This window comes from Aythya fuligula, chromosome 21 (assembly GCF_009819795.1).
Source record: "Aythya fuligula isolate bAytFul2 chromosome 21, bAytFul2.pri, whole genome shotgun sequence".
In the NCBI taxonomy this organism is placed as follows: Eukaryota; Metazoa; Chordata; class Aves; order Anseriformes; family Anatidae; genus Aythya; species Aythya fuligula.
This window is the reverse complement of record NC_045579.1, coordinates 187,464-463,356: the sequence shown is the minus strand read 5'-3', so window position 1 is coordinate 463,356 and position 275,893 is coordinate 187,464. Positions and strand designations below refer to the sequence as shown.

The window sequence follows — 275,893 nt, the reverse complement described above, 5'->3', positions numbered from 1 at the left end:
AAAAAAAAAAAGACGAATAAAAGAAAACAAAACAACAATCTGCTCTTTGTATCACTCTGTTGTGAAAGACAGAAAAAAAAAAAAAAAACAACTACTAATAAATCTGTACGTGCAAACTTTGGCCGGGCTGTGGGTGTGTGATGGGTGCCCGGGGTCTCCCCCCACACCATGGCCAGGTCCTGGGGTCCCTGTGCCACCCCAGCTGGTGACACCTGGGGACAGCGCCTGCCACCTGCCCTGCAGGGCCCTGGAGGCAGCGTGGTGCTGGGGGGTAACAAAGCAGCTGAGGGGGCTGCTGTGGAGCACCCCGACAGGCACCCTCGGGGCCGTGTCCCCAAGGCCACCAGCTCGTTTCTGAGGGGACACCCCAGGGGACCGGGGGTGGCCGGAGCACCACGGGCTGGCAGGCGGCTGCCCAGAGGGCTCCCCACAGGTCTTGGGGCTGAGGTGGGGACACACAAAGAGCCCAGCGTTGCTGGGGCACCACGCAGGAACCAGCTCCAGGACTCATGGCCACCATGGGCACCCCCCCCCAGGAACACCAGCTCTGGGGCTGCCATCTCCATGGCCACCAGCTCCGGGGACACGGCACTACCGCAGCCACCAGCTCCAGGGACTCCTCACCATGGCCACAGGCTCGAAGGACACCAGCTCCAGGCCCCCCTGTCTAGGGCGCATATGATTTGGGGGCCTGCAGCCCAGATGCAGCCCCAGGCACTGGGATTTTGGGGCCTGCCAGCACCATGGAAGGGACGCAGGCAGCTGACTGCCCTCGGGTCCCAACTTCATTTTGGGCTCCAGCAGAGACATGAGGGCCAGAGAGGAGCTCCTGAGCTCCCTTGGGGGTATCAGGGTCACCTCCAGGTTGCCACCCAGCAGCACACCTGGGGCTGGTCCCCTGCCCCACATGGTCCTCCTGTCATAGAATCATCAAGGTTGGAAGAGACCTCCACGATCGTATGGTCCAACCATCCCCTTCCACCACTGTCACCCACTGAACCACGTCCCCAAGCACCAACCTTTCCTTAAACACCCCCAGAAACAGTGACTCCACTGCCTCCCTGGGCAACCTGTCCCAATGCCCGACTGCACTTTCTGAGTGGAAACATCTCATTTCGAACCTGAACCGCCCCTGGCACAGCTTGAAGCCATTCCCTCTAGTCCCATCACCGGTTACCAGTGAGAAGAGGCCGACCCCCAGCTCCTTCAGGTAGTTGCAGAGAGCACTGAGGTCTGCCCTGAGCCACCTCATCTCCAGCCAAGCACAACAGGGATGTCCCAAAACAACCCTCAGGGGTTAGGACATGATCAGAGGATGGAGGTGACACCAGGCCCTCCCGTGCACCCTACAGCCAGGGAAGGGCAGCCCCAGCTGGTGGCACCTGTCCCAGCCACAGGGGCCACAGAGCCAGAGGCAACCCCAGGCCCTGCGGGGTACCGTGTGCGCGCTTACCCACCCATGAGGCGCGAGAAGGACATAAAGCATGCAGGGGGAGAGTTGTTTTTTTTTTCAGTGTTTATTAAAAACAAAAACAGGAAAAAAGGGTTGTGGTTTCTGTGTTTTTCCTTTTTTTTTTTTTCCTCTTTTCTTAGAAAGACTGGTGGCCAGCAGCAGCGACAGCGAGGGCTGGGGGGGTCCTTACCTGCCTTGGGGGCTGAACCCCCACTGCCGCCGTCCTCTACTAAGGTGCCCCCAAAACAGCCCAGGGTGGGGGCAACGCCTTTTCCACGAGGCACCCCGAAACACCCCTTGGGGGGCCACAGCCCCCCTGTCAGGTCCTGGCAGGGCCACACATTAAGGCAATCGTCCTGCTTCACCCTGCCTTTCTGGGGGGCGTGGGGGCCCTCCCTGCCAGAGAAGGGGCCACCCCATGGGGCACACCCAAGGGGAAGCTATCGCTACGGGCTATGTACACACCCCTGCAGCAGAGCTGCACCCCGGCCTGGCTGCGGGGCGCAGGGGAGCTGCCCTGGGGCTGTTTGTGCTCAGCAAGTGGATCCCCCCCTGCCCTCCCTCCCCATCCCACCCTGCAGCCCCCCAAACTGGGCAGGGATGAGGGGGGGGCACGGGTCCCCCCTCCCCACCCCGCCAGGAGCGTTCGTGCAGGCCGGCAGCCGTGGCTCTAGGAGTCCTTGAGCATGCTGATGCGGGCGTAGATCTTGAGGGCAGGGCCCAGTTTGATGTTCATGGTGCTCATGAGGTGGTCCTCCTTCAGCAGCAGCAGCGCCTGCCCATCAATCTCCTGCGCCCTGAACTCCTCTGCGATCTCCTGGCAGCCTGTGAGGACGTGGCCACGTTCAGTACCACCCCCAAAAACCACCTGTGCCCCCCCCAACCCCCTGTTACCCCTGCTCCTCACCCGGCAGCGAACGGATGAACTCATAGACGTCCTCCACGTTCCACTTGCTGGGCTCACTGGGCAGGAAGCGATGCCCGATGCCTGCCAGGTCCCGCATGTGCATGTCAGGCAGCTCCATGTCGCGCAGCTCGAGGTCGCGGTCACCCTGGCGCCGGCGCGAGGTGGACGAGCTGGCTGAGATGGGGGACAGCGGCTCCTCGTAGCTCGAGTTGTCCGAGCAGCGGCTCGAGTCCTCCTGGCTGTGGTTGAGCTGCAGTGACGCCGTCACAGAGAGAGGCACCGAGCCCGTCGGGAGAGAAACCGGCGTCTGCAGGACGGAGCGACCGGGCAGCACCAGCCTCGGAGCTCACCCGCCTGCGCTCCCCCAGCTTTGGGGACAAGTCACGCCCACCCCCTCCTCACCTGCTTCTTGGTGTCTTTGCTCAGGGTGGGCACCTTGCAAGTGCGGCGGCGCCCGTGCGGGGGGCCACCGGGTTTCTGCAGCTTGCTGCGGTCGGGGTGGAACAAGCCCACGCGCTTCGTGCACCCCACATTGTACCTGCACAAGAGAGGGAGTGACAGAGTGGGGCTGGGGGAACCTCCAAGGGGTGCATGGGGAGGGGAGGGGGCTGGCCCCCGAGTTACCTCTTAGCACAGGCCATGGAACAGAAGCGCTTGGAGCGCTTGAACTTGTAGGCGAAGTCGACGCGGCCGCAGAGCTCGCACTTCAGCTTCGGGGGGTTCCCCTCCTCTTTGGATTCTGGGGGGCGCGGAGGGACACCCAGAGAGAGAAACGCAGCCAGCTCAGCCGCGGGTGGGGAACGGGGGGGGGGGGGGGGAGGGAGGGAGAAGCCGGTGCCCCCTCCCCGTTGTGCTCGGCTCGGGGGGCCGGGCGCTACCTTGCATGTAGGGCTCCTCCATTTCGGAGTCGGTGGTGGTGGTGTTGTCCTGCTGCGGGAGTTTCTCGGCCAGCAGCTCCTGCGCATACTTCTTCTTCAGGTTCCCCACCAGCAGCGAGGACCGTCCCACCTGCGGGAGGGGCGTCAGCAGGGACCCCGGCTCTGCCGCGGGGGCGCACCGAGGGCCCCGACGGGGAAGGAGAAGGAGGAGGAGGAGGAGGCCGCGGGCGGCCCACGCGTACCGGGAACGGCTCTGCCCCCTCCTGGATGACGAACCCCTCGATAACGTGCGTCAGGATCTGGGGCTTCACTATGGCCTGGGGCGGTTTGTTCTCACCATTGTGCGGGGCAGCGCCGGCGACGGTGGAGGCAGAGCTCCCGTTCCCCGAGGTCATGCCGGGAGCGCTGGCGTCGGGCTGCGCATGAACGCGGTCGGCGCCCGGCTCTGCGGGGGCGAGGCCGCCCGTCAGCCCCGGGGGGGCCGCGCTGACGCCGCGCGACCGGGCCCCGGCCGCCCCCGCCCGGCCCCCGCCGCCCCCTCCCCGGCCCCGCCGCTCCCCCCCCGCCCCCGGGGCCGCCGCCAGGGCCCCCCCCCCCCCCGCGGCCCGGCCCGGCCCGGCCCCGCCAGGCCCCGCCGAGGCCGCGCCCAGCCCGCCGCCCCCCCCCCGCGCCCTACCTGCGCCCGGGCCGCGGCGGCGGGCGGCTCCGGGCCGGGGGCGGATGCGGAAGTGAGGTCAGCGCCCGCCGGGCCGGGCCGGGCCGGGCCGGGCCGGGGCGGCGGCGGCGCGGGGCGGGGCGGGGCCGGGCGCGCACTCACCGGCGGCGCTCAGCGGCGCGGCGGCCCCGGCGGCGCCATGGCGGGGACAAAGGCGGCGCGGGCGGCGCTCGGCGGCGGCGGCGCGGGGACAAAGGCGGCGGCGGGGCCGGGCCGGGCCGGGGCGGCGGCGGCGGCTGCGCGGGGCGGGGCGGGGCCGGGCCGGTGGCCACGCCCCCGAGCCCCCATTGGCCGGCGCCACCGCCTCGCGCGCGCGTGCGCGCGGCGCCGCCGAGGCGGGGACGAAACCCCCCGTGGGAGGGGCACGGAAAGAGGCGGGGCTTCGGAGAGAGGGCGGGGCCATGCCAACGGGGCGGGGCTGTGCGCGGAGGGGCGGGGCCTCCCCAGCGCCGTGCCCTCCGGTCCCGCCCCGCAGCCGCCGCGTCCCCCCCCCCCCGACCCCCCCCGGCGCTTACCGTGGGCCGGGGGCCGCTCGCCCGGGGGGGCCTCGGGGCCCGGGGGGGCGGCGGGCGGCGGCGGCGGGGCGGGGGGCTGCGGCGGGGCGGCGGGCGGGCTCTCGGCGCTCCTCTCGGCGGGCGGCGGGTCCCGGCGGGCGCCCTCGGGGATGCCGAGCGGGGGCTGCGGCGGGGACAGCGTCAGCGCCCCCCCGGCACCGGGGCACCGCGGGGCGCAGCCGGGGCCGCACCGCGCCCGGGGCCCGGTGGGCGTGCGCGGGCACGGACACGGCCTGACGGTGCCCGCACCCCGACGGGGCACCCGCGCGTGGGTCGTGCACGCGTGCAGTGTGCGCGCCGGGGGGGGCGCGGGACCCCCGTGTGCCCCCGTGCACGTGGAGCGGGGCAACGTCCGGACTCAGCGTGTGCACCGGCCCGACACCAAGGTGGCCGCACGCCCCTGCACGTCAGGCACACGTGTGCTCGGGGGGGATGCATGCACACCCACGTGCACCTGCCCACATCAGGCGTGCCTCCCCATGCACCCCTCGCACGGACCGGGACCCCCCTGCGCCCCCCCAGCTCTCGTCAGCCGGGCAGGGGGCATCGGGGGGCCGGGGGGGGGCCCTCACCGTGGCACCGGCGGGCTGCAGCTGCAGGATGACGGCGGAGGCGTGCTGGAACTTGCGAGGGGCCCCGTGGCAGCCGGGGTGCCCGTTGGGGGCAGCGCCGTCAGCCCCGGCACAGTGGGGGACCCCCGGGCTGGCCCCTGCTTTGGGCGGGGGCACCGGGCCGGGGCTGGCGGGGGGCAGCGGCTGGAGCTGGGGGGCGGCCGGCCCCGGGGGGGGCTGCCCGCGGGGCGCTAGCTGCTGCTGCTGGATGACAAACTGCTGCTGGATCGGCTTCGGCGGCTGCTGCAGGAACTGGGGCGGCTGCAGTGGGGCGTAGGCTGTGGGGACAGGGCCCGCGGCATCGTCACCGGCGCCTCGCCCCCAGCGTGTCTCCCCCAGCTCAGCCTGCGGCCCCCTCCCGCAGAGGCTGCGTCCGGCCTGGCACCCGTTCACCCTGGTGCCTCGGGACAACAGTGCCAGCGGCTGCACCGGCTCCTGCTGCTTGGTGGCCGGGGTGAGGCTGTCCCGACGGGGTCCCCGCTTTGGGAGGCACATCAGCACAGCACCCCGAGGCTCGCTCACCCCAGCAGGGTGCTTGGTGCCCAGGGAGCAAACAGCCTTCGCCCCAGTAGGCGAGCTGTGGGTAGGAACCTCCTCGCCCCTCTGGCCTGCAGCCTCACTGCCCCGCCAGCCCTGGGCCCAGGATTTCTACCGGCCTGCAGGTCGAAAGCACAGGCGGGGGTGCTGCCACACAGCAAAAGCCAGCGAGGGCCATCAGTAGGCTTCAGAGTGAACCCCCCGCAGGCTGTTCAGCTGAGAGCTGGCCCTGTTCGCTTCACCCAGGACTGGGCTTCCAGAGGAGCTGCAGGTCCTGCACAGGCCCTACAGGGCCCACCATTAGTCTCCAGGGTGAACGCCCTGCAGCCCCCCTTCCTGTCGCTCTCCCTGTGCGTCCCCCAGCACCCGGTGGGTGCCCCACGCCCCTGCCACCCCCCCGGCGCAGAACCTTACCTGGGGTGACGAGCGGGTGGGTGGTTGCGGGGGCGGCGGCGCGGGCCAGGGGGTGGGTACGGGCCTCGGGGCCCTCGGCCTTTTTGAGGTGGTCGCCGGGGGTATCAGGTGGGGGGACCCGGGGGGGGGCGGCCCGGGGGGAGCCACCGGGGGGCTTCATGGCGAGGGCAGGGAGGTGGGGGCCGGCGGGGCGCAGCGCCAGGCTGTGCACCTGCAATGGCAGCAGGTCAGCGGGGGGAGCTGGCAAAGGGGCAGGAGGGACAAAGGGGTGCCGGGAGGGCCTTATCCCCTCACCGGGGGGCTCACCTGGGGGGCGGCGGGTGGTGGGGCGGGCGGCGGGGCCGGTGGTGGGGCAGGCGCGGGGCTCTCGGGCCGGACGGCGCTCACGGGGCCCGTGGGCGTGAAGATGAGCTGGGGGGGAGAGAAGAGTGGGTGCACGTCCCCAGTGCGTGGGGGTGGCACCCTACACGTGTGTGTGTCCCCAAAACATCCTCATGGGGTGGCAGAAGCATGGGGTATGATCATGGGTGCCCATATCAGAGGCACCTTGAGGGGTCTGGGCACCCCCCGTGCTGTGGGGAACACCCCATAGGGTGTAGGCATCCCATGGGGTCTGATACCCCTTGCCCAGGGCAAAGGGCACCCTCCTGGGGCCAGGCACCCTACAACAGGCCTATGGGTACCCTCTGGAGTCTGGGCACCCCGTGGTGAGGGCAAGGGGCACCCTGTGGGGTCTGGGCGTCTATTGGGGTCTGGGCACCCCTAGCAGGGTGAAAGTACCCCATGAAGTCTAATGCTCCTTAACCCCATAGGATGAACGCCCTACACAGCCTGGGCACCCCACAGCAGTGTGGGGCACACTCTGTAGGGCCTAGGTGCCCAGTGGGGCCTGGACGCCCCAGGGTGGAGCAATGGGCACCCTATGGGGTCTGAAGACCCTACAGGAGGGTGTGGGTACCCTGTGGTGTTTGGGCACCCCCAGCAGTGCCACGGGCATCCTATGGGCTCAGGTGCTCCCTACGGGTGCACCCCACAGCAGCATGACAGGCACCCTATGGAGCCTGGACACCCCACAGCAGGGTAAAGGACTCTCTATAGGGACTGGTTACCCCATGGCGGAGCGATGGACACCCCACTGTGTCCAGGCCACCCTGCAGCATGGCGAAGGGCACCCTAGGGCCTCTGCGCATCCTAAAGGTTCCTCCGCAGTGGGTGCCGAGCACCTGCAGGTGCCCTATGGGTCCCGGCAGCCTCACGGAATGCTGCGGGCCACCCCGTGGGTCCCGGCCAGCCCCCAGCGCCGTGGAGCAGGGCGCCTCTTACCATCTGTGCCCGCAGGTACATCTGGGCCTGGCTGGCGGTGAGGGCGGGCGAGGCGGCGTTGCCCAGCAGCACGGCCTGCTGCGCGATGCCCGACGCGCCGGGGGCGACGCTCTGTGCCCGGTTCAGGAGCTGGGCAGCCGCTGGCGACGTCGCCAGGTTGATCTGCAAAGAGGGGGGCGGCGGGAGATGGCTGGGCTGCTGGGCCGGGGGGTCCATGCCACGGCAGCGGGGTTTACGGGGCCAGGGACTCACCGTGGGCTGCTGCGCCGGTGCCGCCTGAGTGCCGTTGGCACCTGAGGAGCCGCTCTGCCTGTTGGCCGCCAGGCTGGCCTGCGGGAGAAGGAGCAAAACGTCACTGAAACCACAGCACCCATGGGTGCCCCTGCAGCGTGCCGGGTGGGGGCGAGGGGGGCGCCGTACCTGCTGCACGGCGGCCAGGCTCTGGAGCTGGGCGCTGGTGAGGTGCTGCTGCTGCAGGGCGGCCGTCTGCAGCATGAGGTGCTGCTGCTGCGCGGCGTACATCTGCTGCAGGTACTGCGCCGCCGTGTTGGGCTGCCGGTGGAGCGCCTGCTGGATCACCTGCGGGGCGGCGGCAGCGTCTCCAAAACGCCCACCCTGCCCCTGGCCCTCCGTGACGCCAGGAAGCGTCGCCCTTTAACCAGGACCTCCCAGCGCCCGGGGGTTTCTCTGTTCTGAACCCAGTGCCGGACCTGACCTGCTCCAAGCCCGACCCGGCCCCGTTTTTGGGTTTATTTCCCACGTTCTGATTCCGGAAGGCATTCCCAAATCAAATTCCCGAACGGCTTCCTAAATATTTCAGGCATCTTCCTGCCGGCCGCCACCCTACCTGGACGGTCTGGCGGTCAGGGATGCTGCTGTAGACGGAGATCTGGGGGGCGGGCGGGCGGCCGGTGCCGGTGCTGCTGGGCGTCGTGCCGGTGCCGCCGGCGCTGCTGGAGGGCGGCTGCGGGGGTGCTGGGAGCTGCTCGTTCTCCATGGCGTCCGGCCAGGGCCACGCGAGGCGGCGGGGTCAGGCTAGAGCTGGGTGGAGACGGAGATGGGTGAGGGTGGCACCTCCCAGCAGGGATCCCTGGGGTGGGGGGCCCAAGGGGTCCCCCAGCCTCGCGCCTCCACCCTGCTCCCGGCACCTTCCTGCGGCGAGGCGGCACTGCAAGGGTGGTGGCGGGGATTGCAGCCCCCTCCCCACTGCTTCCTGCCCCCAGGCCCGGCTGGGGGCTGGGGGGGGGCCCCAGGGGTTCCTGGTTCATGCGGCTGGGGCTGGGGGAGCGGTGCTGGGGCGCTGCGGGCAGCCTCAGGGTAGCTGGGATGGAGGGCGGGCAGCGGGACAGAGGGACACAGGGCTGGATGGTGGGACAGAGGGACGGACAGAGCCGGGCGCCGAGGCTCCCACTGCTCCTCTTCCCCTCAGCCCCCCGCAGATCTGGGCAGGAGCCTCCAGGGCTCCGGAGGCCCCCCGGCCACCAGTGTCTGGGTGCCCCCATCCTAGGGGTGCCACCAGCGCGCCCTGGCTGCATCCTGCCTGAGTGGCAGCATGGGACGGGAATGGGACGGGGACAGGATGGGACAAGGAGGGGACGGGACACAGACAGGGACGGGACGAGCCTCCAGGCACTGGGGGAAAGGGAAAAGTGCTGAGGGGACGGAGGGAAAGACGGGCAGAAGGAAGGATGGACAGAAAGATGGAGAGGAGTGGGAATGGTGAGGGGAAGGAAGGATGGAGGGACGGCCGGCCGGCGGGATGGAGGAAAGGGATGTAGGGAGGATGTAAAGGACAGAAGGAAGGGAAGGGGGAGGACAGACAGAGTGACGGATGGGAAGCCCGGACAGGAAGGGAAGGGATGAGGGGAGGGAGAGAAGGAAAGAAGGAAGCAGGAAAGGGACAAAGGACAGGAGGGATGGGGACAGGAGTCGGAAGGGATGGAGGGACGGGTGGAAGAAGGGATGGAAGAAGGATGGGAGGGATGGACAGATGGAAGTGGGGAAGGGAGGGAGGGAGGAAGGAGATGAAGGGAGGAAGAACAGCCAGAAGGAATGGAGGGACAGACGTAAGGGACAAAAGGACGGGGGACAGGGACGGAAGGAAGTAGGGAAGGGACGGGAGGAAGCAAAGAGAGGAAGGGAGGGAAAGATGGATGGATGTAGGCATGGGCTGAGGGGGGAGGACAGACAGAAGGACAGACAGGAAGAAATGGGAAAGGGGCGAAGGGAAGGACAAGGCAAGGCAGAATGGCAGACGGAGGAAAGGAACAAACGGACAGACGGATGGGAGGGAAGGGACAAAGGGAGGGAAGGAGAGAAGGAAGGACAGACTGATGGACGGATGAGAGAGGAAGGGGACAAAAGGAGGGCGGGAAGGGTGGGGAGAAGGAGGCAAGAAAGGGATGAAGGGAGCGAGGGAAGAGGGACGGACAAAAAAGGCAGGGATGGATGAAAGTACAGAGGGAGGCAGGGACAGACGGACAGAGAGGATGGGATGGAAGTACAGAAGGGATGAAGGAACTGGGACAGGGGTGGAGGGAAGGAGGAAAAGCATAGAAGGAAGGATGGATAAAGACGAAGGGAGAGAGGGAGGGAGGGAGGGAGGGAAGGACAGACAGACAGAAGTAGGAAATGTCCGAACGGGGGAAGGAAGGACAGAGGGATGACAGGACAGGAGTGGCACAGGGTGCAGGGGGGGAAGGGCAGCAGGGAGCAGGGAAGGAAAGGGCCGAAGGGTGGGAGGGGAGGACGGGGGACAGAAGGGGTGGAAGGAGAGGAAACGAAGGAAGAAAGGATGGATGGAGGGGACAAAGGGAAGGACAGAAGAAAGTGGGCAAGGGACGGACGGGAGGGATGGAAGAGCAGGAGGAGGACAGGGACGGAGGGCGCTGGGTGCTGTCGAGGCTGCAGGAAGGTCCCAGGGCAGCAGCAGGACGGAGCAGGAGCAGGAGCACCTCCAGCACCTCCAGCACCACCGCGGCCCCAGTCGCTGCCAGCACCATGCCCACACCACCAGGCCATGGCCACCAGGACATGGTGGCTCCACTGCTTCCACCCACGGCCACCGTGTTCCGGCACTCCCAGAGGTGCCAAGGGGCCTCCGGCCACCTGCCCAGTGGTGGCCCCGCCACACGTCCCAGCCGAGCCCCTGGAGGTGCCACCACGGTGGGCGCCACCACGGCGGGTGCCATGGCCAGCACCAGGGACAGCGGCGCCGGGTGCTCCACCATGGACAGCGGCCACAGTGGCCACGGCGGGTGGCCCTGGTGGCCACAGCAGGTGACCCCGTTGGCCACGCCATGGCACAGCACGGACAAAACCCGCCACCGTGCCCCGGTGCCAGGCCTAGGGGGTGCGGCAGCAGCGCCGTCTCCCGGCCTTGGTGGCGCGTGGCTGCCCGCAGCGCCGCATCCCCGGAGGGCGCTGCTGCCCTGACGCTCACGGGGACGCCGGCAGCGCGTGGCTCCGGTGCCACGGTGGCCGGGCACGGCTCCCGAGGCCCATCCCTGCTCCACAGCCGGTGTCGCCGTCCCTGCTGCTGCTGCTTCCTCCCGGTGTCACCGCCGCAGGGCCGCGTCGCCTCGCGTGGCGCCCCAGCTCTGATCGCCGCCACGTGTCCGCCGTGTGCCGGTCTCGACGCCGCCTGGGCGGGAACCGCGCTCCGAGCTCCGCACCGAGCGGCTGCGCTGCCTCGTCCGGCTGCCGAGCCGCGGGTGCCGGTCCCGGCGGCACCAGGGCCTCGGGGACACCGCCACCGGCACCGGGCGGGGGGCGAGGGTTTGGGGGCGGCCGCGCCGGGCCCTGCCGGAGCCGGAACCCCACCGGGGGGCGCCCCCGGGCCCCCCGCTTCGGGCCCCGCGCGGGTGCCGGAGCCTCCCCGGCGGGAGGCGAAACCGGGGTGCGGGGGGGACCGGGGGCGGGGGGGTGCGGGGAGGACCCGGGGGGGCGGCGGGCGGGGGGAGCCGGGGTGGGAGGGGGGGGGGCGGGGCGGCGCTGCCGGTGCCCGCGGGGCGCTGCCGGCGGCCGGGGCCGTGCCGGGGCGGGCGGGGGGAAACTGAGGCACGGCGGCGGCGGCGCGGCCCCGCGGCCACACGGACGCGTGCGCGGCGCGGCCCGGTCCCGCCCCCCCTCCCGGTCCCGATCGCTCCCAACCCCCCCCCCGCCTCCCCGGACCAGACAAAGCCGCCGGGGCCCCGAGGCGCGGCGCGGCGGTCCCGGTACCTGCGGCCCCGCGGCCCGGGCCGAGCGGCTCCCGCCGGCCATGACGGAGGCGCCTCCGGGGGCTGCGGCCGCGCGGGCCGGCGGGGGCGGGGCGGGGCCGGCGGGAGGGGCGGGGCCGGCGGCGGAGGGGGCGGGGCCGGCGGGGAGGGGGCGGGGCCGGGCGGGGCGGGGCGGGGCCGGGCGCTGCCTCGGGGCGGCGGGCGGCCGTGGCTCATTTGCATGTCACGTGCGCCGCGCGCCCAATCGGCGACTCGCCGGCCTACCCGGACACGCCCCCCGCGCCTCGCGCCCGCGCCTCGCGCCCGCCATGGCAACGGGGTGGGGAGGGGGACGGGGGGACGGGGGGGGGCGGGGGGGGGTGGGTGCCCCGGCCGGGTCGTCATGGCAACGGGGGCGGGGCTGCCCGCGCGCTGCCCCGCGAGCTGGGGGGGGGGCGGAAGCGAGGGGCGGGCGTGCAACAGTGGGGCACAAACGGCGGGTGTGCAAAAGGGGGGGGAACCGTGCAAAACCGGGGAGCAAGCAGCGAGCGCGTCAAGGCGGGGCGCGGACGGCAAACGTGCAAAAACGAGATGCAGGCGGCGAGCACCCAAAGCGGGATGCGATCGGCGAGGGTGCAAAGCCGGGGTGCACGCGGCGACCCCGGGACACGGCAGGGCCCAAGGGACCCCCCCCCGCGCCCGGGCCCCCGCGGTCGCTGCAGGGGCTGCTCGGGCAATGAACCCAGCGGCTAATTGCGGCTAATTGCCTCGGGCTAATTACAGCGGCGCATCCGGGGCGCCCCCAAGCCGCTGTCCCCCGGAGGGGCTCCCCTCGGCGGGGACGGGCGGATGGACAGCCGGACAGCCTCAAGCAGGAGCAAATGGGGCTGGGGGCTGGGGCCGGGCTCTGCCCCCCCCCCGCCCGGTGCTCCCGGAGGGCTCCCGGGTGTGCGGCGGGGCACGAGGCTTCGTGCACGGCACTCCCGGGTCTGCAATGGCGTGCACGGGTTTGCACGGGGCGGGGGGGGGCGAGGTTTGCAGGGGGACACAGGGATTTGCAGGGGAGGCTCGAGGGTTTGCAGCAGGGACTGGCGGCTTTGCGGCTCGCAGGGGGCTGCACAGGGTGCGGGGGCTCCCACCCAGCGCCCGAGGCTGGTGCTGGGCCCGGAGCTGCCACCGGGGGCCGGGACCCCCCCCCCCCGGGCTTCGCTGCAGCCGCCAGGAGGGGGCGATGCCCGCCCTGCGATGCGGGCCCGGGCTCGGGGCGGCACAAGGAGCCTTTCTCCCTTTTTCTCCCTTCCTCCCCCCCCCGTTTTTTTTTTTTGTTTTTGTTTTGTTTTTTGGTTTTTGCCCCCTTCCCTGCGCAAGCAGCGCCCAGCAGCAGGGAGCACCCATGGGCGCAGCCCCCCGCTGGCCCTCCGGGACCCCACGAGCACCCACACATAAAGCAGCTCTGTAGCAGCCGGTGGCCCAAACCGGGTGCTTTCCAACCCAAAAAGGCGATGGCTTCACCTCCACGTTTTGGGGTCACCGTGATGGGCCCCATGCAAGGCCAGCATCCCTCGGGCCCTGGGGCGCAGGAGCGAGCTGGGACCGGGCTGGGCCCCGCGTGTCGATGTCGCACCCGCGGCACGGCCACCGGCACCGCGCTCCCGCCACGCTCTTCCCGTGCTCGCACTGGGGAGCCAGGCAGGAAAAGCTTTTAAGCAGAAATCCTCATTGTTTCCACCCAGCAGGGTGGCCATTCAGCCTCCAAACATAGGGAGGGCTGGGTTTCCAGGAGGAAATTTCCCTCCAGACGCAAGGGGATGTTAAAAAAATAAAATAAATAAATAAATAAAATGCTGCGTTTGGCCCAAAAGCTCGGGGGGGGGGGGGAAGAGGGGGAGGAGGAGGGTTTTGCGTCGAGGTGTGGCCCAGCCGCCCCATGCGTGGGCTCGGTGGGCACAAATATTTGTGTGGATATCGAGGAGTGGGTGGGCGCAGGGGAACAAAGCGCGGACGCGGCGCATCCCCGCAAACAATGGGGCCGGATATTTCCTGGTGGGAGCAAGGCCCGGCGATGGAGCTGGCTCACATCCGCCTACCTGCAGGCCCTGCACTGCCCGGGGTGGGCTCGTGGTGCCACCAGGACCCCAATTCACGTCCTGGGGGGGTATAAGGGGGCTCTGCCCCTGCCCTCTGGTGCCATGGGCGTCCCAAAGCCCCTTGGGTTGACTCGCACCCATCCCTTGCGTGCACCTGGGATGTGGCACAGGGGTCACCACCCTTCCCATGGCTTGCATTTTGCCTGACCCCTTTTTCCAATCAAATTGCCCCCAAATCCTTCCTCCCCAAGGGTCGCAGCGGTTGCTAGCAGCATCCCCAGAGCACCATCACCCCCAAAGCATTGCCCCCCTGCAAAGCCCCCGGCCGCCCACGGCGCTGCTGGAAGGGCTCCAGGGCAGGGCAGGAACGCAAGGAAAGGGGCTGGGCGGGTTATGCAAGCTGCCGAGTTGCCTCTGGGGGGTTGTTTTATTTTTTATTTTTTGCCATGAATTCAGGTATTTTTCCAAAGGAAATCGCCCGGTGACGCAGCTCGCCTTGCGCCTACGCCTCTGTCCCCGGCTTGTTCTGGATGCCGGCGGGGGGCTGGAAGAGGCGGAAACCCCCTGGGTCCTGGAGCCCTTGGGAAGTTTGGCAACTGCCGGCACTGAAGGGGCTCAGTGGTGGCAATAAAATCCCCCCCGGATCCTTTTTAGGGGTGCTCCAACCCAATGTGTGGATGAAACATCTGCAAGGACAGGCTGCAGGAGGGGAGAGCTTGTCTTCATGGCTCTGTGCAGCCAAAACTTGCATTTTTTTCTTTGTTCTTTTTTTTTTTTTTTTTTTTTTGTACAACTTAAGTGGGTCATGAGCGCTGTTGCCAGCGGGGGAGTTTTCTTGCAATCCCCCTGCTTTTACCTCGAGCCTCCTGTTTCCTCTCACCGAGCAGAAATTTCAGCTTCCATCCACTTGGTGTCAGCTCCAGCCCCTCTCCAGCCCCACGCTGCCAACACTGGTCCATCCGTCTGTCTGTCTGTCGCAAACCACCCCATGTCTGGCCGTGTCGGCCTGTCTCAGAGGGGTGTGTTAATCTCCCTGCCATTACACCCTTAATTTACCAGCCTTAAGAACTGCCCCATCTCCTCTTTGCATACCCACCAACCCAAATTGGAGTGAGTGGCTTGGATTTGAGCCCTGCTTTTCGGCTGGGGATCCCAGCGCCAGGAACCCCCTACATCGCCTCCCTCGATCCCACTGTGTCTTATTTAAATCGTGCCAGTTCATTTAGAGGCTCCCTTTGTTCAGGAGGATTAGGGGTGGCAGAGGACGGCGGTGGGACTTTGCAGTGGAGGGGGGATGGGGGTCCTGACCCCTGAAGGGAGCCAGTGCTCTTGGTTTGGCCGATGTGTCCTGACCCCATGTGCCACTGGGCTGTGCAGCGAGGTGGCAGAAATCACATTGCACCTGGTTGGTGCAATGGGAGTTTTCTCCAGCACGTCAAGGCAGGGTGAGCCTGATGCTCCTGGGGACTTTTCTGTGCCCTTGTGCATGCCAAGGCATTCAGCATCAGTGGGGCATTTAGCGTTGGTGCATTTAGCATCAATACATTTTGCATTGCTCCCAGGGCGCTGCATCGTACAATACACCCCAGTGAGGGCCCCAGCAGCAGCATGAGCACCGATGAGTTTACAGGAGTGAGGGATTTTCATTTCTGGTACCTGCACACCCTGAGAAAACTGTCCTAGCAAAGATTTTCTCACTCTGTAAAACTGGTGACCCCGTTCTCCCTGATTCTTCCAGCACCGTCTGGACAAAATATGCCTGAGAAGAGATTTCAGTATGGCCAGATTTTTATTTTTATTTTTTTCCTAAAAAATAATAAGCCTTCCCCAACAGAGTTTGAGCCTGTACTTAAGCAGGATGTTTTGTCGCTATCCTGAAAGCACTTGAACAAGAATTCCCCAGATTGCAGTACTGGGGAGAGGGTTGCAGTGGTGGGAAGAAAGGAGAGGATGGAGGGGCTGGCAGAGGGGCTGGCAGAGGGACTGTAGCAAAGGTTTCACAGGCAGAATCGACACTGGTAATAGTAAAGAGAAAAAAAAAAAAAAAAAAAAAAGGTAATAGAAAAAAAAAAAATCATAAAAAAGACGGGTAAGCTACTCTATTAAATTATTCTGCCCGGCTGGAGCCGGACACCCGTTGCCTTTGATCCTCCCAGCCCCGTCCAGTTCCCAGCCCACGGGACCCAGCTCCTAATGGGTACTGACAGCTCGGGACAGCAGCCCCCATGACTGCAGTCAGACTGATGCTTTGTTAATGAGCCCTAATGAGGCTGAGAGGCCCAGAGAGGCTGTCGGTGGGCTCTGCTGAGCCGGCGGGGTTGGGAGTGATGGGATAAGGCCCCTGGCCAGCCCAGGGGCTCTGCAAGCGGGAAGCAGAAAGAAGAGATTTTATTTTCTCTTTTGACTTTTGGGCATCCATCGTTTTTCCAACATCTGGCAGTGGGAGCACAGCTGGGCTGCGAAAAAGCAACTTAATTCCTCTGCTCTGCCCTCTTCTTGCTCCCCCCTTCTCCTCCCCCCCCCCCCCCCCCATTTTTTTTTAGTTACTTTGGATTTAACAAATTCCTGGCAAGGCCCTGGGCTGGTCCATGCCCCTTGGGCAGGCTCAGTCCCCTGGGTGAAGCTCGTGGGGAGAAACGCTGGGTCTCGTGCCTTGGGGCACCAATCCCCCACAACATCAGCCTGGCTGTTAAAAAAAAAATTGAAAGGTTTAATTAAAGTTAATTCAACAGATGATGCAGACTGGCAAGCTGGGGGCTTGGACTCAATAGGATGGGATATAGGGAACTGATAGCAACCCACCCTTGCAATGGGTTTGCGATGGATTTGCAATGGGCCTTTATTGAGCTTGCAATGGCCTCTATCAGTAAGTGTTAAATGTCTCCTCGATGTTTTGGGCCTCTATCAGTAAGTGTTAAGTGTCTCAATGTTTTGACTGCAGGCAAAACAATTTAGCAAGTTTCAGGAAGCCAGATCCCTGGTCCTGATTTTTGAATATCCACCTGCAAAGCAGGGTGGGCATTGAGGGTGCTCTAGCACTGCAAACCCATCAAAGAGCTCAAATCCTCATCAGCCACCAAGTGTTTCTGAACATCCCTGTGATGCTCCCAGCTCCCTGAGCAGGGACAGTCGCCTATGCTTTGCAGCTGTAGCCTGCTCAGCTGGGGAAAGAGCACCCAGCCTCGCTGCAGATCGATCCAAATTGCATTGCTGCAAGCATCTGTGGCTGTGTGTGAGCCAGGCTTTTAATATTAATAAAGCTCTTCCCAAGAGCAATAAGGCTTTGACTGTCCAATGGAGCTGATGTCTGGAGGCTCTAGATAGGTACACCTTCCTCCCGTTGCCTCCAGCCGGTGATGTTTCCCAGCGATGTCTCTTGTTTTGGGCCATCTGGGGAGAGGTTTTGCTTCAAGTAATACTGGGAAGAACTCTGCGTCAGCCACTGCTGCCTCTCACCCCTGTGCCCTTAGCTTTGCTTTCAGCGGTTTAAGGAAAAACAGCTGCAAAAGTGGTGGATTAAAGGGTTGGCTGAAGGCAGGGGGTGGGAAGCCCCTACAGCACGGGGCCCTCAAGGTGTGATGCCTGTGTGGGGCTGCGCCGAGGAGGCCGGGCAGCAAGGCTCCTTCCTGGGATCAACGAGGCCCCACAGCCTCCAAGTAACTTGAACCAGAAGGGAAGGGAGCCCAGGCTGGAAAATTCAGTCCGGGGAGGCCTGAGCCTCTCCCTGCGCACATCGTGGTTTCTTTGATCCTGGCTCTGAGCCTTGCTTCCCAGCCTCCCCCCTTGCCTCAGTGCTGGAGGTGCAATGGGCTAGCAAGGGGCTTGCAGTGGACCTGAAAGGGGCTAGCAAGGGGCTTCTAATAGGCTGACAATAAGCTTGCAACAGGCTTGCAATGAGCTTGTAACAGTTGTGCAATGGGCTCCTGATAAACTTGCAAGGGGCTTGCAATGGGTTTGCAACCAGCTTGCAATGGGCTCACATACTGGGCCTGCCCAGAGCAGAGTTTACTCTCTTCCTGGCAGATCATGTGGTGCTACGCTCGTGGTGCGTGACCACGCTGCACTGAGAACTGAACTGTGGCCTGGGGGGTGCCGAGCTCTCTACCAGGGCTGACCCCCAAGCGCCTCTTCTGTTGCTCAATGTGGGGTTCAAAGGGTGTGTGATAACAGCAGGTTTGTTTGGAGTGCGTCATATCACACTTGGGGCTGTTGTACCTGGCTGGGGAAGTTGTTCCTGGATTGGCTCCTGTGCATCATGGTGCTGGTGTGTATTTACTTTGTGTGCTGACGTATGCATTTCCTCCTCTGTTCCAGTGCTGAATCCCTTTCTTGCCATACAAGGGCAAGGAGGGCTTGGTTTTAGGGCCAGTTTTCTCTGATGTTTTAGTAAGTTAGCTGGACGTAGGACTCAAATACTATGTAAGCTTGCAGATGATACTAAACTGAGAGGAGCTGTTGATTCCCTTGAGGCTAGAGAGGCCTTACTGAGAGATCTTGATAAATTAGAGGGCTGGGCAATCACCATCCACATGAAGTTCAGAAAGAGCAAGCACTGGATTCTGCACCTGGAAAGGGGCAGCCCTGGCTACACGTACAGGTGGGGAACAAGAGGCTGGAGATCAGCCCTGCAGAAAGGGTGGTTCTGGTCATATCTGGTCAGGTGGTTCTGGTCAAAGGCAAGTTGAATCTGAGCAAGCAGCGTGCCCTGGCAGCCAGGAGGGCTGGCTATATACTAGGGTGCTTCAGGCACGGCATTGCTGGCTGGCAATGGAAGAGATCGTCCTGCTGTGCTGATCTCTTCTCTCTGGTGACAGTGACAGGACCCAAGGGAACGGCATGGAGCTGGGATAGGGGAGGGTCAGGCTGGATATCAGGAAAAGGTTCTTCACCAAGAGGTGGTCGGTCACAAGGACAGGCTCCCCAGGGACATAGTCACAGCACCAAGCGTGCCAGAGTTCAAGAATCGTTTGGACAATGCCATCAGACACAGGGTCTGATTTTTGCGTGGTCCTGTGTGGAGACAGGAGCTGGATTTGGTGTTCCTTGTGGGTCCCTTCCAAGTTGAGATATTCTGTGATTCTATGCAACAACCCCCCAGAAATGTTAATGACTGTTTTCCATGTTTGCCATTTGCTGTGTTGTTTATCACATTGTTTTGCTTTGGGAGAGCTATGATGAAAGCATTGGCCTTGAGCCCTACGTGGTATTTGGATCCTACGTCTCTGCTGCTTCAGTCTTCTGAGAACCATCTTGTGGAGAAAAACAGCAATTACACCTTTCCCCTTTTCTCCTCTGAGGAACGTTTTGTAGAGGGAGGAAAGGACAGCACCTACCCACAGGAGCACAGAGGGGCTGGGGGTGCCCCGGCTCCATCTTGTCCTGGCCGCCCGCAGCAGGGTGCCCAGGCCCGTGCCCAGGCAGCTGCAGAGGCTCTCTAAGGAGGAGACTCCACAGCCCCTCTGGGCAGCCCGTGCCAGGGCTGCGACACCCACACAGCACGGGAGGGCTCCCCGGTGCTCGGCTGGGACCGCCCGGGCTCTAGGTTGTCCCGTCGCCCCTTGTCCTGGCACCGGGCTCTGCCGAACAGGGCCTGGCTCCGTCCTCCGTGCACCCTTCAGGCCCACCAGGTCCTTCCCTGCCAAGCTGCTGTCCACTGGGTGTCCCCAGCATGTCCCGGCGCTGGGGTTGTTCCCAGATGCAGGCCCTTGAGCTTCTTCTCCTGGTTCAACTTCAGGAGGTTCCTGCGGCCCATTTCTCCAGCCTGCCCAGGTCCCTCTGGATGGCAGCACCACCTCCTGGTGTATCCGCTGCTCCCCTCAGTTCTGTGTCAGCTGCAAACTCTACCCCACCAGTAGAGTTAATGAAGACATTAAACAGGATGGGACATAGTATTGGTCCCTGGGGTACACCACTTGTTACCGGCCTCCAGCCAGCCTTGGTGCCGCTGGCTGCCTCCCTTGGGGCCTACCTGTTGGACCTGTCGCCAGCCTACCCTGCTGCCCACCCAGCCCTGCCTCTCCTCTGAGTTGGGGCTTTACAGCCTTTAACAGCCTCTCAGTGCCACAGATGCCTTCAGACTGTTTGTACTGGTGTGCATTGTGAGCCTCATTTGGGCAATTGTTCATAAGGCTAAACAATGTCCGAGCTGCGGGACAGGCAGGAAGATTTCGCCTGCCTCAGGCAAAAGATTTCTGGTCTGCAGTTGTAAGAGCTGGGTAATGGATGTGCTGATCAGGAGGAGGGGGCCCTGCCTCCAGCCAGGTGGAGGCAGAGGACAAACAAGATGGGAGTTGTCACATCCCAACAGATGTGATTAATAAAATAACAGCCGCGTCCCCACCAGTGAACAAAAAGGAAACCCAAACCTTCCTAGGCATTGTGGGGTTCTGGAGGATGCCTTTTCCAGGTCACAGTCAACTTGTAAGTCCTTCCTATCAGGTCACCTGAAAGAAGAAATTTTTAAGTGGTGCCCTGAGCAGCAACAAGTCTTTGAAGAGGCCAAAGGGAACACTGTTTGTGTGGCAGCCCTCAGGGCACACTGGGCAGGACAAGATGTAAAAAACACGCTTTACATTGCAGCTGGGGAGCATGGCCCCACCTGGAGCCTCCGGCAGAAAGAAATAGACCTGAGATTGACCTTAAGGGTTTGGAGCTGGGGGTGCTGAGGAGCTACACCCCAGCTGGAAAGGAGGTGCCAGTGGTGTCTGAGGGGGGTTGAGCAGCTGCAGAAGTGGCTGGTACAGAAGCAGAGCTCTGTGACTGCCTGTGAAGGGCTCGTTGTTCAAAGAGAGGATCCCTTCTACTCATCGTGATATGTGGTGTAAGGGGGGAGCACTGATCGCACCATGGGCCCAGATGGGGAGCCCCAGCCACCCTGTGTTCCTGGGAGTGTTTGTGGAAGGCAGAGACCTCAGCATTGCCTGAGGAAGTGCCCCATGCCAAAGAGGCCCCACTATCTACTAAATTGCCAGAAAACAAGAAGCAATATGCCCTGTTACTGTCAGATTGTGAGAAAGCACTGCAAAGCTGCTGTGTAGAGTCACATGAGTTGCAGAAACTGCCGAAGGAGAAGGTAAATCGAGTCAATTTGCAGAGGTGAAAGCCATCCAACTGGCCCTAGAAGCTGTGGAACGAGAAAAGTGACCAGTACTTTATCTCTGTACTGGCTCCTGGATGGTGGCAAATGCCCTATAGGGGTGGCTGCAGCAATGGAAGTGATCCAGCTGGCAGTGCAGAGCCAAAGCCATTGGGGCTGCTGCATTACTCGGCCTCTTTTCTCAGGTGACAAGTGACAGGACACGAGGCAATAGCCTCAAGTCATGCCAGGGGTGATTTAGATTGTATATCAGGAAGAATTTCTTCATAGAAAACGTGGTTAGGCATTGGAATGGGCTGCCCAGGCAGGTGGTGGAGTCGCTATCCTTGGAGCCTTTAAGAGTTGTGCTTAGAGATGTGGTTTAATGCTGGTCTTGCAATGTTAGGTGGATGGTTGGATGATCTCAAAGGTCTTTTCCAACCTAAATGATTCTGTGATTCTGGCAGGACGTTGCTGTCTGCATGGAGAACCTCGCTGTAAAAATCCACCATGTAGATGCTAACGTGCCTTAGAGATGTGCCACCAAAGAGCACCAAGATAATGAGCAAATAGATGAGGCTGGAAAAACTGAAGTGTTTCAGATAGAGCTGGTCTGGGAACATAAGATTGAGATGGTCATTGCTCGTTGGGCCCATGAAATATTGGGACATTTGGGGAGAGATGAAATGTACCGATAGGCTTGAGACTGAGGGTTGGACCTGACCACTGAACCCATTGCACAGGTTATGCATGAGTGTGAAACATGCTGAAATCAAGGGCGTAGAGCCTCTTTGGTAGAAAGGATGGTGGCTGCGATATCCACATGAGAGGCCTGGTAGACTCATTATATCACCTGCCAAGTGAACCTGCCAAGTGCTTACCGTGGTGGAAGTAACAACTGGGTGGTTGGAAACATGATACCACCACCTGAAACACAATCCTATGCCTCAAAAAGCATGTTTGGGGGGCAACACAGCACACCAAGAAAGAACTGAACCAGACAACAAGACCCATTTCTGAAACAATCTCGTAAGCACCTGGAGCCCAGCACTGATAGGGTGCACCGTGTTCCCTATCACGCACTAGCCTCCGGAAAGACCGAATGATACCATCGGCTGTTAAAAACTATCCTGAAGGTGCTGGGTGCTGGGTCATATAAGCAGTGAGATGCAAATATGCTGAAGCCACTTGGCTGGCTAATAGCAGAAGATCAGATAACCAACCTGGCCCTGCCCAAACAAAACCCATGTGTATTGTAGGAGATAAAGTTCCTGCAGTGAAACTAGGGAATGGGTTTGGGACAGTAAGGGTTGTTCCTCCCTCAGGAAGAGGGAAACCTGTTTGTGGGATGCTTTTGCTCAAGGACTCCCCTCCCCCATCCCTTTCTTCCCCTTTCCCTTCACTTCTGACAAGTTTGTCCCAAACTGCAGTTTTCTTGCTGTTTCCCTTCCTTTCCTCTTGCTCACAGCCAGAGCAGCTGGGTGGTGCTGAGCTCTCTACCAGGGCTGACCCACAGCAATGTGCAGTGGGCTTATCATGGATTGCTTCTCTCACCTGGGACCGATCTCACTTCTCCAGCTGTTCCCCCACCCTTGCCATATCCCAGCTCTCATTTACGCCCAATATTGGGCAGCTTAATATCTGTCCACCTGTCTTCTCTGCTTGCCAGGCTGTGAGCCGAGGCACCTTCCTGCATGCTGGGCATTGGAGCAGGGCAGAGACTACCCCATGCCAATTTCTACCTCCAGGGAAAACCATGACCCTTCAAATCCAGGTTATGTTGGAAAGCACTTGCATTTCTGCTGGGAAATCTAAACATGCCAGTGAGGGTAAATCCACTATAAATCGAGGAAAACATTCACTCTTTTACTATTTTGGAAGGGATTTAATGCTGCTTTCAACTGCTTTTGTGTGTGTGCATTACAGCTAGAAGAAGGCGGTCCCTGCTGATTGAAAAAAAATTGCTTCATGCCAGGCCTTTAGTCCAGTGCAAAACTCAGTGAGGTCCCGCCGTGGCCCGTGCTTGATGAGGAATGAGCACACAAATGGGCTCTCCGTTAGCCTGGCTGGCTGCCAGATTTGGGTCAGAGTGCTCTGAAACAGCTGTAATTCGGCACTGAGACCAAAGCTCTACTTCTCCACATTTCAAGAGGGTTAATACATGGTCAGTTTGTTTTCTAATGACCGATTGACTGATTGCTGTATGCACCAGCTGGACCATAAACTAACTGCAGCTTGTACTGACAGCGATGGCTTTCCCCAGATTTATGGGATAAAGACAAAATAGCAAAACTTCCTAGGCTAGAAAACACCCCCAATCCCTGGATTATTTATTATACTGATCTTCTGGGGGCTCTGGAGCTGGCGAGGTGGCTCCCAGCTTCTATATCATCTTCTCCAAGTCAGTGCAAGAGATACACTGGGGCCAGGGCAGTCGTTCACCATTGGTCCAGCCCAACTTCAGGTACTTTGCACGCATTTCCTATAGATTTTCTCCCTTTTTATTTTTATTTTTATTTTTATTTTTATTTTTATTTTTATTTTTATTTTTATTTTTATTTTTATTTTTATTTTTATTTTTATTTTTATTTTTATTTTCCTCTTTTATTCCCTGAACCTATATTTTATTGGAAAATTAACCACCAGCTCCACTTTTTCTCCCAGTCATCCCTAGAAGGATGCTGCTGCAACCATCTGTAATGTAGTTATGCGACAACCTTGGTCCTGCTCTAAAATTTATTCACCCTTCACAACCCCACAAAAATAAAGGGTACCAACAAATCTGGGTGCATAGGGCAGGGGGTGCTTCATCCCAATATTGCATTTGTCTTCCACCATCTTGCTCCTGGCAGGGGGTTTAGTGCTTCTCCACAAATGCTGAGTAAACGTGGCTTAGCAAAGGTTATGAACGTCCAGGATGGAGTTCGATGAGCAATGAGTCACCGGCAAACACAAGTGAGTGTGTTGGCAGGGATTTGCCCAGATGGGCACCGTGGGCTTTGCGAGATTCTTTCCCCATCTTGGGGCGAAACTGCAGCTGTGGTGATACCAGGAAGAAAATGTACCTGTAGTTAATGCCATGCGTGCTCACTGTTGCCTTGCTTTTTCACTTTACTCTAGGGCTTTCCTGAACTTACTGGCTTATCCCTGGCCCCAGTTTCCAGCTTTTCCACCCCTCTCATTACTGTATCGCATTGGCCACCACCAGCACAGCCTGCTCTTGGTGCTACATCTCCGTTTCCCATTGTTTTGCTCAGATTGAGGACAAAGTAAAGCAAACAACATAAAATAAATCCTTTAATCCTTTATCTATCTGCATTATATAGTTCTGGCTCTTCTCGTTTGATGACGCTGCTCTACCACTGGGGTCTCACATGGGTTTCAAGCTTTTCCCTGTTTCCAGTAGGACCCGATGATGTTTTTAGCTATGAGAGTCCCTGATTCACCTTTGCACAGTGGAAGAAAACCATCCTCTGAAATAATTTTATATGTATATATATATATCTCCATATATATATCCAGCCCTGCAGCTGCTCACATTGGTACAGCCAGAGCTGGGGGCAGGCGCCTGGGAGCCTCTCGCATGGATTCTGCCCTTCTCTAAGCCTCCTGGGGAGCCCACCCCTCGAGAAAAGAGTTTTTTTTTTTTTTTTTTTTTTTTTCCTTAAAACTCAAAAAGCAGAGATGTTATCGCCAGTAGAGACCAGTGCAGCCATCCAGGTTTGCTACCCCAGCCAGAAACACCAGCCAAATCAAGCAAAGGAGTAGGAGGCAACACAGGAAAAATAGACCCCCTGCAGCAAGATAGCCCTCAATTTATTTACACTACAGGGACAAGCCTGCTTCAGCGCTCGGCTGCTTGCTTCCCGCAGCGCCTGCACATGGTGAGGCACACAGGTAGCCAGGAGGGTGACACGTGCCTGGCAGTGCCCATGGGATTTTGGCCCCAAACACCCCTATTTTGGGCTGAGAAATGGCCCGAAGATGAACCCCAGGCATGGGAGGTGCTGTTTTTTTGTCCACTGCAAGCCAAGGGGAAAAAAGTAAGGCTGGAAACAGTAAGCTAGATTGAAAACTAAAAACACCTAGTGCCAGCTGGAGCAATTGCAGCTGTGGCTTTTCCTGCAGATAGGTGGCCACTGTCCCTAAAAAGCCTCTGTGCATGCAGAAAACAGCAAATTGATGCTCCCTGAGCCCCCTGTCCCGCATTACACACTGCATACCCCAATCCCAGCAAACCCAGGGCAGCAGAGCCGAGCTCCTGGGTCGCTGTTCCTCCACCCCACCTCTCCTGGGGCTGCAGGAGCCAGGTTTGCCACCAAATCTACATTTTGGTCATTTAAGGCATCATAAAAGCAGCTAAGTGCTTGGTCCCCAAGGCTGCATGTGTCTGAGTGCTGGAGGTGTGCAGGATGTGGCTGTGTGGGGTTGGCAGCTCTGCAGCTCCTTGCCCATCTCCTGGGCAGCTCCTGGGGCTTGCAGTTGGTGTTTTGCTGGAAAAATCACCCACATCTCTAAGCCAGCAATTGCTGGAGCAGAGACAAATAACAGAATTGTCTAAGTTGGAAGAGAAGAGGGCCAGCTCCCTGCCTGGGCTGGAAATATCACTCCAGCCCCTACCACACTTTTGCCTATGTAAAACCCGATGCATCTAAATAATAAATATTTCTCTGGGCACCATAGCATCCAAAATGTTTGCGCACCAAGAGCCTGGCTCCAGCGAAGGCACCAAAATTCCACCACTGGGATCTGCTCCCCGCAGCCATTCCCAGGCCCCTGCAGCCCCTCTGGCCGCTGGCTCCCTCAGAAGGAGTTTGGGCCAGCCGGAAAGGAAAACAAGTGCAGGGAGATCGTTGTGGGTTATTTAACGTGGCAGCGGGCCAGGCTCGGCATCACCTGGGCTGGCAGGAGCGGATCCGGATTCAGCCTCTTATCTCCAATTACAGAAGGTAAACAGTGGATTTGGGACGTAAGCTGGGCTTAGGTCAGCCACGGCTGGTCGTTAACACCGGTATCAGCACGGTGAGGACATAATTAGCTGGAAATGCAGCTCTGCTCTGCCATATGTGTGCATTCAGGCTCCAGCACACTTTGGGAGATCAGGGTGGTGAGAGGGCGTCAGGCCTGTCCTTCCTCAAGTAACATTTCCAGCTGGGCAAAGCCCTGGGAAAAACAAAAAAGTGGCCACTTTGCTCAAATATTTGTCAACAGGTGAGGTGATAAAGCCAAAGTGGAAAAACTCACTTTGTTTCACTGAATGACTTGTGTCCTGGAACTGCTCTGACCTCTTCCTTCTTTTCCTTTTCCACTGGGAGAAAACTATGCTCCTTTGCACAAACCTCCACTATGGTGGAGGTTTGTGCAAAGAAACCTAAAAAACTAAAAAAAACTATCCACTATGGTGTTTTTTTTTGTTTTGTTTTTGTTTTTGTTTTTTTTTTTTTTCCATTCCAGCACAGAAGAAATGGGTGAAAAAGTGTTGGGCAGTGTGAAAAAGTCCCCCTGTCTAAGCCCACTCCTCTTTTCCTGAGGAGAGGAAATAAGTCTACTTTATTTTCTCATTTTTAAAAATAATTTTAGAGTGTCTCTGTGCAGTTTGCATCTTTGCAGCAAGAGCTCGCAGGAGCAGGTTTTGCGTTTTCAGGGCATCCCGTGCCTGCAAGCAGATGACCACATCCCACAGCTGGATTTTCTATTGTTTGGGAGGCATGTAATGCAATTTTAGGGCAAAACAACCAAGGTGTTCCACACGGCTGCTTCACCCCCCACTGCAGACACCTATATTCATCCGATCTCAAGGCAACGCAGCCAAAGGCGTGAGCCATGCCCTACAAGGTACCAGCTTTCGTGGTGCCCATGATGTTCCAATGTTCCCCTAATGTCCCCCAGCATGGGAGGGAGCGAGGACGTGGCTGGGGGCACTGCAGACCCCAGCACAGGCTGTGCCGCCCCCTCCATCCCCAGCCGATGGCTTGGAGCTCTCCTGAGGTCCCTGCCACGCTGCTGCCTGTGTGCTTGTGCCCCCCTGGCTGTGGCTGCGTTAGTACACTGGGGGGCCGTGGTATTTCCCTGGCAGCTCCCTGTCCATCTCTGCCATGGCCAACCTGCTGCCGTCCCCGCGGCTTAGCGCTGCCGTTCCATGGCATTAAGGGCAAGGCCATAATCTGGTTACAGGAGCCCCCACCCTCTGCTTCCTCGCTTTGGCCGGTGCTGAGCCATGTCCAGCTGTCTTTCTGCCCTGACTTTGATTTCCTGCTGATATTAAAATCGCTTGGGTCAAAGGGCTCCGTGGTGCTGCCCAGCGCCTCCTGGATGCAGGACCCAGGGGCATGCAAAGCTGTGGTGCTCCCAATGCAAAGCTCCCGCTGGCTTTGCATGCAGCTTGGCCCTCCCAAAACGACTGTGATGGCAAACACCAGCTCCTGCTTTCCAGGCTCTGATGTCCAGCACCAGGAGCTTTGGGAACGCGGTGGGTCAGGGGCACAGTCCCAGGCACGACTGGTCTGAGGAGAGCAGCCCCATTCCCACCACCACTTCCATAGGGCTCACATCCTCCTGCTTTGCTCTCCCTGATGGTGATTGTTTGTGCACCACTTGGTTTCTTCCTCTTCCTTCCCTTTGAAATGGCAATTTTGCTTCCTTTTGAAGCATCCTGGGGTTCCTGCACTCTCCCAGCACAAATGCAAATGTGGTGGGGCTGAGCAAGCCTCACTGCTCCGGGGGAAAGGAGCAGGGGGCAGGAGAGGCTGAAACTGCAGCCAGGCTCTGTGCTTCCTCCTCTGGCCATGGTGATGGCTCTCTTCTTAGGGAGCAAGATGGTATTGCCAATGCTGCTTGGTGTCAGGAGCACAGCCAGTCAAGGGGAGGTGTTTGTTCCTTGGTGTGGTGCCACCAAAGCCTTTCCATGTGGCCAGTTTGGGGTCCCCTGGTCCAGAGGAAGCAGAGAGGGACTGGTGCAGGGGCATAGAGGTGCTCAGACCCAAGCACGTGGGGCAGGCTGGCAGAGAGGAGACTGGGGTAAGCAGAGCCCAAGTGACACAGGGCTGTGCCAAAGATGGGGCCAAACCTGACTGAAAATCCAAATTTGCCCTAAATGCAGCTCATTTCCAACATGCTGCAGCACACAACCTAGGCTGCACAAGGCCACACCTCTATAACGCAAGCCCTAGAGATATGAAAAGCCCAAATGCATCGTTTCGCCTCTGGTTTCAGCTCTCTTCGCCTTTCCTTTGCATTTTATATCTCAGTAGCAATAAGACCACAACAAACCGGGTAACTTCAGCCGTCTGACAAAAGCCCTGCAAATTATTTCAGCTCAACAGGTCAGAAGGAGGCCAGGGCACAGGCTGCCGGGGTGCTCGGCCGGCGGAGCTGTCGCTTTGCATTTTCCAGCCCTTTGCACCAGCAGGAGAAATGTGCAGTCTCTAACATAAAAAAAAAAAAAAAATCCACTACATCCATTCCAGCCGACCTTCGCTTGAACAGACACAAATTCCATACGTTGAATTTGCAGTGTGGGAAAGAAGCGTAAAAATAGCAAAGCCCAGCCTCAAAACCCCCCAAAGGTGCCTAACACATTTGGTACACCCCAAAACCCAAGTGAACTCTGAGGTGATTTAAGCTGTGTTTGTGATTTTTGCAGCCCGTGGTGAGGAGCAGGGGTTGGAAACAGAGCCCCAACATGTAGGGAAGGATGGGAGTCAAATGGAGCAGACAGGGAAAAAATAGGGGATGATCCTTGCTTTGGGCAGAGCAAACGTATCAGGATGCCAGCAATGATAAACAGTGATCAATGTGGATAATTTTTGGCTAAATCCCTATGTCAAAGATGAGCATCTGGCTGTGGACCCAGCAAAGTATAACTCCTCTGAGCAGTCTTGGAGCGAAGAAAATACTCAACGTTTTTGTCACCCACTGTGGGTTTTTCAGCTCTTTTCAGCCAAGCAGCTAGCTCAGAAATGGAAAAAAGTTCAAAGCATGTTTTTTTTCCCTGCTTGTAAGTCTCCCAGCCATCATGGTTGATTTTGGGGCATCAGCAGGTGCCCCGTACCAACAGAGATGTTGTCTTCGTATCCCCTGCCCTGTGGAGGGCCAGGCTTCGGCAGCGAGCGCTGAGCCTGGAGCTGAGCTGCCTCCAGCTTAATCCCTGCCAGCTCCCTGCAAAGAATAGGCTCCCTGTTCATTAAAGGGGGAAATCAAACTACAGATGCTCTGAAATATTTCCTGCTGACATCCCTGGGCCGGCAGCGTGCCCAGCGTGGGGGCACGTGCCCCTAAATCCCTGGCCTGGCTTTATCACAGTTGTGCTGTGTAAAGCTGCCCTCAAAGACCCTACTGCAGCTTTCAGGCTCTGTTTTGTGGGTTTTAAGGGTGAAACAAGATTTTCCCCTTCCTGGAAATGTCTGGAAAGTGTTCGTGCCCTCCAAACCACCCCTGGAAATACCAATGGATGGTGTTAAGCCAGCAAAGAGATTTATTTTTTTTAAACTTGGCCACATAAATCAAAGTGCATTTAGGGCTACGGGATTTTTTTGGGGTGCCAAAAGCCACTTAGGGCACCAGCCGTGAGGGTTCTGTGGGGTGAGGACACCTCTGAACCCCCTGTAGGCAACAACAAGTGCTGGGTTCCACTTGAAAACGGGGCCACAAACTCATTCTTTGCAGCCCAGGAAGGCAAGGGAGCTGCAGACATCCCTCTGGGGTTGGATGCAGCCCTCACACCGAATATATTTCATGCTAAAGCCGCTGAGACGTCCTGCTGAGTGCAGGACTTGCAGGCAATAAACTTTGCAGCCCTCCTGCTTTTCACAGAGGAAGCAGAAGTGCTTTGCAAAGAGATTCTTGGCCAAAGGGGAAGAGCTGCCCAGCACTAACAGTGGCTCAAAGGGGTTCCCGAGAGCTGAAAGAAAAGCAGGAAACCTCTGAAAAGACTAAAATCCCCTGGGCTTTGCTCCCCAAATGCTGAGAGACTGTAAGATGGGCCTCAGCTTTGCAAAAAGGAACTTCGGGTGAGCCAAAAGGGGGTCTGGGTTTGTGCAAAGGAGCCCTGGGTTACCAAAATCCAGTGACAGGTTCACAAAAAGGAGTCTCGGGTATGCAGAATGGGGCCCCCAGGACTGCAAAAAGGGCCCCCAGCTTTAAGCAAAGGGACTCTGGGTTTAAGAAAAGGAGCCCTAGTTTGCAAAAAGGGTCCCCAAGTTACCAAAAGCTGTTCCCAGGCTTGCAAAAAGGAGCCTCAGGTGTGCAGAATGGGGCCCCAGGTCTGCAATAAAGGACCCTAGCTGTCAGAAAAGGGGCCTTGGTTTAAGGAAAGGTTTGCAAAAAGGATCTGAGATTTGCTAAAGCCTCATCTCTTGCAGTGCACACTGGATGTTGCGGGAGGGCTCCCATCCCACGGTGCTCCACATGCTGTGATATGCCCCATAACGCCCATGGCAGCTCGGATCCCTCCCCAGTCCCTTCCTGGAGAGCAGGGAGATGGGGAAGCAACACCATGTTGCTCGCCCGATGGTGTGGGGATGGGGGCTTGAGCCTGTCCTCTCATCCTTACCACTATAACTCTGCCCCGGTGCGAAAACCAGAAAAATGGGCATTACCCATATTTTTATCCCCGTGTGATTTCTCCTGAGCTAATCTGCTAAGAACTTGATCCCCAGGCTGGTATTTCAGAAAAAAAAAAAAAAAAAAAAAAAAAAAGGAAGATTTCATGCTGGGGAGAGAGCTGAAAATCTCCCTCTGGTGCAGAAAATTGCCAGGGCCAGTCCCCCCCCCCCCGGCCCTCGCAGGGCTTCCCTATGCCCACCTCTGCCTTGCACAAGCAGCTGGGGTCTCACTGAAGACTTTTGCAGCGTGAAGTCCCCCAGCAGACGCATTTTTGCAGTGGGGGCCCTCGGGGAGCTCAGGCAACTTTTTTTAGTGCTGAGCCCCTGGAGAGAGGGATGCTTTTGCAGCACGGGGCCCCCAGGGAGAGGCATTCTCATTGCGCTGGGTCCCTGGAGACGGGAATTTCTGCACTGCAGGGCCCCCGGCATGAGCAGGTTTTGCAGCATGGGGCCCCTGGAGAGGGTTATTTTTGCAGCACAGGGCTAGATAGCACCAGCTTAAAGATATTTGGCCTAAAGATAGCCCGCGCTTGCAGCGCAGGAGCTCTTCATGTGCCACTGTGCTCCCCCCGTGCTCCAGTCCTAGTGTGGGCAGGATCAGGCCCTGGCTGCAGCATCCCCCCTGCCCCCTTGCCCCAGCACCCCCACCTGGGGCAGTGCAGGAGCTTGTGCCCCAGAGCTCTGCTTTTTGTGGCCATAATGATCTTTTGGACATGTTTTTGGATCCTGCTTCATAAATATTGTTTATTTCCCACGTGTTTCCTCCAGCGTTCCTCATGGGTTAGCTCAGAAAGCTGCTCAAGCTACGTCTGTCACCTTTGGTTTCTTTCTTTTACTGCTGAGGGATCCGCACACTCTTTGCAATAATAGTAATTAAGCGTGAGGTTTTAAATACATGCCATAATTAGGTTTGTCTAGCCTCCTTGGAGGAAAGCTGCTGCATCCAAATCTAAAGTTCAGACTTCGAAAGCGTTTTTCCCTGTTTCTGAACCAATATTGCCCCTCACACACATTTCCTCTGCCAGGAGCGAGGAGTGTCTCTGACAAACCCCACCTTGAGAAAGTGATGCCTTTAAATTAACATTTAAAGTTGTGCTTGGGTCAAATGTATTTCAAGGAGGCCAAAACTATTGCCGAGAGCCAAAAAGCGCCATGCTCTGTGCAGTGCTGGAGGACGAACAGCAGCCTGCTCTGACGTTCCCCTAGGGATCCAGGGAAATACTGTGACTTGGCACTCAGAAAATGCCCCGCTAAAGCTGTATTCCTAGCAAAACAGCTGAAAATGTGTAAAATGATCGTATTTTATTGTGAACCACACTGTTAGCTCCCATGGCTTCTGGGAAGGTTGGTGCAGGGAAATGACTGCATGCTGGGGCGGACAAAGAGCATCCCCACTGCCACCTCCTCCTCCTCGCGCTGCCGGGCTCCAGTTCGGCATTTTCCAGGCAGTTTAGCCGCTTGATGCCGATGTGGCCAAGCCGGAGCAGCCCGGTGGGGTGCACTGGCTGCTTTGTTCCCCCCCCAGTGCCCTTAGCGGGGAACCGGAGCAACGAACCAAATCGGCACAATGCACATCCCGGCTTCAATGGCACCGGTACTTTCTCGACCATCGTTTCCTGAGTTAAACAAACACGCGGTGGGCGGTGCGGCTCAGTGTTTCTCCCACCTTTCTGGAGACCTGGAATTTTCCTGACCCTGCGAATGCCCCTTTTGTGTGTTTTATTTTGTTATCGAGCCCTGTACTATTCCGGGAAGAGGAAAAAAAACATGCAGGCATCAAAAACGCCTTGGAACGTCTCCCTGAGTCAGGTGACGGTGGAGAATAATATCCGAAAAATGTTAATGCCTGCAGCGAGACGAAATCCTGCTCGGATTAAAGCTCGTTGGAAGAAGCCTTTCCCAATGAGCTCAGCCGTGCGAGCCCTCAGTGTTAGAAGCAGGAGGATGCTGCCTCTCCTGCCTGGGGCAGCGAGGACGATGCTGGTTTATTGCTTCCTCCTTCAGGCCCCACTCGCAGGCAAGAGGTGAAGGGGGGGCTCCCTAAAATGCCCAAACCCACAGCTGGGCCCATCCGTGCTTTCTGGCTTAGCCTCAGCATGCCCTCTGAAGCCACCCAGTGAGCTGCAGATGATGCTCTGAGGGCCCATGGTTGGTGCCACAAGGGCTCTGCAGACGTATGGGCTCTGCTGTGACACTCACTGTGAGGGGACACTCTGCAGAGTGAGGATGTGGCACCGTCCCCCTTCTCATTTGGATCCCATGGCTTTTTTTTTTTTTTTTTTTTTTTTTTCTCTCCTTCCCTTCAGATTTTCGCATTCAGAGCCATTGGGAGCCATGACCAAGATCGTGAGTGGTGTCAATGGCCCCTGGAGGATCTCCTCTGCCGTGGCACCCATACCTGCGCCCAGCAGCCCAACCCTTGCTAAGCAAACACAGCTGGCTGCCAGGCACAGCGGCCAAATATTTTCTCCCTGACGTGGGTCTGGCTCCTGGAAAAAAAAAAAAAAAAAAAAAAAAAAAAAAAAAGGAAGAGGCAGAAGAAACTGAACCCAACGGGAGAAGCAGTAAACGGCGCTGCTGCCTCGTCCGAGGCACTGGGATGGGTAATACGGTGCTGGTTATACTGGTGCCAGCTTCTGCTGAACCACGCCATGGTGACTTAATGCAACCTTTGAGTTGAGTGGAAGGAAGTTCCTGCCCGAATCACCCTGTTCACCTCGTCCCCACAGTACAAAGCAATGACTGGTGCAGGAAGAACCTCTTACCCCAATTTTACACCCTATTTCCTCCCTGGTGCCCACCCAACTTCACCCATGGATTTTCCTGGCTGCTGCCCAGGATCTGGAGGGGCAGGCAGGTGTCCTGTGGCCAAATCTCAATTATTAATCCATCCCTGGCAGCCACAGGCCTCAGTTCCCCAGATTTCCAGAGGGTTTGGGGTTGTTTCGTCCTGGCCATAGCACTGCTGGTAAGCTCCCATGCATGGGGCTTTGAGAAGTTGATGGACAGGTGAAGCAAGGGGAGGAGGTTTTCCCTCTCTCCAGCCACCCTCCCCTTTCACCAGGACTTTTAGCTCTGTGTCCCCTTAGTAAAAAGGTTAAAAAGGAAGGGTTTTAAATATTAATCTGGAGCTGTGCTGGTCTCTTGGGAGACTATAGGATATTTTGCCAGATGTGTGTGCTTGGGTTCCTTGAGTATTTGCATGCTTTCTTCAGATCCACCACACCTGCCTCTATACATTTTTGTACCTTTCTTGTGTAAAAAGAGGCCCTTAAAACCCCATCCAGACACTTTCAGCAGAAGGCATCTTCCAAACATGGCCACCTCCCTGTGTGCCCACTGTGCCTCTCACAGTCACCATAAATCTCTCCTGGAAGCCTCTCCCTGCTGGCTGAACAGCAAGTCAGAGCAGCTCCCGCTGGCACGGCCTGGCCCAGAGCAGCTTCCTCAGGGTTTTCCTTTGGGAACTGCTCTGTGACAGCAGCCAGCGGCCCCTGTGACTAGGCTCTGCTGAACTCTCCCCATCGGTGTGGCAGAACCCTAGGCTCATCCCTGGGTTCAGATGATTTTTATGACCGATTTTTCCAACCAGGCACTTCGGCAGCCAGATCCGCTCTGTGGACTCACTCAGGATGCAATGGGCACAAAACGCCGCCAGGAGAACAAAGGCTGGAAAACAAATTCCAGTAGCTGAGACCCAAATCTGCTCGGCAGCAGCTGCGGCAGCACCATGCCAGGGGAAATACCACCCAAGCACCAGTACCTGTGGCCTGGCCACAGATGAAACCCTTACAGATGTTCCCCAGCACATCAGACCCAGAATGAATTCATTCCTGGTGGATGCAGAACTACAGGTTTTCGAAATGTTCAGAAAACTTATTTCAGGCAGATCCTTTTAACTGGATCCTGGGCAGAGGTGCTCTGTTTTCCGCCCCAGCAGGTTTTGCCCAGTTCCTAGTGGATTTGAAGCCTGTCCTTAGAAAGTCAAGGCTGTTTCAGGGAGAAAAAAAGGAAAAATTTTCATTTAGAAAAGCCCTGGATTCCTGTGGAAGTTGCTCCTTGCTTTCACCTGATGTATGGAATGACATAGCAAAACTCCAGTGCCGCTGTGGTTTCAAGTACAAGCTTCCCCCAGCTCTTCTCTGGCTCAAGTCTGGTCCTTTTGGGGCAGACAGTGCAAAACACGAGACAGTGCAAAAAACAGAGTGCAAAACCCCAGCCATGCCAGCAGAGCCAAAACCCTGCTGAAATGGGGCATGGAAGTGCCATCACCCTTTGTGCAAAACCAATTTTATAAAACCCTGGGATTTGTCCTTCCAGATTTACTTTCCCGTGCAACGAGGACAAAGCACCCATTGGCAGCCCAAGGCTGGATGCTCTTTGAAAACCAGTTCAGGCTGGAAAAAGATGGCAAAAGGAGCAACCATTGGGTATTACTTGTGAACTTGATTATTTCAGTGGGGAAGAGTGGGATACCATTTCTACAATGCAGCTGCCTCGGGGCTGAGGCTACATCGGGGCCACGGTGATGCACCACGCTGGGGGAGCTGGACACAGCGGCGGTGGAAAATTACCACGGGCCGAACAAAGAAATCCGGGGTTTGGGAGCGGGAAGCGAATAAACAGGCGGGCCAGGAAGCTGGGGCAAGGCGGAGGAAGTCTTGGGCAGGGGAAGGGAAGAGAGAGAAAAGCTTTCGCTGCAGGGGGCTGTGAAAATAGGCGCCCCTGGAGGGGCCGGAGCCGGGATGGGGAGTGCGGCCGTGGGAAGCGGCACAGCCGGCACAGGCAACCCGTGCAGACCTGTTGGGAGGAGGCTTCCACGCCTTGCTGCTTCTTTCCCAAATTCCCCCATTTTCAAGCTGTCAGCACAGGTACCGAGCCCCACCTGCAGCCCTCCAGCCCTGTTATCTGCCCACTTCTGGGGTGGTTTGGGACCAACCAGGAGCCCCTAGTGAAAAATCACATAAAGCCAGAGCTGCTCGCTTCATTTTTGCTCTTAGATGGAATTGCCAGCAGCTAGCAATGAATGGCTCTGGCCTAATGGGGACATGCCAAAGCAACTCCATGCTGCTGCGTGACCCCACAGCCCAATGCCTACGCTCGAGGCCGGCAGGACGAGCGATTTCCATCTCAGGGGCTTCACGCACAGTGGCTGGGGCTTATTTCCAGCTGCTGGGATTTTCTACTTCTACAGCCCCAGCACCTGTTTTGGGGGTTTTGGTCCCCCCAGCATTGTAGGAGCCGGTGTTTGAGGGTGATGATTCCTCCTTTGTACTGCTTCGCTCACCCTCACGCCGCTCAGCAAGCAGCATGCCAGCGCAGGGACCAAGCCCGTAACCGCGCTCCCCAAGCTGGCGGCGCAGCCGAGCGAGGCAGCGCCGGGCGGGCACGTAGGCAGGAGCTCAGCCTCGCAAAGCAAACACAGACGTATAGCCCAGCCCGGACACCCTGACGCTGCAAATACAACACAAACACTGCAAGTGCCGGCCTGCAGGTCCCACGGGCTTTTGCCCCTGAAGGCAAAATATAGACGGGCTTTTTTTTTTTCTTTTTTTTTTTTTTTTTTCTTTTCTTTTCTTTTCTTTTGGAAAAGAAATAGAGAGATTAAAAAAATGCTGCTTTGAAGTCAGGCAGGCACCCAGCGCTAGCACCCAAAGCCAGGGATATAAATAGGCTGTGTGGCTCATTTTGGGGCCCCTTCAGGTGCAAACCTCATAAAGTCAGGTGCCAAGAGTTGGGGACAGTGGGTGGCCCTGCTGGGGGGACGAGCCCCAGCCCCACACTGGCTCCCAGTGGGCATTTTCAGCTGCAGGAGGTGGCATTGGGTTGTAGCTGAGGCCTGGAAAAGGTGGGAAAGGTCCACAGGGGACCCTCCAGGGAATTTCCCCTACTGAAAATAGGCCGGGGGTCCGGCCAGGGGAGGACTGGGCTCTGAGCAAACACAAATCGGCGATGACAGCATCAATGGGGACATTGTGGCTCTCCTCCTGGCTCATATTTGCCTGGTGATGGATCACCGCAGCGCTTGGGTGCAGTGCCAGGGACAAGTCCTCTGGAGTGGGGAAACTGAGGCATCTAGCATTCCCCGTGCTTAGCTCTGCAGTGTGAGAAAAGAAAACATAAAATTTCTCATTTTCTTCATTTTCAATCAGTTCTCAAAGCGGAACAGATCAATTGTTTGAGCTGTAACTATCATCCAGGGTCTGTTGCCTCCATTTCCTGCAGCCTCTGGCCACAGTCAACCCAAACGAAGAAGCCAGGAGGGTAACCCCTGCTCGGGAGTGTCCCTTGAGGTGGAAAACGGAGGATGGGGAGCCACAGGGGGGAGGCAGCTGCCTCGTGCTGAGCATGTGCCAGGCAAGACGGTGCCAATCAGCCCAGCGTCAGGCTGCTGCATGCACGGCCCCGCTGCCCTCCACTGTTGTGAAACTCCTGGTATGAGGAAGAAACTCATGCCCCCAATCCCCGCGCCAAGTCCCAGTGGCACATCACCCTCGAATCCCCCCCCCCCGGTGCCAAGTGGCCCCCACCGAGGCATCGCCCCCCCTCCTGCCCCAGTGGCACAGGGGAGTCCATGCCACAGCCATGTTGGCAGAAGAGCATTTTGCTGATGCTGAGAAAGGTGCAGCAGATATTGGCTGTTGGCAGAGTAAGGGGGTTTTACTCTCCCCAAAAAAACCCTGCAGAGGTCCATCCCAAATGGGATAGAAGGCACTGTGGCTCTGGTAGAAGTCTGGCACATCGGCAGTTTGCATTGTGGCTGGGGTGGCCACCCCATGCTGCGCAGCCCAGGAGGTTTGAGGGGGATTTGGGATTAACTCAGGGATGTGCCTGGCTTCAGGGAATCAGGCACCAAACACCGCAGGTGGTGCCAGCACCAGGCAGCTTGCGGCAATGCTGTGACACCTCCAGGGAGGTGCTGGGGTGGCTGGGGACTGTGTGCCATGGGATGGAATGGCCTGGGCACACACTTTGCCTCCCCGGCATGATGGGAGACATGCTGATGGTGCCATGAGCTTCCCTGGGCTCAGTGGGTGTGTGGCCGGCCAGATCCTGCCTGCCAGAGCAGAGCAGGGCAGGAGCCAGCCCAGCCGGGAGACGGCAATCAGCCCGCGTTATTGCAACAGGAGGCGACAAGCCCTGGCCTGAGCCAGCAGTCTCGGGGTGATTTGACGCCCAGCGCTGGGCACGGGACTGCCGACGTGTTCCGTGGGAGCCCGGTGGACTGGAGCCTGCGGGGAGCAAGGGCAGGTCCCTGCAGCGCAGCGCGGGCAAAGCTGCGCTGTGTTCGCTCCCCTGGGGCGGGCAGTGCCGGGGTTTGACCTTGCTGCGTGATGCAGGAAAGCATCTGCCTTCCCCATGCCGCAAGGGACTGGCTTGCTTCTTTGGCACCCCCTCCAAATGCCGACCGTTGTTTTGGAGGCCCCCAGGCAATGCGGGGTGTTGGCAGCTGCCCGTGGGTGTGGGCGGTGGGCACGACGGCGCTTTCCCCAAAATATCAGGGCTGCCAACCTCAAAGGAGCTGAGGAATTCAGAGAGCAGGCCACAGGCAGCTTGGGCAAGCGGGTGAAAAAGCAAGAAAAAAGGCAGGGAACGGTAGGCTCAGGGTATAATTCAAAAGCCACAGGTATTTTGGAGGCTAAAAATTCAGTGAGGGATCAAAGTGCCTGCGTGGGAACGCCGCAAGCCCCAGCATCGCCTCCTGCCCAGCTCCCACTCTGAAGATGACCTTGCTTCGACTTCCAAAATCTCTGGGAGGCAGCATCCCTGCCCGTCCTGGTGGCACAGGTCACCCCAACGTGATGCAGGGCACCCAGACCACAAAGCAGGGCCCCCTCCCACCTTGCTGCTGCTCATCGGGGTCCCTGATCAGGGGTGCTGTCCCACTGCACCCAACTGTCTCCCCCGGCACCGGGGCAGGTGCAAAGCCAAAATCCCTCTTGCAGAGCTGGAGCCGACCTGGCCCCTCCATGCTCTATCATGCTGGTTAATTACACTGCGGCTTGCCACCCCAGGCTGCCTCGTTGGGCGGCGCGGCCATGGGGAAGGCGAGCCGGGGCCACATCCTGCCTCCCTACCCTGCCTGCGCCGGGGCGTGCGTTGGCCCAGGAGAGGTTTGCGCCGTGGGGTTTTTTGGCTGCTCCTCCCCAGCCCAGGCGCTGGGTGAGCTCCAGTCCTTCTGCTGCCTGAGCGAGATTTAACCTGAAAAGAATATGAAAAAGCATAAAATTGCCTCCGAGTCACTCAGGTGACTCCCCAGCCCCAAAACCAGAGGCCTGAAGAACTGACAGGCGCCCAACAAGGTGCTGTTTTTGGAGCTGGCAACAGTGCTGACAACACATGGCTGAGGTTCCATAATGATCCCAGGTGGTCTGAGCATCCCCCATGGCTCAGCACCCCCTCTCGTCCCCGGGAAGCCCCCAGCCACACCACCATGGTTGTCCCCAGAGCACAGCCCCAGGTGGGTTTTCCGGCATGCTGGGACATGCTGGGAAGCGCTGGCTTTTCCAACATTTTCCTATTTCTCTCCACTCCCATGCGTAGCATTTGCTGCTAAAACCTGCCCTGAAGCATGGGGAGCATGGGCTTCGCTCTGCTCAACCCCACCTTCCTCTCATGTCCTGCTCCCGTGGGGTCTGGCTTTGGGGAAAAAAAGGAAAAATTGCATGGGACTGCATGGGAAGCAATGCCTAAAAATGGGGAAAGAGCCAGTTCCGCATGCACAGGGAGTGTTTGGGGGATGTGGGATTAAGAGTAAGGGGAATATTTTGCATCCGTGCAGTTTGGGGCGGACTTGGCCACCCTATTTGCAGCAGCCCTTCAGTGAAATTCAGGTATCTGTAAAGGTCCCGCTGCATTTACAGCCCCTGGGAGTGAGAAATGAAATGAAAATCCAACCTCGATCACTGGAAAGATACCAGAGCCGGTTTGGCCGGGGGGGACTTTCAGGCTCCATTGGAGCCTTTACAATTGGCTTACAAGTGTTAAACCCTGAAAAGTGCCCCGATAAGGAAGTTTAAGCCTGAAAACTGCCCCGATAAGGAGAAGCTCCAGGGGTGATGGATGCCCTGAGCAGCTGCCTCCCAGCATCTTCTGCATTCTGGCCAAATCCTACAGGAGAAACCCCCCAAATTTGGGGATTTATATCAAATGGCATGGCTATCCCACACCATCCCCACTTTTTTGGGGCCATGGGGAGTGGCAGCTGAACCCGCCAGCATGCTGTCCCCAAGCCCCAGTCCTGCACCACTGCTTTCTTCATCTAATGAGCGGAGAATTTCCCTCCGCCTTTGTGTTTAATCAGCTGCTCATTAAAACTTTTGCTTTAATTGCTCCAGACGAGGTGCAGCGGAGCCCGACATATTTCCAATTTCCTTTCTTTAATTCTTTTAATTGGGAGAAGCAGTGGGACGGTGACCCAGCTAGCTCCTGGCTGCTCAGCAGGGGTAACTGGGGGCTCTTTCGGGCCATTTTCCACCCATTTTATAGGGCTGTTTCCCACTGCCCCAAAAAATGGGCGGCTCCTCTGACAGTGTCCCCAGACCCCTGTAGGGTTTGCAAGACAGCAGGGGGGGCCCTGAAACAAGCCGAGGGGAAGCGTCACCTCCTGGCAGCAAGGGCGGCTTTCCCCTTGGCTTCCCCTTAAGCACTGCTGGCGGTGAGCCCAGGCTTGATCCTGGTGGCATTTTCAGGTGCCCTCCCAGTGCCACTGGACGCTTTTCCCCCCATGGGAGAGGCCCCGAGGCTGCAAAAGCGCCGGCTGTTATCTCATCCATCAGAAACCACCGCATCTGCGCTCAGGGCACGGATTTGCTGACTGCTCGCCTCTCCCTACCTGGCATGGCCAGTAATGCTATGAACCTTTCTGCAGAGCCTTTCATCCAGGTTTATTTATGGTTTTTATAAACTGTAAATAAAGGTTTCTATAAATCCCCAGGCTGGTGGGCAGGGCTCGTGGGGATGGTCCTAAGCACCTTGAGCTGTGTCACTGCCCGGTGGCTCCCTGCGCTGCTCCTGGGGCTGCGGCGCAGAGCCATGTTCAGAGCTGTAACCTCTCCCACTCCCCAGACTCGTCCTGGATAAGAACAGGTCAAGTCTTGAGCTTCGAAACCCAGCTCCCAGATTCAGGGACTCGCTGAGTAAAGAGTTCTGAGCGCAGGGCTGTTGGTGCTGCCTAGGCAGCGGGTGCGTGGAAGAGCCAAGCCTCTGGCTGGGTGGAACAAGATGAGTGTGGCAGACTCGGAGGGGCGGGGGGAGCACCCATGGGTGCTGCTGTCACTAGTATCATGTCACCATGTCATCCATGGGGGACATCCTTCAGCCCTGTCCTGGAACCACTTCCCAGCCATGGGGCGAGGGCTCAGCCAGGCGGCAAAGGACCACGCCATGCAGCAGGATGAACTCCCCGTGGTGCCATGTCACAGAGCACTTTGTTGGGTCCCTCTGCTCCTGCTGCCATGCCCTGGTGGGAAGGATGGGGCCACTGCTTGCAAAGCACCCCTGAACCCCCCCAAACAGCCCTTTTGCATATTCCTGGGAGACTCCAAGGCCCTAAAACTGAAATACAAAGCCCAACACCACTGCTTTTCCCCGGCAAGTCCGGTGCTGCCAGCTGCCATGCCGGGACGGAGCAGTGCTGACTCTCACCGCCCGGGGCCAGGGGATGCTTTTTCCTTCTTCTGAGTTAGCAGAATCTTGAGTCGGTACATTTGATGTACGGGGCTGCATTTAAAACATGCCTCTACAAAAGAGCTTTTCATGACTGAAGACTAAGAATACCTGACTAATTATTATTCAGGGAGTTATTTAGGTAATGGGTATTAATTCGTCTTCCTGTGCAGAAGTAATTGCTGCAGTGAGCCTGCTCCAACATATTCCCAGTGCAGGGAACCAGGCACTTCCCGGTGGGGCCCAGTCCAGCAGGGAGATGTGGGGCAAAGCCCATCGTGCCCGTAGCTGGAGGGGTTTTCATGAAAGATTTGAGGCTCTGCGAGCCCCAGGAGGGGCTTCTTTCCTCTCTGGTGCTTTGCAGCTTGCAGAGTGCATGGGGGTGCCCACGCTGCAGCTCCCCACGTGCTCCCCAAAGTACCTGGGACACGTTCACCTGGCTCCAGCTTTGCACGGGCACATGGTGGAAGGGAAAATCGGGGTAAAGGTTGGGGGGCATCACAGGGAGCACCCCAAATGCTCTTTTTCTTCTCCTTTCTCTGTCTGAGGCAGGAGCAGCTCTCCCTGCATCATCAGAAAGAAGCTAAGCAGGGTTGTGCCTGCCCTTTCATTTAATACAGCAACAGTGACAATGTTCCCAGCCTCCCATGAGAGGGGGGACCATGTTCATTCAGCCCCCCCCCCATCCCCAAATGCCTCCCCACTTCTAACCCAGGAGCTCACCCATTCTGGTGAGCTGGCCCCAAAATCCTCCTCCGGCCCCTTTTCTGCCCCCCTCCCCATGACTACTTGCAGTCCTGTGGCTGGTGCTGCCATGGAAAGCCCATTCTGGGGATGTGGGTGGGCAAAGGATGCTCCCCCTGCAATGGTGGTGACACTCATCCACCCCCGCCATAGCTAGCAGGCTGCCAAGCATGCCTTAAAATTAGCATGATTTGGGTTGGAAAATCAGCATATCTGGCTCTGCCATGCCCAAAATCTCTCACCACTGGTTGCAGGGATGATGGGCACCCTAAAACCTACCTGAAAGGTAAGGCATCCTTAGGGATGGCTCCATGGAGCAGGCTTCCTCTCCAACAGGGTCTCCTTGCAGCACTTGTGGGGCTGCTGCAGCTGCCGCTGGCACGGCCCCTATCAGGGTGGCCTCGGGCCGAGGTCGGGTTCTTTGGGACGCAGCCTCGAGGCAGCGAGCAGGAGAAACCCCGCTGGGATGTCCTTCCTCTGCGCCCCATGGAGGGGGAACCGCAGTGGTCAAACCCAGAACCCTGTCAGACCCCAGGCTGCCCGATAGCACTGCCCACACTGCAGGGGACAGGGTGAAAAAATAACTGAATTCATGGGAAATCAAAGAAAAAGGAGCCTCCCTGCAAATTAAGACACAGGAGTCACTCGATGACCTTTTCAGTGCTTCCCTTGGTTGTTATCACTAATGATTAATTATTATCATTAACAGCAGCTCTCCTTTCCCTCCAGAAATACCTCCCAAAGAAGAAGAGAGCTCCAGCAAATGGGGGTTGTTTCATCTCAGTGTGAGGGAAAAAATCGCCTTTTTTTCTGCCAACCTGGGTGCACAGGGGGTGGGAGGGGTACACTCAGTAATGGTTTGCAACATCGAAGCCATCGGGGTGAGGGAAAGCAGTGTGTTTTACCTCAGTATCAATATCGATGTACGTGCAGATCTGTGTTTTCAGGAAGAGGAGTTTTCATGGGGCAGGAAGCGCCCAGCACCATGACCCAGGCTCATGAACGTGCGAGGCTGAAGGGCGGGTGGCTGCGTCCTGCCACGGCTGTTGTCTCTTGGTGCTGTGGTGACTCACCGCCGTCAGCGCAGCACGGTTATTTTTAGGTGCAGCCTCTTTTCTCTCAGCTGTTTGCTGGCAGAAAAGTTGCCCTAAAAACGCAAATGTGAGAAGAAAAAAGGCTGAGGTGCAACACCAGTGTTTGGAAGACCTGGCCCTTGAGCAGACCAGGGACAGGCTCTCCCCCCTAGATGCAGCGGGGAAGCAGCGCGGCGCTGGCTGTTGGCTTGGCAATTCCCATCTCCTCCCCACGCCCAGCTTTTAAAAATCTAGCTTGAATTCCTTTGTACACAACAAAAATTTCCTCTTCTGTTCAGCCCTTTCCGTCTTCTCTAGCGGGTGAAGAGGCACAGGCATTAGCACTGGAAGTGGTGCTGGTATTGCTTGGAGAGCTTTCTTCCCTGCACAGAAAGTGGCTGGAAAGCCGAAAAACATTAGGCTGGAGCCTTGCTGCTCATTAATTGGGATAAATTATATGACACATATGGCTGTAGTGGCTCTTACTTAGCGTGTTAATCATTATTGCTTTTTTACAGTCCACGAGGTAATCTGTCTGTCTCGCAGCCCACGGACTGCAGCACTCTGGTTTTCCTGTGCTGTGACCAGCCCGAGCAGGATGAGGCCACTGCCAGCCAAGGACAAGGAGCACGCTGCAAGGCTCGGGCTGTTCAACCCCAACCTCGAGGACATCAAGGTGCTGCCAGCATCTCCAGAAATGGGGGTGCAGGGCTCAGGTGTCACAGTTCGCCTCCTGTGCCTGACCCTATGGGACTGGGGTGCTGCATCAGGACGGGGAACGGGCAGGAAGCTGAAAACATCACCGGGGGCAAAGCACAGCCCCGAGGGCATGGGCAAGCCATGGCAGATGGGATGACAAACAGTACCGCGCCCTCCTGCTGGTGTGGGGTGATGAGGACAGTTCCAGGGAAGGCTGCGCTGGCATTGCCCAACCCTTCCCATCGCCCAGCCCTGCTGCCCCGTGGACTTTGCCTGTGTTTTGTTGCTTTGAGCTGATGTTTTTCACACTGGGCTCCTGCCTCAGCTCCTGCCGCTTCTGGGCTTGACATGGTCTCACCACACAGCTTTGAGGGCAGCCAACCCACCCAGCCCGGAAGGTTTGACCCAGTTTGCCTTGGATTGCAGAACGTGGCCTCTGCAATGGGGTGACCGGAGTGCGGAGCGACCAGTAGGCAGGCAGGGCCACGGCCTGCCAGATGTTGACAGCTGTTCCCAGCTGTTGTGCAAGTTGTAATAGGAAATGCAAGCGCATTTAATGCTAGCTTTGAAGAGCTAAACCAAAACACCTAAACAAGCACAGGCAGTCGGGGTGACCCAGCCACCAGTCCCAGGGCTGCAACACATGCCTCAAGTGCCATGCGGCGTGGGTTGGGCTCTTTGGGATTTTTCGGAAATGGGGGCAAATTGGGATGATGGCCTTGGCCGTGCTTCAAAAGCCCTGACATTGCACGCTGCAAGGACAAGTGTCTTTGTGCTGCTTTTTGGGCTTCTCTTTGGACAGCAAGCAGGAAAAGTGACTGGAAAACTAACCAAAAATGTGAATTAGACCCAAGCAAATTAAAGCCATTTAACTCATGAACAAGCACGTCCACACCAGCACGGAGCACAGCTCAGACTCTAAATTTAAGTGTCTGTTCCGATGGCTTTGCCCAGCACCCTGCATGATGAACCTGCTCCCGGTGAGGTGGCGGAGCCGGCGTGCAGGTGCAAACAGCTCTGGGGACAGTTCTGTGCCCTGATCTGGGAGCAAAAAAAAAACACCCCAAAGCCCTTTTAGCTCAGTGACTGCTTCTTTTAAAGCTCCTTGGGGCTTAAACACATTGGAGGCCTAGGGAAACATTCGATCAAATTTGCCCTGAAGTGGATTAACTCTGTCCCGCAGCGCAGCGGGAATGCTCTGATTCAGAGTTCAAGTGCCCTCGGCTTAATTCCTCTTCACTCACTCCAGAAGCAAATTCGCTTTGGGGCTGATGAAAGGTGGCTCTGAGCAGCTGGGCACTGATTCCAGCCCCAGCTGCAGGAACGAAGCTCCCGAAGGCATTTCCGCAGCCAGCTCCTCTCCCCCTCCCCCGTCCCGCAACTTTGGCCCCTCAGCCCCAGGCTGGGAGCAGGGGGTGGCAGAAGCCTTCTCCTTCAGCTCCTGGGGGAATGGCTGCTCCCGGTGCTTTACCTCCCCGCAGTGGAAAGAGCTCTGCCCCCTGCTTCAGCTCCCTGCTTCGTCCTGCTCCTCCAGCCCCCCAGCACAGCATCGCTATGGGCCCCACTCCAGCCACCCAATGCTGGCTGTAGCCCTGCCACTGCTTCAGCCAAAATAATATATATAAAAGAAATAAAAAGCAAACCCAAGCCAGGTGAACTGAAGCCTCTCAGCTAGGAGGGCACAGCTGGAGCAGCAGGATTTGTCTCCCCAGGGCGGTTGGGTTTTGGCTCATGCGAGTGAGGGAGTGTTTTTTTAGGGAGCTAGGTGGGCGGCAATGCACAGGGCCCACGCTGCACCCAGCTCCATGGATTTTAAGGACGAGGGCGAGGAGCATTTCCATCCCTTCCCCTGCCTGCAGGACCAGTGCTTCTGGCTCCTCACTCCACAGTCACTCCACGTCAATGCCAACATCAATATCCCTTCAAAGCTGCCTCCCCCCAGATTTCCCTTCGGAAATACTGATTTTACTGCCTAGACCCAAAAAACAGCCCCAGAAAGAGGTGGTCCCCACTTTGCATCCTGGCACTGCAGGGGGGTTTAACACTGCTCTGGGCCATTTGTCTCTTATTTTTGCTTAAGCAAACAGGGCAAGCCAAGACTGGGAGGGCTGGGACTGTGCAGAGGGAAAGGGGAAAGCACTTCAGTTGTTGGGCATCTGGGTGCTGGGACAGCTGTGTGTCTGGCAGCCCTGGGCCTGATCACATCGGTGCCAGCCATGGGCACCCTGGGGATGGGAGAGGTGGCAAGCGTGGGGGTGGTAGCACTGACGTGACACAGGGGAAAATAAAGACAGCAGACTTCCTCGTACGCCCGGAAATCAGATTTTTCCAGAGAATTCATGCCAGCTGTGCATGGAGTGGCAGTTTTGGGGCAGGAGGCACACAGGGAGACGCATGAGACCCAAAGCTCCAGCTTCGCCCCATCGGTGTGATTGCTGTGCCGGCGGCGCTGGCCAGGCTGGGACAAGCCAGCGAGAGGCAGAGGTTGCTCGAGCTGGCAGGGAAGGAGCCCGCTCGCCCGCGGCCCCGTGAGTCAGCGGTGGCCCAGCTTTGCACTTGGGCTCTGGAGCGCTCGCAGCCGCCTGCCCGCTCGCCCAGCCCCAGCAAGGGTGCGATCCCCAGCGGCGCCGTGGCCGGCTGGCTGAGCGAGCACGTGCTCGCACGCTTTGCTGAATCAACCCTCGCCGAAACAGCCCCAACCCACTGGGTTTCTCCGGCCCAGCCAAGTAGCGAGGGCTTGGCTCCCTCCACGTGGGGGCACGGCAAGGCAGAGCCCCTCACCGCAGCCTCTGTCCCCAGCGCCAGCTGAAGCCCCCTGCTCAGAAGCCCCCCATTTGCCCTCTGAGGAGCGATGGGACCCCCGCTCCCTGCACACACTGTAGTCCCCCAGCAAACCCAGCACCCTAGCACCTGCCAGAGCCGGGAGAACTCCCCCTGGGCATGGGGATTTTATTTTTACCCTTTCTGCCCACCCACTCAAAGGAAAGGGACGGGCAAAATATCCCCTAAATCCCCCTCGGGGAGCAGCTTATCAGCACAGACGGAGATTATCGCCTCTGTGTTTCCAAGCCACCCTTTTCCCTTCCATCAGCACTCGCCCATTGTAGCGAATCTGTCCCGGCTCCCAACAGTACTTTCTTTTATTTTCTTTCTTTCTTTTTAGTTTTATTTATTTATTTATTTAACAAAATGCCAGTTCATCAAAAGCCCTTCCTCATGCACGGGAATTTTACGTTTCCCATTTGCAATGAGTAAAAAGGGGAAGGAGGGAAAAAAAAAAAAAAAAATGGTGAGTGGGGAAGTCGTGGAGCCGCCAGAATTCGGACTTGCTGCTTTCCCTGCGTTGCTCAGCCTGAGTCGAGGACTCACCCGAATGCCCAAATTCGGAACAAACCAGTAGGCTTTAAGAAAACAAAACTTGACTTTTTTCCGCACAACCCCCTCCTCCCCAACTCTCCCCCCCCACCCCCCCCCCCGCCCCGGCACGACTTTTTGCACAATTCACGCTTCCTCGCTCCTTTACAAGGCAAAAAGAAACCGTCCGGAGGCTTTAGAGCGAGCCCCCCTCCCGACCCGGCGCTCACACCGCCGTGCCGAGCTGCGTCTAGGGCTGGGAAGCAGCGACTTTTTGCTTTTATTTTGCGAGCACAGCGCCGGCGGGAGGCTTCGGGGGCCGGGGCAGACAAAGCCCCCCCGCGGGACTCCCGCCGCCGCCGTGCGCGGCCCCGCGCGGAGCCGGGCGGCGGGGTGGGATGGGGTGGGATGCGGTGGGATGGGAGGGGAGGAGCTGGCGGACGTGCGCGCCGGCACATCCAGCCCCGAAACCCCTCCCCGGCCCCTTTCCCGCAAGATTTCCAGCTCGGCAAAGCCCCCTCCTGCACCAAAAGGGGCAGCGGGAGCCGGGGGGGGGAGCTGCGCTGCCGGCCCCGCACCGGGCGCACATCGTGGGGCGATGCTGCGGGAGGTCCCCACCCCGTCGGCTTTTAAAACGCATTTTTTTTAAATTAATTAATTAATTAATTTTTAATGGAAAGACTGCAGTTTGGCAACTCGGGGCCAGGCCTGCCCGCACAAGAGAGGCTTCGACGCTGCTGGCCCCGCGGTGCCCTCGAGCTCCGGGGTTTGCTGGGGCGAGTTTTTTCCTCGCACGGCTCCGCTCTGTGCAGCAGCACCCAGCCGTGCTGCACGCACCGAGGGCTTGCTCGCAGCCTCTTTCTTTGTCCGGTATTAGTATTCAAGCGCCATTCCCGGCGAGCCCAAGTTTATTCAGCAGCAGGACTGCCGGATTTTTGGGAAGGGAGCCCGGGCTGCAGCCAAGGGAGCGCGGGAGCCCCGGAGACCCCCAGACCTTGCACGTAGCGAATGGGGTCGGTGCGAGGAGCTGCCACGCTCCACGTGCAGCTGGAGGCCTCGTATGGAAACTGTTGCACACACAGAGCGGCGTGCACGCACGTGCACGGCCAAAGAGACGCCGCCACGCGCATCTCTGCGCACACAGGTGCACGCAGCCGCGTGGAGAGGCGAGTCCATGCAGCTGCGGGCACACTCGTGTGCACTCACACGCACGGATGTGTGCACGCGTGCGTGCAGGGCTGCGTGTGCACACGGACCCACCAACACATCTCCGTGCGCGTGCACGCGGCTTTAGGCACATATTTCCACGGGCACCCCCGCACGTGCGTGTGCCCCCCTGTGGATGCTCCCCCCTGCACCCCCCTATGCAACTTCCCATGCCCCCTCCCCACGCTCCCCCTATGCACCCCCCCGTGCACCCCCCTATGCTCCCACCACGCACAACCCCCCCGCACAGCCCTCCGTGTCCCCCCCCCCCCCCCCCACCCCCGCACCCCCCCCAGCCCCCAGCACCCCCTCCCCAAGCCGCAGGGCCTCGCCCCCTCCCCCCCCTCTCCCCGCTCTCCCCCCCCGCTCCCCCCGCCCCCCGCACACCCCCGCCGGGCCCCCGCTAGGCCCCTCCCCCCCTCCCCCCCCCCCTCGGTGCCGTCCAATGGGCGCCGCCCCCCGCGCCCCGCCCCCCCCGCGCTCTTAAGCCGCTCCAATGCCCCCGCGCCGGTCGCGCGCCACCGCTCCGCCGCCCCGCGCCTCGCTCCGCGCCGCCCGGCCCCGCCATGGAGACCGGCAGCAAGGTGAGCCCCGCCGAGCGGCACCGGCACCGGGCACCGCTCCGCCCGCACCGCCGGGGCTGCTGCTTCCCCCTCCGCCCCCGCTCCCTCCCGTGCCCCCGGAGCGGCGGCGTCTGCCCCGGTGCAAGTTGGCGGGGCCGGTGCGCGGCCCCCGGCGGGCGGCTTGGCCCCGGTGGGGGGTGGGGGGGTGGTAAAGCCCGGGCGGTGCTCGGGGTCCTGCCGCTCGGGATCCTGCCCCGGGTTTGGGCCGCGGGGGTTTGAAGCTGGCCGAGCTTAATTGCGTCAGATTTAATTGCATCGCTGCTCCCGGGGCCGGGCTGGCGCTGCGCTCCCTTCTGCCTCTTTCACCGCTCCGCGTTTTGGGTCAAAACTAAAACGAAACGAGAAACCGAAAGGCGAGCCCCGAGCCGCAGCAGCTAATCCCAGCCCGAGCTGCCCGGAGAGCGCCTCGGAAAGGGGTTTGAGGAGGGGCGCAACCGGGAAGGGCAAACCGAGGGGCGACCGAGCGCTGCCCCGGCTCACCCGGGGGGCTGGGGGCACCCCGGGCGCTGGCCCCGTTCCGAATGGGGGCTCCCAGCAGGTCCGGTGGCGTCGCAGCCGTGCCGAGCCCCGATTCTGCCGCGTTTTGCTGGAAATGGGGTCCCGGGAGCGTGGTCGGGGGGTGAGTGGAGGCACCGGGTGCAGGGCAGCCCCCCAGGGTTTGGGTTGGAGCAGGGGAGGGCTTTAAACTGATGTAATTTCATGGGGCTGTGAGGCCCCGGGATGGGCTATTGGGCTGTAGGGTCGCTCATATCAGACCCTGGTGTGGGGGGGTCTGGGCGGGCAGAGCTGCCTGTCGGGCCACTGCCGAGACCCCTGTTGCTGGGGCGTTACGCCAGCACGGTGGCCTTGCTGGGAAGGGAGCACACTTGGCTCCTCGGCAGTGCGCTGTCCTGCATAATAAAAAACCATCTTCCAGTTCAACTCTTGGTGGGAGCCCAGGTGGCTTCTGGACTTTGTTAGTGATGGCTCCGAGCGATATTCCTGCTCCGCCACAGGCAGCGAGAGCTGCGCTCAGCTCCCAGCTGCTTTCCGGGTCAGCCCCAGGCGGAGCGGGACTGGGGAGCTGCGCCCAGCCTTCCTCCTGTCCTTGGGTTTGGGGTGCCTTTTCGGAATAGTGGGTTTTTTCCTTCAAGTAGGCTGTGCTGGACTGCTGGTGGAAGGCTTTTTTTGGGGCTTGCTGGGTGGAGGAGGAGGGTTGGCACGTGGTGCAAGGTGCTGGGGACACAGCCGGGGGACGTGATGCCCAGGAGCACGTCAGAGCCAGCGGAGGGAGGCATCAAGAAAACTTGCTGCCTTCCTTAACAAAGAAATCTGAGGCACCGCCAGGCAAATCCAGCCCTCAGCTACAGAAATGGAGGCTTGTAGGGGCCAGAGACAAACCTGGTCTGGTTTTCTGTCTGTAACAGCGATCCCCGTTAGAAATGGTCTATTTTGGTTAAGTGAGTAATCAATCACAGGGCTAGCCTGCTACTCTGTTATGGGTGATGCTTAAATACCAAGTGCATGTTTCCAAAAGGGCCCGTCCTGTGGCAGCCAGGCACCTGGCAGCCCACCCCTGGGGGGGCCAGGAGCCGTGAGCAGCGGCGGGGGGGAGGATGATGACCCCCAGGGCTGTGGCTCAGGACTTTGCATAAGAGAATATTTCCTGGGCTTGTTCAAAAGGCATTCCTGCGGTTGCAAAATTCAGAGCGATCTTGTTGATGTCCCCAGCTGACCTTCTTTTTTTTTTTTTTAAAAAAAAAAAAAACACAGTAAAAACATTAGGCTGATTTTTCCTTCCCCTTGCTATGAGCTTTCTCCCACACCGAGGCCCTTTGGTGGTGATAATCCCAGCACCCGCCTGATGCCAGAGCCCCACATGAGCCCGCGGTGATTGCAGTGGGGCTGGCGGCTGTGCCAGCCTCTCATGCCCTGCCTTGGCTGTGAAGAAACTCCCTCGGCCACCCCATCTGCAGGCACCGGTGCTGTGGCATGTGCTCTCAGTGCTGTGTTAGCTGTGTGGTGTTATTGGCAGGTTTACCGAGCCCTGGGCAGTGGCAGAATTTTTTCCTGGACTGAGAGCTAACACAAGCCCGGTGTTATCGCTGGGCTCTGGATGCCTCCCTGGAGACTGCACAGTGATGCGGTGGGGGCTAGGGCTGGTGGCACGGTCCCTTCCCCAGCAGGACATCGTTTCCACGAGGAGGGATACTGCTGGCGTGTCCTTGGCATGGTGGCCAGCAGGCATGTGATGTTCTCCCTCTCTCCCAGTCCCCAAACTGGTCTGTGATGGTGGGGGGGGGAGGGGGAAAGGGGATCCTGCGCCTTGTGGGACAGGCCACTGTGTAGCCAAGATCTCAGAGGGGTTGAGGCGTTCATTTTAGTTTGCTGGGAGCCTGCCTTTGCGTGCCATCCTAGCTTGCTTACGCCATGGCTGGGTGGGACGCTGTGCTCACAGGGCTGTCTGTTTTGTGATGCAAAGTTTATTTTCTGTCGTCTGCTGCCCCCACTCCAGCAGCCTGGTGGAAGCCTCTTGGGCAGTGGTTTTGTCACACAGAAAGCTTTTGCTGGAGACATCCTGTGGAGCGAGCAGGCTGCGAACCCTTACTCGGAGTGACCTTGCTGGTGGCTGCGGGGTGGGGAGGATTACTCACATGAGTAAGGATTTGCTCCCTCAGACTTTGTTTTTCCAAAACACTAAGCGTGTGTTCAGGCTACATTCAGACAAGCTGGTGGGTGCCCCCACACACCCATGGAGTTTCATTGTCTGAGAGGCAGCCTGGCATTCAAAAAACCTCACAGGGAGCGACAGACCCTGCTCCCCCCAACGGGCAGCCTGCAGGCAGAGCCTGCTGCTGCTGGTGCCTGCTATGGCAAGGCATGTTGCGGAGGGGTCACATTTGCAGCAGGCTGCATGCCTTGTCTTTACAGGCTATTCTAAAAGTGGATTGTCCTGTAATTCCCTCCTGGGAGGTTTTTTTTTTTTTTTTTTTTAGATTATTCATTTCCTTGTTCCATTAGGCAGGCAGAGTTCCTAAATCCTTCCATGCTGGTGAAAAATGGGTAAAAAGTGAGGCAAGGGAGACGAGCAAAGGCAATGGGGTCTGCTCGGGACTGAGCTAGCGTCCATCGCGCCACAGGTGCTGGTGAGTGTGGCAGCACCCAGGCAATGCTACCCTCTGAGTGTCTTCAATTCCATATTCAGCAGGAAACAGTGAGCCAAACATCCTTCATGGCGAGCTCTTGCAGTACGCTGGAGTTAGGAGAGGGTATGAGTCTCTTATAGTGCATAGGTCTCCCTGTAGCTGGTACAACACATTTGTTGTCTGTCTTCAGGCTTTGCGGGCCTTCATTTGGAAGTAGCTGCACAGGAGCAGGAGGGGGAAGTGCTTTTTCTGAACTCCAAACAAAGCTGCTGCTTTCTGTTAGGCTCCAAGTGAGGAGTTAACAAAACAGAACTTGCTGCATGGGTTTACAAGAGTTTCCCATGAAAGATGGCTGCTAGAAACTAGCTTTTTTTTTTTTTTTTTTTTTGGCTCTCCATCTTGAGCCTCTCCTTTAATGGCAAGGTTAAGGCTGAAATGCGGCTGGCCGAATGGCAGAGCAGGCTCGGCAGCGTGCTCAAATGCAGGCGCACGGCAGTGAGCAGGCAGCACTGAGTCACAGCGGTCCCGGCTAGCTTTGCGCAGGGACGGTGGCCAAAAATGCCAGAAGCCTGTGCTGGAACTTTATTCCTTCATCTTGAAGCTGGTGGTATTTCTTAACAGAAAAATGGGTATTTCTGTCAAAGATTAAGCTTGCAAAAGTAGTGTTTTTCTTACTGATAGGCACTGTGGGGTGTATAAAACAGAAGGTAGGGTCTCTTAAGTGTTTTTTGAACTTTTTGCAGTGCAGCCCAAAGTGTATGCTCAGAGCTGAAGACTTCCACTTCTTGAACGCACTCACTCAAAGCGAGGTTCAGTGCCCTGTTTCTTTCTCCTGTACACCAATACAAAGCCTCTGTCCTCAGTTGTGCTGATTGTCTTTTTTTTTTTTTTTTTTTTTTTTGATAGTAAAATCCCAAGCCTGTGCTGGAAAAAGCCCCTTGTGAAGAGCCAGTACTGCCTGTAATCTTCCTGGAGCAAAGTTCATGCTGAGGACTGGCCAGAGCACCTCATCCCCATCCTCAGCCGTCGCTGCTCCCTTTCATAAAAGCTAGCTGTGCAAACAGGCGTGTTGCAATGGTGTGACTCACCTGCAATGTACAGCACACCCCTTCCTGCTCACCTGAAATGTGCAATATGTGGGGATCGATGACAGACATTCCTAGACGTGCAAACCGGTGCTCGCCGGCATGCTCCTGTGTGAGAAGGCTTTGAGTGGCTAAACAAGGCTGAAATTGCCACCCTTCAGATAGGGAAAACAAAAAACACAAGGCATTTCTAAGTGTTCAAGCATGGTTGTTTTTTTATACGTTAATGGTGGTGTGCGTTGTAGCTGTGTGGAGCAAAGCCATCTGAGGCTGGTGTGGTTTGTGCTGAATAGCCGGAGAGCTGGAAGAAATTACAGCCCTGTGACACTGAGCTGTGCGTGCTGGATGGGGGAGCTTGGGGTTGGGGTTTTGGAGCATGGGGTGTATTTCTGTGCCTGCCACTTGTTTTTCACTAACTTTGGCAGCATTTCTCAGCCTGCTCTCACCCTGCATTGCAGGTCTGGGCCACAAAGCTGCAGTGCTGGGATTTGTTGGGAGGGTTGAGATGCTTTAATTGTGAAAAGGCTTTTGGGCAGCAGCGCAGGGGAGAGCAGTGTCACCATAAAAATGGAAACCTGCCAGGTGTGTGGGGCCTCGCCACCAGCTTGTGGGGTCAGTGAGGTGCAGGAAACTGAAGTCCAAACTCCTGCGGCTAGTTTTGGGAACTGTGGCCCTGGGCTGGTCCTCGCTCTGAAGTTGGCATTTTTTTTCCAAGGTTTGTTAGACGTGCTGGACAAAAGCAAGTGCCAAAACCTCCCCAATTTCTTGTGAAGTGGAATTGTTGTGTTCAGGCCAATACTAATTAATGAACTTAATTAACGGGGCTGGCTTTGTTTCCTGAGGCAGATCAGGGTCCTGTTGGATGCTCACTGGGAAGAGCAGCTAATTCCCTGTTAAAGTGGAGAAAGGCGGATTGGCAGGAGAGCCAAGACCAGCAAGCAGTAGTTACTGCTGCTGAATGCTTTGTATTTCAGCACATATCCCTTGGTGTGTTGTCTAGTCAGCTGTCACCATCACCATGTTGTGCTTAGGTGGGTCTAATTGACACCAGACCTCTGGAAATGTTGCTCTGCGGTGCCAGAGGAGCAAAGTGGGGCTGGAGGTAGCTGGGCAGGCTGCCACTGCCTCCAGGTCTGTGGTTTCACCATGCTCCCCAGCTATACTCCTACTTTTGGTCTTCCAGCTACAAACAAGTGCTGGGAACCACTGGACAAGTGGCAAAACCTGCAGTAGGGGTCTCAGTGGCTGTGGGGAGCTCTAGCTCCCCAGGGAGCGATACACTTCTATGTGAGGTGCTGCTCACATAAGTTTTTCATCTTGGGAATCTTGCGTCCCATGCTCTGGATTTCTGCTTTGCAGGAAGGGCAGCATGCTCTGGCCAGGAGCACCCGGGAGTGTCGGGCTCTGTCCAAAAACCATGCCAGGGCCTAGCTGTGCTGCCTGAGCTGCCAGCGCTTAATTGCAGGGGTGCAGGGAGCCTGGGAAGCCCCACGAAATGACCTTTGAAGGCTCTGGGAGCCAGAGGCTACCGTCCCTTTTAGAGGGCTAGATTTGTCTGGTTGGGCTGGATTCAAGTCTCCAAGGGCCTGGATCTAGCACCAGAAAACCAGGGCAGGTCTTTGGGTGGGCGTTAATCTGGATCTGGGCTGGCAGTACTCTTGTGAGCTGTCTGGTACTGGTGAAGCCTTGCACACTGAGTGTGCTGGGTGGCTGCTGCCACTGCACTACATCATTTGTATTTTTGGGGACTCACCATCTGTTTCTCTTGCTGTTGCCCTCCACTTGGGCCGAGGTTCACCTTCCAGGGGGCTGTGCTGGGCTCCCATCGCACGCCTCACCTCTGGGCCCCAGCACTGCTGCTGCTGTTCATGCATCGAGTAAAATGCATGTGGGTCTCGCTTCAAAGACAGCCACAGCCAGACACCAGGACCTGACATCTGACAATTGCAACGTGGTTTTCCCTCTGCAGGAAAACGGGACAGGAAGCGAGGGGGCTGCACTGAGGGAAGAAAGGCCCTTTCAGGCAATCAGGCAGAGAAAAGGAGCAGGAGGAGAGCTGCATGGGCAGCTGTCAGGGCTGGGATGTGAATGGGAGAAGTGCAGCTGGGAAAATAAGTAGGTGGTCAGGTCAGGGAGCTGGCGTGAGTGTTGTTGCTGGGGTTGGAGGCTGGTGGCAGCTGAGGAAGGAGAAGTGAGACTGTTGTATGCAGTTTCGGGCCCTTCCTGGCAGACTTGCTGCGTCACAGACTGGCCCATCCCAAAACGAGATGGTGTGTGCAGCAGGGCTCTTGTGCCAAATCAGGTGCCTGTGGCTGAGACTTTGGCTCTCCACAGCAAGGGAACAGTGCCTGGGATTTGGCAAAGAGTGCTCCTTGCTCCAGCGAGGCCTCCTGTCTGCTGCAGCAAGCATCGCAGCTGTGCGCGAGTGCTGAGCCCCAGAGAAGGGGCTTTAAGTTCACGTGAATGTCCCTAAGCTGATTAACTGAACCTGGGAACATCGAATCCCTGCTCTTGGGGCACTGTGGCTGGGCTGAGCAATGGGGAAATCTCTTGCCAGGGATAATTGGGCCATTGATGGAGGTGTCCAAGTGCTGGCCTGCCCTGACCTTGTTCAGAAACAAGCCTCCAATTGTTGCTGTAGCTTAAGCAGGAGAAAAGGGAGGTGGGCAAGTGCTTGCCAAATAGCCAAAGGCACTGAGGCGTTGGATAAATGCTGGGATTTTGCTTAGTAACTGTGAATTAGGCTCTGACACAAACCTTTGTTAGCAGTGGCTGAACCATGCTGTCCAGGCCATCTCCACGCTGGTGACGGGGATGGTGCTGCCCAGTGTGGCTGTGCTTCACCATGCTGACCCCCAAGCCTTTGGTGCTGGGGCTCGGCTGCCCCAGGAGCACCTCTCTTCCCCTGCTGTTTTCTGTCCAAAGTCCAAGGTCACAGTCTGACGAGGTGCATGGGCAGCAGAGCCTCACAACATAGCCCAGCAGGAGCCGTGAGCACCCAGGTGCTTTGAGCAGATCCGAAGCATGGGTTCCTGCAACGTCCCCAAAAGTGGCCCCAGGAGCTGGGTGCCATGCACTGCGTGGTCAAACCAAACAGGGCTGGGTGCGGCAGGCAGCTGGGGATATCACCGGTGTGCTCGGCTATGTGGCTATCTCTGGCATGCTGTTGCTGTGACACCCTGGCTGAGCGCTTGGCGTGGGGGATGTGGCACATGTAATGACCCCAATGTCTGGGACTGCTGTGGTATAAAGCCTCTGGCCTGAGTCAGGAGGCAAAAAATAATAATAATAAAAAAATAATCCTGGGATCCCAAAAGTTTTGTGTTACTTAGCCCATGTGGATGTCAGGAAACCATGAAAGCATGATGTCTCTTTTGTCCTGGGTTCTGTCCATTCACACTTGCCTGACACAGCCAGTCCGCCCTGGTGGGTGCCCAAGTGCTGGCTCAGTTTGGGTGAGCACAGGGCCCCCCCAGGGTGCTGCAGTTTCAGTTTTCTGAGTTTATGGTTAGGATTTATGGAGGGGGCCTGGGGCTGTGCTTTGATCGGAAGGAAGACCCCTTCCCTCTGGAGGGAGGCATTTTGGGGGTTGCTTGGCCGCCTCAGCACAGCCAGTCCCACATCTTGGCTGGGGGGCTCCCTGTGGCAGGTCTGTGGCACGTGGCCTCCTGAGCCTGCTGGGCTCAGCATGGGCCGGGGTCTGCAGCCTGTGGCTGCTTGAGTGGGTTTTGGGCCCCCAGTGTGTCTGCCCGCTCCAGCAGTGTGTGGAGCCATCATGCTGGGGGGGCTTGCTCCACGGAGGCCAAGGGGGGTTGCTGAGGGCACAGCATAAGCCTTCGATGCTTCCCCTGGGAAGAAGACACGGGTGTGTAATCTGGCCATAGAGGATCTCTGTGACGGAGGTGGTGTGAGCAGGGTGGCAGGGACAGACATCTGAGTCGCTTGACTTATAAAGTATGTAGTACCAGCGGTTCCTGGGGCTTTTGTGCTGCCTCATACTTAGCAGCTCCCCAAGGTGACCGGGGGTCCCGGAGGCGGGGGCAGATGGGGCAGGGTGCTGAGGGTGGATGAGGAGGAGCTTGGTCTTGGGGGTAGGAGGGCTTGAGCAGAGGTAGGGGCTTGCCTCTGCTGGGGCTTGAGTGGGCTGGGGGTGCCTGAGTGGGGCAGAGCCTGGGACCCACACCTAACCTCTCTCCTTTTTCTCCTTCATGCAGATGACAGCTCGCCTGATGCTGGCTGTGGGAGGAGCAGTGCTGGGTTCCTTGCAGTTTGGCTACAACACTGGTGTCATCAATGCCCCACAAAAGGTGAGAGCGGAGCAGCAGCAGGACAGCACACGTGCTGATCCAGGCATGGCAGAGTGCACTGAGCAGTCTGTCTGTGGCAAAATGGGGGGGGGGGGGGGTTGCTCAAAGAGGCTCTTGCAAGCACTTACTGCCCACCTCGCCCCTCCACCATGAGCCTGGCTAAAATAGTACATCCTGCTAGGCAGCTTACTGCCTCTAATGGGATTTGTTAAGGAGCTATTTAGCTCTTGTGCTCCCAGGAGAATTAGTTTCCTCTTGCTTAGCATTTTGCTGGTGAATTCTGGGAATGCATGTGTGTGCTTCAAGAGGCTCTTGGGGTGGGATCTGTGTAACTTTTAACCTCAGCCTTAGCAAAGATTTCGAAGCTAATTGGGACCTTAGTCATCTCCCGGGCTGTGACCTCTCTGATGGGCAACTGAAGAAGCTGGTTGTTCTCCCACGAGAGGCTGAGAGCTGGAGCCCTGATGCGCAAGGCATGCCATGAGAACTCCAGCACTTTCTCTGGTGTGGCTTTGCAGGGTGAGCGGTGGAGGAGTTTGGGATGTGAGCAGGCCTGGGAGTGCTCACCCACATGGCCTCACAGATCTAGATAACCACCCCAGTGGGCTGCCCTAGCAGGGAGGGGCAGATAATGATTGCCCCAGTGGAGGCAATGTGCAGGAGGCTGCAAAATACCGATGGTTTGGGGTTGCCAGAAATACCTGGCCTCCACCGCAAAGGAAGCAGGGTGCACCAGCCCCCCCCGTGCCTGCCGAGCCTTCACACCCATCTTCTTCCCTGCAGGACGGAGGCGGTGTTGGCTCTGAGGGCCGGTTTCGGCTGTGGCAGGGAGGGTATCTGGCATTGCCTCTTGCCTGCGCCCTTTTGCCACAGTGCGGGGTACCTGGCAAACTCGCTCATCCTTGACTCAGCAGGTGCCAGGCAGTGACAGCTGGGGAGATGGAAGGCAGGGCCGATCCTGCTCTGGGTGTGGGGAGCAATAACTCACCCGGCCTGGGTAACTGCTGTCCTTCTAGGCTGCAGCATGCTGTCCTCCCTCCCACTTCTGAGACAGGAGCCTGGTGTGGGGCAGAGCTGCAGGGGGCTGGGAGCAGTTCCTCTCCCAGCTGCTGGGGTGGCCAACAGGGGGGCCTTCCAGGGGGCAGACATGGGGACCTGCTGTGGGATGTGGCAGCTGTCTTGAGGGGTGGGGGGCAGGATCCTTCTTGGGGTTTCAAAGGGAATCTGAAGACTGTGGTTAGTTGGTGGTGTAAAGGGTGAGGGTGTTGGAATACCCAGAGGAGCATTTATAATGGGGATCCCATGCAGGCATCAGAGACCAAACATCCCCAGGTAAGTGGGTGAGCAGGGACAGACGAGATGAAATGACATAGCTGTGTGTGAGGGGGAATGGACAGCAGTAGGAATTTGCTTTATTTTACTGCATCTAGCAGATACGAGGACCCTCCCATGATCAGGCACCTGGTGGGTACTTGGGAGTTCTGAAAAACTCGGGTTCCTCACAATTGCACAGCCCTTTGAAGTTTTACAGCCCTGGAAATGTTAGCTCAGAAATCCTGATTTGTGCTTGTTACATGCCCTGGGCAAAGCTCAGCTGCCAGGGTAAGGTGTTGAAAGAAACTGGGCTCCAGCTGCTGCTTGGCTTGAAGGAACTGGCTGGTCCTGGGCTGCAGAGAGGCTTTGATATTTTAACTCTATGGTACACAATCCCAAATAATTAAAAACACTTAGGCAGAATGTGCCACTACTGTTAATCTTATTACTGGTGGGATTTGCCAACGGGCTGTGAAATCTCCTGACATTGCCTGGGAGCACAAACACCAGTGTGTCACCTCAAGCACTGAAGAACTTGTGAAAGGGAAGACCCCATGCAAGTACTTCCCAAAACATGTCAGCATGGAGGGCTGAATCCTCTTGAGGGGAGCAGGGTGCTTAATTGAGGCTGCAGCAGTCTTCATGCTGCAGGATGCTGGGGGCCTGCACCTCCTGGCAAGCTCCTGTGGTGCCTGTGGAGGCCAGGTTCATGGGATGGTGCCATCTTTGCCTCTGCACTGGCTCTGCCATCAGCCTGGATGGCTCTGAATGTCCTCCCCCAATGCTGGCAGCCACAGGGACTGCTCTGCTCCTGGGGAATGTCTGGTCCCCCTTTCCAGGAAGGGGGAGTTGTAGGAGGGCCTCGAAGGGTGCCGCCACTCCAGCTGACTTAGTGTCAATGCTTTGACTGTGTGAACAAAGCCCAACAGCTCGAGCCTGTTCCTGCCCAGCCTTCTTGCTCCCATAGTGTTTGGATGTAGAGTCAGGAGCACTGAAAGCACTCAAGAGCCAGAGCTCTGCAGCATCTGCTGAGGGCATTGTGCTGTTCTGGCTCTGCTGGAAAACCCTGGCCTTCCCCTGCCAGATGTTGTCCCCAGGCACCAGAAGGACCCACATGTGCTGCTGGCCTTTACATTGGTCAGTGGTGAGGCTCTGGAGCAAAGCAGGGGTTGGGGAGAGGTGTTTGCCTCCTGCCCATCCCAGAGACAGGCAGTAGGAGCAGTGCATGCAATGCAGTGAGACGGGAAGGCACAGAAGTGTGCTGGGAAGTGGCTTCATGGTTTCTGCTCTCATTTACCCATCCCCTGAGCTCTGTGTGGAGAAGCACTCCTGATATGGCGCACTGTGCTCTGGGACCTTGGGGAGCAGATGCTGTGTAATTACTGCATTGCATCAGTGCCATACCTGCCTGACTCCAGTGCCTGGGACGAGGGCATGAGTCATTTCCTTACACCTCTTTTTCCTTATGGCTGCAGGGACTTTTCTCCAGCCTGTCCAGCTGACCCATGGCAAAGGGAGATGTGAGTCTCCTTGAGGTGGGCAGGGACCACATCTGAACTGCCCTAATGGTCTTTTCTTGGGGGCAGGCACCAGGTGTGATGTGAGGAGAGGCACATGGATGGGTTTTTGGCAAAGAATAGATCTTTCTCCAAAGTGTGTTTCCAGGTGCTTCTATGTCTTAGAGAGCCTGGTGAAAGCTGTCCAGCTGTGCCCTAAAACCCTAGTAGCTCTGGTTCATATGGACCCACAGCAAACAAAGGTCACTGATGCCTCAGTTTCCCCTTGTGCTTTCTTAGTGTTAAGACCCTAGGCTCAGCCCCGAGATGGGCTGTGTTTTGGGGGCAAGTCTCCTCGCAAGCTGCATTGTGCTTGGGGTGCAGAAGTGATGGGGAAAGTGGTTTGAGGTGCCCACTTACTACAGGAAAGCCCCGCTCTGTACCAGGGGAACAAGACAGCAGTGCACAGTGAGGCAGGAGGAAATCTGTTGTGGGCAGCAGAATGTTCTGGGTGTGGGAATTAAACCCTTGCAGCTGCAGGCTTTGTGACCCTACCGAATCTGAGCTCTGAACTTTCCCTGTGGGAAGCAGGGCATGGGATTGGGGTGCATCAGCCCCTTGGCTTTGGCAGTGTGCATCCAGCAATGCTTGCGCACACCAGCACCCTGCAGCCAGCTGCCTTACACACATACACACACAAAAAAAAAAAAAAGCTAAGAAAGCCTCCTTTCTTGCACTGAGGGCTGAACGCCGGTTTTGTGGTCCTCTTAATATAGTTCTCCCTGCTGAAACAGCTGCTTGTTCCTTGTGGGGCGTCTGTAGACATGATGTGGGGAGGAGATGGCCTGAAACTGTGTGAGGGCTAGTGGAAACACTCAGCCCAAATTAAATGGGGGTGAGGGAGGGGAAGGCAGGAGGGACAGAGAGCCTTTGGGAAGCATAGCTCTTCTTTCTTTCCACCCTTCACGCTTTAAGCTCACAAGGGTTTTTCATCCCTGTATGGCAATCAGATCACAGTGGGATTCTTCATCGATCATTTTTGCACAAGGAGAAGGGCTTACAGGAGGTTTTTTTTTGTTTGTTTGTGTTTGTTTGTTTTGTTTTGTTTGTTTGTTTTTTTTTGAGCTGGGGGAGCCTTCACGGTGCTGAGATGAGCAGCAAACCCGTAGCCCAGAGGAAGCTGGGCCCTGGGATACCAGCTGGCACTTGGATGATTTTCCTTGAGGGGAGAAAGATGGAGGCCTCTGGGGAAGGCAGGGAGGGATCTTGTGCACCACAGTTTGGTCTGTGTGCTATACCCTCAGGGGAGGCAGAGAAGTTCTTCCTCCCTCACTGCCACGTTTTGGAGGGTGGCTGTGCCCAGGGGCCTCGCAGCTGCCCATGCTGGCAGGGTGGGCGATGGAGCTGCTCCGACTCACCCAGGGGAATTTTGGGGTCTTTCCAGTGGGGTCAGGGTGCACACCCTCCTCGAGGGAGCGATGGCACCTGCACTCAGATCCCACAGGAGAAGGAGGTGATGGTTTCCAAACGGCCTCTTGCAGTCCTGCTGTTCCTCGTTCCCAGGAGGCAATAAAACAATGAATCAGGGCTGCTGCTGCTAACAGTTTCACTTGTGTGTCCTAGTGGGGATCCGCTGCAACCTGATAGTGCTTTGTGTGTGGAGCTGCATCCCATGTCCCATTGCTGCCCCTATTTTTAGCCTACATCATGCTGGTGTGTTCATTATATAAATTGTTAAATAACTGCAGCCAGTAAATTCCTGGTAGAGAAGACGGGGTTATTACCTTCTCTGCCCAGCCTGATACTTTAAACACTGTTTCCCTTTAACCCAGCATCTGTCTCCCTAACACAATTTTCAAGTGTTTCCATAATTGGGACTTTAGGTATCAGGCTCTTGATCTGGGAAGAAAAATCAAAAACTTGAAAATTGAAGCCTGCTTCTTGCTTTATGTACATCTCTGAGTCCTGCTGTTGTGCAAGCCAGCTTGGCATGGGGTGTTTAAGGTGGTGGGCTTTTCTGACAGGCAATTCTGTATGCTCGAAATAATTAGAATTGCTTGTTTTGGTGACTTTAGGAAAAGAGGGAGGGAGTGAGGACAGGACACATAAGCATCAAAACATCTATGCTAAGCAGGACTGGGTGACCTGGAGGCAGATAAATGAAATTACTTAAGCCTTGTGAAATCCTTTAATTTGGGGGGTTCGTGAAAGGAACAATTTAAAAAGAAGAAAAATCCCACCACTATTATTGAAATCTACAGTGAGGTACATGGTACAGATTGTATTTCTTGTGCTTTCTCTGCCACGGGTTCTCATTCATAGTTAAAGTGATGGAAAAACTAAATTAAGACTGATTGTGCAGATGTTTTCTGAGGCTCGTAACACGGCTTGCAGGAATGAAGGCTTGCTTCCCATTTGGGAGCTGAGTGTGTGTGCAGCCATTTGAAGCTTCAGGATCTATGATTTTGTCTAAGAGCAGCTTCTCTTGCTTACATGAAGTCTTTCCTCCTTGCAGACAGGGTTGCTCCTCTCTTAGAAGGGACGGTGTAAGTGCATTGCTGAGACCCATGTGTATTTCTTTTGGGCATGGGTGAGCCTTATTCTGTGAAGGGGCTGTCCATGGCCCTTAGGTAACTTGAGTGAAGCTCTTTGCCAGTTGACTGGTTGTGTTTCTTTAAGAATGTATATTAAAAAAAAAAAATGTTATTCTGCTAAGAAAGTAATTAAAAATGTGCACCTGTCTTGGCTGTCAGCAGCTACTACTAAATTAAAGCCCTAGCTACACATCAGTAGGGAAAAGGGGGTTGTTTTTTAAACTGGGGTCTTTGTTTAGTAGGACTCAAGCTGTGCTCTGGCACAAGTATTGCAGAAATACACTAGAAACAAGCACAAGGAGCTGTGCAGGGGGATGAAAACTGAACTCATCCACCTCCAGCTGCACAGACAATATTGCTTTTATCTCCATCTTCCTCCAGTGTCTGTCCATCTTCCTCCTCCCCATGTGTAGCTTCTCCTCTTGGGATGGAGACCAGAGCTGCCTCCTGCAGCCTGCTCAGCCCCTTGCCACTGCTCCCTGGGCCCTGTGGAGGTGGCCAAGGAGGAGCCCGACCTTCCTGCAGCAGAGCGGCCGCTTCAGAGGCTTTTTGGCAGTGCTGAGCATTGGCAGGGCAAGCTCAGAACCTGTCTGGCTGCATTTTCCCTGTGCATCCCTTCAGGTTTCCTCCCAGATCTGAGCCCTGCTATATCAGCTTGCTGCCAGCCTGCAGCTGGGTGGCTCCCATCTAGTGGAAAGCAACGAGTACTGGGTTTAATGGGAGCGTGCCTGCAAACCAGGGCTTGCTCAGTGACACATTGTCTTGTGATGGGGAAGAGATGGGCCAAGCCTTGTGACTGAGGCTTGCGGGCCAAGGCAGGGGTGATGGGGAGCTGCCTGCAGGCTGTGGGTGGCTGGGCTGAGGCAGAGGAATTTGTGGCACCTGTGATGCAGATGAAATCTTAAGCAGCAGGAGTGGAGGAGGACATGCCCAGCCTTAGCAGATGGGTGTGTAGTTAATAGCAGGGGGAGCCCCTCTGCTTTGAAGGGTGCTTGGCTCTGCTCTTGTGCCAGCCTGGGTCTCAGTGGTGGAGGTGCTCTGCTGCCAGCCCATCCTGGCCTTGAGTTGCTTGGACTGCGGTGGCCGCACCGAAGTCATGGTGGGATCACGGTGGTCTGCAGAGAGGAATTAGGGCTGTGATGAGGCGAGGAGCCTCATTCCCCACCAAAACTGGGAAGGGAATGTCAGCCCTTGGCCTGGGGTGCCATGTTTGGTACAGACTGTGTGAGCAGCAGTGTGTGGCTGCCGTCACCATGTTCTGCTGGGGCTGGAGGCTGCAGGTGAGCCTGGTGTTTGTACCACTTCCAAAGCAGGCCTGGGCCTACCTTCACACCCCAGGCCGGGTGAACCCTGCCCTGCAGCACGAGGGAGAAGGGCTGGTCCTGTGATGAGCCTGGATCCAGGCAAACCTGTGTTGGGGTGTGCTGCAGCCTTCCTGTGCCAGCATGGCTTGTGGCAGTGGTGCTGGGGACGAGGTCTGCTGAGGACTGTGTTGTGGCACCCAGCATCACGGTGGGGACATCAACAGGGCCATGAGCAGAGCCACAGGCTGGTCTTCCTGAAACGGGGAGCATTATAGGTGCCTGTGTGGCTAGAACAGGATGCTATCACTGAAGTGCCTAGCCCTGTGCAGATGTAGGCAAACCTCTTCTCATGAATGAGAGAAAGTCTTACCCTGTGGTTTCATTTCTTCCCCCTTGCAGGTGATTGAAGACTTTTACAACCGCACCTGGTTATACCGATATGATGAACCCATCAGCCCTGGCACCCTCACCACACTGTGGTCCCTCTCTGTTGCCATCTTCTCTGTTGGAGGCATGATTGGATCCTTTTCTGTGGGACTCTTTGTCAACCGCTTTGGCCGGTGAGCACTGAGTGTGTGGGACCTGTGCTGACCCCTCCCTCCCCCATGGGGCCCTGCTGCCTCATCCCCTGTCGTCTCAAACCCACACCCACCCTCTGTGCTGCATGGACCACTGCTTTAGCTGCAGCCTTGCTTTAGTCATGGCAGTTTTCTCCTCTGAGAGCTCTACCACTTCCTCTGGCAGTGGGAACTGGTGGAGGCAGGACTGGCTCTGGTTCATGCCTTGCCCATGAGACCATTCTTCCATCCTCAGTAGCTTGTTACTGCTCGTGCTGGGAGCTGGCACATCTTCCTTTCCCTGCCTTCTCCAAGGCTTGTCCTGCTGTGGAGCTGAGCCCTGCGTGTGAACCAAATTTGTATAGTCTGTCTCCTAATACTGTCCTATAATCACTTCCCTGTTGGCCTTTTCAGAGCCCGCTGATTCAGATCAGCTTGTGTCAAAGCTGTGTTGCATTTTGGTCCTTAGGGCAGCATCTGTATAACTGTCTTGCTGTCTCAGGGGGGCATTGGTCTCATCCCTGCTAGCACCTCTGTTTCTCAGCTGTGTGCAGTGATGTGCTTGCACTGCCTCACAGAATGTGGAAGCAGACTGAGCCCTGTGTGGTGCTTATGCTTCAGCCTTGGATGCTTTTCTGCATGGGAAATGGCTTTGGACACCTCCCTCAGGCAAAGAGTTGGCATTTGGTTTCATGCAGTTAAACAGTGCCTACTGATACCCCCTTTAGCCTGACACCTGTGGTCCTCACTGCCCTCCTTCCTTGCCTCCTCAGGCGCAACTCCATGCTGATGTCTAATGTGCTCGCCTTCCTGGCCGCTGTCCTCATGGGCTTCTCCAAGATGGCTTTCTCCTTTGAGATGCTCATTCTCGGCCGCTTCATCATTGGCCTGTACTCCGGCCTCACCACTGGCTTCGTGCCCATGTATGTGGGTGAGGTGTCACCGACTGCACTGCGGGGTGCACTGGGGACCTTCCACCAGCTTGGCATCGTCTTGGGCATTCTCATTGCACAAGTAAGTGCTGTCCAAGTGGTCTGTCTATCCATGCTGGGCCACAATGCTGTTTCTGCACAGTCAGCCAGGGTTTATTCCATGTTGCTGAAGCTGCTCTGGGCCTTGGAATACGGTGGTCCAGGAGCATTGCTTGTGCTGTGGCTCTGCACTTCCACTCAGAAGGAGCCAGGGACAGAGCTAGGGCTCTGCAGGCATGAGGGTGCTGTGAGATCTAGGGTTGGGATAGGCAGCATTGGGACACAATGTCTGTGAGCCACCTGGATGCAGCATGGGGCTCTGCCCCTCTGATAAGTGCACTGTGAGGCTTGGGCATCCTCAAGTGCCCCAAGAAGGGGAGCACTGGATCCGGCTTGCATCAAGCTGGGTTAAAGGAGAAGGGGAGGCTCGGTAGCACTCACATGACTCAACCTCTCTTGTCCTCAGGTGTTTGGTTTGGACTTGATCATGGGAAACGACTCACTCTGGCCACTGCTCCTGGGGTTCATCTTTGTCCCTGCGCTGCTGCAGTGTGCCATCCTGCCCTTTGCCCCCGAGAGCCCTCGCTTTTTGCTGATCAACCGCAATGAAGAAAACAAAGCCAAGAGTGGTGAGTGACCCATGTCCCCAGATTAATCCCATTATGCGTGGGGCTCTCAGCCACTCCTGACCCTGCCTCCCCTCAGTCCTCAAGAAGCTCCGGGGCACAACAGATGTCAGCAGCGACCTCCAGGAGATGAAGGAGGAGAGCCGGCAAATGATGAGAGAGAAGAAGGTCACCATAATGGAGCTCTTCCGTTCCCCCATGTATCGCCAGCCCATCCTCATTGCAATTGTGCTGCAGCTGTCCCAGCAGCTCTCGGGGATCAATGCGGTGAGTTTAGGGCAGGGCTGGCAGGTCAAGTACCACATGTAACTTGTTCCACCTGGGCCCAAAAGCTTGGGCTGTGTTGGCTCCATGTCTCCATTGCCTGTGGATCAGTACCAGCCCCAAGCTGAGACCTGACTCCTTTCCTCATGGTGCTTCCCTTCTGTTTGTAGGTTTTCTACTACTCCACCAGCATCTTTGAGAAGTCAGGTGTGGAGCAGCCTGTCTATGCCACCATTGGCTCTGGGGTGGTGAACACAGCTTTTACAGTAGTTTCGGTGAGTTTTAGCCTGCTGTGGCTGTCCCACCAGCAACCACTGTGTTAATGCAGGGCTGGACTGGTGGGCTCAGGGGCAAGCATGTAACATGCTCCCCAGGGAAGGTGGGTGCAGGGGGAATAGGAGTGCTTTTCCCTGGGCAGGGATTGTGCTGACAAACACATCTCCCCCATCTGACAGCTCTTCGTGGTGGAGCGAGCCGGACGTAGGACCCTTCACCTCATCGGCCTGGCGGGGATGGCAGGGTGTGCAGTGCTCATGACCATTGCTCTGACACTGCTGGTGAGTGATGGGGGCTGAAGGGTGGGCTGAAGGGCCCAGGTGGGTGGGCTGGGAGGAGGCACTGCATGCTGCTCCTCACTTGGTGGCTTGCTGGGAGGTATGGTGGGAGAGCAGGACATCCTCCTCCCAGGGGTGACTGCAGAGTGGTCCCCTCTGCCCAGATTGCTCTTGGGGTCCCAGGAAACCCTGTCTCCAATCTAGAGAAACCTCACGGCTTCTGCCAGCATCAGGCTTGCCTGCAGTCTTGTTTGTGCTTTGTCCATCCCCACTGCAGGGCACTCACTAACCTTTTCTCTCTCTCTCTCCCTCTTGGACTAGGACCAAATGCCCTGGATGTCCTATATCAGCATCGTTGCCATCTTTGGGTTTGTGGCCTTCTTTGAGATTGGTCCAGGCCCCATCCCCTGGTTTATCGTGGCAGAACTGTTCAGCCAAGGCCCTCGCCCTGCTGCCTTTGCTGTTGCTGGGCTGTCTAACTGGACCTCGAACTTCATTGTGGGCATGGGATTCCAGTACATCGAGGTAATCATCTCCTGCTCTCCGGGGGGAGTGGGTCTGGGGGTGTGTGCAGGCAGCCTTACATTGTGCCAGCTGGATTATGTGATTAGAAGAGATTTTGAGTCCTAAAACCTGTATTGAGAACAGGACTTGGGTTTGCTTTGAGCTTGGCTTGGGAAATGCACCTTGGGAAGAGGCTTGGGGACAGGACTTGGGGAGCTAGACATATCCTATAGCATGCTGGATTTATTTTTGAAGCAGCAGGTAGGGACAGGACAGTCACTAGCTGAGAAGCCCCTTGGCTTGGGGGGGGGGTCGGGCACAGGCTGTGGTGCAGTGCTTTGCACTTGGAACTGGTGAGCAGCTGTGCTCTGGCAGCTCCTGCAGAGCCTCTGGTCTTTGGCTCTGTTTGTACACTCACCACTTTGGTGTCTCCCCTTTTCAGCAACTCTGCGGCTCCTATGTCTTCATCATCTTCACAGTGCTGCTAGTCCTCTTCTTCATCTTCACCTACTTCAAGGTGCCAGAGACAAAAGGCCGGACCTTCGATGAGATAGCCTCTGGCTTCCGTCAGGGAGGCGCAAGCCAGAGCGACAAGACCCCGGATGAGTTTCACAGCTTGGGTGCCGATTCCCAGGTCTAAACAGCCCGTGGCACATCCCGTCTCCTCCAAGCCTCCCAACTTCTCTCCTGAGTGTTTTTAATGCTTGTACAGAAACCAGGAAGGAGGGAGCGGGGGGTCTGGTTCTTCTGCATACGCTCCTTCTCCAGACTCCCCCACTGGCCGCCTGGTTCATCAGTGACAGACTGACATATTTTTGCTAGGAACAATTTTAGCTGGTTTCATGTCCAGGATTTCAAAGCTGATAGATGCAGAAGCAATGACTAATATTTTAAAACCAACCAAGCAGCGTCCTCCAGCCTCCATGCAGGAGGGTGGCTCCCTTTTTAATGAAGTGATAGGTTATTTAATGAGAAATCACAAAGTAGAAGGTTTTTAAAGCTGGAAACTTTTTAACATTCTAATCATAGAAAAAACATGTAATTTGACTAAGTCTAAAATAACAAATTTATTTTTTAAAAAATAATTTTTTAAAACAGTAAGATTTCAACCCCCTGTGGGTTCGTGGATGGGGATTCCCTGCCCTCCGGGAATGCCTTGGGGCAGCACTGAGGATGGAGAGGTCTGCGGGTGCAGTCCTGCTCCTCTGTGGGCGCCGGGCTTGAGTGTTTCCCAATGAGGAGGTTGGAAAGGTCACTAGTACTGTAGCAGGTTGCAGAGCACCATCTCCCTTTGCAGTCTCCAGCAGCAGCTCCTCAACTTTCCGAGCAGAGGGCTCTGTTTCTGGCTGTGCATACTTCCTTGTCTGGATTTCAGCTGTTCTCTTGCTGGCTGTGTGCTCAGGTGGGCTGAGATGGGAGGGGAGAGGGGTCTCTTAATTTAATCTTGGCAATATTTGCCTGATTGGTCAACTGTGACACGAAGCGTCAGCAGATGGGAGAGGGGAGAATGCGGCAGAGCAAACCAGTAGCCCTGGCCTTCCCTAGCACGGCGGCATCCCTGCCAAGTTGAAGCCCTGTGTTTGCAGGAGCGGCCGGCGGTCCCACACTACATCCAGCAAACCTGCCCAGCACTACCACGTCAAGTCCCGGACTCACCAAAATTCATCACATGGATACAAACATTTCCTGCTCTGTGTATAGACTGGAAGATATTTATATTATATATATTTTTGTTCAATGGTGTTAATAGCAGACATTAAGTTATAGTGTTTCTGATTGACAAGCAAAAAGTACTGTAAATATTCTTTTGAGTATATTCACATTGTATAATGTATACAAAAGGTACAGATAAAAGGTATAGTTTCTATAGCAACTGTAAGGAAAGCTTGTACATGGTTAGGATGACTTTTGTATAGTTAATTACCTGCACTGTAGTTGTATCTATTGCACTGAATTTTAGTCTTTAGTATATTAAAAATAAGAAATACCCTTCTTTTAAAACAAAACTTAAAAAAAAAAAAAAACCACAAACAAAACAAAAAAAAGAAAAACACAAAAAGCAGCCCTTCTCCCCTGAGTGCAACTGTTGTAGGAGCTACTGGCACAGGCAGTTATTTAATAGTGTTTTTTTTTTTATTTATTTGTCTGTTTTGGAAGTGACTATAATAACCACACCTGAAAGTAAATAAAAGGAAGTAAAAAAAAAAAAATAACCATGTGACAGAACTCATCACACAGCTGTGCAGCATACCAGAAACTGTGCACTTCTTTCTTTTTTTTCCCCCAACAGATGCATAAAAATAAGTGCCAAGAGAAAGGCGTGTGGTGTGCTAACAATAAATGAGAATGTATGCAGCGACCCAACCTCCAGTGTGCTGTGCTTTTTTTTTTTTTTTTTTTTTGGCTGGGGCATGCTGGTGACTTATGGGCAGTGGATCAAACCCTTACCTAGGCCTTTCCCTTTGGCTCTTGGTCCACTTTGGACATGTGTTTGTTGTCACAGAGCATTTTTCTGTGCTACCCCCCACTCCAGGGGTAGCAGTTGATGGGGAGCAGTGCAACACCCATAGCAGTCCCCAGAACAGAGCTATTACCATCCCAGCTGTGGCCCAAGATAAGGGTTTCTGTCTGTGTTCACCAGTGCCCAGATTTGGGCTGGCTGTGCCCCAACTCCGTTTTTCTTTCCTGCAGCACCTTGTGGTGGGGCTGGAAAGGGGGAGGCCACACTGCTGGAGCCAGCGGGAAGGCAGGATGGGGAAATTTGCTGTCTCCACTGGTTTGGAGATGGGCACAGCTGATGGATGCAGGCCTTGTTCTGGGAACGTTGCTTACAGCACCTTTTGTAGATTCAGGTTCACTGGGATAGGCAGTGGCTGTGCCTGTCCTGCTCCCAGAGCAATTTGTTCCGGACTGGAGCAGTCTGTGCAGCCAAGGCCTCACGGGGCGAGGCAGGGCGTGCGACGGGCTAAATTCCACATTTACCACTTGGCAAAAAGTGAGCAGCACAGGGACAGCCAGGCACCTTTTGGGAACTGCAGAAGACCCCAGCTGGGCTGTGGGGCTGTGGTTTTGGCTGATGCAAGCCAGCAGAGCCTCGTTGCTCACAGGCATCGTGTGCTGCCTACCTACAGTCAGGCCCAGGCTGCCTGCAGCCCAGGAGCTCTGTTTTGGGCCCTGCTAGGTGCCAAGCAAGAGCTCCTGCCAATGAGCTACTTTATGGGATTGCCTCAGCACAGGTGCAGATTAGCAGGGCTCCTCCAGCATGCACAAAACTTTCCCTCAAAGGAAACCAATGCTTTTGGTTACAAAAGGTCTGTGCCATGCTCCTGGATGTGTTGTTGCCACCTCCTGGTACTGCTGAGCTGCCCTCAGACATCGCCAAGCTGCTGCATGGGCCCATGGAGGAGCCTTACCAGGGCCATCCTTGGGATTTAACTGCCCCAAGCCCCACCTGGGACCCCCGGAGCTGCACTTTCTGCTGTGGAGGTGCCACCTCTGCCTCCATCTACAGCTCTGCGGGTGGGCACCTGACACGATCCATCCCCTGAGGGCTGTCGCTGGACCCCACAGCTGCCCCTGGTCCAGTTGGCTGCTCTGGGAGCTTCTGGGGCTGGGATCTGCGTCAGGACAGCACGTTCCTGCGGCTCTGCTGCGAGCACCTAAGACAGGGAGGAATGGCGCTGGTTCCTGGGGGAATTTTTCCCTTTAACAAGGTGCCAAGCACTACAAGCCCGAACACTTCCAGGCAAAGAAATGCTGATGTTGATCACTTCAGTTTTCTACTATTTATTGAAATGTCTCTTTCCCCTGAAGTGTATACAGAGGAAAAGGCTGTTCCTGAGGGTCAGAGGAAATAGCTCCTGTAAAAAATCTTCCAAATCTCCCAAAAATGCTCCTTGTGCAAATTCCAGCAAGACACACAGTGGAACACTGGGTTGAGGATAAGGTCATCTGCCCAGGGCTCCTCTCATTACCATTTCTAGGGTTTCCTTTTCCAGCCCTTGCTCATCAGTGTGTAGGCCCTGCTCCTGGAGATGCCCGGCCCTCAAACCTATGAAAAATTAATTTTCACACTGCTTTAAATAGCCGGGAACAGTGATACTGTGCTGTGTGGCACCACCATGGAGGGGACACAAGCCTGACACGTCACGCAGAGACAGCCTGGCTGTGGCATGCCCTGGGGGGATTACTGCCTCCAAATCCCCAGCCACAGTGATCCAAATCCTCCATGTCCTGAGGCACAGTGCCAGCAGGCGCTGAGCATCCTGGCTGCTGGCACGCCCCCTTGAGTCCCCCGCGTGCTCGGCCCAGTTTCAGTGAGAGCTGCCCTGCTCAGCTGGAACAGAGATATGAGGGTGGATGTGTCCACCAGCATCTCCCGTAGCAGTATTTGGAGGTCTCCCACCTGCCCCCAAGTCTGTCTGCTATGGGTTGCCTTGTGTGCACTGCTCAGAGCTATCCCACCCTCTGTAATTAAAATCAGTTGAACTGGAGTGAATGGCTTTCCCTTTACCAGGAATATAAGTCCTTTCTAATTGTTCACGTCCCAGCTCGATGAAGCATTTAAAAGCGTACTTGACTCCATCCCAATTCAGCAAGGCAATTAAATGCATTCATAAATCCTCCTGAAGTAAAGGAGAATTAATCGTGGGCTTAACGCTCAGCTGAATCCAGACCTCAGCAGCAGGGCAAGTTTCCCTTAACCTCTTTCCCAGCTGTCACATGCTTCAGGGTCTGAACCAAGCTCACTGCGCAGCTGCCTCCAGGTACAGGGCTGGCTCTCGTGGGGCTCCTCTAGCCCTTCTCTAATGCATCTTGGCCTTCATACACCAAGGGTCACACATACTCTGTGCCCTGCTGTTCTTCTTTCTCTGCTCTGCAAGGAAGCCCATGAGAGCTTGGCAGCCAGTTTGATGGGAGCCTATGGGGAGCAGCACACAGCAACTCAGGGGATTTTGTCCTCTCGGGGCTGGCACCAGAGAGAACGGGATGCCTATGTGCTGGCAAGCTCTTGGACATGAAGAAGCCACTTCTTTGGGCTGCAAGCTCTGCTTGGCTAAAAGGCTAGCTAGCTTTTTAATCTTTTGCCTCAAGTCCATTGACAAGCATGCTTACAGCTCTTGATGCTGTTCTTATGGGTCCTCCTGGATGCAAGTTCTCCCACGTGTGGAACAAATGAGTCCCTCATTGTCCAGAGCTACCTATGAGACTCCTTTGAAGTGCTGCAAAAAGTGAGACCGTGGTTGGAGACTGAGAGGTATTACAGAACGGTGAAACACCTGAGCAAGCCCAGCCATGTTCAGGGGAGCAGGTGTCAACCACCCAAGTTAGGAATGTAGTGAAGACCTTCTCTGGTTTCCTCCCATATCTCTCCATGGTATCTCACTCATGAAAGTGAAAAGAAAATTGAGGAAAACAGTAACAAGTATATGTCAGCTGGTTTTAGCTTCTGAACAGACAACATGAGGATGTAAAAGGCTGTTCTTATTTACATAAGCAAGTAGGTAACAATTTATGCATTTTGTGATGGTTGTGCTTTTGTTTCCCACCCTCATGCTGTTATTCCATAACAGTCTACAGAGGTTGACCAGCATGTGAAAATAAACTAATACCACAAAGCTGAACTTTCAAACACCTGGAGATGGAAAAGGACACATCTAGAAAGATGACAATAGCAGACAGGACCTATGCCTTGTAATGTATTTTCATCGTTTTCAGCAACATAGTTAGATAACTAGGATCTGTAGCTAAGGACCTGGCCCTGGTAGAAAGGGCTCCTTATTTTGTGTAAAAAGGCTTGGAGTTAATCAACTTTAACAAACGGCCAATGGCTTCTAGAGATTCTTGTTGGGGCAGTTGTTTCAGCAGGTCAAAGGCTTTTGTCCCCATTTCATAAGCCTGGAATGAAACAAAAAAGACAATGTAATTGTCAGAAATTTGGCTTTTCTCAAGGAGCACTTAAAATACCTGCAGAGGCTCATTGGAATAGCTGCACTGGATCAGATCCAGGCTCCAGTCACTCAGCTGCCTGTTTCAGAGGGTGACCTGTACAAGCTGCTTTAGAGGAGAGAGTAAAGCTGCCAACAGATTTATTTTATTTATTTTATTTATTTATTTAGGATCCAGTGGTGCAGACAGAAGAGATTACTAACCCCAGCTCCTCCTGCTGGAGATCATTACCTCCCATCTGATACAGCAGTTCATCTGAACGTTATCAAAGCTATTTCAGGCAAAAACAGCTGTATTGACTCAGTTTGAACTAAATCCCTCACTTCCCTCAGCAGTTCATCCAGTGACTAGACATTCCCACAATTACAAAGCTTTGCCTTTTTTCTAATTTGAATTTGTTTCTTTGTGTCTTCCAAATCCTATGGCTTTCTCTAGTAGAACAAAGAGACCATTAATAATCTGTATTTTCACCCTTCAAATCACAGGCAGAAGAAACATGAGTTTCTGACTGCTTATCCCAAACAAAAAGGCCCAATTTCTAGATGGTTAGTGTTCAGCACTTTCTCAAAATCCATTATTCTGAATGCAGAGAACTGGACACTGGTTACACCTGAAATTTGTAGCCACAATCTCTTAAATAAAGCAGTGCAAATTCAAAAGTGAATTAGAAGGTCCGATAGTGTGAACCTACATAAACATCATGGTAGATGCAGGGAATCTTGCTCAAGTAGGGACACATGCAAGACCTATGTTTTTTTTGCTGCTTAACATCCAAACTGATGTCTAAATGTGGCTTGTGACAGGCAGGTACACTGCCAGGACATCCCAGATAAAGGACAAACCTAGAAAACATGAGTAACTACTGGACCCATTGTGGATGGTGTGGCAGAGATCAAAACAGATCCAGTGTTTTTTTTTTTTAACTTTGACAGGGTGCAAATCATGGGCTGGCTTCATGCAGAGCTGCCAAGGCATATTTGCCTTAGGTTATCCAGTGCTCCAAGGCAGTTTTGCACTCAGGACAGGTGCCAGGACTGGCTTGTTCCTCCTTTTGTGGGATGGGGCCAACACTGAAGCAGAGGTAGGGAACCCTCCTGCACCCTTTCACCTTGTGAAACTCACCTTTGATAAATCCATAACCAGATAATAAAGCATTGCAAGAGCATGTAAAACTCTTGCGGTTTCACCAGGTTGTTGCTTCGGTGCCTGTTCTCTGATGTCTAGTACTGCATTCAGTACTTGAATTGCTTCTGCTTGCTGGGCTTCAGCTGCATCAAGAATGAAATAAACTTGTTGGATGTATGTATACAAGATAATGTATTCAAAACTAACTAATTATCTCTTCTAGACATCAAAGCTGTTCTACTACAAGCATCAATGTGGTATCCCAGCTCCATGCAAATTCCATACCCATTAACAGATACCTTTTCATCCAGTCAGTAATTGTGTTGATTAGCCTTTAGTAAGGATGTGAAGTCAAAACAGCTGTATGAAAAGAGCAACTTTCATACTCTTGTCATAACCAAAGATGGAATCATGTAGCCCTGCCTTGTGTGGTTCCCATTGCAGCAACTACTGCTTGAGAGAATGCCAGGCATGGAGATTTGCAGAAACATTTTTCTTCTCTGACAATATTCTTAGGAGCATAGACGGTTAAAAGAAGACAAGGAACAGAGCTTAGTCTTTTCCTAGTCACTTCACTTCAGTGGAGTGTAGAGTAGTACCATACAACCTAGCGTATTTCTTAATGCTTCATGCAACTTCCCCTACGTCCAAGTGGGAGATTCCCCAGCTATTCTTCTGAGAGTATTCTCCAGATTAATATATCCAATTATCAGCATATGCTATTCCACTGTGTCCCACTGCTTCAGATGGAAACCTACATAAGTGAGATGAAATATCACTTTCACATAATTAAATGGACAGAAAGGAGCTGTCAAGAAACAAGAATGCTCAAGTGGAATAAAATCATGAAATACAAAATCTTGTATTGTTGAAGTCACTGCCAGGAGTGCTGTGAAAAGGAGCAGGTAAACCAAAAGGAGAATGCTGTGTTTTCACTTGAACACCCTCATTTCTAAAGTGGTCTCACTTGTTTCATCCAGCACTATCCACTAAGCATAAATACCCATGATTCTGATTAAATTTGGTCTAAAGTAATGCAGTGCAAAACCCAACACAGTAAATATGAACACTAAGATATATGGATTTTTTTAAAATCCTGTCTCAGAAACATTTTTGCGCAATGGTGATTACTCATATTGTCTTCACTGATTTCCTTGTCCTCAGTGAATGGAGACTTTTCTGCTCTTGACTTGTGAATTTGCTCCTGTGTTTGAACTGACTTCGTAAGAAAGGCATGCCAGATGTCGGTTACCTACCAGGAAGTAAATGAATTATTTCACTTGTATGAACACACGGCATTTAGCAACTAATTATTCTATAAACAATGTGTCCTGCAATGCATGCCCCTGCCACAATAACCCAAGTGCTTGCTGGTCAGTGGGCCGGCTGCTGCCGAGCTGGCTCTTTCACACAGAGATCTGATGGCTCTTCTCCCAGTGGGAGCACAAGCTGGAATTTCATTGCTCTATCTTTTAATTTTCATCAGACTCTAATAAATCTAACTAAATTGTTAACCAAAAGCAAATTTGGTGGATGTTTGTAAGGGGAGTGGAGGCAGATTGCATTATCTGACACAGCCTCATTTACCACAGAAAATCAGGCTAAACAAATTAAAGATTTTTTTTTTCTTTTCAGTTATGATGTTGGTTAGACAACTGTTCACAGAATCATAGAATCACAGAATCACAGAATGGTTTGGGTTGGAAGGGACCTTAAAAAACATCTAGTTCCACCCCCTGCCATGGGCAGGGACATCTCCCACCAGATCAGGTTGGTCAAAGCCCCATCCAACCTGGCCTTGAACACCTTCAAGCATGGGGCATTCAAAGCTTCTCTGGGCAGCCTGTGCCAGTGCCTCACCACCTTCATAGTGAAGAATTTCTTCTTGTTCCTTCCTTTGCTTTGCATGCTGACAAGCTTTTATCACTGAGACTTTTCACTGGTACTCTGCTTAAATTTTACATTGCTTGTTCACATTCCATTGCTGCTCTTCCACCCTTCCCTCACTAGGGAAACTCTGGCCACCATCTCCAAGACATCTGGGTATGTCTTTAACCTTTTGTGGGGAGCTTTTGGTAGTAAAGCTATTTTTAACAAGGTTTGGCTGCCAAAACTGAAGACTGCAACTTTTATATATATATATATATATATATATGTATGTATGTATGTATGTATGTATATACATATATTTAGCACATGTAGAATTTATCTATTCTGGTTTAACTCAGGGAAATATATAGGTATGAAAAGTTTCTGAGATTGATGCTAAAATGCTGATATAGTGACCATCATATTAAAGGCAGTCAGAAACAGGAAAACACTGAAAAGTGCACAGAAGAAAAAAAAAAAAAGAGAAACAGATACAGGATGAGTACTGGTTTTACTAACCTCAGCATACAGTGAGTCTGCTATGTCCATTTTGTTTTGGCGAAAGAAAACATTAGCCATGTGGAAACACCCTCCAGAGGTCTCAATAGATTTTAGCCCAAATGTAGAACTAGCAAGGTAAATCTGAAAACAATATTTAAAAAATAATTATGCAGAAATTTAGCATTCATATCTACCCTGGGAAATTTTTCACTACAGATTAGTAATACTGCAAGCATTCTGTCTTTCTGTGTAACTATAACATTAGTTACACCTAATTATAACTATAAACTATGTTACTACAAAACCTGTATTTTGTGTTTTATACAAAGGAATGCAACACCCCCAGATCCCTGCTAGTTGGGGCAGATGATTCCTTATCATGGTGTGTTACCCTGCTGAAGAGTGGAACAGGTTTCCCACACCTCTTACTGTGCAACTCATGTCTCTCCTCTTCAAACGAACAACTTGCTGCTGCTTTTCAGCTCTCCAGTCATGAGCCAGGAGGCTGTTTCTCCCCCCGAAGCCCCAGCCAAAGTGAGGGGAGGGAAGTGGGAAGGCAGTGGTACATTGCAGTAGTACATTCCAGCTATTCTGAGCTGGCGTGTGACTCTCAGCAGATCTCAGACACGCAGCCAGAATTCGAGCAGGTCTTGGGCTGCTCTAATGTAGGCCAGCGACTCATTAATAGTAAAAAAAAAAACTATAACTTTACTCCTTTCAGGCACCAGATTCAGGGAACCTAAAAATACAGTGGCATAGCAGGGAATCTCTAGGTTTACAAACTAAACAAAGACAGGGCTGTATTTGTTAGGATGGAAAGTGTCTAATTCTCCTCCACCTTATGTCAACGTTTACACCCACACAAAGCTGTTGTAAAAAGCTACTATCAAATTCAACAGTAGTTGGTATACATCACTCTGCACTGGATAAATTTAGGCTATACGGGACATAAATAGGAAGTCATGGAGACCATCTGCCTTTTGGGGGATTAAATAACAGGCAAAGCATCCCAAAGAACACTGCTGGAAATAATGACTTCAAATTTTACAAACTGCTCTTATGGCTAAAAAGATTGAATTGGGGAACATGTTATTGAACCAGACATTTAAATAGTTAAGTAAAACATTCATTAAATAATGGATGATGGAGAATTGTCACCTAACAGAAAAGTATTAAGGAAAATGACAGCCAAAATATAAAGAAACCTATCTGTTGAATAAAAGGCAACTATACCAATTTATGGTAGGAATGCCTGTTCATCTCAGGACCATAACAAAACTGATAGATAAATTTATAAGCAGACCTAGTAAAGCCAAGTTATGTATCACTCAAGAGAATAATGGCAAGTGGTAAAACACAACTTTAGCTAACACATGGATACAAAGGTGTCTTAGACTACACAGGTCAAGTGTTGTTAACATGTACTCTTATGGTACTTAAGATCACTCCCAAAAAACTGTCTGCTGAGGTTTTCTATAGGATCTGGAAAAGCTAGAGAAGGAAGGAAAATTGAAGTGTTGCTGTATTTTAATTGGCTCACATCATTTGCCAGGTGATATAAAGCCTGTTCAAAGTTTCCTTCAGCAGCACAGAGAAGCCCCAGACTGCGATGTAATCTATGCTGAACTGCAGTGCTGCAGTCTGGAGTTCTGAGGACAATCCACTGAGCTTGGGAGAGATACTTAGATGCCTGCAGATGATGGCCAACACCTGAAATGACAAAAAAAAAAAAAAAAAGAAAAAAAAAAGAAAAAAAAAAGGCAGGATGAAGATAATTTCATATTTAGAAATGCAGAGGATACTGCCAGCTATCCCTTTGCTGTAGATTGACATGAAGACCTAATTTGTGCATTCCCCTCTTTTCAGAGTGCTCCTCAGTCAAGTAGGTATTGAGAAGCTAACTTGCAGGCAGGCTAGAGCTAAGAGAGAAACCAGAAACTGTGTATTGCATTCAGGACCTCTGAAAGATGTGTACAAAACAGGCTAGCTCCAGACAGCAACTAACAACTAGTGTATTATCACACTAGAATTACTGATGTGATCTTTTTCCCTTACCTCGCCACTCCATTTTACAACAATCCTTGAGATTGCTCAGTTTTGCCAGTAGAGTATTGTGGATACTCCTATAACAGCAATGGTTTACAGTAATTATAGAATCATTCAGGTCGGAAAAGACCTCTAAGATCATCTAGTCCAACCTTTAATTTTAGAAGTTTAAATTTAATTTCTCAGTCCTTTATGTTTACAGCTGAGGAGACCAGTTCTCTGCATAGAGGATCCCAACTTGACATTTTTTTTTAAAGCACGCAGTCAATGAGAAAAAGCTCTGCTTCTGGTGGAGCTCACTTCTGTGAATGAACTGAGGTGTTCCTCTCATGCAATGGCCTCAGAAATGTGCTGGTTCCCAGAGAAAACAGCCCAACCAACCACCCTTGGGAATTTAATGCTTTTGAGAATTCTATGAAGCCACAGAGGTAAACAATAAAATTTTATACTGCTTCTCATGTGGGAATCGGTAGAGACGGAGAAAACATTTCATTTGCTTTCATTGATCTCTCACCACAGATGAGTGATTCTTTTCCCCAGACTCACGCAGAAAATGGGGAGTAACTTCTCAAATCTCTCTGGAATGCCCTTGAGGCAGGGCAGAGTAGAGACATGGCACAATGCTGAAATGTAGAGCTGGTCCTTCCCTGATAAATGGTAAAAGGAAACCAGAAATCTGATCCAAGGGAGATCTTGTCCTTGCCAAAGTTACTATTTAGACCAGTGCTTACCAATGCAGGCCTCAGCCAAGAGGAGATAAGCAGGCACCAATTGCACAGAACTTGAGCCATACACTTCAGTGCTGAAACGCAACGCATGCAAAGCTGCAGGCATTGCTTTTTCATGCTTTCCATCCCAAAGAAACTTCTGTGCTGTGCTGTATGTAAGATCAATGATGTATTTCTGCAGGGATAAATAATAGTGGGACAGAGTGAGCAAGGGATAAGGAGAAAGAATATGCAAGGTCTCTTTTTACATCCAAGTTTGCCAATTGTTAACAGCGATTGTAATTTTTTCTGTGTCTGTAATTAATAGATGGAAATTAAAGCTGTCATATTAGAACTTGGATTCCATTGCTATTTCTAGTAAGAACAGCTTTGGGCACCCTCTTAGGTCAGGTGCTGTCTTATGAGACAAGGAATCCGTGAGGCCTATGAAGAAAGACTAATAAGGTTGTAGCAATAAAAGCTATGAAGCACAGAAAATGATCATCACAAGACCACAGAAAAGATTAGACAAATGGGCTACGGCAGGATTTTGCTGACGATAATAACAGTGGCTCATAGCAGGCAGCAGAGCGTATGGTTTACCAAGCTGGTGCCAGCATGGCACAGCTCCAGCTGCAGGAGATGCTGTCTGGAAGCAAGGAGGGAGCTCACCGCATAGTGCTGCAGCACACTGCCCTGCAGCTCTGAGTAAGGTCAGGGCGGGACAGCAGCATACCTGCATGCATCCTGGAGCATCCTGGTTGCCAGCTTCCCCTCACCCTCTCCTGGCCAGTTCTGGGCTCTGAAGGCCTGCCGGTTTGGGTACAGAGTCTGGAAAGCTGGTCAAAGTCAGAAAACCCTAGTGCATTGAATTATACTCTTGTGTCTCCATTGCCCAAGCTCGGCTTGGTGGTCAAACAACTTTGTAGGATTTCTGTTTGCTGTCAGAAACCATGTTTCTCACAGGTATAGTTGCTTCCTAGCAGTCCACACTGCATTTGGTCTTTTTACCCTTTGCAGCACCTGATCTGCTTATCAACTCCCAAAATGTACATGTATCTCCATTTGAATGCCCATTCATTGCCAAGTGCTCTCCAGCAACTGTAGAAGCTGTGCCCTTACAACAGGCTAAGGGTTGCCAACAAAAAAGAGCCAGGATACTTACTTATCTATTTCTCTTAGCTTTCATCATAATTGTTGCCAACTCCTGGCACTTCTGTGTTGGCTTTTCGTACAAGTGGTGCAGAGGGAAGGCTGCCTGCACAGAAACCTCATTGCTGGTGTGCCTAGCAGGGCTGCCATGGTAAGGCAGCAAGGCATCTTCTCTTGCCTGTGCAGCGAGCACCCGCAGAAAATAATGCTTTACCTCTTTGCAGGCTCTGCTTTGTTGCCTGGTTTTCCAGCTGCAACTGAGCAGAGGGCAGAAAAAGCAAATTCCAGTGCTTTTAGAGGACAGGTTATGGCTTAGGCATTTTACTGAACTTTAAGTGATCAGAGAGAGTCATGCCATAGGTGAAAGAATGGCTCAGGGACAGGGAACCACAAGGACAGTGTATGAGTGCATCCTGGAGATCACAGCTGAGATAAAGGGACTGTGCTTTCCAGATAAATGAGAGCCTTGAAGAACCCTGCTGCAACAAGGAGACCCAAGAGCATGGAAACACAACCATCACCCCCTCTCTAGCCCCTGAGCTATCAGCATATAGAGAGTGAAAAAGATGCAGAATCATGGAATGGTTTGGGTTGGAAGGGACCTTAAAGCTCATCTAATTCCACCCCCTGCCTTGGGCAGGGACACCTCCCACCAGACCAGGTTGCTCCAAGCCCCATCCAGCCTGGCCTTGGGCACTGCCAGGGATGGGGCAGCCACAGCTCCTCTGGGCAGTCTAGGCCAGTGCCTCACCACCCTCTGAGTGAAGAATTTCCTCCTCACCTCTAATCTACATCTACCCTCTTTTAGTTTAAAGCCTTAACTCCTTGTCCTATCACTGCAACTCCCTGACAGTCCCCCCCAGCTTTGCCATAGACCCCCTTTACGCACTGGAAGGCCGCTGTAAGGTCTCAGTCTGGGGAAGAGGAGGCTCTGGGGAGACCCTACAGCAGCCTTCCGATACCTAATGGGGGCCTGCAGGAAAGCTGGGGAGGGACTCTTTGTCAGGGAGTGCATATGCACAAAACACAAACTGAGTTGGGGGATCAGGTGCTGAGGTGAAAGTCCGCACATGGTGAGGGCAAGACACAATGAAAAGTTGCTGTTTATCAGACCGTCTTTTCCGTCCTTGCCACTTGTTCTACCAACGCTGGCTCTGATGATCAGATTGTCATCTGGAGAGGTGCTGGAGATCTGCATAATTCTCGTTTTACTCCTTGTCAATAGGATGATCACCGATTCCCATGAGGTAAGTTATCTTAAAACACTGGCAGTGAGGACAAGCTAAAGGTTAGACTCTTGCACGGTTCCCAGGAGGAGAAAGGGCAGGAGACAGAAGCCCTGCAGTGCTGAATATCTAAGGCAGCACAGTGGCAAGCCTAGAGGGCATCGTTAGCTTTGGCCCTGCACTGTCTTGTTTAGCCCCACTCCTTCCTGGAGACCTGCAAGCGCTGGGCTCTTTTCATGTGTGTTGCAATTACAGAGATCTCTCTGAAGATGCCCCCACACAGTTTTTCCCTCAGTTAGGGTTTGAGGAGGCTGAGGACCCCAGCTCTGCTCCAGGCGGGAACAGGGGGCTGGGCGCACACCTGGGGTTCTGTGCCATGTTCATTTCCTCACTCAGAGGCACCCATAAAGATGGCATGCTTGAAGAAAACACAATTTGAAGAGGAAGTCAGGCTTCCAGTCACTTTGATCGTGGGTCCTTGGAGTTAAAACCCACAATCAGCAGGGCTAGCATCAGTGCTGGAGGACTGCTGTAGCTGCGGTGTGAACTCTTTTCCCACACCCAGAGGCTGGGGTAAACTGACAGCACAAAGGCAGGTGAGGCTATTTTACAAACAGAAACTTGGAGTTTTGTCAGTTTGGAGGTGCTGTCTGTAGGCACCCCCACGGCTATGTTGACAAAAGCAGATTTCTATCAACAAAGTTTTGGAGTACATAATGAGGTATGAAACTCATAACCTCCTGGCTCTCAGCTTAATGCACCACCTTCCCTTAGGCCAAAGGGCATTTTGGCTTTCCTGTGTCCTGACAGAGGCTCAAGCTGTGTTTTTTTCAAATAAACACAGTGCAGGAGTTTGTGAAGTACAAGAGAAATGTTCAAAAAATAATAAACCTATGTGCTGGCTTTCAGCAGAATAGTTTCTCTATGATTGTGAGGACACCACATAGCTCTTCCCTTAGCTCCAAAGGCCTTCTTTAGAGCATTTTTATTAGCTCTGTGAATAGGAAAATAATGAAGTCAGCAAGATGGGGCATTAAATACTCTCACTGTCTCCATACTGCTTTTCTGATGCTTGTCAGTCAACCTAGGCCAACCCTTGTTTAGCAGTTTCCCTATACCTTGCTGTATGTAAAAGCAGACCTCATTTGTAGGCTAGGAGCTGCAGTCTCAATGTGTGAGAAAGCAAGTATCAAACAAGATGTTTCCACTTCTTCACTCCTTTCTTAGGAAAGAAGGAAGACAAGGCGTATCCTCATATAACATTCTGAGAATGTGTTTTATTTAAATAGTTTGGAGACAAAGGTCAAAGAACAAATGCAATCATAGTTGTTAAAAATCCTATAAATATCTTCACTTAGAAAAACAATTTCCGTTTGCTGTCTGTAGCTTTTCCTACAAAGCCAATCCAAACCTTGGCTCAAGCAGCACTTTTGGAGTCACTGCATGCTAACCTAGGTGTGCACTCTAATCAAGAGGAGGGATTCTCCCTTTGCATACTTCTCTATCAGCCCTATGTTACAGGTGCTTTCACTGGAACCTAATAAAAACAAATGACTAGCTTCTAGCTAAAGTACTTCCCTGACTCAGTGGTCACGTGAACTGTTGTAATGTACACAGCATAACTTTAGTTGCTATAAAATCAAAGATGTAATGACTGATGTTCAATGTCAATGTTCAATACGTAGGTAAAGTTTTCTGGAAAAGCTTAAAAAAGTAGGATTCCCTGGTTTGCCCCACCCCCATGCTTTTGCATTTTTCTTGAGGCTGACCCCGTATTATAGAAATACTCAGAGAATTTGAAAGACAGTTGTGCAACTTAAGGGTTTGTTTGGGTCAGGAGTGAAGCCTGTTTTTCTGATACTAAGGATGTCTTTCCCATCTCCAGACAGTGGGATTATAATCCATCCTACATGTTTAAATCCATAACCTTTTTTACATCGTCACTTCCACCCTCTTGGTTTCTAGGACGTATTGTTACAACACGCTTTCTTCAGTCAACAATCTTATTTGTGATTTTCCATCAGATGGCATTTTCAAAAACAAACCGTGTTGTCAGTGCCTAATTCCTACAAATCTTAAAGGAATCTGTTGCCTGAAGCTTTCACAAGCTTTTACCATGCAGGACTTTTGTCCACCCAGCTTCCAGCCCTTTCAAGCCTTTTTTCTTCTGTATGCTCCCAAGAGAGGTATTGACTGCAGCAATGAGCCACTTGCACCAAAGTACTAGCATCTGGCCCAGAAACAATCTTCAAAGCAATACAGGGTGTAAAATCCAGAAGATTAATGATGTTAATCTTCTCAGTTAACATTTGATTGTTACCATTTTACACAGCAGTTGTTCTGCTGTCCTACTGTTCTGTGATTTGGAGTTATGTAACGACAGAAGGATAATTTATTTTTTATGGAAAAGATCATTCTAAATGGTAGATGTATTTGGGTGGGTTACTTTATTCTATCAACATTGTGGAAAGGCAGATGCTGCACCCCATAAACAAAAAAGAGTTCAAAACCTCCCCAGCTGGAAAGGAGCAGCACATCTGCAACTCCTAAGAGGCCAACAAAGCAGAGATAAAAGACCGCAGTTAGTGGGAAGGAGCATTTAAAGTTGGCCAGGTAAACAAAGGGAGAGGACTTTATTTCTTTACACCCTGCTCAGAGAAAGGGGAATCCCTCTCATCACTGAAGGACGAGTACACTCTGTAAGAACCAAAACTGGTTCCCAGTCTCATTGGGGAGATGTACAAACTACTGATTGCCCTTGCAAGGCAGGAGGTGCAGGACTACTGCTGCCAGGCCAGCAAAATGAAGAAGTTCAGAACTAGGAATAAAGACTGCTAAAAAGGCAGTAGGTTTGTAGAATTGGAAAGAGGAGACTCCCGCTCCTTTTATTAGGAAGTTTTAGTTGCAAACTCCACTCTTATTTTTTTCAGATACTGATTAACCAACCGCATGCCCTCCCAACACAACGCACATCAACGTATAGGAAGAAGAGATCTAATTAAACTTCGCCGGCAGCACTTTGAAGTGGTATTCCTTCCTTCTTGTACATACCTGCCTCTTCACCAGCTGTTCCACTCCATGTTTTCTTTCTTCTTCAGGAATGAGAAAAGGGAGGGATGTGCGGACTGGAACCAGCAGCTGACATATTTTCTCATGGATACTAACCCAGTCGGCTTTCTGGTGATCTGCATCACTGGCAAAACCAGGGGGGAACGATATTTTTGTTTACTTGGAAATGATGTAAAGAAAGATTGTTTCTGCAGGGCTTTCACCACAGGAATTATTCACAGCAGCCACCAGCCCGTAACGTCTGTTACTCAGCCTGATTACAGAGCATTTAACGTGCTCAGCACAGAAGGGAGCGGCGTCCTGCCGAGTCGCAGGTGGATCCCGGCACGAAAGCCCTTCCCGAACCCCTCGCAGCCCCCCCGCTACCGCTGGGTTTCGCCGCTTTCGGCACGGCAGCCACCCGGGCCTCCCCGCCGCCGAGCCCGGCCCGTGAGGTGAGGGAGCAGCGCGGGTCGGCTGCGGGACCCACCAGTAGTGCGTGAGGCGGCAGCGGCCGCAGCGGAGCCGCGCGGCCGCCCCGCACAGCTCGCAGCGCCGGGGCCGCTCCAGCGTTGCCAGGGCGACGGAGCGGGGCTTCCGGCGTGAGGGCGGGGCTTAGCGCGAGGGGGCGGGGCTTTCGGAGGAGGGGGGCGGGGCTTCTCGGGCGGGGGCGGGGCCGGCGGCGATGGCGGCGGCGGCGGCTGCGGGCGGCGCGGCGGAGGAGGCGGCGGCGGCGGCGGCGGAGGAGCGCGTGCGGGCCTGGGCGGAGGCGCAGGCGGCGCGCGGGCGGCGCGTGGCGCTGGTGACGTCGGGCGGGACGCAGGTGCCGCTGGAGGCGCGCGCCGTGCGCTTCCTGGAGAACTTCAGCAGCGGGCGGCGCGGCGCCGCCTCGGCCGAGCGGCTGGTGGGCGCCGGGTACGGCGTCTGCTTCCTGCACCGCGCCCGCTCCGCCTTCCCCTGGGCCCGCGCCCTGCCGCCGCCCGGGCCCGCCCTGCTCGACGCGCTCCGCCTCACCCCCGGGCCGCCGCCCGGCGTGGCCGCCGAGCCGTCCGCCCTGCCCGGCCTCCTGCCCGCCCTCCGCGAGTACCGGCGCGCCGCCGAGAGCGGGGCGCTGCTGGCCATCGAGTTCACCGGGCTGGCCGAGTACCTGGCGCTTCTGCGAGCCGCCGCCCGCGCCCTGGCGCCCTTCGGTACCGGGGGGGGGGGGCGTGTAAGGGGGCTGGCCCCGGGGGCAGCACCGCTCCGAGCAGGGTGGTGAGGGGGGCCCGCGGGCACCGGCCTGGCTGGGCTTGGTGTGAGGGGGGCTGGAAGCCGGGGGGCCCCGGTCGGTCCCTGGGGGTCGTAGTCGGTGCGAGAGGGCCTGACAGCTTGGAGCAGGTGAGCAACGGTGAGTGCTGGCGGTTGTTGTCTCTCACAGGCTCTAGCGTCATGTTTTACCTGGCAGCGGCGGTGTCTGACTTCTACATCCCTGCCTCGGAGATGCCCGAGCACAAGATCCAGTCCTCGGAGGGGCCTCTGCAGGTGAGGCACCCCTGGGCTTGGCAGCCCCCATCTGCAGCCTCGTAGTGACCTCCGAGTACCCTGGTGGTGCCATGGTGGTGCCGGTATCCTGACAGGGTGGGGATGGCAGGGGGATGACTGAATAAGACCTGGGAGAGGTCACAGAGCAAAAGCTCATTGGCCAAAAATGTGCATTTTCCCTGGGAATGCAAAGGTGCATTTCCATGGGAGCAGGAATTTTTTTTTTTTTTTTAATTTGTTTGTCTTAGGGTGAATTGCTGCCTAGATCAAGTTCCTCTTGTTTCCCCAGCTGCCTCTTTGAGCTTCGCTGCAAAAGAAGCAGTGGGGCTGTGTGGTGGGCAAATAAGAGGGCACGGCAGGATCAGTCCTGTCCTAGAATGATCTGCATTTATGTTTAGTACCCTTCCTGTGGTTAAGGGGTGTAGTGCATGTCTCTGGTGCCCAGACCCTTTTTACTTATGGGAACAGGTGGATCTGGAGTTCTGTATATAACAAATACCAAATTTGTTCTGCTGGTTTAGTTTAATTAGCTTTTAATGAGTTGCTGGTCTTATTTTTTTTAATCCTTAATGTAGGAAAAAATAAGATCCTACCTGAATCCAGTGACAAGCCCAGAGGCTGAGAAGTTGAATAAAAAGGCTACTATGTGCCCCCTTCTTCCCCCACATATTTTGGCATATATATGCCTCATGTGTCTTGAAAGAGTTCATAGAAAGGAGAGTTGAGCCTTGACAAGGTGGATTTTGGAGAGCCAAAGACACAGTGTCTTGCTGTTTTAAGTCTGTACTAATCTTCCTCTGCTTAAGTTTAAGTTCTTGAGCACTCAAATGAGAGAAGTATGTTGATGCAGTTACAGTTTCATTGCTTAACAACACCCTAATTGTTGTGAATAGCAGACAGGTATTTGAATCTAGTTTTTCCGTTCATGTTAGTGAAATTTTGGTGAGATCTGACAAAATATGGTCTTGAAAAATCTCCCAGTGAGAAGTCATGTGAAGGCAGAATTTCCTTAGTCTTTGTGTTGCTGTCCTTATCTCTCATTAAAACACATTGTTATGTTTTTACTGAAACTTTTTTTCTGTTGTGTTTTCCTAACGTAGATCACAATGAAGATGGTGCCAAAAATGCTCTCTCCTCTTGTCAAAGAATGGGCTCCGGAGGCTTTCGTTATTTCCTTTAAATTGGAGACAGATCCCTTGATTTTAATTGATAAATCACTGAAGGCTCTGGAGAAATATCGTCACCAGGTGGTGGTAGCAAATATCCTGGAGTCACGGAGAACCTCTGTTATTATTGTAACCAAAGATTCACAGACTCCATTGTCTCTTTCTGATGAAGAAATAGGGCAAGGCATGGAAATAGAAGAAAAGATAGTGAGCTATCTTCAGGGCCAACATACCTTGTTTATAGAGAAGAAAATATGAGGTTTGGCTCTGAATGAATTAAACAAAGTTGTACTAGAGAGGGAGTGGAACTGGAGCAGTTCTCTATTCCAGGTAAATAGAATCACGCTATGGAAAAGGCTGCCGTCCAAAACTGTCTACTTTTCTACAGCTTGGTGATGGTTATTGTTGATTGCTTTGAAAAAGTAAAATACACAGAAGTGAAAACATTCCAAAGGATGATAAATTAAATTGTTTTAGTTTGTAGAAAAGGAACAGGCATACTGCTATATTTCTGCCCCATGGGCTTAGGAGAACTGGGAGGTGGAGAAATGGTATCCATATGTCTATAAATGATTTTTCTGAATCTGCCTCTTTAAAGTTTCTTTTTGAAATGTTGGATGGAAAGAATGGAGCTCTGCAGGAAATAAGATGTTCTGTTACACACTGGAGTGGAACTGTAGTGCTGGCAATGGACTGGTATTGAAAGTGGATGGTGAAACCAGCGTGGCAAAAAGGAAGGAGACCATCGTGGTAACAATGGGCAATGGTGGAGAGCATCTGTTACTCTGAGATAGATCCTGTGGACCCACACTTCAAGAACTCTGCCTACAAACACTTTTCAGAGCAGAAATGGTAGCAGTTGCTGAAGTTGTGGTTATTTTCTTTGAGCTGAGTCCTCTTGAGTACCTGTTGCAGGAAGTGCTGTTCAAGCTGAGCTGAGAGGAACTGGAGAGTGGCAAGAGCAAAAGAGCAGCCAAATAGGTACTGTAATGGTGTCCTTAGAGCAGCTTTGCTCAGTGATGTTCTTTCTAGCGTGAGTGTTCCCAGATTGCTGGGGGGCATAAAGGTGAAGGGACATGCAGCACAGAGGATAAGTGGCAGTGTCAGGTTTGGGAACAGGTGGTTAGTGATCAGCCTCGGGAGGAAAGTACTTGTTAGCTGTTGGGATGGAGTTAAAGAGGGAGCCAGTTAGAACTGTGGGATTCCAGATTTTCCCTAAATCCTGCTTCCATGTGATTGCTTATTGTAAGCATGAGGAATGTATGCTTAGAAGCTGGTTAAATGTGCCATTAATTACAGAGTTAAAAAAGAGAAACAATAAATTTAATTGCATATCTACTGTTGTCCAATGCGTGCCTTTTTGCATACTTTCCTCAAAATGAATTTACTGTAATTCTGTAAACAAAGAAAATACACTGTAGTGCAATTCTCACACTGAGTCCTCTCCAAAGGTGAGGATCATCTCATCCTTAAGGTCCCTTCCAACCCGATCCATTCTATGATCTTAAAACCACTGAGCACACAAGAAGGCAACAGGAAGAAGTGCTGTTACGACAGCACCGATCACCTGAGAATAGGTTTGCTCAATGAGGAAAAGAAACCCAGCAGAACAAGAAGCTGAAAAGAGCATGAGAACGGGCTCAGCAGAGCAGGAGGGGTGCCTGAAAGACTTACAGTTTGCAGGCAGGTTATACATGTATTTAGTGGTGGAAGAAATAGCCCAGGTTCCTCAGGAGAGCTGAGAGAGCTAGCAGTTTAGGAGAAGGAACCAATACTTTATGTATGGCCGGGACTGATGCCTGCAGAGGTCTGTAGTGGTTGTTAAAAGTGGTTGATCTGAAGGGAGAATCTGCCAGCACAAGTGATGCGCACGTGGCTGGTGCTGAATATTCCTGTTAACACTGGAGACCTGGCCAACCTGCACTATCAGGGAGTAAAAGGCCGCCTCCTGTCTGTAGGGTAACAGCAGAGTGTGTTTTAAGAAACTGAAATGGAGACTGTGATCAGATGTGGGAAGTACCTGTCAAAGTGCAAGAAGGTAAAGTGCTTAGGAAAAAACAGAATGTGCTGCACGTGTATTGTATGTGCTTGTGCACTCGGAAAGCTGCCTGTTTTAATCTTTCGGTGCATGATCAATATGAATGTATGGTCCTGCTAGCTTAAAGGTTTCTGTTGCCTTATTTTGAGTCTTGCACTTACAAACAGAGGTGGGCTGGCAAAGGTGAGAATTACATGAAGTCAGGTCCGAGTAAATTAAGCACACCCTTGAAGCACTGTTAGAATAAGTGGTGGAAGAAGTGCAACGAATGTCATCTTGGTACTCTGCCCTTTGTGAGGGGGTTATGGAGGAGGGAAGCCCCAGGCTCCACCTCTTGGAGCCCGCAGGAGGCCGTGGCGGAGCTGGGCCATTTTGCCGGGACCCCTCGGGGGCCTGCTCGGGGGGCGGGCCTCTCGCTCGCAGGCCTGAGTGACGGCTCCCCCGGCCAATCGGCGTCGCGCTCGCCCCCCCCCCCGTTGCCACGGCTCCCGCCGTGCCGGGGGGGCCGTGGCGGGGCCCGGGCCCGCGCCGCACGGTGCCTGGGGGTGCCCGCGGGTTGACCGGCAGCGCCCGGGCCGCGGCGTCCCGCCCGCCGCTTACGGCCCGTCTCGGTTCCCCCGCGGGCGGAGCAGCCGGGCCTGGCTCGGAGAGCTCGAGCGGCGGCGTGCGGGGGAGCTGCGAGAAGTAAGGGCCGGCTCCCGGCCGCGGGGCTGCCGGTGCGGCGTTACCGCTGCGCCTCTCGCCTCCCGTGCCCGCGGCGTGTAACGGGGCGCGGTGCCGGCTGGCGGGCGCTTTCCTCTCGGCCCTGTTGTCAAGTGCACGGCTGCCGGCAGCGGGCCTCGGGCTGCCCCGCTCCTGTCAGCGGGCCTCTGGTCCCCACGCCAAAAAACCTGCCCGAGAGCGGGGCCAGTGCGGGGCCAGTGCACGTCCCCTGCGCCCGCCGGTGAATCCGGTTAAAGGCCGGCTCGGGCTCCTGGTGTTGTGCCAGGTCTGCTTTGCTGCCCAATGCTGAGCCTTTCTGTGTCTCTTCTGATAAGACCTTTTTTTTTTTTTTTTTTTTTTTTTTTAAGAAAAAAGGGGTGGGGGGGGAGAGAAATGGGGCCTTTCTAGTTGAAAGGCTGCCTCCCTAACAAAATGTCCCCGGATTCTAAAATGGCACAAAGCGTAGTGTTGTGCAAATGGTTGAGTTTATCTTGTAAATCTTGGGGGTGAAGGGAGCTTGAGAGTTACTCGTGCCAGTAACTTGCTGATGAGTAAGTTTCTGAGCTGGTCGTAAGCGTGCTGAAGCATAGGGACGTTTTCATGTTTTCTAGGTGGAAAGCTACGTGGGCCATGTCCGTAACCTGACAGAGGAATGGGACAACGTCATCATGGAGTATGACAAAGAAAACGAGCACCTCAGAGATGAGCTGATGCAGCTGCAGCAGGGTAATCCTTTCGCTCTGAAGCACAGTCCAAGGGGATGCATTGCCAGGTAGTGCTCTACAGGTTTTCCAGCAGAGCTGGCTGAAAGCTTCTTTGCAGGAAGAACAACGTTTCTCAATGAGTTCTGTGAGACAAGCGTTCATGGCTTATTTTTTTGGGAGGTTGGCAGAAGTGTTGATGAAACTGAAGCATTAAAATTGTTTTGTAATCGACTTAGTGATTCTTGTCTGCTTTTACTGGCTTTATTCAGTAAGTTGGACAGTTTCTCACCTCATGTAGATGCATTGTCACACAAAGTATCTTTCAGAGCATGTCTGAAGAACAGAATGGATTGTACTGTTCATCTTCCTACTCTAAGTTGTCCGGTAGCTGAGTGTTGAGCTGTGCTCCTACTGAAGTCAATGAAGCAACGTTGCCATTCATTGGCTTTGGTTTAGACAAGGCCCATAGTTTTTAAAAACAACTTTGAAGGACAGATATGTTTGCAACAGTGATTCAAAACTTGTAGTTTGTGCTTATTTTCATGTAGTTGTTCTGTTTAGAGCAAATTATTTCACTTCAAATGATCTGCTTCTCTCTCAAACCTGGGGTTGTTTTGTTCTTGATTTTCTTCAGTCTTATGAGTCTTCTCTTGTGCTTTGAGTGCTGCTAGCAGCACGCTGTTACCGTTAGCTCTTCCTTCTGTGGTATGTATTATCCTGGGCCAGTGGCGAGACTGGGGGTGAGAAACATAGCTTGAACAGGGTCTTTGTTATGCATGCTTTATTTGGGGCAGTGAATATAGGAGTTCGGGGAAATGTATTGCAGGTCTGAGCGTTTGGCTCTGGTCAGCATGCAGGTTTCAGGGAGCATGTCTGGTGAAGTGACGCTTAAAAGATAGGTGAGCTTAAGCACTGTCTGAAAATCTGGTCCTCTGGCACCTCTGGGCTCCAAGAGCTGTACTGTACTGTTGAGTGCTGGTGTGCAAGGCTTTGAAATGACCCAGTGACTACGCTAGGGGTAGAGAATTTTATTGCTGATTCTTCCCTCATCTTTCCCACGAGGTGGCAGGCGCGTGATGAAAACGTCTACAAAGCTGTATTTACATTTGTTTCCTCGTGGTGGCTCTGCTCTTTTCAACTTTGTCCATTTTTAAAGGATTCTCATGGCTGTTGAGCAATGATTAACACTGAAATGGAAGCTGACATCTGTGACCACGATATTGTTGGGTTCCTAGTTGTGACCAAGTTATTACCAGCCTGCAATTCCTGAGGAGTTCCTGTGGTTCCATGGTGCTTTGGTGCTGTATGGTGGTTTCACACAGCTTTCTGGAGAAGTTTATTTTGGGATGTTGCTGCCAGACTTTGGTTTTTAAGACCTGTTATTGCCTTACTGATGGTGGTAGCTGCAGTTCTGCAACACATACTGGTGGCTTAGTGATCTGGCCAGTGGTATGGATACGTCGATAAAGCCCTGTCTTCCACTAGGGTGTTCTCCACAGTGAGAGATACCAGCCTTGGTGTGTTTTGGGGTGCTTATGGATAGCTTCCTTGTGGAACTGGCCTTTTGGCTTGTGCAAGGCAGCTGCTGGCCATGGAAGGGTGCAACAGGTGACAAGCAGGCACTATTATTGGCTGTGCAAGGCAGCAGCTTGGATTGTGGCTGAACTACCGTGTCTGCATGTGCCAGCATGTCCCTAGAGATCCAGGGAGAGGTGCTGGAGGGAGGACTGGAGTCCCTTTCTTCCAGGAGTGAAGTTCATCATCTTCCTATCCCACCTCCAGCTCCTTCGAGGGTGATGTGAGACTGCTGGGGGGGGCAGCTTGAGGGCTGTAGGCATGCTTTGTGGTCTGGTGCCAGGCAGCAGCCTCACGTTGGACAGATCTGAGATACCTTTGAGTCTGTGTCCTGGGTCCTTGCATGTTTGTGTCTGTGTGTCGGCTTTTCCCTCTGAAGGTACTGACTGACACAGAAGTGGATGCTCAAGTTGTCTGTTGTCAGTGATTGCTCCAGAGTGCTCGGAGGTCCCTGGCTCTGGGCACGATGTGACTCAGCTGGTAGGAGTTCATGTGGGTCATTTCTTGCTCTGTGAATATTTGTTATTTCTGCCATTTTTCTCTTTCCGTTCTGTTTCCTCCCCACCTATCCTTCCTCCTTTACAAAACAAAACAAAACAAAACACAAAAAAAACACTGGCCATCTCTGGCACAGAGCTGCTGAGCATGTTGAGGAATGTGCTTGTGCCTTAGCAGCTGTGCTTGCTCAGTCCTTTACCTGCTCCGGTTCTCTGATCCACCTCTGCTGTGTGGCTGCACAGTTCAGTGCTGCATCACCACGTTTGTTCCATGGGCCTCTGCTTTCTCCTGGAGTTTGTGCAAACCAGCCGAGAGGTTCCTCCCGTGTTCTGCGGGGTGCAGAGCAGGCTGAGGGTCGGTTGCCCTCTGGGTCTTATTGCACCTCTTGTTTTCTCTTTAGGAGGGACAACATGATACTGCAGATCAGGCTTTAACAAAACAGGGCTGGAGAAGGAGTCTTGTGAAAAGGAAGACCCCAGCTCACTGGGATTGTTAAACAAAAAATGTGAGTAAGGCTACTCCAGAGGGCCACGGCAGGGAGCTTTTGGGAGGCTTGAAATCAGTTCAGATGGGAAAGGGTAGTTGAGGACAGTGGCTGGTTGAAGCCTGTGGTGCAGCCAGAGGATCAGCATGAGTGGCAAGGTGCAAGTGGACAGGATCTGTCCAGATCTGGAGTGCAGGGCAGGCCAGTGGCAGCTGGGAGAACAGGCTTCGGAGACCAGGAAGGAAAAGTGCCCTCAAAAGAGGTGCAAAGACTTGGGTAAATGCGGGACATCACTTGGGTGGACTGTGGGGGCTGAGCATGCTCCCTCTTCCAAAAAAACACCCAAACAGATCAGAAGCTGTGCTTGGTCCTAGGATTGCTGTGAACAATTTGATCTGCCAAAAGCTGTTTCTGATGATAAAAGCAAGTTTATGCTTATATATTTATTTCTTGCCTGGAACGGGCCCGCAGAGTTCCTGCCGTGCCTGGTTTTATGCTGAGCTATTGATCTGAGCTTTACCTCATTTGGTTCCTCTGCCCAGAGTGACATTTTTCCTTTCCTCGAGGCACTTCATAATCCATTTCTGATGGTTCTCATCTGATATGCTTCAGTGTTTTTGGAGGGCAGATCGAAAACTCATGCACAGAATTACCAAAGCTTTTATGAAAAACAGATGTAACAGAAGTAAAACAGGATGCTGTTGGGGCCTTGCCATGATTTAAGGAGTGAAACAAAAAGAATCGTCGTAGCCTGAGCTCGTTTGTTGTGACAGCTGTACTGCTTAAATGTCCCCTGTATGGATGAGAGGACACGGCTTCTGTGGTGGGTGTGGTATCTGTGAATTGCACATTTCTGTGCATTAGGTAGAGAAACTTCCTCTCTTGCTTTACAAAGGTAAGACACCTTTGCAGAAACAAAGCTCACTTCAGAGAAGCAGAGGTGCAGTAGGTATGTGCTTGTGGGAGCACATCAGGGCACTGACATTGATCATTCAAGGTGTTTGCTCTCTTTGCTAGGTCACATATGATATAATACAGAAGGGGGTTGTGAGATGCTTGTAAGGAACCAGTGGGCTTTTACAGGAAGGTAATTTGTGCTTTGTGCTGCAGTGTCCTCTCATCCTCACAGATCTTTTTTTTTTTTTTCCTCTTCAGCCTGTGGAAGATTTCTAGATCATGTTGCCACATCTATGTAGCATAGTATTGTTTTGCAGGCTGCATGCAAGGGAAGTACCTTCAAGCAAAACTGTCCATATAGGAGTAGTTTTGTGAGTTTTTCTGTGAGCTCAACTTGTGTGAGTTGTGTGAGTCCCTTTCACCTGCTGTCCTGCTTCTGTCCATAAGCAAAGCAGCTACCAGGGGAAGATGCAAGAACCCCAGTTTGGATTGTCAGTGGGAGGAATCTGTGAGGCAGCTTGGAGGCCATGTGGGTTTCTCAGTTTAGTGTGAGCTGTGGGTTCTTCATAAGGCATATGGAACAAGGGGTCAGTTATTTTTAAACTGTAAACTGCAATATTTTGTTCTCCTTCATACAGGAAAGCTGCAGGAGAGCCATGCTTTACCTCTTCATTGAACAAGCTGTAATTCATAACCACAGGGAGGGTGAATGGGAAACCGCAGGGTGTTTTCCATCCATAGGGCTGGACAGAGCCAGCTGCAAAGTGCAGAGTGGAAACAAGCAATTGATTTGAGCCTTAGGGTGTGATTGTGCTGGGTCCCCTGTTAAATCCAGTGTGTGAAAGTGCAGAGCAGGCTTGTCCAAAGCTGTATATGTATTCTGTGTAAGAGTATGAGAAATACTTGTTCTGTGTAACTTCTGAGGCTTAGCTCCCTAAGCAGTGAAGGAGTGTGACTATGCCTCCCTCGTCAACAGAAACCCCGCAACTCCCTGATTCCCATCCTACAGCTCTTGGAAGCATTTATAAACTATTTTGGGCTAGAAATTGGGAATAGTTTTCCTTTTTAATGTTAATTAAATTACTGGAGAAAAGACTGATGAGAAATGAGCAGTGTTTACATAGGGAGGTTTTCAAAGCCCTTCTTTAGATTAACAAGCTAATAGATCCAGTGCAGGAATTGCTGCCATGGCCACGAAGGAGACGAAGGCATCCTCATGCTCTCCAGGTGGATGAATTGCCAACCAAAGTGAGGGGTTCTTGTGTATTTTTTTTTTTTTTTAACAAATGATCCTGAGCATGCTGCAAAATGGAGTTCAAACCAAATAGGAAACCTCTTGTATTGTGTTTTTTTTTTTTTTTTTTTTTTTTCCTGCACGTTTCTTCTGACAAATGTACCTGGAGAAGTGTAAACACAACTGTATAGTGCTTGTAACCTGGGCAGTAGAGCCAGCTGTGGCCCCAAACAAAGCAGTGCCTAGCTGTAAACAAATACCGTTATGATCCGTTTACCTCAAAAGCCATTGAATCTTGAAGTTTTTCCTAGTACAGAGTCTTCCTAGCTGTAACTTTGGGATAAATAGTAATTGGTAATTTAATTCTGAAAGGAATTTTTGCTTGTTTAATCTTACAGGAGACCTCCAAAAAGCAGGTTTGCGTTACCAAGAAGTTGTCCTTAGCCTGTGGGATTACAGCTGGTTTTGGAGGAATGTGCATGGGGGAAAAAAGCTCTTAGGAAAATTCTGTTTATATGAGTGATATGGTATTTTGTGTCTCTTCTTTCTAAATAAACTGCTTATGTGATTGCCTGCTCATCTGCTTGGTTTCTCTTAATGCTTTTTTAATCTGTTTAGTTTCCACCAAAGTGTGTTAGGGGGTAAGAGTGTCAAGGACAAAAAGGTTGGTGAAGCATAGCTGCGGGGTGGAGGTAAATGGTCATAACAACTCACCCCTCTTAAGGGCAGGAGAATTCAGATGTAGCAGGTCCTGTCACTTGCTTGTCAGGCAGTGTAGTGGGTGCGAGCGGGAATGTCACAATGGTGGGAATAGGACTACCATGGTAGGAGAGAGTGGGGGATAGGAGGGAGCAAGGAAGCTGGGAAGCAGGAGAACAGATTAGAATTTTTGTGAGCTGTTGGAGCGTTCCAGGAGAAACTGGGGCTGTCGTGGTGTTTAGAGAACCTGGGGCACAGATCCTCAGGGAACTGGGCTTCCTTTCTTCTTGTGCTCACAGAAAGCCTTGTCTTGCAGAAGCCCAGCTGAAGGAGGTCAAGGAGATGCTGGAACAGGAAGGCTTGTCCGAAATAGCTCACAGTAATGCCAGCGAACAGATTGCTTATTTATTGGTAGAAAGAACAGCGCTGCTGGAGAAACTGGAGATCACAGATCAGAAGTTGAATTCACACAGCTACATAGACAGGCTGTGTGCTGCACAGTTTCAGGTACACCCTGCTTTAGCTGCTCAGACTGTCTGAAAGCATGCTGGGGAAAAGAATATCTTTGAGATTTTTAAATTAAAAATTATTCTTCTATCTATGGATTGTTAGTGATGAAGTTTATTTCTGTATTAGTTTTCATTTAGTTTATGTTTATGCTTGATTTGCTCCCAGGTCTTGCATAGGGATAATGAATAGAATTATTTTTGAGAGAATGTTGAAGAATTTGTGATATAATTGGGTCTGAATATCTTCATTGGGCTATAATGGCTTCCTACTGATCCAGATTTCCTGATGATCCATTATTTAATTACAGGTGAGAGAATTCCCTTGACAGTCATTAATTTAAGAAAAACCTTCCCTGTACTCTAAGGTGAGGTTAAAACTCCTTCCTTGTCTTCTAGCTGCGGAGCTAGAGGATGGAAGTTAAGTAAACCTCTGCTTACAGATTTTGTTCTGTAAATAAATTTGACAACATGACTTGGTGGTTGGCAGGCTAGGGGAAGACCATCTACATCTTGACCCTTACTTTTGAGGTCAAGATGACAAAACGGACAAATGGTGGAGGAACAGCAGCTCTGGTGTGTCAGAGAGGCAGTTTGTGACCACCTACCTCAACTAGGGCAATCTCCCTCCCAGCAACTTTGACACCGACTTCCACCTACTCCTGAATATGACTGTTAAAGGGAACTGGGGCCCAGGAGCTCCTGGCCATTGTAGTTCCTCATTTGCAGCTCTCCTGCATTGCTGTGCTTGTTGGCTCTGCTGTGCAACGCTCAGTCTGCCCTTGTGCAATACTCACCTCAGCCCTAACTTCATTTTGACAGTCATGGCTGTCAGATGTGTAGGAGCATAAACGTTGCTGCCCTGGGCTAGGTCAAGAGCCTGTTTAGACTGCAGCATTTGTGATACAGAATGTTCAGTTTCTCTTACTCTTCCCAATCTTCTTCTGCCACTTTAGAAGTGGCTGGACCAGGTTGTGCTTTGGGGTGGGGGGAGCTGTTCCTGCATAGGGACGCAGTGGGTGAGCTCTGGGCTGAAAGGGAGATGCAGGAGGGCTTGGAGCTGCAGCCCCTGCAGAGCACAGCCAGCCAGAACTGGGAACAGAGGAGATGGCAGGGCTTGGTGACACCCAACTGTTTGCCGGAAGCAAGGGCTGCCTGCTAGGGCATCAGCAGGTGGAAGATCTGTGTGCAGACCGTTTCATTTCTGTCACTACCTTGACTTTTCTATAGTTAAAAAGTTGGGTTTATAGTTTTTCATTCTGATAAACTGGTTGGAGTTGAAAAGCTTCTTGGCCTCTTTTGGGTGAGCACACTTAAGGAGGGGGGCTTGTCAGGCCTGCTTGTCAGGCCTGCTGCGAAGCTCAGCTTGGTTTGGACTGCATTGCACCATCTGAATCTCAGAGGACTGCATAAGGGCAAAAATGTAGTGGTAGTACATCTGAAATATCCCCCTTGCCTCCAGTGCTGTTAAGTGTCTGAACTGTAGGTGCTATCTTTGTATTTATTAGTCCGTGATTAATTTTTCTCTTCTGTGAGTGTGGTTGCTTGTTGACGCCATGCAGTTTTCTTACATCCTCAACATTTTGCAGCAAGGTTCAGTTACTGACACGTTCCTTTGTTTTACTGTGCCATCGCTGGGCTTTGCTTAATGCTCTCCAGCTCTTGCATTCAAGGCAGTGAACAATTGCCTCTTGTCTGTCTTTGCTGTGCCACTCAGGATTATACTGACCTCAAGAGCCTCAAGGCTGGAGAGTCCCAGTCTGCCTAACTGTTACCGGGTTATGTGTTATTCATGGTTCATTAGTGGTACAATAACACCTTCAGATATAGGTATTTTCCTCAGAATCAACGAGTTTGCTTACAGTGAGGGAGAGATACTTCCCTGAGATGTTGCCTCCCCCTCCTTGTTAGAAAATGTCTCTCTGTGGATCGTGAATAATCTGCATGTGAATGTCTGTCACTTAATACAAATGTTTGCTGCAAACAGACCATTTTTCTGATGAAGCATTGTAATAGGAACCTCACTGTAGTTAAGAGGAAGCAGAGCTGTAACCTTCCAGTGAAATGCCAGTTAACCACATCTGCTACTGAGCATTTACGAGGAGTGATCGGGTTTGCACTTCCTTCACTGCCACGTCTGAGTAAGAGAAGTAGAGCCAGGTCAAATGAGGAATGTAGATGCCTCCAAGTCCGGTATTGAATCCAGACCTTCCTGCATGGAGCTCATCCTTCTGAACGCGTAGCTGATGGGGACTTCTGTCTAACAGCCTGCAGATAAAGCACGTACCCATGTAAGGTGTAAGTTCAGGTCCCTTCTGTTGATCACTTCAGAGGAATTCCACTTGCATGTTTCTCTCCCTGGGTAAATGAATGACTTTCCATCCTTGTGTTGGAGGTGGCCACTGAGCAGTGAAGACAGGTTCCTGGAGCCGGAAGAGCAAGCAGGCAAGGAGCAGGACTGCAAATAGGGGTTAGGGATGGAAGTCCTGCTTTCTCCTTCTGCTCTCATTCCTTCCTATTTCTCCATCCACTCTGGGGCTGAATGCCCTCTACACTTGGCTGCAGGCTTCCTGGAAAAGAGCTACAGCAGTTATGCATTCAAACTTCTGTTGTGGCATACGGTGTCTGCAGCAACAGCTTCTCCTAGCTGCTCGCTCTCAGACCATTCTTTCTGATGCTTCCATAATGACCGCACAATATGTTTCTGTAACAAGGCTGGCGTTGACTACTGGGTAAAATTGGAGAGTGTATTGTTGCAGCTGTGCTGGGTGAAGGACGAAGCCAGGGCAAAGTCTGGTCCGTAGAGATAGTATAGTCTACATGTGAAGAACAATGTGGACTTTTCTTGAATTCCTCCTGTTACACAGTGCTAGACTCCCCCGTTATGTAAAGACAGGCCTGTAAATACCTGACTTTTATCCAATTTTCATACAGCTGTTTAGAAGAATGAGGCTTGGAAAGGCAAGTGTATTCTTGCATGATCAAAATATATTATAAGGTTAATGCTCCTCATTCTGAATCAAACAGAACTTCTCTGCGGTTCTTACACTGGACACCTTTCTTTCTGTGTTTTTAAAACCAGGTGAAAGACTCTGAAGATGTGCTTTTCAGGAAAACAATTTCTAAAGCAGACTGTTTTTTCTCCCCAAATGATGTCATTGGTGTTCATGCTTGTGAGCTAGAAACTGTTGATTAAGCACTTCTTTCTCCTGGGTAGCATCACACATTTGTTCTACAGGATCATTAGAGTCACAGCAGTGTTTCAAGTGAAAAGGTTAATTGTTCTCATTACTCTGTTAACTGGAACGTGTAACCTTTCTAATTCTCAAACAAACTTAGTGCTTGTTCAACCTTATACCGAAAGTCCAAATAAGTTTCTGTCTGTTATGGAAATTAATATGTTTTTTTTTTTTTTTTTTGCTAGACTGCTTAAGCATAGCTGATTTTTTTTTAATGCATCCTCAGTAATGTCGAAACCCTGGGTACAAACATGCATTTTTGTGTAGTCATCCTGATACATAGGTGGGAAAACACTTTGAGTAGTGCCAGAGAAACCTGGCATGTACAAGCACACACCTCTCTAGCATCAAGCTGCAAAAATGTTAATGACAACTAACCTGAGTAGAAGCAAATCCTTGATGCTGATTCATGTGCACAGACCACAGGAGCAGGAGGAATCTGTAAACTTGGTAAGCAATTCAAAAGAGAAGGGCATGAGGAAGTAACCCACCGTTACACTGATCGAGTAAATCTACCATAGATTTCTGGGAGCAAAGCTGGGCCACTATGCTCAAAAAGGAAGTTGCCAAGGAGATCCTGACTTTAAAAAAAAATATGTAGTGGGCCTGTAGAGTACTAGCAAAGTATAATAGACAACTGAGGATTTTCCCAGGGATGTGGTATATCTCAGGTTGAAACTTGTCCTTTAAGGTATGATTACAACCCCTTGTTAATGAAGGTACGTTAAAACTGAGAATACTACACCCTGGTGTCCGTGGCAGCATGCTTTCTTGTGGTATTGATCTATTAAAATCTCTTTCTATGCAAGGGTGAGTTTGATCACATTCATCAGACATTGGAAGATGAACTCCAACAACAGTACAAATCCATGCAGCATGCAGAAGAGATGATAAATGAGGTAGTACATCTGCACGTTGCTTGCTGATGACGTGACATGTAGCTGAGATTTCAAGCAGTGGGTCTGTTCTTGAGCACACTGTGAGGTTACTTAGTGTTTTTTGCTGACAGATTGGGAGCGTGCTTTGAACTGCAGGCTGTGCAATCTTATGAGCCTGGTGCTACACATGAGTTACTAACTTCTGCTGAGAGCCAGGGCTAACATCTCACCAGGGTGAGATGTCTGGGTTGGGGCTGTAAGTGCTGTAAGTATTCATGTGCCTTTCATTCTAGCCACACATAAAACATACTGGAGACAGAGCAGACCAAAGTCATGGCTGTGAGGAACAGCCCTTTTTATATCAGCTGAAATTACTTCTCGGCACAAACACCAGGTCAGTGGGTGAAGTGTCTGGCTCACAGACTAGGAACATTTTGTAGGCTGGAAGAGAAGGTTTCCATTGCTGGGCTTGGTTGGGACCAGCTCTCACAACAGCCATGGGACAACAAACATGCAGAACTGACTTGTTCTTGGAGCAGATACTCACAGGGTGTGATGGAACCCTCAGCTTGGAAACCCCCCATATATAGATTTTTCTATGTGCTGTCTGTAATCATTCGTCCTTGTCTTCAAATGTGCTTGAAAGTGCACCTTAATTAACAGCATTGTCTCAAGGAAAGAAAAACAGAGCTTTGTAGGAAGCAGCCATGGCATGCTGTTCAATGTCTGCTCTTTGACACCTGTCCGTGGCAAGGTGTCACCCTCTACATGTGTGTCTCTTGCCTCTGCAAGATCACCTGATTTCTGTTTGTGTCACCACCCCTGTTCTGGTGGGCCCAGAGGAGCGTGGAGGGGGGATCTCCTGTCACCAGGAGGGTTATCTCATTTCCACTGGAGCATTAGATTGTGTGCTCCAGTCCTACAGAGAGGAGCTGGAGAGGGAACAGGCATCACATGTAAGAGTTGAATGAGAGCTGGCTGAGGCCATGCAGAAGCTGCTGGTGGTCCACAAAGGGATCTGGAGGCTGACAGATGAGCTGGATACACAAAGAAAGGAGCAGAGCAAAATACGTCAGTGCTTCTTGTGTGGCTGTGTGCCACTCCTAATTACTGGCCTGCATTTAACCCACCCCTGTTCAGTGTGAGCCTTGCACTTCTCACCCAGGGGAACTGGAGAAAGGCCGTCCCATGTCCTTGTAATGAGGAGAAATCTGCTTCAAGGGTTGCTTCAGTACCTAGGAGACCTGAATGCAGAAACACAGTCAGGATGAATCTGGAGTGTGGAAAGCCAGAACATGGGGCAATCTGATCCTTGATAGGAGTAGCAGCAGCATCTTGACTTAATTCCTCTCCCTGGCTTGTACAAAGGGAGAAATACACAACACAGAAGGGGATTGAGAAGAAATGGTAACTTGCTCCAGAAACAAAACAGCTAAAATAACTCATACACAGTGTCAGCATGTCTGAACCACCCATCTCCAGGTTCTCCAGGTGCTATTTTTGGAATGCTACCTCCTTTAGGGGTCATTAGCAAGAGCTCATAACCAAGGCTTGTCAATGGTCTTGAAGTGACTGGTTGGATTCTTACAACTGCTAATACTCATTTAACCTCCTTGAAAGTGTTTAACCTCCATATTGAAACATCTGTTATTGTCCAGCCCTGCAGTATTCCATTTTTTTTAAATTACATTTAAATACTGACAAAAAAAAATAAATAATAATAACTGTTTTTTGGAAAGAAGTGAAACTGTTTGGTAAAGGTCCCAGTGGAATGATCCCTAAAGCCAGGTCCTTCACTGTTGCCTCCAACAGGAGGCTCGCCCAGCAAAACACTGGTTTCTAGATGCTCTTTTTGTTACTCAAATTGTCCCAAAATCTGTGATACAGAATTTCAGCTGAGAGCAGCAAGGTGTGATACTGCCCCATCACCTTTGCAGCAGCTGCTCTCTTAAGGAGACTGGTACCAACGTGGGCAGGGTGATGGCAGATCACGATGCTGACCTCGCAGCTTGTGCATCACACTCAGGTGTAGTCACTAAACCTTCTAGCCAGCCTCCAAACCCATCGTTGGCAGCTTTTTAATCAAAGCACCCTGCAGTTATCTGCTTTGCCTATTGATTGGTACGCATGCATTCGTGGGCACAGAGTGAATGTTGTGTTGCAGCCTCCAAACCATACTGCTTCTCCAGATTTCGGACAGGCTGCAGCATGACTCCTCTCCCTGGATCTTAGCCTGAGTGGGGAATCTGTGTTCTATAAAATTCCTAAGTATCAAATGAATGTAAGACTTTCCAAACTGTGAGTAAGGGTTTCATGCTTGCTATGTCTGTGTGGTTTATTATGCTGTATTAGTGTGCAAGATTAGTGCTATAACATCTCAGTGACTTCCCCGATGATGTATATCTGCATGCCTTCTCTTCCCCATGCGCTACAGAACCAAATGCTTTGTAAATAAACTGATTTTTAAATAGAAAACTAAATGAAATCTCTGATCTTCAATAAGATTCCACTTAAGCAGTGTATTTTGGTTCAGTGATTACTTGCAGCTGCTTGCTTGCATTGATGAGAAAATACAAGATTGCTCCTGGGCAGTTTGTAGCTCAGTTATTGGGTGTTGGTGATGGTGATTGGAGATTTTAAGTCGTGTGCAGTGGTCTAGATGTCTGCTTCTTATTTTTCATTTTTTAAATTTTCTTACAACTCTATATTTAACAAAGAAGTGCATCAAAAATGTTGCTTTTTTTTTTTTTTTTTTTTTTTTTTTTTTTTTTTGCTGTTGTTCAAAAACATGCAAATGAATTGCCACAGCAAAACTGTCTCTTTGTTGACCTTGCAGAAACTGCCTTGTGGTCAGCCCTGCAAGTGCCTGAGAGCTGGGAAGAAGGGGTGCGTGAATGGAGAAAGAGTGGTAAGTCGACCAATTTATAAGTGGAGAAGATCCAACATTTTATCTGTAACGGTAGACAACTTTTAAGCAAAATGAATGCTTTGGTAGGAAGTGTTTCTTCACTTTTATTTTAAATTACAAAACTGAAAATCCAATAGCAAAATCCCTGTTTGAAAGTGGGGTGTGTTGTTGTTGTTTTATTTTTTTCCCTCTAGTTTAGAACCAAGAAAATAGGTATATTTTTATTTTTGCCTGACAAAAAGTCAAGTTTAAGTTGAAAAGGGAAAAATCGCGTTCATCATTTCTGTAAGGAAAACTGGCTTCTCTACTTCTCTATAGTTCTACTTTTAGGAGCAGAATACCAGTGTACATGCAGTCAGTCAGGCATGTTTCTGTCAATGTTTCTAATACAAACATCTTTTTCCTGATTCTGCCATTTGAAATACTAGATGGTCTGTGTCAATTGGTGTGATGGTTGCATATGCATATTGATTCAGACTTGATGGGTTGGTATACAATGATTTTTACTCTCTGGTCATGCCATAAATACTAATGTTAGCACAACACTGGTATATTCACATTGTAGTTCCTGCTCATAGCAAGTCATGAATTTTAAGCTGAAGTTGGAAGTTTCTCACTGATAAGGTAACTTTTCCAAACCGTTTGAAGTATATTTTGTGGACAGGCATCAGGTCTGCCCATGCTGCTGATTCTGGCTGGAGTTTGAACTAGAGCATAGCTCGCGTGTGCATGGTGGCTGGTCGTGGAATTTGAACTTGAAGGTGAGCTTGAGCCCTGAGCTAAAGTGACAAATGCCCAAGGACCGCTGTGTTACAGCAGAGCTTAGACTCCTCCCTTATACATAATCTAATACATACGGGACTAAGGCTTATTGTTGCAAATAGATTTTTGCACAACTTTGATTTAGCAGCAATTTAAGATTTATTAATACTTTAATGGTAAATCACAAGATTGAATTGTATGAGTCTTAACAGCACTTAATCGTCAGCCAATTCAACACAAGGATTCAACAGTATTTGCTGCAATACAAACAGATTTAGTTAAAAATTTGATAATGGAAATGTTCATGTGAGACTTACAGCGGGATATGGGGGGGAAGTGTTCTTTACAGAGTCATGCGCTTTCAGGTTTTTTCCCCCTTTTCAGTGAATGTCTCACCCTTCTCCTTTGTCAGTGTTTGTGGAGGAGCTGTGGTCCTCGAGGAGGTCCTGAGAGGTGCCCCAGCTCAGCAGGAGATCGAGGGTCACAGCCCAGTGTGATCCCCAGAGAGCTCAAATAAGCTTTCTCTGGCCACTCTATTTATAAGATAAAGTGACTGGCTCCTAGTCATACTCAGATTCCTTATCATGTTGTTCTCGAGCTCCAATGTGATCCGTCATTTCCCCATGAGGGATTTCAATGGGTACCTGCTTTCAGGCAGTACCTCCCTTTGTTCGTGGTCATGGCCGTGGGCATCCACCTGGCACTGTTGGTGGCGAGCTGCCCGGTTCAAGGGACAATCACCTCGAGGCCTCCTGTGGCTCAGAAGCCTGAGCAAGTCCTGTGCCAAGTGCAGGAGTAGAGCGTCCCTGCCACACTTGTGTATACTCTTACTTTTTCAGACATTTGTGGCATGGACCCCCCAGGGTGCTTATCTTTACCTTGGTTTAAAAAATAAAAAGAGTTTTGAGTCTGGCTGGACTATCCCCCACCCTCTGCAGGGCTTGTGCAGCATATCACAGGTGCTGTGCTGTCCCTTTCAGAGCAAACATCCCCCTGCATGAACTGTTCCCAGTGCTCACCCCCTTTCATGTTGCATGCTTTGCTGTGATTTTGTGGGATGATACTTGCCAGAAATTTCTAGAAGAAGTTTTAAAATAAAATTAAACAAAACCTGTTTGGAGTTTTCCAAAACTTACTGTTGCTCTTCTTGAAACCCATACCTACATGTCTGAGGCAAGGTGTTTTCCCTGATCTAGAAGTAAAGTTATTCCTTGGAATAACTATGGAGAGACTGCTGTGATCCTGCAGTAAACAGCATGGCTTAGTAGCACTGATGGCGAACCTGGATCTCCAGAAACATAAACCTCTACGGTATGAGTAAGAGAATGGTGTTCCCGCATGTATCGGGAACTGCTCTCTGTGCTGTGCTCCCAAATACCTGTACGTAAGGGCAATGTAATTTCAGAAACAGTATTCATGCAATAGCTCTGCTCTGAGCTTGATGATGGTCAAGGGCCAAGGAAGTGTTGGTGAGCAGCCTGTGTGTGCTCTGTCCAGACAGGACTGCGCTACAGAAGGCCATGGAGCACAACAGCAGGCTGGACAAGGAAATTCTGGCACTGCGAACACGGGTCCAAATGCTTGACTTGGAAAGAAAAGCATTCCTTGATTTGGTGAGTACCCATCTTGTCCTGGCTCCTTCTCCAGGCCTGCTGTGGAGCCACTATTCCTGGGTTGGCTCCTGAGGCTTAGATGTGCTCCTTATCCTGCCCTGCCTTTTTATTTCCTCTCTTTTTTCTTTAATGAGTATTTCCAGAACTGCAGCTCTGATGTTTTGTGGCTCATGTAGTAACAAACACCAGGAAACTGGCAGAATAAATATTCAAAGCATGTTTTAAGGCAGCCGCTGTTACTGCAGCCCTAAAAGTAATAATAATAATAAAAAAATCAGCTATCATAGTATCTTTCAGTGCAGGATGAGATCAGTGGTACTTTGATCATGGAGGGGTCTGTTTATGCTCAAACTGAGTATGTGCTTTAGGGCTCCTGAGATGCTTGGTTTCTTGTGCACAGCATTCAGGATCAGATGGATGCTTTCTGGTACTAGCTGTTGTTTGCACAAAATTAGGTGGATAAACAGAGGCAGCAACAGTTCTACATCTTCTTGGGGATTGTTAATAAAGAAAAGAAGTAAGTTTAGTTTAAAACCCTATTTTTCAAATTATTTTTATTTTTTGCTCGTGTGTTGATACCTCTCAGCCTCTTTGGCTTTTTAATGTAGTTTTGCGGGTTGGCTCAGTAGAAGATAAACTTGTTACTTTTCATTTTGTGTGGAATGTCATTGCTATTACTTAGGTGGCTGATATATTAAGCATTGGTTTCTCTAAATGTTGTAATCTTTATCAATAGAGTAGTTCCTTAATGAGATTGGCAATAGGAAATAAATATTAAATGAATATTAAAACATGTAATTTGGCACAAATTTTGCTTCTGTTCTTAATTCTCAAATTCTTTGTATTAGTCCTTCAGCAGCCTATAATTGATTCTCAGTAGTATGTAATTACTTTTGCCATCCCATGTCTTGCTGTTCAGTAACTAACTGAGCTAATCTCAGTAACTGAGAGTAAGCGTGTGAATGATTGGTGGCTGTGTGGTGTGAATGCTTACCTGCTATTAGGAATGTTATATTGATCCTATCAATAACAGCAAAGACAGTCTTAGAAATAGTGGTTGTGATCAGTCTTCCCCTTGGCATTCAGTCCTGTTTGGTAAGAGGGGATGCACAATACATGCACAATCAACAACTTAAATGAAGAAAAAATGCTTGCTTTTTAATGCAGTGTGGTATTACCCATTTTACTTCTCTTTACCTCTCAAATAGTCTGAGGCCACTTGGCTATAGCAGCCATGTGAGCTCCTCAGCCAATCCCTCAAGCTGAGTGGTTAATATTAATAAATCAACAATTATCTGTGTCAAGTTTGAGGAGGATCTTAGTTTTCTAAGACAGCAAGATGAAAATCAATCAAAAATACGAGCAAGTGTTTTTATTTTGAAGGTTGACCAGCTCAAAGAGGAGATCTGTGAGTATCAAAAGGGTGAGAAGCAAGGATTTCCATTGTCTACACCAGTTGAGACTGAAGAATTGAGCATGTTGCAACTACAGGTACTTTAAAGGGCCTTTTGTTCACTACTGTAAAAAGCAAATAGAGCAAACAGGCCCCACTCTGCATTTTAATCCCCTGTCATAAATGAAGAAGCATAGCTTGTTGTGCAGAAATGCTTGTGTTTTCCTTTCTGTGTATGGGACATCAGTTTATTTGGTATGCCCAACATAAATCTTATGTGTAGAGCACATCTGTAGGTGTAAGCTTGTACCCACTAGTGCCTTCATAGCTGTTACAGGCCTTGGAAGGTTTTGCTATTATAGCCAGTGGATTATCTAATATGAGTAGTTGCAGCTGATGCAGCTCATGTTTTCTTGTCCCATTCATTTATGAGGGACTTAAGTAGCTTTAGAATCATGTCATGCTAAGATTTGAGTCTTAATTGTGTAGTAACTTCATTTTCTCTTTATGCACAGGGCACAAAGGATGAAGGGAGGGTTGAAGGGGACCACACTTCAGGCAAAGCTGGTTCAGATCAAGAAGACAGATATCAGAGTAGTGAAACACTTCATAAAAGGTTTGCAATATATAAGTACTTTGTATATTGTCTTTTTCTAGTGGCTTGTCTGGCACTCTGGTTGCTGGTATTCTGTCTTGCAGGGTGCGTTTAAGTATTGGGTTCTTTAGAATATTCTTTGGTACCAGTTTTGTTCCTTTGCTCCCAGATTTGAACGTTTGGAGGTAATGCAGTTGTGAGTGGGTGTGTAGTCCTTGCTATTAAGAATACAGGCTGTTTTCTGGCACATTCTCCAGTTTTTTGTTTTCCTAAAAGAATAGGTGTTGGTCTTTTGTGGATCCCTGCAGACAAAAGCGTTGTTTTTGAAGCTGTTTTGCTGCTGGGAGGATTTCCTCTGGATTTGGTTGCTGTCCAGGGGTGTACCAAGACACTTGGCTTTCAGACTTCCATGTGTAAACTGGGATTTTTGAGGGAAATCAAATTTTTGTTCTCCTGTGGCCTGCTTAGGAAATTGCTGCTGCTAAATCTCTTCTAGCATGTTCAAGGAGGAAAGGGCTGTCTGATCCAATCCCTCTGTCTCTTTTCCCTTTCAAATGCCCAAGCTTGTTCCCCCACTTCATGAGGCTGACTTTGTCATTGGCTTTCTGCTGTTAGCATCCTCCTGCCCGACCAGTTCTCTCCACAGACCCTCATCGTTACTCATGCAGAACGCATCGCCAATAATTCCACACATCACCACCTAAATGAGAACAGGGACAGGTCATGCTGGGTCTGAGACTCAGAATTAGCAGGATAGATATCACACAGTGGAAAACACATTGGGTCTTCCTTGCTTGGTGGTTTGTCAAGAGGTAAGTGATCTGTCTGTGTGCTGATGTGTTCACATAGCAGTTTCAGCCTCAGTGATACTGGTCTTTGGTGTGCAGGTGCCGGGAGGTGATTGAAAACATTGAGGGCAGGAATTCACAGCTCCTTCACAAGCTGCAAAATCTTGAGCAGGAGCATGAGGATTTGGTTGAGCACAACGAAGAGCTGGAATCAATTCTGGGAGAGACACAGATCCAAACAAAGCAGGAAAAGGAACAGTTTGAGAGTGAAGTGGAGGGACTTCACTGGAAAGTAAGTAAGAAATGGAAGAAATGCTGTTTGGTTTTGTTTAATTCTAGCTGCTTTTCTCTCTGCATATTCATTGGTAAAATAAAATGTTGCTTGACCTAAAGCTGCATGCTCCTTTGTTTAGTTTGACAAGAAATACAACTAGCAAAATCTGCCAGTTTCAGAAAAGTGGGAGAAAAAATAATTATAGCAGTGAGTAAATGACTCTGGCTTGGAGGTACAGATTCCCCCTGTGGAGGTACAGCAACATTGTCTTTTCCAGCTTCTATTCCCCTTTTTCATGCTTGCACAAGAACTGTTAAGTAGCCAACTTACATCCTGGATCCACAAGACCAGTCAATGCTCCCTTCACAAACCGCCTTTTCTGTACATGTGGACTGTACTAGCATTGGTTTCTTCTCTGAGCTGAAGCAAAGCCTTTGTAGTTCAAGTTTGAATTGCCTCATTTTTCTCTGGAGCTATTTCTTTTGAGCCTCTTGTAGTTTGGAAGCATTTATTTCCCCTGAGAAGCTGTCCTAGGTAGCATCAGTGCTCCTGCCAGACTTTTGCATCGGTCTCCTTTAGGAATTGCTTTTCCACCTCGGATGGTTGTTTCTGCTTCTGCAGTTCCTGCTGAAGAGCAAGTTCACTTTAACTTCAGTCCCTCTCTCTTCTCCAGACTTGTCCAACAGAGAATGTGGTCCCTGTGGGGCATTGGTGCCACCTGAACCCAGGAAAGGTCACTGGTTAAGCATGCTGGTGATGAAACACTGCACTTTTTGACTTCTGATGCCACCTTTGTCAGGGTGCTCTTTAGCTCTGATTTGATTAGGGACTTTCCATCCTCCTGGAGGTAGCTTTGCGAGGAACACCTGTGCTTTCTGACCGCTTAGTAACTGCTTGCCCCAAAGGAGATGCTGTCTGCAGCATTTGTGCAATGTTGCTGCCAGGACACGTGGTCTGCTACAGACAGGGCAGTCAAACAGGTCTTAGGACAGGTCCTCTCTGCTAATTTCTAGGCAAAAAGAACAGAGTGAGCCAGGACCTGTTTTTGCTTCTAGGTGGGTTGGCAGCTTTTCCTCCAAAGAGGCTGGTGGAGGAGATCTTTTCCACTGGCAAGCTCAAGGCCTTGCTACTTGGCCAAGGGTTCTTCCTTGGGCTGCGTAGCCCTCTCCCATCTGTCTGTGGGTAAGAGATGTTCTGAAGCTGCCAGGCAGCAGGACCAGTCCATGGTGTCCCAAGAGAACCTTGGATTTCTGAGGTGAGAAGGAAGGACACAGGTTTTTGAGTCAGGAGTGGTGCTTTGACATATCCACACACTTTCTGTTGTGTTACACTGCAATGTAGGAGGTGGTACAAGTGTGAAGGTATTTCCCATGTGAATGGGCAAGCAGCCACACATCTCCAAGATGAATCATTACAAGTAATTTATCTTGTCTTCCTTTGAAGTAACCTCTAGCTGTAAGGGAAAATTGTGTAATGACAGTAAAACAGACTGAAGGTGTGTTCAAATATCTCCTGAAAGACCCCAGCAGATGTCATGTTTAGAAAGGTATAGCTGAGGAGCCGAGGGAAGACACTGACCGTGATGGGAATGGCAGCAGGTCTGTCCACCATGACAAGGCTTTTATGTAAATTGAATGGAGCATTTGTTCAGCACACATTCAAATGTTTCTCACTTTTCTCACTGAAGTAGAATAAATCAACTCTCCACAAATCAAACAAAATGCATTTGCAGTTTGGGGAAATCCCTTCTTCCCTCAGTCTGTTGTTAAAAGAATTCTTGGGAATGCAGAGCGAGCGCAGTGGGGGGCACCAAGTAGTCAAGGAGATGCAAAGCATTTTGGCTGGTGTTAGCTTGGAGCTGCGTTATGCTGGGTACAAAAAAGAGCTGAAAAGGGCAGCGGAGAGACAGGTGAGACAGACTGTGGGATGGAAGAGGAGGGGGTTAAACCTTGGCTAGATCCAGCCTCTGCTCAGATGGAGGATGCAAAGCTGCATCCTTCAGCTCTGAGTGGCTTTTGGATACCTTGGCTGTAATGAGGGAAGAACTGCACAGAGGCATGTGTGCTGGAGCCTGGAGAAAGCAGTGCCCCTGGGTGTTTGCCAGGCTGCACTGTGTGAAAAGGACCTGGGAGTCTTTTCTGTTTTGGCAAGCCTACAAAAGTCCTGGCTGGTTAGGCCACTGACACAGAACGAGGACACCAGGATACAATGTGGTATTGTTCTGCCACTTGCATGGGACTTACCTGCCCAGCTTAAATGCTTAAAACTTAATGGCTTGGGGAAAAATAAGCAAAATAATTGAAATGCATAGCTGGGTATCAGCTTCCTAAGCAAAGGTTGATTGGTAGCTAGGGAGGGGAAGTTTGTTTTGTTCCTGAGATTCCTTCCACAGCTCCAAAGTCTTGTTGAACCACAAACTGTCATCTGGTCACGGAAGAGAAAGCAGGTTTCTGTCAGAGGCCTGGGTGTTTCACTCTATGAATGTGCGTTTAACACCTGGTTTGGTAACATCATCTATCTTAGAAAACAATACATCAGCTGCCCTCTGTTAGAGATTGTTCCTTGCTGGGAGCTTCAACAGAGCCATCTTGTGCCTGAAGCCTGTCAGTGGAAGCAAAGCTCTCTTGAGCTTTGACATGCTGCTTTGTAATCACTGAAAAAGAACCGAGTTTTGCAGAGACTTGGCACTTCCTTTTGGCTTCCTGTTGAAAAGGAATGAAAAATGGGATCTGAATATATGCAGAGAAAGGAGAAAGAGAGAGACATAAAGCCTGTGAACGTGCTGTGGAACAGGTGCATGTTCTTTGTATGTTATGGTGTATGTGGTGGACAGATGAACACTGAGGCCGGACTTCATCCACTGTAGCTGGACTTCATCCACTTCCACTTGCTCTGCAGCCTCATGAAAGTCCAGCCTGTTCAATGGGGAGGCCAGCTTGGTGGTTTAGAAACAGGAAAATCAGCACAATTTCCTCCCCCCCCCCCCCCCCCCCCCAAGTGTAAGAAGCTGCAAGGAAAGGCTGCTGATTGCTGTGCTGGCTAGCAGTGAGGCAGGCCTGGGCTGTTAGTGCCAAGACTCCCATTTTTCAAAAGGATCTGCAAGAACCATATCAGGAGGGGAAATTGGACTGTGGAAATTGGACTATCTAGCTCAGATAAACCCTTTAAAACAGCAGGACTGATAATAATTGCCACCAGGGCCCCTGCACTGGAAGACTCCTCTGGTGGAGGGGCAAACTCGGAGGGCATCTTTGTCCAGACGCCTCTCGTCTGCCAGGAGAAGAGTACACGTCAGCGTCCAGAGCCCTTGGAACCTTGCAGGAGGGAGTTACAACCTCCTCTGGGTGGTGGAGGGACTAGGACAGGTCCAGGGACTGGGTCCAAGGTCTGCTTGGATGAGATCAGCTGTGGGGGTTGGGCACTTCTACCTGAGCATCATGAGACTGTGGGAAAGGAGGATGGTCCATGGTGTTAGTCAAGGGTGCCTTTGTATAGGGTCTCGTGGCATCCTGTGTGCTGAGAGAGCAACATGTAGAAGGCCCACAAGCTGTAGAGGCCTTGAATTTTAACCACATATCTGGGTTGTTTCTCTCCTTTTGTGAAGCAGGGTTCTTTCATTTGCCTACTTGGCCCTGGATGACCTGTTCAGCCTTTGAAGCAGCAGGATGAAAGACGTGAGCTGCAGCTAGCCTGTGTTGGCAGCTACCCACATCCCCCCCCAGTCCTCACTTTCAAGCACAGGGTTTATTCTGTAACTGCTGCACAAGGAGCAAATTCACTGCTAGTTGCGGGTACTGGTTTGGTTTTAACTTATGGTTTGTGTATGTTAAGATCATGAGTTTAGAGACAGAGTTACTTGAAGTGCAGAAGAACAAAGCTGAGATGAGTGGGGAAGAGCTGGCGTTGTCTGATGGAGCACAGGAGATGCAAGAGGTAAGAGGTTTTCCTTGGGAAATACATTCATTTGTTTAGAAATGTATTCAATGAGCATCTAATGTGAATGCTCTTTGTCATCTTCTGAGAATTTGTATTCCATCAGCTCATGCGAGGCAGATAGCTGTTTTCCTCCAAAGATATCCAGCATGCCCACATTATCTCTGTGATAGCTCATTTCTTTGAATGCTCTCTTAAGAGATTGTCTTGCTATCAGCACTGCAAGCTGAGGAGAATGTTGACTTCCCTGTGAGGGTGAAAGGTTTACACATGTAGAGGAACATCAAGACCTGAAGTTCTGCTTGACCATTATTTAGAGATTAGTGAAACCAGCGTAGCATATAGGTATGCTTGCCATGAGGCTGATTCGCAGCTAGTTTTGGGCTGGCTTTGCTGTCTGTTTGTTACTTTCTGGTCAGATGATGCTAGTCAGACAGCTGGAGTTTGTTACTTGTTAGTCAGGTTTCTTTTGTGGGAGAAGACAGAGCTTATAGCGTGGGGGAGATCAGCTTGCTCAGGTACCTTGGGTCAGGTGAATGCTCCAGAGGTGTCTAGCCAACTCTAGATAAAAGGTGTAGGAGCTCTCGAATGTTGCCAGCAGGACTATTTTTCCCAGTCTCATCTTTCTAGAAGACTTATTTTCTGCAATTTATTTCTCTTTTTTTTCTAGAATAAAGGATGCTGTGGAAGTCATTCTTAATCTTGCTTGTTCCAGATGCTGGAAAGCTGTCAGGAAACAATAGAAAAGTTGGGAAGTCAGCTGGGAGAGCGGAGAGAATGGAGAAAACAACTTGCATCTGAACTTGAACTGTTGCGGGAAGATCTGAAGGCTGAGAAGAAGGTACTGGGCAGTCAGATGTGCATCAACTACAAGATTGTGCTGTTCTCCCAGGAACTGTGTATTTTGTAGTTTGAGAAGTGGAAAATTTTTCTAAAGGCTCTGCTCTTTCAGGAGAATCTGCACATAGTTCCTACAGTGTGACTGCCTGCAGGAGACAGTTGCCTTTGTGACTCCATAAAACATAACAGTTGCCCTCCAAGGGTGTTGCGTGGAATTCTGTTGACTCATTTCTCTAGTCCAGCCAGTTTCAAAGCTTATTTGGCAGATGGTTTTAAATCTAACTGTTTTAATGGAACTGTCTCTAACTCCATAATATATTTTTTCTTTCAGTGAATCTAATAACAAAACAGTAATTCAAAGTCTATAGCCAAAGCCATCTTCGGTAGAGGACAGAGAAAGAGTTTTCAGATTGAGTATTTTAATTAAAAGCTGTAAGTCATATTGGTTCCTTAAACATAAGTAAAAAACAGGGAGGGTCTGAACTGTTGGTGTAATTGCATGCATGCCAAAGTCTTGCTGGAGGAATGGTGTCATCTAGAGGGCAGGTCTTTTGTAGAACTTAGGCAACAAATTCACATTGGAAAGCTCATGTTGCAGACCAGGCTTTGTGGAAAAGCAGGTTAGGAAGTGGCTAGGTCAGTCTATAAATAAGATATAAAAAAAGGAATCGTCTGATTTGGAGATGATGGGAAGAACAGGAGAGGTCACTCTAACCTCTGCATCCCAGTAGTTTAATCTACTCATAGTCCAGGGACCTTTTAATCAAAATTGTATATATCTGTGAATTTGTTTGTCATTCAGCCACCTGTTGGCTGGTGGTTTTGCTTAAGCTGCAGAGCAGGCTATTTCTCCATTAAAGGGATCATGAGATGAAATCCAGTGGCCTGTGTTAGGCTGGATGGCTGTAATCATCTTGGAAATAGAGGACTTGCATGTGTTTGGTAGGATCATTGACTTCACAAATGCATTCATCCCCTTTTGTTAGAGCGGCTATACTGGGACAAAACATCTTCCAACAGAGTGCTGGAAGTGAGCCTGGCATGAATTTATTGGGCTGTTACGAGTAATATGCACCTGGAGATCAAGATTTGAGGTTGTTCGATGTTGTTTGTTGGGATGTCCAAAACATAGAAAGGGCCTAGTAATTTCAAACTAATTATTTTAGTCCTTGTAGCTTTTAATAATGACTATGTATGTGATGTGCCATGGGCCAATGCTATACACAGAGCTGTTTGCATTTGTTGGAACCTTTTTCTTGTTTTTTAAAAGATTTCTGGACATTTGAGAGGAGAAAGCTTTCTCTGAGCTTATAGTTAGAGGTATTTCATTGCTAACTGCTTTCTTTAACATGGGTTGCCTGACTCAAAACCAGACCATAGAAGCCATTATAATGACCTCCAGAGTCTGCAAAGATTATCAGCAAACAGGGATTTCTTTAACGTATTCCACGAGAAGCTACAAAAAGATAATGCTTTGTTAGATACAAAGGTGAGAAATGTAAAGGAATCACCGTCCTTCTAGTGTCTGCTGCAGATAGAAGCTGCTTGTCTGCATTGTTCAGTATAAACAAACACATCTGAGGGTGGATAAGAAGACCTGGAATTAAAATATTTGTGCTAGTATATACTTAAAAAGAGCTATTGATATAAACAAACACACAACAACAACAAAACCACAAATTTTACGAAACAGAGTAATAACTCTGGGTTTAACAGCATTTTCCTTTGAAGGATTTGGTTTTGCCACTGCTTAGAAGCAAATACTAGGCTAGGCAGATCCTGGTTCCAGTCCAGTTTGGGAGTTCCCGTGTTCTTACGCATTCCTCATCCCTTCTTTTCTTTTTCATCCCTTTTATTTTCTGTGCGTTTGCTCTGTGTCTCAGGCTTTGGTTTTGGGTCTGCCATTGCCATGTTAAGGCATAGGTGACACTGAAAGAGGAGAGCAGCCATCCACAGAAAGTTGATTTGGTTTGGCTTTGGTTGGAGGATGCTCTCTCTGTTTTTCCAAGAGTTGCTAGTTTTGTAAAGAAATGTGGCATGTGATATAAAGCACTGAGAACTACAGATGGCCAACAGAAGGATGAAATCAAATAATAACTGTGATTTGGTGATAGTTTACACACAGCTGCCTCCCATGATGGAAAACTTGTATATATATCTTCAGAGGTCAAGAGCTACAATAATTCAGCTGCAGAATAACAGACCTTTGCTTGATGGAGTCCCCAGGCTGTGTTGTACTGTTTGGAATATTTCAATGAGAGTGAAGAAAATGAAAGTCATGGTGTTTCTGACCTTGCAGGCCTCTGAACTTGTACAAGAAAGTGAGCAGATTAACAAACCTGAGCAGCAACATGAAAATTTATGTACAGATGAAAAGACACATGAAGAGCAGATGGCTAAAGTAGTATTTTTGGAAGAGCAGATCCAAAACTTGACGGATGAACAAGAACTTGTACGGTAAACCTTAAAAAGGCCTGTGGTACTTTCTGCCATTTATCTTTGATGATTAATTGTTTAGTCTTTTCAAAATCCAGAGTGTTTCTTCTGGCAAGAACGGGCACAGCAGTTTGTGCCTTCCTCTAAGGTATAAGGTAATCAGCTCTCTGTAGGGATTTTTGATGAATAAGCATTTCCCTTAGTGATATCATGATCAATCAGCAGTAAGCCTTTTTTTTTTTTTTTTTTTTCTGCACCTGCTCCACATTCTGAACAGCGTAAATGAGAGCTATTCTTTGGCAGTGGGCTTTTTCTCTTTGAGTTAGGTAGCATTTGGACTACTGTGGTCCCAAAGAGTTCCCATCATGGGTTAAGGCTTCTTGGGCCTAACCACTGCCAACAGCTTATGTTGTACATCCTGCTCTGAATTTCAGTGATCCTTGAAGAACAGGTTTCAGCAGATGTCAGGGGTATTCCTTCACTCCCCTTTTTCGGTAGACCAGTACAAATTTGAAGTTAAAGCATCCATGCTCAAACTTTCATTAATAAGTAAAAGTATGGATTAAATCCAGTATGGTTATAGTCAGCTCTCAATTACCTGGCTAGCTCAGTACTGAGATAAAGTAAAAATTGGGATAAGACAGGTATATTAGCTTGTAAGGTCGTATAGTTTGGATCAGGATAAGTCAGACAGCTGATGGGGAGAGCTGAGCCCCTACTTCCATGCAGCAAGGCACTGTGTGAGTGCTCTGGTGCTGCTTGTTGGTGCAGAACGGTTCACATGGGCCCATGCGAGTGTTTCTTTGCATAGCAGTTAAACTAGTAACTAATGACTGGGAGCTGACCCTTCGGATACATAGTTTTGTGGATCAGTGTCTGTGGGAGACTGAACCTTGCCCAGAACTGCTAGTCCCCAGGATTAAAATCCCTGGGATTTCACTGGACTCTCATATCCCTAGTTTTCTGTTCAGAGAGTGATTTCCCATGGATGTGTATAGTTATCTCTTTGATTTACTATTTCTTCTTCAAGTTCTGAATTACTAGAAAGCAACAAGAAGAGAGAGGAGCTAGAAAAGCAGCTAAAGGAGAACAATGAAGAAAAACAGTTGTTATTGGAAGAAATTGCCAAGCTAAAGCAAGATATCCTGACTACCAGGGAGCAGCTTGACAGCACAGTTGAAGAGACTTTGAGGACGAATCAAGGCATGGTCCATGGAGACAACAGGTTTCTTGTGTCACAGAGCTCTGCAGGCAGCTTAAATGGGAGCATTAAACAGGTATGGACAGTTTTGCAATCTTTGACATCTCCAGCATCAGCCAGTTCTTGCAGTGCTGTAGTGTTAACACACTACAGCAGGAGATGAGAGGCAGGCTGATTTCCTTGGGAAAAATGCTTGGGAATGAGCAAATGTAATGATTTCCTTCTGTCATGTTTTTGGACATAATGAGAACTTGGATAAACTGAATGCCTCTCTTACTGCAGGTGAAAGAAATAAGTTATAGAGTCCTCAGATAATATTTTTGACTTTTTTAGAGCTCTTTCTTATCTCCCTTTTGGAGTGTGAGCAACAGAGCTGGCTTTCAAGCCCTTACAAGACCATCAGAAACTATTCCACTGCCCTTGGGGTTTTCTGCTTTTGTACTGCTGTGCCTGAACTCATCACCTGCTGACTCCAAGTGGCAGCTCACAAGCCCCTGGATTTTGCTGCAGCCTCGGTTACTGCTTGCCAATTGCTCTACCAGGCGGCAGGCAAGGGCTGTGTGCTGCTGTGTTTATCTGCTTTAAATGCAAGTTGTTCACCTGTCTTACTGCAAGAGCTAAAAAAGGAGGGGAAGAGCAGCTAGCCCTATCAAGAAGAAGAAATGATGAAGAAATCCAGGCTGGGAAGTTTTAAGATAAGCAATGATTATGTGTGGGAGTTTGGAAGCAAAGAGAGGACAGGAGGGCCTGCAGGCAGGAGTGGGAGTGCAAAAGAGGATCAGAGCTGCGCTTGATACCAAGATGCATCGCATTTGTACAGTTAGAGCAGACCAGAAAAGTGTACTGTCTTCTAGAGCAAGATAAGAGGTGTAGAGGGGATACAGAAAAGGATCCTAACAGGATAAGGTGAGAACAAATCCCTGTTGGGGGAACATCTGGGAACAAATGACATTGCCAGATCCAAGAGCACCAAACAAAGGGTTCCCACACAGCTGAACATTTATTGAGAATGTAAGCTTGATCTTCAGGGGACTTCACCTGGTCCCAAGAACAGAAGGTGAAGCTGCAAGGCAAGAATGCAGATCACCAGATGGCTGAAATTGATGCTGGGAAAAAGAAGGATTTTGATACACCAAACATAGAGCTTCTAATCTGTGTACAGTGCACTTTCAAGAAGATGGGGGACCGAAGAGCTCAGTCATTTTCTGAAAGCTATTGTAAACCTGTTTTCCTGTGACAGAAGTGGGTGACCACTCCAAGGTGTCCAGGCTGCTGTTGCACTGTGTCAGTGTCCTGCACTGCTGCAGGACCCACTTTGTTCCTCCTACCTCTGGAAGTTGTGTCTGGGTGCACCACTCGTGCTTAGCAAGACTGTCACAAAACTCTGCAACACCATCAGAAACCAGTTCAGCATCAGATATCTGAGTTAAGAGCAACCTGCGTTGTTTTTCTTTAGTTTGCTAGGTTAGCTTTAACGGGGATTTCTTGCCTGATCCAGGTTATTGCATCTTCTCCTTCAACCTCTAGAGCTGTATAAGCTTCTCCATGGAGATGGACAGGGTAGGACACAGGTTATGGTGTTGTGGCAGTGACCTGCTTGGGTGGGAATCAGAAGAAATACTGTACCCCTTTTCCTACTTAAATGCCCATAAAGTCTACTGGCATACTTTTGCAATCCTCACCTTTCTTAATTACCAGTCTTTATCCTTCCTTTAAATCACTTCTCCCATGACCTTTGTTTTGCTGTTCCTGCAGAGTATGTCTGAAGAGAGATTCCAACAGCAGGAGGTAGAAGTGCAGCAGCTGCGGCAGGACTTGCGTCGAGTTCAGAATTTGTGCAGCTCAGCTGAGAGGGAGCTGAGATATGAAAGGGAGAAAAATGTTGACTTACAAAAGCAAAATCTCTTGCTCCAGCAGGAATGCACCAAGGTAGGAACAGAGCAGGGATAACTGCTTGAGGAAAGCATCACCTCAGTGCCAGGAAAGGTGGTGGAACAGGTCATCTTGAATGCAATCACACAACATGTGCAAGACAATGTGGGGATCAGGCCCAGCCAGCATGAGTTCATGAAAAGCAAGTCCTGCCTGACCAACCTCATCTCCTTCTGTGACCAGGTGACCCTCCTGGTGGATGAGGGAAAGGCTGTTGACATAATCTGCCTAGACTTCAGCAAGGCCTTTGGCGTGGTTTCCCACAATATTTTCCTGGAGTAGATGGCAGCCCATGGCTGGGACAGGTACACTCTGCTGGGTTAAAAACTGGCTGGGTGGCCAGGCCCAGAGAGTGGTGGTGAATGGGGTAAAATGCAGCTGGCCACCAGTGGTGTTCCACAGGGGTTGGTGTTGGGGTCCATCCTTGTTAATATCTTTATTGATTACTTGGATGAGGAAATTGGGTGCACCCTCAGTAAGTTTGCAGATGACACCAGGTTGGGGGAGGAAGTGTCAATCTGCTGGAGGGTTGGTAGGCCCTGCAGAGGGACCTGGGCAGGTTGGGTCGATGGGTAGAGGCCAATGGGATGAGGTTCAACATGGCTAAGGGCTGGGTCCTGCACTTTGGCCACAAGAACCCCATGTAGCTTTACAGGCTTGGGGCAGAGTGGCTGGTAAGCTGTGCAGAGGAAAAGGACCTGGGGGTGTTGGTCGATGCTCACCTGAACATGAGCCAGCAGTGTACTCAGGTGGCCAAGAAAGCCAACGGCCTCTTGGCTTGTGTCAGGAGTAGTGCAGCCAGCAGGGCCAGGAAGGTGATCGTCCCCCTGAACTCTGCTCTGGTGAGGCCGCACCTCGAGTACTGTGTTCAGTTTTGGGCCCCTCACTACAAGAAGGACATTGAGGCCCTAGACCGTGTCCAGAGAAGGGCTGCGGAGCTGGTGAAGGGCCCGGAACACAAGTCCTGTGAGGAGTGGCTGAGGGAACTGGGGGCATTTGGTTTGGAGAAGAGGAGGCTCAGGGGGGACCTTATTGCTCTCTGCAACTGCCTGAGGGGAAGGTGTGGGGAGCTCGGGGTTGGCCTCTTCTCACAGGAAACTAGAGGGAATGGCCTCAAGTTGCACCAGGGGAGGTTTAGGTTGGAAATTAGGATAAATTCCTTCTCAGAAAGAATGGTCAGGCATTGGAAGGGGTTGCCCAGGGAGGTGGTGAAGTCACCATCCCTGGGGGTATTTAAGGAAGGGTTGGAGGTGGTGCTTAGGGAATGGTTTAGTAGGTGACCTTGGTGGTAGGGGATGGTTGGACCAGATGATCTTGGAGGTCTTTTCCAACCTTAATGATTCTGTGATCATTTTACAAGCTATGGGAGGTCTGAAGTGATGATTTGAAGAAACTGGGTCTCATTTGTGTTCTTGTTAGCACTAGTGACTATTTGAGTCTATGAATGTATTGGTCTCTCTCCAGTTTTTGCCCAAGAAATGTTCTGACCGTGCAGTAGCTGATGCTGTCAAGCATCCTCTGCCTCAGCTCCATGGAATTGCACCACCTCCAAATAAATATGGTGTACTTGGTCCCTGTATTTATTCTTTTACTCTTTTTCAGTGTCTGGTAATCCTGTTTCCCTGTTCTAGATCCAGACATTTCAGATAATATATATAGAAGTTCAGACTTGATTTCTTCTTTTGAAACTCAGGTCAAAGTTGAACTGAAGCAAGCTCGGGCAAAGCTCTCAGACACAACTGAGACATGCTCCTCTCTCTCAGCACAGTTGGAAAAAAGTCAGCAGAAGGTCAAAGAACTTGAACAAGAGCTCTTGAAATGCTTCCATGCTGATAAATTGCAGAGCAGCCTGCAAGAGAAACTTATACAGGAAAAGTCCAAAGTGTATGAAGCACAAAAACAGGTAACTCATCAACATGGACTAAGGTAACATCTTAGCTATATTTTACGTATATTAGGTATATTTTTAGCAGTTTTATATAGCTGCAGTTCAGAAAAAGAAGCCCTAGCAGCTCACAAATCAGCTCCCTGAAGTCTATTTTACTAGTTTGAGATCACCTGGGAGATTGGCTGAGTATTTTAAGAGACATAATGGTTAATAGAGGATGCATAATTAAGACAATAGAAAGCAAATTGGATGCCTTAACTCCTGACTCTAAAGTTCGGTATCTGAGAATACTTATAGTGGGGCTGGCAGATGTAGGGAATCTGGATCATGTCCTCACAGAGGACCCTGGCTGCTGTTCACAATCTAGTGAGTTACAAAAGCTTATGTTTTCTATAGCATCAATTCTTCTGTGTTCCTGATTAATCTTTGGGTTTGTTTTTGAAGGGTACAGCATTGATTTAAGTGTAAAAATAAAAACATGTTGCTAATTCATGACATAGTATCTGATCCAAACTAATTGATAGCCATTTAAAAATATTATTCATTTTGGGTCCAAGTACTGGCTTGTTAAATTCAGAAAATTTAATCCATGTCCCATTTTAATCTGAGATCTCAAAGCTCCATCAGAAGTTGAAGGATTCACAACACCAGCTCCTGCTGGCAGAGACCCGTGTTTCAGACAAGAAACTCCTGGAGGAGGAACTGAAGGAGGCTCGAGAAAACGAAGCTCGAGTGCAGCAAGAACTCCGTGAGGAGCTGCTGAAAAGGTACCCAGAGCTGGGTAAGAACTGTGCTGTGAGTGGAGAAGAGGTGTGTGCCAGCCAGCAAATGCTTCTGTGTTCCCAGCTACCTTCTGCAGCTCCATGCCTGGCCCTAGGTGGGCTCACAGAGTTGCTGATTTTTGCCTCCCATCTTTTCTTTTGTGTCTGTGATAGACAGTCTCCAAGTGTCCGTGCCAGACAGAATCCCCTAAAAAAAAATTAAAACATTTGTGGAGACTTCAGCTGCCTCAAAAGGTGCATGTGCCTTTCCAGCCAGCCCAGTGATTTTGGTTCAGTGATTATTTATCTTCTAGACGCCAGCAGCTGTTCCTGCAGTGTCCCAGCACAGCTGTGTTCACACTGGGTTTGACATTCCCAGATAGGACAGTCGCCGTTTTGCAGGGCACTAGGACATGGGGACACGTGGGATGTGCTCGTTTCTTTCTACCTACCCTCAGAGTTGTCCAGGGCAGGTGTGGATGCAGGCACGATGTTGTTTTTAGACCACAGCTGGCCTTCAATTCATGGTGGGACACCATGGGCTGGCCTCTGTGTCTGTGTCTCACTGTCACACCGACGTGCTTTTAGGAAGCTCCTGGAGCAACAGGTGGAGGAGCTGCGGCAGCAGCTCCGGCATTCGCATGAGACAGAGGCATCACTGGCCAAGATGCATGTGGAGCTGCAGGCCAAGACTCTGCATGCCCTAGAAGATGAGAGGAAAACTGATTCGAGTGAGGTGAGCTGCAGCACAGACACGTCCACATCACCCAAGGTGATGCTGTACTGGTGGCTGGCTCCAGGGCAGACTGAACTCTAGGGAACAATTTGTGTGGGTAAATGGGACCATTCCAGTATGAAATCTGTGTGTGGGAACTGGTGAAATATGGCCAAATCCAGCCAAGTGCTGAGCAATTACAGATCCCATTGACTTAAAAAAAGAACTGGAGGAAAAGCACCATCCCATCTTGAGTAGGTTTCCTGGGGATGCAACTGTGAGGGCAGGGAAGGAGGGATTGAAGAGAGAGAGGAAAAGGCCATCCCATTTTCTCATGAAGCATGGAGATTTTCACAGGAAAATTTTGGTAGAGTTCACTGTCTGGCAGGATGCATTGTCTTCCTCTGCCCTGTTGAAGCTTGTGGTCCCCCAGCAGCACAGAAGTTCATATTCCACTTTCTTTTTGGGGAGGTGTGGTGGTTTCACCCTGATGGGCAGCTGAACACCACACTGCTCTCTCGCTCTCTGTTTCTCTCTGTTGTTCTCTCTCCCAGCTGCTGTTGCACAGCAGTTTTTTCCCTTTCTCTGATATGGTCTCCCAGAGGCACAACCAACGGTGCTCATCGGGTGGGCTTTGGGCAGTGGCAGGTCCCTTTTGGAGCTGTCTGGGACTGGCCTTTCTCTGACACGGGGCAGCTGCTGGGCTGTGCTCACAGAGGCCACCCCACTGTCCTGTTGCTACCAAAGCCTTGCCACGTAAACCTGATGCAGGAGGAGGCAGTGGCTTTGGCAGCAGGGAGGTTGGGAAGCAGGATGGATGGATATTATCTGTCACGGGGAATGTGAGGATTAATGACAGACTGCAAGAGAGACCAGCCTGAAAAGGAGGCAGAGGGCTGCTGTAGCTGAGGACACACAAATAAAAAATAACTCTTCCAGCATCTCCAATGTCACAAGGAGAACCAGAAGCTTTCAGAGCAGCTTTCACTGCTGAAGGAGGAAAACAAAGCTCTTTATGAGGAAGGAGTCCGTCTTTTGAACCAGAAAGATCTGTACATCAGGTAAGGACTGAAGCAGCAGGGAACATGAAGACAAATTTCCCAGGAATTGCTCTGGTGGTCACACACGCCATCACTGTTCTGTAGCCGTTCGTGTCTCTCCTGTTCAGGACATTTAGCACTGAGATACTAGCCTTAACCTGATGCCCTTTTGTGCAATTAGGTTATGCATCACACATCTGCTGCTACTTCGTGTTCCTCTTGGCAGCTAAAGCAGTGTGCAAAATGAGAGGGTGTCTAAGGAGAGCTGTGGGTGCTGCTGTTTAGGGTCTGGGCAGAGGGGCTTCATGGAGCTGCTTTTTCCCATCAGAATACTTTTGAACTAATTTGAAGCCCGGTAGCGTTTTTCTCATGAGTTTTGAGCAAATGTATGCAAACGTCCCTAATCTGATAGAGACTTTTGTATGATATTTTCCAACTGGGACAGAAAGGAAAATTAATTAAAAAAAAAAAAAAAAAAAAAAAGGAAGTCTTTCCTGCCTAAATGGACAGGATACAAGGGGAGAGCAGCAATCGCAAGTCTCAGGAAAGAAAAATATTTAACCCCAGTGTTGCTGGTTACCAGTGAGCTGGTGTGCTCATTCTGCCTTTAACTGGGAAGCCATGTAGAGCTTGGTAGATGGCTGCCAGTTCGTGCTTGGAAAAGCCCGAATAAACACAGAACATCTGCCTTGTTTTTGACCCAGAACACAAAAAGATTTCATGGCCTTAAGTTTGTCTCTGTGCCTCTTCAGGAAATATAATGAAATGCAGCTCCGCCACAAAGACAAGATCCGCAGAGCCAAAGAGACGTTCATCCATGAGGTGAAACAAAGGGACAGCAGAATTAAGCAGCTTGAAAGTGAGCTCAGTGAGTCAAAACTCCAAGTAGAAAAGGTAAGAGAACACATCAAGGGCTTTCCCTCCTAGGGAACATGCTTGATGGTGATCCTTTTGGTAAGACACTTTGAGTGGATAGAGAAGAACAAAGCGTAACTGCTGGTTGTTGTTCCCTTCTGCAACAACACTCAGGGGAAGGTGTTGATTGCACAGATCACTACTGAGAATGAGAAATTACTCCAGGAAAGAAGACGACTCCTCCAGAAGATAACTGACCAAGAGGAGACCCCTTGGAGCACCAGGTCTACGATTGCCACCCTGCAGAGCAGGTAGGCTCCTAATGATGTCTTGGTGAGATGCCCCTGGAAACCTGCCTAATCCTAGTACTTCTTTGTTTTTATTTTCCTTTCTCTGAAGAAATCCCTGTTCTGTCTGGAGGAAAGCCTGGATTATGCCTCAGTCACTAGTGCTGGGGCTTTCGTTGCTGTGGGATTTAGTTAGGCCCTTGGCATGCAGCTGAAGGCTGTGCAGGCAAAAGGGTCTGAGTTTGAAAAAGAAAATGCCCTTTTGAAAGCACAGTGTGCCTGGATGGGAAATAACTTATGCCTTGTATACAACGTGCCCAGAGTGAAGATCCTGGATGAGGAGAACATGGGGCTGCATGAGAGCAAACTGCAGCTCTCCAGCCACGTGCCCACCTCGCAGCGCGCCATGAGGAGCATCCACGCTCCCAACACGGAGGTGAGACCCTCTGAGCAGACAGGTTACAGGAGCTGATGTCCTGAGAGTAGGTCAGTATCCAAGCTGCAGCTGAGGTGCCAGGGAAGGGTTGAACCGATCCTCTGCTTTGGGTGGGAAGTGACGCCAAGCCCGCAGTAGACTGCAATGGCTTTGTCATTGAGGAGGGACTTCAGGGGTAGCTGACCTCCTAGCCTGGTATGGCACTCATTATTATCTGCCCTTGCTTTTTCATGTGGGTAGCGACAAATTTATGATGAGAAGTCCAAGGGTGATTAAAGGAGACTTCAGAGCCTTTGGGATCCTTTGAGATATTGGTAAAGAGATCATGGGTGCCAGCAGAATTATCCTCTATCCTTTGAATTGTACGGAATTATATCAAAACAAGCAGGCGGATCTGGCTTATCCATATGTGGTTCCAAGGCTGGTGTCACTGGCAGAATTTGGCTTTTTTATCATGCGGTAGTCTACGTGACACCAGGCCTGCTGGGGCCTGGTAGGATTCACCTTTCTTAAAGGGGGGAAAGAGTTTTGCTTACAAGTTCGTGTGGCTGAGTGAAAGAGCATTAAACTAGGTTTGAAGGGGAAGAGGGATAAAATCAGGCTCACTAGTGATAAACTACGGGACAGCATGACAGTCTTTGAGGAATATTGTGCTGATCAGAGCTTTCACTGAATACACTGAAGTGTATTTGAAATATTTGTATGCTAGTGCACACGGTATGAGGAACAGAACTGGAAGCTTTGGCTCAATCTCACACCTATGATATCATTGGCATAAGGGAGACTTGGTGGGAAGAGTCCAGTGATTGGAGAGCTGTGATGGACGGCTTTAGGGTCTTCAGGAGACATAGCAAGGGCAGGCGAGGTGAGGAGCTGATGCTGCACGTAAAGGAGGGGTGGGGCTGTATGCAGCTTGCAGTTGGAGATGACATGATTGAGAGCCTCTGGGTAAGGATTACAGGAAAAGCAAATAATGCAGATGTGGGAGTCTGTCATCATCGTGGCTGGATGGCCTATAGGACAGGTGTATTGTTCTGTAGGGAATTGAGGGATTTCTCTAGACTTGTTTGTATCCTTTAGTGTGACTTCAGCTTGCCAGATGTTAACTGGGAATACCACACAGTGGATACAGACAGCTCCAGGAAGTTTCTAAAGCATGTTGGAGATAACTACTTGGTATGGGCACTATGGGAGCCGACTAGGAAAGGTGCTCTCCTAGATTTGTTGTTGGTAAAACAGAGAGGGTCTTGTGGGTGAACTGGCGATCGGTGGCTGTCCTGGCCACAGTGACCGTGAAGTAATTGAGAACTGCCTCCCTTACTTCATCAAGGATCCTTTCATGATTGCTGTCTCCAAGACAGCCTCCAACTGTCCTTCACTCGCAAGTGCTTCCCTCCTTGCAAACAGCAAAACAAGTGGGGCACCTTCCTTAGCTGGCTCACTCACCATTTGTGTCGAGAAACTATCCTCCACACAGTCTGGGAGTCTTCTAGACTGTATCCGCTCTGCTGTGTTGTATTTCCAGTAGATGTCTGGGAAGTTGAAGTCCCCCCCCACCCCAAGAACAAGGGCTAGTGAGACTTCTAGTAGCTTACTGAATGATTAATCTGCTTCTTCATCCTGACTGGGTGCTCTGTAACAGACTCCCACCATAATATCTGTCTCATTGGCCTTTTCCCTGACACTTAAGACAGAGACACTCAACCTTTTTATTGTCCTCGCCCAGCTCCATGCAGTCAAGGCATTCCCTAGTGTACATGGCTATCCCATCTCCTCTCCTTCCCTGCCTCCCTGTGTTGCAGAGCCTGTAACCATCTATCCCAGCATCCCAGGTATGCCGTGTCTCACTGAGGTCAGTGATACAGCCATGAGATTTAACTAAAACTTCCAGTTCCCAGTGTTCATTTCCCATACTGCATACATTTGTGCAGAGGCACTTAAGTTGGACCCCTAGTGAAACTGGTTTTTTGGATGAAGTGGCTGGAATTACTTTGTGCTGCTCTTCAAGTGTTATCCCACAGACCTCTGATCCCTTTCCTGGCTCCGAGCATCTATTGCTGGCACTGGCATCAAACCAGTAAGAGCTGAGTGGATTGAGGTTCCTCTCCACTGGTAACTTCAGTGCAAAGGCCTCTTCACCAGTTAGCAGGCCTGTAACCAAAGATGCTCTTTCTTACCTCCAACAGATGGACCCCATCTGTCCCCAGTACACCAGGTTTCTCAAAGATAGTCCCATGGTCTAAAAAGCCAAATCCCTGGCTAAGGTACCAGTCCCATGCATTGATCTGCTGGATTCAGCTGCTCCTTTCAAAGCCTTTTGACTGGTAGGATCGGACAGTAGAGCACCAGTACTTCAGAGCCTCTTACAGCTGCTCCAAGGGCTCTGTAGTCCTTCCTGATACACCTTGAACTGCTCTCGACAGTGTCATTGGTACCCAGATGGAACAACAGCAGGCGATAGCAGTCTGTGGGCTGCCCAAGGCTCGGTAGTCTCTTGGTAGCAACCCTGATACAAGCCCCTGGTAGGCAGCAAACCTCTAGAGAGTAAGTGAGGTCGGTGAGTGGGTACCTGTGTTTCCCACAGAAGAGAGTTCCCTAAGTTCACATTGTCTCTGTTTCAGTTTTAGCACTGTTAAAAGACTTCAGTAATTGGGGCCTGGCCATTTTGAAGCTAGCTTTAAAATTCTGAATAACCCAGAACATTGTGGTAGGGAGTTAGGTATGTTATTTCTGTGAGCCAGGAAAACCTCAGACAAAGCTGACGGACAGTAGTGACTAAACTGAACTGAACAAAGCATGTCTTACTTATAAACTCAGCTCTGGATTGAACAAATTAACAAAAAAATTAGGGGGGAGAAATGGGAAAAATCCAGGAAAGTCAAAGATTTTGTTTCAACAACTCTCCAGATAAAACAGGTGGATATGGAAGTTTATTGGTACATTTTGAAATTTAAAAGGAACCCAAAGCGGAAACACGTGATTACAAATGAAACAAAGTGCTTTCAGGACCTGGTAGAAATAGCTGTCTGTATGCTCCATTGCATTTCATTTCTTTCTGTTTCTTTGAGCTGGGCTGTTTGTTTGTTTGTTTTTAGTTTAGATTCAGACCCAGAAAACAAATATAAGATTATTACCTCTGTGGAGCTGGGGAGTTGGGGAACAAGCTGTGAAGTGGGGGGCACTTTCAAGACCCAGACTGTGTGTTGAAACTGAGGATCTGATACATACCTCCTACTTTGAAAGTCTCTGTTTATCATTCCAGGACTTGAAGGGTGTTAACTTCTCTGAACGGCAGCTACAGAGTAAGGTGTTGCCATCTCCCCGTACCAGGTATTGTGGGGTAAAACAAGAAGGAAAATAATTTTAATTTGTATGTGGCAATGCAGAAATTGTGCATTTTGGCAGTCAAAACAAATGCTCCACTCTGTGCTTTTACAACCAAGGTTCTTTTTCTCCCCCCCCCCCTTTTTTTTTGGTCTAGTTACAAGGGAAATGGTATTAAAAAGACCCCATGAAACTGATAGGATGGAGAAGTAAAATTTTCAAAATATGTCAGGAAACACCAGGATTTAGAAGTGAGGCTCACATGACTGTGTAAATTCCAGCACTTGCTGTGACATCGTCAGCTTCGTGCCCAGTGAATTTGGAGAAGTGTTTTTACATGAGAGGTCATGAGGCTTAGAGGACGGTTGCTGCCTGGAGCTGTATGACCCATGTCCCAGGATAGTTTCATGACTAGTGGGCAAGGGGGCAGGAGGGACCCTGAGCTATTTCTCAGCCTCTGGCGTAGCAAGGAATACCCCAATCCACCCCAAAAAGCGGGAGGTGAGCACACTAATGGGGAAAGCAGAGCATTCTAGTCTTTGCTTGCTAGAGACTTGGCACAGTGGTCCTGCTTGTGGCCTTTGGGTGCTAATGTGGGTGATGGACAGTGTCACAAGTCAGAGTATGCTCTGGGGGAAACGGGCTGTCAGCTACATGCTGGAGGAAGAGTGCTGGAGCCTTAGCCCAGGCAAACTGTCTTGACCCTGTGCTGCCTCACAACGGTGCTGGGAGGAGCAATGGGGCTATGCAGGTAGCAGAGAGTTGGAGTTTGCAGAATGATTTGAGAGGAAATTTGTTTTCAGCTTCCCATCACAAGAACTGCCAGACTCTCTCAGCACCGTGAAGCCCGAAGGAGGAGCCGAAAGCCAAGACTCATCCTTTTGCTTATCACCTTCTCAGCCTTCTGAGATTGGGTACTTAAATGTAGCCTCGCCTGGAGACACCACAGCCTCCCAGCTGCAGGAGGAGAGTCAGAGCATCAGCTCTGAGAACTTGTAAACAGAGAGAGATGTTTGTAAAATACACCCTCACTGGACTGCAAGGATTTGGGCTTGCCATCAGGTGACAAGGACTGCAGGAGGGAGAATTGCCAAATGACTTACTTGGTGATTTTTGTGATATCTTTCAACTAAATTATTCAACATCTTTTTTTTTTTTTTTTTTAACCTCACCTAACCCTAACTGTATGTGTGTCATCCCAGATCCACCTGGGATGCATCCACCTGGGAGGCTGGAATTTGCAGACAAACTCGGTAAAAAGGAAGAGATGTGGGGTGAGACATATGTCCCCCCTGAACTCTAATTCCCTGTCCAGTCCAAAACTATGAATTTTGTAAATAAAACTTGGAGAAATTCCCCTACATTCTGCTGTGTGTCCACTTTTCTCCATTCCCCTCTGTCTGTGCTCAGGTACTATTTGTTCCTCCTTTTGCATGCTCATACTTCTCCATTTAGTTTTGCATGAGCCTGGGGAGGAGAATGGATGAAATGTGAGTGCTCAGAGCTGAGGCTGGAGGTGCACTGGGAGGAAGGGAGGGCACTGGAGGATGGAGGGGTGGAATCAGAAGGGGCACAGCAGGAAGAGAAAGGAAGGTGGGTGTACAGGGGCTCTGCATGCAAAGAGGGAAGCAGAAAGGATCAGAGCATGTGCTGGGGGGGGATGTTCTGCACACATATAAGTGTGAATGGAAGAGATATGAGCATGCATGGAGGGGAGCTGAGCACAGAGTGGACAAGTAAGAATTACCATTCCCATGAGGGGGAACTAAGGCTGTCAAAGGAGGAGGGAGGAAGTCCTCAGAAAAAGTGAATCAGCCTGGAGGAGATCTGAGCTGTCACAGAGGACCATGGTAAGGAGAAAAGCAGTCCCAAATGGGAAGAGAGGAGATCTGTTCTCCCAAGGAAGGGAAGTGGAACATCTCTGAAGAGGATGAAGAGGATCTGAGCGTGCATGGGGGAGCAGAGAGACTTGGGGCCCACTGAGGGGCAAGGGAGGCCTTTCCCTTGTGCCTGCCTCTCCCTGCACACAGCAGAGCAGGTGTGGGCAGTAGGTGCTCAGCTGGGTAGCCACAATTTGAATGCATAAAAGCTGTCTCTTGTCCCTTTGAATCTCATAATCAAGTTTCTTAGGTGAGAAAGGTGCTAGATTTGAAGGGGAAAGGGATAAAAACAGGCTTAGCAGTGATAAACTTATGAGACTGTGCCAGCGAGATCCTTCAGTCTGCTTTGTGAGGTGCTGGGTACACTGGAGCACGCTGGAAATGTTGCTACACCAACGCACGCAGTACAAGGGAAAAACAAGAGGGGCTAGAAGCCTTGTCTCAGTCCCAGAGCTACGGCATCATTGGCGTAAGTGTAGCCTGGTGGGAAGAGCCCAGTGGCTGCTGTGCTGTGATGGACGGTTACAGGATCTTCAAGAGGGACAGGCAAGGCAGGGGGCTGATGCTGCAGGTAATGGAGGGGCTGCGCTGTACAGAGCTTGCAGCTGGGGGTGACACTAGAGCCTCTGGGTATGGACTAAGGGATAAGGAAATAAATCGGATGTCATTGTGAGAGTCTATTACAGCCCACCCAAAGTGATACTGAGGACTCTGGGGTGTCTCAAAAGGTACCTGCAACAGTCCAGAGGTACCCTGAAAGCACACAAAGAGGATGGGGTACCCCATAAGGCACAGCCATGAGTTGGGGGATGTACTGGGTCTGGCTGGAATGTTAACTTTCCCGGCAGCAGCCCATTCAGTGCCGTACTCTGTACTTGTAGCTGGAACAGCAGTGTTATCACACCAGTGTTGTGTCTACTGCTGAGCAGCAGTGGCACAGCATTGGGCCTTTCTCTAACCCTCCTAGGGGGTGGGCAAAAATTGAGGAGAGAAACATCACTAGGGCAGCTGACCTAAACCAATCAAAGGGATATTCCATACCATGTGGTGTCACACTCAGCAATAAAAGGTGGAAACGGGAAGAAGAGGGGAGGGGTGGGCTCTCGTTGAGAAGACGTCGGTCCTCCTCTCGAACACCGGCTGCGTGCGTTGAGGCCTTGCTTCAAGGACGTGGTCAATCATCGCTCATTTGTGGGAAGTAGAGAGTAATTTCTTTCCTCTGCACTTCCATATAGTTTTCATTTATTTTGTTTGTTTGTTTTCCTCCCTTTTTCCCCTTTCCCTTTTATTTTCCCCTTAGTTAAATTGTTTAGTTCATGGTAGTCTTTATTTAATTATTATAATTATTTCCCTTTAATTAAATTATCCTTATCTCAACCCGTGAGTTGTTCTTTGCTTTACTTCTCCCCCTCCTCATCTAAAGGAGGGGGAGTGAGAGGGCGGTTGTGGGGTTTAGCTGCCCAGCACGGTAAAACCACCGCAGTCCTTTTTGGCGCCCAACGCAGTAAAAGGCAGATCAAGGGGTGCAGAGCCACCTCAAAAGGCTCATACAGGGTCTTCGAACACCCTAATAAAGAAATGGAGGCATCCAGGGTGTCCCAAAGGCACACCAAGGGGGTTCAGATGTACTGAAAGGCACACTGAGAAAAGAAACAGATTGCACTGGTGAGTGCTGAAATATGCACCCAGGGTTCCAGAGACACCAAGAGGCATGCCCAGGGCTCTGGGAGGTGTCCAAAAGCAATCTGAGGAAGACAGAGCACCCAAGATGGCAAACAGGGTAGGCAACAACACTCCAAAAGATGCACTAAGGGGTCCAAATTGCCCCAAAACTCTAAGTGAGAGGTCTGGTGTACCCAAATATGCACACCCAGTGGTCCAGGAGTGCCCTATAAGGCCTACCAAAAGCCTTGGAGAACCTCAGAAGGCACAATGAGAAGTCAAGAACACACCCAAAGATGGTCCCAGGAGTAGGGGATGCAACAGAAGACACTTCAAGGGCTCTGGGGCATCCCTGAAAAGGGGCCCAGGAGACCTGAGCATCTGTAAAACAAGGGGTTACGTGATGCACCAAGACAAAATGGATGCCAAGCGGTGTGGGGGCAGTGCAACAGGTGCACTGTGGGGATCAGGGTGTGCCAAAAGGTGCACTCGTGGGGACTGAGTACATTGAAAAGCAAACCAAAGGGTACAGGTGTCCCAAAATGGACACCTGTATCGTCTGGGTTTCCCTCCAGGAGATATCCAGCAATCCAGCGATGCACAGAGGCACAAGAAAGGGTCACGGGTGCACCCAAACACGCACTGAGGACCCAGTACTCACGCTGAGGTGCAATGGTGGCATCCTGCTGCCTTCTTTCATGCCTCTTGGAGCCTTGCTGGTGGGTGCCTGCTCTGACAAACCCATCCTTCTCCACACAGATGAGCTCTGTGTGGGTGCCGGGAGAGGACGGGATGGCGGCAGGGGGCCCACAAGGACCTGGGAGCCATGCAGGGGTGGGCTTGCACAGCCCCATGCTCTTTGGCTTGTGTGAGGGGCTGTGTCTTCAGCTACAGACACGTGGGCCCCACCAGCCTCTGGAAGGATAAGATGGCCACCCCCAGCCGGCCCCTGTGCTTTATGATGTTGTCAAGCATTTTACACCATCAGTGAGTGTGTTCAGCAGGCCGGGGCACTTGGGCAGGTCCCACAGGCCCTGTTCCTGCTGAATGTGGTGCCGGTGCCGGTTTTAGTGGAGCTGCTGCCTGTGACTTACCTCTGTGCCTCTTGGTGCCCACTCTCAAGGGCGTTTATGTGCGCTTGGCACAATCAGTATGTGTCAGTATCACTGGGAAAGAAGTGTGCCTGGGTCTATTACAGGCTGTCAGCACCTTCGGGAGTATGGCACGCTTCAAGGTTTCTACAGGAAAAGAAACGCAAGCTGGGCTTCTGGCTGAAGGTGACATGCTGTGCCACTGCCTCGTCTTTCAGAGCAGCATTGGTAAGAGGAACTGCTTGCTGGTATATTGCTCAATTTACACTTTATTTCTTCTCAGTCTCAGCAAAATGATGAGGTCTGGTTCCCCTATAGTGGCAATCTTGAGAAATAAAAAATAAGCTTTTGTTTCCTGTAGCATGGTAAGATTTGCCATCCCTCTAGGTAAAGGGGCATAAGGCCTTGAACCTCTCGTGTCTTTCCCCCTGCACCATCCTCCCCGGGCATTAGCACAGGTGGGTGTAGGTGAGAAGAAACAGACCAGAACAGGGGTGCGATGAAAGAGCTGGCAGAGAACAGGACTGTTCCTTCTGTCAACTATCCACTGGTGCCAATTTAATTCAGGATGAAAATACCAGCTTCTTCCTACCCTGGAATAAATTTCATCTCAAGAGATGAATAACATGCAAATGTCTTTCACTGTTGTTAGGACATAAACCGTTACCTGTCTGTCCTCTGGCTGCATTCAGGTGCGTGTGCGGTGAGAGCACTGCACCTCGCAGGCATGCAAGTTGTACAGTGCTGTAGAAGGAGCTGAGTGCCTTTGCCAGGTGCCCTTCTGGAAGGAAGGTAAGGATGGAGACTGGAGCCCACCTGTCAGCTAGGGTTTGACAGATGTGACTGCTTGAGGAAAACCAAGCGCCTTTTCCTTAGCTGAAATACAAGCTCAGCTGGTTTTGGTTAAGTTAAATTTAATTTTCTTCATAGCAGCCAGGATGGTGTAATGTTCTGCATTTGTTACCAAACCAGTTGATAACACACTCGTGTTTCAGCTGTTATGCAGCCTTTAGGCTTTCTCCATTTCTCCCAGAGAGGAGGATGGCAGCATGCAACTGGTAGGGGGGGAAAGCAGCTGGGACAGCTTACTCATACTGACCAAAGGGATATTCCCTATTGGGTAACAGAATGCTCAGCAGTAAAAACTGGGACGTTGCAGGGGGTGGGAGGGAATTTGCCAGGGCTGCTGTATCCTGGGGTTTGGCTGGGCATCATTTGACTGCTGGTGAGTGATGGCTTTTTGCAACAGTCGTTTTTCTTTGTTTCCTTTTTTACTTATTAAACTGTCTTTATCACATTCCAAGAGTTTTATCGCTCTTACCCTTTCAATTCTCTTCCTCTTCCTCACCCAGCTGAGGTGAAGTACACAAAGGGCAATGTAGTGCTTCATTGCCTCCTGGTTAAGCCAAAATGGTCCTTTTTTGGCACCTAAACAGGGACTCAAAGGGTTTGAGATAATGCCAGATTTGACCACAGTGTGTTAGACGGAACTTATACGTTTGACAGTTACTGGTCACAATGTTGACCTTCTTGTTCTCAACATTGTTTGATTTGTTCTTTTATCTGATCCATGCCATGCAGCTTTTATTATTTATTTATTTATTTTGTACATTACATTTGAGAACTTTTTAAAGGCTGTTTTTTTTTTTTTTTTTTTTTGGGGGGGGGGGGGGGGGGGTGCTGTACTGTGTAGCACTTGGCTGTGTTTTTCCTGGGAGAACTATGAAAAAAGCACTGGCCTTGAGCCTAGTCTGGTATTTGGGCCCTCCATTGCTGTTATCTCTGTACTTTGGGAACCATCTCATGGCAACACTTAACAATTACATTTTTTTCCCTTTTCTCCACCAAAAGCAAATCTGTGGAGAAAACAAAGAATGTCATCTCCCCCTTCTTCTCCTGTGGGACATACCTTACAATAACCCTTCACTGTCTTGAACATCCTTGGGTAACCAAAACAATCCTATTGGTATGTCTCAAAAATCTGTTTCCAGATTTTCCTAAGATCAACCATCTATTTAGGGGTATCACACAGGGGTATGTCCTGAGTCAGAATAGTTACGGTTGGGGGGAAATATGGGCAGAGGTGCCTCGAATGTTTCTCACCTCTGATGCTCTGGGATGTCACCCCCAAACACATGCAGAGTCCTGATGGAGTGGTAGAATGAGACGTAGCTGCTCTGGCCCTGCTCCTGTGCCCAGGAGCTTGTGCGGTCCCTTGAGGCTGCCTAGGGGATGTGGCAGGATCATGGACATGACTTGCACAGGGATGGTGATGGGACTGGTGTCCGAGTGGCCCAGAGGGTTTGTGCAGGGGTTGTGAGGCCGCTGGTGCCCGCGTGCTTGTCAGGCAGGAGCAAGCACACAACTCGTGCAGGAGGCTGTGGTTTCACTTGTGAGCCCATATTTAACCTTAACATTAACCTCATCCCTAACCTTAAGCCTAACCCTAAACCTAACCCTAAATACAACCCTAACCCTAAACCTAATGCTGATGCCAAACCTAACCGTAACCCCCAAACCCTAACCCTACTGCTGGCCCCTAGCCGTTAAACCTAATCTTAACCATAAACTTAGAGCCCTGCTCTTGTTGCTGCTTGTCAGGTGGGGCAGGAGCGGGCTCCTGGCTCTCCCAGCAGCAGCAGCAGGCCCGCTGATAGTGACAGTGCCATGGGGTCACAGGAATGTGGCAGCTGTTGGAGCAGGAGCAGGTGCAATGTTGTGCGGGCACTGGTGTTGTCACCTGAGGCAAGCAGCCTCCGGGGATGGGGCAGGCAGGTGGCTCATACAGGTTGTCCTGACATCCCTTGGTGCTGTAGAGCTGACAGGGCAGCAACAGCCACAGGTGATTGTGGTTCCACTTGTGGCTGCCTACCTGATAGGGCAGTGCGTGCCTCATGAGGTATGGCAATGCCTACCTCATAAGCAGTGCATTTGCTGCTGACCTGTCACATCCTTTGCCAACAGCGACAGCACAAGCACCTGTACGATCTCTGCTGCCCAATCTGCTCAGCCACAAGTGGCATCACAAGGCCCTGTGCAGAATGGGCTTGCTGCTGCCCTGTGTGCTACTACTCAGGCACGTAGGGCATCACAAGCACTTCCAGTGCTGTCCCTGCTCCCAGCCCTTCTGCTACACAGGGATCAGTGACCTGAGAACCACCCACCTTCACATCCATTCTCGTGCCCCGTCATCTGCACAGCAAGAAGCGTGGGGTCATGGCTAGGGTTAGAGTTAGGGCTTAGTGGTAGGGTGAGGGTTTTGGTTAGTGTCAGTTTTCAGGTCAGGGTTTTGGGCTTCAAGTAGGGATAGGGTTCAGGATTAGTGTTAGGGTTAGAATACGGGGTAAGTTTATGGTTAAGCTTAGGGTGTTACACTTACAGTTAGGCTTAGGGGCTAGTGTTGCATTGAAAATTCCCATTAGGGTTGGGGTTAGGAATAGGTTTAGAATTAGGCATAAAGTTAGGGTTATAACCTAGTGCTAGGGTTATCTTTAGTATTAAGTATAGGGTTTGAGTTTAGGGTTATGGTGAGTTTTAGGGTTAGGCTTAGAGTTAGAGTTGTGGTATCGGTTAGGATTAGCCAAGTGCAGCAGCCTGAAGCTACAGTCAGAGCAGTGAACCTAGTCCCCGTGCAGCAGTGGGTTTCAGTCTCCATCCCACAACAGTGTGCCCACCCTAGATTTGTTTCCATGCTGTGGCGAGGGTTTCTGAAGTCTGTTGATCCCCTGGCCTTCACTGCTCTGCTGTGTGTGAGGGTCACTCATCTGCACCAATATCAGGGCTGGAAAAGCTGTTGTGCATGAGTATCGACGAGGTCCAACAACACTTTGCGGCTGGGTGCTGGGCTGCTGAGTGATGGATGCTGATCCTCCCTCCTCCTGCCCGGGCACCAGATGCACTGCAGTGCATGAAGGTCACCAAGTCCCCTCTGTGCGCTGAGAATGATTGTGCTGTTGTATGTAAAGGTTTCCAAATTCCACTAATACAACAGATGGACAAATTCCCCCGATGGACAGAGTATACTGCTGTATGTGAGTATCAACGACTCCTTCTAGTAGCTGGTGAATCAGTTTCCTGCTATGCACAAGGGTTCTCGTGACTTGCCAGCACCAGAGGGCTGAGCACACAGCTGGGTGCAAGGGATGCTGAGCCCTGCTGCTGCACCACACCTGGGCTCACCAGCATGGACAAGCTCTGCTGATGCACCAGCATTTGCTGCCCTGCTGTGTGCGAGGGTCGGTGAGGTCCATCGGTGTGTTGGGTCCAGGCAAACTGCTTTGTACAAGGGTTTGTGAGCCTTGGTGGTAGCTGGAGCCCTGTGGTGGGCTCCTGTGCATCTTCATTTACTCGGACCTGGCCACAGTACTTTGTATGAGGGATGCTGAGCCCTGCTGGTGCCGATGTAAGGCTGAGTAGGCTGCTGTCTGCAAGGGTCACCCAGTCCCTCCAGAGCTCCTGGAAAAACTGTACTTGCTAAGAGTGAGGGTTTGAGACAACCCATTGCAGGGGCTGGGATAAGAGGTAATAGGCACAAGCTGCAAGATGAAAATTACAACTTGATTGAAGAAATATGCTTTTTTGTTTGTTTCTTTGTTTGTTTTCCATGAGTGTGGTCAAATGCTGGAAGAGGGACCCAGACAGGTGAAGGGATTTCCACCCCTGGAGATAATACTCAACAGGCAAGGCTCTGAGCAAGCTGCTCTTAACTGGACCTGCTCTGATTGTGAGTTTGGAGTAGATTTGTGTTGTTCTCTAGTCTATGTGATTTTGTGGGTTTATGATTTCATAAACCAGTATCTTGGGGACTGCTGCATTGGTGGAACAATGACTATTGATGAGATGAATGAGGAATGATGAGAGGAATGGAGAAGTAAAAAGGAAATAAACTCCTTCACAGAAGTCTATGACAACTGGTCATTATGGTAATAATAGCAGAAACTTTAATACTCTTGCTGAACTTTGATCATGTGAGTTTAGGTTGACATGTGAGAAAGGACAGAAAAATAATAATAAAAATAATTAAATATAAAAATTGAAGCCTGTCAGCACTCAATATATGATTGAGAAATCTTGGAAATCTCTTGGAAATATGTTACATGCAGATACCTGGCCTCAGTGTTTCATGCTAAACTGTCAACATCTGAGATGCAGAAGCAGAAAAGTTAAAGCAGTGCTTATGCTTGGGACTGTCAGCCTTCCCATACTGATCAGCCATCTCAAGATTTTTTTCCTATGTTTATTTCATTACTTCCCTTGGTTATGAGACCTGACATGGGCATTTTTTGCTGCTAAAGACAGGGCAAGCCATTGCCCTGCCAGCACATTTTTAATGCATGCAAAAGTGTAAAACCAAGCAACTTTTATTAGTATTTGCTTTACAACTTTGAGTTAAGCTCTGTTCTCTGATATATCTTCAGTCGAGGAGGAGTGTTTCCCTTTATGCTGTCTACTAGGAAATAGCTGCTTACGGTCTCCTCGCCACTTCCCAGGGAATTAGGAGCAAATGAGGGGATAAGGTGCCCTCCTGTGGCTACACGAGAGATAGGTAGGCAAAAAAAAAAAAAAATAAATAAAGAAAAGGCAAGTTTATCAATACGAGCTTACTACTTATAGCCATTGCTTGTTCTGTCATCCTCTCAGTTCTTCCTAAAACTTGCAAAAAAAAGGAGCTCATTCTAAAGCCTGTGTGCGCCTTTCAGCCTGCCTGGTGCTGCCATAATGTGTAACACACCTTGATGTTGCTGCAGCTTGTGGGCTGCTGATGTGAGCCTTCAGGTTCACAGCACGACTGACATGATGACAGTGGCATGAAAGCCAGCAGGAGGCCTGGAAACCCCTGGGACCTCCATCAGCTAAATGCTCCTGGAGCCTCATCCCCAGAGTTACACACAGACTCCTGGCTCCCAAGCCTCTGAAGCTGTTCATCAGCAAGGCTGGCTTGATAACTCTCTACTGATCACACAATGGCAGCTGGCACATGGCCCCCAGTCCCAATCCAGCTGCTGGCATGGAGACCCCCATTCACATACATGCACACAGAATAAAAGGCTCCTGACACAGGAAAAGTGGTAGAGATGGAATTTAATGAGAAGACGAGACAGACCATGCTGATCAGGGTAGGGCATATACTGACTGGTAATCTGTTTATGTATCTTTTTTTTATTTTAATTATTTCCTTCCCCAGGTTTATTCCTCCCCAAACCCCATTGATCCCCACTTTTCTCCACCTTTGGTTCCTCCCCTAAATAAGTTTATATTCAATAATATAAACTTATTATTAAACTCCTCCCAATAGTAAGTTTAGTGAGATCCTGAAAGTCTCTTCCCTTGCATCCCATAATGTGACCCATATCCCTAGATCCAGAGAGAGGAGAGGGCAGGGGAGGAACTGGGGAGAGAAAGAGGGAAAGGAGCAGGGGGAGAAGCTCTCATTGACTCATCCTGACAGGTTTCACATCTGAGGTTCTCCTGGGCAGCCCTGGCAGTAGCAGGGCCTGGATATTATTCTGGTTCTCCCACTTGTCATTGTTCCTCTGTGTGAAGACAAGCTTTTTAAACTTTAACACTCATTTCAGGGGTCACACATCCAGGAAAACGTATTAGGAATATGAATGTATAAAAAACTGTATATAAATATAAAAACTTTGTTCCTGAAATATTGAAATTTGAAACAAAGATCTGCCTTTTGAGCAAGCTGTGTGTCTGCATTCTCCATTTCCCTGTAGCAAAGTGCTTTTGGCTATGTCAGGAATGCATACACAATTTCCTTGGTGCTACAGGAAAATATTAAAATAAATTTGCATCCAACAGTAACTCTCTCTCTTATGAGGTAGTCATTCGCTCATTCTCTTTACCAAGCCACTTGTCATGGGGTGCATACAATAAAGCACCATCTGTTAGAGTCATCCTACGTTGCTATAAAACCAATCTCCCACACTGTTGTGCTCAACCTTCCATTTTTACTATATTTGGTGCAAAATGCTATGATGTTGAGTCAAATATGTGAAAAAAATATATAAATGCATACCTTATTGCAGAGCCTGAGTGGGACTGCCAATCATTGCACCTTGACTGTGACTTGTGGGTGCATTCTTCCAAATAAGCATGTTTGGAGAATAAAGTCAGCTCAATATCCAGTCACATGCAGAGTCTCTGAGAGAGTAAGGAATGCAGCCTGAAGGGTGTGGTAGACACTGAGAGTTTCATCAAAATATTATCTGAAAGTCAAGGTCATGATCAATGGCAGTCTTGGCTGTAGTGACCATGAAATGGTGGAGGTCAGAATGCTGTAGGCAGGGAGAAAGGTGAAAAGCAAGCACATAGCTTTGGGCTTCAGGGGAGCAGATTCTGGTATTTTCAAGAATCTGCTCGGAAGAGCCCCAAGGCATAGGGTTCTGGAGGTAAGAGGGGCCCAACAGAGCTGGTTACAGGAAACCTGCTTAATATGGAAGGATCACTTACTCCAAGGTCTAGGGCAATGCCTCCCAACAAAGAGAAGTCAGCCAAAACTGCCAGGAGGCCTGCAGCAGATGAACAAGAAGCTCCTGGTGAAACTCAAACACAAAAAGGAAGCCTACAGAGGGTGGAAGCAAGGACAAGTAACCATGGTGGAACATAAAAACATTGTCTAAGCAATTTCATCGCCCCCAGGGATGAAATTAGGAAAGCTAAAGCTCAGATGGAATTGAATCTGGCCAGGGATGTCAAAGACAAGTAGAAGGGCTTCCATGAGTACATTGGTGATAAAAGGAAGACTAGGGAAAATGGGGCCCACTGCTGAATGAATGGAGTTACACAGGATGGAAAAGGCTGAAGACCAAATACCTGCTTTGTCTCAGTCTTTTTCAGCAGGGCTGGCCTTCAGGAGTCCTAGCTCCCAGAGACTGGGGGAGAAAGCTGGAGCAAGGAGGATGTGCCCTTGGCAGAACAGGATCAAGTCAGGGAATACTTCAGCAAATTGGACATAGAAAATTCCACATGGCCTGATGGAAGAGGGAATGCCTGATGCAAGGAGGAGAGGGAACTACAGGATGATCAGCCTTACCTTGATCCTTGCAGAAGGGATGGAGCAGCATATCCTGAAAACCATTTCTAGGAACATGAAGAGCCAGAAAACCATCAGGAGTAATCGGTATGTGTTCACCAAGGAGAAGTCATGCTTGATCAACTTGATAAACTCCTACAATGAAAAGACGAGCCTGATGGATGAGGGGAGAGCAGTGGATATTGCCTTCCTGGGCTTCAGAATGGCCAATGATACAGTCTCCCATAGGATTCTTGTAGGGAAGCTGCTGACATATGGGCTGGATGGGCAGACAGTGAGGTGCATTAAAAACTGTCTTGGTCCAGAGGGTGGTGATCAGTGGTGCAAAGTTGAGTTGGAGGGCTGTGGCAGATGGCACTGAGAGGCCACCCTTGATAATCCTTGATCAATTGTGGCAACTGGGAGGAGTGCCCAAAGCGTGGAGGAAAGCAAATGTCACTGCTGTCTTCAAAGAGAGGCAAGGAGGAGGGCAAAGTGGTGAAAAGTCTAGTTGGAGGTGAAGTAGCTAGAGGTTTACCCCATGGCTCTATACTGTGCCCAGTCCTCATTAACTATCTGGACGGTGGGGTAGAGTTTGCAGCTGACACAGAACTGAGGGGAGCAGCGGATACACCAGGAGGTGGTGCTGCCATCCAGAGGGACCTGGGCAGGCTGGAGAAATGGGCCGCAGGAACCTCCTGAAGTTGAACCAGGAGAAGAAGCTCAAGGGCCTGCATCTGGGAACAACCCCAGCGCCGGGACATGCTGGGGACACCCAGTGGACAGCAGCTTGGCAGGGAAGGACCTGGTGGGCCTGAAGGGTGCACGGAGGACGGAGCCAGGCCCTGTTCGGCAGTGCCCGGTGCCAGGACAAGGGGCGACGGGACAAACTAGAGCCCGGGCGGTCCCAGCCGAGCACCGGGGAGCCCTCCCGTGCTGTGTGGGTGTCGCAGCCCTGGCACGGGCTGCCCAGAGGGGCTGTGGAGTCTCCTCCTTAGAGAGCCTCTGCAGATGCCTGGGCACGGGCCTGGGCACCCTGCTGCGGGCGGCCAGGACAAGATGGAGCCGGGGCACCCCCAGCCCCTCTGTGCTGGGGCCGTGACAGGGCGGCGGTGACGTCAGGCCGCGCTGTGGCACTGCAACGAGTGGCCGCTACGTGCTGCTGTGACGTCATGGCGGTGTGACGTGCTCTGCCATCAGCCCCGTGACGTAGCGGTGACGCCTGCCGTCCCGCCCGGCCGCCCGAGGGAGCGCGGCCCCGCCTCCCGCTGCCGCTTCCGGGCGCCATGGCGGTGCTGGCGGCCAACCCCAGCAACCCCGTGGTGTTCTTCGATGTCACCATCGGCGGGCAGGTGGCGCCGGGCGGCGGGCCTGGGGCGGGGAGAGGGGCTCGGTGGGGCGCGGCGGGGTCTTCAGGCCCGCGGCGGGTGGCTGAGCTGGGCTGCTCTCGCTCTCTCTCTGCAGGAGGTCGGCCGCATGAAGATCGAGCTGTTCGCCGACGTCGTGCCCAAAACTGCGGAGAACTTCAGGTGAGGAGCAGCCGGCGGGCCTGCAGGCTTGGCACGGGGCTGCCGGCCTGGAGCCAGGCTCTAGAGGCTTCACGGTGCAGGGGTGTTGTGGTGTTAGTGACGGCTTGTCAGGGCCACTGCACCCGCTTCAGCTCTCTGTCCACACAGAGCTGTCCGTGACCATGCAGCATCCTAACCCCCAGCGGAGCCTTTCTGGCTTGAAGGTGAAGGGCTCTGGTCCTTCTCTGCTCCCTCTGTGGAGCTTCTGATACGCTCACTGTGTTTACTAAAGAGAGTGCCTTAACATCATGGTAAAAACTCCTTGCCACCCCATTCTCTGTCATTGATTACAGGATGTACCACGTGGATTTCCCAGTTCCGGAAAAGTGATTATGCCCTGTCCCCTGTGGAACGTGCTGTCCTGCTCCACATTCACTGTCTCTTACAATCTCAGTGTTAAATACCTAAACCTCAATATCTCTGCAAAGCTCTGTTTAGAAATGGAAGTGATGAGCAGTTACTGATGATTCCTCTGGTCTTCTGTATTTTTTTTCTTTTCCAGGCAGTTTTGTACAGGTGAATTCAGGTACGTGGGTTATATTCTTTTAAGTAGCATACTCAGAAAAACAGGGCTGGGTGACTAGAAAGAAGGCCCACTGGGAAGCTTTCTTTACTATGCTGCTATAAAATGAAAGACTTGCAGAAATCTGCTCTGCTGAAAGTGATTAGCTTGGTTGGTCACAGAGATGGTGCACTTTCCCCTTTGGGCTTGACTTTGGTCATACTCCAGTTGCTCTAAAAGTACATTGCCTGCAAATCCCACCTGTATGTGCTGCAAATTACAACGGTATGCTGTTAAGATTTTGAGATGGGTGTCATAAGCAACCATGTCATTTAATGTGCAGAGCCCATTCAGGGTTTCCCTTGGTCTCTGATAGCATCACTGCATGTTAGGACCCAGCAGGCACTGCTGGAGGTGGGTTGTATATCAAGGTTGTTCCTAATGTACAGGACAACCATTCAGGACTCTAAACTCCTGGGAGGGTTTCGTGTTGGGATACCCAGTAAGTGGTAACAATTTTCCTTTTTATTTCCTTGCAGGAAAGATGGTGTTCCTATAGGTTATAAAGGAAGCACTTTCCACAGGTACTTCTGCTTTTGCTTAGAAGTTTAAATAGAAGTATGAGTTAAGCGTGATTTTCAGACCTGTCCCAAGGGCATTATTGGTGTAGGAGGCATTTGTAGGTGGTCATGGCTAATACTGTTCCTCTGGAGGATTTGGGGACGCTGTCAAATGCATACCACAGGTCACTGCAGAGGGTTTCTCCATTCCTGGTCTGCCAGATGAGAGATCATTTCCTTGTATCTGTTATGTATCTGTGTCTCTTGTTGAACAGCAATGGTCCCTGTGGTGGATTGGCATTGGCTGGGTGCCCACCAAGCTGCTCTCCCACTACTCAGCAAGATGGTGGGGAGAAGATGCAATAAAACAGCTCCCAATTGAGATAAGGACGGTGAAGTGGTTCACAATTAACATCATGGGCAAAACAGACTTGGCTTTGGGAAGATTAATGTATTTTTTTGCCAATTAATATCAAAGTACAATAGTGAGAACTAAAAGCAAACTAAAAACACTATCCCCACCCTTCTTCCCTGGTTCAACTTCAGTCTCTGTTGTACTTCCTCCTAAGCGGTGCAAGGAACAGGGAATGGGGGTTGTGGTCAGTGGAGCACCTTGTGCTGCTCCTCCACAGTCACTCTCCGCCCTGCCTACAGCGTGGGGTCCCTCCCACACTATGCCATCCTTCCCAAACTGATCCTGTGGGGGCTGTTCACAGGCAGCAGCTCTTCAAGAGCTACTCCATTGTGGGTTCCCCACAGGCAGCAGCACCCCCCACATCCACCTGCTCCACCAGGGGCTCCTCCACGGGCTGCAGCATGGAGATCTGCTCCATGTGGAGACCCATGGGCTGCAGGGGGACAGCCTGCTGCACCAGGGGCCTCTCCGCAGGCTGCAGGGGAACTTGTGCTGCATGCCCGAAGCACCTCCTGCACTGACCTTGGTGTCTGCAGGTTTTCTTCTCTCACATTTTCTGACTTTTCTCTCACAGCTGCCAATTAGTGTCTTTTTATTTTCTTAAATTTGTTATTATGGAAGCACAAACAACATTGCTTGTTGGGTTGGCTTTGACAAGTGACAAATCCCTTTTGGAGCCATCTGGAACTGGCTTTATATGTCATGGGGGGCAGCTTCCAGTCTCTTTTCACCAGGAGCTACCACCCCTGCACACCCCTCCCATTCCTCCGATACAGACCCAAATTACCTGATACCAACCAGTAGTTAATATTCACTGTTGGTTGTAGACTGTAACATTCATAGACCCTGATGACTTTCTCTGTGTTGTAAGACATAACTTCTTTTTAATGCATATTAAGCTGTTTGAGGCATTTTTCTACTAAGTATCATTTTACTTTTCTAGGGTAATAAAGGATTTCATGATCCAAGGAGGTGACTTTGTAAACGTATGTATTGCTATATTGCTTATGTATTTTTTCCTACATGGTGCATATGCAACTCTTTTCCAGGGTCCATGCTGATTCGTGGTATCTCCCTCTCTGTTTTGAGGCATCCGGTGGTAACTGGAGGCTTCCTCACAGCATTGCTACCAACTTACTGCAACAGATAGTAATGTACTTGAAAACAACTCTGTAGTCTTGGGTGAAAATATCTTCTCCTTCCCCATAATATTTCTTCTGTAAAATAGAATGGCAGTATAGCTAGAGGCTTTTTAAACTTGCAGAAATATTTTTATTTTTTTTTTATCCTGCTGTCCTCCTTTCTCCTGTCTGCCCAGGAAGAGAGCCTGTGGATTTCCAATGTCTTTGTGAAGACAATACCCTAGTACAGGAACAGAGTGTCTAATGCAAGAGAGTTTAAATCAAACCTAACTTTTTTGCTAGTGAATTGTCTAAAAATAGCAGAGAGTATTTGTGCCTGCAGTGTTACCATGGGGGGAAAAGCAGGGTATTTAGGCGAGGCTGTAAGACCACTGAGTCTTCACTGTCCTAAGACCCAGTAGTTACTTCATTTCTGGAACTATTTGAAATCTGAAGGGTGTGGTAAAAGATTATTATTATTTTTTTAAATGCAAAACGTGGCTGTGTGAAAGTCACTGAGAGAACTAACTGTACAGGGGGCAGCTTAGCCACACCAGGTATTTAGGCAGTCCCCAGTTGTGATGCTGCAGGAAAAGGAGCAAGGACTAGGCAAGCACATCAAAAGATGCGGAGCTGTGCCTCTTATATTATTAGCACTTATTTTCCTATTAAGTCTGGCCTAATAAAGAAAGTATATGTTAGGTAGAAAGGCAATACAGGGAGACAGAGTACATCAAGCCAGAATAAATGGGGCGAAAGCAAGCAGAATATCAACGCAGAAAGGGAAATTACAGTCAGAATAGTAAATTTAACTGACCATGCCAGAGGTATCTGGTTGCATTGCTTCCACAGCTTTCTCTGAAGGGTTCCTCAATGCACCATTTTAAGGCCATTTTACTGAAGAGTCTCTGCTGGCACTGTACAGGAATTTCTCTGTAGGGTTGGACCAGAAGTCAGGGCGGCCTTTCAGTGATCCCACAAGCTATATCTCTATGAGTTGTCTGTCAGGCTTGTGCAAAGTCATAACCTCATGAGCAGTCAAAGCTTGCAATCTGCAGCAGTTACAGGCCATGCTGCTTTGATTTATAAATATGTTGAGGACTGAGAGCAAGCACTTGTAGTTAAGTACAAGATACCTCAACTTGGTAGAAAGTACAGCAAAAATGAGAAGCTCTGTACTTTAGAAACTGCCCTTGCTTGTGACTTTGCAGACAGTAGCTGCTAAAAACTGAACAAAGGGGGCACTTCCCTATTTTCAGCAGAGTCACAGAAAGTAAGGTGAAATAAGCGTGACATCAGCCAGTTTCTTCCACTTCCACTTCTGCTTTCCTTGTTCTACCAGCCAATACTTCCTCCCCTCCCTTTTCCCTGGAGTGCCTGTTAAGACCAGGTGGTTCCATACCAAGCAATCTATGACTTCATTGCACTGAGAGGCTTGGACTTAATCCTTATATCTCTTTGGGTTTCTGCCAGCATATTGATGACAAATGATGTACTGTGTAGTTAGAATCCAGTCGCAGTTTCTCTTCAGAAATGAAACATCTGAACATGTTCATCACTGTTGTATATAAATGGCAGTACAGCATCCATTTTGGGCTGAGTTTAACACTGCTTTTGCTTGGTTATTTGAAATTCGTGCTACAGAACAAATGCTGTAGCTGACTAATCCCTCTCTGATGCAGGGAGATGGCACTGGAGTAGCCAGTATATATAGAGGTCCTTTTGCAGACGAAAACTTCAAGCTGAAACACTCTGCTCCTGGTCTGCTTTCTATGGTAAGTATAAAATTAAGATTTAAAAGCTTTTGTTACTTTCTCTCTATGCTTTTCCTAAATGTATAAAATGTTTGCCAGACAGCAGAAATCTCTATCACTGGATATAAGGTCTGAAAGACCAGCTTTGTAAGTACCAGTCAGGTTACTCATGGGTTAATGTGTCGAGTAACACTGAAGTCCTGATCCTGCAGCATCCTTTTTCCTTACCTGTTGGAGTTCAGGGGCAGGCTTTGTTTGATCAGCTTTCAGAATAGCTTGATTATTGACGTTTTTGAACAGTGGCAAGTGCTGTTTTTTTTTCTTCCCCGATACTTTTATTAAACACTGACCTTAGCAAGGATGAAACAGAGAGATTTGGGAGTTTCAAAGCCATAACAGTGTTACCATGGTATCTTTCAGAACATATGCTTCCTGTTCAACACTGTAGGAAAACTGCAACCATTGCATGTTGTCTGGTAGGAACAATACACTGTTTTCTGGGAGTAGAAAGCAAGTGGGGCCAGAACCAAATGTTCCTGACTACAACTGCTTTTCCCTCCACTCTTCTAGCTGTCTTGTCCTTAAAATTACTTGTTTTGGACATTTACCATTTGGATTTGATATTCACCCTGTTCAAAATATGGTCCAAACAGATCTGTCACAACACAGCTAAGCAGGCAGTGTACCACAGTATGTGAGAAGGGATGCCATGCTGGTATTGCCAGCTTTGTGTTAAAGCAGCATGGCTCTGGAGTTGTTCTGCTGGGCCAAACCAAGGTCCATCACAGCCAAAGGGATTAGCCTTAGATTGGCACTAAGGAAAAGATCCAGTGTGACTGTGTCCTGTGTAGCCCTGCTACAGCCCTGTAGCCCTGCTAGGTGCAGGACTTGCACAATTCACTTGTCAGCACAAAAACGTGCCTTAGTGTCTCCTGATTGGCAAAAGAGATTTGGAAAAATTGAGATGGACTTGAGTGTTGCAGAGATGTTTTCGTAGGAGAGACCAAATGCTCTGGGTGTTGCATTCAGCTCTGAATTACTCAGTGCATCATGCCATTCCTGTGAACCCTGTGTTGGCATGATCATTAGCTTTCTGATCCTGACCATCATAACAGGCACCTTTTTTCTTCTTAGGCAAACTTCCAAATAGCAGAAATCAGCTTCTTTTTTTTCTGTCCTGGTTTCTGGCTTTCAGTTTTCCCCAGGATAATACTGCAGCCAGTAAGTACTCATCACCAAAAAGTTCAGCCCTTTTTCAGGAACATGCTCTGGAGCCCAGGTTTCGGCACAGTCTTGTGCTGAAGGTGCCTTTGTAGAATTATCATAAGAAGAAGTTGACGTGGCTCTTGCACACACTGGCAGGACTGACTTGGTAGTACACTGTGTCCAAGCACAGGGTACTCTCCTGCAAATAAATGTCTTGTTTTCTTTGGTTTGTATAGCAATAAACTTAAAAAATAAAAAAAAAATAAAAAACCTAGGTTAGTTCTTAAGCAACAGCTCTTTCTTATATGCGATATCTTTGCCTTCAGCTTTGGGAAGTCCTAATTTTGTATTCTGACATTCTCAACCCCCAGGCAAACAGTGGTCCAAGTACTAATGGCTGTCAGTTTTTCATTACGTGCTCCAAATGTGACTGGTTGGATGGGAAACACGTTGTGTTCGGTGAGTATCTGTCACGCAGGCCTGGTATACTGGCTCGTGGATGCACTCTGTGGCACAGCTGCTGAAATGAACAGCCATGGACTGCTTGTTCCTTCCCCATCATTTGTGCCAGCAGAGGTATTTGTGCAGCCAGATACTGAGATGGACCGCTGGTGAAATGAAACATTTTTTCACAGCTTTCATCCAGATTCAGTTCTTTGATCAGTGTATTATGTTACTACATAAGTCCTCATGCCAGTGCAGATGGGTGAAGGGTTACCTTTCTTCTCCACTGTCGGAGAGTGGAGCTTTGAGCTGAGTTTGTAGAACAAATGTGGTTCTGGGGAGTTACATTTCCATGTACTTCCTCTTGAGCTGTAGGGTTTCAAGGCCAGATGTTAAGCTCTTGTCCTGTTTACTACTTCCTCTAATTCTTGAGTAACTCTTGATATTATTCTCTGCCATTTTTGCATCGTTACACATAGTGTGTTGATGGAGTTGATACATGTGCTGATGGTTGTACAGCTCAAGCTGTATTTTACTACAACTGGTGGAGGTAAGTCTCAAAATCTAGTTTTCTACACATGCCACCAGTGTGAGGGGAAAACACGCATGTGTTCTGAATGTGGCAAATGTTTTAAGAGGGATTGTTTCTTTCATCAGTTTAGAGATCAGTAGCAAACCGTGAAGTGCCCAATTACTATACGCTGCATAGTGCTTTCTGGAGAGGAAAAAAAAATCATATACATGTTGGGGAGGGCAGCAAAGGTGGAAACAGGCCATATTGAAGTGGATCCATTTTCTCATTCTAGGTAAAATCGTTGATGGACTGTTGGTAATGAGAAAAATTGAAGTAAGTTGAATTTGCCTTTATTCTCTGTGAATGTCTGTGTTGGAAAGTCACGTGGGAGAGCAACAAGGGTTTTTCTGTTCTCTCCTGCTGTCTGTTTAACGGTTACCAGGGAATACCAGTGATGGTAACTGGTGTTACTGGTTGTCATCGTTAATAAGATAATAGGAAACTGTTGTGACAAAGTCTGTCATTTAGATTGACTTTAGAAATGCTGTGATCCCGTTGTTGCTGGTTAGTCTTTGAGTGGGGATTTTATTCTTGTGGCTTTATTTGCAGTGCTTTGCATTTGTTCAGGAAGCTAAATTGAAAAGCTGTTCCATCAGCAACTCAGACAAGAGAGTAAAGCAGATCACTTCTGTGCCATTGCCTAGGATTGTTCAATGGATACTAAATCATCAGTTCTGCTGATCTGTGATCAGCATATGTAATAAGAAAAGTTAAGTCTTCTGATGGGCTTCCAGGAGCTCTAGATAAATATGTTCAGACATGGTGGTTACCCTGTATGGAATACACCACGACTGGGTGTCATGGCAGGATGGTGAGTGGACTTAACAAACAGTGTTTTATACGATACAGCTGACAGTGACTTCATGGTACACTCCTGCTTTGCGCGGGGAACTGTGTGCAAGGGCCATCAAAGAATCCAAAAAGTGGGACAAACACAGAGCTGCCAGCTGTTAGGTATTGAGAAAAGGTCCCGTGCAAGGAACTATGCAGCATGATACAGTTGCTAGCCCTTTGTTGCTAACATTTTTCACTAAAAGCACTGATGGAAGAAGGGTTGTGGTCTGTGCTGATAGGATGTACATCACTGCAGGGAGTGGGAAACTAAAGGAATTAACTAAGAAGTTCTCCTGGACTTGGCTGCTCTTTCATGAACAAGGGGTTCAGAATAGGGGATGCCTTGTGACTATCTGTTGTTTGGATTCCCCTTCTGTACGAATATCAGTTTACTTTGCTTGTTGCAGCTCTAATTGGTAACTTTAAAGGTACATAAACCAGAGCAGCCCTAAGTGACATCTAAGTGATATCTTCTCTGTTGTATCTCACGAGGAGCTCCCCAGTTTTTGCTCTCTTACATCTTATCCATGCAAAGGATCAGGGTCTGGTCTGTATGCCAAACTGGTGTACGAGAATGTTCACTGGATTGTTCATTGCCAAGATACGTGAAGGTGCTTATATGCTGCCCAGAGCTCTAAGTTTCCATGTTCCTGGTGTTGCACAGATGCCTCTTAGCCAGTCTTCAATTACCTGTCACTCACTGGGTTTGCTTTTTTCATAAGGTGTAACATTCTATGTTTGTTTGTTCCCAGAATGTGCCTACAGGTCCAAATAACAAACCCAAGCTGCCAGTTGTGATCTCCCAGTGTGGGGAAATGTAAAGCAATGGAACAGAAATGTGGTAAGTCTGTCTTCTGAGGCATCCAGTGCAAGTGAAATATGGGCTGCCATGTTTCTTACTTTTCTCTTGGCTTGTTTTCACATTCATCTGAGTCTGCATAAAGTTGGCTCATCTCACTGACACTGAAACCAGCCGAAAACACACCTCTAATATAATTCTAATAGAATTTTTACCAGCTCAACTCCCTGATGCTGTTTCCCTTCAGGCTACATAAAGACCAAAGGCAGCATTAGAGGGACAGGATTTTGTGGCTGCTGTCTGAGGGAAGATGGGGTCATGGCAGCCCTGCCTTGGGTGGGGTTAGACTGCCTTGGAGCCTCAGCTTTAGAAACCAGTGGATGAAAAGAGACCTGCAACAGGAATGCAGCTGGTATTACTCAGGCAACTTGCAGGGATTAGGGGGTTCACTTTGACCTGCAGTTTGGTGAACTCTCCTAATTCTACAGAAAGTAGAGCGTCCATGTTTGGTGCAAGCAAAGATCAAGAAAAGAAGTGCTGGGGGAAGAGAAGACTTGAGCCTTCTTGCTCACTACAGCCATAGGACAGTTACCACTGGAGGGCCAAGGGATTATCATTTTGCATCGCTTTACCTTAATTCAGGAAGATACCACTGTCATTACAAAGGGAGATGTTTCCAGCATTTACTATGGCCCAGGCTTCGTTTTGTTTAAATCAGTAGCTACAAGACTGAGCTCAGTACAGTATTCTGTTTACATTTGTTTGCCCACTTCACTGTTAATAAAAAAAAAAACACCAACAAAAACACACACACACAAAAAATAGAAAAAAAATAAAAAAACAACATGAGCATTTTAGCAAGTCTGACCAGATTTCAATATGTCAGGCTGCAGCTTGTCAAAAATCTGCTGTATTAGCTTTTGGTTGCTGATTTTCCAAATTTCAGCAGGCAGGCGCTGAAAAAGTAACTGCAAAATTTTTGACTTTTTGTTAAACAATTGCCAAAGGTGTCTGGAATTACCTGTGAAAATGCATCCCTGTTGCCGGGGTTAAGTCTTTCAGATCTGCAGTGCTTCAGATATTTCTCCTATTTGATGAAGTGACAATAGGGAATGTAATCATTCTTTCATTTTCCTGGTACTTCTGGTGGCATTTATAGGCTTTTGAAGATAGGCACAACCTTGTTAAGCAGGCTTTCTTGCAGATGAAGAGACCTGTGCTCATGAGTGGGATCCTTAGATCCAGACCCGTTGATCTTTGGAGCCTTTGTACGTGATCTGTGGTCAACATCCTTGAGACTGGAAGGTGTGGGTGTGCGGCTGGTGCCACCGTGCTTACTTCCTAACCAGGTCTTGGGAGCTGCCTTTGTGTATGCTGCTGCCTGTCAGTGGCCTCTGGGCAAGAATGGCTTTTTGTCTCACCCAGCTTCAGACAGCTAAATCAGTTATTTGTCAAGATCCTTTAAAATCAGCCCGGTGAAACAAACACTGCTGTTGGTTTTAAGTAGACTGGAATGGAGACCCAGAAAGACTCCCTGGTTCCCTAGGTCTTGTAGACAGGTTTGGCATGACCTGGTGCATGCAGCAGGCAGTGCTCGCTTCAGTGCCACCACGCAGTCCTGCTGCTGTTGTACGACATTACAGATGGCCATCAAGCATTCCTCATGGAAAGGGACTCTTCACTGGGGAGCATAGCAATAGGACAAGAAGTAATGGCTTTAAACTACAACAGGGTAGATTTAGATTAGCTACAAGGAAGAAATTCTCTCTGAGGGGTGGTGAGGCACTGGAACAGGCTACCTGGAGAAACTGTGGATGCCCTATCCCTGGAAGTGTTCAAGGCCAGGTTGGATGGGGCTTGCAGCAACCTGGTCTGGTGGGAAGTGTCCCAGCCCTCCCTGCCCATGGCAGGGAGTTGGAACTAGATGATCTTTAAGGTCCCTTTCAACCCAAACTATTCTGTGGTTCTATGATTTGGACCTGTTTATTCTCCTTTGTTTCAGTGTTCCTTCACTGGTGGTTAGGAGGCCTTTGCTGGCTCCATGCAGTTTCAGTTCCAGCCACTTCCCTCACTGTCCTTGTCCTCTTTACAGGCCAGACCTGCGCTCTTGACGTTCTCCTGAAGTTATTTAATAATTGGCATCTATATTTTTTTTAACACATTCAAATGTAAATAAAGGATTGTGGTAAATACCAATGTAGTGGACATCAGTTAACATGCTTGGGAATGGATTCTTTGGGTGAGAAGGGTTACTGGGTTTTTACTGTCTACTGTGTCTGCAGTGTGCATTGCCCTTAGCTGATCCAATAGGGAACACGTTCTGTGCATGGTATTGAGAGGCATTGCTGCTGGAAAGAAGGGGTGAAAGGAACATGGCAGATCTGTGTTACACCAGTTCTTTTCCTTGGCAGGTAAATAAGGCTGCCTGGCAGAGAGGTTCTTAGCATCTTAGGAGTGTCTAGAACCTTTTTACATGCAGCTTTATTGAAGCACAGGAGATTGGTACAGCATAAAGGCTTTATCAGCATGAGTTTGCTGGGCTCCAAGGTGAGTTATGCTGTAAACCCTCCCCTGGCACATCCCAGTGCTAGGCCATCGGGCTGCTTTGTGTCACAGGTGTTACAGGAATTTACCTGGGTGTTACAAGGATGTTATAGAAGGCCTTTGGGCTGGGAAGCAGAGAATGATTGTGCTGTAGGAGTAAAAATCAGGGCTCCGTGTTCTTCATGGTTGCAAAGAACACCGTCAAGGCTGCAGGTTTGTGGAAAAACTGCCAATCTCAGACTGGGTTTGCAAACTCACCTGCTGGGTGACTTGAAAGCTCCCCTCGTGGGGGCTGGGCTTCAAGGTGAGTTTTCTCGTGCAGCAGGTTAAGTATAAAAGAGGTTGGACAAAGTCTGTTTGATCACGTGCAATTGCCTCATCCTATCCTGATACGCCCCATGGCTCCTTGGGCAGCAAGAATGTTTTATGATCTTTGCCTATGGTGTGCTGTGTGGGGCTGTCTCAGGGAGGCATGGTCTGTGCAAGTAGCTTGTTCTTTACTTGCTGCTGGAGAGCAAATGCTGATGTATTGGAGGAGAGATCCTTCAGGCAAGCTTTGGTGTCCTCTTTTATGTAACAACTGTTTAAAATGTTTATGGTAGGCTCTGGTAGTCAGGCCTTCCATGTCCCTATTCCTGTGGTTGCACAGCTGCTGAGGACAGTCGCACTCGCTTCTCCGCAGCACAAAGCATTTTTTGTAGCTGCAGTGTGTCAGGTGATGAAGAAACAGAGCGTACCTTTCCTCTCCGGGCCAAGAAACTGCATGGGGCTATCTCATAGGAGATGAGGGTTGAAAATTCCTCCTATGGAGGAGAAAACTGGACCCAAATAACAGCCGTGAGGTAGAGGTGACCGAAAAAATAAGACAAAATTCAGGTGTTCCTGCTCAGGAAATGTGTCCAGATGTCCTTTCCCTATGGGGTTAGGCATGAGCTTAGCTACAGGTGGCTCATAGACATGCTGCCTGCCCGCTGCAGTGCTGAGGTTCATGGTCTGGCTGTGGGTACCCAAATTCACCGTGCTTTTTCACCAGGGAACCTATTTCTAGGTCCAGGCAGAGGAGCACTTTCTCAACCTGATGTATTTGTATCACTGTGATCAGCCAGCAGCCAGTCTTTCTTCCTGCATAGCAGGAGCCACACAGCTTCCCAAAAGTAATTTCTAACAGTAGTAAATCCATTGTAACCTCTTGAAAGTTGAATGGTGAATTAGATTCCTGGTTATGTTTGTCCCCCTCGGACACTGAACATGCTGAGTTTCAGCTTTCCAACCGTTGCTGTTCCTTACTTGCTGGCTGAAAGTTCTCTCAACTACCACATTTTTGGGTTTAATTCCCTGGGATGAAGTCATCCTTCAGTCATATGTGAAGCAAATCCTGGAATCTGCTGTAGAGCAGATGATCGTTATTCTCTCTGAGCTCCAGTATCTTCCTCCAAGTATGGACGTTCCTACTGGAGGTGGTACATGTATTTCTGTCTGTCTCTGTACACCTGAGTACCAGGTTAGCCTTTAGACCGTGCAGGTGCCTCTCCTCAAAAGACTCTCATGCCCTGCTCGCTAGCAATCTGTGGCCCACGCATTCTGTAGGTGTGTGACCCATAAATCCTTACTGGCATCTTACTGGAGATCTGAAGATTTCTTGCCAGTTATTGATAAAACTGATAAATTGTTTTGACCCTCTATTTTATCTGACTCTATATGCCATTATATTTTGTCAATTTTCTCAATTTATTGAATGCCATCCGGGTTTGATGCCACTCTAGTTTCTTGATAAAGGTTGTGATATGGATGCAGACCCCCTACAGGACTGTGTCGCTGGATTAAGATCTTTCCTTCAATGGCTGAGTTGGAGATCTTATGGAAGATGATACCAAGTTAGCTTGACAAGACCTGTGTCTGTAAACCCACAGCAACTGTTGTTGGTTTGAAACAGTTACATGACTTGTTTTGGGTTGTCCATTAATCAAGCCCTGCGTTTTGTCAGGGATTTCCATCAGGTCTCTAATTATTTTGGTCACGGCATCACATGCTCTCTCTCCTTCTTTGTCCATGGATTGCCTGCCTTGCAGGGCTGGGAAGCCCATTAGACAGCCTGAATCAGCAGAATCAGTCAGCTTCCAAGAGAGGCTAGCAGTCTGTCATACCCTAAGCAGATGTGTTTTGGACTGTGTAGGCTCTTTGCTAGAGCCTGGGGAGGTGAGGGGCATGGGGCTGAGCTGGGAAGTACCTGCCGCTTGGCAACACAGCTCACCTGGAAGCTTCTCCATCCAGGATGAGCAGCGAGGCACCATCTCTTTGCACCCTGTGACTAAGTGCTGCCTTGGCAGGGCCCCATCCAAGCCCTTATCCGGCCGGGACTCAGTGGTAATTGTAAGAGTGCTGAAGGGCTGACCCCAAGGGGACGCTTAGCGCACTGGTGGCAAAGATGGTTCAGCAAAGATGGTGCAGTGATGGGTCCTGCGGAGACCTTGGCTCTGTTCTTGGTGGTTGCTGTTGACCTTTCCCTCCTCTAACATGGAAGGAATCACGTCGCCAAGGGCAGGGCTGTCAGTCTGCAGCCAACAACCACAGTTCACGTGCATAAGGAGAATAACTTGGTGCACAAGAACACTCTGTTTCCCTCGGACCTTGTAGAGAATCCAGCAGAGGTTTCTCTGAGTCACTGTAAAGCGAAGCCACAGGAGATGAAGGCAAAGAGGGGAGGAAAGGTGGTCAGTGGAGAAAGGGCTCCATCAGAAGGAACCTGGCACTGGTGCTTTCCCCGCTGCCCCAGGGGGAGGAAGGGTTCAGGGGAAGGCGTTCCTGGGGCAGCCCCATGCCTCCACACCCCGGCACTGCAGAGAGGTGGCACTGCAGGGAAGGGCCGGAGGCACAGGAAAAGGCTGATTAAAGGCAAGGCTCTGAAGAGACCTCTGACCCGGGGCTGCGGCCTGGCTCTGAAATAGCTCCATGAGGAGGCGGTTATCTGGGGAAACTGCCCTGCGAGGAGTGACCAGAGGAGCTCCTCGGGGAGCCACGTTAACACAAGCAGATGGAGTCCGGCGTGATGGCATCGCCCTGCCCGCCTGCAGCGCGGAGGGATCCCCCCCCGCCCCCTCCGGGCCGTTCCCGGTTCCCCGCCGGGCCCCGGCCGCGGGCGCGTGCTCGGGGCGCTCGCGGCCGCGTGGCCGCGCGCCCGGTCCCCGCCAGGCCCGCAGGGGCGGGAGCCGCGGGGCGAACGGCGGCAGCGGCGGCCAATCAGGGGGCGGGGGCGGAGCCTGGGGGTGGGCGGGGAAGGAAGAGGAGCCCGGCCGCCGCCGCCCGAGCGGCCAATGGGCGCGCGCGCTGCTGAGGAAAGGCAGGTGCCGCCGCCAACGGGCGCGCGGCGAGGGGGCTGCCGCCGGGACGAGAAGGGCCAATGGGAGCGGCGCGCCGTCTGACGGGCAGCGCGGGCGGCCAATGGCGGGGCGCGCGGGCGGGGCGCGCGGGGTGGCTAGCCGGTGCGGGCCGCCATTGTGGCCAGTTCGATCGGTATCGGGAGCGGAGAGCGGAGCTCAGCGAGCCCGGAGCAGGGAGCAGCCCCCCCACGGCCGGCCTCAGTCACCATCACACCGCGGGAGGCGGCGCAAACAGCCAGTCACCACCACCGCCCGCACCGAACAGCCGCCGCCATGAGCAGCGAGGCCGAGACCCAGCCGCCCGCCGCCCCCGTCCCCGCGGCGGCCCCCGCCGCCGCCCCCGCCGACTCCAAGCCCAACGGCGGCACCGGGAACGGGGGCAGCGGCCTGGCCTCGGCGGCGCCTCCCGCCGGCGGGGACAAGAAGGTCATCGGTGAGGCACGGAGGGGGCCGCGGCGGCGGCGGGGAGGGGACGGGAGGAGAGGGCCTCGGCGGTGCGCGCGCCCCTTTCCCACCCCCCCGCGGGGCCGCGCGCGCCTCCTCAGAGCGCCGCGCGCCCCCTTCCCCCCGCCCCCCTCCCCTCGCGGCCGTTGGGCGCGCGCCCCGCCGCGCGCGCGCCGCCGGGCCCCGCGTGTCGGCGGGTGGGGGCGGGGCGGCGCGGCGCAAAATGTCCGCCACGCGGGGCCTTTGTGTGCGCCGCCCCGCCACGTGCCGCGCCTGACGCCCCGCAACCCCCCCCTTCTCTCCCCTCTTCTCTTTTGTCGCTCCCTTCCCAGCAACGAAGGTTTTGGGAACAGTGAAATGGTTCAACGTACGGAACGGTTACGGCTTCATCAACAGGTGAGCGCGGCCCCGGGGCCCGGCGGGGCCTTCCCCGGGCTCCTCGGGGTTGGGGAAGGCCGGCTGCCGGCAAGAGCTGGGCTGGGAATAGCTGGAGGCGCCTAGAAGCGTGCTGCCCTCGGGAAGCTGCGACCGTACAGGGAAACGTGCAAAGTTCGGGCTGCTTTTTTCTCATAAGGCTGGAGTGCGTGGATGGGCCTCGAGAAACAAACGCCTGGGAGGTTCTCTTTCTGACAGTAGGTGATTTAAAGAGCAAATCTGAACGCTTAAGGGTGTGTACATAGACTTCAGGTTAGCGTAGCAGTGAAGCTGCTGAGTAGCGCAGGAGTTCTGGAATTGCTCTGCTAGGCCCTTCTGGAAAGAAACGGAAATCCTATCAGCCGGTGTGTGGGTTATTTGCAGAGGCTGTATTTGTAGGAGCTGTTTTCCCCTTAAGCACCTCCGCGGGAATGCATCTACCAGAAATGGGGAAAGACATAGGATAATGTATTTGCTACTGGAGGGTCTTCTTTCTTCTTCTATGGCAGTATAAGGCTTTTTGGATCAGGAAGGTGTTGAGTGTAAGTTGAACAAGTGGGTTAAAGTCTGAAACAAGCTGAAGAAAGACATATTGCAGCTGGGTGGCTTCAAACCCTCTCTAACAGTATTTGACAGAAGGCTTGGGAATCCTTTTCTAGGGAAGCAAGTGTAGCTACTGGTCTTCTTATTTAGCTTTGTTCTAAAGATTGTCTTTTTATCTACGTGGTACCTTTTGGCCTTGTCTTAAGTATCGTCTGAGCTCCTTAGCTGGTTTTGTGTGTGACTTGCTGAACCTGTCCAGTTCCCCATATAGCGTTTGAACGTTGGGTGCTGAATAGCTGTCTGTTGTTAGCTTTAGCGTCTCTTGCTCTTCTTGTAAGTGCCTATAAAGTTACAGGCCACAAACTCTACCTCTAGGGAAGCCTTTTCTCGGCTCCACTCAGTAGTGGAAATGCTCAGTTATGTGAGTCAGGCACGGAAGCAACAGCAGCTAGTTAAAACATCTGAATGGCTTCCCCACTCATATTGTTTTGGCAGCTGTTTAATCCCTGAGGTTGCCATTTTTAATGAGAAACACAGCATGATCTCATGTTATCAGGAGATTAGAGCTGCAGCCTGAGAACTGAACTGGAGGACATTTCCACAGCTCTGGAATCTCTCACTTGATACAAGGGAAATTGCGAGAGCTTCTGCTCTTGCTTGTCTTTGCTTCAGTTGGGTACGCTTGCAGCTAAAACAAGCTTTGCAACTAAAATTCAGCTTTCTAGGTGCATGTGAGCTTCAAGTATTTACTGTGTTATTTTAATGTTGAAGTGCATTTTTTTTTCTGAAATATTAGTTTAAATTCTGTCAGTGGTTTCTTCCAGTTGTCAAAGTAATAAATGGATATGCAGGACACTGTTAACTGTCCTGCTAACAAATTGGAACTGCACATTGATGGCTGGCTTTGTATTTGCAGCTTTGCTACATTTTCATGCACAGTTGGTCTGCTTGTCTAAATGTTCTTTTAATGCAGTTAAAGGTATTGATAGGAATATCATCTAGTTAGTACTAAGATGAACTAACCAGGTTGTTAGGGCTTCAGAATGGGGGTCTTCTGTGCTGTTTCATATTTTGGTTGAGAATGTGATAGCTGCTGTTATTCCTGCGCCATCTGAGTGGCAGTACACTTACTGCTTCTAGATGTGGTTGCTGGAAAATGCCATCTTAGTACAGGAATCATGCACCGGGCTTTGAAATTAACCAGTAAACTTTCTAACTAATCACGTATACACCTTGAATTACTTGTGTGTACCTGAGTCATTCATTTATCTAAAACTTCAATATACTCTCAAATGGAACAGCCGTTGAAAAAGGACCCTAGTGACAAACATCTGGTATTGTTGCCAAAAATCTAAGTTGGGCAAGAGTATAGAGCATCCACACTTGAAGAGCATAGGTGGTGAGTGCTTCTTGATGCTGCTGTTCAGCTGAGAGTGCAGAAGGATAGCAAGCATCTTTACTGAAAGCTGTTACTTTCCTGGAGGTTATCAGCTATTGGTGCATCTCTTTAGAGATCTTGTATGGTGAACAAGCAAGTATTTAGGCTCTGGCTTTCAAGGGCTTCTCAATGCTGCATCACCGGCGGCTGGAGATAAGATGCCTCCTGATGATCACACTTGCTCTTCTCTAGTCCTTTCTGTTGTCTTTACTACAGTAAACTTGGAGGCCTGTAGTATTTTCAGGCATCAGCTCTGTAAGGAAACAAGGTGCCTTTTAGTGGTGCTGTCTGCCAGAATAGCCATAGCTTGGATTGAGTTTTGGAAAAGTCACAGTTGTCATTCTCGCATTTTAAAGCCAATGGTGAGGCTTTATTTTATTAAAAAAATAAACATAAAAAAATCAGTTATGAGCATACTTTAACACAAGCTTGCTTTGCTGTGCCTTTAACCAGTCATTCTAGGAAATAAAAGGCACTTTGCTGTTGATTCATGAGTCTGTGGAATGACTTGAAACTAACACCACAGCAAGGTTTGGTTGGTGTGATGTGACCTTGAATGTGGGGCTCTGAGCTTGTTATGAGTGGTGGAAATGGTGAGTACAGCTCTCAAATCATTGTGGAGGCCGTTTCAACTGTGCTGCTTAATTGCAGAACAGAAACTTTCCTGACTTCATTTGGTACTGATTGTGGTTGCCTGGCCTTGCTCAGCATGGCAGTTGTGGAAGCTATGGCGTGATCGCCCTGAAAGATGCTTTTGGATTCTTGTTTAGGTTAGAGGTACAGATTCGTGATGTTTTCTGTTTCTTGTGAGTAGAGAAGCCCAAGGTTGTCTTTCTCTGTGTTCGCAAGTGAGACTTGAATAACCCCACTGCCTTTCTTCAGTGGAGTGCTGATCAGTTAATGCTGTTGCTTCGTAGGTGAAGGAAGCAGCATGGCTGAGAGGAGGTAACTGAAGTGGTCGCAGGTGGTTGTCAGCAGGAAGCCAGTGTGATGTATGCGCACAGGGTGCTTGCCTTGCTTCGCAGCAGGAATGTGTCTTGTGCTCTGGTCAGCAGCTGTCCATGGAGCTGTCCTCACAAGGTCGCTGCAGCTCACTGTTGCAGGCTGTAGGAAATGTGACCAGTGAAGCAAGACTCAAATGGTTTTCATAGCCTGCAATGGCACATCTCCCCCACGGTGTTACCAGAAATGATGGACTGGTCACTGTGGACTGTCAGGTGTTTTTCTTCTTCAAGCCTCTCTACTGGTGGGATTGCAAGGATGGAGAGAGGAGAAATGCTTTCATGAGAGTCTTACAGGACTTCAGTGTGTACTCTAAACCTTGCATAGGCTACCTGATAAAATCTTTCCTTTAAGCAGTAAGCTAATAAGAGAACAGTTAAGAGCAGGTTGAAGAGTAGTGCTGATGCTGGAAGCTACTTGTCTTGACAGTTTGCTGTTTTGATCCCACTGCTAAACAGCTGCATTTTAAAACTGGGCTTACTGTGCACTTGACATCTGAATTTCAATTTTGTGTTGTCTTACAGGAATGACACCAAGGAAGATGTGTTTGTCCATCAGGTAAGATCCTCTGGAAACTGAAAAACATGTTACCTATCTGAGACGTGCTCTGCACAACCTTACCTAAGTGGATCTGAGGGGGTGAAAGTACCTCAAGTTTCCAAGAACTGTTACTTGAACACAAGTGACTGTTTCTCATTGATAGGATGCACGTAGAGCTTGCGTGTGGTTGGAGGTCTTGCATATCCACATGCATCCATCATCAGGACTTTAGGGTGGAGTAGGCTGATGCTATATAGTGATGGAAATTATAGTACCCCAACTTGGGAATAGCTATCTAAAGTCCATTTAAGTTGTCTTGTGGGTTTACAGACTATAGAAATACGGCTAAAAGAAAAACGTGCAGCAGAGAGGGAAAAATGAATTGGGTTGTAATAGGAATGAACCAGTGAAGGTGTGTTTTTTTTTTCTTTTTTTTTTTTTGGCAGAACTTCTATGGATTTTTTTTACTCCAAGCTTTCAATGAAAGTTTATAAACATTTTAGTAGATGTATTTTCAATCAGACATAATCATTTAAATATAACCTGTGGGTAGCACAAAGTGAGACTGTGATGCATCTGTGGTTTATTTCATAGAGCAGATAGGCCTTCATTGAGTCTGTTGTGTCTGACTTGTAAATCAGTGTGACCAGCTCAGTGTTTTTAAACATAATAAAACTGTGGAGGCATTTATTAATAAAACATTATTCTGTAATGGGCAGTGGAGAAAGTCCAAGAGACTCAACTGGTTTTCTGTGGACGGAGGCAGGAATATATACCCTGAAGGAAAGCAAAGCGGTTGGACTTCATTACTTGATTTGCAAGTAGGGTAACCCGTAAGGGACCTTGACTTACTGTCAGATTTATAGACTTGTCGTATAACTACTGTCAGTTTCTAACAGCACAGTTTGGCAGTGGCTTGTTTTAATGTAGCAATTTTCATGATAAAACAGTTTTGGGGTTTAATTTGAAATAAATGATCATGTTCTAGGCTGTGTATGCTCCTTCTCATCCTCATTACTAAGCTGGTTTCTCATGAAGATGTATTACACTCTGCTGCTGTTGTAGTAAGGTTTCTCATCTCTCCCTAAAATCATTATATGCTGAAAATTTTGGACACATTTTTCTGTAGATTTTGTTTGATTTAGGGAAGAAATCTAGCTGAACGCTATTGCTGGCATTTATTTGTAAAGTTGTTTCACTTGTCTTACTGTTCAGTTAAAGTATTTGGCAAATAGCATATGGCTGAGAATAGTGCACATAGGGCACTCTCACCTGTCAAAAAAAAACACTGCTCAACAGCATAGAAAATTCAGCATTTTCCAGTAGTGTCATTTAACACGCAGACACTTAGACAAAAAGTTTTCTAGTATTGACACTGTGGAAAGTGTAATGATTGGTGTATAATATTCAGCTAGAGTAGATTTGCAGTTAGTTGGTAAATAAAATACTGTGGCTGAAGCAAGAGTATCGGAAGCCTCAGAGAAGGAAGTCTCTTGATTTCTGGTTATTGATGTGTTCATGTAGTCTGGGACAGCCTCAGTTGAGTGTAGGCTACTGCATATTCTTGTGGGAAGTAGAGGGATAGAAACCTGATTACACGATCGGAAAACCCAAAGCAAGCTTTTTGTATTGGTGTGCATACTTCATGGGAACGTACAGATACTATGGGTTGCTTAGTGATCAAGTTCTTGTTCAGTTTGCATTGGTTTTGTGGTTTCTTTATATCTCTTCAAACTGCTTTTTCAACTTCTCAACTAGCCGAAAGCATATTGTCAGATATTTCTAGGCAGTGGAAGAGCTTCAGATAGGCCAAAATTGTAGTAAAACATGAATTTGACTTTGAGTTTTCACTGTGGTTTAATTACTTGTTCAGGAGGATGACATCTTAAGGAATAAGTACTTAAATTCCTTTAAAAAAAGGTCTTCAGACATGCTAAGTAGTATTTTAATGCTGTGCCTGTAAATGTAATTCTGCAATATTATGTTGTTAGACTGCCATAAAGAAGAATAACCCCAGGAAGTACCTCCGCAGCGTAGGAGATGGAGAGACCGTGGAGTTTGATGTGGTTGAAGGAGAAAAGGTAAACACATCTCAGGTGTTAGAGTATGCACAGAAAACTTGGTCTGCAGGCTTTGTTGTGGTGCCTGTGGTTTGAGTCGATGCCTGATGACATCCAGGGAGATTAATGGGTTTTCATTGCTTTACAAATGTGGATGTAAATTGTTGCTCAGTACTATATTATATTATGCTGTAACTGATTTGGTGCTCACTGCTTACCTAACACTCTTCCTGCTCTGTAGGGTGCGGAGGCAGCTAATGTTACAGGCCCTGGTGGAGTTCCAGTGCAAGGCAGTAAATACGCAGCAGACCGTAACCATTACAGACGATATCCACGTCGCAGGGGTCCTCCACGCAACTACCAGCAAAACTACCAGAACAGTGAGAGTGGGGAAAAGAATGAAGGAGCAGAGAACATCCCGGAAGGCCAAGCCCAACAACGTCGCCCCTACCGCAGGCGGCGGTACCCACCTTACTACATGCGTAGGCCCTACGGGCGTCGACCACAATATTCCAACCCTCCCGTGCAGGGAGAGATAGTGGAGGTAATGTTTGCGTGGTGCTGTGCTGACTTGATTTCTTTGGAGCATGGTGATGGGGTGCAGCTCTTTGCCATTCTTTGTGGATGCTCAAGATCTGTTCCATAAGGCTTAGCAGTAAGATGAAATGCTTGAGCAGATAGTAATATGCTGGAGGTCTTAGTCACTACTCTTGAAAAGCAGTGTGATCAAATTAGTGTTAACTTTCTGTATAATTAACTGGAAAAATAATAGATTCTGCATAGTGCATACTTGTATGCACTGGGACCACTATCCACCTTATTGTATGCTTCAGACTTCAGCGGTCAGCCCTCCTGGCTTACAGCAGGCTCGCCATGGTTTGGCTAGTTGTGGTGGTAATGATTTTGCATGTGGCTAAGATGGTTTGTTGCCTAATGTCTTCCAGGGTGCTGACAACCAGGGTGCAGGAGAACAAGGCAGACCAGTCAGGCAGAACATGTATCGAGGTTATAGACCACGATTTCGCAGGTATGCTGCAGATCAACTCTTTTTCTTTTACCTTGAGCTTTAGCAACACAGACAGAACATCGCGATGGTCAGATGCTGCATTGTTAAAGCCTAGCTTGACTTTCAGGGGTCCTCCTCGTCAAAGACAGCCCAGAGAGGATGGAAATGAGGAAGATAAAGAGAACCAAGGGGATGAGACCCAAAGTCAGCAGCCACCTCAACGTCGGTACCGTCGTAACTTCAACTACAGACGCAGACGCCCAGAGAACCCTAAACCACAAGATGGCAAAGAGACGAAGACAGCCGAACCACCAGCTGAGAACACGTCCGCTCCCGAGGCCGAGCAGGGCGGGGCTGAGTAAATACCGGCTTACCATCTCTACCATCATCCGGGTGCGTGCCAGGATGTTTTTGAGGATACGATCTGATGGTTGACCTTTTTCTTTGGACGCTTTCCTCTTAATTTTTGCCTTGAGAGATTTGAACTATTTTTGCTAATGTGTATTGTAACTGAGCTGGCCACACTTAGTGCACTTACCAAGTTCTGCAGAACTGAGCTGTGAGATTTTGCTGTCTAAATGCTGGTTAATTGGGAGGACTCAGTTACAAAGCTCTGATATTCACTGGTGGAATCATTGCCTAGAGTATTGCTAATCTTAAAATCTTGGCTACAGTCAGTAACCCAGGCTTATGACAGTTTTCATTCACCCAGAAATAGTAGTTCAAGTGATGCTGGTATGGTGAGCTGTAAGTATCCTGCTAGGAGAAACAGGTATGCAGAGGTACTAGGATTTGCTTGAGACTGTAAGCATGTTGGCTTTTACTGCTATGTCCCAAAGGGCATTTGGATGGCATTAAGACATCTAGGGATTCATTTCTAGTAAGTTAATGTTGAATGTGCAGGAATAACTTGGTAGTGGCTTTTTATCTGAACAAAAATGCTGGCAGCAGTTGTATCTGTGGTTGATGTTGCATTCAGCTGGAGGCTTCGCTTTCCTAGACTGAAGTACTGGTGTGGCTTGGTGTTAAGGTCAATATTAAAAACATTGCCTTCATTGCAAAGTAAGCTAGTTGTGATTTGATGCTAGCTTGGTGCTGTCTTCTGATGGATTCGCTTGCTAATTTGGGGATTTTCATTGCCAGAACAGTTTACTTGTTCTATCTTCTGCTTTGTTTCTGGCACCTTCCTTGTCTGTTCTTCCTCTTCTGTATTTCCTTTGTTAACCAGAGTTCGTATCCCATTCCTGTTGTTTCACTCATTGCTCTTCTGCCTTTGAAGGCCAGCATTCAGACTTATTTAGATCCTGGTGAGAATGTTAATGAATGGATACATTACTGGGAAGAATAGGGAATGCAGGAGCAGTAGTTTGGTGTCATTAGCAGCTATAGACCTCTCCAACTATGAGGTCTTAGGGACTCCTACTTTAAGGGCTCGGATGCTGCTGAATTTGTTGTACAAATAACTTATTTTATACCTCTATGTCTTGCTGCAGCATTTTCTGTGTGCCTGACGTGAGCCTTTGTATTATCCTGCTGTTAATCTTAATGGTTGAGGCAAGCTGGATGAATTCTTTAACTAGCAGGCTTCAAAGAAAGAAAAAACACAACGCTTTATTTTGCTTTTTCTATCTATTTGGTAGTATTGGGGAATATAAATCGTGATTTCTGGTGCATAGTGAAGCTGTTCTACCTCTGTTCAGCATAGGTGGAGGTTTGCCGTTCAGCCATCTTTTGCGGATCTTAAGTTGTTCTCCTGACTTCCCAGGAGTTTCCTCAGAGTTTACCAGCTTTGTTTCCAGACGAGTGTACGGTAGAGTTCTGTGTGTCTGCAGTGCCTGATTTGAGGAGCGTTCTCCAAGAGGCTGTTGTGAAAGAGTCTGAAGCAGGAGGCCAGTGCAGGGAGAGGTGTAGATAGAATTACGTTCTGTTAATTTTTTTTCTTTCCTGGAATTCTTTGCACTTATTTTGCATAGCAGCTGGCAGTTTTGATCACTGGAAAGTGGGTTGATGTGCTGGACTAATTTAAGAGCTGTAGCTGATAAGATTCTTCTGTGTGTATGAAAGCTCAGTGTGAATTTAAATTGCAGGTGAGTCTTGGTAGACAAAACATTTATATCTGATTATACCTGTCCCTTTTTTTCTTTCAGTTTAGTCATCAAAGAAAAGACCTAAGAAATGAAGAAGAAAAGAAAATGAAATTCCAGCAATAAGAAATGAACAAAAGAATTGGAACTGAAGACCTTAAGTGCTTGCTTTTTGCTGTTGACCAGATTACTAGAACTATCTGCATTATCTATGCAGCATGGGGTTTTTATTATTTTTACCTAAAGAAGTCTCCTTTTGGAAACGATAAACACGTTTTTTAAAAGTCTGTTTTTTCTCAATACACCTTTAAAGGTTTTTAAATTGTTTCATATCTGGTCAAGTTGAGATTTTTAAGAACCTCATTTTTAATTTGTATGAAATGTACACCTGATTTTTTCAAGTCAAACTGCAAGCATCTGTTAATAAAGGTCTTAAAGAATTAGTGTGTGCTTGGTTGTTTGAAACCCACTTTTGTATGGAAAGCATGTAAGTTAAGCATTCATAAGAGGCTTTGAAAAAGACTGCTTTATTTTTTTCAGCATGATGTATTTGGATATCTATCAAAACTATGTTGAACTCATACACTCTTCAATTTTAAGTGTCCTCAGCTCTCTTCAGTGAAACCTAAGTGAAATCTGTGTGACCCTAAGATGCTTGCTTCCTGTACTTGACTTCCTGGAGCCTGCTTCTGGCTGCCTGTCTATTCCTTACCTTACTGCAAGGGAATTTGGGTTTGTAACATGCTTCCTCATTCAGGCTGTTGTGGTAAAACAGACTGAGAGGTCTACAGAGCCTCTTGTTGCACATGAGCTTAGCAGCTCTGTGAAAGTCACAGCCTGGGACTGAGGGCTCAGGGAGATGACGGCTCTTGGTGCAGGGCTGGCTGCTCAGTGGGAGGCTGCTGTTGCCTCACACCCTTCCCATAGGCTGCAGTGGGTGGAAGGGCCCTGGCTTGTGCTAGACACCCCTGGGTGCAGTGCAAGTGGTCATTTGTTAGTGCTGGTGCCCTGGCTTCCAGTGTAATGACTGGAGGGTTGCTGATACCTTAAGCAGCAGGTGTTATATGATGGGAGTTTCTCTGTAAAAACTCCAGTTTGTGAAACTGCTGAGTTAAATGCAGAGGCTGAAATCTGTTTCTCTTGTTAAGTGAGACCTCTTTGAGCAGGGGCCTTTGCTTCCACCTCTCCAAGGCCATGGGTGGCTGAAAGGTTTCTTCCTCCTGCTGAATTAAGTTTTGTCATCAATCTCCTTGAGGAAGGTAGTCTCAAATTTGACACTTGCCGGCTTTGTAAGGATGGTCAGTCACAAACTTCTGAAAATGGTGTAATTATATCCTGATACAACTCGATGGAAAGGCCAGAGGATGATGAGGGGAGGTGCTTAGTGTCATCCACGTGTGTTTCCAAAAGCTGTTTGCTGGAGAAGCTCAGCTATGTCCTCAATGGAATATGACCACTGCAGAAAAGAGGTGATGTGGGAGCCCTTTTGGGAAGGGGGGGCACTCATCATCTGGTATGATGCAAAGCGCTGTTGCTCCTGACTTACTAGGATGTGGATGTGATGTTTTCAAAGGTGAGTCACTGCAAAAGTTGCTGCCCCCCTTAACTGCTGTGTGGGGAGGGAACCTAGGGCAAACCAGAAGAAAACATAGGTCTCCAGCTGGGTTTGAAGCTGAGCTTCCCTTCCAAAAGGGGAGAGCAATCTCAAGTGTGCATGGATTTGATTTAACTCATGCTCTGCTCAGTGTGAGCTTCTGACAAGCAGATGTTGGAGCTCCCAGGCTGTGCTTCCCACAGGCAAGTCCAGGTGGTGACATGCTTCTCTGCTGTGACTGAATTGCTCTTATGCTGGGGTTCAGTGAGCATGGAAACTTGAGCTGTGCTTCACAGAGAAGCTGGCTCCTCTGATTAGACCTTGCAGCAAGCCAGGTGTGTGTGTGTCAGGGCTGCTCGGGGCCTGCTGGAAATCCAGAGCTGTTTCTTAGCCCAGGTGTGGCTCACTTGGTCCTGCCCAGCCTTGCAGAGCAGTGTGCTGTGTGCTTGTAATAAATTTACTGGTGATGAATGCAAAGCTGCTAGTGAGGAGCACCCAGTGGCATCGGAGTTGTCTCACAGCTTTGAATGGGAACTGTAGCTTTTTCCTTTCTATGCACTAATGAGCTCTTTGCTTTTATCATGCAAATGCTTGCTCTTTTTAATTGCTTTCCTATGTGCTCAAGTGCCAACTATTAAGAACCCAATGCTGTGTCTCTAAATGCCTTTTAACATGCTGCTGGCTGCCTGTGTCCCTTAGAGCAGTGGAGGTGTCTCCTTTAAGCTACCAGTTCTTCGGACCACAGACCTGGTCCAACCTCCTTTCACTGCCATATGGTTTGTCTGCTGATCTTTGGCTAAGAAGTAAGGGATAGGACAAAGACTGAGCAGGGAGGAGTGACTTTTCTCTCCAGGCTCACCTTTGCAGTTAGAGATGAACTTTCCCCAAGGAGCGTGGCAGAGGGCCCCAGCATCCTCATAGAGGAAGAAGCAGGCAGTGTGGTGCTGTCATATGGGCAGGAAGTGAGGCTTCCTGGATTGCACATCACCTTTGGCTGTTGAGCAGAGGAGCTGAGCTTGAAATGGGGAGATTTTAATCACAGCCAATGGGGGAGAGGGTGTTTTGGGGGTTCACGCTTATTTTCAAAGTGTTTTGTGAGTGAAGAAGGGTAATTCATTTGGAAAACAGAATTCTTTTTGCATGGGCTTCAGTACCCAGCTCTGCATGAAGAGCACCTCCACTAGTTTTCAAATTGCCTCTATGTGGTTGTGGAGTTACTCTAATGATAACCCCATGATAACATTATTGAATGCTCCAGGCTACTGGCTTTACCCAGTTTCTAAATGGCATGTATGCTACCAAATTTCTGAGTGCAGGGGCAACTTCCAGCAGCCTGCTGCATCATCAGGGCCAGCAGCCACGTGGAGTCAGTGTTGCTCTGTGCAGTTGAGGCTTTTTGCTCACCTCCTCCAAAGCAGCAGTGGGGCAGTGACCAGGAGCTGCTTTGCTTCTGTCACCCTCAAGGTGGTGAGAGCTCCCCAAGGGGCTTTGGGGTGGCAGGAACAATCTAGCTGGGGTGCTGTTGCATGCAGGGGGAAGCAAGAACTTAGGACCCCAGGTTTCATATGGGGTCATATGAGGTACTGAATTGAGCTGTGTGATCTGGAAGGGTCCTGAACTGCTCCCCTCGTGTTATGATGGGAAAATAAGGAATTAAATTGGGAGGGATGTTAAGCTTTCCCCCACCCCCGCAGAGACCTCCTTCTCTCTTTTCTGGCATCAGTGAGGAGCCTCTTTTCATAAACCACCACTTTTCTAGGTTTTATTTTTGAATAAACGTGGCTGGAATTGGCAGTAACGCCTCTTTGTCTGTGACTTGCTTCTGCAGCATGCCCACTTTTTGCAGCTGCTGATGCTATAGCTTGTTCAGGCCCTGCCTGGAGCCCTGAAATTGGAGTCCTAGAGCAGTTGCAGAGATGTCCTGGAGTAGATGATGGTGCTTTAATGGGTTCAGACTTGGGGTGAGCATCATGCAACGGACTGGGTGCAGGGAGATGCTGCTGCCCATCACACACGGGAGTCTATGGTGTACATCTTGCTGGTGACAATTCGGCGCTGGGGGAACCTCAGGGGCTCCTGGCGGGCACTGGGGCCTTGCAGGAGAGAGTCAGGGATGTAACACAGGGGCCATGCAGGACAAGAAGCCCCCTGCTGTGGGATGGGGCAACCCAGGGCAATATGGACTGACCTGAACAAGTGTAGAGGCAGCAGGTCAGCAGGATGGATGCCATGAAGCAGCCTGTTGAGCCAGCCATCCCCAGCCAGCAAGACCACCCGAAGTCATAGTGGACTCCCAGGAATACATTGTGTGACATCAGCATGGCCCTCTCCACGTAGACATCCACTGCATACCATACGGAGCCCACCAGGCCCAGGATGCCTGTGAGGAATAGGGCCAGTTAAGGGAGAGCCGTACAACTCCAGGGCCCCTCTGAGGTTGCCTTTAGCTCCCTATGGGCCATAAGGTCCAGCTGCCCCCTAAGCACTCCCAGCCACGCACTTCCAATGCCAAGGATGACACCAGCCCCATAGCACATCCTCAGTTTCGCATGAGGATCTTCCTTGAGGAACTTGATGCAGTCGAGCCCAAGGAGCAAAGTTGCCAAGGCCAGGCCCACCAGGAGGTCTGCTGTGATCAGCAGCGTCCGTGTCACCACAATCTTCACTGGGGGGGAAAAAAAAAAGACAGGGGACTGAAGAATGATCAGAGGATCTGCCTCCCCCCTCCCCAACTGCTGCTTGTGGCCCTGCTAGAGTCACCCAGCTTGCTGCTGGGCATATCTGTAGGAGATGTTGACACTAGGACATTCCCCCAGCCCTATGTGCCACTCACCATGTATGTACTACAGCCAGGGTGCTCATCAGAAACCCTGCAACAGGACTTAATCAGCCTGTTATCAGCTCAGCTCAACAAACCAAACAACTTAAGGTGCACCAGTCAGCATCTGGGATATGGTCGTTTCCTTGAGACCTTCACATCACTGCGTGTGTGATGTGACTTCTCCCTGCAAAGCTTTTTCCCCAGAGCAATACAGAAATCCACACGTAGTCCATGCTAACTTCACATTCCCTTCTCCTCTGTACAAATCTGTGCTGTCCCACACTAGCATTCTTTAAAGGACAAGAGCTCTCCTGTGCAGGGCCTGATGTGTCCCATGCAGGCCTTACCATGCTGTGTCTGTCCATGAACTGAGGACACAAGGCCTTGGCCAGTGGGCATGGCCCTCACCACCCTCCCTCAAATGCCTGCATACACTCAGTACAACTGCTTTGACTCATGTCAGGCTCCCCTCTCCTAAAGAAATTTCCTTTTCCTAAGATGAGAGGTGGTTGCAAATCCCACCAGGAAATGGTGGAGCAGGCTGGAGCTGGGCCAAACCACCTCTGTGGTGTGTTGGCCTCTCAGCACAGCTTCGTGCCCTTGCTCAGCAGATGTGTCAGGTCCTTGGGCTACTGTCCTGGCCATGCTGGTGGGGCAAGAGGCCTGCAATGCTCAGACACAAAGGTCAGCCCTTCACAGTGAGAGTCATCTTCTCAAAGGGAATACTTTTAGCTGAGAACTTAAAAGTGCCTTTGTGGCTATTCGTGAGAGATTAAAGGGATTTGGTGGAATAGGCAAAGCATTTGCCTCCTGCTAGAAAAGGGTTAATGATGTACAGTAACGCCTCCACCTCCAGATCCTGCTGGTTTACCTGGATGGTCTGCCAAAATGGAGTCATATTGGTCACAGGTCCTGACCCCATCCTGCATGTTGGTGACACATTCTCTCCAAAGCCCCCGGCATTTGTGGCTCACCTGGAAGCAGGAGAAAGATGCTCAAAGCAGAAAGCACTCAAAAGCCCCCCTGCTCCTCGGGAATATCCCAACCCAGCAAGGCAGATCTTCAGGCTCTCACCACCATATCCTGTTCTTTGTCTCTCCCTTCCTTCTGCTCTAGTATTTTCCTGGTCCTCCAGCTCACGCAGAAAGTGGTGGGCTTATCCCACCATGTTCCCCCTCCAGGCCAGTGGAGTCATGATGCAACCTCACAGATATCAAGGCACTAACCTGGCTCTCAACTATGATCACAGCTGCTCTACTCACCTCTAAGCTGTCATCAGCATTCACCATCCAGCAGTCAGTGCATGTGGCCAGGAGGAGGAAGAGAGTTGAGAGGAGAGTGAGACCGAACGCCATCATCTGCAAGACTGCAATCATGGGGACACCTGCAAGGGCACAGAGATGTCTGCTGCCTCTGCTCTGGCCACTTCCCAGGAACCTGATCCTCTCAGGACAAAGCACTGCCTGGGTCAGAGTGCTGGATCCCTAAGAGCTGCTTGGAAGGTCTCAAGTTGTCCCGGGGAGTTTTAGATTGGATATTAGGAATAATTTCTTCATGGAGAGGGTGGTCAAGCATTGGGATGGGCTGTCCATGGAGGTGATGGAGCCCCCATCCCTGGAGACAGTGAAGAGACATGTGGAGGTGGCAATAAAGGATGTGGTGTATTGACAGGACTCTGTAGCTCAGGTTGGTGGTTGCACTTGGTGATCTTGAAGGTCTTTTCAAACATAGCTATGATGCTATGATGCTATAACACCTGGAATCCATCCCATGGTCCTCAGTGCTTCCAAAGTGCTCAGGTAACCTAGGCTGAGGCTGAACCACCAATTTTGCGTGTAGATAGGGCCTTTGGGGTATGTTCATTTTGCAGTCACCTCTTCCACATAGACCACCTACAGTTGCCAACCCTTAGTGTTGCCCCTTTGGGAATTAAGCATTCTTTGGAAACTATTGTCAAACAGCGACCATTGTCAGACCCTATGATCTGAGCAATTGTTAAATAGATATACTATTAATGAAATCACATGGGTCTCTGAGCTGCATGGGTTAAGCAGCCCTGACCCCATGTATGTTGTGGGGTGATGTTCACCATTGTAGGGTCTGTGCCCTTTGTGCAGACACTGCCTGCTCTAGGGGCAGGGCCAGGAAGCAGGGCATGGTGCCCTGAGCCTAGTGAGAAAAATATCCCACAAGATCCTCTCTTGGGACACCTTCTGGGAGTGGAGGTACCACTCACACTGTCTTTGAACATCTCCATCAGCTTCCCTCTGCTATTAACAGGCAGCTTCTTAGACCCCAATTTACAATGCTCTTTTAATTTCCCAGGCCACCTTCTGAGCTAACTCCCCATAACCTTTCTTCTTTCTATTAGACCCTGACTGTTTTGCAGGCTTTGAAGAAAATCTGTTCAGCTATTTGAGTTAAGTGAAAAGGAAGAAAAAAAATATTCCGTGGAGGAAACTCTCAGTCATTGTTTGCACTTGGATAACTCCAAAACAGCTTAGTTTTACTGCCTGAACCTTGGCTGGTGCAGCAGGTGGTAGAGCTGCCAGCTTCATTCTGTTTTCATTGTGTTTGTAAGAGTTTTATGGGGAAATAATGATGTTTAGGGTGAAGGAGAGCTGGTGTATGCATGTGTCCATGCATGTGCATGTGGGAAGCATCCTGTCTTCCTCCAGGACAGAACATAGATGGGTAACTCGTGCATTCACCAGCTGCTACCTTTACTCATCGTGTGGCATGAGTAAATTCCTCATAAGCTCCACCACCCATCTGTCTGTCCCTACTGCCTCTTCCATGTCACCAAGAGCAGACAGGGCTGAGCAGCCCTGTTCTCCTTTTGGAAGAAGCAGAAGAGAGCCAGGCTGTAGTGAGGTGGGAGCAGGCACCAGCCAGGTACATGCTGGGGCTGCCTGGCAGTGCTTTGGCACAGGTAGAGCTTTCAGGAGAGGCAATGGCAGCAGTACTGCTTGGGGAGCATTGCTCAGCATGGTCTGCTGCAAAATGGCTTCTGGGAGAGGTGTTTTCTGCTGGTGGGATCAGGATGTCCACAAGTGCCCTCCCCTCCTAGCCCCAGCTGGCAGCATCGTGCCTTGTCCTCCACAGGCTCTGAGCTCATGACCTGCTTGGTGGCACAACGGAGGTGAGAGGAGAGCCCACACAGCAAGCAGTGCGGGGGGTTAAATTCAGCCCTGAACCCTTTCAGCAATGAAGAGGTGCTAGGGAAGCCTTACCTTCATTGTGTGATCAGGCTCCTCCTTGCAGGCGTAGGACAACAGCAAAAGCTCTTCAGGGATCCTCAAGTGGGTCCTGAAGGCTTTTGAGCACCGGTGGGATTTGATGCTGACCCATCCAGAGGTGCCTGATGGAGCCCAGGAAGCACAATGCCCAACAGAGCCCAGCTGCACTGCAAGCCCATGCCTGCACGGGGCTATTTAATGTTTCCCCAGGTCACGTCAGGTATGCTTTGTGCTCAAGGCATGATGGGGGGCCCTGTGGTTAAAAAGGTAATGGGCTGGGAACAGAGGTCGGCCTCCAAAAAATACCACATCTTGACACCTGTGGGAACCAGCTGGGGCCGTGGAGAAACACTCCCCAGGTGGGGGACTTTGTGTCCTGGGCAATTATCCCCTGTTCTTTAATCATGCCTTTTAATTACTGCTCGTGGATGAGTGGCCTAAAACATGTTGGCTTCACAGTACTGATGCAACAGGGTCAGAGGTGGCAGGAAGACAAAAAATGCAGTCTGTTGCAAGGGGGATAATTCAAACCTTTGGCCAGGCGTGCAGTCAATAATTAAGACCCTTTTTTTTTTTTTTCTATTGAAGAAGAAAACTAGTGCTATCCATCAGGTATCTAGCTGTGAAATGGTCCAGTATTTCTCATCTCCCAAAGATGTTATAGGTTTTGAACTAATTAGAGAGATTAGCCTAAAGGCAGCAAGACCAAAGCACTTGCCAGTTCAAGCAGAACTGCGATTCCTTCTCCAGCCTTCCCCCCCCCCCCCCCCAGTTCAAAGCTCTTTAGGGAGGGAGGCAAGAAAAGGCTCTAAAGGACAAAGCCTCACTTAATGGATCCTGTAAAACCTCTGGGCCATTATCAGCCGTCACTCTTTGCTGGTGGTTACAGGTCAGGTAACTGTGCCTGGTCAGCCAGATGCATTATTGTGGGCTATTGCTGAGACTCGAAAGCACTGCCTAGGTACCTCAGCTGCCTCATGCTGTCCCAAAACCTGCAGGTTTGTTCACTGATTCCTTACTACCTGGAAAAATTACTTTTGCTCTTGCTTTCTTACAAAGCATCTTGCTACATCACCTCTATTATATCATATTATAAAATATGCTTGCTTTTATTTTCTGCTCTTTTAATCAGTCAGTTTCTTATGTATGACATGATTTGATTCTCAGTTGAAATCTTTTGAGGTATGAAAAGATACAGGCAGGGGGCAAATCTATCAGAATATAAGTAATTAAATTCCTCTGGTGAGTGAAGACTGGATGAAGGTCAGATCTGGTTTCCTACTTCGTTTGTAAAACTGGTGCATAAGAAATATTGCTGACAGAGCGCCTGAGCCTTTCTGTTTTAGCATGCCATGCAGGGAGTCTTGTATGTCTACAAATGGAAGAAAAAGAGAGCCAAAGAGGTTTTCCTCCAGACGGGAGATGGAAAAATGAATAAAATGAATACTATTTCCCAGTGTTTTGGAAGCAAGCAAGCCACCAAAAAGTACAACCAGAAACCTAACTACTCTTCATCATAATGGTTATATAAGAAGCAAATAAAAAGATAAAAGAAGCCCCAAACTGCTCTTTTTACTCTGTGCAGCGTGATTTGGATGGAGGCAGATCCCACGCAGTGCAAGAGGAGCTGTGGGCCATCATAGCAAGTCTGGCAGCTCTTTCCCATATTTTGTTCCACTTTGCCATGTGCAAAACACACAAGGGATTGTCTGGAGGACAGTGGGGGCCTTTATGCCCACAAACACGTTCTCGCTGCTGCAGCTCAGCTATTTTTTCCCCCCTCTCTGATGCGCCTCCAGCCGATGTGGCTGTTCCCAGGGAGTCGCAGGGCTGAGCCCTCGCAAGGCCTCTGGTGATGTCACAGGAGTCACCAGGGACCCCAGATCTCTGTTTTGGGGGACTACAGGGTGTATCTGTGAGCCAGCTGCCATGGGCAGGACAGGGGAGGATGGCAGAGGACAGGCCCAGTGAGGTATGACCAAGCCCTGAATTCTTGGAAAAGAGACTACAGCTTGCAGGGCTCCTCTTCCAGATTTTTTTTTTTTTCATGTGTTTTAGTACTGTGCTGAAGAATGGGAATTCTTAGGGAAGGAGAGCCCAGCCTGAAGCCCCCATGTGAGAGGGGATAGCAGAGGATGCTGCTTTCAAGCCAGGAAGGGCCCTGCTGAGGTGCTGGGCCAGCCCCCCCTGAATGGGACAGCTGGGATTTCCCATGGGTTTAAGGCTAAATTAAGCTGTCTTCAATGCCACGCTTTGTACTTTTAGGGTGACACATGACAAAAGGCTTGAGAGATAGCACCTGCCTGTGAGCACCTGCAAAAGTTCTGCTTAGCATGGCTCAAGTCTTCATGGCAAGCTATTATGAGCCCCAATTATTTCCGATGCCTCCCCACATGCCAAAAGGAGGGCATTGGCCACTGTGCTGCCCCAAGAACCAGCAACAGGCAAAAATATTTGGCACAGGGAAGTCATCTGGTGGAAGCCCCTGCCAGACCTCGCCATGCAGGAGGCTGCCACAGTCCGGCAGAGTGGTCGCTTGCATGGCACTGTTCAGAAGAGGCCCAGATTTGGATGGGGGGACAACGAGACAACTTTAAAAAGATGCCCATAGTTGGAACTACTTTAATTCTACTGAGTCACAATTTTTAGTACAAACAATTAGGAAAAAAAAAATCAAAATCCCGAACAGTGCCATTCCCACTGTGTCCATCACATAGAAAAGTTAATGTAATTTCATATTAAAAGAATAAAAACATTCTTCTACACAACACTGTTCTCTTTATATAAAAACATATTTCAGCTATTATTTTTGTAAAGCATTATTTTCCTTTTCAGTCCTCACAGCAGTAGCTTTGGTGTGTATTTTTTGAGGGGAAACCCATCAGCTGGGTTCAGCTGACCAAGCACTGCTCTCCCCGATGGGTGAAGACAGACTACAAGCACTGCTCTCCCCTGACGGGTGAAGATATTTTTACATGGGGTCTGCAAGTCAAAAGAGAGAGAGGGCTGTTAGTCCTGCCTGCCAGAGAGAAACCAACCCCAGGGCAGAAACTGCGTGGCTTCCCCTCCAACACGAGGAGATGATGCCATCCTTTAATGTGGGGATGCAGACAGGGGATAACTGGCAAAATTTAGCCAGGAATCAAAGCAGCACACAGGCATAAAGCAAAAATAAGCAGGGAGAAATCAACTACTTGGGTAATTGGGATTAAAAAAATAGTAATTAAAAATGAAACACAAAAAGAAACCACACAGACTTTTTGGATCATTTCCACCGTTTGGTTTCCTGTGGTTTAGCTGGCATACCACACACAACAGACGGATAGCTGGCAGTACAGGGCCTTCGGGGGATTTACAGAAGAAATTGGAGTGATGGAGGTTCAGAGCAGTTAGTAACAGCCAAGACGCAGTACACAGAGGTGGTGGCAATTAGTGCTCCTGAGCTTAAAGACTTCACTGCACGCTCCAGGGAATCCTGTCCAGGGGATCCTGTTGGGGAAGGGGGATTTGGAAACAGCAGGGAGACATCAAAATTCACAGGTCTGTCCATCTCTGAGTTACCTGAAAGAGCTGCTCTGGGCACAAAAATAAAAACAAACCACTGCTTGTGGCTCAAAGTCCCCTTTTTTGCCTGCTTTAATTTGACCAATACCAGAGTTTGTTCTTCTGCTTGACAAGGCCACGGACTTGTGTCTGGTGAAAAATGCGCCCAGGTCAGATTTTAGGTGACAGAGCCCAGCTGGAGCACCAGCAACTGCCAGGCTGCCAATGGCCAGAGTGGTGTCTAATTCCTCTTGAGCTCAAAACGAGAATTAATGAATAAAATGTTGCTTTGGGACAGCAGTCAGGCAGGGAATAATTGCACCCTGAAAGCAGGAATGTTTCCTAAGACCCCAAGGCCAGGGCACAAGGGCATCAAGCCATGGGGTGACCTTCCTGCTGCTTGAGTCCAACACAGGCTGGCAGCATCCTTTTCCCTGGAAAATCGAGAAAAACTCTGCACTAGCTCCTGACGGCAAGGCTGCAAGACACACTGAGGCACACAGGGACAGCCGCGCGTGGCGTGGGGGTTGCGACACAAAGCGCCTCTGTGCTGCACACCCCCGCAGGACCAGCACCTGCCAAAGTGGCACGGGGCACAGCGGCCAGCGCCACGGGACATGGCCCAACCACCCACAGACCCAGCAGCTCGGGGCTGGGGGTGGACATGCAACCTCCTCTGGGGAGCCTGGCGGTGCTGGATTCAGGAACTGAACAAAAATAAAAATCTAGAGGTTTGCACTTCATGCAGTGCTGTAACCTGGAAGCTGGAAAAGCCCCTGAGAAATAGGTGTGTCTGGAGCAGATGAAAGGTCTCGCATGGTGCCCAGGGACCGTGCAGCATCTGCCGTGCCGAGTGGGAGCACCGGGGTCTGGCCTGCTCTTGGGAAGGGAGGGAGGCGTTTGGTGGCAGAGGGAGAGCAGGGTTAGGGATCAGACGTACTCCCGAGCTGTTGAGGGCTGTGACTGCCGATAGTACTGCTGTCCTTGCCGCTCCTTGGTGGGGCAGGAACAGCACAGGAGAGAGCCCCCCAGTATGGTGAGGCTGGCGGCCCCCCAGCCAACGAACAATGCTGAGCCGAATTCGTACCTGTGGCAAGAGAGACGGGGACATCAGGGAGGAGGACTGGGAGTGAAAAAGGCAGAGGTACAAAGAGAAACAGGGACCCCAGTGACACCTAGGCCCTCAAAGCCACTAGGAGGCTGCTGGCAGCGTTGAGGCAGACGCTGGGTGTCCTTCTCTCCAGCCCCCCCATGCTTCACATTGGCCTGATCTTGCTTTTAGGATTCCCTGCAGCTATCGGGATCTTCCCCCACATTTTTTTCCTCCCATGTGCTGAAACCCCACATGACCACTCTTACGCTGTCTCAGTGTAAAGTCAGCAGTGGCACTAAGATTAAAACTTATTCAGCTGCTTAAAACCAGGACTGAAAGTGCTGGAAGGACTTTCATAGTGTCACAACTGCAGGATGGCACTGGCACAGCCCCAATACTGCCCTGGCTGCAGGCACATCTGCCTGCCCGGCGCCTTGCCCAAACCCACAAAACACGCAGGTATGTTGGGGACAAGCTGGGATTCAAAGAGTTCCCCTCAGGCTGGGGGTACAACTCCTACCTTGCGTTGATCGGGGTGCTGGCACTGAAGAACTCATAGGTGACCTGTGTTGCATACAGGGACACAGCTGCTAACGTACACAGACCTGGACATCAAACACTGAACATCAGCAACACCCAGCCCATCACCAAACTGTTCCCTCTTCCCTTTCTCTGCCAACAAGTCTTTAAAAGCTGTTTGAGCTCTTTTGCATTGAAGAAGGGCAAGGACCCATGGACTGGACCTGCCCAGCCACTTACCAGAGAGGATAAAGAGGACACCCCCAGCAACAGCAATGCGGCTCTTGGTAACGGGATCCTCTTCACCAACTTTGGTGCATTTCATGCCCACGACACTCACAATGATGCCAAAGAAACCCAGGAGGAGAGAAATAACCATGAGAGCCCGGGAGGTCTGGATGTGAACTGCAGGGGGGGAAGACAAAGCTGCTCAACAGCAGGAGCTTTCAGCCACAGTGGTCTGCAAAGCAAAGTCACCTCCCAGCAGGATGAACTGGTCCTTAACCCTGGTCCTTAACCCTTGTTCCCCTGTGCAGTCGGGGGCAGGAGCCAGCCACACACTGCTCCTGTGCCCAGAGGCATCGTGTGGTGCCAGACCTCGGCTCACCTCAGGGCACCTCTCCCAACTCCATGCAGCCACACCCCGACCTTCTTCCCTACCATGCTCCTCTTCTCGCTGTGAGTTCCTGGGGTGGGAACCACGGCACTGTGCCCACAGCAGCACCGTGTCCCCAAGTGATGTCCCCAACAAGCAGCTGCCATTCCCCTGCGTGACACCTGCCTTGGGGCTGAAACCCACAGAGGCCAAGGGGACAAAGCCACACAGAGGGGCTCAAACCCAGGGGCATAAGATGGGCTCAGGCCTACGATGGGGCTCTAACACGTAGCAAACCGTGGGTGCATTGTGGGGCTCAAACAGTGAGGAGCATGAAGGGCTCAGAACTATAGCAGGACTCAGACCCACAGAAGAGGACATCAGGGAGCACAGGGCTGGGGGTGGGCTCTGACCTACTGCAGCGGCCAGAGGAGCTCAGACCTGTGCAGTGCCCAGACCTAAGAGGGGCCCAGGGGGAGCTCAGAGCCCGTGGGGCTGGGGAAGGCTCGGACCCACAAAATGGGCAGATCAGGGAGCTGGGGCCCATTAGAGGGGCTTCGACACGGCGGGAGGAAGGACTCAGACCTGCTAGGAGCACCGGAGGGGCCAGGGGAGCTCAAACCCACCAGGAGGGGGTAGTGCGGGGTAGGGGGGCTCTGAGCCACAGCGGGCGGCTCAGACGCGTGCAGGGGGGCTTCAACCCTGTGGGTGTCGGACCCCGGGGCCCCGTCCGCGCTGTACGCACCGTCGAGGGAGAGGAGCGAGTCGTGGAGGCGGCACTGCACCTGCCCGGTGCTCTGGGCGGCGCAGCTCATCCACAGCCCTTCGTGCAGCCCCACGGCGGTGATGATGGCGTCCCCGGCGTACGAGCTCTGCCGCCACTGGGGCAGCGCCGCGGCGGCCAGCGCCGCCACCCACCCGCCCAGCGCCGCCAGGTACCCGGCCAGCTCCCGCGCCCCGCCGCCCATCGCCGCCGCGCTGCGCCCGCCTCGGCCCGGCCCGGCCCGGCTCGACCCGGAGGCGGTGTCCGGGCCCGCCCCGCTCCGCCCTCCCTCGGGCCGCAGGAGGGGCTGAGGGGCCCGGGGAGATGGGGGGGGGGGGGGTCCCAGGGCTGCACGGGGTGAGGGAGAGTCTCCCCGAGAGGAGGGACCCCGGAGGGGAGAGGCGGAGGGGCCCTGAGGGGATCGGGGAGATGGGGACCCCCAGGGAAACCAATGGGGGACGCAGCGTGCCCCAGGGTCCAGGGCAGCATGGGGTGGCCGGGGGAGGCTGCTGGGGCCAGGACCCCCCTGCCGCGGGGGCAGCTGTAGGAATCTGGCACGGGGCCAGGGCACGCAGGTGGCCTGGCACAAGGCTGAGGGGCGTGAGGCTGCTCTGTCAGCCCCCTGACACGAAGCTGGGGTTGGCACAGAGTTCCCCATCACGGCCCGATAGGCGGTGGGTGCGGGCAGCCGTAGGGCCGGAGGGACGCTGGCCTCCTGTGGGGCCTGGCAATCTTTAACCGCCTGGCCTCATCTGCAGTCAGCTCACGCTCAGGGCTGGCTGGCAGGGGGCTGGATGCCTCCCCTGGACAAGCTGCCGTGCTCGGGGGGACAGCGGGGAACTGCTCCTGGTGGAGGGCATGAGCTGCTGCTGGAGCCCACCCAAAGAAAGCAACCTCACAGCCACCTGCCTGTGCCCAAGTCCCCAGCCCTGGTCACCGGAGCAGCCCTTCGCCCCCTCCAAGCACCAGTGCAGGGCCCCCTTGCAGGCGGCTGGTGGTGGGACCATTACTCACATTCCCTGGATGGTTATGGTAATGGCTGAGGCACCCAGCACCCCCGGGAACAATTCGCTGCCCTGTTCGGCTGGTGCTCAATGTCCTTCTTGTTCAGTATGAGGGCAGAGCCCCCGCCCGGGGCAATGGGAAGCCAAAGTGGGGTGAACTAGCCCCTGCCATGCCAGCCCCAGCTCCCTCCTACTTACAGCAAGAAGATCATGGGTCCCTTCCAAGCCCCTGCTGCCCAGGGGGATGCTGCGGGGCTAATCTAGGGGCCCCATTGCGCTGCCAAAACTTCTCGGGGTGCTGCCCTAGGTGAGTGGCACAGCAGACATGCTTGCCCACTTTCCAGCAGGACTGGGGGCCAAACCCTGCAGGGGTTGGGTCACTGGGCATGCACAGGGAGCTCCTGCTCCCCACCATGCCCCATCCCCAGCGCTGCGGGGCAACAAGCCTTATTTTAAGCCCGGGGCACTGTGCTTACCAGCTGAGGCACCCGGTCCCCAGCACCTCCCGCAGCCGCTGCCTTGGGGTTGCTGCATGGCAGAGGCCAGGAGCCGCTGGGTGCTGCCCGCCAGCGTTGGGGCTGCTGCCCTCGCCTGGACAGCAACAGGGTTGCAAGGCCCAAACGGTGGCTGATGGCACGGCAGGGAGTGTGCCACCAGGGGAGCTGTGCTGCGAGCAGCTTCTTGGAAAAGACAACCTTTATTCACCCATTCTCTGCAGAAGGCACTGAAGTAGTGGTGGTGTGGAGTGGGCTCGAGCAAAGCAGTAAGGCACGTTTAGAGTGACTCCAGCCCCCTCAGCCCCACACTGCTACCTTGGTACTGAGTCCTCAACCATAAGAGAGCCTCCCCCCTCCCTTTGCCCCACATCTCCCTCCTACCCCCCCTGAGTTTGGCTGCTCCTCTCCAGGGCACGCTGAGGTCAGTGGCAGCTCTGGTGCGGGGGGGGCAGATGCCATGGAGCAGCACAGGGCACCTCCAGCTCCCCCTCCTGCACAGGGTGTATTGGCCACAAGGTAAGTCCCATCTGGCACCCCAGGGCCGAGCAGCCAAAGCTGCGTGCTACAACAGTGTCCCAAAATGCTGAAGCTGGTGGTGCTGGCAGAGCAGGGCAGGCCCATGGCAAGGCTAGGACCCTGCACGAGGAGTGTCAGAGCTCATCCTTCCTTGCTGCATGCAAGGCATCAGTGGTGGTGACAGGTGGTGGCTCCTGCTCTGTGCTGGTCTCCTGCAGCAAGTCCACCTCCTCCACCCTGAAAAGCATCTTCACCAGGTCGTCAGCCTGCACACGCTCCTGCAGACCAGAGCTCACGTCAGACCCTGCTACCCCTTGCTTCCACAAAGGGTATGGGATGACAGTCCCAAAAATGTTCCTGCTGCCAGGGAAGAGTGGGCTGAGGTGCTCACCCGCTCGCTGTGCCGTGGGTCCAGGGTGAACCAGAGGGCGATGGCGCAGCGCTGGCCTTTGGTCACAGCCTTGACGCCATGGGGGTTCTCTGAACCAGAGGAGAAGCCCACGGCACGGCCGCACTGGGGCTGCACCTCTGCCTGCAAGGGAGAGGCTGGTCTGGACTTGCTACACCAGGTGGGGCAAGGGGGCAAGTCAGCCCCCGACTCACATTAACCCCTTGCACTGACATGGAGGACTGTCCCAGAGGACAGCAGCAGGCTGGCAGCCAGCGAGCAGGAGTGGGGTGTGGTAATGGGGCTGCCGACAGATGCACGGGGAGCTGAGGTACTTACAGTCTCCGTCTTGGCATCCAGCTCTGTGAAGTAGAAAGCTCCCCCTTCAAAGTCCCCATTGAGGTAGAGGATAGCACTAAAGAAAGCAGGGGACAAGCAGAGGTGACATCCATCACCCCAGACCACAGCTCAGCAAGCAGGTATGTCTGGAGCTCCCCAACAGCAAGAGATGGAGGCAGGAGAGCCCAGCATGGGCTGCCCTTCCACCCCAGGGGCTACTGGCCCACCTGCCACTAAGCCTTAACGCCCTCAGACAGAGAAGTTCTGGCCCACAAACACCTCAGTACCTGTAATCCCGGAAGGTGTAGGCTGGTGGTTCCTTCACACACACCATGGCCTCTGCATTGAGGATGCAGTTGTCCACATGCACCTCGTGACTATTGTCACTCCGGCCTTCTTGCTTATCTAGGGTGCAACAAGACCTAGCATTTCAGGACCAGTCTGTCCCTGTAGGGCGGTGACCTGTCCCCAAGCACATGTATGGAGATAACAAGGTCACCTGTAGCCTAATGCCCTTCCACTCACTGGAACTTGGTCATATGGGTAGCGCAAGTCTATGGACTTATCTCATGGCATTTCTTCCTGCCCTCCAGACAGCCTCCCCCTACACCCAACCCCAAATGCCTCCAAGCACCAAAACCCAGCAGGGTATGAAGCTGCCTGGAGAGCCAACAGGGCTGCTCATCTCCCCAGCCAGACTTAGGGACAAGCTCCCCACACCTTCCTTTTAGGAAATGAGATAGGAGAGCAGGTACCCCGATTCTCCTTGTGTCATACTTCCCTGCGGCCGTACTCACCCTCGATGGCTGTGCGGCACACCAGGTGGGAGTAAGAGAAGTGGAGTGGGACCTCCAGGCGGAAGTAGGACTCCATCATGTGCCGCACCTTCTCTGTCACGTTGTAGTAGAGGTGGGCACTCTGCAGGGGAACCTTGCCCTCCTGGCCCAGCTGCAGGGGACAGACAGGACATGGGCTCAGCTGCTGACTGCCCTGGGGCAGGAGCCCTTGTGGAACCTTGCATGGCAACTGAGGCAGCCCCAGGAGGCCTGCAGTGGCAGCTGCCTGCCTTCAGAGTCCCCTCCCTCATCACTGCAGCTTGTTTCTTCCCCTCCCCACAGACATCCTAACCTTGAGGGCCTTCAGGACAGTCACACCATAGAAGGTCTCACTGGGAGTGTGAGGAGATGTCTTCCCACGATAGCCGTCCCCAGCCGAGGCCGCTGCCTGCAAAACCCAGCCGACGTTATCCCATCTGACTTCTGAACCACGGGACGTGACCCTTCAGCATCAGACCCTGCCCCATTTCTGCCCATTCCTCCCCTCCCCATGCTCACGTTGGTCAGCCTCTGAAGCTCCCGGCACTCCTCAGCTGACAGGACCCCATCCACCACGACACGTTGCGAGCCGTTCAAGGCCTTGGAGTTCATGGTGACGCTGGCTCCCTCATACACCAAGGGGCCACCTACGGCACAAATGGGATCAGGAGGGAACGTGGATGGGGCTGGGGGCTGCTGGCCCCAGCATACAGCACTGGTGGGGGTGCTGTGGTTAGCCAGAGCCTTTTGCCTGCTCCTGCCACCACCTGCCTGGATGGACTGGAGGCTGGCACTGGGGACACAGAGGTCCCTTTCCTACCTCCCCTGACCCACAGCACCCCGCACCTTCTCGGATGAACTTGCTTATATCAGCAGACTCCTTTGCCTTCTCCTCCACCAGCGTCTCGATCTCCTTCATGAGGTTGCCGATCTCCTCCGAGATGCGTGCCGCTGTCTCCCGCTCTACCCTGGGCACACATGGGCCATCAGCTCCACAGCCCCACTGTCCCCATGTCAGGAACAAGGCATGCCAAGGCAAGGACAGGACAAGTTGTGTCTAGGGGCTGGTGACAAAACCCAAGGTGGGAGCATGTCATCTCCGCACAGCCCTCACCCCCCTGCCCCAAGCCACTCATGGTGGCCTACCCAACCCTGTGACCCAAGGGCCAAGCTGGAGAACCAAGTGCTGCCCTCCAGCAGCCTCTCCCAGCTCCAACATCAAATAACTTCCCTGGCAGTGACTCTGCAGCCCCCCAATTCAGCCCAAATCCCAGGAAGGCAGCGGGGTACTCCCCACTGGTTTCCTCCCCATCAGGAAGGCTCATGCAGCTGCTCACTTTTGTTTCTCTCGCAGCCTCTTTGGTATCACCTCCTCGGGGGTCCACGTGTCCTGCAGCCACAACAACAGCAACAGCAGGAGCTGGACAAGGATCCAGCTCAGACACAAACAGCACATCCCTTTCCCCTGCAGACACACCCCTGACTGCCACGACCAGCCAGGTCTAATGCCACTCACCGGGTCCACAAATGGGATCCCAAAGACATCGTAGCTGAAGAAGAGCAGCTCCTTCTCCATCAGGCTTCGCTGGCGGTATGCCTGGATCTCCTGGGGAAAGGGACAAGAGGGATGGGTCAGGGCACTGCACAAGTGCTCTGGAAACATCCTGAGTGAGGGCAGGAGGGTGTGGGATTTGCATTGCTCCCATGGGCCTCCCTCCAGACCCACTGCTCTGGTTTCCTGGACTCTCTGGCAGCTGGGGAGCAAGTGACTTCCCCATCCTGGTTGAACTTTCCTATGTGGATGAGCCCTAGGGATAGGATGAGGGAGACACAGGCACATGGAAGGGGACACATGTCCCTCCTGCAGAAGGCTCTGGAGAAGCAGATTCCCTTTTGTGCCCCATTTGATGCATGGCAGAGACCTGAATTCCCGTCTACCACCTCTAAGGTAGCACCAGAGCCTTTGGCCCCAGCTATTTTGAAGTGAGATTCTTTCCTTCTAAAGAAAATTCACTTCAGTTGTTCAATCATGTCGAAGAGGTGGGTTTGATCTTCTCAAATACATGCCTTCACAAAAAAGACTGTTTGCCTCTCCTATACCTCTCCCAGGAGTGCTGTTCAATTTGTGTAAGCAATCAAGCATTCACTTGGCCATGTAAATTGGCCAAAGCTATTTAGTCAGTGATGTTTTTCAGTCTCAGCTAAGTTCCAGCTGTTAACAAGCAGTATTCCCTCCTATCTGCCCTGACACAGCAGCACAGAGAACAGATTTGCCTTGGGACTTGCTCACAAAATCACCAGCTCTGTTACACTGCCCAGGACAGGAGACAGAGAGAGATGTGAAGTACACTCATGGGCGTGGATCAGTCAGACTCTTTTTGGTCTGAGACCAGTAGGTCTCTCATTCATCCTCTCCTCTCTGCCCTGCTGATGGAGGGTGACCACTCCCACTGCAAGCCCACCCAGAGCTGACTGTGAAACAGCTGCAAAGGCTGTGAGCCCCAAGAGGACAGAACCTGTCCCCACAATGTCTCATCCCAGATGGTCACCCACCTCTCGTGGTTCAATGGGCCTGGCCAGGTCTTCCCCCAGGACAGCAGTATAATAGGCCAAATTCTGGTTCATCACCTCATCGTTTGGGAAGAAGAGCAAGTAGGTTTTGGTGCATTCAATTGCTTTTTCGTAATTCCCACCTGGAAAGAGAAACAGAACTGTTATGGCATGTATTTTCCCTGCCTTGCTGGTGTCCAGCTTTGGCACAAGCACGATCTGCTGCTGGGACAGCAACTGGGAAGGATGAAAGGGGTTTGGCAGGGGCTAGTCATCAGGAAGACGATACACTGGCAAGCTCAGTCTAATGCAGAATAAACAGATCATAAGCTCTAAGGCTGGACGCTTTCAAACAGTGCATCAGAAAGAGTAAATGGGGATGCAGAGGAGAAACAACAGAGAAAACTCTTATTCTGCAAAAGGTCTCCCTTGCAAGCAAGGGTAGATACTCTGGAGGAAAGATAACCACTGATACAAAGGGAAAGTAACAGCCCAAGGCCCTCGCCCACCTCCACCTCACCAGAAATCAATGCCACTGGCTGGGTAGTTTTCATGCCTGGAAATTATATCTTAAAGCCTATTTCCAAACAGCAACACCCAACCATTTCCAGACCAAGCTGCAATTTTCAGTCACTTAAGCACTCTGACCTACTTTCATCTACAGTATTCCATCCTTTCAGTCTTCTTGGGGTTCATTTTTTTTCCTTTTTCTGGAGAAACACGCAAAGAACTAATTCAACTTTTTCTAAGGAGGAGAACAACAACAAAAAAAAAGAGGTGCATTCGCCTGGGTTATAACTAACTCTTCTGGAGGGTGCCTCTGTCATTTGGAGTTTGAGGTTGAAAGTTGGCAGGAGAAAAAGAATATACTTCTCTAGGCTGTAGTGAAGCTTCCTGGGAATTTGGCATCTAAAGGGGGACGGAGACTTACTGCAACCAAGGGCAGCAAGACCCAGCTGTCCTGCGGCACATTCCTGCCCACGGAGAAGGGCCTGCCCTTTATTTCTACCCTAGAGCACATCGTCTGTGGTGATGACAGCAGTGCCATGTGCTGGAGTCCCAGCCAGCAAAGGATGGGGCAACAAGCTACTTACTGTTGTAGTAGGCAAACTGCAGGTAGTTGAAGTGCGAGGGCAGGAAATCCTCCAGGGGCTTTTCCCGGCCAGGCTGTGAGGCGAGCTCTGTAACGCAGCCCTGCTTGCAGCTCAGCACCTGCATGTAGTGATCTGGTAGGAAAAAAAATACCAACGTCACCACTTGCTGGTGATGTCACCAAAGGGCTGGTGGATGGGACCTTGGGGGTCCCCACTCCAACCACCTGGTGCCAGCACTGCACCAGGGCTCTTCAGTGTCAGAACCCCACAGGGATGGTGGTCTCCTCTGACAGGGCTGGTGCCATAGGTGTGCCACCCTCCAGGGAAGGACGTGTTCCTCATACCCAGCCCCAGCTTCCCAGTCTTGTGTCCTGGTGACCCTCTGCTGGTCCCTCTAGGAGTATGTGGTGGATCATGGGCAGCATCCCCAGCACTGAGCAGGTAGAAACACCTCCTACAACTTACTGATCAGGATCCTCCTAGGAAAATCTAGGATAGGGCTTGCTCTTTTCAGGATGAGATGCATGCTCACCCCACAGGGAAATCAGGGGAGTCCCCAGGCTGTCAGGCAGGATGCTGTACACGCACTCCTACCTGTCATGGCCTGGAAAAGATCTGCGTTGTACTCCAGGTAGTTGTAGCCTTCGTAGTCATAGGGCCCCTCACAGAGTGCACGGCACTCAGTGTCTGCCACAAAGTACTCCTCCAGTGCCTTCTCTAGGTGCAGGACAGCTGCAGCGGGCTGCTCCTCTGTGTAAAACCTCACGCCTAGTCGAAATTCAGTCTGTGGAGAACCAGGCTAAGGAATGACTGCGGGGTCTGCTGCTCTTTGCAACATCCCCTCACTGCAGGGCCGCAACAGCGCCGAGGGTGTCCCTGGGAGAGGGGAACCTTACTCCTGCCACAGCCCCTGCTGCAGGAAAGCCCTTGTCACCATCCCAGAAGTGCCCTCAAAGTCACTCAGCCAATGCTGCCCAGCGCCTCTTGGTGGCAGACCCATCTTCTCTTCCCCACACCCAGCCATGGCCATGAATTTTAGGCTTGTCGCCACGATCCCAGCCAACACAATCCATCTTTCTAACCCCTGTGGATAAAACCCGTGGATGGGGTGCTCACCATGTGTGGCCTGGCCTCCAGGTCAATGAAGTCGGCCTCCTTGACGCCCGCCATCATCTGGTAGTACTCCAGGTTCTGCTTCATCTCCACGTGCTCAGGGTTGGCCACAAAGAAGGTGTGCGCCGCTGCCACAGCCTTCGCCACCTTGTTGATCTGGGTGGGGGGTGGCAGGAGGCGTGAGGAACCGGGACCGAAACCTCCTCCCGTTTGTCCACGGCCCATGCGCACGGTGCTGAGGGGAAGCTCCCCAGGGACCCGACGGGGTCACAGAATAGCACGGTGAAGGTCAGAAAAGACCCCCGGGATCGTCCTGTCCAGCTGCTCCCTACCCAAAAAGCAGCAGCCCGGCTCTGCCCCGCTGCCGCGGCTCCTCCAGCAGGGCCGCGGCCAGGCCCGACGTGGCACCGCGGGGGGAGCCGGGGAGGGCGGGGAGGGCCCGGGGCCGCCTCCCGACCCCCGCCGCCAGGGCGGCCGCCAGCCCCCGAGCCCCGGCCCCCAGCATCGCCCCCTCCCGGGGCCCGGGACACCCCCGGCGTCCCCCCGCCCGCGGAGCTCCGCTCCCGGGAGACCCCGCGGGGCGCTCCCCGCCGCCCCCGCCCGCGGGCCGTACCTTGAAGTAGGCGACCTGGAGGTAGTTGTAGGGGCTGCGCTTGCGGAACTCGCGCTCCAGCTCCTCGCCCAGGCGGTACCTGGAGGGCGCGGCGGGGCCGCAGCGCCGCAGGCAGGCAGCGCGCCGCAGCAGCCCCCGGAAGAAGAGGAGGTCGCGGAGCGGGGGCTCGGGCTCGGGCTGGGGCCGGGGCTCCTCCGCCGGCCCGGCCGTGGCGTTGGCGCAGCGCAGGCGGCACCGCAGCAGCCGGGAGCGCAGCGCGGCGCGGGCACGCAGCGCCCGCTCCATGTGCAGCACCACGCCGGGCCAATCGCCCCGCGCGTACGCCTCGGCGCCGGCGGCGAACAGCGCGTCCGGGGGCTCGGCCGGCAGCGGGGGCTCGGCCGGCTCCGAGGGCCCCGCCGGCTCCAGGGGCCCCGCCGCCCACGCCAGCAGCGGCAGCAGCGGCAGCAGCCGCCCCGCCAGCGCCATGGCCCAGCCTCGGCAAGCCCCGCCCCTCCGGGAGGCCCCGCCCCCGAGATGCCCCGCCCCCCGTCAGGCCCCGCCCCCTGGAGGCCCCGCCCCTGTCCCCGGCATGGCGGCGGCGGGGGGAGCGGAGCCCGGCGGTGGCGGCGGCGGCGGCGCGGGCCTGGCCCTGGCCCTGGCGGAGGGCGGCGCCGGGCGGGCCGCCCGCGTCGGGGACCCGGGGGACCTGGTGGCCCTGGCCCGGCAGGTGCAGCAGGTGAGGGGAAGCGGCTGGGGCGGGTGTGGGGCTGCGCAGGCGGCCGGTGTCCCGCTGCTGCCCGGCCTCCTCCAGGGCCTCCCGGGACAGCGCCGGTCCCGGGGCCGCTGCTCCCAGTGCCGCCCTCCGTCTCCTGGGGCCCCCTGTCCCGTGCCCTGTGCCGTGTCCTGCTGCCTCCCCCTGTGCCTCCCAGTGCCTCCCAGTCTGCCCTGCCTCCCCTAGTGCCTCCCGGTGTGTCCTGCTGCCTCCCCCTGTGCCTCCCAGTCACCCCAGTACATCCTCCTGCCTTCTCCCAGCGCGTCCCGCTGCCTCTTGGCCTAGCAGAGTCTCCTGGAAATTCCCACCGCCCCCTCTGCTGCTGGCTGCGGTCCCAGGCACCCCGGTGCCTCCTCCTGGCCCTGTGGCTGTCATTTCCCTTCCTGGGGGTGCCTGGGTGTCCCCCTGCCAGGCTGGTGGGCTCAGAGCTCCCTGGGCAACTCCTGCAGCACCACAGCCCTGTCCAAGCCCTGAGCGAGGCTGTGGCCATGGCTTCTCCAGCGCACGTCCAGATCTCTGGCGTGGAAGTGTCCAGAGAGAGCCCTGGCTGCCCCAGTCCTGAACAGCCCCATTCTTCCTTGCAGGCGGGTGACTTCGTCCGAGCAAACGCCTGCAACCGCCTGACCGTCATTGCCGAGCAGATCCGGTATTTGCAGGAGCAGGCTCGGAAGGTGAGGGCAGGTCTCTTGGTGGCTGGGCGGGGAGATCATTGCCTTGAGCTTGCATGTTGGCTGTGAGGAAACAGGAAGGAAAAAGTAGCTTCGTAGGTGATGGCAAAGCATTTGGAACAATCTGCAACCTGGATGCGAATCATTGCCAGAAGCCAAACAGAGAAGGTTCAGTGGGGACACAATGAAGGTTTATTGTCTGGTACCAGCTGGGGGTGGGGGAGATGTTTTTGGGACTTTCCTCTGCATAGCAAGGAGGACTTCAGCCTGCGCAGACCAACTTCTTTCTCAGGAGCAATGGGAGCTGGGGGTCAGACCAGAGCAGCTCAGGCGTCAGTGGTGGCTGTGTGATGGGAATCTCCTGTCCCTGCAGCCTGTGGGTCATGCTCCAACGAGGACCTGGCACAGAACAGATGAGTTTTTCCCCAGTGATTGGCCACGTCTCAGCTCTTGAGTTTGTCCAGGCTCTTTTGCCAGAGCAGTCAGACCTGGCCACAAACACAGTGGGGCTCGGCTGTCCTTGGTTCTGCCTTCACCCCTGGGGCTGCAATCATGAGTTCTGGAAGCAAAGAGAAGGATTGGAGTGAGAAAGGAGCTGCCAGTCACTGCAACTGGCCCGCAGCCATCAGGGCGAGTGTGTCGTTTGGTCATTATCTGCTGGAGCCATAGAGCAGTCAGCTGGAGGATGCTGGGAAGCTGAATTCCCATTTGTTTGCTGTCCCTTCCCCAGGTGACCTCTGCAGGGCCTGGTGACCGTGTGTGGAGGCAAGGAATGAGCCCAGCACATGGTGGGATGAGGTGTGGAGGTGAACCTGAGGTTGTGAAGAGGTTGCTGTTGCTTGGAGGTAACTCCGCCTTGGTAGAGTGGTGCATGAGCCCCAGGGTTCAGCTCAGATGAGGAAACAGAAAATAAATTGTCCCTTTGGAAAGCATCCGCTTCCTGGGGTGAGTGAAGATGTGCTGTGTGAAGCCAGAACTGTGCTGAGAGGGCAAGGCCATGCAAGCAGTGTTTTAGGCAGATGTGATAGCGTGCAAATAAGTTATATTTCACCTAGAAATCTTAAATTTGTTTTTTAGGTATTGGAGGAAGCTAACAGAGATGCTGACTTGCACCACGTGGCCTGCAACTTTGTGAAGAAGCCAGGAAACATTTACTACCTGTATAGGCGGGAGAGTGGCCAAAGATACTTCTCCCTCCTGTCTCCTAAGGTGCGCGGTAACAGCTTTGGAGGAACTGGGAGAGGAGAAAAACAACAAGTTTCTAGTGCTTGGGCACTTCTGGAACTCAGAGAAAAGCACTAGCTTGATGGAAATATTAGTGGGCCCTTGCCCATTTGGTAGTGTTCTTGGTCTGAGTTACCTGCTGGTGTAAGAGCCATTTTATGAAGTTCTCTTAGATGCTGGTAGAAGGTGGGTGAGATGTGTGGCAGGTAGACCTGAATTCAGTCTTTGCAGTGCTTTCAAAGTAATGAACTGCAAACATGCCCTGGGCCTTCCCTGTCCAGCGCGGCTGTGTGGCAGCACAGTTTGTTCAAGTGCTTCAGCCCAGGGGCTGGGCTGGTTTGCAGCTTGGTGTTTTGTTTCTATGGGAAATGGGGATGGCTCTGCCCTTGAGTGGTGGGGTTAGTGTCAGGGGTGTCTTCCTCCCAGGTACCACTTTTCTTATGTGCAGAGTGAGGACTTCAGAGAAAGCAGAGCAAAGTACAGAGCAGGGTAGAAGAGCTCTGCACAGGTTGGGGTGATGTTGAATCCCCAAGCCTCCCTGTGTCAGCAGCACTGTAGCTTGATCCAGCCTTAGACTCGGGGTAGTTGATCCTATTTTTACGTTAGAAAATGGTGGAGTTGTGTAGCTGGGACTGCCTCAGAGGTGGAAGGGCAAGCCAGCCCAGACAGAGGGGCCATAAGCACAGTCCAGCTTCGAGGGAACCTGAGTAGTGATGTGAATCTGTCCTTTCTCCTCCAGGAGTGGGGGACCAGTCCCCACGAGTTTCTTGGTGCCTATAAGCTCCAGCACGACATGTCCTGGACTCCGTTTGAGGACATCGAGAGGCGAGATGCTGAAATAAACATCCTGGACAAGCTGCTGAGCCGGCAGGCTGTGCTGCCCCTGTGTACAGAGCCCAACTTCCAGGGTCTCACCAAGTGATGCAAACTGTGGTGACCACGCATGACCTCTGAGCAGATGGGCAGTGCCTGGGTGCTGCCAAAGGCAGGGCAAGGAAAGAGACCAAGAAACAAACATGCTGATGCTGCAAGTACTTGCTCTGTGCTTTAATGAGACTAATTCTGAATTCAGTCTTACTGGATTTTCTAGTAATCGAGTAACTTATTTCTTTGACTTACACCAAGCTGTATCAAGTGGCAGATAATATCAGGTGGAGTAATTTCAAGAGGGCTTGGGGCAAAAAGCAAACATGCTTGGGGCGGATGTGGTAGTGCTACAAAATGTGTCTTACCTGTCTGGCTGTGGTGTACCTCAGTGTGACTGCTTGCGGCAGGTAATGATTTCAGGGCTGGATTTGGGTCCTCATTAAAACACGCATATTTAGGAAGCCCTGTGGCCTGGGAAGAGTGGTCAAAACCCCACGCAGAAAGGTCTGTTGTGACTTGAGTATATGGGTCTCTGTCCCAGCTGGTGCAGAGTCTGAACCCCTGAGCCTCGAGCATGGGGTGGCCTGGAGCCCCCTAGTTTTGGAAGAGCATCCTCAAAAGTGCCAGGCAGGCTTCAGACTGTCAGGCTGGCTGCTGTCCATGGTTCGGAAGGTTGGTGTTCCACAGCCCTTGTACATTCTGTGAGGAAAGGCTGAGGGAGCTGGGAATGTTTAGCCTGGAGAAGAGAAGGCTCTGGGGTGACCTCATTGCAGCTTCTTACACTTAAAGGGGGCTTATAAAAAAAAAAAAAAAAAAAAAAAAAGATGGAGTGCGACTTTTTGCTCAGGCAGACAATGATAGGACGAGGGGGAATGGCTTTAAACTAAAAGAGGGGAGATTTAGATTAGAGGTTAGGAGGAAATTCTACACTCAGAGGGTGGTGAGGCACTGGAACAGGCTACCCAGAGAGGTGGTGGATGCCCCATACCTGGAGGTGTTCAAGGCCAGGTTGGATGAGGCCCTGGGCAACCTGATCTGGTGAGTGGCATCCCTGCCCATGGCAGGGTGGTTGGAATTTAAGGTCCTTTCCAACCTAAGCTGTTCTGTGATTCTGTGATTTCCTCTTGGCATTGAGTGGCTGAGCTGCCAGAGTGAGACAGGAGTGTGCAGGGGCCGCTTACACTGGATGTATCTGTACCAGAGCACTGGAGAAAATGAAACGAATCAAACTTGATCTCAGATGATCTCCAAGATGGGTCCTGTGTCCTGTCTGCATGATCGAAGTCCTGCTTTACCAGGAAGGCTCAGTGGTGTGTGGGGCTGGTAAGCCATCTCCAGCCTCTATTTTCCACGAAGAGCTGGGGAGAGGCAGAGATTGGAGCTGAGGAGATGCCTACCCTCAGTGCCCAGAGAACTGTGCCCCTGGGGTCTGGGCCCAGCAGGGATGGAGGTGTGGCTTCTCAGTGGAGTTGGACTCTCCTCACTTTTAAGGCAGCAGGAGAAGAGCGTTGTCCTGCCTGGCTGAAGAACTGCAAACCGCCCCAGTGCCCAGTTTTACGTGCTGGGGCTGCTAGCATTGGCAGTGCTGCTCCTCCCCAGGGAGATGGCTTTGCTCACTGCAGCCTCTCCAGCTACCAGCATGTATTACCCATACAGCAGATTTTTGCCTTCCCTTCATGGTGAGGAGCATGCACTTGTTGGAGAAGGTCCCCGTGCCCCTGAGGGCTGGCAGCACCAATTCCCTGTGGGAAGAGCTATTCCCTCCTGCAAGGGGAAGAGCAGCACATCTGAGGGGTGCAGGTCATCCCTGGGATGATGAGGCTAGCATGACCTGGAGTGGACCCAAGCTGGGACCTGATCGGACCTTCCTGACTCCTGGCCACTATTTCCTAACCTCTCCTCCTGCATCCCGCTGCTGCGCACGCTGGAGCCATCCTGACCAGCTGGATCTGGCCCCCCAGAAGGTGTCCTGGTCTCACAGGGGTGTGACAAAGCTTCCCCACAGCCTGCGTCCCTCCTGTCCTGGGCTTTCTCCTGTCCTGGTACTGCCATCACCCTAGGTCAGCCCTGTCCCGGTGGCAGGCCCTGGCAGCAGCCCAGTCCTCGGGCAGTGCAGGACTTTTCAAGCAGCTTTTCCCAGCATGCCCTTCCTTGCTTGGAGCACAGGGCAGATTAAAAGCAGTGTGCTGTTATTAGACCAGGGCATAATTAATTCCTTATCAAGTCACGAGTGCCTAATTTGACAGTGTGTTTTGTTTTTTTCATAGAATCATAGAATATCCCAAGTTGGAAGGGACCTGTAAAGTTTATCAAGTCCAACTCCTAGCACCGCACAGGTCTACCCAAAAGTTTAGACCCTGTGACTAAGTGCACAATCCAATCACTTTTTAAATTCAGACAGGCTTGGTGCAGTGACTACTTCACTGGGGAGCCTGTTCCAGTGTGCAACCAGTGTCTCGGTGAAGAACCTCTTCCTGATGTCCAGCCTAAACTTCCCCTGCCTCAGCTTAACACCGTTCCCACTGGTCCTATCACTGGTGTTTACAGGGAATAGGTCACCTGCCTCCCCACTCCCCCTCACAAGGAGGTTGTAGACCATGATGAGGTCTCCCCTCAGCCTCCTCTTCTCCAGGCTGAACAGGCCCAGTGCCCTCTGCCACTCCTCATTCGTCTTCCCCTCTAGGCCCTTCACCATCTTCGTCGCCCTCCTCTGGACACTCTCCAACAGTTTCATGTCCTTCTTGTACTATGGTGCCCAGAACTGCACACAGTACTCGAGGTGAGGCTGCACCAGTGCAGAGTAGAGCAGGACAATCACCTCCCTCAACTGACTAGCAATGCCATGCTTGATGCACCCCAGGATATGGTTGGCCCTCCTGGCTGCCAGGGCACACTGCTGGCTCATATTCAACTTGCTGTCAGCCACAGCCCCCAGATCCCTCTCTGCAGGGCTGCTCCCCAGCGTCTCATCGCCGGTCTGTACGTAAAGCCAGGGTTGCCCTGTCCCAGGTGCAGGATCTGGCACTTGCTTTTGTTAAACTTCATGTGGTTGGTGATCGCCCAGCTCTCCAATCTGTCCAGATCTTTTTCTGCTTGTTTCATCACTTCAGGTCTTATTTTGCTGCATGATATTAAATCTTAACTGGGAAGGGAGAAAGTTAATTATTGTATGGGTTTTTCTGTGGTGCTAATTACAGCAACATCAGGGAGCTTCTTGTGTGGTGATTTATGCTCCTCTGGGAGGAGGGTATTCCTGCCCTGGTTGTTTCTGTTTTTAAAACTAGGACTAGATGGAAAGGCCTAAAGTTGTGCCAGGGATGGTTCAGGTTGGAAATGAGGAGACATTTCTTCTTGGAAAGAGTGGTCAGGCATTGATTGGGACAGGTTGCCCAGCGAGGTGGTGGAGTCACCATCCCTGGGGGTGTTCAAGGAAAGGTTGGACATGGTGCTTGGGGACATGGTTTAGTGGGTGACAACAGTAGTGATAGGTTGGACCAGATGATCTTGGAGGTCTTTTCCAACCTTAATCATTCTATGATGCTATGAAAAGCTGTATGTTAATGTACATGCACAAGGGGATTAGGGTGATGTTCACAGCCTTCTGTCCTTTGCAGCTTGTTATTTGGTATGCTGTCAGCATGACTTCATACCTCCAGCAAAGGCCCTGACCCCCTGTGCTCCAGAACTCCCCCATGCCCCACTGCAGTTCCCCTGGGTGCCAGCACTTGCTGTTGGAGTGACAGCTGTCTGTCACGGAGGGTTAGTGCTCTGAGCCAGCCTTCTTCCAGCACTACTCCTTGTCCTGAGCCCTCTGCTACCTCAGGTCATTCTATGTGGCCAAACCTGGCAGCTGCAGCTCCCTGTCACTTTAGGTGTGGCAAAGGTGTTTCCCTTGGGTTTGTAGCAGAAGAGTGAAATCACTATGGCTGTATGAAAATACACAGAAAGTATCAAAAGGTGAGAGACGCGGAGGTCACGAGCTTGTGTGGGGCACTGCTGCAGAGTCAAGCAACCCACCCCATGTAAAACAGGCAGGGATGGAGCTGGTGGCGGACAGGTGAAATGTGCCAAACTGGAGCCTCCTGTGGTACTTGCAGCAGGATGAGTTTCTACTCCAGTATCACATCTCGGTAACGTATCAATTACATGAGAACAGGGAAGCCAGTGTTGGCAAAAACACTGAGACAGCTTGGGGAGGGAGGATCTCTTCAGTACCTCCAGGCTCATGAGTGCATCCACTTGGTTCAGCCTCTACAGTGCCCTTGATGCATTTTGGATCAATGGGGCAGGAATTTCATCATGAACAAGGCACCAAACACCAACTGGGAGGAGTCAGCGCGACGCAGTGCCATAGAGAGAAGGTCCGAGCTGTCTACATGTGAGGTGCCGGCTGCTCCGTGCTCCCACACATCTCTCATGCCTTGCATTTGCACGAACGTGTGCCCTCTTTGCTTGGAGGAGCAAACATGTAGGTGAGGAGTGAATGAGGCAGCAGGTGTCTGACTCATTTCAGAAAACACTGCTGTGCTGAGGGTTTCATTCTGTGCATCTGGGGAGTTTTTTTTTTTTTTTTTTTTCATTTTGAACTTCTGCGTAAGTCATAGCAAGGAACTGTGGGGCTTTGAATTTTAAAAGAACCCTGGCTGTCTTTCCAGGGTTCTTTTTTTGGTATGCTCCTGAGGGCATACCAAGCTACATTCACTGGGAGGGAAGGGGGAGAAGGCTGACTGTTGCAGCTCCTGTATGTAACGCAATTCCTGGAAAAAAGGTTAAAAGTCAGCCTTCTCCTTTGAGACCTGTTTCCATTCAGTTTCCTCTGTATACACCCAAGATTAATTTAATGCTTTTGCATTTGAGGACACTGACTGTCCTGAGTTAGTTCACATACAACCTAAGAATGGACTTGGTGACATTGGAAATTTTGAATTTATATGTTTTTTGGGCAAAACTGGTTGCAACAAGGAACACCGCTGTGCGAACAGCCCTTCTTCCTCCTGAAACAGTGCCACTGCAGTCAGTGGGGATGGTGTGGTGCAGCTTGCTGGCTTTGGAAACAGCAGCTGTAGGTAGGAATCCGCCTGGACATGGTATTTTGAAAATATTTCTTTCCACTTGCACTTCCATGAGTGAGTGTGGTCTGAAGCCAACAGCCTGCTCCAAACCCCCTGGGGATGGGCGGTTCTGGCAGCAGACATAGATGTGCTTCTGATGCCATTAGCACTGGGCAGAGTGGTTTTGCTCCGTCTTTGGATGTGCAGATAAAATGGGGCTTGCTTATAAGGGATGACAGAAAGATACTCTGAACATCTGATCCTCTCTTGGACATGCACCCCGGAGCTGATGTTTGCTGACATGAGCCTTGATGTCTTCTTTTGGTCCAGAAAGATGGATTTATTAATGGCTTGATGGCATAAACGGTACGGAGAGTGTGGGAAACATCTCTCTGATCTGCTAAAAGCATTTCAGCTCCTGCTCATGGCCCGTCTGTACATCTTGTCCATTGCAGTAGGCACAGAACCAGGGCTGGGCACTGCAGGCAGGATCAGAGGAGGGGCAGGGAGGCTTCTCAGCCCTGCCCGATGGTTTTCAGCTGTTTGTTGTAGGGACTTTTAACCCCAAGCTTCCTGCTGCTACCACTTCGCCTTCCTGAGCCACGCTACAAAACCAGCAGGTCTTCCTGGCTTTTAAGGATCCAATGCATCTAAACATGCCTCTAAACAGTCAGAAAGGCCGCTTTTTGGTTCGTGCTTCTTAAATTAGCAGGGCCCGGAGCTTTTCTCCGGGTGCTCCTGAAGGGCAGTGCTTTTCACTCAGAGGGCTGGCGGGGCGGGGACACCCGGCCTACAGGAGACGGCAGCCGGGCTCTCCTCCGCCGAAGGCCCTGCCGGGACGGCAGCGCTATTCGGCCGCCTCGGCACTGCCCTAGCGGCCTGGGCGGGGGGCGGGGACCAGCGCGCGGAGCCCCCAGCCCCGAGGCCGCTCCGGGCCCTGTCGAGGCGGCCCCGCGGTGCCCTCGGCCCCCCCGCCGGGTGACGTCATCGCCGGCCGCGCAAACCCCGCCCGAGTCGGCGAGGCCCCGCCCCCCAGCCCGCTGCGTGATGACGTCAGCGGCGGCGTGCCCCTGTGCCTGAGCCGAGGAGACCCCGCAGCGAGCTGCCAACGCCCGTTGGAGACGCGGAGGTGAGCGGGGCACGGGCCGGGCCCCTCCGCCCCCCGCAGCCCCCGGCCGGGGGGAGCCGCGCCGCGAGGGGGGGGGGGGGGCGGGAGGGGGTTAGCGCTCGGGGCCGGCCGGGCGCCGCCCTCCCGGTGCCGCGCTGTGCGTGCGGGGCCTCCTCAGCCGGGGCTCTGCCCGTAGGGGTGCGCCTGGGGGGGGGGGCGTGCGGCGGTGCCCGGGTCGGCGGAGCTCGGCCGCCGCCTCCTCCTCCTCCGCCCGCTGCGGCGGGGCCTCGGCGCTGGGGAGCGGCGGCAGCAGGAAGGGCCGGGCCCGGAGGCCCCCTCGGGCCCCGCCGGGAGGGGAGCGGAGCAGGGGGAGGGGAGGGGGGGAAGGGAGGGAAAATGCCGGTGCCTCGGCACCTGGCGGGGAGCGGCGGCTGGGCTGCGGGGAGGCCGGGGCCGGTGCTGGCGGGGCTCGGGCCTCCCGCTCCTTCCGGGGGCGAGCGCCGCCCAGCTCGCGGCGCTGTGCGAGGCCCCGCTGCGGCCCCCTGGGCCGGAGGGGCGGCGGGGGGCGCTCCGTGCCGCTGCCCTGCCCCGGGGCCCGCTCCCGGTGTCGGCGAGCGCAGGAGGCGGTGGCGGTGCGCCGAGGGCCGCTGCTGAGGCGCGTTTTTCCCTTTCGGTTTTGGAGCCCCGATTGTAAGGTGAAGGGGCTGCCGCAGCGCCTTGTGGAGCTGTCGCGGTGGTAGGCGTGAGGCCGGTGGGACCTGGTGGCAGCGGGGGGATGCCCTCTGCAGCCAGGTGGCTGTGAGCCTAACAGCTAGGGTTGTGAAAGCCGTCCTTAAGAAAGAGTTGCAAAATGGTGCGTTTGCCCTGTCCGGGTGGGTACTGCAACCCCTAGAGCTGCTCTGCTACCATCCTTCGACAAAGCGCCGTAAAGACGAGGCCTTAATGAGGAGACCGGTGATGACTGTGGAGTCAAAAGTAGTTCGGTCTGACCATCTATGATCGTCTTTGTCTCCTGTTCATCTGTGAATGTTTTCTCTCCCCTAGAAAAAGAGGTGCTAACTGTCCTTATTCAAAATGTGAAATAGAAATACCCTAAATTTCCTTTCTTTAGAAGAGTATTTAAAGCCTTTGTCAAGCTTGAAGTGTTACTGATTGGAATAGTTCAGTAAAGCACTTTAAATTGCCTCTTTTGGTTAGCGAAAGGTTCAATTGCAAAAGCAACTTTAGATAGAAAGTCTTCATGTTTGGATAACTATATGTGGAAAATCTGTTGTTCTTCTTTGCAAACTGCTCTTTGTTATTGTACCCATTATGGGGAAGGCAAATATATGTCTGAAACAGGTCATACGGATGACCATAAGGCTTGAATCAATATATTGTTAATTGTGAAATCATTCTTTGTTCAAAGTGTTTACTCCGTATGTGCCTCAGTAATAAGGAGGAAAAGCATTTTTAAGTCTTGGCAAGGAATAAAAACTACTGTAATGCAAGATAAAACTTGCTTGCAGTTTGCTAACATGTTTTAGGCAGAAATTTTAATTGTTAGATTTGCGTACTTTGAACTTGGTTATTCATGACCTGTACCTGATGCTTTTGATTCATTACATATGCAGGTTTGGGTTATTTGCTTACCTAAGACTGATGGCCAGTTTTGAAATGTTTGTTTTTGTTGTGAAGTAGATCTGTTGTGAAATCCCTGGAGTATCTAGAATAAAACTGTAGATCTTCTACTAAAAGATCACTTGTAAAGAGAAACGGAGCCATCTGAAACTTGTAGGGATTTCCCAGATGAGCGTGCCTCTATCTTTTTCTTACTTTCCTAGGAAATGTGTACAAGGCTGGTGCTGAGTGCGGTGTGCAGCTGGCTGCTAATCCTGATATTACAGCTCCTTCTAGTTAAAATGAAATTGTACTGAAAAAAAATTTCCAAGTCTTATGAGCGTAGACAGCTGGGACATTTAATTAAAATCTTTTCATCAGTTATCTGTTGCCCTACAGGCTTCAAAGTTGATACAATGTATTGGTATAATAGGTTCCAGCACTGCTTCAGGCTTCTGAAAACCTGTACAATATACTGAATACACATCACTGCAGTTTTGGTTATCTGTTTTATACTACAAGTGCTTGCAGCTTTCAGTCGTCTGTGCTCCTGCACCCTTCAGTCCTGCTAGTCCATCTGCCTGCCTTCTGGGTTTGGCCCAGCTTTTGCTTTGTCTTTATGCTCGATCATATGAATTTCAGCCATCCCAGCTTCTACAGCGATGGCCTGTAAAGAGTAGTTGTAGAGGGATGTAGTTATCCTCATGCTTGAGGCCTGGCTTCTGAGGAAAGAACGCCTCTTTCTGGAAGGTGAGGTTGCTGTCAAAGTAAATAGAAGTGAAATTGTGTTCTAGTACTCTGTCTAGCAAGAAGCTTTCTTTATCCACTTAGTGTATTCTAGGCTTCTGCCATGGCTACTGTCACCCCGTTATGCTAAATGTGTATAAAAAAACCCTATTTTTATTATTTAATATACAACAAATAAAATGACATAATGACTAGATTAGCTTTTATACTGAACTTTTAACAGGAATTTAAAGCAGCTATACTTCTGCATCCTATCATCAGTTAATTAGGTGGCTTCCTTCAAGCCATGTATAAAATAGTTTATACCATATGAGCTAAGGGTAGCAGTGGCAGTACTTCCTAGGGCTTAAACCTTCTGGAGTATCTGTGGACGCCCTGTTGCGGCAGCTGCCTTGGGAAGTTCTTGTAACCACTTTTGTACCTTTCTGATGGTACCTGGGTTACTGGCCAAAATCAGAGACCAGAAAGCAAAAAAGTGACAGAATGTGCATTAAGGCAAGGTATTCCCAGGTTCTGGTGGTGGGTCCTTTAGATGGATATTGGATAGAAGAATTGAGTTTACTTAGTCCTGGGTATGCAATAAGCTTAAAATAACGAATGTAGGAAGCAGAGTTTCAACTGTGTTGTCATGTAATTGACCTTTGTGCTCTTCCTTTTGAGTTTCAGGTTATGATTTCTGCTTTAAAGAAGTTTTAAAAGCTCCAAAATACCGTTTAACCCGTTTCCTCATCAGTAAAGTCACTGTTTTTCATGAGGCATTACTGACTTCTCTAAAGTGGCTTTATAAAGAGAAAATGAGCTAGATGTGCAAAAGCTTTTCGGAAGCATTGTTCTATTTTTAAGCTGTTGTGTTGCTAATTTACCACCATTTCTTTTGAATGGTAAGGCATAATTCCCAGCATAAATTATTCTGAACTCTGTTCTCATCTCATGGAAAAAAGACAAATGCTTGCTTCTTGTGCGATTTCTGTGTGCACCGGGCCTTCTCTTGAGCCTTTCTGTTTGGAAGCGGTGTGCAGATACCACATTTGTCTGTATTGAGTCTTCTGTGCACGTGGTCAGATTGCAGGTTTCGAAGCGTAGACCAAACTATGGCTGGGTGGAGGCTTTCACTGCGCTGAATCAGGGTCAGGGCCAAGCTCAAGCGGTGGTGGCGTGAGCCTGGTGGAGGCTCAGAAGCAGTCAGCTGTGTGTGTGGCAGTGGTTTCAGGTGCCACAACGGGCACCTCCTGTAATGGGCTGTCTTGAACCACTCAGATCTTGGGTTGAAAGGTGCTGTGGTTTTGTCCAACGATGTGGTCTGTTTTGGAAGGAAATAACGGAACCACTCTTGCAGTTCTTGGATGTAAGGGAGGAAGGCACCCACCACTTCATATGCTTGTGTAGCTGTTTGCAGTGGAGAAGCCTGGCTGTGGAGGTGCTGGGCTGTGTCATGCCAGTGGGCATCCTCTGTCTGTGGTTCAGTCAGTCGGCTCCAGTTCAGTGACTTCACTGCTTGTGTTGCTCAGCCTAGGCAGAGGGGCTCTCAGGAGGATCCTCTTCTTCCATGCCCTGGAGCAGGAGGTGTTGTGTCTGTGTGTGCCAACTACTGAGATCTGTTGTGCTGTGAGGCAGGGCTGCACTGCTTCCTCCTGCGGCTGCTGGGTGCCAGGCACCCTCTGCTGCTTTAGCTCTGGGTTTAGCTGTTTTAGTTCGCCAGCTGCTTCATTAGCTTTAATAGAAACACCGAGGTGGGTCAGTGTTGATGAAAAGTCTCTTCTGGAATGCTATTAAAGCTTCATCTCTTCAGTCCTTGGCAGTGTTGCTGATAGGCCTGAGCTGCCCCCCGGTGTGCTGCTTCCTCCAGACACCGGGCAGTTTGTGTGCGTGGAGCCCCAGCAGCTGCACCGCTCCCCAAACATAACAGCAGTGCTGATGTGCATGCAGGGTGGCTGCCGCTGTGAACAAATGTGCATCAAAATAGCAGTTCTGCCAATGTCAGCTCTGCCACTGGCAGGGAAACATCGAGGTGAGTGTGCGCTGTGATAAGTCAGTAGTGCAAACAGCAGCACAGGGCTGCTCTGCATCGTATTTGTAACTTAGTGGCACGAACCTGAGGTCATTTAGCTAGGACTGCTTAACACAGAATGAGGATACCGAACAGGATTTTGTTACACGGTAGAGTAAAACAGCATCCTGTGGGGCAGTTAGCGAAGAGTAAAATCTCAAGATGTCCTTGACAAAAATAAGAACTTAATGCAAGCACATATGCTTTTTGGTGCTTAATAAGGGCGGGGTTTTCCCAGTGCTGCTGGCTGGTTTTGGCGGTGCAGCCATCTTGCACTCTTGCCTTTTCCTGTTGAGTTGATGTTAAAGGAAAGGTTACTGTTGTCAGCTTACATCTGCTGTAATTTGCTCTGAGGTACAAAGCAGGACGAACTGACAGTGCCAGCACTGAAGCACATGAGCAGATGTCAGCCTTGCAGCACAGGATCACTGGGACTGCTGTAGCAGCACAGGGCCCATTGAGTCATGCTTACTGTTTGACTGGGCTTCACGGGTAGCTCTTCTTTCAAACGTAGGACTAAAATGCAATGGTGTGGCTACCAACTGCCTTTTTTTTTAATTGTTGAACTTGAAAGGTGGTATAACGCTGCTAGTAGTTTAGGTTTGGGTTTTTAAAATTCCCCCAGCCAGCTGTCTTTAATTCCCGTCCTGTGCACATCTCTGCTCCTCTGGTTTGTTGTGAGGAGCTTTTGAGAAGTAGTGCAAAGTAGCTGTCGCTCAGTGCTTAATTAGAAAAGTTGCATTAGGCATATAAAACAGCTCGTCTTGGGCAGATGTGTTTTAAGAACACCTTGGACTTCTCCTTTGGTAACTCATAGTAACTTGTCCAGAAAAAAAAGTTGCTTGGAAACAATGTAGATGTTGGGATAGTCAAGTTTTGTCAAGTGGCAGACTTTGACTATGTGTCTGGGAACTTGGTGCGCCCCTATGTTGAGCTGGTGTTCATGTACTGAGGGCAGCCTTTGTGGTCCTGAGACCATCGTCAGACTGAGGTCTGTCACAGAGCCCATCCTGCCCTTGTGGTGGTAGGGACCATGGGTCCCTTCTGCTGTCATTTTTTTCTGCTGCACACTGAGACTGGGGCTGTTGGTGATGGCAAAGGATGGGTCTTCACCAGAAGTCTTGTGGTTGTCTTGAGAGCACCTTGTAGCAACAGCTTTTTGGATGTATGTCTTGTAATTAGATAACTTCTCTATAAACTAAATGTTAGCTGTTTCTAGCTGAGATGTCTCTACATTGCAGAGTGTACGTTTTGAGATAGGATTTAAAGGAGTGTCTGAATTTTTATTGTAAGGTCAAAAAATCCTCAAAAAGAAGGATATTTTTTCAAGACCCTTAACTGATTTGGTACAAGACTGTTTAAGCAAGTCTCCTGCTCTTTGCAGATTTTGCCTTAGACTTCATCCTTTGCTCTGAGGGGAGTGCTACTGCTGTGCTGTTTGTAGCTTGACAACTTTTTTTTTTAAGCTCTGTTTAAGAAATTGAACCCCCAGGCCCTCAGCCTGACTTGAATCTAAGGGATGCTGTGTGCCTGCAGCAGTCAGTGCTACAGACGAGTGGGCAGGTAATGTTGGGCACTAAGTGGTTTATGTGTCTTTTACATTTCATGTATCATGTTGGATATCTGCTGCTTCTATGCTAGCATACTTGTGGGGTGAGGTGTCTCCTCCATGAAGAAGACTCCTAGCAAGCTGGAAGGTGGGCTTGAGACGTTTTGGGTGACTTTTGGAAACGGCTGTTGTATGCTTGCAGAGGGAAATACTGCCCGTGGTAATGCTGCTCCTCAAACTAGTTTTGACTTCTGTGTCTGTTTGCTATTCTTGGAGTCCGTCTCAGAGGGCTACTTCTGCTGGTGTTTTGTGCCATGTGTGGCAACAGAGGGGTCACCAACAGGTCCAGCCTCCTGCTGACAGCTGAGCTTGTGTGCTTTGTGGGCTTTGGAGAGCTGTTTGTGTGCAGGGATCTCGGAGCTGGAGTGTCTGCTGCTCTGCTGGCTTTGCAATACAGGCATGTAACTTTCTCCATGATATTGGTAGGTGTCTCTGGTGGGGCAAACCTGACTGCTGGGATACTACTAACAGATTATGGCACTGCAGTGCACATGGTATGGGAGACTTCTCGGTTTCAAAAGCAAAAGTGTTGCTCTCTGGTGGGGACAGGGGAGGTGGTGAAGGGGCAGCGCTTTTGGGTGCAGTGCCTTGAAATGGATGGGATTTTGTTTGAGAACTTGTTCCTAGATCAGTCACATTCTTTATTTAGAAATATTTCTTTTATAAGATATGAAATGAAAGGTAGTGTGGAAGGATGAGAGTGTTTAACAGATCGGCGTGGATAAAAATCCTCTGTATAGTGTTGTTCTGACTGCTTTGACCCCAGAGGAGTTAGATGGATGCACTGTTTACTGTAAAGCCATTGTTTGGAAAAAAGTTTTTGTGGTCTTTTCAGTCTCCAGAAATGGCTGTGCTTGTTTTGTTGCAGTGCGGAGCAGGCTCTGAAGCTGTGACAGGCTGCTCAAGCCTTGGCTTGCGCGTTAATGGTGCGTGCTAAAGAGCATCGTGAAATGGTTCTCGATTGCCAGCTTGCAGCGAACGGGGCTCAGCCGCCATGTGCTGAAATGGCAGCAATCGCAGTGCTGCGTGAAGAGGAAGTCGCGGTGCTGCCGTGGCTCGGCAGGAAGCTAGTACAGGATGTGTGGACAGATTTGACAACTTGGTTTCCTTTGGCTAGAGGAAGGTACACATTTTAACCTGAACACAGAAATTAGTAGCTCAAAAAATGAATCTTGAGCAGTTCAGTCGCTTGAAACTTGTGCATCAGGAGTGACGGTGGGATCGCGAAGGTTTGTGCTCCATAGTGTAGTAGGGAGCACTTCTATATGAAGCATGACACCATTTCACTAACCCTTCAGTTAGTACTTCACATTGTAACTGGAATATATCGTAACTACTGTGAATTACGTGCTGTTTTTTAAAACTAAGCAGCTCCTGTAGCAATGCTTTGCTTTGTGTGTTTGCCATTGTAATGGGAAAATGGCTCGCATGGGAGGGGCTGCAGCTCTTTGGGCCAGCGTTTCTCCCAATTGTGCTGGTAAGTGGTAGCCTGCAATGGGTTGCTTCAGGTTTTTGTTGTCTGGCAGATGTCGTCTGGTGTGTGTTCAGGCCTGTGCTGAGAATGGGTGCAGTTCCAGGCTTTCCTTGGTGTGGATGTGTAACGCCTCTTAGTGCAGTATTGCATGGGGCACTTTGGTTAGGTGTTCATCCTAACATTTGTATTTGTCAGTTGCAACTTTCAGCAAAATTCTGAAAAATGGACCTACTTGTCCTGGAATAGGAGGACTGTGTGATGAATTTGTAGACTACCAGATGTTGTAACTCTCAGGTTCCAGAAAGCTAGATCCTATTTTTCTGGGATGCTTCTGAGTTCTGTGAAATCACATGCTGAACAGGTGAAAATGTAATGAATGTTAGAAGTATGATCAGTTAACATTTTTTACTGAAGCACTGATTTTTTTTTTTTATTATTCAAGATTATAATACAAAGAGGTTTGGAAAATTAAATGAATTTAGGTTTAAAAAAAGCCTTGTTGAGCAGACCTAAGTTAAGTTGTGTTATATTCAGCTTTCTTTTCTGGGCTTGACTGAAAGGCTCAACTACATGGCTCAGTCTACTTCCTGCACTCACACTGGGTGCTTTCCAGTCTATCTCAATTCCCTCAGACATTTTAAAAAAAATTGAGTGCTTTCTGGTCCTGCTGGGTGTCCTATAAGTAGATTTACTTCTGTTAGACACTTTGCGGGGAGGAGACAGAAACATGGAACTTTTTCTCCCTTCCATAGCATTCGCTTTGGGGAAGAGTTATTTTCCAGTTGTATCTCGTATTGGACTATTTCTTTTCATGTCACAACTTGATGTATGTGTCTCTAAATATTTGTTTTTTTCCTCCTATGGAGGAATAGGTGCTCAGATAGTACAGAGCAGATAGCTCCCTAAAAATGACTTTGTTTTCAGCTGTGTTTTGTGGACCTAGAAGTGGAGAACATCAAGTAGCTCATCCAGGAAATACAGAAAGCCTTCTAATCCAAGTAAAATGACTTACTCAACAACTCTGCTTTCCCACCAGTAAAACTTTGGAGGCCTATGCTTAGCAGTCTAAATCTGCTTAAAACTTAGGTCACCTTATTTCAGTGTTTAGAAGTGAATTTATATATCCATTTATCAAAATGTGGGAAGATTCCCTTTACGTAATGGATGTGCTCGAATGCGATTTGGTCCTTGAAGGCAGCAATCCTATAGAGCAGAATGGCTTTCACTTCAATGTGGGGTGAATTAAATCTCTGTAGAGAAGCAGCAGTCAGCCTGTTAGAATTTCTGTGTTTTGGAGTAAATCTTCTTTTCTTCCTTTAAGAAAACCTACCCTGACTTATCCAGACACCTGCTGTGCAGTTCAGGTCCTGCTTTGTGCTGCAGCATTTGCAGCCTGGTCTGTCCTGCTGGCAGGAGGTGCGTGGTGAGGGCGAGCAGCGCTTCTCTATGAGATCCTCTGGGACTGCTGATGCCCTGTGCTGCACAGGCTGCATTGATGCATGTGCCTGACCTGACAGCTTCAGGCATATTGCTGCCGGCGTGCACGGTGCGTGTCCAGCTTGTGTTTTCGGTCACAGGGGAAGGAAGGGTCTGACCTGAGCCCCCGGTAAGAGCAGAGCATCATCTCACCTGGAGCTGGTGTGGGGACCTGGCTGTGGCCAAGGGCAGAAAAACGTGGGGTCTGCAGTGCAGTTGTGATCTGATGCACCTTGTAATGCAGATGTTGCTTTGTTACTGCTTGACTGAGGTCCTCTGGAGCAATGAGGCTTAGTGAATAACATCAGTTACACCCCTTTTTTATGAAGGCATACGTGAGCTTTTCCTGTACGAGTGCACACGCAGCAATTTGTAGTTAATTGGGTTGGGATGTTGCAATGCACAGGATGTGCTTCAGAGTGCTGGGTTCTTCTGTTAGTGTGCTGTGGGCTTATGGAAAGGCTACCTTGGAGATGAGGAACCTGCAGATTACAGGGGGAATAGAAGAGGAGGAGAATCGGGAAGGAGGGAGGAAGGCAGGACGGAGGGGTAGGTGTCTGCCAGAGGGGTGGCAAGTGAGTGTGGCTTCCTCTGAAGGGGTGGCAGCAGCTGGCAGTGTAACCAGGAGGTGGGTGTGCTCCTCTGCTTGTCCCAGTGCCTGGGACGAGCAAGGCCAGCTGGAGCAGAGATTTGAATTTGGGTGAGCAGCATAATAGATTCCACTTGGAACTGAAAAAAGCAAGCTAGAAATGGCTGGAAAACACCATCTGGTGTGCTTTATTGTACTTGATCTACTAGTGCTGAAAAGAACTCAAAGCCTGCTACCTGGGCCATGCATTGGCACTGCTGAATGCTTGTCTGGGCATCTTTTGAGATGGTTCATTTGAAGATGGCTGGCTCAGTCTTGGAGCATCCCTACAGCATGTGAAGAAGAGCTGCTGATGCTGTTTGTTCTGAGTCATTAGCAATTACCTTCCCACATAAGCTGTGCTGTATCCAATTGTATTGCTTACTATGACCGGAGTGCTCAAAATCTGGAACTACATTTTTCTCTCTACCAGGTCATTCAGAAAAGGGAGATCTCCAGGAAGGTCCTGGTAGCGTGGTTCTGTAGGGATCAGCTCAATTTTTTTTTATGCAGTTACCTAGAAATGAGAGCCACAGCGACATCCTTGCCCCACAAAATGGTGGCAGTGCTTTAGGCTAGCAACTTGTAGTGGGTATCTTGTCCTGTGCTCCCCCCCTGCACCCTGGCTGAGAATAATTCAGTTAGCAAATCTTTGCTGCTATAAACTTCAGTAATATGGAAGTGTTTGAAACTTGGTGGCGACTTTGACTCCAGCAAGCCTTGTGTCAGGATTTCATATCTGTACGTGGAAAAGAAATAACTGAAGGCCTTGTATTTTTCTAATTAAAATGACATCTTAATCAAGGGCAGCTGTCTGGCACTGGAGGCAGCAAGCTAAGGTTTAGAAGTATTGATAGGCAAATATTGATTGAGGTGTCAAGGTAAATATTGATTTAGTTCCAATAATAAAATCCTGTGGCGGGGCAGCGTTGCAGCAGCTGGCTGCTTCCAGATCTTGTGTCCAGGGAGTAATGAGATTGCTCGGGGTCTGGTGCTGCTGAGTTCCTCAGTTCAGTCACCACTTCCAAGTGGGGATCAAAGTATTTGCTTAAGTAGCAACCGTGACCCAGAGATTTTAGAATTGTACTTGAACCTTCAAAAAAAAAAAGGGGGGGGAGGGGAGGAGAGGAGGATTAATCATGTCATGTTTACTTCTGTCTATCCCTGCTTATTTTTATGCCATAAATTAGTTTCAAAACTCATACTGCTGTATTTCCTTGTGAGATGTGTTTTACTTAGCAGCTATTGAGACCCAAGCTCGCACTTCTACCTTTCAGTGTATCTAAGGCTGGATATTTTTATGGATTAGAAACACTCTGGGAAGGCAAAGATTGTTTTTTTCTCCCAGCTCTGGGTAACTAAGCAAAAACCACACTGTGTACAGGAGTGACGTAATTTACCTGGTTCTTCTGCCTAGCATTAGAAGTGACTATGCCAAATAAAATCTTGGCTGGTATTTGGCAGTTGTATGCAGTGGGGAGGCTGGCTATATGGAGGAATTTGCATATATGAAAATCCTCTGGGGTGTGTGTATGGTGGAGAGACTGTATCAACCACCATCTAGGAATGTCTTGTGTTCAGATCCTATGCGTCCTGTTAGGGAGCTTGGGCTCTGGCTGAAGCTTATCAATGACAACCTGCTATACAGTGAGAATGAAAAACCTCTAAATACTTCTCTTGTTTTCTTTCAGGTTTACGTTGGAGTTGATACTATAGCAGACGTGAGCTATGCAGACGATTAAGTGTGTAGTTGTGGGCGATGGCGCTGTTGGTAAAACCTGTCTCTTAATTTCTTACACAACAAATAAATTCCCATCGGAATATGTACCAACGGTGAGTGCTGAAACAGCTCCAGTTGTTCTTTTGGTGTGATGGGGTTGGGCAGCATGAGTTTCCTTCCTAACTAACCTTTATGGCATGAACACCTTAACGCTTGTTCTTACAGCATGTTGGAGACTAACACATGGAAAAGTAATGATCAGCTTGGTATGCTGCTGCTACTGACTTTTGCTATTACCTGGTAGTGCTGGGATTCTTTTCATGCATGTAGTCTGTATGCTGTTTTGACTATTTGTAGCATCTGGGTTCTCTTTGGTGGCCATCAGCTGGGCTCTGTGAATAAGATCACTTGCAGTTGCTGGAACTGTTAAGTGGGGAGTGAGCAGCAGGAACTCTTGCTATCCAGCTTGCTGAGCTCAGTTGTAGCTGTACCTTCATTTTTAGGCCTTCACTTTTAGGGAAACTAGTGCTTCATGCTGCTAGAACAGCCAGTGACCACAGTTACTGTTTCTGATTACTGTTACTGATGCTGATTTTTTTTTGCTTTGCAACTCTGAGAGGTCCATAGGTCATGCGGTGAACTACAGAGCATGTCTAGTTATTTCTCTCACGTTTGGCTGAAGTCATGTTTGCATCTAGACTGCACAATGTCATTCCAGTTGTACATCCAGATACTTAACTTTGTGTAGTCCTTTGCTATTTCTATCTCCATGTAACACGCTTCAGTAACCTCTGAGTATTACAGGGTCGGATTTCTGAGATTGAATCCTTTGGCTTATCTAAAAATCAAGTTTAGAGCAGTTTGGCTGAGGCACATGTGTTATTTTTCTAACAGGGAAGTGATGCTGCTCTTAATATTGGATATGCAAGATTGGCATGCTGACAGTGAGATAGTTCAGTTTTTTTTGGGGGTAAATGATCTTTTCTGCTATTGTAAAGCAACTTAAAAGAGTAGATAACTCCTCTGAGTTACTGGGTAGCTCCTTCCTGATGCCTCTTTCAAAATAGCAGCTACTTTAAAAAAAAAAAAAAAAATCCTGTCTTTGTGGAAGAGAAGTTGCAGTGAGCTTCCATGCCTCTTTTTTTTAGCTGTTGTCTTTCTACACTCTCTGAAGATCTTCAGCTTGCTAAATTTGAGGTTTCCTAGAATGGGATGGACTTTCATGGGTTTGATATTCCTTTTGTTTTAGTTGTAGATCTGGAGCTGAAGAGGAAGCTTGAAGTACCCCAAACCTAAGTGTATTCAGCTTGGATGCAGTGACCAACCTGAGGGTTGTGTTGTGGGCATGGAGACCTAAGTTCAGCCTGTCATGTAGATCCTCTTGTTATGAGCTAGTGGGGGCACTTCACCATTCTGTAGCTTTTCTGAGTGGTGCTGAGTATCTTGTTGTGGTGCTTCTAGGACAGCCATGTTGCATACTGAACCTATGGAATTCTGCTTGCCCTATTTAAGCTAGTCTTTATGGTCATGACAAAATGAAAGTGATGAGTGAGTTTGGGCAGGCAGCCAACAGCTTCTATACTTATCCCTAGTGAAATTACCCTTAATTATGTTGAAAAGTTTTAATCTTAAACTCATGAGGCTTCAAAATATACTCTTTAAATTTGCTGTCCTGCAGATGGTAGTACTGTCTATAAATCCCTGGTAAGAAACTATGTGGAAAAGTTACTCCAAGAAATTAAGTTACTTGCCAGAGAAGTGTTTTCAAGGTGTGCTAAGGCTTAATTTGGGTCCATTTTAAAGCTGTCCAATGCTTCTGAAATACTATTTACCTCTGAACCTCATGGCTCAAGAAACACATTGTTCTGGGAATATCACAGTCTTATTTCTAACCCTGCTTATTTCAAACTCTGGAAACTGGTAAGTAACCTCTGATATTCAGGCTCCTGCTTCTAGTGATAAACAGGAAAAGAAATATAACAGCATTGTTCCCAAATGAAAGCAAGCTGAGAGCAAACCCAAATGTCCGTGGAATGTTTGTGGCTGAAGAAGGAGACATGTAAGAAAGACCCTAGAATAAAGTCAGACTGTGTAACAGAAATGGTTAAGCAGGAAAACCTGGAGATAAAGTTTTGCTCTGGAGCATGGTAAATATGGGCGGTGGCTCGAGGCCAGTGAGCCAACCAGCACTGGGAGTCCTGCTGCAGTTATACTGCTGATCTAACAGCAAATCCTGCTGCACACTACTGTGAGGTGTCTGAGAGAAGAAGATAGCAGGCACCCTTCGTTGAGTGTGTCTCATGGTATGTGGAGTGCTGTAATGAAGAAGTCAGCCTGCTTTCGGCTGAGTCCTTCTGCTTATGCAATACTGAATACAGGAGGTGCTGAGATAAACCACATGTGGTCACTGTGCTTAGTGGTACTTATGAACAATAATAGGAGCAAAACGCTGATGTTTGTAACAGTTCAGACTGCTAGATAAGTTTACTTGCTTTGCGGTTCTGTCTCTTTCTTGAGGGTGTTTCCTGGTGGGAGATGAATTTCATGCTGGTGCTGAGGTCCATGCATGGTTTTCATTCCTATTTTCAGAAAAGGTAGCAAGAAACTTGTCTGGGGAATGGTAGGGCAGGTGTGAGCCCTGTACCACAAAAGTTCAGGCTTTCTGCGGTAAAGGGCTGCCTTGTGCTGGCAGGAATTGAAACTTTTTGTCTGGCTAATGGCTACTCTGGGTTTTAGCTTGTTTGGCTCAACTGAAAATAAAATTGTGGGTTGTGCTGGGTCTGTAGCTTCCAGGTTTGTTTGAAGGCTAGCCTCATAACCTTGGTCTCTTCTTAGTGCTGAACCCCAGACCTTTTCAATAGTGACTGTACCTTTAAAAACAAACAGGGAACATAAAAACAAACCAAATGTTAATGCTCCTAAAAATGGGCAGCTCCAAATAGTATTTTAAACTTGCTGTTCGATGGGCAAAATAAGGGGATAGTAGAGGAACAGAGTCAAGCAGCAGTCCTGGTTGAGCATCTCTGGGGGGTTAAACTTCTGACTGCCTGCTGAGGTCTCGAAGAAGAAGAAGAAATGTTCTGACCTTTGATGGGGGCATACCAGTCTCCTGGTCTGTACCTAGCAGGAGAGTTTTCATCCTGAGCTGTATTTCTCAGTCTTGGAGCAGTGGTCGTCATATGTTGCATATACCCAGTGAAATGCCCGCTGCCCTCCTCCAGGCTGAAGGTCTTGCTTGTAACCGGATGCTTTCTGGGTTGTTAGTCTGGAAGGGATTGGGCTGCGGATAATGGACCTGTGTGTTGAAATGTAGTACAGTACTTAACATCTTGAAAGCTTATCCAAAGTAGCCTGGAAGGTGGGCTTTCAGCTGGGGACATGCAGCTTCCTGCATACAGCTTCTCAGTCACAGTGAGTTGTGCCAGTTTGAAAAAATGAGTGTGGTGTCAGGTATTGCTTTAACCAGGACAACTGTCTGGAAAGGAGACTGATCTGATGAGCTCTTGAAAGTTCACATTTGAAGTGCTGTCTTGCGGGTCTTAGCCTCAGAATTTAGTGGGAGTTTTTCAAGGACCTGGACTCTTAAGCCTTTATTATAAGCACATGTGACAGCTCATTTCTCCATGTTCTTCCTTCTCTCACTTCCATGAAAAGCTTTCAAGTTGAGTGTGACCTGCTTTAAATTAATGCTGCAGTTTGTCACCTGTGAGAGCTTCTGAGCCTTCAGGTTTGTGCTGAAGTGTAGCCTGTTGCCATTCCTTACTCGGATCTCAACCGTCTCTGAGTAATCTTGCAGAATGCAGAGGCAGCTTTTGTTTCAGTGGGAATGGTTCTCAGTGGTCGTAACTTCTGAAATAGTCTGTCGTGGTTTTGAAGATGCAGTGGTCTTTGGTCTATGGATGCTGACCTCAGACAGCAGACTCCTTAATGAGTATGCAGGTTTTGAATGAAAAAGCTTTGGATAGGTCCTCATGATCAGCAGTGTTGTAAACAAGTTACTTGGTCAACCATTTCTGGTGCAGGGTTAGCATTTGACCTGTGTAGCATGGCTCCTCTTGTGGACAGGACTGTTGTGCTGGCTGCTGCACAGAGACACCATGACTTGATCTTCCAGAGCTGGATTCTACATTTAGATTAGGGATGTGAATTTGGCACATATTGATTTTGACTGGCTGCATTACTGGGGATGCTTTCCTCCAAAGTTGGAGGATAAATTTCTGCTGAAAAGATGGGGTCTGAATTGTGTTCCCTTGATGTTCAGAAAGATGAACTTCAGAGGACTGCAGTCCTATGAGTAGTAATCCCATAGCTCTGTCCTGAAGGATGTAAGTAAGGCAAGACTGAAGGTCATCACTTCTGTCTTAGTGGGGACATGTGTTATTGGGTGTAAGTGTGAAGGTTGAAATTTCTGTGGCAATGTGGGAAATCTCAATTACAGGCAAGAGCTGTTAGAGGTATGTTGTTCAGTGGCTTTTACCCAGTTACACTCAGTGGTGTATCTAGTGTGCCTTTGCTTTAGGTACCTCGTGGAAACAACTCTTGCATCCCCGTTCCAAATTGAATTGTCCTGTTAATAGCAGCATAGTAAGCCTGATGGATTCTGTTGTCCTGCTTAGATGACTGTTACACAAACTGGAGGTCGTCTGGCAAGGTGAGTAGGATGATGGCTTATTCACAACCTCTTAATATGCTTTCTTAACAGGTTTTTGATAACTATGCTGTAACAGTGATGATTGGAGGAGAGCCTTACACCCTAGGCCTATTTGATACTGCAGGTGAGAAATCAAGTGTTTGCATCATTGTAACACCTCAACTTTTAGTTATGATGTTGAACATGAAGACATACAGTTTTTTTTTTAATAAAAGGGAAAAATCTTTATTCTACTTTCCTGAGCTTTTGGGAGTTGCTAAATTGAGTTCATTAAACAAACCAACCAACCTTCTTGTAGAGCTGTTCTATTTTGTGACAGTACATAACAAGTTTCAAACTTTTACCTCTAATTTAGGGATTACCTGGTGGATAAGAGGTTTTGTCTTATTTAAACAGAAGTAAAGAAGAAAACTGAAGAAAATACACGGACTGTGTGTGATTTTTTTTTTGTTGTTTGTTTAGTAAATAGCCTATTTTTTGCCAAATGTCGAGAGAGGATGACAAGCAGTGGAACCTCTTAGATGCCCATGTGGCTTGTCTTTGGTGCCATAAGGTGGATGAAATCTGGATGTTGTATGGGGCTTCATAAGCCCTATATGTGCTTTTTAAAATTGCAAATCTGCACAATTCTTCATATTTACTAGATTATATTTCCGTTTCTGACTGGAGAAATGTACAGTGATTAAACTACTATCTATGTTTATTATATAGCATGGAAAACTTAATGGGACAGGTTAGAAACTGGTTAAATTGTTAATTACCCAGTCCCCACCCCATAATAACACCAGATCAGTACAGCAGCATCTGAATTATTCAATGTATGATTCTTCAGGAGACCTTAGTTAGTAACTTGTTACCTAAAATTGACTTGGTAGAACTTAATGTGGCTCTTTCCAGCTGTTTTTACCCTGGTCTACTGTATTCTTACAATACTCAGGGGTCTGGTACCTGCTTAGTTTTGGAGCTGTTCACTGGTACCAGTAAGAGCTGTGTTTTAGTCCTGCTGCCTGTTGTACTACTGAGGTTCTCATGGCTCAGGCCTTTGGAAACCAGAGCTTGTGCAGAAGTACACATTCATGCTGTCAGCCCCTGAGTGCAGTGACCCATCTAGTAGTCCTGCAGGCTTACCAAATGGCTGAGTGCATATAAGTGACTTGATGAGCTTGTGGATATAACGGCTTTCCTTTTGGAGTCAGGCTTCTGGAATGGAAGGCTTGGCACTTCAGGAGTCACCCATCTTTTTGCTAAACAGTAGCTATCACAAGTCACAGAACTTAAAAATAAATAAATAATTAAGGATGAAATCCATGTTAATGACTTTTACAATAAAATATTTGTTTTTCTACCATGAAGACAGCTTTTTGGAGTACACTGCTAATTGCAGCGAAGTGTTTTGGTCAGTGCTTAGTTCATCTGTGTCCAGCCAAGCACCATAGCTTTAACAAGCTTTTTTAGGCATCTGTCTTCAAACTGTAGGTCATCTCGCACTGAGATGTCCCAGGTGTTGAATCAGCTACTTCCAAGTCTCGGAGGTCTTTGTCCTCCGTGGCCAAGAGACCACTAGTTGTAATCTGAGGTCTTTTGAACAAGTTTCTTAACTGGTTGCCAGTTCATACAGCAGCTCCTTAAGTGTGAGGTTTGCTTTGCTTTCTAAAAAATCGGAATTGGGCAGGTATAAAAACAAACTTGCCCAGAGGTGAGCTAGTGAGTCAGTGCTAATGGTGCACTCTAAGGACTGCCTGCTGTCTGACACAAAAGAAAGCCTGGCTTCCTTGAAACACAGCCTGCACTGGGACTTCGATGTGTTTTTGGGGGAATGCTGCTGGACAGCTTGATTATTCCCATAACAGCAGCATTGTTTTACTGCTCAAAGGACACTTTACTAGATGTTTGCAAGTATCAGTTGGGAACTGCTGAACAAAACTGTTTGTGCATGTTAATGAAATTTGATGGCAAAATACATTGCAAAATCCATTTAATGGATAGAACAGGTGCAGAAGACTTCTATAAAAGTCTTTGTTGTAACTGAGGAAAGCATTCTGCAGTCTGTGGCTACTGGATCTCAATTTGTTAGAGCATACTCCTGACTTCCATGTTCTCCTGTGACTTTAAGCAGCTTGTTATTACGTAGCAACTGACTGTATTCTGTATTTGAAAACTAGGCTCCTTAATGTTTGGATTCAGGGCATGTGTATTTGCTTAAGAGTTAGGATTACTCACAATAATGCTTTTGTGCTGCAATATGTATTCTAGCAACCTGTAAAGGGCGATACTTTAATGTCTGCCTCTAATGCTGTAAATTTTCTCCTCTTCTAGGTCAGGAAGATTATGATAGATTACGACCTCTCAGCTATCCGCAGACAGATGTATTTCTGGTCTGTTTTTCAGTGGTGTCTCCTTCTTCATTTGAAAATGTGAAAGAAAAGGTTTGTTTCCCTCTGTCTAGAAAGGGAAGAGCTGGTGCAGTGATTTTAGAAATACCTAAGGGAATTAATCTAGGTAGTCAGTAACAAATACTTAAAAATCTTCTCTCCTTAGTGGGTACCTGAGATTACTCACCATTGTCCAAAGACTCCTTTCCTGCTTGTTGGGACCCAAATTGATCTAAGAGATGATCCCTCAACAATTGAGAAACTTGCCAAGAACAAGCAGAAGCCCATAACTCCAGAGACGGCTGAAAAACTGGCCCGGGACCTGAAGGCTGTTAAATATGTTGAATGCTCTGCACTTACGCAGGTAAGAGTTGGTCTTTGACTGTTTCTGCTTGTTTGTATTCCATACTTTTTTTTTTTTCAGTTACAGGGGAAGAACAGTTCAGTATGAATGTGAAAGGATGTGAGCTCTTTCTGCTGTTGGCACGGTAGCTTTCTCTGTCCTGTTGTTCTCAGGCATGAGGAGCTGGCAATGGTACAAGCAAATCAGCCTGTAAAGATTAGGCATAGTGTAGAGGGGAGATGGAGGAGGGTTTGCTTGCTTAATTTGCTTTTGTGTTGGAGCAAAATAGCCCTCAAAAACTTAGAGGGCTTGTTATGGGCAATGAGTGGGTTAGAACACAGAATGCAGTTCACTACTGAAGAGAGCAGGCAAAAACAAAATAACACTTCTCAGATGAGTGGTTTATATCTCAGCAAAGTAAGTTCTCTTCTAAGAATAGAAGCCTTCCTAGCTGTGAAATCTTCTCTCTCTTCCTGTGAGAGCTTCCTTTTTCTTCTCACCATCTAGTCTGTGGTGATGTACATTTCCTTTATCTGCCTTAAGATGAAGGTTCTATTGAAACAGAAAATAACTATCAAATAGTTCTTAAGATGTCAACATGGTGGTGCTATGAACTAACTTGTGAAAACGAGTCTAAAAACAACTAAAACTGCTTACTTGAGGCCAGGAAACCCAACAGTTCTTTTCCTTTAAGTCAGGAATACTGGGGTGGGAAGTAACCATTGACTGGCTAGCTGGAATGCTGTCTTTGGATGCCTCCAAAACTTAATCTTGTGCCTACTTTTGCAGAATTTATTTCAACTCTTCACAGCGCATTAAATATGAATTTGTCCCTACCTGATGTGCATGGAACTAAAGGTGCACAGTATCAAGTCTTGCTCTTCTTTTTTTTTGTGTATTGATCTATAGTATCTTGAGCACAAAGCTTTATTGCTGAACTTTGTGAAGCCTGAAGTTCAGTGTGTCTTGCACCTTTTGCCCAGATTGCATGGTGGCTCTTTTGTTTGGGTTCCTGAGACTTTTTGTAACAAAGCTTTGCCTGAGTGATTGCTGAGAAGAGGCTTTTGAGGGAATTTAGCAGGACACTGGTACTGGATGTGTTGTGGTAAGGCATACTATAGTTCATCCTGGGAATCTCTAAGCAAAAGGTAGCCTTGGCTGTGCCTCCTTAGTGCCCATGTGCAAACGGAGGGCTATTGGTGCTTGAACCGTAATTCTCCTATAGCTGTTTAGTCCTCAAATACCGTTTTAGCTGGTGTCTGTTGCACAGCTTGAACGCTGCTGCTAACTAGGCTGTAGAACCTACTCACTGGTTAAATGGGTACTAGGATTTTTGTCTTAAGTCAGGGAGATGCATTCTTCTGTAGCTTTAGGCTGGCCTTGTTTGATCTGCTCAAATGGCATGGAAGCCATTTTGTTCTTTTTATTTCCAGATAAACTAACTGCATCAGTTGCAGGGAACAGCTTTCTATGCTGGGAAGTTCAGCCTGAATTTCTTGCAGAGTACTAGCAATTGTACACCCGACAGTGGTTTCAGAGAGAGAATAACCTGGTAGGAAGGTTCAGAAGCCTTCTCACCTGAAAGACTAGTCAGTCTGCTTCTGCTCTGTTCTCTTTACTTCGTTTTTTGACCTTCACCACAAAACATCTCTTCCTCAGTCTGTTGGCAATAGCTGCCAAGCAGAAACATAGGTTCTCTGCAAAGGGATGTTTGAAGTTTCAAGCAGTGATCTAGCTGGCAGCTTGCTGAACACAGAAGGTGGCTGGCCGTCCTAGCCAGGAGGGTGGTTTTCCTGCCTGCAAGGCAGAGTTGTAGCAGTTGGTTTCAACTGAAGCTAGACTCAGCTGGGTAGTTCCAGTCTTTCCCTTAGCATCCATCTACACAGTTCACCTCAGCAGCCTAGGTAGTCTTCGGCCTTCCCACTACCTCGCAAATGACTTTGGCACTGCAATAGCAAATAATCATAACATTGTAGAGCTGGAGTATGTGTTTTTCTGGAAGGAAGGTTTTGTTTGCCTATGGGGAAGAGTCATTTCTGAAAGTAGTAGGTGAGCTGTAAGAGGCTGAGTTTGAGTGTTTTTTATAGAGACGGTATCTTTTACCTTCTTGAGTTTGAATGTGTAATGGTGAGGATTGAGTTTTATTCCCTTATTTTCTTATAGGTGTAGAATCCCTTTTTGTGATGAATGCGGTGAAGTAGATCTGTTTCAGTTTCTTCAATTACATCTACAAAATAATACCCAAATACTACTGTAAAGGTAGATAATGTTCTGTTTTAGGGAAGGATGACTGACAAACAGCTTACAAATAAAATGACTGATTGTTGCTTGGTATATTTGATACAAGTCTGAGTAACTTTCTGTAGCTCAGTGCCAGTACCTGACACACAGGAACATTTTGAATTTGGTTCCTTATTTTTTTCCTGATGTTGGACTTGAACATAGTTGATGATTTTGACATAGCCAGATTTATAAAGTGTCTTAAACCCTCTGTGAATAAGGGGAGCCTGAGTTCAGCTGGCTTCCCAGTCCAGCCCAGGAACCAGTGTTACTTGAACCAGAGCACCAAGGCTGTGTGCTGTGGTGTCAGACACCGCTCCCTTCATGGGGTTATTCTTCTGTCATCTGGACTTCTGATTCTAGTCTTACTTTCACAACAACTCTGCCCCTGATTTTTCTGCACTTCATCGATCCCCATTTTTGTGGGCTAGGAAAATGAAGGAACCCATGAGTAGTAGAATTAAGGAAGCCTATTTTTCTTGACTATTCCTCTGAGTTCTTTTTAACATCTTACAATTGAGTCTATATGACAGCCTTAATCTTATGGAGAAAGGAAATCTACTTTCATACTCAATTTAGGCATTATTTATTTGAACTCTATAGGTTTTTAATCAGTATGGGTTGCAATGCTTTAAAAAAAAAAAAGGCTGGAGAGAATGTATGGAACTATTGTACATAATGACTTCCTTAGACAGCTTACGTACTTTCAAGTATAATCTTGCATGTAATTTGATGGACTTAAATGCTTCCAGATAGAATTGTCTTAGATCTCCCATGCGTGTGCTTCAGTAAAAGACTTGCTAAAAGATATATATGTCTAGTTTAACCTGTGAGGGAGAAATCTGTTACATTTGAATGATCTTCCTTTTAAAAAAGAAATCTTAATTTTGCAGAAATTAAGTTACTTGCAGAAAGCAACTTAAACTTTTCTGTTCTTTGGCTGGTGTAAAGCAGTTCTGAATTTATGAAGGTTGTGCTCATGACAGTAGATTTAGGCGAGTCCAGTTAGCCCAAAGTAAGCCAGGTTTCACCTCTGGTGTTCACCTGTAGCTTGGCAGAGCTATGTGGGGGTGGCCGTGTGCTTTGGTGTTTCTGTTGTGCTTCCAGCAAATGCAAGGCGTGCTTTGTGCTCTGGTGTAATCCCCGCAGGCTTCTGGCAGCTATGTGACTCCTGGTGTGGTGTTGGATCTCTGTTATTCCAGTCCTAACACTGTGTCTGTCTTCCTGGACTTGAGTGGTTATACTTCCCATGGTAACTAACTGAATAACTGAAATGCATCATTCCTGTAGCTGGCTCCTAGTGTCAGCATAGCAGTGTTAGGTAAGGTACTGCATCACTTCTTACATGACCAGTAGCCAGTGTCTGAAGGTGATTATGGCTTATTAGAGAGGTACTGCTTCAGTCCCAGACTGTTTTCCCAGCTCTTTGGAAATCTTCAGTTATTCAGAGACTGAATTCACAGAGCAGAATTATTTGGAGCCTTTGCTCCGGACTGGCTGCTGTCCTAGTAGATAGGAGCAGCGAGTCCCTGCATCTTATGTGCAGTGGGTCACCCACAGTGGGTGACTACAAAAGGAGGTGTTTGGGCAACCCTTTGGGCCTCTGTGTTGGGGCAAGCTGCTCTCCAACATGTTTGTTCCCCTCTAATCTCACTAAGTTTATATTCACTACAGTTTACTGAATGTACAGTACAGGGGTAGCCACTGCTCCTTGTGCAGCTCCTTCCCTGTTTGTCTCTGCCAATTGCTGCTATGTTTGTTCCTCTGCCCTTTTGGGTGTTCATTTTGTCGAACTTGATGGCCTGTCACATGTTTTGCCTGTTTGTCTGACTTCCTGGTCATCTAGATGAGATTTCTGCCTGGGACCTAATTTGTATTTTGCCAAGTAAATATTTTTACTGCCTCTGTGAATTCAGTCTGCTCTGTCCTGAATGCTCTTTGTATCTGCTTGTTTTTCTCTAACCCTCTAACCTGGCTGCTGTTTTTTCTCCTCCCCTCTGTCTTGTAGAGAGGTCTGAAGAATGTGTTTGATGAGGCTATCCTAGCTGCCCTCGAGCCTCCGGAAACTCAGCCCAAAAGGAAGTGCTGTATATTCTAAGCTTTCTCCTTCCCCTCTTGCTGCTGCTTCCTCTGTCCCACTACTGTAGAAACCTGGTTAAAAACGAATAAAACCACCTTTATTGAAAGCCGTTGTGTCTGCTTACCATTTTAGAGCAACCTCTGTATTAGCTCTTGGACTGAAAACCATACTTAAGATCTTTAGTAAAACATCGTGACTGTGGAATGTGAACTGGACTCGCTTAACTCTCTACTGCTTGGGTTGCCAGATGTGGGTAGCTTTATAATTCAGGCTGTTGGGGGAAAGGATCTGATTACATCATTATTTTAAAGAAAGATTGACAGAGTAAGACATGTCTGATCTTCCTGAATCCAGCTGGAAGAAGCGATGCGTATTTTCAATTTCTACTTGTGACTCTTGTTAAATGTATTTGCATGACAAAAGTACATGAAACGGTGATCTGCAAGTTACGCTGTAATGTGAAGGATTTTCTGGTTCTCCTTTGTGCAGTGAGATGTTTTTCTGTTGCTATTGCTTTGGCTGTCCGTGCTGTAGTGGAGTATTTGTAAGTCCTTGGGAAGGAAATATCAATGTATTTGCTGCTGCTTTATGAACTGTTAAACTTCTTGCTTTCACTAACATGGTAGAACATTTCAGTAATAGATCCTTAAAGCCTGTTACTGTAAGATGTAAAGCTGCTTCTTACTCTTACGCTTCTGATTTTTATTGTTTTAAGGAGAAAACGTCAATTGTAGTTTCTTTAAATTTTGAAATTAAAAATTGCGGTTGTTTGTATAAAGGAGTGATGAAACTTTATTCTGATTTGCACTTCCTGGCTTCAGTTTAACCCTTATGCAATGTATCTGCTTTGTACTCCTCCCATTTTGACTTCTCCGATACCATGCACAGCTTCTGGGCTCCACCTGGCTGCTTCTTAACCATGGGGTGCGTGGGGCCAGAGGCCTGACCACAGCGTGTACTGGAGCAATTGATTGTTGCATGCTTGCCTTGTCTCTTCTCTCTCCTGACACACGGGTGTCTGCACTGCTATGCTCAGTGTGTTCCGGACCAAGCTCTTCATTCGAATGCAGCACTTTCTGCTTTGTCATTAGCATGTGAAATGTGTTACTAGCCAACTAACCATAAAATCCGCATTGGGTATATGACTTCAGTACACGTTTGCTTCTTGTGGAGTATACTGGTCCATTCTCAAAGGACTTTGTTCCTGCTCAGCAAAGCAGATGCTCTGCTGAGGACCTGCTAACCGCAGCTGCGCTGCTTGGGCACCCCCTGGATGAGCAGAGGAGGCTCTGGGAGGTCCAGATGGCAAACCTCAACCACTTGCTAGCAGGGTCTGTCTGCCACTTGGCTCTCTCTGGTTTTGTTTATGTGAACTCAAAAATGAGACTGCCCCTTTCTCTCTTTGCCCCTTTTCAGAAAGGCCTAAAGAATGTATTTGATGAGGCGATATTGGCTGCCCTGGAGCCTCCGGAGCCGAAGAAGACTCGCAGGTGTGTGCTGCTATGAACGTCCCTCCAAAGCCCCTTCTGCAAAGCTGGTGTTTGATGTCATACTAAAAGCAATGTTTAAATCAAACTAAAGATACAAATTTTAAAATTTTGTTTTTGCAATAATGACAAATGCCCTGCACTCCCATCTCCCCCACACGATCCCTGTGTGAGATGAGAATGTTAGTGTTTATTCCCCGGTGTCCCCTCAATTCAGTTAAACTAGTTAATTTTGAGTAATTATGTAGTATCGGAAAACACTGATCAATACTAGTTTTTTTATTTTGTTTACTTGTTTCTAATTTTTTTGTTTAAAATCCAGCAATGCTTGTGATGACTTTTTTTCTGTAACAGACTAATTCTAGGCTGTTTTATTGAAGTCTTGTCCCTTATATCAGTCTGGCAAGACTTGGTTCTGGTTTCAAGAACTCCTAGGGCTGTTCTGCAGTCAGCCAGCAGCCTGTGTGTCAGCAGACTTTCATACTACAGACAAATACAGGAAAGTAAGATGTCCCAAGCTGGTGCTCATCTAAGGAGGAATGTAGAAAATGCACTTGCATCTCCTCTGAATTTGCCTTGTATTTCTCCTCCTGGCTTTCTACTCTGCAGGTCGTAAATTTCTACCCTATCCTCTAAATTATAAAGTCTTAGGAATAGAAGAATCCTTTTCTCTGGATGCACCATCAGACTTGAAATTAGCTTGCCAGTCTCTTCGTAAACTTTTTGCCACAAGATGAAGAAATAACAGCACATTTTTAAACATGCCACACTAACTCAGTTGGCTTTTAACAAGTCCATCTTCTGCCAGTCCTTAATTATTTGAGAAATGCTTAAAATGACCAGCGTATACACTGCTGTTTAGACATTGAAAGGACCCATTCTGCATTAAAACAAGTTTCGGAGCTGGTCTTGGTGGTGCATCTTGTGCTGGGTGGGCCAGCATCCCTCAAGGAGGGGTGGAAATACAGACCTGTGTCAGTAGGAAGGAACTGCAAGGAGGGCTCTTGGAGGGTTTTCTAGTGTTCAGTGTGGCACCATGTAGGGACCAGTTAAGGGAATCCCCTTTTTCTGCATTTTGTTTGTAAGTAACATTGAACCTGCAAGATGGGCTACAGTCCTATAAGGATTGTGTGCAGGATCTTCGTGTAGACTGCAGTGTTATTAAGGATTTTACCAAAAAACACACTTTGGCTTGCAATTTTTTTTTTTCTTTTAAGACTTAGGGAATCTTCTCCATCTTCCCAAACTCCAATTTCTTGTCAACTCATTAGTATTGAACCATTGCTTTTTCATGTCTAAGTTCTTTGTATATGCATTCTTTTCAGATGTATTAAACATAAAATATCTTCACGAGCCTGCCTGAGGGTAGTTATTTCCTTTGTCTTTGTGTGAGGGACTTGTGAATACATGACTTTTGTCCTTTGTGAGCCCCTCTCTGGTCCTTACAAGTTAGTCTGGGCCTTTCCTTAATGCCTAATGCTATCAGTTTACACCTTCCTTCCTCTGTGCTGCTGGCCTCAGTTCTGTTAAGATGGTTGGGATCTGTGGCAGTCACTGCTGTCGTACCCAAATCTGAAGGGTGGGTGGGGCACAGTGCTCCTTTAATAAGGGAGCACTTATGCTTGATTCCAAATTGTAAAAGTAGGCTCTGGGGAATTACTGGGCTCTTGTACCTCTTCTGTCTGGGAGGTGGTCTCTGTGAAGTTTCCTGTTGCGTGCCATTCATGAGCAGATAACAAAAATCCATAAAGGAGGAAATGATATGATACTTACCTCCTATTTGAAAGTGCACAGACTTACTGCACATTTTGGTATATTCTGCGAAGGAAGGAGGTCTCGCACTGTTGATGTATAATGTGCGTTAATTACTAAAAACATACTCCAAAGAGCTTCGTTGAAGGTAACTTGTAATTTAAGAAGCTGACTTTTGGGTACTGTAATCCAGAAGCTCAGCGTAAAACATGAGCTTTTCACTTTTTAGCAATTAGTGCTGCTGTTCAGCTTTGCAGTTCAGTTTTTAGTTGCTGTCTTCTGTGGGGAGAATTGTCTGTAGCTCTCTGGCTCGCAGCTGAAGGTACTGCTCTATGTGTGATGCTCACTGACAGCCCAGCACTGGTGGCTGTTCCTTTTGCTTACAGCAGGCTCAGATGGGCTCCTACATCCTCCAGTTGCTAAACCTAATTAATGTCTAAAGTTGGCAGCCAGGCCAAAGTGGCCAGAGGATTGCTTGCATGAAATCAGGTGGGAAATTCCTTCTGAAATGCAAGGAGAGTCCTTTAGGACTTTTGCTTTCAAGTAGCAGGTTTACTCTGCCAAACTTTTTTGGTCTTGGATACAAAGTTGCCTATAGCTGATAGTTTGCTATGCTCCTCCTGCATGTATTTTCTGGCAGTGACCTGTGCCGGTCCTTTCCTCCAGGTCAGTTTGGCTAATCAAACAGGCTGTGCTTGTTGTTCGGGTGTCACGTGGCTAAACTTGTCTCTTGAGGAAATCCTTAAGGTGCTAGATGATGGAAAAAACCTCTCCAGAGAGTGCTGCTGCTTCCTTCCTCTGTGTTGCATTAGCTTTGTGGAGGTTTGGCTGGTAGCTTATGTTAGTATATAGCTGTCCCAGTCCAGAGAGAGGACAAAGTGCTAGAATTGGCTGAACAAGCTCAAATGGTTTAGCTTGGGGGCTCTTTCACACCATGTCCTTTCTGTTCAGCTTATTGATGAGGTCCCTCCCAAACCAGGGCTGTGAGGTGTGCTTTGTGTCGCTGGGTTTGGTAAAAGTGGTGGTGGTGGAGAAACCACTCTTATCCCCTTTTGGGTTTGCCATTTTTGGCTAGCATATTTGAAAGCAAAGGTCTTAAATGCAGCAGGAGGACTTGGGAACTTCCATTGATACTGGTGTGGCAAGCTAGTAGGTGGCTTGAGCTGCAATTGCCTTGTATTACTGCTTTTTATAGTAGAGTAGTTGCCTATCCCAAGATGCACCCACAGCCCCATGTTATCAGCTTTCTTGCCTGAGAAGACTCAAGGTACCCGTGATAGCTCATTACTAGTGCAAGCAGTACATGGTCTGAGCTGGCTTTTGAACCAAGCGCTCCCTGTGTTAGCAGTGGCTCTTGTAAATGGCCAAAAGTCTGATGGGAAGGCATCTGAGAATTGTGTTAAAACTTCTCAAAGGGCTGAAGGCTGCATGGAAACCACAGAGCAGGTTCTTGTTTTAATGCCTCAGTTCCAGTGGCTGGGATGCCCAGCACTCTCCTAATGAGACCTGTTGGTCAGCCATGTACCTGTTCTGCTAAGCAGCCGCTTCTTCCTGCACAAAAATACAGGTTAGTGAATTTTGTTTTTTCAGTTAGGCTCTCATGTGAATCCTTTAATTCCTAATGTTAAATCAGTTTGCTTAAAAGCAGATTGCGAATGGAACTCTTGTTTCTGTTGGTTGCTTCAAGCAAGTGGCTTTGTATCCTGAGCAGCTGCTTGGTGTCTCTGGAGCAGTGACTGTCGCTGCCTCAGCTGCCTGCCCACTCAATCTCTGTTTGGCTATACCAGGAGATGATTACATTCACTAATTGCACGGAAAAACACCTTGCAGGATACTTTTCCTGCTGAACTAGTAGACTCTAGTGCTTATTTTTGTGGTCAGGCTGGTACCAAAACCACTGCAAGGAAGGAGGTAAGAGGAGAGCCAGAGTGGAGGCGTAGGGAGGAGGTGGGAGCACACACAGTCTGACCAGTTTGTCTGTATCATGTAAACATGTGTGCTGTGGTGACAAGTGGCATGAATCAGTTTGTTTTCCCACTGTACAGTTTGAGTTGAAATATGGAAGTTGAAAACTATCAACTAATAGGCAAGTATTTAGTGTAAGTCCTGCCTTTCTTTTAAGAGACATGCTTGCATCAGAAATACAAAATGAGGTTGGAATCCAGGGGTGATGACTGCTGAGCTGCAGGGCAGCAGTTGCCACCTGTCCCTAGCAGGAGATGATTTTGGCACATCCTTGTGCTCTGTCCCTTCCTTGCTGATTCAGTTAATGTGTGGAAATTCCCTACCATGTGTAAGCTGATTTACCTAACCCTGTTGTTTCTGTAGCTCTTGGTGCAGGCATCATCTCTGGCTGTGATAATTCAAATTGATGCTAATATCGTGCCACACTGATGGCTGTTTCTTCTTCTGCCAGCATCCCCATGATGTGCCATCAGGAACATTACAGAAGTGAGGAGCCTTCTCTCTCTGTCCCTTGCCTGTTTCCCTGTGGAGCTGTGCAGGAAGCAGTGCATGCTGTGGAAGCAGTGATGCTGCTGAGCAGGGCAGGGCTTGATGTGAAGCTGCTCCCAGAACAGCACAGGAGGGGATGCTTCCCTCCTGTCCTACCGGCCCAGGGGCTATGTTTGCTCTGTCAAGTCCAGCGGTTTTAGGGGAAGCTGTTTCACAGTTACAGTTAAGGGCATGTTTGCTGTGGGGTTTGCCACTCTATCTGCAGCTGGGATCTTTTCTTAAGCCTCTTGGAGCTGGATAGGGAGACAGTTCTGCAGCTTTCCCAGGAAGGTGTTAATCTGTTCAGTCACTCTTTAATCCTGTTCTCCCTTTTCTTCTGAGTAATGTGCTCATTCTTGCTGTCAGTGGTGTGCCTTATGCTTAAGCACATTGTGCAAGGAAAGATGAGCATGCTTGATAAGACCTCTGAAGTGCAACTGCATCTTTACCAGCACCTTTGGAGCATGTTTTATGGCATGGGTCAAATGAGAGTGCACCACTTAGCAAATGCTACCTGTTGTCAGTGTGCTGCCTCATCTGACCTGGGATGGCTGTCTTTGTTTGCACTCTGCTTGAATTGTGTCTGTCTGCTCTTCCTTCCTTAGTGGGCTCCTGGGGGGAGATGTGATGAGGTGCAGCCACCTCCATCAGTTAAGTCAGGTCAATGTGCTTTCGAAGCCAATCTCCAAGCTGTCCGTAAACCATGCATTCTGGTTAACATCCCAGAGCATGCTAGCTGGAGTTGTATTAGGTGTACACTGCAAACATGGCAGCTCCTGGGCTGGGAGGACAGGAGGGAAGTGTCCCCTCCTGTGCTGTCCTGCGAGCAGCCTCGCATCGAGCCTCTCCCTGTCCTCGTGCAGCTGCTCAGCAGCACCACTGCTTCCTCAGTGTGCACAGCTTCCTGTGGCCCCATGGGGAAATGGGCAAGAGCAAGCGAGCCCATGTCTCTAGCGTGTTTGAATTGGATATTGTACTTCATCAGTTCACTGGGTTTGTGTCTGTGGGACCTGGCTAGAGTGAGTTTGAAGGCCACCCAAAAAAACGTGTGGTTACTGCTGGGTATGGTTTCACTCGGTGAACACATTCCTGTTGTCTCTGCCATTTGCTGCTGTAGATGCAGCTAAAAACAGACTGATGATTTTGGCATGTTCTCAAGAGACAGCAGTGTCCTCTGCTACTTGGCCACCATCTAGGCCTTGCTTTGCAGCTGGTAGCAGCTGCCTCCTTTTCAAAACAGACTGAGTGGGACTGAGAGTGCTGTTGTCAGCACTGCCCTGACCCAGCCTTCCTGTAGCCTTAACTCATGCTCACTGGCTTCTCTTCCTGCATGGCTATTTTACCTGGGGTCCTGTGCTGAGGAGGTGCACTGCTTTGCTTTCGCCTGCCACCTACGCTTGTCTTCCTCCAAGAAACGTTTCTCCCTGTTGCTTCTCTTCTTCCTCTGGTCCATCTGAAGCCTGCAAGTCACTGCTTGAATGCCTGGGCACCTTGTTAAGGACTTAAGTTTCATGGAGAGGATCAAGCACCTAAGAGGAAATTATTGCTTCTGAAACTGTAAAAAGGAATCATAAAGTGGTTAAACTAAGAATAAATCTCTTTTGGCTGGCAAAAGGAGCAGGGCTCTTTTCCTGGTGGTGTATTTCTGCTGGCTTAGTTCCCTTAGTTCCTGCTGTGAGTTGTCCTTTTCGTGAGCTGAATCAGTTCCTGAAACCCCACCTGGGAGAAGCCTGATCACAGGAGCTCCAACCAACCAACAACTTCGTGAACTCGTGCCCTAAATGACTTGTCCAGGATTGTGCAAGAAACTGGTAACAGGGCACAGGCTCAAGCTCAACAGCCAGGTTATCTTAGCGAGAGATCCTGCTGCCCTGCCATAGACGTACCAGTGAGTCCAGGACCTCCTTCCTTTTCTTCCTTGGGATTCTTTCTGATGCTTACAGGCCAGCTCCTGCTTGCTGTAGTGAGGTAAAATTGAGAAGAACATTTGGCATCTGCATGGACCTGGATAAATAGCGTGGTGTGGGGGGAAGCCCTTGTCCCAGACAGAGGACATCTGGATGGTGGCAGGGGAATGAAACTCCCCGTGCTGTGGCAGGACTCGTGTCTGATTTTGATAACTCTTGGATATAGATTTATGTGTTTTTAGGTCTGGCCTGATAAGGGTGCCCTCTGCCTGCTTCTCTGCTTTGTTGGAGGTTGCCAGTAACAAAGGCAGCGTGTTTGTTGGATTACCCCTTATCTAGTGATCCCTGGAAGCTAGTGAAGTATTCTGCTTTCCCCAAGGTTTTCTTTGGCCTGGATTGTCAAGGTAAGCTTTGATAGGGAACATTGCTGCTAAGGACCAAAAAGACCTAAAGGTCCCTAGAACCGCTTTGCAGCCAGGTAGGGGCCTTCCCTGAGCTGTTAACGCTCAGCTCACTGCACCCGAAGGCAGGCAGTGTGTGGTGGGCTGCGTTTAACCTATTGTGCCATACCTGGGCAAGCAGCTTTGGGTGCTCGCAAATGGAGTATTTCTTGTGGGCAGCCCTTAAACGGTTCTGTTTCAAGCTGCCCTCTGGTGGTTTCAGACTGGATGGCTGAAATGAAAAATCAGCCCATTTTACTGACGTCAGCCTCCTGCAAGGGCTGCTGCAGGATGTGGGAGCAGCGCTCCCAGCACCACACTCGGCGGGCTTCTGGAGGTGAGCAGTGCTTGCAGCGGTGTGGGACACTGGGGACTTGACTCCAGCAGCCCTCGGGGCATTCAGGACAGCTGGCAGGGCTGCCTGGGTCGTGTTGGCAGCTTGCAAAGCTGGATGAGAGCTGAATGAATCAGCTGGAAGAACCCCAGAGCTTGATGCCCTGCGTTGGGGATGACTGGCTGGGTGTTTCAGGGCGAGGTGTAGGGGTACAGGATTGGGCAGGTGCAGGTCAGAGGCCTTTAAAGCACTTCCTCCTGGGCTCTGGTAAGAGATGGGCTTGAGCTGTGTAGCGCAGATTTACTGTCATCTTTAATAACACCCTTGCCACCAGTATTTGTGCTGGGATAGGCTATATAAGCAGTAATAGTATATTACTAAAAAGTATAAGCTATACTATTACTAAAAGTATATAAGTTATAATACCTGCTTCATTTTTACATCTCAATTTCCTGACTTTAGGATTTATGCTTCTGTGAAAATACTTCCTCTTGTTACTTGTGCATTTCTAGCTTTTACTTGGTTTTGAGAAAATCAAAGTACTGCTGCGGGTTGTGTTAGCACAGTGTGGTGTTACCACCTGTACATATGAGGTGTGCGTTCATCTGCTTGATCCTTCTGTGCATCCATGTGCTGTGTTTTTCAGGCTATAGAAGCACTTGTGTAAAAGAGCTGTGGCTGTAAATGTGCAAGCAGAAAGCCTAAGCCCTTAAGTATACAGTGAGTGTACTGTCCCCATCTATACTTCTGCTGGTGACTGGTCAGAGTTGGACTAACGTTGTGCAGGTTTGTGTAGCGTACTCCTGCTGGGCTGACCCCAGATATTCCCACCTGTTGCCTGGTGGGGTTGTATTTCCCCAGCAGTAGTTAGAGGGGATGAGCTGTATAAAAACGTGGGACATCAGCAGGGTGCCTCCAGATGTCCCAGCAGTGAAGGAATCCCAAATGTTGCTGCTGAAATAATCATTGAAACTGGTTCATCAAAACTGGCTCCTCTTTCCTGGATAAGTTTCTGTACAGGTCCAGGACACTGAGAAGCCAGTGTTCAACCTGTTGGAGGATATCAGCAACTCTTTGGGGTGGTGATGCTCACCAAAGCATGTATGGGGGAAGGGGAGAATTTCTATTCTTCCCTTGCAGTCCTGTGCTGGCTGTGCCTGAGCAGTGTGGCTGCGGAGGAAGAGCCAGGAGGCTTCCCAAAACACAGGTGCAGGAAGAGGCAGAAGGGCTGGTGGGCAGGTACAGTTGTGCGGTCACTGCCCTTGTCCCACGTCCTTGGGGTGCAGCTCTGGAAACCTCTATCCTGCATGGTGGCAGTGTCTCACTCTGGATGGCAGGATGCAGGCACATCATCTGCCTTGTCCTCTGGAGCATCTGTTCCCTTCATTCGGTGTAACTCAGAGTAATTGCAGCTTCCTAGCAGCTGAAGATCTGGCTCAAGCATAAGAAGAAAGCCTTTTCTGTAACACTGCCTCTTTCTGCATCAGGAGCAGGGCTCTGGGGTTAAGCCAGGCAGGGATTGCTAGCCATAGGCGTGATTTTTATGGGGCTGGGGAGCACTGGAAGTGTTTTTGAGGGCAAAAAACACCTTCTGAGGATGATAAAGCTAAACTGCCTCTGCTGTGATAGACGTTAGCAGGATTTTCACAGAAATGCAGTCACTGGAGGAGCTGGGACTGGTGGCAAAGCATGATTCATCTCCAGAGCCAGAGGTGACCCAGAGAGGTGCGTGCTGCGATGCCTCTGCACCTCTGCGGGGATTTGTTCAGGATGTGGCCCTTCAGGTGGTGTTCCTGGAAGTGAAACAGCCTCATCTTGTGGTGGCATGCAGGTGTTCTGCCTGTTATTCAGGCTTACTGCAGCATTTCCCTTTGATCACTGGAATTGTGGAGGCTTCCTCACAAGAGGGAGAGCTGGTTCATGCCACTGTCTGAGGTGATCCCCCTGAATTTAGCTGAGGTAGCTCAGCATGCTGCAGGAGCTTGTGTCTCTTGCTAAGGCTGGGGTAAAGCTGGCACTGCTTAGCACAGCACTTGTCCTCCCATAGGGCTGGCATTGTTACTGATGCACTGGAGGCAGCAGGCTTTTTTGTTTGAGTTAAAGTAAAAAGAGGGGAGAAGACTATTTAAAAAAAAAAAAAAAGAAAAAAAAAAAGAAAAAGAAGCCTCTTATAGCAAATCAGGACCAACTGTCCCAAGAGGTGCTTATGAACCTGGCACTGACTGATTTTTAAAGCTCTTAAAATAAACCTTATAATGTTTTGCGCAATATATTTTTCTTCCCTCGTCTGACAAATACTGATCACCCTGATTTGGTATGCGCTCCAATAACAAAGACAGTAATTTGTCACCTCCTTCGCAGCGGGGGACGCGTGGGGACAGTTGGCTGCAATACACAACCTGGAGTTTGTCACTGCTGCTCGGCCCAGGGGTCATCAGGGCCCCTGCCACTAACCTCTCCGCAGCATCAGCCGCGATGCTGTCCCTGCCTTCGTGCTCATGGCAGCTTTTCCTGGGACTCAATCCAGCGCCTGGGACAGAGGCTCTCTGTTCTCCTCGTGTTTGTTGGACACAGGGTGACTGCAGTGCTGTCCCTGGAGCTGTGGGTGAGGCTGGAAGGGACCAGAGGCAGCAGTGAGGTCTGAGGGAGGTGGTGCGAGCCTGGCCTCTGGGGTGAGCAGGGCCTGCTGGGGTTGACGAGTGAGCGAAAAGGAGCAGCTTGGGGCCAGCCTGGTGTTCCCAAAGAGGCTTCCACTGCTCCGGTAAATCCCAGGCAATCCCTGCACTGTCACAAATCATCCCTGGGAGGCTGGAGGAGGCGTTTGGAGGTCCTGTCACTTCCCCTCTGCCTTTCCTTCCCCATGTATTAGTTCCCTCTTTGCCTTCCTCATATCCTCTGACTCTGTTCCTCTTCTGTTGTACCTAAAGGTTTCCCTTCCTTCTACCTGCCTTGTGTCCTCTGTAATTGCTGTCTGCCCCCACTCACCGGCTTTCTTCTGTTCTTCCTATTGCCCTGGTTTTGCCCATAGTCCTTTTGAGCTGCCTCTTAAATCTTTGTTCCCTGGAGTGGGACCTGCAGGTGCCCTCCGTAGGGAGCTGTGCGGAGCAAGGGATGCCAGCAGTGATGCGGGCAGTGGGACACAGCTGGGCAGCAGATGCCCTGTGCTCAAGGTGCCCTGCAGATGCTTGGGGTGCCATGGGATCTGCCAGCAGTTGTGCCTTACGAAGGCACCTGCCATGGTCACAAAGCTTTTGCTGCCCTGCCCTTCCCATGGGGTAGTGTGTGGGTGGATTGAAGCATTTTGGAGGCTGCAAACGTGCTGGTGAGGCTGGGCTGACCTCACCACAACCTCCCGAGCAGGTGTGGGAGAGCTGGGCTGGCTGCCTGCCCCAGGACACAGGCTTTTAAACCACCCTCCCGGGGGTGTGTGTGAAACATCACCAGCTCCTCAGAGCTTTCCGAATGGCTCAGAGTTGGTACTGTTTGTTTATTTATTTATTTTTATTATTATTTAAAGGCTCTAACACTCTTCTAGAGCCTTTTCCAAGAGGTGAAGCAAAAGTGATTAGCGTTGTGTTTGTTCAACCTTAACTACAGCTGAACAAACTTTTTTTCTTCTTTTGCAATTGTTACTTGGGTGAAAATTAGAACAGTTTACTTGTGCCATGACATAGTGGAGCGTGTTTTCCTTTCTTCCCTTTTTATGTCCCCTTTTCTTTACAATCCTAAAGATGCTCGAGTGGGCTCTGGGGCTGCAGCCTTCATAGGCATACATAGCCCAAATGGTCTTTAATTGAGCCAGCAGCCAAACTGGCTGGGAATGTCCTGTAAATGTGAAGCTCCTTTCCCTTGAAATGGCTGATTAAAAAAAAAAAATATCCAAAAAATCATATGTGGTCCCTTCTGCAAACAGACAAAGCAGATGCAATGCATGTGGCATCCTTGCTTTCTTGAGATGTCTGCTTCAACTGTCTTGTGCTGGATTTGCAGGCTCCCAGCACGTAGGTACAGCCCCTGCCCTGATGGAGGTTGTCTTGCCCCACGATGTTATCTCAGGAGCTGGAATTGCAGCAGCAGGATGCTTTGCAGTGTCTGGGTCCGACCGCCTTGCCTCACTTCATTGCAGAGCATCAGTGGGATGAGCAGTGACCGAATTGGTCTGCCTTTGCTAAATTGCAGAGACTTGGTGCCAATCCTGTGCCCAATGGGGCTTCGTACCCCAGGGCAGTGCCTCTGTGCAGGGTTTCCCAAGCCCGCTAGATGGCAAACACGTAAAAGGTTTGCTCCCTGCTCCTGGCCACAGTCAGGCGTGCTTCACAGTGCCAAGAAGCGAGCTGGAGTTCTTTTTTTTTTTTTTTTTTTTTTTTTTTTTTTTTTTTTTTTTTTTTTTTTTTTTTTTTTTTACCAGGGGCCGTCTGTGCACCAGCAGCCTCCGGCTGTAGGTCTAGTGCAATCATTTACATTTCCAGCTCCTTTGTATAACATTGATACTGGGGAGTGTACAAACTGCCAAGCTGTTTACAACTGCGCCGGGGCTCCGCCATCAACAGAGTGCCTGAATTAGCAGCATCCAGCTGGGCGCCTGCTGTCGCCAGGCTCAGGGAGCATCCTCGGCTCTGTTGCTTTTGGCTTCCTCCCATTGAACCCGGCCCTAGTTTAGAGAGGATCAGGAGGAAGAGGAGAGAAGTGAGGAGGTTGAGCAGGAGTTTGCTTGCCCCGATGTACAGTGCTGAGCCACCTGGGTCTCCCTGCATCTCCCCAGCTGCTGGAAGGGCTCATCTGCCTGCTTCCTTAGTGCCTGCTTGCCCCAGGGCTGTGTCCCCAGGGTTGTAGTTTCTGCATTGGGCAGGCAGAAGGTGCTGAGTCCCTCTCAGGTGCCCCTTATTCCTGCTATGATGCTGCCCACACACTTCCTCACCTCCTTCCTTGCAGCAAGCAATTGGCTGCTCATGGCTTGGACTGGCGTATGCTTCATTGGGTTAGAAACTGGCTGGATAGCCGGGCCCAAAGAGTTGTGGTGAGTGTAGTCAAACCCAGCTGGAGGCCAGTCACTAGAGGAGTCCCACAGGGCTCAGTACTACGGCCAGTCCTCTTTAATATTTTTATTGATGATCTGGAAGAGGGCATTGAGTGCACCCTCAGTAAGTTTGCAGATGACACCAAGTTAGGTGTGTGTGTCGATCTGCTTGAGGGTAGGAAGGCTCTGCCGGAGGACCTGGATAGGCTGAGGCCAACTGCATGAAGTTTAACAAGGCCAAGTGTCGGGTCCTGCACCTGGGGCACAACAACCCCAAGCAGAGCTACAGGCTGGGAGATGAGTGGTTGGAGAGCTGCCAGGCAAAGTAGGACCTGGGAGTGATGGTGGATAGTCGGCTGAATATGAGCCAGCAGTGTGCTCAGGTGGCCAAGAAGGCCAATAGCATCCTGGCTTGCATAAGAAGCAGTGTGGCCAGCAGGGCTAGGGAAGTGATTGTCCCCATGTACTCGGCTCTGGTGAGGCTGCACCTCGAGTACTGTGTTCAGTTTTGGGCCCCTCGCTACAAGAAGGACATCGAGGTGCGTGAGCGGGTCTAGAGAAGGGCAGCAAAGCTGGTGAGGGGTCTGGAGAACAAGTCCTACGAGGAGCGGCTGAGGGAGCTGGGCTTGTTCAGCCTGGAGAAGAGGAGGCTCAGGGGTGACCTTATTGCTCTCTATAGGTACCTTAAAGGAGGCTGTAGAGAGGTGGGGGTTGGTCTGTTCTCCCCTGTGCCTGGCAACAGGATGAGGGGCAATGGGCTAAAGTTGCACCAGGGGAGGTTTAGGTTGGATATTAGGAAGAACTTCTTTACTGAAAGGGTTGTTAGGCAATGGAACAGGTTGCCCAGGGAAGTGGTGGAGTCACCATCCCTGGAGGTCTTTAAAAGACATTTAAAATGTAGAGCTCAGTGATACGGTTTAGTGGAGGACTTGTTAGTGTTAGGTCAGAGGTTGGACTTAGTGATCTTGGAGGTCTCTTCCAACCTAGATGATTCTGTGAAGCCTCCGACGTGTTCAGCTTGCTCTGTCCATGTCTCTGCTTTGCTGTTTCCCCCAGTGAGCCTGCAGTGATTCAGCCTCTTCAGTAAACAAAATTGTGGAGGTAGATGGAACAGACTTGTCCCAGCAAGGGCACTGTCGCGAGACTGATCCCTCTTCCAGCTTTGGCTCCTGGACCTTTTCATGATCTTGTGCAAAGAGAAGATGCTGCTCAGGTCTGTGAGCTGGGACTTCTGAGGGTTCAGCAAAACAGTGGGAGCATCTTCCCTCTCCTGAGAGTGAGAAAGCTTAAATGTGCCAGACTGATGTGTCCTGGGTGATGTGGAAGAGCTGCTGCCAGCTCCAAATGACTGTTCCTGGGCAACACTTGTCCAGGGAACCTGGGAATGTCACTACTTCTGCTGCAGAGCATGAGACTTCTGCAAAATGCCAAAGTGATTTAAGATCCTGATGGATGCAGATGCTTAGGTGTCCAAAGAGCTGCCTCTGAATATCTCTCCAGACTTGAATCTGTCTCGAAGAACTGCAAGATCTTTGAAAATGTGGCTATAGTGTCTGGCTAGAGCTCAGCTGCTGTGCATATACAGCAGTATTGCTTTTAAAAATGGGACTGTATTGCTCATGGGGGCTCATGAACTGGTGAGCTTTGATTCTGTGACTTGATCAAGCCCATCCTGCTCCCAGCCCCTCTATGGAGGATGATTTGCCTTGGGGTTGCCTGTCTGGTGCTGGCTGTGGTGCTGCAGAGAGTCCCAGCTCTCGCTGAGGCTAATGCTTGCCTCACCCTGCTGGGGGCAGTGGGGAAGGATCCGGACCACTGGATATGTCCACAGTGCAGGGCAACAAATCCAGTGCTTGTGTGCCAGCATTGATATGCTTGCTTTGATGATAAGCCTGGCTGTGAATGCAGGAAAGCCTTGGAGTGATGCTGTGGGGATCCGCTTCCTGTTCAGGTCCTTCCTCAGACCTCTGCAGCAGGGTACCTGCCCTGCTGCCTGAAGCAGGCTTGGGATCTGCAGAAGAGCCCCTGGGCTTTGATTCCTGCTTTAATCTCACTTGTCTCAAGTGTCTCTTGGTCCATAGTCTGCTCCCTTCTAATTTCCTTCTGCTGTGGCTCTGGCATGGGTTAATGTGTCATGCTGTTGTTAAACAGCCCACCCAGACAATGGACCTGGCCCCGCTCCTGTCTTGTGACCAGTGGCAATTTGGTTGCGAGAACAACAGTTCTTGTCTAACAGACCTGGTGTCATGGAGCGTTGTCTATCTCTGCCCTGCAGAGAGTCAAGGTAAGGGCAACCTTGAAGTTGCTTTGAGTGACCTCTTGCAGTGGCCAGAGGTGACAGTCACCGCCTGTCCCAGCCCCCTGCAGAAGGAGGCATGTGTGGAGGTGCATTGCAGGTGTGGCAGTGCTAAGGGGTGGCCAGAGTCCTGCGGCACCCAGGCTTGTTGGAGGCTCAGGTAAGCCTGGTAGGGGTCACAGAGCTACCTGAGGGCTGGGGACTTGCTCCAGACTTTCTCAGTGCAGGCATCTGAGTGCAGCCATGTTTCTGGCTCCTTCATTGGCTGTCCCATGCCTTTAGGGAGGAGAACGAATTGGTGGAAATCTGTACCTTGTGTGGTGCTGCGTACCGGGTCAGACCCGGCCAGCCTGGAGCTTGTGGAGCCAGCTCTGCTTGTGGCTTTTGAAGGTTTATTCCTCCATAAAGAGCCCTGTCTTTTCTCTTTTCCATGAAAGCTTTGTGTGAGGCTTGGAAGGTAGGGTGCAGATAGGTGGGCAGATGTCCTAGGAGTGTCAGGGAGGCAGGAGAACTCCTGAAATGAGCCAGCACTGGTGTGGTGTCTGTACAGCCAGTCTCAGAGCAAGTTTCATGTTTTATGGCCTCCTGTTTCCTCCTCTTGCCCATTCTGCTGAAGATGACCCTGGGGATGTAGCAACAGCTGAACCCAGCCACTGGGTGTGCTGGAGAAGTGGAAAACACGTGGCTCCCCTTCCTGAGGGAGATGCTAAGCACTAGATCCAGCCCTGTTCCCTGGGGTTAAGTACTCAAGTACAGCCTGGTCCTGCCAGATACAGCCCATTGAGGCCAGAACGTGCGTCCATCCACCTCATCTGCAAGCCCCTGCCCTTGCCTCCTTATCCTCTGGCTTTGCAAATGCATTCAGAGAAGTAGGGCCTGAAAGCTGTGGGCATGGTGGCAAGTAGCCAAGGGCTGGGCACTGACAGAAGAGGGGCTGCTTTGTGCCCCAGGCCTTCCCAGCCCGCTGGCAGCCCCCCAGGCTCTCTGTCTCTTGCAGCTTCACCAGCCCTTGGCATCTTCTGGCAGCACTGGAGCTCCTCAGTGTGCAGCATCATTCACTTCAAGTCCCTCTACCTCTCCACCACGCTCCCCCGTAGGGTTGCCTGCCCAAGATCACTGAGCAGTTTAAGTGTTTTATCAGATAGGAGGCTTAATAGCTTGACCTCAGGACCTCTATCACCTGCATGGTGCAGCAGCTGGGGGCTTTCATAGAGGCACATGGCTTGGTTTTGCTGTATGTGTGAGCGTGAGTCTGGAACCAGGGATCACTCTGCCCAGGTCTCTGGCAGTGCGTCCCAACAGGGGCCAGGCACAGCTCTGCTTGCAGAGGACTTTGCATACTGAGTCTGAAGACTTGTCTGTGCCTGTGGCACTTGGAGATGCCTGTCAGTTTGTCTGGACAGGCTGCATGAGCTCAGTTTCTGCAGGGTAGATGTGGATACCCCACTGCTATGCCATGGGGCTGTTGGGGAAGTACAGGCAGGATGGGCGAGCAACCCTCTGCCTGTCAGAGAGTTTTTGAAGGCAGACGTTTGTCCCTGGCCACGTGTGAGATGGGGATATGGGCCTACTGCTAGGCTGATGCTTGGTGAAGCAACTCTCATTTCACTAGTAGTGGGTGCCCCCAGCACAGTCCTGCCTAGGTGCTGGGTGGGAGAGCTATGGCCTAAGCTACAGGAGCAGTGAGCAGTTGCTGCACCAGGGTTGCAGCCTTTCTGAGGCCGGGTAGGATGCCCAGCACACACTGACCTGGTGCTCGGCACTGCTGTGACCCTGTGAGGTGCTGTCCTGCAGTTGCTCTTGGCTCCTCTCCTTGTACACTGGCTCAGGTGGGTGCTGGGCTGCTGCCCTCTCACTGCACGGGGCAGGTGGCCCCGACCTGCTCAGTGTGATGTGACCTGGTAGCGCACTCCCTGTGTCAGGGGGCTTCAGTCAGAGCTGACCCCAAGCAGGCTGTGATGCTAGGGGCAGGATTTGATGCCATCTCCACTCCAATCTTCAGCCATCAGTGAGTTTGTCTTCTGGAGTCCCTGGGGCCCCTTTATTGTCACAGGACAAGTCCTATGTTCTCTCCTAGGCACCAGAGTACAGCTTGCCCTGAAGGCAGTCTCCTGCCCTGCTCTGGCCCTATATCCTTGGCATGTGTGGGCCAGCGTTGTCTGAGTAGCTGTGCTGCAGGATGAGAACTCCCTTTCCCTGATCCTGCTGCTTGCAGCAGCTGCTGAGGACAGATTTGCTGTGAGGCATCTCAGGTGTGTGTGGCTGTGGGCTGGGTTTAGATGCATTTCCAGGGCTGTCGTACCTTTGTGCAGGGGGACACTATAAAACAGGGTCAGGTATGTCTAAACTGCGGTGGTGCCAGCGTGAGCTCCACAGGGCACAGAGGGGGCAGTCTCAACTCTGAACTTTTTGCACTGAAAAATTGCAACGCGCCTCAGAAGGAGCTGGCAGCCCCACTTGCATTGCAGCACCGCGAGGTTCAAACAGGAGCAGGAGTTCTTGGGCAAGTCCCAAAACAGTGCTGGGGCCTGTCACCAGACCCAGGAGCGTCTGTGGCTCCAGGTAGGATTGAGTGAGCCTCACTTCACCATGGTGACTCCCCAGCCCATGACCCAGCAGTGCCTAGGCCTGGCAGCAGGGACCAATGCTGAGGCAGGGGGGCCCGGCAGCATTCCCCTCTGCTTGTTATTTCAGCTGCTGGAGCCTTGGCTGTGCCTGCGTGGGATGGACAAACACCCTGCAGGTGCTGTTTGCAAGTGCCTTCTTCCCTCTGCTCCAGTGGCCCCCAGAGCACTGCTCCGTGGGGGCCACAATGAGGGGACTCCCTCACTGCTGCCTCCTTCGCGCCTGGCCTCGGGGACAGGCCACGAATACTCGAACCCTTGTTGCCTGCCTCCGCCGTGACCCAGGCTGCTAACAGAGGCTGTCTTTCTGCTGGCTGCAGAGCCTGCGCGCAGCCTGGCCACCAAACTCCAAGCCTCCAGGGCTGCCTCTTAACCTGGAGAAGCGGCGGATTATTTGTGTTGCTCTTGGCAGGGGTGCCCTGGCCCTCCGAAACACAGAGGTGAATGTGCATAGAGGTGTGGGGCACAGGCCAGCACGCGCGCTGTTTGTGTTGGACCCGCCATGCGGGGAATTAGTTCAACTCTGCTGCTAATTGCTCCTGAAGTGCAGGGCTCTGTCGAATGGATGTGAACATGTGGCGGGGACAGCAAGCGCAGCTGGGGGGGAGGGGGGACTGGCCCCATTCTGCTCTGCTGAGACCTTGTTGCCTCCCGGCTGTGTCAGCCCCACATAACTCGCAGAGAGTGGAGGCTTCTCAGCCATGCCCCAGCTGCTCAGAAGCCCTGGGACTGATGTAGTTTTTGTGGAGAAGGAGCACCCCCCCTCCCCCCCCCCCCCCCCCCCCCCCCCATTCCTGCCCCATGCCATCTCTTCTGGGCTAGAGAGGAGGATTTGACAGGGGAGAGGCAGGAAAGCAGTAATAGGATACTAGCACCTGCCCTGTGTCTCCCTCCATGGGCATCTGTCTGTTGGGTCCATTAACCCATCAGCCCCCAGGATTTGCTGCACCTCCTGCTGCGAGGCTTTCCCCACTGCCCAGTCCTCATGCTGAGCTCTGTTGGCTCTCCCTGCCCCATCCCAGGTTTGCTCTAATGCCGGCCTTTAAAACCCTGGAGCTCTGACTCGTGGTGCTAGGGGCTGGGAAGGATGAGCGGTGGGAGAGAAGGGTTTTGCCCTGCGGGAGGGTTTCTGCTCACCCATGCTGAACTGCTCTGCCCCCGTGCCTGCCACCTGGTGGCATCTGGTCCTGCAAAGGCCTCGGGCCTGGGGTAGTGGTGTTCAAGGGTCTGATTCCCCTCTTGTATGTGAGTCCAGCTGAGCATGGCCAGGAGAGGAAAGGCCTTGAAAACAGTGTCCACATGCATTGTACAGAGCGTTTCAGAGACCTCCAGCCATGCCAGCACAGGAGCCCTGGGTACATGTTGCAGGGTGCTGGGTGTTGCCCTTTGGCTGGACAGAGAATTGTTCTGTATCGTGGCCAGTCGTGGAAGACAAACACTGCTGCTCGCCGTGCTTGGGATGGAAGGGGGCTGATGGAGACCTGTGCTTTCCCAGAGCAGGATGGGACATAGGGTGGGAAGAGGAGCAGCTATATGCTGTCCTGGCCTTTGGAACGTGGTCTGGGAAGGGGCCACCAACCACCCCACTGTCTCTCTTGCAGCCAGGGCCATGCTGTTGACCTACAGCAACCCCTTGGGTGCTGTGCATGGGGAGGTCAAGGACAGAAAGCCCCAGGCAGGCTTAGGTCCCTGCAGGACATTAAATCTTGGTCCTCATCCCACTGGAATTTAGCATTGACTTGCTCTGAGCCTCTCCAGCTCCTGCATCCCTGCTGGGTGCTGAGCATTGTCTGGCTCACTGCTCTTGCTGACCTCCATCCTCTGCTGGCCTGTGGCCTCTCCTGCCCTGCCTCCCCTCCATCCCCATGCTTTTGGTTAGAAATTGTCATTTAAAGCCCAAATGTCCATTGTCCAAACTCAGATTAAGCACCATCTGTGCAAACTTTGAGGCCATTTCAGTGACTGGAAGTGGATGACTCAGAGCAACATAGTGACATGGATTGGCTGTGACCCTAGGTGAGGTGGGTGGATCTCAGTGTGGAGTGGCCCTGTTAACTTGGCCACCTCCTGGCAGCCTCCTGAGGTACATGGCATGGGAGACAGCTTTTGGAGAGCTGTGTGGTGCTCCCGGGCTGTGGGGTGCCCCCAGGCCATGGGGTGTTTCTGAGTGGCTGCACCTCATGTCAGTACTTGGGTCCCATGGGTGGCTTCTGGGGCCTGTGTTTGGGCTTCCACTGGGAAGGGGGTATGGTGTGGAGGCCCATGGTGAGGCCAGGAGTCTGTGTTAGTGTGAGACCTTCCAAGAGCCTTGTGTTGTGGCCATTCTTCCCCAAAACGATGTCTGATGGTGAAGGTGGTCCTGGAGAAGGGAGCCAGAATGTGCTGCATCCTCTGGTTAATAGCAGGAGATGCCTTCGTGCGGGAGTGACAAAGCTTTACTCTTAGTATCTTCTATCTGCACTGCTTTGCCTGCCCCCTACGTGACACGTTCCCTCTGGACTGGGATGGTACCAAACAGGTCATGTTGGTGCTGTTATGGGAGGCAGAGAGCCAGGCTGCTGGAAGTGGCAGCTGGACAGATGCTTGCCCTGCAGCAGCCAACATTGCCTACTACCACTGTGGCTGCCTGCCCACTTCACACACACTTGCCCAGGGTCTCTTAATCTTCATCATGCTCTGGTGCATTGTGGTGCTCCCAGCAGGGAGGAGCAGTTGGCCAATGTGGGATTTTCAGCAGGACTCACTCAGTGTTGGTCTGGTTGTTGTGAGGTGGAGAGGGTGACGTTCACTGCTGGTCTCCTTGCAGCACACCTGAATGGCTGTTGTCAGTTCTGGGCTCTTGCAGAAACTGTGCAAGGTGGCTGATTTCCCTGCAAAAGCCCTAAATTAGCAAATTGACCCCAAATCCCTTTGGTCTAGTGTCCTGAAGGAGGCAAATTTGGGGAAAGAACAGTTTTTTAGGTGTTTCAGGCTGGGAAGATAAGGGATCAGCTGTTGTGAAGGATGGTGATTTAGCTGATCCTGTGATTGCAGGAGGTGGATCTGGGTCCTGAGCAGGGCAGGCATGGCTATGTCCAAGGAGCAGAGCAGGGATCCCTGAGTGATAGACGTGAAAATGGTAAGTGAAGTGCTCCTGAGTTTTGTTTGTAGGGGGGAAAGGGATTTCTAGATTGCAACTTTTTCCCTCTGCGCCGTGTTTTGGTTGCTCCTCAACTCTACCACAGGTTGTTTGTGGTTCGCCTGGACACTGGTGATGTGCAATGGGTGATGCTGGAGCAGCTTTGAGCTCAGATCTGACAATGAGGACAGGGTTGGACTTTGCATTCTGGCAGAGATATGGAAGGAGCACCAGAAAAACGCTTCTCATGTGGAGTCATTTTGCTCAGTTCCTGATCTTGGTGCTGTCCTTGCCTACTGCATTTGGATGGAGAATGGGTGAAATGTATGCCTGCATTGTAATCTGGGATCCTGTGGGCAGATCAGGTCTTTGGGTGCTGAAGGCCAGTCCTGAGAGGTGATAGTCGGGGCAGGAAGCATTAGAGAAATAAGTAATCCTCAACAAGATGCTGTGATTTAAGACAGCTTTACACCACATGTCCAGCCTGAACAGTTACAATAACCCTAGAAGTTGGTGAAATTATTAGACAGAGCTTAAATAAAATGATATGAAGACAATGCTAAAGCAGGTGACATTTCTCTTGGCTTAATGCATGAAGCACAGAAGAAAAGGAGAGTTTCCCTTGTGAAAGTCTTCTGGTTCTACTTCCAGAGTTAAAGTGTTAAAGTGTTTCCAGAGTTAAAGTGATATGTTGGGAGTTACGAGTGTTTATCTAAAAGAAAAGTGGCAGGTGAAAGGGATAAAATAACAGTTCTTAAAGCAATGCAATATGTTTGAATTATCTGAGGATCAGAGCTGGAATTTGGAAGGTAATATTGGATAGAAGGAAATGGGAGATGAAGACAGAAATAGGATGGGGAAAAACAGCTCAAGGTGGCTTCGTCATTGGTTGCTACAAAGGAAAACCAAAGAGGTTGGCATCATTAGGATCATTGTGAATTTGTTTATTGGAGGGGATTTTTGTTGCGCTTCCAGAATTAATCTCAGGGCCAAGCTATGTCAAGGTGCGAAACAGACACTCCCAAGTTGAGTTGGGCTAGAAAAACATCAGCAGAGCCTGCCCCTGTTCCCGAGAACACCCCTGGAAATGGCTGTTGTGCTCGGATGACCATGAAATGCCCAGTGCCATCTCTGGCCGAACACCGAGGTCCTTCCCTTTCTCCTTCAGTGTGCTGGGTTGTGTGTGCTTGGCACCTGGCAGAACTGGGCTCCCCCAAACATCCACTGTGCCAAGTGTTTGTCAGCAGCAGTGAAACAGCTGCTCTCCACCTACCTCAACCAGCATCTACTTCTGCTCTCACCTCCATGGAGCTGAGGGATCTCCATGGGGACACACATGGGCTGGGATGATGCAGGCAATGTGGCCAGAAACTGCTTTGTGAGGGGAGCGGGACGCCTGGGCAGCAAGGGGAGCACCTCCAAAGGGCTGCTCTCAAATCCCCAGCACACAAAAATTTCATGTACATTTTTCCCACTGCCCTTGCTCTTAACTGGTTCGTACAACCTCTGCTTCATCTGCTCTTCAGGCACCATTCTTGCTAGTCCAGAGCTCAGCTTTTCCTGGGCTGTCTGCCCGGAGGTTTCTAGCTCATGCTGGCTGAGAAACTCATTGAGGGCTTGGGTAAGTCACAGAACCGTCACCACTGCCTCTGCCCCCAAACCTTCTGCCTGGACAGGCTCCCCAGCTCCAAAATCTTCTTGTTTCCTTTTGCTTCCTTGCCTACATGTTGGTCTGGATCCCTACTCCCTCCACATGGTGTGTTGTAGCTTCCACCTTCATCACCTGCTAGAGCCTTTAAATGGCAGCTCTCACAGCTCTCCTGGCATCGAGGATCCCCTCCCTTTACATGCCTGTCTGCTCTTATCAGGGTTCCTGTGTGAGCAATTGCTGCCTCCAGCTCTGGCCAAGGAGCCCAGGGTTGCATTCTCACCACCGTATGGTTTGCAGGTACAGTAATACACACCAACCTTTTAATAAGAAAAAGCAGAAGTCAGAGAGCAGAGGGTAACTGTTGCGTTGCCTTCCTGAGTCCGCAGGCAGCCCATAGCAGGGACACCCATATGTACAAGCATCCTGGCACGCTTTTTCTATCGTCTGGACTCTTCGTAGCCGCAGCAGGTGGGAAATTGAGGTGGCAAAGTGACTCTGTTGAGAGAAAAAAAGACACAGAGGACTGATTTATTTTGCATCTAATTCAGCTCTGATGCCCTCCCGGATATTCTGGGTTTCCTGGTGGAAATAAAACAGCTGCAGGTTTTCCAGCTGGCCACAGAAAGCAGAGTGCTTCCAGCAGGCTGAGTCCCAAATCAGCTATCTGCATGGCTGCCACTGCTGCTCTTTCTCTGTGACTCTTCTACCTTTCCCCACAGTCATCTCAAATCTCATTTATAAGAGCATCCTGGGGGGGCCTGTGTCCTGCCTCCCCCTGTGTGGTCTCACTTCACTTGAGAGTGTGCATCTTCCTGTTGTGTAGTGGGTTGTGCGTTTGCTTCCTTCTTTTACCCTGTTGGTTACTTGTTCACCCTGTTTCCCACCCAGACTCAGTGTCTTTCTTCTCTCAGCTTTGATGAAACACCAGATACACGGTACCACCATAACAGCTTCTCTGTATACAGGACACAGCCCTGCAGCTGCAAGACCTCCACTTCATTCCCCACTTGTCTTTATTACTGTAGACCAAGGAGCATCTTCTCCTGGGCTTGAAACAAATACGCCTTATGCTTCAAAGCAAAGCAAACCAGGTGAAAGGAAGCATGGCTTGTTGCTCATGAAGCAAAAGATGAAGTATTTGAGTTCACCTGCCTCTGACTTTCCAGAGCTCGCTTGCTCTTTCCAGAGGTCTAGAATAGAAAGTTGCACTGTGAAGCCTCTGAGATGCATTTTTGCAGGCTCCCCTGAGCCTGGAGAGTGTTGTATTTCTGGTTTGCACATTAACACTGCTGCAAGCGGAGACTCAGAACACCTTCAGAGTGTTCTTGCAAGGTGACGGTCCCCCTCTGGTTGGTCTCAGCTTGTCTGTGTGACAATTTCCCGTGGTAATACCACAAGGCAATATAAATGCTGATGTTCCTTTTTATGCAGAATTACAGATTTTTTCACTCTTCCAACTGAGCTGGATGTAAACCACAGTGCCTTGACCTCTGGCACTGCTCTGAACATGTTTTATATTTCTGTGGTGGTCTTTGGACATCTCTTGTTTTATAGCCAAGTTTCAAGTTTGAGGACATCTATAATCCTGCCACATTTAATTTTCTGCACATCTTCCTTCTAAGACGGTAGCTCAGCAAACAACTTTTTGCAGTGCAACAGGGTGCCTGAGCTGTCTTTTTCAGAAGCAGCCTGAAAACTTCCTTTTAAATTTTTAAATTTTCAGGTTCAAGAAGCATTGACCGATAAACTTCCATGCACCAACTTTCTCTCCTTCAGAGAAGTTGAGGTTTATAGGCTGCAAAGTGTGTGCACGGGAAGGCGCCGAGTCTTCTCGTTTGCTTTGGTGGAAGCCATAGATGAGAGGGAAAATGCAGTTGCAGTTTTGGTGCTTCCCTGGTCACAGCACTTTTCCTGCCATTTCCTTGACTTGTGGTGAGAGCAAGTTGTGTTTCTTCTGGTTCTGGACTCCAAGGTAATGCTTGTACCTACAAGTAGCTGAAGTCATCTTGCAGGCCTAAGGATGGGAACTGGAGAAGCTGATGGTCTCTTGGCTGTGGTCTGGTGAAGAAGTCACAAAACCATTGATCTCCTCCCTGGCGAGCAGTGGTGCTATTCTGGCAGACTGCAGGTACCTCTATGAGACCATCTTCTGGTCATCTGGGGGGGGGGGGGGGTGAGACAGGTGACAAGCCACTCTGGTTTTGTTTCCTGCTCTGTACACCAGCAGTCATATAAGGTCAGCCTTCCTCCAGCCCCTTCTGAAAGCAATGAGACCTTCCATGGAGTTTGGCTGTCACCCAGCTTAAGGAGACTGGGACAGCTGAAGACACTGGATTTTCCAAACCCTTCCTTATTAGACCCTGCTATAATAGCTCTCACTATTGGGTGATTTAACCCAAATGTTCCCCCATGTTGTCAGGGATCCCTGGTTTTGTCTAGCCTCCTTCACCTCTTGAGGCTGAATCGTGGGATGTTCCTCCTGGCTGCAGAGAGGAGATGGCACTGCAGCCCTTCCTCTGCTTTGAGCATGCAGTCCCGCTTCAGCCCCCCTATTGAAGTGCCTGTTTCTTACTTTCCATGAAGCAGACACCCCCTGCTAGCAAACTCCGCCTTGTTCAAGTAGTGGCATCTGAGGAACGAGCCAAGAGACACCAGGGAGAAAGGGAATTTCCTTGCAGCAGCCTGGACAGAGCCATGAAAACAAATTCAGAGCCTGTTGCTCTTGAGGAATTCCTCTTGAGGAATATCTTGCTGGGTCAGACTGGTGGGGACTGGCACCTTGGGGTTCCTGGGCACTGGAGGAACACTGAGCTCTGTTGCTCCTGACTGACAACGAGGTAGGGACTGGGGTGTTCGGCTCCATGCAGCTCCCCAAGCTGCTCCTTTGATGTGATGAAGGACAGTCCGTGTTGAACTCGTGTCTCCTGAGGTCCACGTGCAGACATGAGGATGTGTTTGGCCACATCTCCAGGACCCCTGAGGAGGGGCTTTGGAGGGGTGAAACATCCCGGGCACGCCTGTGAGAGAAGAGGAGGGCAGGACGTGTTGTCGGTGCTGGTGAAATGCCAGCTATGAGCGGAGTCTGGGCTAAATGCTGTGATGCAGGCCCGATCCTCAGCCCAGCTCCTGCCCCTTCCTCCTGCTCTGCCTTCACGGGGTGTTACGATCCCATCTGAGGCAGGTTGCACAATTTATTTTCCTGTACTTAAAGCAGGATTTTAGCAGTCAGGGTCGGGAGGCCTCTCCAAGGCGTGCTGGCTGGGTGCCCTCCTGCTGTCCTGGGATTGCTGCTGTCAGAGGCACAGCTCTGCTCTGCTGGGCGTCCTGCAGTGCCATGCTGCTGTGGCTTTGGGGCTGCTGGGGGGAGCACCCTGGAGCCGAGACACTACTGACATCTTCGGTGAACACAAGTTGGAGCACCCTGGTGTAGGCGCTGAGATGGGACTCATCCTTTCTGATTCCCATGATGTAAGGAGGCCTAATCCTCTTCTGTTGTTTGCCCAAGCAGGGAGAAAAGCACCTGTCCTGCCTAGTCCCAGGCTCTTGCATCCTGCCACCTTCATTGCCTGGCTTCTCTATGGCCAGCTGACTTCAGTAAATTCATGTGGATAGAGGGAGAGCAGGAGATACAGGAAAACTGCTGTGCGCACCACTACCAGGGTGCAGAGTGCTGCCATTCTTAGGAAAGAGCCCAAGTCCAATGCAGGAGGAAATACACAGAGGAATTTGCTGCTATGTTCTTGTATGGTGTAGGGGAGGGAAAGGGTGCAAGTGCTAATTTGTGCTCTGCAGCCCAGTACCCACAGTGACTTCGCTGCTTTGGAAGTAGAGCAGCAGGGTGTCTGAGCATGCCTGGGGAGGGAGGATGAGATAGTTGGGAGTGATGGAAGTGTTCACAGCCAGCAAAGGGCATGAGCGTGGTGTGGCCAAGACAGCAGGAGGGAAAGAGGAGATCTGCCCATGTGCTTGGCCATGTCCTGCTTAGACTGGAGGGCAAAGATGTGGCAAATGTGAAGTGCAGAGAAGCATGGAACAGCCAAGGTTGAGCATACAGTGATACATGGGGTGGGATTCCCAGAAGAGGGAAGGAGCAGAAGATGGTGCTGAAGTTGGGAGTTTGGGGAATAGGAAAAAAACTCTTGGAGTTACCCATCCACTGAAGCACGGTGGGGAGGACTTGGAGGGGAAGTCCTGTTTTCACCATGATGATCTTGAGTTGGCAGTGGGACACCCAGGAAGTTACGAGCAGGAGAGGCGGGGTGGAGGCATTGGGCTGCGAGTCCTCGGAGGGGAGATGAGCTCAGCAGGCAGAGCAGAGGATGTCCGAGGGGCTGGGGACTGGGGCTGTGGGGTTGGTACAGGGAGGATTGTGTGAAGGGGTGGGCTCTTGGCCCAAATGCAGTGGGTCAGGGAGGCTGGTGGCATGGGACGGGCAGCAGCAGTGAGCAGAGACTTAGGGGGACATTCAGGGTCGCATGGGGGATGTCAGGGATGTCTGAGTGGGCAAGAGAGATGTCACAGGCCTGGGGAGCACTGGAGGAGGGGGTCAGGAGCATCCTTCTCCTCTAGGGTTGCAGAGGAGCTGGCAGCTCTCTGTGCCAGCAAGGGCAAGAAGGGGGTCCTTGTTCTACCCTTGTACGGGGAGGTGTTGGGGGCAAATGGACACAGTCCCTCACCTGGGGCTGAAGCTGGTTTGGTGAGGGGAAGAGATGGAGCTGGGGAGGTTGTGGGACAGGATCCATAAGGAAGAGAGGAGCCATTTGAAAGTGGCAGAAAGGAAAGGTATTTCCTTTCCTATAGGATAAAACGAGGCGTCGGGCTCGTTTTATCCTATCCTACCATCCTATTCCTGCAACAAAAGTTAAAATATAAATAATAAGAAAAAAGCCTTAACCCCTGCCACCCACAGAGGCCAAAGTGAGAGAAGCCATCAGTTCTACAGTGAATGCTGCTCAAAGGAGGGCTGAGCTGCCATGGGAGTATTAATGCCCTTGGAGAGCACAAAAAGAGAGAGCTACAACTACCAAAAGGGGCAGGGCAGGGTGCATGCGGGCCCAGCAGCACACCAAGGTGCTGGAGCAGGTAGCTCCAGTACAGAGGCACTCAGCACTGGCATTCTGGGGGTACTTGGTGGTGTGTGGGACAGCGTGGGGCTAAGAGGTGATGCTCTTCCTGTGGAATGACCGAACGCCGTTTGTCCCCTTGGCTGAGATGAGTAGGGTGTGATGGTGCTTTCTGACTGCCTTCAGCCATGCTTCTTGGCTTGAGCCTGGCAGCTGAGTGCCCCTGACTTGCAGAGGGATGAGTGGAACGTGCTGATGGGGTCAGTGTGGAGTGGATTGGGCACCTGGTGTCAGAACCCCTCCAAATCCAGCATCCCACAGTGCAGGGGTACCTGGCTCTATGTCTGTGGGCAGTTCTTGCCCCCCAGCCCAAACCTTGGGAACTGGCAGGATGTTTCCAATACTCTAGCTGACCCTGCACAGTGGCTCTGGCCCCTTGGCAGGGGAGGAAAGCACTGCTTTAAGGAGACAAATATCAGCACCCTGCCTATAGGAGGAAGTTGGACATACTGAAATCTAAGATAAGTGGCCTCTTAAGCCAGCAGCGTGTCAAGTGGTTGAGGCAGAAGATGAGGGAGCAAGCTCCTACCCAGGCTTGGCTGCATGAGCTGGGGCAATCTGCTGCCCTCAGCACTGTTGGGTCCCCCTCTCCCCTGCCCTGGCACAGGGCTGCAGCCTCTCAGAAGAGCATAAACAGGACCTGCCTGAGCAATGATCACAGCAACTGATGGCTGCATGCTCACCAGGAGCCCAACAAGGGGAAACACTGCTGAGAAAGCAGAGATGCAGCTTGTGGCCCAAATGCTAGCATCGCCTGAGGTTGGGAGGTTCCTCAGGAAGGACGAGGACAGCCCAGGCTGGGCCTCAGTGTCCCCTTTGCACTGTGCCACGTGGGCACCTCTCCTCCTGGGTGAGGCCTCACAGGAGAAGACCGATGACCATCTCCTGTTCGCAGCGTGCTGGGTTCACGCAGCCCTGATTGCTAGGAAAAGAAAACCCTGTGGCTAATTCAGCACAAACTCATTATTTAATAGACAAAGTAAATATGAGAAAAAAAAAAAAAAGCATTCCCACTCCTAACCCACTGCTGAAATTTAGTTATGAGAAGAGCCAGAGCGCTGCAGAGCCAGGGTATCTCTGGGTGACATTTACAGGGCTCAGCTTTCATCGCAGTTTGAAAAAAAATCCCGTATGCAGAGATTATCTACACACTGATCTGGATTGTCTTGTTCAGCTTTGGCCCTTGTCCTAGATGGACAACGAGCAGAACACTTGGCTAGTGGCCTGAGGTCTGTGGCCTCTTCTGCATGAGCTGGGAAGAGGAGGAGCAGTCTCCAAGGTACTTGAGAGCTTGCAGCCTTGGGACCTGGAGAGCCGGAGGGTGGGGGAGCGGAGCCAAGATCCCCAGCAGATTCTAGGCGAGACAGCCCCTGCTCTGTGCTGCCCTGCTCAAACATCTCCAGCTTGCATGAAAATGCCTCAACCTGTGGTGGCTCCACCTTGGGGTTTCTGCTGGGTGCCAGCCCCCTGCTGCCACCCGGTGCCCCCTGCTGAAGGTCTGGGGAGCTGAGCAGCTGGGTGACAGGCGGGTCCCTTGGTGCAAGCCTCCCCTTTGCCGTGGTGTGGAGGAAGCGAGCAGGGGCCTGCTCCAGGCACACGGCTTGGCCCTGGGAGCTGCAGCGCTGCTGCATCAAGTCAGCTGTCAGAAGCCTTCCAGCCGTATGGTGTCTGGAGACCTTCCAGCGACCACAGCCTCTCCCCCAGCCCATCACTGCCACAGCACAGACGGGATTTAATGTATGTCTGCGTGTTCCCCTAACCTTTCCCCTCTCGAGGCAAAACAGGGAAGAAAAATAAGGCTGCAGGTTTGCAAGGACCCCCAGCCCAGATGGTGATGGTCACGACTCTGGGCTTTTCTGGACTGAGGTGGGCAGAGGGGAATGGGCTGGCTGCACGTGGGCGCTCCCTGCTCACACAGCAAATGCAGTGCCACCCCACAGTGGCTCCTGGCACTCTGGGCAGATGTTCGTCTTGGCTTGAGGTACCATTTGGGGCTTTTTCTTTGCTCCCTTTGCCTCTCAACTTGCAGAAAACTGGTTCGCTTTCCACCTCCCCTCGCAGTGCCCCACTGCTTATTAGTTCTCCAAATATTTCGTCCTGCAGCCTAGCAGCAAGGATGCTGCACCAGGTGGCGGGGAGGTGGGAGCGGGCAGGACAGCACTTTGTCCCTGTGGCGCTGCTGCGGGCACAGGGCAGCTGGGGCTCTGCTGCACTAAATCCCTGCACATGGGGCACACGCAGCAGCATCCCTTGGGCTCAGCCTTCCTCCCACACTGCCTGAGGATGAGGCAGCAGTAGCAGCAGAGCATGAGCATTGCATGTCCCCCTGCAGTGTCTTCCCCTCACCCCAGCAATTGCTTCACTTTAAACTTCTGCTTTTCTTGGTAAAAACTAGGCTGGGGACTGGCTGTGTCCAACCTTGTCCCCAGGACCCCTCACTGGCTGTGGAGAATGCCCTGGGGAAAGCACACACAGAGGAAGAGGAGGAGACCTGGTGGTGGGATGCTGGTGAGCGAGGTAGGGGCGGTTATAGAAAGGAGGGAAAGAAATCCCCTGGGATTTCCTGCCACTAGCTCCCATCTCTTCCTTGAATTGCAGGTAGCACAGCCTCCCTGCACCCTCTCCACAGGCTCCAGCACAGTGAGGTGCTGGAGCAGTGAGGGGGTAAATGGGTTTGCAAGGGGAAGGGGAGTCGAGTGGGGATGTGGTGTCCCTTGACAGCCTGGGCAGCTGCTGAGGAGCTTCTGTAAATCACAGCAGCTGCCAGAGCTGCTCCAAAAGCTAGCTGCTGCCCAGGAGGCCTTTCAGCATCCCACAACAAGGGCATTCAGGAGTGTGCCACATCCCCTCCATATTCTCATAGCTCTAGATGGGCTCTCTGTGTTGCCATTAAGACCCAGGGACAGTGCCACCCTGTTGCCATCTCCCCATCTCCTGCCATGCCCCAAGCTGCACATACTGGCTGCACTCCATCGCCTCTCAAGGCTCATCTGAGCCAAGCAGTGCTCCGGGCTGCTTAGTGCATGCCTTAAACAAATACAAATCATTGTGATAGAAGATACTGAGTGCCAAACGCCAGCCTCAGCTTAGCCATCGCCCATTCACAATGCTCTGGAGGCAGTAGGAACTCGTCCAATGAGAGCAGGCATCGTGCAGGTCCCTGGCCACCTGGTGAGATCAGGCACATCCCTGCTGGCTCGGGAGGCCACTGTGGGGCTTTGGCTTCAACAATAAATAAAGTAAACAAACAAAAATACAACAATTGCTTTTTTTTTTTTTTAACTTTAAATATTTTTTTTTCTTTAAAATCTGTTTTCCTCTGGGGCTCTGTCTCTGTAAAGAGCTGCAATCTCCTTGCAGCGTCTGGGCCACTTCCTCAGTCCTGGCCCTGGGGCAAGAGAGAAGCAGGGTCACTTAGAGAGGGGAATGGACTGGAGCTCCCCTCTATGCATCACCGGCATGTATGGATTTCCACCACCCGATGGCAGGGTTTGCACTTGACGGAGCAGCACCAGTGGAATTTGCAGCTGCACCTTTCCACAACCTCCACTTCGTCCGTATGAAAGCCCCGACCACAGCACATGAGCTCACAGCCATCGATGGCCTTGGAGGTCTTGTTGCACTGCCGGCCACTGGTGCCCAGCACCCCATTCTTGAGGTCATGGTCACAGAAGTCAGGGCTGGAGTCCAGGTAGACAAGGTCCTCGTCTGTGTGCGGTTTGAACTGGGAGTTTTTTGGCACCAGCACTTTGGTGGAGCCGATCTCACTCTGCTCGACCTCCGTGGCACCATCAAATTTCTCCTTCAGCACGTTGCCCACTTTGCGGAAGGGGGGCATGGCTTTCCAGCACGTCTTGAACTCGCACGAGCCTGACACACCATGACACTTACACTCCACCCGCATGTTGTTGAGGATCGCCTGGAGGAGCACATATGAGAAAGGAGACAGGATGATCAGCACGGGATGGATGCAGCAGGAAGGTGGGACAGAAAGGGACAGGGCTCTGTGGGACATAGGGGGTTTAAAAGTGAAGCCAAAGTGGCTGCAGACCCTGCTGGGCTGCCCGGGTACCCCCTCACCATTACCTTCCTCCCTGCCTCGTTGTTGTGGAGGTTCATTAGCGCTCTGTTGGAAGAGGCCCCTTTGCTCCTCTCACGGACGTCGACGAAGGACTGTGAGAAGGCCACACCATAGGCGATGTTGTCGGAGCAGCCAGACCACTGGAAGCCTAAGGCACAGGGCATGGGTGAGACACGACGCCAGACACCAGCCTGCCTTGCTCATCCCTTTCAACCCTGCTCTTGCTAAACTACTGCTCATCTGCCCACTTCTGTCTTGCTCTCCACCAGGCTGGGCTGCCCATGTGAGTCACCAGACTGGGGAAGCCTGAGAAGGGCGGCCCTTTGAGGGGGGAGGAGACAAGATCCTTTGGGCTGTGCTCCCAGGTGTCTTTCTTTTTATTTATATATATATATGTTACATTTCTCTTAAGGGTGGCCCCCCAAGAGTGGGCATTGCTATGCTCGGTCGCTTTGCATCCCCGCACAGCTCCCGCGCTGTGTGTACTCACCCTGTGGGCTGCCCCCCTGCACTGTGCGGTCGCAGCCACACTTGTCCAGCTCACCGCTGCTGCAGGCGCGGGTCACTGCAAAGGCCACCCCTGCCGAAGAGATGGCATAGACGAATGCTGCCTCCCGCGTCCCTGCAACAGCACAAACAATGGTGGAAAACATGGCAGGAGGGCCGGGGCATGTGAGAAGCTGTGCATCTCAGGTGGCCAAGGCTGGGCTGGGCTGCTACATGCGCCTCTTCTCCCCATTCCTCCTTGCCCTGGTGTTGCACATAATGCCTCTTGAAAATCTGGTCTGAAAATGGACTCTTAGCAAAACACGCATACAGAGCTAGCAAATCGATCCCTTTGCCCTGTCTCCTCTTCCCCAGCGATGCGGTCCCACATGCAGGACTCATCCTCCCCACTCCCAGGCATGATGTGGGGATGACAGGCTTGGTCCCAAGCCTGTCATGCTTGGTCCCAAGCCCGCACCAGTCCCAGCAGAGGAACCTACGCTGCTTGCAGCAGCAAAAGCCCCATCTTGCAATGGCCAAGGAGCTGGGAACTGCCCTGCAAGGTTAAAACCTGAATGTGATGGGTAAGATTTTAACCTGGCAGTGAGAGAGATGCAAAGGCTGCATCGCCAGCATGGGGAGAGCTCTCCTGAGCCTACATGGGGTGACTGTCCTGCCTGGTGCTCACAGGGCACCCCTTCATGAGAGCCCTCTGGCACCCCAGTTATACTTCTGCACTGCTCCTGATATCCAGGACTGCCCCCTGCAGCTGCAGACCCTTGTCGTTGACACACAGCATCCCGGAGCTGTAGACACCTCCAAAAAACAGCCTGCAAAGCTCTACTATCACAGCCCAGTCCTGAGGAGCAGTCCCTTCCCTCCACTTTCTTGCACTACCTGTGTGGTGGCACCCAGAGAGAAAGAACTCATTTGAACCATCTGCATGGGGAGACCTCTGGACACAAATCCCAGGGGCGGCACAGCCTGGGATCGTGGCTGTCAGCTCTTGCAAAACCCAAACACCCACCAGCCTCTGAGGCCGAGGGGGGCTAAGGACACAGCTCCTCACCAAAGAGGAAGGCTGGTGTGTTGGGTAGCCATGTGTTAGGGCTGTGTGAAGACAGAGGTGGGGGTGGCAGATACCTCCCTGGCTCACCGGTTGGACAGAGGGCAGCTACTTTGGTGGTCGCAGCCCAGGCTTTGGTGGCCAAGCAGCAGTGGCTGGGGAAGGCCCAGCTAGCGGTGGGACTGAACCGCCTCCAAGTTAATCGAGGTTAATGGTAGGATCATGTTGGTCTGTTTGTGCTGTGGCTGACTAAAAAGAGGCGACTTTCAGTTTCTGGTATTTCTGGTATTTCCAGTCCTGAACCTTCACAAGAAGAGCTCTTCACCCCTGTATTGAGGGGAGGAAAGTTAAACAAGGAGCTGGTGACAGCTTTGACCGGTTCCCTAGATGGGAAGGTGCTCAGTGCATCAGAGGTTGGGTGGCACCCGAGGGGATGCAAGGGCCTCTGTGGAGGTCTCTGGGGGTGCTGGAGTGGCCTTCCCCTCCGGCTCCTCACCCTGAGACTCTGGGCCCTCACTTGGTTTGGTCACAGCCCTGTGCCCCCAGGATGCCTTTGTGCAGCTGGGATCGCAGGGGCCAGGTGCTGTCCTGGCCATAAATCCTCCCTGAAACGCTGGCAGTGTGGTGGTGGCAGCCGATGCTGCTCCAAAGAGGGTCCAGCCGCGGCGTGTTTTACTCTTGCTGGGCGGCAGAGGGCTGTCCTCACAAGGCCTTGCACGCAGATGGCTCTGTTGGAGAGCAGCGCTGTTTGGCAGCAGTCACCACTGTGGTGCTGCCCAGAGAAGAGACTGAATACATCCAGCATCTTGCTGCAGCTGTGGCTTTGCAGAGCAAAGCTCCTTGGCTCAGCAGGATGGAGACGGGGCCACTGAGCAACCTTATGGTCCTGCTCGAACTTGGCATGTCTTTGTAAAAGCTCCAGGCTGGATGCCTGGGGCTGATGCCTCCTTGGTGCCTACGTATGATGGGCACCCACTGGGTGTGAAAAAGATTCAGCAGAGCAACCATCCAGCAACTGAGGAACCACAAGGGCCTCGATATGCTGCTGCCAGCACAGTCTGAAGAGCTTTGCTGCAATGCCCAGGGAAGGGCTGTGAGCCCCAGGACCAAGTGCAGGGCTGTTCCCTACTCTCTGCAGCTGCTGGCTCGGTGGCAAATGAAACCCCCCTGCAGCCCAAAGGACCTGGCCGGGCTGTTGGAGCTTCTCCCCTGTGCTGCAGCACCCCATGCATGTCTGCCTGGCTCACCTTGTGTTACCACCTTGCCGAAGACAGGCAGTGTGTCCAGAGTAGAGCAGTTCCAGCGGCGGTTGCGGAACTGGTACTGGCACTCCTCAATGGCCAGCTGGGCTCCGCGCCGCACCGAGTCCATCACCTCCAGGTTCCTCTTGCACATCTGCACCTGGCGCTGGATCAGGCCCTTCAGCTTCTCACAGGTCTCCTCCTCAGAGATGCTCCCCACCGAAGACAGCTTTGCCAGGTACCTGCCACAACGGCCAGTGCAACGGGTTAGGAGGCAGGGACTGGGGGAGCACACACTCATGTTCAGCAGGAGGTGAGGAGACCCAAGCCTGTCATCCCCTCACCTGGGTCACCTTAAAAGTGCCACTGCAGTTGCTCCACGGGATGCATTTCTGCATGGCAGAGAGCAAGGCCAAGCAAAACAACCATCCTGTGGCAGCCTGGTCCCCTGTCTCTTAGAGAGCCCAGCTGCTGACTCCCCTTTGCCTCTGTTGCCTACATGGAGGATATTTTCGGTGTTGTCTGAATGTGCCTGGTCAGGTCTCCTGAGTACCAGCATATCCAAGTGCTACTAGGAAAAGCCAGAGGTCTCTGAAGTCAGCCAAAATAAGCAGGACAGCCACTTGGCTGCCAGTTCCAGCTGCCACACGGCTCCCGCAGCGTGGCAGTGTGCTCATCACCGACAAACATCTCCCTCCAAACCACTTCCCTCCTGGAGCCTGCTTTTAGCTCCTCCAGTGCCTGAGGATAGCCTCTGGGAGCTGCCAGGTTTTCTGTAACTTGGGGTTCAAGCAGGGCTTGAAGTGGGGAGGATGGAGCCAGAAGCCCACTGGGGACAAAACTGCATGTGCTGAGCACCTCCTGCACTGATCCGGCTCCCAAAAGTAGCTGCCAGGGATTTGGTGACTTGGAAGAGCTGGCCACATGCTCAGTTTTCCATGGCCCCATGCTCAGCAGGACTTACAGAGTTGCTCTCCAGTGGTGGCATTAGGGAAAGGGAGAGCTGCCCCTTTTTGGGTGAGCATCCCGCAAGCTCCTGGCAGCTCCCCACCAAGCAGCTGAGTGCACTGCACACTGCAGTAACCCAACCCACCACATCTTGCATCCATCTCCATGTGCGCCAGTTTCCCAGGCTCAGCCTCCTGCCCCAGCCCTAGATGGGTTATAAGATAGACCCCCCACAACTCATCCAGGCTGTAGGATAAACCCCGATTTTCTAAGATTATCCACGCTAGTGCGGGTGCAGGCATGTGCCCAGACACCTCCCTCCTTCCTGTGGCTGATGGCACCTGCTTCAAGTGCCACTGCCACTGGTGGCACCCTGTGTTGCCACAGGGCAGCAATCCCTGGGCAGGCACAGCTCATACTCGCACCCTCCAGCCACACTGAGCTCTAACATTCTCAGGAATCACCAGCACCAAAAAGCTCACATTGCTACCTTGCCCGTGCTGAGTGATGTGAGTACTGAGCAAAGGCTTTTTGGAAAGCTCATTCCTTGACTCTGCATTTCTCAGCCCTACAGAGCTTGCGGGTTTTTTGTTTGCTTGTGTTTTTTTTCTCCTCCTCCAAAGTTACGACATCCTACTAAGGATTTTGCCTTTGAAGCACTGCTTGCCTCTGAGAAGTGACTGTTCAAAAGTGGCTCCTGCTTCCTGCCTGTTCCCATGTGTCCCAGGAGCCAGATCTGCTGACTTCAGCCACAAGATCAAGCTGTCATAGCCTCTTCCTCCCATTAGCTATGCCAGCCTGCCCCAGGAGGAGGGAGCAGGATTTTCTCTTCTGTGCATCAGCAGAATTATTCACCAGCTTGGTTTCATGCTTACAACTGGGGGCTGTGGGAGATGGTGAGAAAGCCGTGTTGGCTTGCAGTGTCCGTGGGGAGTCTGCATGGCTAGCCGTCAAAAGCATTCAGCTTTCCTCATGCATGGAGGTCACTTGATGCAATGCCTCTCGGACAGTGGGAAGTGGCAGGCTGCTGTGGTTTCAGAGCCAAGCTCTTTTCTAGCCTTTATACCAGCTAAGCAGCTCTGCCCAAGGGTTTCTGCTCCTCTAAGGGCCCAGTCTTTGCAGAGGACCGGCTGCATGACTGCCTGATGTACACAGCTAACTTGAAAACCCTACCACGAGTGAGCAAACCCATGGCTCGTCACCTTCCTGCCAGCCCCACGATGCGAGCAGTGCTCCTGGTGCTGTGCTGCGGCCCTGGACACTGGGAGCAATGTTTGCTGCTTCTGCACCCTGCTGCATGTGGCTGGGCCAAAACAAAGGCAGCAAATGTCCCTTGGGATCGTTCAGGACACTTGATGCTGAGCCCATGACAGCCCTGTTCGCTCCCTCACCCAGCTGTCATTTCAGTTTGTGCACAGGGAAGCCAGTGCACAGCAATGCAATCAGATTCATCCCGAGACACTGCGAGTTGGGTGATTAGCTTTGAGCCTGGAAGACAAGAAAACCAGATTCTGCCTCTAGCACCATCCCCTTGTGCTAATCTGCCTTTTTTTGCCCACTCCCCATCCCCCATGACTTAAGCAGTATTTTTTGCAGGAGGGAACCTGCTCCTGGAAAGCAGCATGGCTGGTCCTGCTGGTGAGCCAGTGCCCAGCCCTGCTGCAGGCACCTAACATCAGCTCTGCTTAGGAGCAAAGGAGATAGGGGCACCATCTCCTTTTCTAATATATTTCCCAGCTCAATGGGATTCTCCAAGCAATGTGGAGCTATAAATTCAAAGTACATATGGAAAGAAGGATGACAAGAGCCTTTCAAGCCTTTCCAAGTAGATGTGCCTGATAAGACACCTCCCCAACAGGCACTTAATGGTATTTGGGATGATAAAATGAAGGACAAAGATGCTTCAAAGATGGATACAGTTCTCCAAGAGCATGTCTGATAATTTGTTTTGCAAGGCAGGCAAATGAGGTGAAGCTATCCAGAATGATGCTGTGGCCTCTCTCCCCCATCATTCCTCCTCGGCCCATGCACATCTGCCCCTCCGGGGATGAAGGCAGCTGTGCCTGAAATGCCACAGCCCCAGGAGACTCCCAGCTTACCTCCAGCCTCCCACACCCTCTGGTACCGTCTCTGCTTTCAAAAAAAAGGCTCCAACCAGAGGGGGCAGCTTCAACCCTAGTCTCTAGGTCAAATCAAGGATGCAAGGAAGGATATTTGTCAAGTATGGGACTGCTTTGAGTCTTTCAGGTGGCACCTGTCCGTGTCATGTTCAGGGGCATGACACAGGAACATCTCACTGCCTTTCCCTTCTCTGTGGCAGCTGTGGGGCAAGATAAGAGCTGGGAAAGGTGCTCTGCCCCCACCAGGATTTTTTTTTCCCCATCCAGGAATTTTTTTTCCTGGATTGAGGTGGTAGAAGCCACAGACTTCTACCTTCTCTGCCTTTGTGCACATGCAGTAGGACCAGCACACCAGGAGTGAACCAAAGCAAAGCTGTCCTCTGCAAGGTCTCAGTGCAATCTCCATCTCAATATCACATCTTGATTTCTCTGTAGCTGAGCAGGGCTCTAGACTATGATTTAAGTCTTACAGGCAGCCTCAGAACAGCCCTGCTTGTGGAAAAACAAACAAACAAACAAAAAAAAAACCCCACAAACAATAGCATAATTTCTTCCCTTACCAAGACTGGGCAAAGAATGTTTCAAGGGGTAGCTCCTGCCCAAGTCATTTGTTCAAGTCTTGTCTTCTTGCTTCATCATCAGATTTGTATTTCTTTTCTCCTGCCTTTACATCCAGACAAGTCACTCACAGAACAAGCTCCCTTTTATTAAAAATCACTGACTTAACATAAAACCGACAGAAAGCCATTCTTTTATATCCATCCACAGCATACAGATCAAGGTTGAAGTCCCACAATTTACGTATTTGCAGTTGATCCACTCGGTGAGATGGCAAACAGGGAAACCTCAAAGCCAGGGAGATTTGAAAAGGAAAAAAGAAAGCCCTACTTAAATAAAAGTGATGATAATTTCTGCCGCAGAGGCTGGCAGGTAGAGGCAGAAGGAGAGGGGAGGGGATTGGCTGCCATGGAAAGGTGTGGAAATGTGAGTCACGGATGGATTCTCAGTAGAGGCGGTTTGGGGAAGATGCAGCAGATGTCCTGAAGTGAGCAGAAATCTTGGTTTTTAAACAACAACAACACACACACAAAACAACCAAGAAACATCTGAAATTGAGTTTCAGGTGTGAAAATTCCTCATGTTGTCTCATTTGGAGAACATTTTCCTAAAGTTGGTGACAGCCAGGCCTGTGGCCCCCTATCAGAGATGCTGAGCAGTCAGATGAGTCAGAAGCTTCGCCCTGCTCAGCAAACACCCTGTCCTCCTGGGCCACCTGCCTGGCTAAGGCCATAAAGGGGTTGTTCCAGCCAAAACAAGTGAGAGGAGAGAAGAAAAGAGGAGAGAAGGAAAATGCTTCAGTATCTCTGTGCTGCTGGAGCAGGGAAGGCAGCCACCAGCCTCCACCTGTGCCCATGGTGGGTGTTGCTGAAGACCTGCAAGGCTGCCCCAGTGCAGCTGGTGGCCCTGCAGCAGGACATGCCGTCCCCCGTCCCCCCCCAGAGACTAGACGCCTCTCCCCCTGGGGATTAGATGTCCTTCCTTTCTGTCGCTTGTAAATGTAAACCATGATTTACAATGCCGTCATCCAAAAGCCTGTCTGGTTTCTTCCCTGGAAGAAAAGCAGCTCTCTGGCTCTGTCCTTCCTGCCAGTTACTGCATATTTAATCTCTTGACTGAAACCATGTTTTTCACACCCGATTCTCCACCTCCAATTAATGGCTGCCAAAGCAGTCCCCCAGGGCCACCGTGCTCACCATGATCTGACCAGGGCTGGCAGGGAGCGAACCCCACGGGGCTCTAGCCCAGCTAGGGACTCTCCACCAGCTGCCCTGCAGCTTCTAGGATGTGGTTTCACCCTTAGCAAGCTGTCACAGGCAATGCTGGCCCCCCAACCCCTGGGGACAGCCAGGGGGCCTGGTTGTGGGTCCCAGGACAGCCTGGTGCCCTGGCTCAGCACCTACACTTTGTGATGGAGAAGAGCAGAATTGGCAAGCTGAGCCAACCCTGAGGGCAGAATCTACTTTGGGAATCTACTTTAGCTGTGCAGGAAGCATCCTTTACAGCATCTCCCTTTATAAGCCAATAGGATCTTCTCCTGTGCTTGAGCACAGCAGCAAGGACTGACTGCAAGAGGAAGCAAGTGTGGGCCACATGTCTGAGCCATGTGGGAATTCGCCTTGTGCAGCACTTCAGGCTAGACCTGGTTGGAGAAATTCTGACAAGTTTTTCATTTCAATCCAAATTTGCAAACACATGGTGAGAGAAGCCCTTTTTTCAGGATTAGTTTGATCTCACCCAACTTCCAACAGACCCCAGGCTGGTTTCCATTGGCCAAGATGCTCAATTAATTTTTTCCCCGAGTAATTTAATGAAAGCACAATACTGGCTCCAGTTCTGCTGAGGCTGCCAGATGCTGCACAGTACCTTCCCAGCTGCAAACCACAGCAGCCACTCCTGGGGAGCCCGGAGGATGCAACTGGGGGTCACCCACAGGAATGGGGGGCATGCACCCCACACCTGGAGGCAATCAGAGGTGGCCTGCACTTTGTAGCCAGGGTAGGGCCTGCCATTCAAGCAGCCTTGGATAATTGAGATCTCTGTGGATTCGCAAGGCTTTCAGCTTAAAAAAAATTATAATGAAAATCGAGTATTGTAAGAGCCTGTGGTGTTGCACTTCTAAGGAAATATGGAGGAACCTCCTGGAAATGGCTAACCTCCAAGGTTGCTCAGCAGTTTCACATTTTAAACAAGCCCAAACAAATGGCTGTAATGTATTTCCCTCCATCTACAAGGAAGGATTAATTGAGAGGACAACAGCTCTCTGCAGAGTAGCATAAGCATTTTTTTGCTGCAATACAAAAGCCTGGTTCTGACTCATGGATCCACCACAAACCATTGCAAAGAAGAAATCTGCTTCTTGCCATTGCTTGCACATGGAGCTGACCAGATCCTGTCTTTGCACACCGTAGGATACAGGGTAGCTTTATCCGACCCATGTCCCTCCTCCCTAGAATATGGCTCCTGAAGATTAGGGTATAGTTTTATTTGAGGTGTCCTTAGGGAAAGAACAATGCCCATCCTCACTGAGGAGCGGGAGGGCATCAATCCCTCCTCCATCCTGGCAGAGCTCAAAGACAAGCCTGGGAGTTCAGTGTCGAGATTTGCAAAGGTCTCTTGCCTCTGCAGGATGCAACCCTTAAGGGCAGTCTGTTTCAATAGCTGAGCTAAACTTAGCTGCTTTTGTCAAAAGTGGCAGGATTTTTTTTTTCAAGTATTGAAAAAAAGAATCATTCAATTCAGTGGAGGCTGCTGATTTAGGTCTGCCTCCCCAAATCCCTTGGGAATAAGCATGCAGGGTCCCAGCACCCCCGGTGTTAATTAACCATGCAGTGCACGGGCAGGGGAGCCCTAAGTGCTGTGCCTGCAGCCCCAGCAGGATTCCCAGAACAACGTAAAGGGGCTCTGGGCACCCCTGCAGCAGAGAACCCTTCATCCAGCCCCCCAGCAGCCCTTGAAGCAAGGAAATTCTCCATCAGACCCACTTTGTGCAATCCACTGCCCTAGCTGCCAGAGCAGATGAGACTGGGGAACCTTCCCGACACCGTCCTCACACCAAAAAGCACATGGGGAGGGGAGCAGGGCTTGGCAGAAGCAGATCTGCCCCGGAGCTACTTGCACCTGCTGAATGAGGGCTGCAACAGCATGGCATCCACTGGGAAAATGCTGGGCTGGTTCATAGTTGAGTGGAAAATGGGAGGGTCACAAAGACATTGCAAAGAATCTCACGCAAAATGGAACCCAACCAGGCTTGAGGTGAAGCAAACTCTGCTAGCAAAGCTGGGGAGATTCACCTTAAAAATTGAGTCTGGTTTAAGAACAGAGAAATGCAAGTAGAGGACCTAGGCCTGCTTCTTCTACATCCCCTACGTTGTGCAGTGACCCAAAACCGGCAGAAGATTAGTGTATAGGGCTACCCAGGCTGCTCCTGCAATATCCCCTCTGCAAAGCTGGCAGGGGTGAGCAGAGAGCATTGGGCCCTGTGTTTGTCAAGCACCTTGTGATGTTCAGTGATACATCACAGGGGCTACAGAAAAAAAATCTTTTTATCCCTCTCTCTCCAGCCCTCAAAAGTCGTTGCTATTAGCTGCTTAGCCAGGCTTGTTAGGACGCTTGCAAGGTCTCCAAGCTTTCCCAAGAATAGGCAGTTTCATTATTTAAAGGCTTTTAAAAGCCCAGCTGTGCTCCTGGCCCTTTAAGCCAAGTCTCAAGCCCAATCGGAAGCTTTAAACTCCTGTAAATAGGGGGTAGATGGAGCTGCCGGTGGCACACCCTGCTCTGCAGCAGCATAATCACATCTCCTACTATTCAGAGTGCATGGAGAGCCTCCTCCAAAGCCAGTTCTGGATGTGTAACAGCAGGAAGAGGGAGAGAGGCTGCAATGACTCCCAGAGAGCTAGATAACCAGGGCCCTGCCCATAAGGGACCCCTGCCCTGTTGCCTCTTGAAGCTTTTCAGGCAGGGGAATTGATTCTCAAGGCTACAACTGCTCCAACAACCCAAATAGCTACAGGTAACAGCAGCCCCAGTGCCATACGCAGTTAAGAGAAACCTGCATTTATCCCCACTTCACATATGTTCTAGTTCACCTCTTCAGGTGGGTTTCTGCTCCCCACCAGCCCCCAAAGAGTTAAATAAATCACCCCTTACCTCCTGCCAAGACAAGGGCCCAGCTCTCCCTGGGCCACTTCCGAGAGGCACTCAGCCCGTGCAGTGCTGGGCGTTTGGCTGAACCCTCTGAGAACACCCCCAGCACCAGGATGTTGCTGCACCTCTGTCCGAACATGCTTCCAAATTCAGTCACGTTCCTGCATGCATAGGTTCAAGAGCTGAACTGAGGCCGTGACATGCAAGTTGCTTCGAATTGCAGCTCGTCCCATGGGTAAAGCAAGTCCCTGGAGTCCTCCAGAGGAAACACAGAAGGGAGAGGGACCTGCCCTTTATGCACAAGCACAATCAGCTACAGCCCTTTACTTCACTTTACAATTCTGTGCCTGCTTTAAGGGGAAGGCTTAAAGCACTCCGAGCCCCAAAAGGCAGAAGGAAAAGCAAGTCTGAAGCTTTCATTGGAAGGGGGAACAGAGCATCTCTTCAAATTTGTGTGTCACAGCTTTTTTGGACAGGCGGTGAGCCCAACAGCAACTCCCCGAGCTCAGACACTGAGAAAACACACCTGAGGTTTACTTCCTAGCCAGATAGAAAGTATCTCAGTCCATTTAATGAAAAGATCTGGCAAAGTCCCTTCCAGCTTGAAATGTGCAGCAGCAGAGCAATGCCTGGCAGAGATGCTGACACCATCCTCTTCCAGGTGGGATGGGGCTCAGAAGGCACCGTGTGCAGGGTCCTGATGAGCCCTACCTCACTGAGCTGGGCTTGCCGAAAACTTTCAGCTCAAGTGTTGCAAGTGGCGTTTCCGAAGCGCTCAGGGAATGCGAGTCCCGACAGGTCAAAAGACGCTTTAGAAAAAGCCTCGTCTTGTGAAAGGCACACTGAGCTTAATCACTAATCCAGCAGGTTTCTGGAAAAGCAAACTTCACTGTGCGCTGCCACCCAGTGCACACACGTACGTGCAGAAGTATGCACCTGGCCAGGCGCGCACCCAGCACCGTGCGCCAGCTGGATCCAGCCTCCAGATGCTGGGCGCGGGTGGGCAGCACCCAGGCAGCACTGCGATAAAGCAGAGCATGCTGGAGCCCACACGCATGACACATGCAGCTTTGCAAAGACATACGAGGCATACTCATTCTTTGAATATCTGATAACTCCTGGGATCCTTCTAACTCTGTTTATTGCCTCCAGCAGCCTTTGTTTCTGATGTGAGAAGATAAACAATGGGAATTGTCTTAATCCTAAAGGCAAAGAATAAAAAGCACTGAGCGGGGGATGATCCTTTTATCACAATACATTTGTAACATCAAAAAGTTGAACCTTTCTTTTGAACGCACTGAGCTGTATCTGCTTTTCCTCCCCTGTTGGCAGGAATGAGCCCTCCGTTCTCCCATGGATGAACCCCCCACGCCCACCCCTCGTGCTGTGCTCTCGTCGTGCTGCAAGCACGGCTGGCTGCACACAGTGCTGCCGCTTGTCGCAGTGAGCCACCCCTCTGCCTGCCTCATCTTCCCACTTCTCCCCACCAGCCCCAGCCCTGCAGCCGTGTGCCAGGACTCCCCCTCCGCACACCCATGTGGAACTGACCCTGCTGCTGTGGTTTAACACCGAACCCCTCCTTTGCCAGGTGCTTCCCCATGCCCATCCTGGGCGAGCAGAGGCTGCTCCTCCCCGGGGACCTGCAGTCATCCTGCAGGGCTTCCTCCGGACTTTCTCCCTGCGGGAAAAGCACTCCCACTCTTTCCGATGTACCTTCACCAGAGGCGTGACAGCTTAAAGACTACCTTGATAGCTGCTGCGATCCACCCACCTCTTTGCTAGAGACTATCGGAGCACAAGTCGCTCCATCTGGCAAAACAGGGGGGAGGAGGGCTGAGTGCTAACACATCCCAGCCAGCTGCCCGAGGGTGAGCACCTTTTCCCATCAGCAGGACACTGGGAGAATACTGCTGACCTGGTGCCAGCTTTCCCCAGCTGTAGGGAGCATCCTCCAAAACCAATCCACCTCCTGCAGTCTCCAGCAAGCCAAACCTAAAGGCAGGAGAGATGGGAATCACAGAGGGCACTCCTTGTGCCGCACAGGGGACATGCTTCTGGGTCCATGCCTGCCTGGGTGTGATTGTTGGGAGAGGTGCAAGCCACCAGGGAGCTTTTGTGTTGGCAGCCCCAGCCTCCAGCCCTGGGGTCTCCCTGGGGGTCTGTGGTGTGCCTGCTCTTGCTGATGGAGGCCTGGGGAAGCAAGCTGGATGCGGCCCACATGCCCAGCCTGACAGCAGGTTCGCTTGGTGCAAGCACCGGGATCTGAGTTCAGCCTGCGAGCACAGCAGCCGGTGACGCTGGGAGTGGGGCAAATAGTGTCTCCCAAAAGACAAGATTTATTAGGAGGAAGCAGTGCCTCAGAGCTTTGAGGGAACGCGCTGTCACACTCCGTCCCCTCTGCCCTGGGGGTCTCCCCAGAAGACAGCCCCTCAGCTTTGGCAAATGTGCAGGAATTTTCCAGAACGATTTCCACCCCTGTTTACCTTAGACATTATTTCAGTGTTTGCTCAGCGGGTAACCAATGTCACCGGGCTCCTCCACAGCACGCAGCAGCCCCCCACGGCCCCTTGACTGTGCTCGGGGGGCAGCGGGAGCCAAGACACGCGCAGCCTGACCTGCAACGGGTCCCCGGGGCCAGTGCGCGAGCAAGCCCAGCTCGGCCGCAGCAGCCGCCCTGGCCCTGACAAGTCCTTCCCTGGACCGATGGCCCTCACAGGGCGCCTCGCCAAGCCCCAGGCCCTGCTCTGACCCGGGGGCCCGACCTCGGCTCCCCAGCGCAGCCCAACCGAGTAACTGAAGAACAAAAGGAGAAAGAGGGGTCTTTCATGCCCCTCAAGCGAGCCGGTGAGCGGCCTCGACGAGGCGCGGGAGCCGAGCAGCCAGGCATGGTCTGCATCCCTGCAGCCCACCTGCCGGGGCCGCCGGGCCGCCAGTCCCGGCCCCGCCGGCTCGGAGGGGGCGACAGCCCGGAGCCCCCCGCGGGCTGACCCGGGGCCGGGAGCCCGAGCTCCGCCGCCGCCCCGCTCCGAAGCTGGGCAGCGACGGGGCGCGACCCCCGCGGGGGGGATGCTGCCGGGCCCCGCGGCACCTGCTCGGCCGCCCCCGGGGGGAAGCAACAAGTGGCGGCGGCGGCTTCCCCTCGCCCGCGGCTACTCACAGCCAGTTGCTGGCGTTGGCCGAGAAGGTTGCGAGGATGATGAGCAGCAAGGAGCGCAGGAAATACTCCGGGCTCATCCTGGAGGGCAGGCAGGCAGGCAGGGAAGGAAGGAGTGGAGCGGAGCGGAGCAGAGTGGAGCGCGACGACGACGACGACGACGACGACGACGACGACGACGACGGCGGCGGCGGCGGCGGCGGCGGCGGCGGCGGCGGCGCCCGCCCGGCCCACGGCCCCCAGGCAGCCGCCGCCGCAGGTGGGCGCCGGGCAGGAGCGGCGGCGGCTGGCGGCGGGCGCTGCCCGGTAGATGCGCCCGCGGCGGCCGCCGAGCCCGACTGTCAGCTCGGCCGGCCCATCCCGGGATGGAGCGGCGGGCCGGGGGCGGGCCGGAGGCGGGGGCAGCCCCGGGGGCGGCCCCAGACTGCGGCTCCCGGGGCGGGTCCCGCCGCTGGGGACACCCCCGGGGCGGCACCGGTGGCGTCCCCTCGCCGCGCTGCGCTGCCCGCCTGCGATTCCCCCCCCGGTGCCGCTCCACCGCCGGCAGCGGGCCGCGGGGCTCGGGATGGAGCACGGTGGTGCCTCGGTTTTCCGTAGCGCTGGGAGAAACCTGGGCATCCATGAACTGCCTCCACTTGTGTTGGAAGGAGTCTCCCAAGGAGAGGTTTCTGAGGGTTCGCCACAATTAGGCAGCTCCTGACTTCGTCATCTGAAAACTGAAAAGAGGGAGGTCCTGGGGGATTACCGTCAGTAGGGAATAGCAGCCGGAGCTGGCATCGGGACAGGGCCACACACCCTCTTTGTGTCACCACAGGTCTGTCCCTGCAGTGCCTAGTGCTGGGCATTGAGCATGTGGAGGAGGGTGCTTGAACAAGCATTAAGGATTAAATCCACACCTGAAGTTGTCTAGAAAGGTCAACTGCTGGGAATCCCAGCAGCCTGGTTTGCTGGCCCTGGAGGCCAGGAAATGCAGTGGGAATCCCCATCTCTTTCCCCATCTGCCATGTCTCCATCTATCCCCCACAGACCACATGGGCACAAATGACTCAATTTAAAGCCAGGACCAACACAAGATGTCATGAGATGGCTGCTAGGAGTGAAACCCAAGATCCCAAGCAGCAAACAACTGTGCACCAAATCTCCTCCTGTCAATGCTATTAGTTAGGTGCATTACTAAAACCTCTTGCTACCATTTCTAAAATCTTGCCAAGCTGGTTTGGAGCTATTCAAAATTCCCTTTGTCTTTTCAGCCCAATTTTCCTGCTCACAGCATAGCTGGAGCACACTTATTCAAATCAAGGCAACTTGCACTGTGCTGCACACATGCCTAAGTATATTACACCTACTTTAAAATCTCTGCATTAGTTCCCTGTCAAAGTGAGGATTTAATTTCAAAGTGCTTTGACGTATTTTCTAGCTCCTGACAGGCTGCAGCCCACCCTCACCTAGTCATTCATCTAGCTTCGTGTTCTCGCTGATGAACTTGGTTGAAAGCAGGACACTGGCTGGTGGGCAGGTGAATTGGAGGCTGTCGCTGTGAGCCCCAACTAGGTAATTCAGTGCAAGTGAAGCTGATTAATCTGGCTCATTGTGCAAGACAAAACCGTGGCTTTCCTCTTGCTTCTAATGCCTCCGAGTGTTGAGTGAAGTCATCAGGAAGGCAAGACCTGGCTGAAAAGCTAATGGGTAAGAGAGGTTAGAGGTGCCTGGCTGGGCTGCCAGAGCCATGTAAGTGCACACAAATAGTGTGCACTCACAAGTGTTTGGACCTCGGGTGCCTTATTGCCCCACAAAAGCCAACACCAAAGAGTCCAACAGAATTCAGATGGGTGAGCATGGCCCTGGACCTCTGCAGGGATCCCAGAGGCATGACGCATACCTGTGGCCCAAGGAGCATCCCTGGCTGAGGTGCTAAAGCTGGCAGTGCTGCTGGCAGGCTCAGGGAATGCTGTGGCTCTTCCCAGAGCAGCCCTGATGGCAGGATGGCACAGCAGGTACCTGGCCTGGGCTGGAAGACTGTGAGATACCATGGTTTGATTTCCCAAGGTCTGGGCTCCCTCACCTTCATTAGAGCCCCAGGTGCTGAGGGTCATGCAAGATGCTCTTCTGCCCCATGAAGTCCCCTCCCAGCACCTGGCTCTGAGTTAAGGGTTGGTTAGGTGAGCCAGGGAGATGTAGCAGATCGTGCGGTCTTCACCTGGTTCTTTTCTCTGTTAGTAGCAGCAGAGGTTTCAGCCACTTGGCCCTCGCACCCTTGGAGATTTGTGTTCTCTGCTTCTTCCCCAGATCTGCTCTCTCCTTTACTTTCTACCTTCTGCCTGTGACATGTCTGCCTTGGTGCCTTCCCTTGGCCCAGGAGCTGCGGGATGTCCTCCGGCTGCTGTGGTGGGTTCAAGCCACCTGTCCCCAGGGGAGCAGGTAGAGCAGAGGGAACACCCCAGCTTACCCCACAGGAAGGAATTGTCCACACATGGCAGATGTGGATTTGTGCATGACCATGAGGTTGTTTGCAGCAGTCACAGCATTAGATCATCTCCATGGGATGCGTCGGGGTTTGGGTGTTTGCAGGGGGATGGATGGGAGCCCTATGCCTGAGAGGGGGCAGATGAAGCACATCTGAAGTTAGTCACCCCGAAGGGAAGTGCTGGGTGAGCTGTCTGCAGAGCTGATAAGAGAGTGGCGGGGCAGGAGGGGTGTTTATTTTACATCCTCCATGGTGGAGGAGGTGATGAGTGTGAACGGATAGACTTTGGAAATGGCCACTCACCAAGAACAAGGGAAATCCCTTGGCCCTTTCAGAGATGCCATGAAATGCTGCTCAGTGATTACCTGCAAACAAGATACTTTTGACCTTGTGGTCAGAAGATGCCAGGTTGCTGTAGTGAAGACTTTGAAGCACAGCTTGTTTGGAGTTGAGAAAGGGGAAGGTAAAGAAAAGTGTTTAAAGAGGAACAAGGTTTCCTGGTCTTGTGAACTGGTTTAGAGTGGACACAGTGAAGCCACTCCTTTGCCACCCACAGAGGACAGCATCCATGGGGTGACCAACCCTTGTCACCCCCAGTGTGTCTTGGGGCTCAGCACCTGCTGTCATTCCCCAGTGCTGCAGGGTGTTGCTGTTTGTTACAGTTAATGTCTTGCTTTAATGAACATCAAAACCCCATTAGATAAGAATGCTTCTTTTGATGTTTACATATTTCAGTGGATGGGAAGATGAATAGCATGCACCTAAGAGGTATTTCATAGGCCTGTCCAGGTGCTTCTGGATTCAAAGGCTGCAGAGAATTACCGTTGCCATATCTCAGGCAAGGAAAAATTCCCAGCTGTGGTAGCAGGATGAGGGTTTCCAACTCTGAGACCTAATCTGTGACCAGTGTGAAAGTGCAGAGCTTGCAAAGGACTGTGCAAAGGATTTAAATGATGTATGTACAGCTACCCTGAAGCATAAGTGCAGGCAGGTAGCACTGTGGCTCAGTTCCTGGATCTGACCAGTGCTAGTAGTCACAGAGGCTGCAGGAGGTCTCTCACAGGTTCTTTTTGACTTTCTGAGGCCCATGGGGCTTTTTGAATGGGATTGAAAGTGGAGTAGCCTGCAGCATGGACAGTGGCCTTGACCACGTGATGAGGAGAAGAGCTGTGAGAAAGACTGAGGCAAAACTCATGACTGAACCTGAGGCTGCAGGGGTTTACAATGAATAGAAATAAATTCTGTTTTGAACTTAATGGAACATAAATATTGGACACTTAGCAACAGTACATGTATTAATCCTGTCCTGGAGAAAGGAGGAGCTGTTCTGAGAGCTTCCAAACCAGAAAACACAGGACAATTGTGCTCCTTTATAGAAACTTGTGGTTTTTCTGATGAAATTTATTTCAAACTATCCAAACATTTCAGAGCTGCTCTGATGACTGCTCAGAGAAGGTGCTGTATATGAGTGCAGTTCACAAACAGAAGCAGCCTTGGAAAATGAAAATTACTCTGACAAAAGAACTGTGTCCAGTTCATTATAAACGGAAAACGAGTGGTTGCTGTAACCCCTGCTCAGCTGGTTGACAGGGGTGTACCAAATACAGGACGATGGTCACAAGAAAATCATGACTTGTGAAGATGGTTTTCCTTCAGCTGCATCAGGAAGCTGTGTGGGTTGCAGAGCACTTCAGTCTGCATGCTTGGGGGTGTGCATTTATTTGTGTGAGTTTTCGGAAACCACAGATGCAGACATTCAGTCCTAACAAATATGCCATACCATCACTCCAAATCCAGTGCCAATGCTGGAAAATTCACTCCTCTGAATTTATTGTCAAGTATGGCATTGCAAAAAGCAGAATGGCTTGGGATTTAAGGTCTTTTCTTTTGGATGTGAACACACTATGAACATTTCTCTGGGAAAAGGCATGTGAGTGCCTATGGTGAATCCATGAGAGTTGTCTGTACAGGAATTTAAGAGCATCCCTGAATGTGGTGAATGCCTTCAAACCAACCCATTACAGAAGAGCCAAGTTTTCCACCAGCCAAATATATCATTTTTCACAGGGCTGTGAATGAATTGCCCCCTGGCTTGTACTACCTTCAAAGGAGGTTGTTTCACAACTCCAGACTCTAGAGTTTAAAATATATCACAATTGGCTTCACCACTCACCTGGGCACCATCCAAACCAAGCAGACTGTATGTGGTGCTGCTGAAACAAATCTTGATCCAGGTGCTGGATGACTGGAGCACACACTGGTGCATATGCAGTGAGCCAGAGTGACAGCCAGCTACTGCAACCTTTGCCCTACTCACCCAGCCCAGGGAGAAAATGAGATTGCAAGCTGGTTGGATACATAACACAATGACTGGATCCTCTTTGGTGCTTATTATACCCCCAGGCACTCAGGAGCATCAAGACTTCATCCTCCCTTGCAGGAGCTGGGGGGAAGCCACACTCAACTGAGCAGGGTGGGAGTAGGGGATGTGGTCCCCAGGATCGCACAGGGTCTTGCAGGCTGGTGATGGCCAGGCAAGGAGCTGGCAGGAGCAAACACCTCTGCCCATCTGTGACTTGTGGTGGAGTTGGAGACGCTCAGCACATTGCAGTCCTGGTCCTCCTTCAGGTTTTGTAAGCAATGTTGAGGAGCTCAGCTTAAGTGGCATCCTCATTCCTTTCCTTGTGTGTGACCATTCTCAAGCAGGCTGTGGGGATGTGTCTCATTCCAGCTCCCTCCTGGCACCACTCAACCCATTTGTGCTCTCGCTGCCATGGTTTTGGCCCAGACAACTCGCACAACACCAGGCAGTGGCCAGAGTTTGAGGGAGGTCTGGTCTCAAGGAACAGGGTGGACAAGGCAGCTTTGTTTTAGGATAGTATGACCTATATGGTCTCTAGCAGGTATGTAACACTTGCCCCTTTGTGCCATCATTCCCTGTCCCCATTGGCTTCAAGGAGACAGCCTTCTGGGAACAGAAACCTTGATGTGGGAAGGAACAGAAGAAATCGAAGAAAGGACAAGTGCTGATTGGGATATTGTGTCTATTGATGGTGAATAAAATGCTGCAGGAGAAAATCCTCTAAATCTCAAGCACTGAGAGAAAATGTGCACTAGAGCCTGGAAAAAGCTGCCAAGATTCTTCCTAGGCTGAGGGCAGACAGAGGCAAGTGAGATTGTCTGTGCCCATGGAGAAGTCCAGGACCAAAGTCCTCTGCTTCATCTGATCCAAGTTGTCTGTCTTCCCTGTGCATGAATTCCCCATTTTTCCTTCCACAGAGAGACTGTGAAACAACCTTGGAAAGCTCTTTGAAGGCCATACGGAACATCAATAAGAACCAGAGTTTCTTCTGTCTTTGGCTGTCAGACATATGCCAAAACACTGCCAAAAGCCTGCCTTCCCTGTTCCTGAGTAAGGAATGTTTCACTTGACTTCATTTCCCCTCCGCATCCATAACCAGGAGGTCCGAAAGTTTATGCTGAACCATTTCTTTTATTGGTGTAATATACAATCTACATCCACAAGGAAGAGGAAACAGGAATCTGATATGAGCAACCTTCAAGTGTCTCCTGGAGAGCTGGTCCTTTGTTTAACTGGGTTCCTCAGATGCCCATGGAGCAAAGCTGTGGTTTTACAACTTCTTCTGGCTGACAAAGGCACTTGAACAGGGCACTGTCTCCTGACTGGGAGGAAGATTCAGGGCTGGGCTTCGAGAGATAACTGAGGTTCCTGCATTCACATCAGCTTTGAACAGCACTTCACTGAAATGCAATCGATAATTGAGTCTGTTTTCCTATCCAAATCTTTGTTTTGCTTGAAACATGTCAGGACTGAAGCTTGCATGACAGTGTTGTGCTGTCCGGGCTATTGGACTTCATTTTTTCTTGTGAGCAGGAAATTTCTTATGTTAAGTAACGTTCTTTTTAAAAAATGACTAATTAAACAACAGAACAGGAAATGTTAGAGACGGTAAAATCCCCTCAGCTGTCCAGCACATTTCTACGTAAATATGGGGGTAAAATGATGAAAACAAAACCTTTCAGAGACAAAGGAGAGTGAGAGACCTGGTGACGCAGCAGTGAAAAATCTATACTTTGTTATAATAAAGTGAAACCACTGTGTTTATCCTGTGTCTTGGAGGATCTGGTGCAATTATTCTTAGGAGGGGAGGGAAGCCACATAGAGATCAGAATAGTCCAGATTTTTGCTAAAATATTTGTACAAATCAGGTTATTCAACTGCAGCAAAGGACTTCATTTGAAGCTATTGCTTCTGAAATTATCCTGCAAAACTGGAAGGACCGTAAATGCTTGGCTTTAATAGCTAGCTGCATACAATGCAAACTTAATCAGTGAAGCTTGAAAGGTTTGTGGCGGGGAAGAAAGGCAGAGTTTTATGGCTCTTTCTTATGGAGGTGAACAGAAGACTGGACAATAAAGCCATCTAATGCACATGGAAGGTGGCAGCCACTGATCTCCTGCCTGGTAAAGTCACTTTGTTGGTAGACACGGGAGGGTGAATTTTTCCTTGTGGACATTC

At 51.0% G+C, this 275,893-nt stretch overlaps 14 protein-coding genes across 28 annotated transcripts in view; 8 read left to right on the top strand and 6 right to left on the bottom strand.

Moving 5' to 3' along the window:
- Positions 1 to 38, top strand: part of ZNF362 (zinc finger protein 362) — a 14,898-nt gene extending 14,860 nt beyond the window's left edge. For all 9 annotated transcript variants that reach the window (XM_032201546.1, XM_032201545.1, XM_032201544.1 and 6 more), the window contains one exon: positions 1 to 38. This exon is cut by the window's left edge and continues 1,588 nt beyond it. The gene's annotated coding sequence lies outside the window, so the exon portion shown is untranslated.
- Positions 39 to 2,009: 1,971 nt separating this feature from the next.
- On the bottom strand, positions 2,010 to 8,389 carry PHC2 (polyhomeotic homolog 2). The gene is made up of 14 exons (XM_032201654.1): positions 8,240 to 8,389; positions 7,813 to 7,971; positions 7,645 to 7,722; positions 7,393 to 7,554; positions 6,376 to 6,480; positions 6,070 to 6,280; positions 5,309 to 5,396; positions 3,915 to 3,967; positions 3,481 to 3,683; positions 3,239 to 3,368; positions 2,985 to 3,099; positions 2,763 to 2,898; positions 2,361 to 2,667; positions 2,010 to 2,278 (listed from the first exon to the last, which is right to left on the bottom strand). The coding sequence occupies exons 1-14, from the start codon at positions 8,387 to 8,389 to the stop codon at positions 2,124 to 2,126; spliced, it is 2,052 nt and encodes a 683-aa protein (XP_032057545.1). The 3' UTR covers positions 2,010 to 2,123.
- Positions 8,390 to 48,640: 40,251 nt separating this feature from the next.
- Positions 48,641 to 69,439, top strand: SLC2A1 (solute carrier family 2 member 1). The gene is made up of 10 exons (XM_032201603.1): positions 48,641 to 48,683; positions 57,147 to 57,239; positions 64,347 to 64,507; positions 65,278 to 65,518; positions 65,942 to 66,104; positions 66,181 to 66,368; positions 66,536 to 66,640; positions 66,821 to 66,922; positions 67,241 to 67,444; positions 67,866 to 69,439. The coding sequence occupies exons 1-10, from the start codon at positions 48,666 to 48,668 to the stop codon at positions 68,061 to 68,063; spliced, it is 1,473 nt and encodes a 490-aa protein (XP_032057494.1). The 5' UTR covers positions 48,641 to 48,665; the 3' UTR covers positions 68,064 to 69,439.
- A 3,647-nt stretch (positions 69,440 to 73,086) lies between these two features.
- On the bottom strand, positions 73,087 to 86,168 carry ZMYND12 (zinc finger MYND-type containing 12). The gene is made up of 9 exons (XM_032201653.1): positions 85,806 to 86,168; positions 85,537 to 85,640; positions 85,050 to 85,191; positions 79,645 to 79,816; positions 78,408 to 78,577; positions 76,886 to 77,008; positions 75,629 to 75,749; positions 74,495 to 74,640; positions 73,087 to 73,321 (listed from the first exon to the last, which is right to left on the bottom strand). Exons 1-9 carry the CDS (start codon positions 86,166 to 86,168, stop codon positions 73,202 to 73,204), a joined length of 1,461 nt encoding a protein of 486 aa, XP_032057544.1. The 3' UTR covers positions 73,087 to 73,201.
- Positions 86,169 to 86,362: 194 nt separating this feature from the next.
- Positions 86,363 to 88,316, top strand: PPCS (phosphopantothenoylcysteine synthetase). Its single transcript, XM_032201396.1, has 2 exons — positions 86,363 to 86,567; positions 87,668 to 88,316. The coding sequence occupies exons 1-2, from the start codon at positions 86,475 to 86,477 to the stop codon at positions 87,989 to 87,991; spliced, it is 417 nt and encodes a 138-aa protein (XP_032057287.1). The 5' UTR covers positions 86,363 to 86,474; the 3' UTR covers positions 87,992 to 88,316.
- Positions 88,317 to 90,311: 1,995 nt separating this feature from the next.
- CCDC30 (coiled-coil domain containing 30) lies at positions 90,312 to 130,348 on the top strand. The gene is made up of 21 exons (XM_032201395.1): positions 90,312 to 90,455; positions 91,085 to 91,199; positions 104,024 to 104,095; positions 106,355 to 106,470; positions 107,854 to 107,961; positions 108,379 to 108,479; positions 109,346 to 109,538; positions 113,352 to 113,453; positions 114,169 to 114,294; positions 116,593 to 116,750; positions 117,760 to 118,006; positions 119,686 to 119,859; positions 121,556 to 121,765; positions 122,360 to 122,517; positions 123,100 to 123,247; positions 124,166 to 124,287; positions 125,019 to 125,160; positions 125,296 to 125,432; positions 125,730 to 125,844; positions 129,107 to 129,174; positions 129,972 to 130,348. The coding sequence occupies exons 2-21, from the start codon at positions 91,142 to 91,144 to the stop codon at positions 130,165 to 130,167; spliced, it is 2,751 nt and encodes a 916-aa protein (XP_032057286.1). The 5' UTR covers positions 90,312 to 90,455; positions 91,085 to 91,141; the 3' UTR covers positions 130,168 to 130,348.
- Positions 130,349 to 143,069: 12,721 nt separating this feature from the next.
- Positions 143,070 to 153,793, top strand: PPIH (peptidylprolyl isomerase H). 3 transcript variants are annotated; one of them, XM_032201498.1, is made up of 10 exons: positions 143,070 to 143,176; positions 143,289 to 143,353; positions 143,895 to 143,918; positions 144,434 to 144,478; positions 145,813 to 145,855; positions 147,673 to 147,765; positions 149,322 to 149,409; positions 150,201 to 150,241; positions 151,555 to 151,643; positions 153,604 to 153,793. In XM_032201498.1, the coding sequence occupies exons 1-9, from the start codon at positions 143,111 to 143,113 to the stop codon at positions 151,621 to 151,623; spliced, it is 534 nt and encodes a 177-aa protein (XP_032057389.1). In that variant the 5' UTR covers positions 143,070 to 143,110; the 3' UTR covers positions 151,624 to 151,643; positions 153,604 to 153,793. The 3 variants fall into 3 exon arrangements, with proteins under 3 accessions (XP_032057389.1, XP_032057390.1, XP_032057388.1); XM_032201499.1 differs by lacking the exon at positions 153,604 to 153,793 and adding an exon at positions 152,090 to 152,408; XM_032201497.1 differs by having other exon boundaries at positions 143,071 to 143,176; positions 153,694 to 153,793.
- A 3,845-nt stretch (positions 153,794 to 157,638) lies between these two features.
- On the top strand, positions 157,639 to 167,149 carry YBX1 (Y-box binding protein 1). 2 transcript variants are annotated; one of them, XM_032201506.1, is made up of 8 exons: positions 157,639 to 157,955; positions 158,299 to 158,362; positions 161,888 to 161,921; positions 163,895 to 163,984; positions 164,205 to 164,507; positions 164,908 to 164,990; positions 165,085 to 165,362; positions 167,117 to 167,149. In XM_032201506.1, the coding sequence occupies exons 1-7, from the start codon at positions 157,796 to 157,798 to the stop codon at positions 165,329 to 165,331; spliced, it is 981 nt and encodes a 326-aa protein (XP_032057397.1). In that variant the 5' UTR covers positions 157,639 to 157,795; the 3' UTR covers positions 165,332 to 165,362; positions 167,117 to 167,149. The 2 variants fall into 2 exon arrangements, with proteins under 2 accessions (XP_032057397.1, XP_032057398.1); XM_032201507.1 differs by having other exon boundaries at positions 157,640 to 157,955; positions 165,097 to 165,362.
- Positions 167,150 to 170,654: 3,505 nt separating this feature from the next.
- LOC116497724 (claudin-16-like) lies at positions 170,655 to 172,823 on the bottom strand. The gene is made up of 5 exons (XM_032201652.1): positions 172,731 to 172,823; positions 172,340 to 172,442; positions 171,148 to 171,312; positions 170,836 to 171,027; positions 170,655 to 170,740 (listed from the first exon to the last, which is right to left on the bottom strand). The coding sequence occupies exons 1-5, from the start codon at positions 172,821 to 172,823 to the stop codon at positions 170,655 to 170,657; spliced, it is 639 nt and encodes a 212-aa protein (XP_032057543.1).
- A 4,669-nt stretch (positions 172,824 to 177,492) lies between these two features.
- CLDN19 (claudin 19) lies at positions 177,493 to 181,425 on the bottom strand. The gene is made up of 5 exons (XM_032201383.1): positions 181,203 to 181,425; positions 180,103 to 180,267; positions 179,864 to 179,948; positions 179,191 to 179,337; positions 177,493 to 177,689 (listed from the first exon to the last, which is right to left on the bottom strand). Exons 1-5 carry the CDS (start codon positions 181,423 to 181,425, stop codon positions 177,641 to 177,643), a joined length of 669 nt encoding a protein of 222 aa, XP_032057274.1. The 3' UTR covers positions 177,493 to 177,640.
- A 1,477-nt stretch (positions 181,426 to 182,902) lies between these two features.
- P3H1 (prolyl 3-hydroxylase 1) lies at positions 182,903 to 190,617 on the bottom strand. The gene is made up of 15 exons (XM_032201382.1): positions 190,150 to 190,617; positions 189,540 to 189,692; positions 189,018 to 189,207; positions 188,424 to 188,555; positions 187,333 to 187,472; positions 186,296 to 186,385; positions 186,117 to 186,169; positions 185,626 to 185,747; positions 185,299 to 185,426; positions 185,093 to 185,188; positions 184,762 to 184,912; positions 184,252 to 184,369; positions 183,965 to 184,040; positions 183,629 to 183,769; positions 182,903 to 183,515 (listed from the first exon to the last, which is right to left on the bottom strand). Exons 1-15 carry the CDS (start codon positions 190,615 to 190,617, stop codon positions 183,372 to 183,374), a joined length of 2,202 nt encoding a protein of 733 aa, XP_032057273.1. The 3' UTR covers positions 182,903 to 183,371.
- On the top strand, positions 190,616 to 194,123 carry C21H1orf50 (chromosome 21 C1orf50 homolog). The gene is made up of 4 exons (XM_032201650.1): positions 190,616 to 190,867; positions 191,488 to 191,574; positions 192,649 to 192,780; positions 193,535 to 194,123. Exons 1-4 carry the CDS (start codon positions 190,616 to 190,618, stop codon positions 193,715 to 193,717), a joined length of 654 nt encoding a protein of 217 aa, XP_032057541.1. The 3' UTR covers positions 193,718 to 194,123.
- Positions 194,124 to 199,761: 5,638 nt separating this feature from the next.
- CDC42 (cell division cycle 42) lies at positions 199,762 to 225,687 on the top strand. 3 transcript variants are annotated; one of them, XM_032201262.1, is made up of 6 exons: positions 199,762 to 199,842; positions 211,093 to 211,234; positions 215,824 to 215,896; positions 218,089 to 218,198; positions 218,311 to 218,508; positions 224,264 to 225,687. In XM_032201262.1, the coding sequence occupies exons 2-6, from the start codon at positions 211,130 to 211,132 to the stop codon at positions 224,351 to 224,353; spliced, it is 576 nt and encodes a 191-aa protein (XP_032057153.1). In that variant the 5' UTR covers positions 199,762 to 199,842; positions 211,093 to 211,129; the 3' UTR covers positions 224,354 to 225,687. The 3 variants fall into 3 exon arrangements, with proteins under 3 accessions (XP_032057153.1, XP_032057154.1, XP_032057155.1); XM_032201263.1 differs by lacking the exon at positions 224,264 to 225,687 and adding an exon at positions 222,776 to 223,621; XM_032201264.1 differs by lacking the exon at positions 224,264 to 225,687 and adding an exon at positions 219,277 to 219,345.
- Positions 225,688 to 254,502: 28,815 nt separating this feature from the next.
- On the bottom strand, positions 254,503 to 268,969 carry WNT4 (Wnt family member 4). 2 transcript variants are annotated; one of them, XM_032201487.1, is made up of 5 exons: positions 268,893 to 268,969; positions 257,970 to 258,205; positions 255,661 to 255,792; positions 255,176 to 255,318; positions 254,503 to 255,008 (listed from the first exon to the last, which is right to left on the bottom strand). In XM_032201487.1, exons 1-5 carry the CDS (start codon positions 268,967 to 268,969, stop codon positions 254,541 to 254,543), a joined length of 1,056 nt encoding a protein of 351 aa, XP_032057378.1. In that variant the 3' UTR covers positions 254,503 to 254,540. The 2 variants fall into 2 exon arrangements, with proteins under 2 accessions (XP_032057378.1, XP_032057379.1); XM_032201488.1 differs by lacking the exon at positions 268,893 to 268,969 and adding an exon at positions 255,488 to 255,523 and having other exon boundaries at positions 255,688 to 255,792; positions 257,970 to 258,166.
- Between the last annotated feature and the right edge of the window lie 6,924 nt (positions 268,970 to 275,893).

Coding starts and splice junctions, on each gene's coding strand:
- C21H1orf50 (XM_032201650.1), top strand. CDS start 190,616: ATGGCCCAGCCTCGGCAAGCCCCGCCCCTCCGGGAGGCCCCGCCCCCG. Junction 190,868..191,487: donor TGGCCCGGCAGGTGCAGCAG/GTGAGGGGAAGC, acceptor TCTTCCTTGCAG/GCGGGTGACTTCGTCCGAGC. Junction 191,575..192,648: donor TGCAGGAGCAGGCTCGGAAG/GTGAGGGCAGGT, acceptor TTTGTTTTTTAG/GTATTGGAGGAAGCTAACAG.
- CCDC30 (XM_032201395.1), top strand. CDS start 91,142: ATGGAGTATGACAAAGAAAACGAGCACCTCAGAGATGAGCTGATGCAG. Junction 107,962..108,378: donor TGAGCATGTTGCAACTACAG/GTACTTTAAAGG, acceptor CTTTATGCACAG/GGCACAAAGGATGAAGGGAG. Junction 122,518..123,099: donor CGTGAGGAGCTGCTGAAAAG/GTACCCAGAGCT, acceptor ACGTGCTTTTAG/GAAGCTCCTGGAGCAACAGG.
- SLC2A1 (XM_032201603.1), top strand. Junction 64,508..65,277: donor TTTGTCAACCGCTTTGGCCG/GTGAGCACTGAG, acceptor TTGCCTCCTCAG/GCGCAACTCCATGCTGATGT. Junction 66,923..67,240: donor CCATTGCTCTGACACTGCTG/GTGAGTGATGGG, acceptor CTCTTGGACTAG/GACCAAATGCCCTGGATGTC.
- ZMYND12 (XM_032201653.1), bottom strand. CDS start 86,168: ATGGCCAGCAGCGCCCCGCTCTCGGCGGCGCGCCGGTACTCGCGGAGG. Junction 79,817..85,049: donor AACAGCTGGTGAAGAGGCAG/GTATGTACAAGA, acceptor TTATCCCTGCAG/AAATACATCATTGATCTTAC. Junction 77,009..78,407: donor TATATCACCTGGCAAATGAT/GTGAGCCAATTA, acceptor TATTGTTTTCAG/ATTTACCTTGCTAGTTCTAC.
- CDC42 (XM_032201262.1), top strand. CDS start 211,130: ATGCAGACGATTAAGTGTGTAGTTGTGGGCGATGGCGCTGTTGGTAAA. Junction 215,897..218,088: donor AGGCCTATTTGATACTGCAG/GTGAGAAATCAA, acceptor CTCCTCTTCTAG/GTCAGGAAGATTATGATAGA. Junction 218,509..224,263: donor AATGCTCTGCACTTACGCAG/GTAAGAGTTGGT, acceptor GCCCCTTTTCAG/AAAGGCCTAAAGAATGTATT.
- PPIH (XM_032201498.1), top strand. CDS start 143,111: ATGGCGGTGCTGGCGGCCAACCCCAGCAACCCCGTGGTGTTCTTCGAT. Junction 144,479..145,812: donor AAAGGAAGCACTTTCCACAG/GTACTTCTGCTT, acceptor TTACTTTTCTAG/GGTAATAAAGGATTTCATGA. Junction 149,410..150,200: donor TGGGAAACACGTTGTGTTCG/GTGAGTATCTGT, acceptor TTCTCATTCTAG/GTAAAATCGTTGATGGACTG.
- YBX1 (XM_032201506.1), top strand. CDS start 157,796: ATGAGCAGCGAGGCCGAGACCCAGCCGCCCGCCGCCCCCGTCCCCGCG. Junction 158,363..161,887: donor GGTTACGGCTTCATCAACAG/GTGAGCGCGGCC, acceptor GTTGTCTTACAG/GAATGACACCAAGGAAGATG. Junction 161,922..163,894: donor AAGATGTGTTTGTCCATCAG/GTAAGATCCTCT, acceptor TTATGTTGTTAG/ACTGCCATAAAGAAGAATAA.
- CLDN19 (XM_032201383.1), bottom strand. CDS start 181,425: ATGGGCGGCGGGGCGCGGGAGCTGGCCGGGTACCTGGCGGCGCTGGGC. Junction 179,949..180,102: donor TGTCCTCTTTATCCTCTCTG/GTAAGTGGCTGG, acceptor TTTGATGTCCAG/GTCTGTGTACGTTAGCAGCT. Junction 179,338..179,863: donor AGCACCCCGATCAACGCAAG/GTAGGAGTTGTA, acceptor CTCTTGCCACAG/GTACGAATTCGGCTCAGCAT.
- P3H1 (XM_032201382.1), bottom strand. CDS start 190,617: ATGGCGCTGGCGGGGCGGCTGCTGCCGCTGCTGCCGCTGCTGGCGTGG. Junction 189,693..190,149: donor TCCAGGTCGCCTACTTCAAG/GTACGGCCCGCG, acceptor CCCCCCACCCAG/ATCAACAAGGTGGCGAAGGC. Junction 186,386..187,332: donor GGCCCATTGAACCACGAGAG/GTGGGTGACCAT, acceptor CCCTTTCCCCAG/GAGATCCAGGCATACCGCCA.
- WNT4 (XM_032201487.1), bottom strand. CDS start 268,969: ATGAGCCCGGAGTATTTCCTGCGCTCCTTGCTGCTCATCATCCTCGCA. Junction 255,319..255,660: donor GCAGGGGGGCAGCCCACAGG/GTGAGTACACAC, acceptor CCTGTGCCTTAG/GCTTCCAGTGGTCTGGCTGC. Junction 255,009..255,175: donor ACAACGAGGCAGGGAGGAAG/GTAATGGTGAGG, acceptor GTGCTCCTCCAG/GCGATCCTCAACAACATGCG.
- LOC116497724 (XM_032201652.1), bottom strand. CDS start 172,823: ATGGCGTTCGGTCTCACTCTCCTCTCAACTCTCTTCCTCCTCCTGGCC. Junction 172,443..172,730: donor ATGCTGATGACAGCTTAGAG/GTGAGTAGAGCA, acceptor TCCTGCTTCCAG/GTGAGCCACAAATGCCGGGG. Junction 170,741..170,835: donor CTGCCTCTACACTTGTTCAG/GTCAGTCCATAT, acceptor CTCTCCTGCAAG/GCCCCAGTGCCCGCCAGGAG.
- PHC2 (XM_032201654.1), bottom strand. CDS start 8,389: ATGGAGAACGAGCAGCTCCCAGCACCCCCGCAGCCGCCCTCCAGCAGC. Junction 2,899..2,984: donor TCCATGGCCTGTGCTAAGAG/GTAACTCGGGGG, acceptor TCTCTTGTGCAG/GTACAATGTGGGGTGCACGA. Junction 2,668..2,762: donor GCAAAGACACCAAGAAGCAG/GTGAGGAGGGGG, acceptor TCCGTCCTGCAG/ACGCCGGTTTCTCTCCCGAC.
- PPCS (XM_032201396.1), top strand. CDS start 86,475: ATGTTTTACCTGGCAGCGGCGGTGTCTGACTTCTACATCCCTGCCTCG. Junction 86,568..87,667: donor CCTCGGAGGGGCCTCTGCAG/GTGAGGCACCCC, acceptor TTCCTAACGTAG/ATCACAATGAAGATGGTGCC.